The 277,113-nt window shown below is 43.4% G+C and overlaps 3 protein-coding genes across 4 annotated transcripts; 1 reads left to right on the top strand and 2 right to left on the bottom strand.

The window, feature by feature from the left end:
- Positions 1-54,163: 54,163 nt before the first annotated feature.
- Positions 54,164-212,427, bottom strand: UBR3 (ubiquitin protein ligase E3 component n-recognin 3). 2 transcript variants are annotated; one of them, XM_054971129.1, is made up of 39 exons: positions 211,890-212,427; positions 201,601-201,740; positions 200,476-200,634; positions 196,367-196,510; positions 195,774-195,823; positions 192,742-192,808; positions 189,354-189,484; positions 186,759-186,987; positions 184,665-184,844; positions 182,720-182,853; positions 179,735-179,821; positions 178,778-178,843; positions 178,586-178,675; positions 177,333-177,461; positions 177,188-177,240; positions 175,948-176,081; positions 175,223-175,308; positions 170,244-170,385; positions 169,666-169,762; positions 142,463-142,604; positions 141,267-141,371; positions 140,666-140,839; positions 136,504-136,964; positions 120,225-120,313; positions 114,141-114,290; positions 112,495-112,628; positions 108,513-108,623; positions 107,303-107,515; positions 106,263-106,399; positions 94,822-94,907; positions 72,475-72,580; positions 70,094-70,194; positions 65,789-65,913; positions 61,172-61,279; positions 60,871-60,996; positions 59,993-60,172; positions 58,978-59,187; positions 57,929-58,068; positions 54,164-56,817 (listed from the first exon to the last, which is right to left on the bottom strand). In XM_054971129.1, the coding sequence occupies exons 1-39, from the start codon at positions 212,348-212,350 to the stop codon at positions 56,700-56,702; spliced, it is 5,595 nt and encodes a 1,864-aa protein (XP_054827104.1). In that variant the 5' UTR covers positions 212,351-212,427; the 3' UTR covers positions 54,164-56,699. The 2 variants fall into 2 exon arrangements, with proteins under 2 accessions (XP_054827104.1, XP_054827105.1); XM_054971130.1 differs by having other exon boundaries at positions 107,315-107,515.
- A 6,912-nt stretch (positions 212,428-219,339) lies between these two features.
- METTL5 (methyltransferase 5, N6-adenosine) lies at positions 219,340-230,207 on the top strand. Its single transcript, XM_054971104.1, has 8 exons — positions 219,340-219,404; positions 222,791-222,900; positions 223,941-224,055; positions 225,679-225,860; positions 226,842-226,924; positions 227,177-227,228; positions 228,420-228,469; positions 230,125-230,207. The coding sequence occupies exons 2-8, from the start codon at positions 222,792-222,794 to the stop codon at positions 230,188-230,190; spliced, it is 657 nt and encodes a 218-aa protein (XP_054827079.1). The 5' UTR covers positions 219,340-219,404; position 222,791; the 3' UTR covers positions 230,191-230,207.
- On the bottom strand, positions 229,858-254,222 carry SSB (small RNA binding exonuclease protection factor La). Its single transcript, XM_054971103.1, has 12 exons — positions 254,149-254,222; positions 249,206-249,280; positions 248,421-248,524; positions 247,478-247,652; positions 246,253-246,360; positions 246,063-246,163; positions 244,722-244,793; positions 244,584-244,626; positions 242,490-242,630; positions 240,379-240,565; positions 239,225-239,347; positions 229,858-230,335 (listed from the first exon to the last, which is right to left on the bottom strand). The coding sequence occupies exons 2-12, from the start codon at positions 249,269-249,271 to the stop codon at positions 230,235-230,237; spliced, it is 1,221 nt and encodes a 406-aa protein (XP_054827078.1). The 5' UTR covers positions 249,272-249,280; positions 254,149-254,222; the 3' UTR covers positions 229,858-230,234.
- Positions 254,223-277,113: the final 22,891 nt, after the last annotated feature.

Raw genomic sequence — 277,113 nt, 5'->3', positions numbered from 1 at the left:
GTATCTAGCTGACTTGACAGCTATATTTTACTCTGAAGAAGGATTTTATTTAATCTTTCTAAATGTTAGTTAATCAGAACAATATTATAACACTTATTAGTTAATAATCAATATAATATAAAACATTTTCCTTGAGGCCTGCTACACAGGGGTGCGTGATTCGGGGTGATCCAAAGATTGTTTTGGGTTTCAGAAGGCTTATATTTTCACCACTTCCGTATTCAAAGCCATGTCTAATACTGGGTGCTTGGAGAGAGGCCTCATTCGAGGACTTAGGTCCAGAACCAGAGACTGGATCAGCACCAGCACATGTCCTCTTGTAGGGGACAGTCTCTGCAGTTCAGGGGTGCGTAATTTGGAGTGATCCAAAGATTTTTTTGGGTATCAGAGGGCTTATATTTTCACCGCTTCCTTATTCAAAGCCATGTCTAATACAGGGTGCTTGGAGAGAGGCCACATTCGCGGCCTTAGGTCCAGAACCAGAGACTGGATCAGCACCAGCACATGTCCTCTTGTAGGGGACAGTCTCTGGAGTTCAGGAGTGTGTGATTTGGGGTGATCCAAAGATTGTTTTGGGTTTCAGAGGGCTTATATTTTCACCACTTCCTTATTCAAAGCCATGTCTAATACTGGGTGCTTGGAGAGAGGCCTCATTCGAGGACTTAGGTCCAGAACCAGAGACTGGATCAGCACCAGCACATGTCCTCTTGTAGGGGACAGTCTCTGCAGTTCAGGGGTGCGTAATTTGGAGTGATCCAAAGATTTTTTTGGGTATCAGAGGGCTTATATTTTCACCGCTTCCTTATTCAAAGCCATGTCTAATACAGGGTGCTTGGAGAGAGGCCACATTCGTGGCCTTAGGTCCAGAACCAGAGACTGGATCAGCACCAGCACATGTCCTCTTGTAGGGAACAGTCTCTGGAATTCAGAGGTGTGTGATTTGGGGTGATCCAAAGTTTTTTTGGGGTTTCAGAGGGCTTATATTTTCACCACTTCCTTATTCAAAGCCATGTCTAATACAGGGTGCTTGGAGGGAGGCCACATTCGAGGACTTAGGTCCAGAACCAGAGACTGGATCAGCACCAGCACATGTCCTCTTGTAGGGGACAGTCTCTGGAGTTCAGGGGTGTGTGATTTGGGGTGATCCAAAGATTGTTTTGCGTTTCAGAGGGCTTATATTTTCACCACTTCCTTATTCAAAGACATGTCTAATACAGGGTGCTTGGAGGGGGGCCACATTCGAGGACTTAGGTCCAGAACCAGAGACTGGATCAGCACCAGCACATGTCCTCTTGTAGGGGACAGTCTCTGGAGTTCAGGGGTGTGTGATTTGGGGTGATCCAAAGATTGTTTTGGGTTTCAGAGGGCTTATATTTTCACCACTTCCTTATTCAAAGCCATGTCTAATACAGGGTGCTTGGAGGGAGGCCACATTCGAGGACTTAGGTCCAGAACCAGAGACTGGATCAGCACCAGCACATGTTCTCTTGTAGGGGACAGTCTCTGGAGTTCGGGAGTGTGTGATTTGGCGTGATCCAAAGATTGTTTTGGGTTTCAGAGGGCTCATATTTTCACCACTTCCTTATTCAAAGCCATGTCTAATACAGGGTGGTTGGAGATTGGCCACATTCGAGGACTTAGGTCCAGAACCAGAGAGTAGATCAGCACCAGCATATGTCCTCTTGTAGGGGACAGTCTCTGGAGTTCAGGGGTGTGTGATTTGGGGTGATCCAAAGATGGTTTTGGGTTTCAGAGGGCTTATATTTTCACCACTTGCTTATTCAAAGCCATGTCTAATACAGGGTGCTTGGAGACAGGCCACATAGTAGGGCTTAGGTCCAGAACCAGAGACTGGATCAGCACCGGCACATGTCCTCTTGTAGGGGGCAGTCTCTGGAGTTCAGATCTGTGTGATTTGGGGTGATCAAAAGTTTTTTTCTGCTGCAGCTGCCGCCCCTTTCTTCTTATTGAATTGTTCTGGGGACATCCTGTTTTGAAGCTGTTTACTCAAGATCTGGGTTTTGTAGGACGACCCAGTATAGGTCCCCTTAGAGTGCTGAGTCTTATTAATATGGAGGTGTATAATATGTGCCCCTGCAAACTTCATTTTGGAGTTGTAGGTTTTCAGTTTCCCACAATATTTTTCTTTGGCTTTGCCGCTTTGCGAATAACGAATAAGGAATAAGGAACTGCGAATAAGGAACTGGGAACTGGGAACCAACTTCAGCTTTGTGAACAGAACGGCTGTTTCCAGTTTCAGTTCACCAGGGATAGCCCAGTTTGCCTCAAAGAACAGGTTCTCAGAACACCACTCCAGGGCCGTTTTCACACGACTTACCTTTGCCGGAACACAGCATCTTCATGCGTGAAATCGTGCCTTGAAGACCGTGTTATCACTTGATTTCACATGATAACACACTGTTATTGCGCGATTTTGCGCAAGAACACGCTGTGTTCCGGCAAAAGGTAAGCCGCGTGGAAACGGCCCAGATCTCAGAGAGGAGCTGATAACATTCTCCTTTTTCAGCCGCCCTGCTTTAAGGAGATCCAATAAATGAAGCCTGTGTGAGATCTGCACTGTGCCTCATGTCTGATCAGCATCCATCAGCACTCCACAGCAGATCAGAGGTAAATGAGGCAAGCACGAACGCAGTGGGAACAATCAGGAGTCATTCCAAGCCATCTGTTCCTGTGTAGGAACTACCCTTTTAAAGTCTTCCTGTTGTAGGAAAGAAATGCCGATGTCAGTGTGCAACAAATGCCTATATTAATGGTTGGCCTCCAGTAAATGCAGAAAACCATCTAAAGGTAGCCTGCATCCGTTTTGTGATTTTGAAGTGTTTAGGTGCTCTTTATACCTTTTGGAGAAGAGGAACAAATATGTACTGATTCTGAAAGGTCATTTGTTTATTTAAATACGAATCTGTAATTTCCTTCATAATTAGAACAACTCTGATGACATCGAGTAAGACAAGGGGAGTCTCTTGGCTTCTCTCTTATTCCCCCCATTATAAGAAAAAAGTCTGCAACTAGCCAGAAGAGGGGAACCCTGGTCATGCTGATGGGAAACTGGCCCATTGGTAATGGTGTGTGAAAGTGAATCGCTGCAATCCAGTGCTATAGGCCTTTTCCATGAGGAAAGACACATGGGTGATCCTAGCACTGGGAGGCAGACTCCCTTTCAATATCCCAATTTTCTCAAGCAAAGTGAGAACAATAGGGAAAGGAAGTTGGTTTTGCTCCGCTCCTAATCCCAACAGGGTGAACGGGGCAGGTATTGCCCCCTGCTCCGCTACTGATCCGAGCCAGGTGGAAGCAGGCATTGCAGCCTGCTCTGTGCCTGATTCTGGCAAGGTGAAGGGGGAGGGTGGGCATTGCCTCTTGCTCTGCGCCTGATTCCATCTGGGTGAAGGGGGGTTGGAATTGTTGCCTGCTCCTCGTCTGATCCTGTCTGGGTGAAGAGGGGCGGGCATCGCCACCTGTTCCACACCTGATTCCAGCAGGTTGAAGGGAGAGTGGCCATTGCCACCTGCTCTGCTCCTGATCCTGCCTGGGTGAAGGAGGGAGCGGGCATTGCCTCCTGCTACGCACCTGATCCCGGCTGGGTGATGACAGGGGGTGGGCATTGCCACCTGCTCTGCACCTGATCCCAGCTGGGTGAAGGCGGGAGACGGGCATTGCCATCTGCTCTGTTCCTGATGCCAGCTCGGTCAAGGTGGGGCCGTGGGCATTTCCAACTGCTCCGCTCCTGATTCCAGCTGGGTGAAGGGGCGGGCATTGCCCCCTGCTCCATTTGCTTTCTGGAGAGACAGGCTGCTTCTTCTGGGCTTCCTTCCATGGCAGTGCCCTCCGGAGGCACACTAGGGTAGGAATTGAGTTGTCTGGAACACAGTTAGCCTTTTATATAGTAGGATGTGGTGGATACGTAAGAAAGCACAAAAATAATACACAAAGAGATGCAGAAGATTTTTAAGCTCAGGTTTGAGTTAAGTCCAAAAAACATGCTATTAAACATTCTACCAAATAATGTTACAAAAGAATAGGGACAGCAGCAAGAGTGCTATATGCAGCGAAATGGAAAACAGATATGTGTCCTGATTTGTCAGAGGGGATAGATAAGATCTATGAATATGCGTCAATGGCCAAATTAACTATTTATGTGCATGATAGACTAACAGCTGGATTTTGGGGGAAATGGAAAGATTTATTTGGCTATTTAGGCTAAAATTAAGATTAATTAAAGTAACTTGATACAAAGATAAAAAGATAAAAAAACAGGGGAAATGATTAATTAAAACAGTTGATATTAAAGTTTGGGTATAAGTCACTAAGGAGAGCTACTATACGATTAAGTTGTGTTGTTATATATTCTAATTGTATTTTCTATTAGTTTAATCTAATTTCAAATGTAGTGCTTGAATAAGTTTTTATGCACTTTCTACTGTTATATATTTTCTTTTTAAAATAAAATTTTAATTTTTTTTAAAAAAATAATCCTCCTGAGAAGACAGTTCTCTTAGAGTCTCTCTATACGAGATGCCTCGGCACGTGTTCATCAAGTGTAGGGGGTTGCAATGTTAGCTGGGAAGCGTAGTTTAAAAAGATAGAGCTGGCGGAGATCGTTCTTCAGAGGTTTGTTAACTTCATCCGCCTCCCCAAAGGCTCTGTCAGTTTCACTGCTCCAGTCTAAAACTGTGTGGGCTCGCAACCAGAGGGTAGCAATGAATCGAAATGGGCTGGAGCTGCCTTCTAGAGCCGGGCTTGTATCTGGACAGGTTATATGACCAGAAGTGACGTTGTAGTGTCACCCCAATGTCACTCCTTTGCCCATTTTGTCCTGCAGCTGCATCAGCCATTAGTGGGGGTCAGGAGCTCTCCCACTGTAGCTGGGTACCTGGCGTCCCTAGACAGATGTGTGCACAGGCAAAGCATATGGAGAAACAGCAGGGAAAAGCACTAGCTGTGCCCTTCCCACCCATGAGTGTTCATCACTATACAGGCACTAGACTTATGCACATGTGAACTATGTGCACGTAGATACCATCCCTATGACTAGGAATACTCAGAAAGCAGTATGCAAGTAGCAGGGATGTGTGAGCAGTAGCACAGGAGATTCAACACATATTGGTGGAGGTTGGGGGCAGTCTACTTGGTTGTCAACGGTGATTGGGGCCAGGGTAGTCAACCGTGCTCCCTCTCTATTATGTACATTTCCATATGGCCACACAACTGTGAAAAATCACAATGATGTAATATTGCTAACCTCCAGGTGGTGACTGGAGATCTCCTGGAATTACAACTGATCTTCAGGCAACAGAGAAAAATTCCGCTGAAGAAAATGGCCACTTTGGAAGGTGGATTCTCAGGCATTATACCCTGCTAAGGCCCCATCCCTTCTCCAAGCCATGCCATAGGGGAAAGTGAGCATATGGAGGCTCCCAAGAGGAGGAAAGAGGAAATAGAGTTGGGAGGAGGATACTGGAGAAAGTGAGATGCCCCCTGCAAGTCCTTGAAGATTCCCCACCATGCAACTGACCCTGGCTCAGCTGGCACCACACAACAGGGCCATAAGGGAGAGGCTGGGGTGGGGCTGGAGGTAGACAGGCAAACAAAGGTGGGCGGGAAAGAGAAAGAAGCAAGAAAAGGGAGAGAAGCTTTGGGAGGCCCAGGGAAGGGAAAGAAGTCATTGTAGGGGAGAGGGAAATTGAGATGCCCCCTGCAAGTCCTTGCAGGTCCCCACTTATACCCTTGCAAATCCATTGAAGTCAATGGGGCTAAAAGGGTGGTAACTGAAGGCAGAGTAGCGTAATAAATTCAGCTGAGTGTGGGCATGCAGGCTGTTGAGGAATCAGCGTGCATGAAGCCTGCTTTATCTTCAGTAAGGAAATAACAGTCCTTTATTGCAAGGAACTACACTTTGGACAGGAAAGTGTAGAGACAGCCTTCTAAACTAACTGTCTAAGCTAGGATGTCTCATGGCTGCAAGATGGAGAAGAGAGGAAGGAGAGGAAGGTGACTATGCAAGGAAGTCCTTGAAAGCATCAGTCTGCACTTTAAAGGGATAGCTCAAGGGTAGTAGAATGGATGGATGAGCAGACCCTTGGACCTCTCCATCTTGCTGACTCTCTCACTGTCCCCTTCTGAAACCTCCACTTCTATCAGTAGCTCTGCTTAGGAATGCACTGACACGTTTTTTTTTTAAATCCACAGTAGACACAAGCAAAGCAATCCCAGCCAGATTCACCTTACCCAGCATACGTTTCCCAAGTATTTAGAATCCCATGGCTCTGTTTCACACATTTATACTGGTGTTTAACCAGTGTGTCCCAACTTCACATATAATCTGTTGCAAATATAAAATGCACTCCAGCTTCTGATTTCCTTTCTTCCAAGGGGACAAACTGAGGGGACCAACATCACCATCAAACAACACCAGTTTTATTATTCACGAAGAACTCGTGCTATTCAAAAGCCTATAGACACTTTAAAACCATTTGTTTCATTTCAAAATCCTTTCATTGTACCAAAGTTATAACATCCTCATGAGGTGAAACATTCTACACAGTTCAACTCCCTCATGGAGGCTGTTCTAAATGGTTCCAAGTAGAAAATCACTGTTGGGGCCACTTTCTCCACAGAAGAACAAACCTTTTGTGCTGGCGTGGACACAAATCACTACAACCACTCTTGACAAGTCACATTTTGTGAACAATTCACACCATATGATAACAGTCACCGTACACAGCTACACAGAGCAGCCTCTGAGTAGAGATCATAATCTGTGGAATGGCCCTGACAGATATTCCAATATGCTAATATTTGTTTGTGGTTCAATCATAGAACTGTTGTAAGCAGAATAATACCAGTTGGCCTCATCCACCAGCAGGTACAGCCACCAAGATTTTCGCCCACCCATACAGTGGAGTATTACAATAGGTTCCCAACTAACAAGATGACTACAAAACAAAAAATTGGACAGAACTGAGAAACAGCAGTATTAAAAACATATACACACCCCTGTAGGCTTGAGCAAAACAACATTTCTAGCAACAAGAACTGACTATGTTGGACCAGGCCTGAGAACTGCAACTATTGCCCATCACCTCTCTGAGCGATGGCAAAATAAAAATAAAAATGCTATAAGCCTCTGTGCCAATACAATAAGTGGCTCTAGGAATCCCTGGAGACTCTATGGTGTTACCACAGAGTTTTGCTATAGAGTTTCTGGCAATTCTTAGAGTTACCTGTTTGTTTGTTTGTTTGTTTGTTTGTTTGTTTGTTTGTTTGTTTGTTTGTTTGTTTGTTTGTTTGTTTGTTTGTTTGTTTGTTTGTTTGTTGTCCAACTTTCTCACTGAGACTGAAGGCAGATTACACAATATGAGATTAGTACAATCGGTATCAAGTACCTTTCCATATACTATCAAGGACATTTTCATAAGCAATGCCAAAGGGTAAATAGATACAAGTTTTAAAAGACATAGCATTAGCAAAAATCCAATACAGAGTAGAAGAAATACTGAAACGGAACATAATTCTAGGAAGGACATTAGACAACATAAAGCACAGGTAGTACATACGAATACATATTTAAAGCAACAGATAACATGTAAGGCAACATAGTGGTGAAGTCTACAGTCCCTAAGTCATTAGTGAAGCATCTGAGAAGCCCCTTCCTACAATACAGCCCTCCCATTTGAGTAAAAAGCCTTTTTGAATAATTTGGTTTTGCATTGTTTGCAGAAAGCCAGGAGAATGAGGGCTCTCCTGACTTCCTCAGGCAGGTCGTTCCACAGGGTAGGGGCCACCACAGAGAAAGCCCGTGTACGAGCTGTTGTTGATTTTGCCCATGTGCAACCTGGCACCTGCAGGAGACCCTGTCCAAATGAGCGAAGCTGCCATGAAGGAACATAGGGAGGGAGGCGGTCCCATAAGTATGCTGGACCAGGGCTGTGAAGAGCTTTGTATGTAATAACCAATACCTTGAACTGAGCACGATAACTGATAGGTAGTCAATGGAGTGACCATAGGATGGGAGTGTTCATGCTCCTGCTCGCTCCTGATAACAGTTGAGCTGCAGCATTTTGCACTAATTGGAGCCTCCTAGTTAACTTAGACGGGAGACCTATGTACAGTGCATTACAATAGTCAAGCCTTGATGTTACCATAGCATAGCCACCCTGAGCCCATCTGTGGGGAGGGCAGGGTATAAATCAAACAAACAAACAAGCAAACAAGCAAACAAACAAATAAATAGCATGGATCCAGGTGGCCAGGTTGGCCGTGTCAAGATAAGACGTCATCTTCCAGGCTAGAGTGAGGTTGTAGAAAGCATTTTTTGCCACTGCCTTGACTTGTTTTTCTAGTAGTAGTGCTGGATCCAGTATAACTCCTAGGCTCTTAACCGAGTCTGCAAGGATCAGATTAATTCCATTAAAAGTGAGGAGTACAATGACCTTCAAGATCTCTGCCTTCCCAGCAAGCATCACTTCAGCCATGTCTGGGTTCAATGTGTTGTTTTTTTACCATTTCACCACGGCTGTCAGGCAGTGATCTAAGATTTCTACTGCATCCTGTGGGGACCTAGATAGTGAGATATAGAGTGGGGTGTCATCTGCATATTGGTAACATCCAACTCCATAGCTGTGAATGAGTTCTCCTAAAGGCTTTATGTAGAAGTTGAATAACATGGGAGATAAGACTGAGACCTGCAGAACCCCGCAAGATTCTGGAGATAGCTGATCTCCAGTGGCAACCCACTGAGTCCGTTCCATGAGAAACGATTTAAACCAGTCCAGGGCACATCCTTTGATGCCCACGTCTGTTTCTAAATGCCTCAACAGGATGTTGAGTCTGCAGATAGATCCAGGAGAAGCAATAAAAAGGCACGGCCTTTGTCTATATTCAGACGGAGATCATCTACTAATGCTACTAGTGTTGTCTCTGTCCCATACCCTGGTCTGAATACTGACTGGAAAGGATCCAGAGTGCTAGAGTTATCCAAGAAGGTCTGGAGTTGGTCAGCTACTGCTTTCTCAATCACTTTGCCCAGAACGGGCAGATTAGAGACTGGGCGATAATTGGCCACATCATTTTTGTCTAGGGATGGTTTTTTAAGTAGCGGACAGATAATGGCCTGTTTGAACTGTCGGGGAAAGCTGCGCTGAGTTAGCTATTGATTTACAATAGACCTCAGTGGTTCATTTATGTGATCCTTACTTGATGTTAACACCCAGGATGGGCAAGGATCGAGTGCACAAGTAGTGGCTTTCATAGACTTCAAGATCCTCTTAAGATCTGTCATTGTGATTGGTTCAAGGCAGTCAAATGTAGGCTAGATGGTATATTATGCATTTCTTCCATCTCGTTTGCATTGCAGCTAGCATCTAGATCAGGATGTGCCTGGAAGTGTAGTGAGTGACATCAGCGACATCACTGACACCACTCACCATCCGTGTCCCCACCCCCCAACCCTCCCACTGGTTGCTAGTGGCAACCCTAACTGTCATGGTTACAAAAAGCCCCGCCATAGCAGCAGAAAGGGCTCTCTGGCCACCATTCTGGTTTATACATCTGGCACTTTCCTGCAACGGGTCATACAAAGGCTAGTTTTGTATGCATGCACACATACGTACACACACACATAATAATTTGTAGTGGTTAGTGTATTAGACTAGGATCTGAGAGACCCTATGTCATGGCCCAGTCTGAGAGTGAGGTGTCCTCTGGAGGAGAGGAGCTTCGTGTAGCCAGCTAGGACTCCTCAGGAGAAGAGGAGCCCTGTGTAGCCAGCCCTAGCCCTGATTCAGCAGAAGCCAGCAATCAGGAGCAACAGCTGCTGGCTGATCAGAGCTTGCTGCCAGCAGCTGAGACACCAGCACCCTCTAGCTCCAACACCACAGGGGAAGCTCAGCCAGGGACTTCTACAGGTGCAGCACAGCCAAGAGCCTCCACCCCCCCCCCAGGTTCACCCACGCCCAAGGAACGCCGCAGGCAGCGCCAGAGACTGGAACTCCAGGAGAGACGGCGCAGTGCTCGCCTCTTGAGCCAACGGCAGCTGCTGGAGAGTGACGATGAGTAGCATCAGGATGGAGCCCCAGCAGCTGGCTGAAAACCACGCCTGGCTATAAGAGCCAGTCTGGAGGAACTGCCGGGCGTGGATGCAATGTGTCTACTGCTTGCAACCACTCTGGTTTCCTTGCCCATGCCTGCTTTTGGACCTGACACTACTGGTAAATGACCTTGGATTGTACCTGACCTTGCTCTTGGACTTTGGACTCACTCCTGGTGTTATCTCGTGCTCTGACTACCGGTTTGACCTGGCTTTTGCTCTTGGAACTCCCCTCAGACTCTGGCATTAAGGTTTGGACATGAACCGCCCTGCTTAGGCTGGCCCAGCCCGTGACACCCAAGCTTGAATCCCCACTCTGCCATGAAAGCTCTGTGGGTGACTTTGGGCCAGTCACACACTCTCCACTTAATCTACCTCTCAGGGTTGTTGTGAAGATAAAATGGAGGAGAGGAGAATAATGTAAGTTGCTTTGAGTCCCTATTGGGGAGAAAGTGGGGTATAAATTAAATTAAATTAAATTAAATTAATTCTTACCACTAACAAAAATGGTATTAGTCATTAGGTGAAAACTTTTATTGAGCATACAGGATACAAACCTTTAAAATACCTACATAGTAAAGACTGGCGGTTTTGAGTTTAACGTTTCCCTAATGATGTAATCACTTCTACGCATTTCCTGCTTTTGTGCTGTTTCTCTCAGTACACACAGCGCGTTCAGTGAGGGAAATGTAATTATTTTCTACGGGTCAAGATAATGATTAATTTGCCAAAAAAAAATTGTTTCTTGCAAAGTAAATCAATTTATGGGAGGGGGGAGTAAACCGATTCCTGAAAAATTAAGGTGGTGGGGGGGGGGAGGGGAATAAACCAGTGTGATTGCCAGCAATTCCACCACTGTTTCCCATGTCTTTACAGATCCTGAAAGGAAAGGAACAGAACATCTCCAGTCATTACAGAAAGCAACAGCAAACCCATGTAACTATCCAATGCAGACATTGACAGTTTAATCTTAAACATAGTTATATTCTTCTAAACCAATGGACTTCCATGGGTTTAGAAGGATGCAGCTCTGCATAGGATGGCACCATGAGCGTGGCCAATGATAGTTCTACCCAGGGTTTTTTTTTTTCCTGGGAAAAGAGGTGGCGGAACTCTCAAGAGGGAAATGAGGAAGAAACACAAGGGATTCTTTGAAATAATACTATTTTCAAGCACTATTACCGAGTATTTTCAAGAGGTGCCGGAACTCCGTTCCACCACGTTCCCCCTGAAAAAAAAGCCCTGGTTCTACCTTCCAGATCACATATCCACCATTTTGAAACATCAGTATATAAGAAAGTAATGAATTATTGCTTAAATAAGTGGCTGATATTGAGAGTAATCCATCTCCCTCTGCAATAGGATAAGAGCTAACTATTCTGCTGAGATTTTCCTGTGCCACAAATCCATTGTGAAAAATGTACTGTAGCTGGGTGGGTGGTTTAAAAAATGTTTTATGTTCAACCGCATAAAAATACAGCGGGAGGGGTGAGGGGATAATAGCTGGTAGACTTCAGCTTTGCCCTAGATATGGTGTTGAAATGAAGTTTATAATCTGCTGAGCACGCTTGGTTACAAACTGCAGGTGGCTAATCAAGTGACTTTGAACTATGCTCCCTGGATGCAAAAATCAATACCCGAGAAGATTTTTGCTACACCTCCCTTTGACAGCAATTTAACAGCAAGGACAAAAGGCACATGCCAGTTAAACGTTAGACCCATTTGACCAAAACTGTGTTCTGCTCAGAACAGGCATGCAGAGATGGGGAAAGAAATCTAAAAAGGCAGGAGGGAAAGAAAAGAACTGCAGACTTACAGGAATAACCTAATTTTCTAGAAAAAGCAGCTTACATTATGTCGGACTTTCGTCCCGCAAAGTGAGTTTCAGGCTTCTTCAGGACTTAACGGGAGGTTTTCTTCTCCCAAGCACGACTTTTCCCTCTGTCCAAGATGTAACACATAGATTTTTTTCCCATAGCGTTCCCTAACATCTTTTCTGCCACAGGGTACAGTGTGTGCTACTAACTTAAGATGCCTGTCATGGAGGATATGGCTAAACTGGTGCAACCTCCAAGCAGCTTCACTTCATTATCGCTACAGATTAATGTGACACTAATTGGTCCTGAGTCTGATCCATTTATTGAGCCTTTTTACAGGTTTCAGGCTGCAGAATAAAAGCCACTTAGCTGTTCACCAACTGGGAGCGAGTACCGGTGGTTTTATTTATTTCTTAATGCATACATCTATCGTTTTCTAATGTACTTTCAGCTCTGAAGGGCAATCGGTCACCTTCCAGAAAGTTTAATGTGGCAGATTTATTAGTTTGCCTTTTCAAGTAGTTTTTTTTCTTAAAAACAGTCATTAGTCTTAGGTCATGAAAATATAATAACAATAAACAGTTAATACAGACTGCAGCCCTTAAGTGCCAATGATCATTCTTGCTCAAGATGAAATATTTTCCTTGGTAAGCTAATTGTTATGCGTTCCCAGCATGCACGCAGAAGCCTAGCGTGACGCCAATTTACATAATTTCTCTTCTCTAAGAGGCTTCAAACAACAATAATAGGCATGCAAGATAGAATCTATTAATTTTAAAGTTACTTTGGCTGCTGTCTTTATGGGGCAACTTATCAAAAGAAACCTTACATTAAGATTCATAAATTATAAATGTATTATTCGGGGCTATCTGACACAGAACATTTTGGAATTGGAGTTTAATTCAGAAGAGACCAAAGGCAACCTCCTAAACAAACGGCTCGCACTTTTCCTCTGTGGAAGTGGGCTGAAATCAAATGGGAGAAGAGACTTATTATCCAATGGTTAGTTAGATCAGTATTGAATTGGAAAGTCATATTAAGTAAATGATAGCCGAGCTGGCTGGCTACAGAACAGATTGATACTAGACATGGACACGAACGGGGAAAAAAACTCAAACAGGCTGTTCAGTGTTCGTTCCCAACAACGAACACGAACAACCGACCAGAAATGAACATGTCCCATTAACGAATGTATTCGGTGTTTGGTGGCGCCAGAGTGGCCCCTTAGCACTTAGAGAGCCCATATTCACAGGGAATGTGCAGCAGGCTCTTCTCCAGCCACCAACCAAGTTTGGTCAAGATTGCAGTATGAATCTTGGAGTTATACATTCCCAAATTCGATGCCCCCAGGAAACTCCCAATCAACACAAATGGAGCCACCGTCCCCAGTTCACTTGTGCCCCGCGCAGTGGTCCTGAAGGCATTCTGCCTCCCCTCTTGGGGACAGGGGGTCTGGCCACTCACCAGAGGCCCTCCCCATGTGCCCACCCGCCAGGCCTCCAGGTGGGAGGAAAATTATCCACTTACGCAGCAAGGTGGGTGACGACTGTGGCTGCCAGGCCTGGTGGGCTCAGGGAGGCAGTGACATGCCACCTCTCCTCAGGGGGTGGGGGGTCTGTCTGCTTGCCGGTGGCACCCCTATGTGCCTGCCCGCCAGGCCTCTGGGTTGGAGGTGGACAAAGCATCCGCTTATGCAGCAAGGTGGGTGAAGACTGCGGCCGCCGGGCCTGGTGGGCTTGGGGAGGCGGTGGCATGCCGCCTCCCCTCAGGGTCTGGGGGTCTGGCCGCTTGCTGGCATCACCCCCCATGTGCCCGCCCGCCAGGACTCTGGGTTGGAGGCAGACAAAACATCCGCTTGTGCAGCAATGTGGTTGATGACTGTGGCCACTGGGCCTGGCGGGCTCGGGGAGGTGGTGGCGTGCCGCTTTCCCTCAGGGGGTGGGGGGTCTGACCAGATCAGGCACTAATAATCAGGGTGAGCCCTCACCCAAGGTGCCCACTGAGCTTGGCCCCTGGGCCTGGCAGCAGCCCTGAAACCAGAGGGAGGGGGTAGAGACCTAGCCCAGCACTCCCAGAGACCTGACCAGATCAGGCAGTAATAATCAGGGTGAGCCCTCAGCCAAGGTGCTCACTGAGCTTGGCCCCAGGGCCTGGCAGCAGCCCTGGAACCGGAGGCTGAGGCTAGAGCACTAGCCCAGCACACCCACAAGCCTGACCACCAGATCAGGCACTGTCTGTACTGATACTAATAATAATAATAATAATAATCAGGGTGAGCCTTTAGCCGAGGTGCCCACTGAGCTTGGCCCCAGGGCCTGGCAGCAGCCATGGAACCAGAGGCTGAGGCTAGAGCACTAGCCCAGCACACACACACACCCACGCTTGGAAGGAAGACCTGCCCATCAAGCTAAGTTGGGCTTTGATTGGGATGTCCGGGGTGACAAAGAGAGTGCAGACAGAGTTCAGGCATTCCCCCCCTCCGTTGCCGAGGCAATTGATTGCAGGCGCCTGAGTGTCTAGCTTCCCGAATGGTGGCCGAGCACAACGAACAAGGCTTGCACCGACCACCTGTTTGGCTGGAATGGCGCATCACAAACGGCCCGTTCACGAGCAGCCGAGTGGCCTGTTCGGTGGTTTTTATCGTTCGTAATGCTGTTCATGCCCATGTCTAATTGTCACCCATGCAAGGCATGTTCAAAGCCTTGGACCGTTGCAGGATGGAACAGCAGTGAAGGAAGGTGAAAGAACTTGATGTTATGATGACCACAGGCAAAGGTCCTAGCAACAGATAAGGAACCTCATGTTATTAACCTATAAAGCCCTATGCGGACTGGGACCTGCATATCTTTGGGACCGCCTCTCCCCATATGTGCCCCAGAGGACGCTTCGATCTAGTGATAAACAGCTATTAATGATCCCTGGCCCCAGGGAGGCCCACCTAGCGTCGACCAGAGCTAGGGCCTTTTCGTGCCTGGCTCCAACCTGGTGGAACACTCTGTCTAATGAGACCAGGGCCTGGAGGGATTTGTAAGACAGAGCTGTTCTGCCAGACATTTGGTTGATGCTGGGTAGGGCCCCTGCCAGCCGAAACAGGGTAGAACGCCCTCCCCCCCCATTAGAACATCCACCACCGAAAAAGAAGTCTCCTTCTTTAATTATTTTTCAGTGACAGTTGGAAATGGATTAATGAACTGTTTGTGCTGCTTGTGTTTGTTTTTAAATATTTATATTGTATTTATTATGTTTTAAATTGTGCTTGTAATTTTAATGTCTATAAATGTGATCCGCCCTGAGCCTGCTGGTGCGGGGAGGGCGGAATACAAATTTAAACAAACAAACAAACAAACAAATCATGGCTATGAGCCATGATGGATGGACAGTGGGAAAAACAGCAAATCTAGGAACTCTAGAAGGGAGGAAACAAGCGCATGATGCCAAGGAGCAGCTGGAAAACAAATTAAGAATTCCCCATCAATATACAATTTAAACCAGAAGCTTTTTTGCTGGGACTAATGGACAAACAGTTGGAAAATAAATACAGTATCCTATTTCTATATACGACAACGGTGGCTAGCCTTTATATGTGGAAAAATGGAAAAGTACAGTATTGCCTTCAATGGATGACTGGATTGTGAAAATGATGGAGTTAGCGGAGATGGCTGAACTTACAGTTCTGATTAGTGATAAAACATTGTCCACCTTTATGGTTAATTGGAAACCCTTTATGGACTTTCTGCGTGAGGCGAGAAAAAAACAAACAAATGAAGAATAATTTGGGAAAAATAAATAGAAGGGGCAGTATTGAAAAGATAAATTTTTGAGGTAACAAAACAACAAGTATAAAAGATACGATAGGTGTTATAGAGAAAAATGAAATATGTATTATTTTTCTTTGGTTTTTTTTTCCTTTAATTTTTGTTCTTCTCTTTTTCTCTTTCTCGCTCTCTTTTTCTATTCCTTTTTCTTTCCTTTCACTTTTCTCTGCCCTTTTTATTGGACTATTAATTTTATCAATAACATAAAACATATTCTTCAAAGAAGAAAAGAAAAAGAAAAAAAGAATGCCACATTACAATTCAGCAAATGAACACTTATCCAGTAATTCCAGGATGCAACATAAGTGTCTGCCTACAACTGTCTTCTAGATCTGGATGGGTAACCATGTTAGTCTGTCTGTAGCAGCAGAAAAGATCAAGAGTCCAGTAGCACCTATAAGATTAACAAAATTTGTGGTAGGGTATGAGCTTTCGAGAGTCACAGCTCACTTCTTCAGATACCAGAAACTCTAGTATTTGTCTGACACCAAAAATTGCCCATTTGGAGGCTTCAGGGTGCCTAATGTTTCCGCGAAATACTTCAAATGGGAGATTTTTGGCTTCAACACACCCCGCAGTTGTTTGTTCCTGCTGGAAAATGATGTTGTTTTCCAGCACAAGGGAGGAAACATGAGCACACTGAAGCCAGTTCAGTGGGACAGGGATCAAGGGCATGTACTCCCCCCCTTGTGCTTTCCCCCCGCTGGCCAGGTGAATGGGACCAGAAGGGACAGGTGGGGGCAGGGCTTGCCCAACCCCTGGCAGGAGCAGATCCGGATCTAGGGTTGCCGGTGCCCAGGGCAACCCTAGTCCGGCCTTGCGCGCACGCTTCTGGCATGGCGTGATGATGTCATTTTGGTGACGTCATCACGCAGGGGCAGCGGAGGCAGCGTGCGGGGCTGGGAAGCCGCCTGTGCCATTTGCCTCCCCGCAGGCGCATGGCGCGGGCAGCCTCGCAGCCCTCCACGCTGCCTTTCACCTGCCCCGCGGGACAGGGGGCGCCCGGGTTGCTGTGCGCCTCCTGTCCTGCAGGGCAGGCAAAAGGCAGCGCGGGGGGCTGCAAGGTTGCCCGCGCCATGCACCTGCCCCACGGGACAGGGGGCGGCCGGCTGCCCCCTCTCCTGCAGGGCAGGCAAATGGTGTGGGTGGCCGCACTGCCCTTTGCCTGCCCTGCAGGACGGGGTGTGCAGCAAGCTGGCCGCCGCCTGTCCCACGGGGCAGGCGAAAGGCAGCGCGAGGGGCTGCGAGGCTGCCCATGGAAAATGAGCAGCTGGCAGCTGCTCCCGGCGCCCCCTCCCTGGCGGCACCGGGGGCAGACTACCCCCCTGCCCCCCCTCGATCTGGCCCTGGGCAGGAGAATGGCAAGCCTAGTTTCAGAGTAGGATGTGGAAGAGCCACATTCAAATCGCCTTTCTGCTGTGGAAGTTCACTTGGTGACTTTGAACCAGTCACACACTCTCAGTCTAACCTATCGGGGTTGTTGCGAGAAAAAAGCATGCTGCTTCGGGTTCCGTTTGTGGAGAAAGGCGGTATATAAATTAAGCAAATTAAGAAATATAGATGAAAGATGGGGACAAATAAAACATAAGTTGCTTAGTGGGTTTGAAGGAGAGAAGGATGTAGGGAAAGGTGAGCAAATGGGGGCCGCCAGGAGGAGGGAAAGAGTAAATACTGTAGGGATAGGGATACAGGGAGAAGTGAAGCCCCCCCCCCCCCCCGCAAGTCCTTGCAGGTTCCTCATCGTGCAGCTGGGCCATAGGGGAGAGGTTCCGTGAGGGGAAAGTGAAGACAGGGGGACAGACAAAGGTGGGTGGGAAGAAGAGAAGGGGGCAGGGAAAGGAAAGAGGAGATGGTGGGGAGGACGGAATGAGTTGCCCCCCCACACCAGTCCCCACTTGTTAGTTTCTAGATGCCAGTTGTCTGACCCAAACCAAAATGAACTAGTCCTGAAGTCAATCAGCCCTAGTCACACTTACTAGATCCATTATATGACTGCAGCCCACATAACTCTATGGCTACATCCCACGTGGCTCTGCAGCCAGCTGCACAAGAATCAGTAACAAGAGATATTCCCTCCAAAGCGAGCTGGAGAGTTTCTGGGAAAGTCTCCTTTTCTGGTGATATGATCACATGACTGGGAAAAGAATGGTCTCGTTCCCCTGTGTGTTCTAGAGCCCAGTCACACAATACACCACAGTAGCTGCTTTAGGTAGATCTCCTAGAATGCAAAAGGCACTTAACACTGTTTTGTGAGCAAGAAACAGAGTGCAAGGCAGGAGCGAATCTGATCAGTTGACCACAACCGTGAAAAAGTACATCCCCAATGGCAGAAGACAAAGGAATGCAGTTCTCTTTTGATATGCAAAGGAAGACTAGATTAACTGGTTGACATCCCAAACTGGCTATCAAGGTTCTATACCTCCACCCATGAACATCTTAAAATACAGACAGTTCAAGCAAGAGTAATACTTGCTACATTGCAAAAGAACCTGAGAGCTGCAGATCTAATACTTCTACCAAATTCACCTTTCTCCTCATATTAAGGACCATAATCTACAGTGAGCTCTGTGTATACAGCCAGGAGTTCTTCTGTAGGCAGCCTCCCCATACTGCCTTATGAGGCATCCATGAAACTTTGAGTAACTTGCATATACAGCAGGAGGGGGGAAATCCACAGCCCCCCCCCCCCATAGTACATGTGCACATAAAGGGGAGGGGTTCTCTTCACGTTGGCAGATAGAAATATGCTTCCTTTCCTGCCTGAGAATGGTGGCAGAAATTATTCCCTAATGACATTATACACTGTATATATAACATCATATTTTTATACTTACTCAGGTTTAGGAAAATAGAATATTTTGTAATATGACTTCTATAATCAGTTATTTTAGTACCCAGTTTTGGCAGGGGAGTTCGCTCCTGAGGTATCAAAGAGCACAAAAGTAATTTTCTTCCATGAATTATTCATACTGTTGTGACACTTGATATATATTCTAAAATATTTAGAGAGCCTCTGAATTCACCAGTGATAATTGAACTGATTTTTAACATGATAACTTTCCTCAGAGACCTGGTGGGGGCAGGGAGAAGAACTTGCACTTTTTTAAAAGCAGGGCAACAAGCTTAGAAAGTCAGAAATTCAGTTCCATTGGACACATTCAATTCAACCCTTTGACACAGAACAGAATCAGTCTCATTATTTTTAAAATCAAAAAGAGTCCAGTAGCACCTTTAAGACTAACCAATTTTATTTTATTGTAGCATAAGCTTTCGAGAATCAAGTTCTCTTCATCAGATGCCTGATCCGAACTGGTCAAATACAGAAGAGGAGGGGAGGGGAAAGAACAGGACATATATCACAAGAAGACAGGATGCAATTATACTCTCTCAACTCAGCCTACTTTACAAGGCTGTTGTGAAGATAAACAGATGAAGGGAAAGCAGCGTCAATTACACTAGACTCCTTGGAAGAAAGGTGGAATAAATGTAATAGACTAGGGCTGCCAGTCCCCCAGGGAGGGCAGGGGATCCCCTGCTCCCAGTCTGTCTGGTGGGGAGAAAAGGTGCGGGGAATGGGCCTGGGAGGCAAAGAACCTCCCAGGCCCACGCACAGCAGATGCGCTCCTGGAGGGCGCAACGATGCCACTTCCTCAACTGACATCATTGCACCCAGCAGCGAGCATGCTCCCACACTTCACAGGGACTAATTTTTGTCCCCAGTGGGCTGAATTGGCCCTGTGTGAAGTACAGGAGCAAGTCTGCTGCCTGCACAATGACATCACTTCTGTGAAGTGACTTCCAGAATTATAACAGCACACTAATTATGGCGTTATCACCAAGCTCCCAGAACAGCATCTTCCCGGTGCGATTTCGCCTGGAAGACGCTGTTGTTCCGGGAGTTCGGTGTGATGTTCCGTAGCTGGTAAGCAGTGTGAAAATGGCCTATGCCAATATTTGTCATAGAGAAAAATGAAAAGGTTTTCCTATATATTTCTTTGGGGTTTTCCCTTTTCCTTTATTCTTTTTCTTTTTTTCTTATCTTTTTTGTGTCTGCTTTTAAAAAACCTTTCAATAAAATTATGCCAAAAAAGAGGTTATAACAGCCCACTTTGCAACGCAAAGCTCTATAGCAAGAATGTATGAAAATTATAATCTGATTATTAATATTTCCTGCCTCTGAAGAATTGAGGAGTGGGGCGGGGGGAAATGGCCTCCACGTGGTGACAATTTATGAATTTCCCCTACACTAAAGACAATAGAGACTAGTGGAGGCGGTCTAGAGCATCACATGGAAATGACATCACATCTTTCCCAAACTCCACTATCCTAAATCATGCCCTCCCCAAATCTGGTATTTGTCAAGGCAGTTGGCAATCCTACATACCAGCTTCATACCCAACACTACCTTTTGTATGGAGTATCAGGGTGTCAGCTTTTGAGTCAAACTTGGCTCAAACAAGTGTCAGCCACCAGCACCCCTTGCTCCCCAAAATGTACTCAGCAGCCAGAGGGAGCCAAGCTGAGAGCACTGGCAGGTGCGAGAGGAACAAGCTGCCTATTGTTGCTGCCAACTTCCGCTACCCCAATTGGTTCCTGCTCACCACTGCCCGCAAGCTCAGCTTCCTCTGGCTGCAGAGTGTGTTTAGGGGAGCAAGGAGAGCTGGTGGCGGTGAAAGGGAGCCAAGTAGACTAGACAAGATGCCTAAAAAAAGAATTTCTGCCAAGGAGAAGAGAGATTCTTTCCTCTTCTCCTTGGCAGTAGGGGTGTGTGCTTCGGGTTCCTGGTTCAGGAAAAAAACCCGAACCAGGCCCGATTGGTAAAGATTCGGTATTTCCAAATCAGGGCCAGTATGATGGCCCTGATTCGGAAATACCGAATCAAAGCTTCCAGAAGCAATTCAGATTGCTTCGGGAAGCTTCAGGGCCTTAAAGTGTGCCTGGCCTCTTGACCTCCCACCACCACCCCACTTATCTGGGGCAGTCTTCTGGTGGTGGCATGGGCCACTGCCCTGCTGGCCGCCACTTCAGCCTCTGTGGTTGCACGGGCAGTGCTGGTGCCAGCACTCACTGCCGCCCTACTGGCTGCTGCTTTGGCCTCGGCACCAGTGTGGGCAGCAGCAGCAGCAGCCACGGCTTTCGCTGCCACCCTGCTGGCCACCGCTTCAGCCTCTGCAGTGGTGCGGGCAGCGTTCACTGCTGCCCTACCAGCTGCCTGCAGCACCACTCTGCAGTGGCAGAGGCCAAAGTGGTGCTGCAGGCAGCGGTGGCAGCATTTGCTACCACAGAGGCCAAAGTGCTGGCGCCGGCTGCAGCCTTCCCTGCCACCCTGTGGCCCACGGCAGCAGCAGCAGAAGGCCTGCTCCAGCCTTCAAGGTAAGTGGGGTTGGGGGAAGGGGGGCTCAGGAGGGAGGTGGGAATCTCTCTTCGGTGTGCTCCAAATCATTTCGAAGCATACCAAAGCGATTTCCAAAACCCAAACCTGAAGCAGCTTGCCGCTTCGGGTTTTGGGTTATTCCGGATCATTTTCCCGCTTTGGGTAAATCCGAAACAGGATTTACCCCGCTGCACACGCTTTTCCCCACTGCACACCCTTACCTGGCAGGGTGTGCACTCTCACTACATTTCTCACTACGTTTCCCATGGAACCTTGCAGGAAACTGACAAGTGTCCTCTACGCATCAGGCATCTTGTCTGTTTTGGCTCTAAGATGTGGGAGACCTGAATTCAAATACCCATTAAGCCATGAATCTTGCTGCGTGTCTTTTATCTAGTGTTTCTCTCTCAGCCTATCCTACCTCACAAGAATGTTGTGAAGAAAAATGGAGGCACGCCTTCTTGAGCTCCAGGGAAAAGCAGGATAAAAAAATTACTTAAATAGATAATGATTGCTCTCCCTTCAGAATGGTGTATAAACACATTTTGCCTTCCCCAAGCTTACTCACTGCTTGATTTTTTGCAGGTTTTCTTGGAAGTAAAGCCCATGTAGTTAATGGGATCTTTAGGATGTGTTTAGGGTTGCAGCCCTAATACCTTAACTTATGCCAGTGTTGATGACTACTACTGTAACTTTCAGAATCAATGTTGCTTTGGGGCCAAAGTAATTTCTCTGTACCTGGATCACTATCTGAGAATGTCGCAAACCATGAAGCCAATAACCTATCTGTATAAAAGCCGGTTCCAAGCATTCTATCACACAGGGCCTTTTCAGTAGTGGCACCTCATCTACTAGACACCTTCCCTCTTGAGGCTCACCTGGTGACTATGTACTCTTTTTTGGGTGCCAGGTCAAAACATTTGTTTATTTAGGCTTTTAATGGCCTGATTTTTATTGTCATTTTTATAGGGCTTTAACAAATTGTTAAATTTGTTTTAAGCAAATCACTGTTTTTATGCTCTGCCTGGGCTTTTAATATTGGATTTGAACCAATCATTTTTATTGTTTTGTGGAGTTTATTATGTTTCATTTTATAAACCTCCTGGAACAAGTTCCCTGCAGAGGCGAAATAATTTTTTTCTAAATAAATAAATAAATTCTAGCATGACCAAATAACAAAACCCAGAAGGAGCTCTGCAGACATCAGGAGGCCTGATTTTCACTGGTTGGAATCACCAGAGATAAGGAGCAGTGTTACTTAACAAACCAGGGTGCATTCCATATTACTTTCCCTTAATGCCTAGTTTGCCATTAATGCCTATGGGCCGAAAAAATCATTGTTGTAAATAGAAAAAACCTAAACCTTTGCACAGAGGTGGACTAACACACGGCATCCCCTGCCAAAAGATTTTGAAATATATATGCCATTTTTGGCATATATGCCAAGTGTTGTCACTCCAGCACATATAAACGTCATGCATTCTATGCAAAGCTCTTGCCTGGGCTAGCATTTCCAACTCTCCTTTAAATGAATCTTACAAATGTGCCAGTGGGCTAGAAAGCACATGGAAATTCCAGTCCACAATTCAAACAAGGAAATCCATCAACCCGTCAACCTACCTTTCAATTCTGCTTTCTCTTCTTTACATTAAACAGTTCTTACGCAATCCTTGGGCATCCTTTGGACTTTATATGCTAGTGATGACATTCAACCCTCGATTGGATTACAAAAGAATCAAGATATTTAGCTGATGGGAGCTCCTAACAGGTACATCGATTCCAAGCCTCAAGTGTAACAATATATTTGCCTGACTGATAAAATATTCATACTGATTTGTCATCAAGGACTAACACTGTTTGCTGAAAGTTTTTCGTGCATAAATAGCTAGGCAATAGCTCTTCAAATATGGCAGAAAAACAACATGTAACAAAAGAAACACACAGTTTTGTCATATTAGAAAAATGCTTTTAAGTGTAAGCAATAGTTCTTCCCTGCCTGCAATTCTGAAAATGATAGAAAGAAGGAAGAAACAGCGAGACTGCATGAAAACAGTAACATCTAGGGTTGCCAAGTCCAGGCTGGGAAATTCCTGGAGATTTGGGGGGTGAAGCCTGGAGAGGGAGGGGTTTGGGGAGGGGAGGGGCCTCAGAATGGTATAATGCCATAGAGTCCACCCTCTAAAGTAGCCATTTTCTCCAAGTGAACTGATCTCTGTCACCTGGAGATTAGTTGTAATTCCAGGAGATCTCCAGCCACCACTTGGAGGCTGGCAACCTTAGTACCATCATTACAGGTGCTAATTAGAGTGTATATTCCCCTATCCACAAGTCACATCACTGAATGTCATGCAGCATAATGGTATCAGTGCATGAGATAAGCTACACTAATTGTGCAGAGGGGATGGAGAACAGGGCTGCCATTTTGAGTGGCAGTCCTGTGTTTCTTTTAATGCTTACCCCCCACCAAGCCAAACTGAAATCACCACTTACAGTCAAGACGCCAATACTCCAGTGCTCCTGCCACATGTACTAGGAAAGTGTACAACACAAAATCATCTCAGCACACAAGTGCCATTTTGTCTGAATAGGGCAATGCACATACGATCAGAATCCCAGATTTTAGGGGGTATGTGTTTGAGCATAATGAAGCGGGTTGTCAGATTCACACAAAATGGCAATTGTGCATAATGAAAAAATCATGCATGGCCACACTCTCCTGAGGTGCATGGTAGGAGCACTGAAAAGACAACAACTGAAAAAGGCACAGAAAGTCTCTCACAGAATGGAAGGATGTAATAAACATAGAGAAGGGGTCTACAAGAATCACTGCTGAGTCCTCCTTAAAGCACCATTCTTTATGTTTCAAATAGAACATATATATCAGATGAAATGGAAATAGCAAGTATGTTGCTTCATTTTTTAAAATGTATTCATATTATATTAGCTTAGTGGAACATCTAGCTCCAGCCAAGCTTTCCACTAATTTGCTGAAACAGTATTCATCATAAAACATACATTAAATCAAATTGTATGTTAATCGCAGCAAAGAATGTCTGTTTAATGCTCTGGAAATAATCCAATAAGGAACAGAAATTTCTGAAATCCTATTTGATATCAAGGATTATACAGCTTTCTGAAGGCTTGAGAATCTTGAAATGTTAATCTATTCATGTTTATAATATGTCTTTTCTAAAATGTGCTTATGGTGCTGTTGTGTATTGGGCTGAGTTAGCACCAGTAGCAAAAAAGAGAGGGGTCCCAACCCAAACAGACTACAACAAGGGCACAAGCCCTAGGAATCCAATAAATCTATGATTATTATATCAAAATATTTTGTTATTTGTGTCTTACTCACCAAGTGAATACAAAAAATGTACAATCAGTCAAATATATACAATACATACATCTATAAATACAACAAGTACACACATCTGTCCCATAGTTGCTGCAAAGAGTAAATGACAATTCTATAATCTAAATATGCTGGAGTAGTCCTTGGAATGATTCTTTATCTTGTGTTCACATCAGGATGGTCAATGTAAAGGTAAGTGTCCAAAATTCACAGCAGGTGAATTAGCATTGATTAGAAACGGAAAATATCCAAACGAAAATAGCCATCTGGAGAGTGTGATTGGGACTATTATGTGTGTAGAGGAGGCCAGGATGAAGGGAAACCGAAACGAGCAACTCTAAGCTGGCGGGCTCGTTGCCACCTACCTGGAGATCCAGAGGGATCCTATTAGGCTCTTCTGATATTGCTGTTTTGGACACTTACCTTTACATTGACCATCCTGATGTGAACACAAGAGGAAGAATCATTCCAAGGACTACTCCAGCATATTTGGGCTGAGTTAGGCCAGACAAGGCCTCTACTGTATCATATTAAATGTTATGCATTGTGTTGAGCTCCATAACATGTCAAGGTTCCTAACGCACTTCATTCTCATTGGTTACATTGCCTGCATTTAACCCTCATTGGGTACACTCATATGCATCTTCATTGGTTACTTTCCGGGGGCAGCAGCCAATTGGTCCTCTCAAATAAAGACCAATCAGTGGCCTGCCTGCACACTACATTGTATATAGTTTATGCAAATGATGGCGTTCTAACATACACATTCTTATTGGTTGCTGGCTATAATCAGGGCGGGGTTTCTGTGTATATAATGAGGGCTTCTGTTCAGCTTGTTAGCATGTGTCTAGTGAGCAGTGTCTGCTGTTGTCTGTCTATTCTGGCTTGCAATAAAGAACCTTGTTTTGCAATCATTCTGAGCTCCAGGCTCAGTACCCAATAGGTACCTACCAAAATGGCTCCTATATTGTGGATTGGTACCATCTAGAGAATACAATGAATTACAGTGCAATCCTGAGCAAAGATTTCAGTGGGCTTAAACTGGAGTAACTCTGCTTAAGATTGCACTGAAAGTAGCATTTGCAACATATACACGAGCGAAACATGTAGAGAGATTTCAAAAGGGCAAGATGAGAGAGACGAAATCAAATAAACTAAATGATATTTTCAAGATCAGAAGGATATCATTCAATATTTTCTTACTGGAACTGCCACAGCAGGAGGCTGACAGTACTAAATCTACATCACCATCACGTTCTCAATGCTACAATTAGACAGGAAAGTAAGTCAGGGCAGGCATCCAAAGGAATCATGCAACTTGTTTTGCTCACACAAACACACCCCAAAGGCCTTGAATGTGTACCTCTCACAGTGCAATCTTAAGCAGAATGGTCATGATCTTTACATGTTATAGAGTGCACAGACTGGGTCCAGGGTCCCCACCCTATTTCCTGTGTAATAAAGTGCTCCCCGGGACTATTTTAGGTTGGGGAAATGGGTAGAGGGTAGAGTTGCCAGCCTCGGTGGCTGGAGATCTCCTGAAATTACAACTGATCTCCAGGCAGCAGAGCTGAATTCCCCTGGAGAAAATGGCTGCATTGGAGACTGGACTGTATGGTATTATACCCTGCTGAGGCTCCTCTCCAAACCCCATCCTCCCAAATCTTCACCCCCCCCCCAAATCTCCAAGAATTCTCCAGCTCGGAGCAGCATCCCTAAGTACAGGGGAAGACAGAAGCCCCTTCTCTATATGCAGCAGAGTCACAGTCAGGCCAGGGCACCATGTGAATGGGAATTGAGAAGAACCGGACAGAGTGGAGGCCCCAGAGCCGACCTTTGTACACCGTAATGTGTAGCATTCTTTTAAGGCTATAAAAGCCAATAGACTTAGACCCATGTAACTTTTCTTAGGATTGCGCTGTCAAAGAGCAGTCTTTTAAAACAGAAGGAATTTTCAAAAAATAGTTGTGCTGTGGTATGAGGTTCTGTTAAAAAGAAACAAACTCCCCACTGTGTATATGCAAACACCTGGAGTTTCTAATTGGATCCCCTGTATACAAATTTTTGATGATTCAGTTTTTTACTAACCTAAGTAAGACGTGTCTGGAATCCTTCTTGTCTGTTCCTTCTAAAGAAATCATAAAAGTGAGACATGAGGGTTAAATCAACAACAGAAGATCATGTTCATCTTGAGCGTAAACCTATTCCGAGGGAAGGACGCGTTTTAATGCTAACTCTGGTCTAAAAATAAAAGGTACTGACGAAAGCAAGCGGTGGTCTTAATCTGTAAAACTCTTCTGGACTAATTACAAAAAGAGGAGATGAACTCCTGATATTATGCAGGAAGGTTCCCTACAGTGTTTTGCCTGTGGAAGCCTCTTTTTGAAACGACCGGGAACAGAGCCCGCCAATCATTGAAGGCACTCCCAATCTGTTAAACTCAATGGGCGTTTTGCCACAGACTTTTATGGAGTAGGTTGCAAGGATCAGAACCGACAAAACAGTAGCTGAGCAAATGAAGGTCACCAGGACAGAAGAAAACAGGGAAAACAGCCCTGCGGCAATGCTACTTTACTTTCCATGGGGATGTGGACCAAGGAAAGTAGTGTAAATTCTTCTGCCTGCTCTACAGTTCAGAAAACCTTCTCTTTGCATTGTGCTGTGTCTCTGATAGCAACTGAGGATTCTCAAAGCACTTTTTTTTTTTTTAAAATCGCACATGTTCATCGGCCCCTTGCTGCTCTGTTATATGGAGTTGATTGCTGGTTCATTTTCCAGCTGGTTCTACAGCTGGAAATCTCTCCTGCCAGTAGCCTGATGTCCATACGTTTCATTTTTGATGCTCCTGCTGTTTTGCAGCATGGTGCTGGTTGCTGGGACTTGTTTCCAGGAGATTCCCAGTCTCCCTGGAGGGCAAGCGACATGGTCAGCTTCCTGCTTTATCTTGCTTGTAATCAAAGCCTGCCAGGGCTACTCCCGCCTGCGCTGTTTTGCACCCTTCCTTCCTTTTCAAACGACTCGTGTTCCTTTCTGTCATCGTTATTTTTATTCAAACCAGACTTTGGAATTCAATAGCAATGTGATCTCCATACCATATCTATTATTACACACACACACACACACACAAACAAAATAAACTCGACACTCAACCTCGTTTGATGGAACTTTAGGGCCGATTCCAGACGGCTTACCTGCAGCCGCTCCATGCCGCAACGTCGCGGATCTTGCCGGGGGAAACGCGAAATATCGCGTTTTCTCGCGCAAGTTTTGCGCGACGTCGCGCAAAACTCGCGCGAGAAAACGCGATATTTCGCGTTTCCCCCGGCAAGATCCGCGACGTTGCGGCATGGAGCGGCTGCAGGTAAGCCGTCTGGAAACGGCCCAGGTGTAGGAAGTCTGATCACAGGAAAGTTTGATTGCAGTTCCGTTCTCTGGATACTTGCACTCTGAATCTCTTGCCTATCGGTATTCACTGTGTGCCTCCCACATAGCAACAGGTTGTGTATGCCTCTGGAAACAGCATTCCTATTTATCTGAATTTTTTTTTTTTGCTGTCTCACAGGCAATTTGAAATTGTGTTTTAGTAGGCCAGAGCTTCCCATGACCAGGGTCAAACTCTGCATTTGAGAGTTTACTCTCCATAAATTATATTATGAGATAAATCATAGAGATAACAATTGTTTGCGGATGTTATTAAAGTGATTTACCTCCCAGTGAAACTGCAGCCATTTTCCCCATCCATATACAGTCACTTTAAAAAGAGCAGAGTCACATTTGATCAGCTGCTGGATTTTGTGTTTTAAGCTGGATAGTGTGTCCCTTGCCCTTTTTAAAAACTCCTTCCCAGCAGACCAGAGGTGCATTGTGATACTGTGGCCACACTCTGCATTCAGCGGAGTCATCACAGTATTCTATCCCAGAATACTCAAAAAGTTGCATGCTACATTGATCTTAATAAAACATATTATACGGCTTTTGTTTTCCAATTTTTGCTATGAACTAATGCGGCGACTTACATTGTTGTATAAATATTAGTCACTGTAAGGTGCCCAGAATTGTACAGTACAGTCTTCTGTAGCATAGATCTAAAAGAGTTTTTTTCCCCTGAAGAATGAGATCCTTGGATTTTTTAAACCCAAGGATTTCTATTTCTCCATTCTATAGTCCACAAAAAACAATTCCCAAGGTTCAGGTGAGCCCTGGGAATGGCATTTGAGATCATTAGTGGAAATTAGCAATGCTCTTGTTTGCATGTAGGAAAGTGCTTTTCATTAGGGCTCTATTAGATTCAATCCTATATCTTTAATGTTATAATTAAGCAATGGAGATTCAAAGAGGTACAGAAAAAAGTAAGCATAGACAACACGTGTGTTATCTTTTAGTAAATCTACTGCATTTGACTTATCTTGAGTGATCTTCCCCTTGACCTGTCCCATAGCAGAATCATAGAGATAACCAGGGCTTTTTTTCAACTGGAACGTGGTGGAATGGAGTTCCGGCACCTCTTGAAAATGATCACATGGCTGGTGGCCCGCCCCCTGCTCTTCAGACAGAGGGGAGTTTAGATTGCCCTCCGTGCCGCTGGAGCGGCACGGAGGGCAATCTAAACTCCCCTTTGTCTGGAGAACAGGAGGCGGGGCCACCAGCCATGTGACCATTTTCGCCGAGGGCAATTTAAACTTTAAAAAACTTTCCCCTTGTTCCAGCTGACCCAAAGTGCCATCACTGTGCAGTCCTGGGAGCATGCACGTACTTTGTGTATGCGCATGTACTACCAGGGGCACCACCTCCTGCCAAGAGTTGCCCCCTGTGCTGGCAACCCACTGAGTTCCACCACCTCTTTTCCCAGAAAAAAAGCCCTGGAGAGAACAATTGTTATTATAATTCAGAGAGTGCTGCAATATGTCTTATATTAACCAATACTCATGTTAGTTCAGTCTCTTGGCAAAAAATAAAAAGGAAAAGAAAAATAAAGAGGAGAATAACAGTTCTTTTTACATCCACATCTCAGAACGTGCAAAGGTGTAAACATCAGCTCCATAATTCTTGCCAGAAAACCCCAAGCACAACCTGAAAAAATGGGCATCGCTTAAAACTTAAAAGTAATTAACCAGTAACTATTCAGCTCCTTAGATTAGTTGTTGGAGGTGTTGCTCAAAGGCAGTAACAGCTAACAATGCGACAAAAGGGTTGCCAATGCAATTTCTACTTGCCTGAAACATCTATGAATTGTATGATGTAGGGAGAGAGCTATCTTGCTATATTCAGATCAGCCAAAAATAACATCAGCTTCAAATAACCTCAAGACATAGTCCAGTGGTTATGCATGATTACAACTATTGCAGGAAAGCACGAGCATTATTTATTTCTCAAATGTTTATTTTAGCCCACTGTGAAGCATGCATCTGAGTGTCATTTCTAGAAATCCTGGAGGAAAAATTGTCCAGTCCCTCAGGACTCACTCCCACTCCACAAAAGCAGTGTCGATGGAAGGCCTGGGCCAAGATACTGCAAAGGAGGCAAAGTGCCAACCTGGCAGCACACAAACCCAGCCTGGATCCAGAACCAGGCTCTGAGAGTAGTGCTGCTTTGCACAATCCTGGCCAAGGCACAGCTCAGTCTCAGGAGCCTCCATACCTGCCAGCAAGTGCAAATGAGCCAGATTAGTTGCTAGCCTGTTTAGGCAGAGGCTTGGGAAAGCTGCATGGGTGGATCAACTGGTCCACTAGGTATAAGGAGAGCCAGTGTGGTATAGTGGTTAAGAGCGGTGGGACTCTAATTGGGAGAGCCGTGTTTGATTCCCCACTCTTCCACTTGAAGCCAGTTGGGTGACCTTGGGTCAGTCACAGCTCTCTCAGAGCTCTCTCAGCCCCATCCACCTCACAGGGTGTTTGTTGTTGTGGGGATAATAATAAAATACTTTGTAAACAACTCTGAGTGGGCATTAAGTTGTCCTGAAGGGTGGTATATAAATCGAATGTTATTATGTTATTATAAGCCCTGGGCTCCGAGTGCCAGTCTAAGGTCCCAAGCCTAGCCATCCAAGCTTGACACCTTTACTCTAGAGGAGCCTAGACCCAGCCTGTTTGTGGAGTGCAGGACGAGAAGGCACGAAAGCCCCGTTGAACATATGATTCAAAGTCCTCATACCATTGGCCAACAAACCTGAGAACGTTGTAATGTGTGAATCAGCCTTTGATACTTTCCCTGTGTCCAGACTGGCAGCAACTGCAGTGGGATGAAGAAGTCATGTTTAGTGTGAGAAGAGTATCAGACTGCCCGAGGTTTCAGTGTGCCAGTCCAAACACTGTGGTCCTCCACTGATGCATGCTAATACCTGTAAACACGTGATATTTTAGAATGGAAACTCCTCCATACTTTGCAGGCTACTGCAACGTAGTACCTGCATTTACCTTGGAAAGAGTGCTTTTTTGTCCAGAGCACAGTCATCTGCTAGTTAACAGGAATCAGATCTTTTACACAGATGAACAACTTTGCCTAGCCCTGTAAAAATGTGCTAATCTAAACTACATTTTGCCTTGCAACAGTGAAGATCACCTTACCGCAGCAGCCCCAACTGTCGTGTTTTTGGCTATCTTAATGTGCTGCAATAAAACAGATCTGGCGAATGGACTCCTATCCTCCCCTCCCCTCCCCAACAACAACCTCAGGCACAGTCTTGAAAACAGTGGAAGTAATTCTGGCGTAAGCAAAAAGCAGTATGTGTATTTTGTTGGGCTTCCAAAGTGGATTGATTCCCTGAGGATGTGCATAATAATTTTAAGGGCGGGAGACCTGTACCATGCCAAATGAGTGGCATAACTTTACCTCATGGAGCTCTAATGCTTATGAGAGTGAGGAACGAAGAACGTTTGAGATGGATAACTATTTATTTAGAAACTTATACCCCGCTTTTAGCCCCATGTGGACCCTAAGTGACTTACAACATAATTCTCCCTGCCTTTGATTTTTGCCTCACAACAAAGTAAGTAGCCCAAGGTCAGAAAGTTTCTATGGTAGAGTGAGTGGAGATTCAGACCTGGGTCTCCAGGTCCTAGACCAACAATATCAAAACTACACTAATGTAGCTGTAGCTAGGAGAATAAATAACCCCAAAAATTAAACTAGGGCTGTACCTATCTATCAATTGCATTTTTATCCCTTCCTTCCACTGAGGAGTTCAGGGCAGTTTATGTCTGTCCATCTTTCCTTGTTCCGCTTTATCTTTACAACAGCCCTATGAGGTATGTTAGACTGGTCCAAGGGTCATTGTTGTAATCCAACACAACCATTTACACTGTACTGGCTGGCTATGACTATCAAACTGAAGGGAACTCTTTCAAAACTTGTGAAAGTGCCCTCTTTTCAGTAGTCTGGGTCTGTGCATGCATAGGGACAAAAATGTGAAGTCAGTAAGTATTGTTCTCAATCATCATGAACCAAGACAACCAGAAAAGGCCGAGGAGCAACAACATAGATAAAAACCCAGTCTACTCCTCTAAACCAATACAATCTCAACACATTAAATATCCTTTAATAAATGAATATCATATTTGTAATCTGCAGAACTTTTCTACTGGAAACCATAAAAGACCAAACTCGTTTCAATGTTTTGTCTTAGCCAGTGGTCTCTTTACAATATTTCATAAATACAATTGTTCCTTTATAAAAGATAAGCACATTGATTTAAATATCAAAAGGGAGGAATTATTGTCAAAGTCTTATCAAACCATACTCAGCCAATCATTCTTTCCAGTCTTATTTTCAAGACCACAGCATAACCGTTCCACTGAATATGAGTAGATAAAATATCTTGTTACAAACTAATTTGCATTTAATAGTATCTAACTGAGGTTACTGGTAAAGAGATATCTCCAGATTTACAAGAATTTCATGTGTTTATTTCAAGTTTCTAAAAGTCTCTAAAGAGCCTGCCAATTACTAAAAAGAACAGCTTACATAAGCTAAACCAAACAGGACAATCCCTGAAAATTCCTTTCATGAAACCAATTCAAAATATGTGCAAGAATCATTGACTACACTCTGAATTAGTTCTGTGATACCATCAAGAAGCCAAATCATGACATAATTCCCAAATGCTTTGGATCACATTATTAGGTAAATAAAAGCCAATATAAATTAAATGACATCAAAGCAGCAGATCAGGGGGGAAGGTGGAGAGCAGATGGTAAACAAAGGGAACAATGGAGATTTCAGATGTTATTTGGCATGCCCTGAATCCACCCACACAAATTTTCATTATAGCCATCATCTAAGCCTTAAATGGTGGAGAACATGCTGAAGAAAATCCTTGTTAGAGCAAAATTCAGAGTAGGGATAAAGGATTCCCTTGTTTGAACTAGCATAACACAGTAAATTCAAAACTAACTCTTTAAGAACCTCTTCCATAAAACCTTCTGGTTTTCAACAAACATTTCCCAAAGGAGCTTTTTAATTTTTTTTAATTTTAAAATGTTAAAATTTCACAATAACTTACTGCTTCATACAAAAATACAATGGATCTGTCTTCTGTCTCTCTAGTACTGACCATCATAACTTTGAGGGCCACTGTCTTTTCCAAGATAATGCAAGTATATTTCCATTATCAAAGAAGAACTTTTAAAATACAGCAGGCACTTGAAATCTAACTGCAGATTCTAAGCACATCTCTAGCTATGAAAATTTGTGCTGGTTTTGCTCCCAGTAACAACCTGCCTTCCAAGTTCTCCCTAATGTTGGATGATATATACACTTTCAGATAATTCTCTCTTAGTAACTCATACTAGATGCTAATGAATGTAAATAAAATAAATCAAATTTGTTATATGTTTCAGAAATAAAGCTGAATGAGATCAGATCTAGAGATCAGATCAGTTACAATTAAAACAGCTTATTTCATAACTGAGCGTCCCGCTGGCATTTGGATGACCTTTTGGGCTGTTTGTGTGAGTAAAGGGACAAGGACATATAGCATGAAGAACTGGTCTGCAAGATTTCCCTCCACAGAATACAAACAAGATTCTGTGACTAAAATTCAGGCACATATCGAAATGGAATGGAGACAGATTGGGGAATAAAAACCAAGAACTGTTGCACATGGCTGCATTAAATCAAACGGATGAGACAATGAATCGAGTCAAATAATTTATACATTTTTTGCCCATCTTGATTGTTTATTCTCCCCTCTCTTTACAGCCACACTTTCACTCTTTCCACTAATACAACGTATGTTTACTCAGAAGGAACTCAAACTGGCTTCCGTGCAACTTACTCCCAAATAAATGCATTTGAATAGTACAGGGTTGAGGGATTAACAGTACAATCTTAAACAGGTTACATCCTTCTAAGGGCGAAGCTACAAGTGACGAATGACACTTGAACGGCAAGTGTATTTCTCCCTGTTCACTTGCGCTCCACTCAATCCACTTGCCGTTCAAGTGTCATTCGTCACTTGTAGCTTGGCCCTAAGTCAATTGAAGTCAATAGGCTTAGAAAGGTATAACTTTACTTAGGATAGCAAGATTTGATTCCAGTAGCACCTGAAAGACCAACAAGATTTCCAGGTTATAAGCTTTTGAGAGTCAAGTTCCATAGTCAGAAGGGAGTTTGCCTCTTGGAAGCTTACACTCAACAAATCTTGTTTATTTTTAAGGTGCTACTGGACACTGAGCTTGCTCTTCTACTGCAGACCAACACAGCTACCCATCTTAAACTTTACTTAGGATGCCAGAGTTTGGTGCTCACAAGCTTTAGTAAGAATTGACTACTACAGTAGTTCTTCACAAAGATCACCACTACAATAGTTTTGCAGAACCAAAGAAGGACTTTAATCTCCTCTCGTCTGGGCCTTTGTTTTGCTAGTAAGCGTGCATGAACTACATAAACACCTTTTGCAAAGGCCGCATTCTCCTGTCCTTCCAAACGTCAGAGGATATATGTACTTTTTCATATTTCCATCCTACCCACTTTGATTTGCTTCAGGGCTTGCATGAAAACAACCAAGAACATGACGGCCTTCAAGACATCTGAGACCTCGGGCATTGCTCCAACTCTTTTGCCAACACAGCAGCTATTGAAAGAGGCAGGACCCATTGTGTGCATGCACTTTCATTTTAAAGCCAAGTCACCAGAGGTAAAAAAACCCAAACAAAACCCCAAATCCACACATAGTTTTCTAAAAGAATGCTCCCAGTTGTGCTTCTTACCTGCCATAGTTCTTGCTTGCCATATACTGTAACAAACAAAAGGTATCGTCTCTTCTGTGAAATAAACCTAGAACAGATAAAGATTTAATAATTAACAAGAATTTGAGGAGTGTGAGATGCCACTCAGAAAGGGAGAAATTCAAACCGAGGTGGGGGAGACTTCCAGCTCTATTGCAAACAGGGGATTCAGAGAGATGGTTCAGAGAGTGGAGATGGTTCTCATCTTGTTCCAATGCATGCCTTCCCTTTGGAGGAAGAAGGAAGCAAATGGGCTAAATCTTTGCAAAAGTGGGCCATCTTCCTCCCCCACCCTGAGTGAATTTGTTGTCTGGCCTGGTCACGTTTCTCTGCCAGATCATTTGGACAGCTCCAACTTTTATTGTCGCCCTCTCTCCCTTACAAGATTCCATTTTACTAGGGACTCGAGTCGTCTACATTGATCAGAGGCTGATGTACTTCCAGAATTACAGTATGTGTTACTCGAGACAAACCATTTTATCTCCTGCTTTACTTACACTGTGATTCAGAAGCTGGCATTTAGACTTGCTGCAATCCACAGTTTAGAAACGATTATATATCACGTTGGTTCACAACAGCCTCAACCACCTCTGCTTGTAGAAGGGCATGATAACCGTCCTGCCTAGAACTAAGCTTAGCATCTTTATAGAGTAGAGCTGAAACGACTTATAATGTTCTTTTTCATTTTGGAAACTGCCTCCCATTTCTGGTGATATTTTTCAGCATTTGCTACAAGCGCGTTTGCATGAATTCAGTGCTGTCCTTCTCTGCATGACTTTCTTTACCAACACCCTCATTTGATCTCCTTTGCCCATCCTACTGGCTATGGCAACCTTTGTTATTTTGTTCATGAGATCATATACCATATCCAGTATATGCAATCCAAGCACTTATCCATGTATTGCAAGTTCTTTGTTGGGAATTTAATCCCAGGCATGCTTGGAATAGGAGCATAGATTCTGTGATAGTATTACTTATGTACTATACCAGGTAACGAATGTAAAATGTTATATGTGGTGTACCTCTTATCAGGAGTTTAATGATTAGATATAGAAAAGCTAACTAGATGTTTAGGGCTTCTTAAGTGCACTCCTATACCTAAATCAGGCCTGACCAGAGTCATTCAGAACAGCCCAAGATGGGTATCCTTGTTAGTCTGTTTGTAGCAGTAGAAAATAGCAATAGTTCAGTAGCACCTATAAGACTAAAAAAATTGTGATGGGGTATCAGCTTTCGTGAGCCACAGATTACTTCTGATATCTGAATTTTGTTGGTGTTATAGGTGCTACTGGACTCTTGCTCTTTTCTACTGCATCCAGAACAGTGTAATGTCACTTCTAGGAAAAACATGGAAGTGATGTAATACCTCTCTAGGAATTGCCAAAAACTCTATGCTTTTACCATAGAGATTTTGGTGATTCCTAGAGATGACTGATATCACTTCCATGGAAAACCTGACAGCTCCCCCCTGCCCAGTCTCTCTCTAGTTTCCATCCCAAGTTATGGTTGGTTCAAGTTGTTCAAAAAGAACTATGGTAGAGCCTCTTATCTAACCAATATCATCTTCTCTAGTTTTAGAATGGCTTGAACCTCTCTGTGGTTTCAAACCATGCCCTCTGGCATTTCTAAACACAAAAACCAATTGCTGCTCATCTATGTATTTGTGGAGCTCCTGTCCCCGAAGACCTGCCACACTATATTTTGCTGTGCCCTTTGTATACAGAGCCCAGAAATAAATGTCTTGCCAAGATCTTAAAAGGCATAGATTCTTCTCCTGTGGTAGAGAAAGTAACTTCCCTTCTTTCCGATTTGGATCCATACATCTCTTATAAAGTGGCACAGTTTATCACAGCTGAGAAAAAAGTGCTATGTGTAGTTTTAGCATTATAGTTTAATCGTTTGTTGCTCTCTGTTCATGTTTTTCTTATATGTTTTAGTGGTTCAATTATAATGGCCTTTGGCCTCACACAATAAATATTTTCTGATCTCTGGCTTACTAACATACTATATTTCTATACTACTTTTTTCCTTGTTTCTCAAAGTGGTTCACAAATGAAGCATATTAAAGTGAACCAGAACCCTGACATATTAAAACACTAACACAATGAAACACCATTAAAATCAAGTCAGGAAAAAACCTGAGATAGAGAAGAGGCAGCCATTATGCCTATTCCCTAAGGATGGGGCTATGACAGAAGACATTCCTGCCCTGGTAGATCTCACTGCCATTATGGAGGGAAAAGAGATCAAACCTTCTAGCAAGGTTCTTAATGTCTGCCCAGGCTCATAGGTTGAGAAGTGGTCTTTCAAATATGATTAGCATATTTTGAAGATAATTCCCAACTATAAATGGTGCGACAAACCATTGCATCCCACTAGGAATACATAATGGCCTCTTAAGTTAGCTTCGAATTCTAACAGACACTGAAACTTCGCATACTTGGAGAGGGCTGCCTCTGTCTGTAGTATGCAAGAACTGGGAAGGAGAGTTACTGTTGTTTTACCGATTTTATTTGTTAGCTATAACTGATCATAATGTGTAATGTTTCTAAGCTGCAAACGTTTTGAACATTGACATGGAAAGGCGGCATACCAAATGAGAAAGCAAACCATAGCACTTATTCTTATAAATGGCACCTCCGTGTGAACCTAGCCTGGTCACAATTCTAGCAGTAGACCCAGTATGTTCAAAGTGCTCACAGAAGGGCCAGCTCAAGTAAACACCAATATGTAACTCAGACGGAGGAAATTACAGAGATGGATGATTTCAAACTGAGTTACAGATGAATTGGACCCAGTGGAAGGGATTTCCATTAGCAAGATGGGACTTTCTCGTGCCCAACCTTTCCTTGCTCCAGCCCAAATGGCTCTCCGACATGCTGCTCCTGTGGGACCCCCTCCAGAATAGCATTAAGGGTGAATAGTTAGTGGAAAGGAGGATTCAGCAAAAATCCCCCTTGCTTCTATTTGTGGAAATCTACCGCTGGATCCAGCCCATTGATTCTTTCTTTCTTTTACTTCATTTATCCTCTTTCGCTGAGACTCAAAGTGGATTACAGGGTGACAAAACAAAGCATCAATATAATACATACAATAAACTATGCAATAAAACTGGATCACACAATTAAAGAATGATGAAATTTAAAAAAAATACATTCATTGAACAATGCAGTATCACAGTGGAGGGGAAAACCTCACTCCAGAGGTGGTACTTTTTCTGGATTAATTAATCAGAAGAAAATGTTTGTGGGAATATTCCAGCTGTTTTCCACAAAATTCTAGAAGAGATTATTTTGTGCCATACAAACATGGAGCACTCCTCCTTCCCATTTATCAAACTAGTTAACAGAAAACTGCAAGGCAACTGTCAACCCCCTGATCTATGTCTTGTCGTCAGCCCTTCTTCATAACAACCAAACCGAAGAACAGCAAAACATGTTTCTTCACCCAAGTGTCAAGGCAGGGGCAGGTTCAGTTTAGCACCATCTGTGGGATCCTCTATCTACCGTGAAGCATTCAAAAGAAAAGCTCAGCATTAAAATTATTGGAGGCTTATACCACAATAATGTCAGCCTAGCAGGAGCTGCAGCAATCCAGCTTTCCCTTCGATGCTGCCTCTGAGAGGAAGGTCAGTGTGACCTTACACAGCATGTCAACCTGAAAGCAAGCTGTTAATTGAAAAGAAAGAAAGGGCCTTGGGGAAAATTGCCTTCATTCGAACTCAAACAATGGTTTTTGTTAAAGGGTTTTTAAAAATTTAACTCTTCATTGGTAAACACAACTAAAATTCATTGTGGTTACCATACTGAGAGCCAGTATGGTAGAGGCTAGAGTAATAATAATAATAACAAAAACAACATTCGATTTATATACCGGCCTTCAGGACAACTTAACATCCACTCAGAGTGGTTTACAAAGTGTGTTGTTATTATCCCCAAAACAATCACCCTGTGATGTGGGTGGGGCTGAGACAGCTCTGGAAGAGCTGTGACCGACTCAAGGTCACTCAAGTGGAGGACTGGGGAATCAAACCCGGTTCTCCAGATTAGAGTCCTGCCACTTTTAACACTACACCAGACTGGCTGTCTAACAGACCAGGTTCAGTTCCCTGCTCTGCCATGGAAGCTTGCTGGGTGACCTTGGGCCAGTCATACTCTCTCAGCCTAACCTAAAAATGAAGGAGAGGAGAATGATGTAGCCATGGTGGGTCACCTTGTGGAGAAAAGTGGAGAATAATGAAGTTAAACAAACAAACAAATAAAATGGACTCTGTTAAACATGGGCTCAGGACAGGAGCCTGGCAGCGCTGGATCTAGGGTTGCCCACGCCCGGGGCAACCCGAGGCCAACCACCTCGCTCCCCATACTGTGTGATGATGTCACTTTGGTGATGTCATCACGCAGGGCAGAACGGCGGAGGCAGTGTGCGGGGCTGGGAAGCCGCCCGCACCATTTGCCTCCCTGCAGGCGAATGGCGCGGGTGGCCTCGCAGCCCCATGCGCTGCCTTTTGCCTGCCCCACAGGACAGGGGGTGGCCGGCTTGTTTGCCTGCAGGGCAGGCAAAAGGCAGGTGAATGGTGCGGGCGGCTGCGCTGCCTTTTGCCTGCCCTGCAGTGCTGGGGGTGTGCGGCAAGCCGGCCGCCCCCTGTCCTGCGGGGCAGGTGAAAGGCAGTGCGGGGGCCTGCGAGGCACGGGGGGCTGCTGCCTGTGCCCTCTGGCAGCTGGCAGCTGCTCCCAGCGCCCCCTCCCTGGTGGCGCCGGGGGAAGACTACCCCCCCTGCCCCCCTCTCGATCCGGCCCTGGAGCCTGGGTACGAGCTCCACTTCATCTCTGAACTCTCTCTGTGTTCATTGACACATCATGCACTCCCTCATCCTCAGGTCTCCATTCCTATAATTGGTCCAACTTCATACTGTAGGTGAGAGCATGTAAAGTCACTGAAAGCAGGGATCATGTACTGGCTAAGGGTATAAGCCATAGTAATAATAACAGTGTGCTTATATACCACTCTTCTAGACAGATTAGCGCCCACTCAGAGCAGTGAACGAAATCAGTGTTATTATTATCCCCACAATACAGGTGGGGAGTTGGGGCTGAAAGGAATGGCTTATCCAAGGCCACCTGCTGTGTTCATGGCAGTAGTGGGATTTGAACCAGTAAAGTGAAAATTCACAGTCCAACCACTTGACCACTATGCTACAGCAGCTGAAAGTCTCCAACTGAAAACTGGTTGAATTCCCTTAGGCAAGTCACTGTCTCTATTTATTTAGCATGTTGTTATCCAACCATCCCAACTAAAATGCATCCTCACAACAGTTCTTTGAGATAGGTGAGGCTGAAAAAGAGTGACTGGCCACCCGGGAAATTTTAAGGCAGAATGGGAATTTGAACTTGAATCTCCCTAATCCCAGTTCAGCACTTCAAATGGTCCTTGAAATCTACCCAGGGTAAATAGAAACAGGAAGACAAAAGATGAAAATAGACAAGACATTTTCTGGATTAAGCAGCAGGTACTGTTTATAATGAAATTTGCATGTTGCAATTGTCATAGATCATCTATAGTTTAGGAGCCCAGGAAGGGTTTAGGAGCCCATCACCTCCCATCTGTACCCCTCTCAGCAGAAGCATCAGGAGTCTGTAAACGGCTAATGTTGCTGCATAATTCAGTACTTGTCTGATTAGAATGATCAGCTTTCAGGTGAGGAATGCAATGCTATCAATCGACATCCTTTCCCCAATAGTCTGACCAGATGCAGCACTGAATTCGCTCCTTCCCCTCAGCCCGTCTGGCAGAAGAATCAGGGGCCATATTCTAAAGGGGGGGGGGGTTCTGGAATCGGGCAATGGTGTACCATGGCCAATATCTTTCAGCTCCCTGAGCCTAAGTCCATGGGAACTTTCTCCAAAACAAAGAGGGAAGCACCTGGTGGTTACATCCCTAGACCCAGGATGAAATAGCACCCCCTAGTGGGGAACTCTGAAACTATAGGGTAAATACTCCTGTCTGCTGAATGAAGAATATACCCCTTGGCACATGCCCCGGCTTTCCCCCATTCAAGACAAGAATTCTCCCACTAATTTGGTACTTAGTGGGAGAATTCTTGTCTTAGCTGGTTCGGGTTTTCTCCCAAGGGAGCCTTTCAGTTAGGGTACTTTACCCCCATTTAACCAGAATGCCCCTGATCACCCCCTGGACCTCAGGAACAATGATGATGGCAAACCCCAACAAAAGCCATTCATAGCAAAGAGCTCACTGGCTGTCTCCTTTCAGCTCTGTTACAGGCCTTGAGATGCTGGTTTCCAGGTGTAGGGCCTCCACAGCTGCACCAGCACAGGTGGAGTTTCCAGGACAAGTACAGAACAAAATTCAAGTCCAGTAGCATCTTAGAGACCACCAATTATGCTTTCAAGAGTCAAATTTCACTTCATCAGATACAAGCAAGAATGAAGATCCAGAAGAGCTGCTGTAGCACAGTAGTTAAGTGGATAGGCTGCGAATCAGCACTCTACTGGTTCAAATCCCATTACTGCCATGAGCTCAGTAGGTGGCCTTGGATAAGCCACTCCTCTCAGCCCCAGCTCCCCAGCTGTATTGTGGGGATAATAATAACATTAACTTGTTCACTGCTCTGGGTGGGGCACTAATCTGTCTAGAAGAGCGGTATAAAAGTGCAGTTATTATTCAGCCCTTGCATCTAGGTCAGAAGGTGGCTGGGGTGTTACCAGGAAGGGCCTGTTGGAGTCAGGATGCAGAGGTACAACACAAAATGTAATCATATTGATTAGAGCAAGGAGATATGCATAGAAGTGAGAAGTGTAGCAATTAGCCTCTGTAATGTGACACGAAACCTATATCCCTGTTCAGTCTGAGAGTAGGGTCCATTATCTTGAACCACCATGACTATGGAGTATGTTGTCTTTTGCAATCACATTGAGTAAACACAGATTTTTTTATACCAGCAAAGATAGTTTTGGAAATGTATGGATAATGCCAGCGGGGTAAGCAGAATGTCCAGTGAACCGATAACAGGGCTGTAATGTGTGGTAGCGCTCCTTCCTCCTTTTCAGGAGTTTGCAAAATAAGTAAACAGATGCAGAAGTTTTATTCTGCCTAGTTTATTCAGTTGCAGATCTGAGATATTGCGGGGCTGGGGTGCACAAATTCCAAAGTAAAGGAAGTAAAGGAAACAAAATGGCGTTTCATTGTTGTGGAGAGTTAGGAACTTTGATCGTCAATTTAAAACAAATACTATTACTTTCAGCATTTGCACTGGACATTAGGCGAGCCCAAGGAATTCAAAAAATGTGTAAATAAAAATAATTTGCAGAATACAAAAGCTGCTTTGGGTGTCACTGGTCACATGGCCCAGAGTGACACAAGGGGCCCACGGTAACTGAGCAGCCATGTTCTGTGGTGCTCTCACTAAAGCAGTCAGTGTCTGGGGGAAGTATTGCATGTTCCCACATATAACATATTGCAATCTGAATGCTAGGAAAATGCAATCTTCCTATAAGAGGTTTGCAGCCTCGAGGAGTGATGAGTACGCTGTGTGACACACACAGATGAAAAGCAAGTGCATGGTATGTGGCAAACCAGTCAGAAAAATAGGCCAGCCTTTTGAGAGCAAGTTAAATTTGGCCAAAAGAGTACATTAGAATTCTAATACTCACCTGGCACTTGGTGCATCAAGCAGACACATTCTGTTTCTCACTTATTTCTGTTCATTGTTCTCATCTGTTTCCTCTTCCCTTCGTTTTTGCCTTCTTTTTTCTTGCTGAAATATTTGCACATTAGCAGACTGCCTGCATTTTAGAACACATCTCCAATGTGTTAAAAATGTCACAGTTTTAATTCAGGACTTTTTCAGACCTCCTCCTAAAAGTGCTTATGTGGTAAGGGAAGTTAGGAGATCAGCTCCACATCGTCTTTGAGCGTGGGCTTATTTTCTCTTGCTTGCTTTCCTTTCCTTTCCAAACCACCTTTCTGCTGTAGTTTTCTAATGTTCCATGGCCGCTTCTCAGGGAGCTTCTCAAAGAGCCAGCAGCATACATCGTGCAAATAGTCATCATTGTCTGTGTCTAATGAACTTTTTATCCTACAATCTACATTTGGCAAAAGCACAAAACAAAGAATCTGCTTTTTGGCACTTTCTCAAGCATCCGGACAGTAACAGTGCATCTTTTAAACATGGTGAACAGAAGGTCAGCAATACAAACAGTGCATTCCTCCAGATAATGGTTTTGGCTGGAGTACGAGTAAGTAAATGGAAGGTGCCAAACCAGAGAAAGTGCCAGGTAGAAATGAAGCATTAATTCTTTCATCGTTTCTAATTACAAGGGATCATATTATGACATCATTAGCTACAGCACAATGTAATAAGGGGGCATCTGTCACCCTGAATCAGGAAAACAGTGTTCTTACTGTCTCTGTGATACAGGAAATTAGTCTGGTGTAGTGGTTAGAGTGTCTGACTCGGATGTGGGAAACCCAAATTCAAATCCTGTCTCTGCTATGAAACTAGATGGGTTACCTTGGGCCAGCCACTATCTTCCATTCTAACTTGCCAATGGGGTTGTTATGAGGATAAATGAGGGAGAACTATGTACGCCATTCAGCTCCTTGGTGGAAGGACAGGATAAAAGTGTACTAGCTAGACAAGCATCCCATATTTTTCTCCCCTGGTTCAGATTATCCTTGTCACAAGATGTATTATCACTGTGTTGGGAGCCTTTTGTGCTGGCTTCTCTATTTTCTGTTATGATGTTTCAAAGACAGGGGCAGCTAGGATTGTGGGTCATTGTGCAATTTCAAAAAGTTCAGGATATAAGGCTAATCATAAAGTATGTATTTCATCCCTTTCACAGACATGTAGGACTGTTAAGGCACCTTTAAGGATCTTTTCTATGAATCAAAGAGAGATTCCCCCACTGGGTCATAAAAACAACCCCTGTTATAGGGAAGAGATCTAGTAAACAGCTAGGTTACACCTACCCCTTTCTATTGTATGGTAGTATCTCTTACCTCTAAAGCAGCTATGACCCCAATTTGCTTCTTTGACAAAGTGCCTCTTTCCCAAAGCAATTAGGTCTTTCCTCTGTGGCCTTGGAGAAGAAGGTGCTTCAGAAAAATCCAGGACTCATCACCTTTTTGTCTGCCAGGAGAAACAGCTGCCTAGGGTTGCCAGCTCCAGGTTGGGAGATTCCTGGAGATTTGGGGAGTGGAGCCTAGAGAGGGTGCGGTTTACAGAAGGGAGGGGCCTCAGCAGGGTATAATGCCATAAAGTTCACCCTCCAACACAGTCGTTTTCTCTGAGGGAACTAGTCCCTATGGCCTGGAGATCAGTTGTAATTCTGGAAGATCTCCAGCCACCACCTGGAGGTTGGCAACTATTTTGTAAGAAGATGCTTTGCTGATAACCTCTCAATATTTTAAAGATTGGCCTCAGCACCCCATGGTATCCATTTTGTGATAATCTCCCATGGCATCCATTTTGTGATGACACCTACTTCCTGTTCTCAAAATTCCAAAAGTGCCACAGGTTCAAGAAGATTGTTTACTTCTTCCATAAAGTATTTTAAATATTGTCTATACTGGAATTCTCAACTGATTTAATTCTCTCTCACACCCACTCTTACAGACAGGAAATTTGGAAACTATAGTTCTGTGGGAAGACTTCTAAAAAGAAAGCTCTCAGCACCCTTGGAATGCTCTATGTTATCTATATGTTTCCACACAGGTACACATAACACAATGATAATTTTCCTTAACATGCAGCAGTTTGATATAGAAATCAACTTACGATGGGTAAAATATGCACAGCATGCGAGGTTATCATTTGGTTGCTAATGTGTCCTATTAGTAGGTGGTATCAGCATAGAATGTGAATGCGATTGTGGGCAGATTACGTGTGAAACACTTTATGACAATATATTAAACGCTACACAGGCAGCTGCCAGCTTCCCTTCCCAACAGCCCTGCAAATGTTATCAAGCCTTGCAAGGATGCTGAGGCAGCGAGATCTTATTTCTCTTTTTGTAGAACAGATCCAATGCCCCCACAGTATTAAAGGTTAACAAGATTTCTTGAGTACAGAGTGTGTTGAATGCATAAAAGACAGCACGACAGATAACGACAGAAAACACATCTGTAGCATATCTACACAACCAAAAGCCGAGCTGCAGGTCTGGCATTTTACTCCATGTTGACAAGAAAACACAAAATGAAGAGATCTTACCAAGAGGGTAGCTAGGTGTTAAGACCCTTAATGCCAAGAATGTGTTGGAACATCCTTTCCCATCCACTTCATCACCATATCTCTTGGGCTGTGCACTAGGTTAAATTATATCCTTGAGTCTAACCCTTGTCTTCCACCCGATTTTTGGTTTGAATCATCCAGGAAAGGGACAGGTCTACTTCCCAGGGACATTTCTGAGGATGGTCTTCTGAAATTTCTCCTTTTCTCAAGGCTAGGAGTCAATCCACTCTGTCATGGCCATCAGTCTCTTTAGTGCTAGTGCTAAAGATGGAGGTTATTGAAACTATGTGCTCTCTACATTATGTTATTGAAACATGCCTATATCCTAGTCCGATAAGTAAGATACTGTACGTAGCAAACGGTCAGCATAACTGCTGATATTGAAGTAAGACTTTTGCACAGAAAGAATTAGGGCAAAGCATCGCAAAGCCCGTTCCATGGAAAAAATAAAACATCCCAGAGAAGATGGCTCTAATTCAGATTCTGTCAGAGAGAGAGAGAAAATGAAGATGGCTCTCTGAGCAGGCCTGAAATCAGGATGAGCCAAGGTTGTCTCTAAAACAGCTTGAGAGAAATTATAAACAGTGATAGGCATGCTACTGCAGATTGTGAGTAAACTGGACTCTATTTTATAGAATGTGGTTAGTCAAAAGAATATTTTCAGGCAGTTAATTGGGTCCATCAACAGAAGCTGTCCTCAGAAAAAGCCTGGCAAAAGAGAGACGTCACAGCCTCCCATGTGAAATGTCAGCTTTTCTGAGGTGACTTTGTGAGGAGATAACTTTTCTTCATAGCTCTTCATTCCCCCATCCCACCCCTACTGCTTTTCTTGGACTATTGCCAACATTTGCAACACAATTTCTTTTCTTTCTTCTTGTCATTGTGCTCAGTAATCAAATGTTTCTGCTGCCTGTCAAGTCATTGAATGCCTCTTTGCGTCTCTCTGGAGTTAACAGAAACAAATTAAAAGTGGGGAGGAGTACATAGGTTAAGGTATGGAGTAATGGACAAAACGTTTCCCCAAATTACAGGGCATCCATATTACAACAGGATCTTGGACTATTCTTAGAGCAGACCCAAACAGCAGCCGGTTGTGACAGTTTACTTAAAGGAGAAGTCAAGATTTAGACCTTTTATATTTATAACAGATTTTAGTTGGCTCCATAGAAGGCTCTTGCATTCCTAGTTGGGGAGGAGGAAGAATGGATTAGTAGCTGTGGGAATACCAATAGATGCAGGTTCTCCTGTCATGAAGTTATAGCAAGTACAGTATCCCAACACCACAACATTATGCACTAGGCATCAGGGGAACTGGCTAGCTTTTCTATTTTCAATGCCTGAGAACAATGCGGCAAATGGACACCCAACACAAATCTGTAAAGGAGAAGAAACACGGTGAGAAGAAACTGTTGTTTTTCCTACCAATTGTACCCTTTTTACCCTATTATGTAGTAAAGTATTTTTATAGCGCTAGAATCACAGAAGTCTGTCTACTTATTTCCATTGCACTATTATCAAACTCTGCAACTCTGCAAACTTATATCTTACTGCTGTGCAACCTGCCAGCAGTCACCAAAACATATATTCTTATTTTCTGCTGTGACCCAGTCAGCGATTGGAGCCCGACTGCTGAGCCAGTATAGCATAACACACAAACGGCATGAGGACAGGTATGATGAAATTACAGGAGTGGGAACAGTTTTCATTGCTAGGAATGGGAGCTAATTCATCTACGTGCCACCCTACAGGCATCTGCACAACATGCTGCCTTGGCACATTAGATGCTTAACTATGTGTGATGAAGTGCTAGCACAGAATCGCAAACTAGCATGCATTGTTGCAGGGAGAAGCACCTGTGTTGGCCTCATCCCTGTAACTGGCTATTTTAATCTCTTGCAGTAAATATGGCAACATTATCAGCCCAGGTGAAATTGCCTGCACTCACATAACAGTTAAAAAAAACCAGAACTCCAGCAGTTAATATCCATACCTGGTGCACAGGATCATTTAATTGCCTGTAGTACTCAGTGAGTAGAACTGCTGAATTTGCCAGAAATACTGATCCTCCTGTGAAATAGTATTTGATGGCCATTAACCAATTTCTGTCTCCTTCAGAAATTATATCCACACATGACTTGGGAGTGCCTGAACTGCATGTAGATCCTCCTGGTATTCACAGGGGCAGCATGAGTGCAGTTTCAGTGTGTGTGAACTGGCTGCTGGATTTTTCAGGGCTCTTGTTTGCGCATACCAAAGCTGTGCACACATGCATAATGCATGTGTTGCCCTGTTCTGATGTGGCAACTGTGCATATTGGAAGTATTTTAAATAGTACTACTCACTCCTGAATCCTGATATATGCATTTGTGGGGCCCTCAGTAGACATGAGAGTCTCTCTCTCTCACACACACACAGCTCAGAGGCTTTCACCTGTCATAGGAGAGGGGCTGTGGCTCAGCGGAAGAGAGACTGCTTTGCATGCAGATGGCCCCAAGTTCAATCCCTGGCATCTCCAGATACAAGGATCAGGTAGGAGCTGATGTGAAAGACCTCTACTAGAGAGCTGCTGCCAGCCTGAGTAGACAATACTTGATGGTCTGATAAGGCAACTTCATGTGTGTTCTTATGTGTACACTTAGGTGAAATTCTCAGGGAAAGAATGAGACACAGCTGCAATCATGAGTTTGGAATGGCCTAACTGTGTTTAGATAGCACTGTTTGGGAACTAAGCAAAAGCATATTGAATATACATATTGCCCTTTCACCTAGAAAGGTCTCCCTGGGCTACTTGTCTTCCCTGGCCTAGGAGTGTGTTAATTAATTACATCTGAAGAACTAGAGTCGCAAAATAGTAAAGAGTCCAGTAGCAACTTTAAGACTAACCAACTTTATTGTAGCATAAGCTTTCAAGAGCCACAGCTCTCTCCGTCAGATGCATGTAGCTTATGCTACAATAAAGTTGGTTAGTCTTATCCGAAGAACTGTTTCAGATATGGATTTCACCTACCAAACGTGTATACATGTTACAGGGCACAGGCATACCCTAAATCTGAAGAAACTCCATGTTTCTGACTACATCTTGATAGTCTCAACTAGGTACTAGAGAGAGAAAAATTTACTGCATGGTCTAGTGAAGTAGTAGTAGTGTAGTGGCAGCAGACGACTGAACAAAGAGCAATAAAACCTTAGTATATGAGTGATTCCGCACACATTGGATAATGCACTTCCAATCCTCTTTATAGATCATTTGGAACGGATTTTTTCATGTGTGGAATAAAAACTCCACCTCAAACGATTGATAAAGTGCATTGAAAGTGCATTATCCACTGTGTGCGGAATCAGCCTATGTTGCTAGCTAATTGCCCCCCAACAAACTGGCTCATCCAATAGGCAATCCTGGATTCCCTCATTAAGACTAAAGACCCTCACTTTTTCTGGCGGGAACTTCTCTCGAAGCCTAAGTGGTCCTATGCTAACTAGCTATCTGACTAAACAAACAGAACAACAATTTAACTCGTTCATGACTGAGCGTAGGACACTTGCAAAAATTCCAACAGTGACAGCACTAGAATCTGGGAGTAGATTCAAATTCCCACTCTGCCATGGAAGTTCTGTAGATGACCTTGGGCCACTTACTGTCTCTCAACCTAACCTATCCCACATGGTTGTTGTGAGGCAATTGTCTGGATTTTTGCTGGTGTATGTGTGTTGTCTGGATTTTATTCAGCTGTGATGGAGAAAACAGAGTTGCACTTACCTTTAACTGTAGTTCATCTAGGTCTTTGTGCAGGGACACATTGGGAGTGCTCTTGAGCAGGCCCGCAGCTCAGAACAGGATTTTCTTAGCTTTTAGGCTACTGATGGAGCTACCCCTTCCCCTGAACTGCTCTGGGGCATTTTTTCCCATCCAAATGTACACATGGTATATTCCTCCTCTGCCGCCCAAATCTCTCAACAACATAGTTCTCCAGTGCCGCCCAAATCTCTCAACAACACACTACAGAGAGCTCACAGTGGAGCAGGAGGTAGGGAATGTGTGCCTGCATGAAGACCTAGATGAACAACAGTTACAGGTAAGTGCAACCCTGTTTTCATCTATGGTCTTCAGTGCAGTCCCACACTGGGAGAATAGCAAACTACACACCAAGGAGGTGGGGTGATGCTCTCAGGTGAAGAGAGTTTGTAGGACTGCTTGACCCACTGCTCTCTCTTCTAGGTAACATCCACTGCATAGTGCTTGACAAAGGTATCCTCTGAACACCATGTAGCCACTAGAGATGGGCACGAACAGCAATATGAACAAAAAAAAGCCACGAACAGCCCAATCTGCTGTTTGCGAATAAGCTGTTTGTGAGGCCCCATTCTAAACGAACAGGCGGTCATTGCAAGCCTCGTTCGTTGCTGTTCGTCTTGCTGTTCGTCAAGCCAGACAGTCTGGCACCTGCAATCAGTTCCCTTGGCAACTTAGGCAGGGATTGTCTGAACTCTATCTGAACTCCTGCTGTTGCCCTGGAAATCCCAATCTAAGCCCAATTTAGCTTGATAGGCAGGTCGTCCTTTCAAGTGTGGAGCTCCAAATTTGTTACATCAAGGGAGAAAAGAGCAGGGGGGAGGGGGGCTCCCAGCTCTGACTTTGCAGACAGTGGAGAGGGAGAGACACAGTTGCTGTTGGCATTTTGATAGAGTGCATTGGAGCTTGAATTTTGTGTGTGGTGGGATAGGAATCTACCCCTTCAAGTTCCAGGGCTGCTGCCAGGCTCTAGACCAAGCTGTTATTATTGGTACCTTTCATGGTGCCTGCTCAGTTCAGGTTCCTGGGAGTGGTGCAGTAGATATCTTGACTTGGATGATGGCTGGAGGAGAGCCTGCTGGTCCCCACGAACAGCCAACCACGAACATGTTCATGAACAGGGCCATGTTCGTGGTTATTCGTGAGTCTCTGTTCATGGCAATCTCTAATAGCCACCTGACATGTTCATCAGCGGCACCTCTCGAAGGAATGCAGCAGAGGCCACTCATGCTCTTGTTGAATGGGCACGGAGAGTAAATGGGCAAGGAACTTGAGTAGACTTATAACACGTTTTAATGATCTGGATATTGTCTAAGCTGATGCAGCCTTGCCTTTATTGGGGCCAGAATGGCAAAGCAATTGAATTCTGTCCATATAAAACATAACAGCCCTCCTCACATCCAACATATGTGACGTACATTCTTGAGAAGTTGTTGGGTTGGTAAAAACGCCGGGACGGTTATGCTCTGAGACACATGAAACCTAGACACTACTTTGGATAAAAACTGCAAACTAGTACACATCACCACTTTTATCAGGATACACTTGCAGGAATAGAGGGATCCACCCTTAATGCTTGGAGCCGATGTAACAGCCAGTAAGAAGGCCACCTTAGAGGAAAGGAGAGGCAAAGGGCATGTTGCCAATGACTCAAACAGTTTTAACATTAGTCTGGCTAAGATCAGGGAGAGGGACTACTGTGGTACTAGAGGGGGGCCTTGGTGGGTGCAAATGCAAAAGATGTAGTCCTTTCAAAAACAACTTTGACAAATAGTGTATAAATATTGTTTTCCCATCGATACCAGAATGGAAAGCAGAAATGGCAGCTGATTTTAATAGATGAAGAAGCCAAACCCAAGGCTTGCAGGAATATCAAATAATCAAAGATATTAGATAAAAAACAGGTGTCAGGGGCTATTCCTTTAGCGTCAGTCCGAAGTACAAACCTGTTCCACTGAAGGGTGTAAGATCTTCTAGTAGAGGGTCTGCGGGCATTTAGCAAGACATATGACACTTCCTCAGAAAAAATGCAAGCCTAATGTTTGAGGAAGCACACTGTCAAGTGTAGCTTGCCTAGGTTGTGATGCAACGTTTGACCAAAATGAAGCAAGTCTGGTACCAATGGTAAATGAATATAATTTCCCTTGGCCAGGGGCTTGATAGTATGGAACCAGGGTTGCCGTAGCCAGAATGGAATTAAGAGAATGCACCTAGTTTGGTCCGTCTGAATTTTGCATACTGTTCTGGAGTATCATTCGGATGGGTGGGAAGGCATAGAACAATATTCCCATCCGCTGAATCTGAAAGGCTTCTCCTAGCGAAGCCCTGCCACGTCCCCTGCTTGAGCAGAAGTGGGGGGCTTTGAATTGTTCTGTGTGCAAAAAGATTGACTTCCAGGATGCCCAATTGCCAGAAAATCTGACGGACATATTTGTCCACAATGACCCATTTGACGTGGGAACCACCCAACCTGCTGAGCCAGTCTACCCTGGCGCTGTGGGGTCTCACAATATGCAGGGCATACAGAGTAGTACCACAAGTGGGTAGCCTCTGCACAGAGCATCTTTGAAACCGTGCCACCTTGCTTGTTTATACAGAACACAGCGCTGTATTTTTTATCAACACCTGAACTCTCTTCTAGGATACCGTATCTGCAAGAGTTAAGTGCATAATAAACTGCTTGTAACTCAAGTAAATTGATATGGCAAGCGCTTTCTCGTCTTCCAACCAAATACCATTGACAGAAGCAGCATCACAATGAGCTCCCCACCCTTCCAGGGAAGCATCCATAGTAAGGGTCACTTCATGACAGGGTATACCAAAAGCAACTCCTCTTGATAACTTAACTTGGTTCTAACCACCACCACAAAGATAATACCCGCCTTGGGGTTGAGTATCTAGTTTAGGTAAATTGACCTCTAGGGTCAAAACGTCTAAGAAACCAAAGTTGCAAGGTTCTCATCTTAAGATGAGCAAAAGGACCTACCGCTGTGGTGGAAGCCATTAAGTTACTTTCTTGCATTTACCACCAACCCTAGAGTTTCAGATGTGGTCAATATAAGAGTGATATGGGAGTGTGCAGTAATTAACTCATCATCAAGGTAGGGATAAATAGAGCAACCCAATTGCCTAAGGTGAGCAACCACTACTGCAACCAAAGGAGTAGGATCAGGAGTGCAGCAGGTGGCAATGGCTGTCTTCATCCAGCTGGGATCAGGAGCGGAGCAGGTAGCAATTCTTGCCTCCCACCTTCACCCAGCTGGGATCAGGAGCAGACCAGGTGGCAATGCCAGCCTCCCTTTACACAGCTGGGATCAAGAGTGGAGCAGGTGGCAATGCCCGCGCCCCACCACCCAGCTGGGATCAGGAGCAGGTGGTAATGCCTGCCCCCTGACTTCAACCAACTGGGATGAGGAGCAGAGTAGGTGGCAGTGTTTTCCCCCTGCCTTCGTCCAGCTGGGATCAGGAATGGAGCTGGTGGCAATGCCCGACTGCCATCTTCACCCAGCTGGAATCAAGCATGGAGCAGATGGTGATGCCTGCCCCCTCCCTTCGCCCAGTTGGGATCAGAAGTGGAGCAGGGGCGATGCCCGTCCGTGCCTTCATCCAGCTGGGATCAAAAGCAGCGCAAGTGGCAATGCCCACCCCCCCATCACCCGACTGGGATCAGTAGCAGAGCACGTGGCAATGCCTGCAATGCCCCTTCAAACGGCCAACATCAGCAGAGCAGAAGGCAATGCCCGCCCCCCCTCATCCGGCTGGGATCGAGTGGAGCAGGTGGCAATATCCGCCTCCGCTTTTACCTGCCCAGGATCAGTCACAGAGGAGGAGGAAATGTCCGCTTGCCCACCCTCCCCTTTCTAGAGCTCTGTTTTTTCCCACAACAGGCTTTGTTATTAGTAGGAATTACAACTACCTTATTCACTCAAAGGACCCCCACCCCCAACCACACACACAATGTTATAGACAAAAAGGTTTCTATTATTGGATTGTAATAAAATTATAAAATAAATTTGTAAGCAAATTTAAGACTGGGGGATGCCCCAGGCTAGCGCAATCTCATCAGATCTTGGAAGCAAAGGGTCTGCCCTGGTTAGTATGTGAATGAGGGACCAACAAGACCAGTGTTGATACACAGAGACAGGCATGGGCAAACCACTTCTGTTAATCTGTTTTACAGGCCCCAAGGGTGTGTTTGTCACCATACGTTGGATGTGACTTGATGGCACTTTACACACATACACCCTCTGTTTTGCTGGCATACCGGGCAAAAAAACGTAGCCTAGCATTTGAGTAAATACTGTCTCAAATTGCAGTTGTTGACCCCTTCTCAGGTGGTAAATGTACATGTATGAAATGACAATATGGTGGCAAAACCACTGTGCTTAATGGCTAGTATTGGAGAGCCAATGTACAAGAGAATGTCTTCTCTACCACAATATGAACTGCAGAGTTGAAGTCTGAGAACAGCTGACTCTAAGCTCATGTCAGTTTCAGCAGACACAGTGTACAGTAGTAGACAGAGCAATCCTAAGCAGGTCTACTCAGAAGTTAGTCCCATTTTATTCAATGGGGCTTCCTCCCAGGAAAGTGTTCTTAGGATGAATACAAGGCAGAAAGAACTTGCACTCTTTTAACCTAAATGGATTTATTTATTTACATATAATCATCATCATCATCATCACATTCAATTTATATACTGCCCTCCAGGACGACTTAACACCCACTCAGAGTGGTTTACAACGTATGTTATTATCCCCACAACAACAAACACCCTGCGAAGTGGGTGGGGCTGAGAGAGCTCCTAGAAGCTGTGACTAGCCCAAGATCACCCAGCTGGCTTCAAGTGGAGGAGTGGGGGAAGGTTCTCCCCACCACTGCACCTTGTTAATTTGTTTTATTATTTGTATATTGATTTTAGTTTTTGTTTTTATCAATTTTAACTGTTCACCGCCCAGAGCCCCTGGGATGGGCGGTATATACATTGAATAAATAAATAAATAAATAAATAAATAAACCCGGTTCTCCAGGTTAGAGTCCTGCCGCTCTTAACCACGATGCCAAACTGGCTCTCATGTATAGCACACCTTTCTCACTGAGATGCAAGGCTGACTTACACAACAGGAAACATGTTGAAAGAATAAACTGGGATCATTCCATGTACAATGTGCCTTGAACTCTTTAGAGGGAGTGTACAGAAGTATAAAAGTTGGAGGGAAATGCGTGCTTCATTGTCGCAGAGATCTATAAGCAGATGTTACTCACCAGAACAATCTTAAGCCTGGGAGATTAAACCAGCTGATCTGCAATATGGGAGCAGGTTTTAATATTTCATCCAACAAGAAAAAAATTAAGCAAGTTCCGGCTTGTTTTGCTTTTAATAATGTAAATGTCATACTCTAATATTACAAAAAGAGCTCACACAGGAATATAATGACAGTAGACTTTTATTAACATATTTTACAATGTTGAGTACCGTATTTCTAATTTTGCATTTCTGATGTGTCAGAGACTGATTCTATTTCTACAGTAATGTACTGTAATGTACAGTAATGTACTTAAATGATCATTCATACAAGATAGCACACCTGGTAAGTTGGAGGAAGAGCAGCAGCACACACACAAGCATACATTCCGTTCTAGTTTGGACCTGTTGTTTTCCCAAGTAAGCTTAATAAAGCAGGTTTTCAAAAAGTTACGGGAGAAATCAAAATTCTAGTTTCAGCAGCATGCAGTTGTATTTCAAGTAGAATCTCCGAACAAGGGTCTTCTCTCTCTTTTTTGAAACTGAGCAGTGACTAATTCACCAGTATCAAAATGAATACCATGAAATACAAAGGTTTTAAAGTTAAGGCTAATAATTTTACTTCACACCCATATACACAATCATAAAACATTCCACTTTAAATAACTTTAATCAGTTTTTCTGAAGACATTATCCTCTTTGTGAAGTTTCAAGCTAAAAACAGAACACTCAAATTCAAGAGCCCTGTAATTGGGTTTTGTTGGGAGAAGCCAAGAATATTGACTGAGCTTACAAAAGAATGCCTGATGCTCAATAAGTGACCAATGTAAAAATATTACAGGCTAAACATATGGTACAATATTAAAAATGTAGCAATGTTTTCGTAAAAGACTATTTTTCAGTTGGCGAAACAATTGTAGGCTCATAGGAAGAATCCAAATATGTGTGTTTGATATGGTCACACAGAGTTTTATATAAAATAGCAAACCACTTTTGTGAAAAATTCCAATGGGCTGTAAGTCTTCCCCTCCTGCACCTTGGAGTGAACTTTCCCTGCATTCCTGTTCTGTATTTGTTCCTGTGTTATTTTCATAAACTGATTTCCAGTCAGACCTTTGAACAGAGAGCAGCTTTTGACTGAACACATGGTTTCGTCTCTACATTTTTAAAAATTAGTTTATGTATAAACTTTACAGAAAAAAAGCTATGTAAGTCAAAGTATGCAAGAATCAGAAGTGCCTGAATAGCATTGTTTGAAACAGTTAGCAAATGTTTGATTATCCTATGAAAAAGAAAACGCATTTGGCAGCAATATATTACACTAATCTATTATTTTCCCTGCTTGGTAAAGTTTTTTTTTAAATGATGCCCATTACTGTGGATTCCAGTGTTCACTAAACACTCCAATCTACCCAGGAGTATTCAGCATGCAGAAGCTGTCTTGGACCTGTGGATCTCTCGCTCAACTGGGAAATAATGCACACCGCCTGGATGCTTTGCATGTAGCCCCCTCTCTGATCCAGTGACTGGGGCTGGCAACTGGCTGTTCAGGAAGTAAAAGCAGGGCAAAACTGTAATTTTTTAAAACACCCCCTCCCCTGACTGGATCACAGTGGGGCTGTTTGGCATTTCTTACACGAGAGAGGCAGATGAAAACATTCATTCACCTCGTGCCACCTCACAGCTTAACGCATTCCTCAGCACTGCCCCAAGTCTACTAAGGAAATCAAGCAGAAAGGGCAGTGATTGATCTATCAATACAACAGAGAGAAGCTACCCAAGCTTACAGGACAGATCCCAAATTATGCTTTAAGGGCAGGGCTCCCAAGCACGTTTCCAGCTCCCACTTATACTGTAACACACAGCTAAGCGGAAACGAGAAACATGGCACACTTTCCTGGGGTGATGATCTACGATCAGGGGCACTTACAAACTTTGTGTATGCGCACACAGTAAAATGGATGTGTTAGAATTACAAGTAAATAAAGCTCTCTGAAATGGCCAAGACAAAATACTGTAAATGCACCATATTACATTAAGAGCAGCGAGCTATCTATTTTACAGCTATTTCCCTAATTTCTGGAGTTATATCTATGAAATTCCTGAGAATGAATAAGATTTTTCAGCAATGCCTGAAACTAGTTCAAATCGCTCTCTGGCAGTAAGCGAAATCCTTAAAATCTAAAAATCCTTTAAATTGTTTTTTCTTTACAATCTCAAGAAACCAAAAAAAAAAGTGTTACAACTCTTGTATACTTACAAATACGTATCAAGCAAAATTTTAAAGCAACACACACCAAAAAAAAAAAAAAGGCAAAAGGGCAGGGGAAAGCAATATGTTTAGCAGATTACCACACCCATACAGTGTTTCAGCATAAACAAATCCCATCAGGGAAAAAGAAACACTCAATAGCCATGTACTGGCTTTTTTTTTTTAAAGTACAATTTGTGCTTGTCAACTAAAGGATTAAAAAGCAACAGTTGGACAAATTAACGTAGATCTTGCTCTCAAATTAAACAGCACTAATGTGTTTTGCATTCTTTTTGCCATTGCTAAACCTCTTCTTACCGGCATCTCTCTAACACAGGGCTTCACAGGATGGCACAGCTTCACTCTTATCCCCAGTGAAGCCACCAAATTCCCGTTCCCTTAAAGCTAAAGCCGGCCACGTGGCATTCCTCATAAAGGCGATGAGAGAGCGTGGGTGATGGTTAGTGATCTACAAACCGTTGTAATGTGGCCCCCATCTTTTATTGATGTGGTCAAAAGTATGTGAAATCCACTGCTGCTCAAGCACTTTGTATCTTTCCATACATATATAAAGGGGCTTTCCACGCCTGCAGGAACAGAAAAAAAGACAAACAGTCGGGAGAACGGTTAGGGTTCGCCCACGGCATTAGAGCATCCACACCAGCTGAGATTCAGGAGTTTCACTCCAGCATCTTCTATGGAGCAGCAACGGATCATGGGGCACAGCTCCCAGTCTATGGGCAGCTTCATTAGCTTTCCTGAACATGGTTGCTGCCCCATTCAACTGCTTGGGTCGCTTGGACCAGCCCTGGTAATAACCCTGTAAGCAGGGCTTTTTTTCAGGGGGAACGGAGTTCCGGAACCTCTTGAAAATGGTCACATGGCTTCCCCCTGCCCCTTGCCCCCTGATCTCCAGACAGAGGGGAATTTAGATTGCCAATCTAAACTCCCCTCTGTCTGGAGATCAGGGGGTGGGGCCACCAGCCATGTGGCCATTTTCTCTGAGGTCAACCCACTGAGTTCCACCACCTCTTTCCCCAGAAAAAAAGCCCTGCCTGTAAGTATCACCTGTTGCACTTCTTTCACCAGAGTTCTTCTGAGTTTTACCACCTCTCCACAGAACTGTAAAAGTTGTGGAAGGCCCTCCCCAGGAAAGGCCTGTATGGCTTCTTCAGTGACATTTCCTCAGTTTTCTGGGTTCAGTTAATTACATTTTTGATGGGCATGTATGAAGTTATGTTAAGCTACATTATGTGGGCTTTTTTAAAACAGCGATTTCTTCTTAGGTTTTATGCTGTTATAAAGATTCCTTGAGGACCTGTTAAGGCCATGAACTACAGGAACAACCATCCTTTAAAACCAGTTTGGTAAACTGGCCCAAGACTTTCTGAAAGAGATTGTACAACAGGACCATACAAATATCGTCAGTATCATAAACCTTTCACATGTATGTAAGTTAAGGGCAGGAGCTTACAATACTTAGATTTTAATATGTATCTTTTTATTGTGGTTTTTTTTCCATATCTTGGCACCTACCCCGGGTTATGTTTTTTTTAAATCTTGTTTTACTGTATTTTATGCCATGCAACTATTTTCCCTGGTTTACTATCAGATGCACACCAAAACCTTCTATACAGAGGCTTTCCTTAAAAACAGAAGTCTGACAACTACCGTCCCAAGCACTAATTAGATAGTCACCTGAGATCTCTATCTTCTTCACCATGCGCATCCAGGTAAACAGAACCCCAAAGGCAAAATCGATGACCACGAATGATGATGATTACAGAGGCATTGATCAAAAGGAATATGCCTGTCCCAGCGCCACAGTTTTGTGAGTGCTAAAGATTTTTTTTTAAAGAGGAGAAAAATACTTATGGTGAGAGGCTTTAAAATAAATAACGTTCGATCAAAGTACTAACCATATACTTTCAGAGTGCTAACAGTATGACATCTTGTATTTACTGTACTTCTGTCATTTTGTTTCTTAAACAATGAAGGAATTTATGATCCTAAACATTAAAAGCCACTGTGATTTTACAAACACGCTGGTTCCCAATCCCAATGAAGAGGATGAATACTATCTAAAACTTTAAGTGCCCCTGTGCACACTTACGTAAATGCTTCACTAAAAAAAAAAAGACTTTTGCTTCCAAAGAGAACATTTAAGTGTGTGATAAACCAAAAATAAATTTATGAAAAAGGTGTGTTTGTTGTGACATGTATTAATAGAAGTTTACAGGGCCTGGGTTATTAAGTCTGTACCTAAATGAAGCGACTCCGCTAACAGAAGCAAGGACTTGATCCTCAGGGCCGTTTCTTGACATGAGGCTCTTCAAAGAATAAATCAATTCATTTTCGTCATGATGATCAAGTCTTAAATGCATTTGTTCCTGACAAAGGTAGCCTATGCAGTTCATACCATCAGGCTGCTCTAAGCCATGAACTGTTCTCCTAGACATTCAGGAAGAGCGTATTTTAGGTATTAAATTGGATAAAACACACTCTTCAATATCGGTATTGTACAAACTTTCCCCCTCATTTCTCATTTTCCTTCATATCTATTCTGTGACACTATGGCCTATAGAGACAATCTCCCACATAGAACTGGCTATTATTCAACCATTCATTTGAGGGAGGGGCATATATATTTGATCCAGGCACTCAAGTTGGAATTATGACAATGTGCACTCTTTTTCAAAGAGGTATTATCAGTCATCTCATAACAAAGACGGTAAGTCATTTCTTACCAACACGCATTCACAGTAGCTCTGTTGTTTGCAGCACAGTCCTTTCAAGCACACAAAAGTGCCACAAACAAGACAGACTGCAGGATCTTTGGGGACCTTGGTACAGACAGAACAACTCTTTCTGTGATAGTACTGGAAAATAGTATTGTAATTTTCAGGCAACTGTAGGAGGCGTGGTAAGTCCCATTTAGATTCCTGCAAAAATAAAATCTAAAGGAAAAAAAGAGAGAAAAAAGAAGCATACATATAATTCTCCGGTACTAAATTATATATATATTTTCGAGGGAATTTATATGCCTTAAATGTGCCCTTTTTCTGTGTGCGTTCCGTCTAATGTCCTAAAACTAAGCATCCCTATAGCTTAGTAATACAAAGGTCACTAATATTTTTCCTTACAATACACAACCCTGTGCTGTCATCTATCAGTTAGTTGCTAATTCAAGTATCAAGAGGTCCCATCATAATGCTTACTACTGTAGACAGGCAAAGCTACCACTTGTAGTATGGGAGCTTCATCTAGGGTGAGCAAATTAATCTGTAGTTTAATTCAAAAGTTTAGCAGACAGACACATTACTGAAATGCTGATTATTATACTGGATGAAGCCGTAGTCAAATGCTGACCACATCATGCTGTTAGCCCGATCAAAACAAAAAGCAGTTTTCTAAAAGTGCCAACATCTTTTCCACACTGTGACACTGAGAGATCTCTGTCTTTTGGTGCTACACCTCTGAAGATGCCAGTCACAGCTGCTGGCGAAACATCAGGAACTACAATGCCAAGACCACTGTGATACAGCCCGGAAAATCCACAACAACCATCATTTGCTAAAAGGTTACTGCCGGTATACATGCCTTCACTACCATGTGTATTTTTTTAAAACACACTTTAACATGGCTAAATATGAAGGGGCAATCTAGAGTGACTGGTGCTTCACAAACCCAAATATTGCTCCAAAATGGAAGAGTATTCTATTTATTGTTTTGTAATAAGAGGTGGAGATATTCTTTACCTACCTTTACATGTGCTGGATGTTTATTTGCAAATGCAACCAATTCTGAGCACCACTGGGACATTATGTCAAAGGCTGGCACTGGCCAATCCAGACATGAGGCACTGGAAAACTGATGTGCGGATTGAAAAGATGATGGTAACAAGCCCAGACAAGTAGCAAGGACTGTAAACTCCTCATCTTCCTTTTAAGACATAAGTGTGAAAAATCAGACATGTCACAAACACAAAACAGAAGCCAAACCAAAAAGCAATATGAGGAAATGATCCATGGTGGATCACTATCAGGGCTCATTTTGAGGGGGAACGTGCAGGAACGCAGCTCCAGCAGTTCCCCAAAGAGGTTACATGTCAGGTGGCCCTGCCCACCTGACTCTTGGCCATTTTGAGTCCGTTTCAGCCTGGATTGGGGCTGAAACAGCCCGGATTGGGCCTCTGACAGGTGGTGGATCACTCTCCCACTCAGCAGTGGCCCAATCCTGACCATTTTGGGCCCCTTTTCAGCCTCCTTTTGCCATTTTGGGCCCAATTTCAGCCCTGAATGGCCAGGAATGGGTCCAAAACTCCAGGATAGGCGATGTCAGCGGGTGTGGCATATGCAAATCAGGTATGCTAATGACACACTTCTGGTGATGTCAAGGGGCGTGGCATATGCTGATATTAGCACGAGTTCTTCCAGCTTTTTCTACGAAATGACCCGATCACTATGATAAACAACCCCAGCAGCTGGAACACGTGAACTCCCCCTTATTACATGGACTTGTACAGCATCCACAGGTATGATACTTCATATAAAACCCACCAAGTTTAAGTGGTGCGTCTTTGATTTAGAGGTACAATCTAGCATGTTGTGACAGGTCAAGGACTTGGCTTCTCATATTACCTGGCAGCTGGGTAACTCTCCTCCAAAGAGATGGTGCTGAAGAAGGCTTGTTATCCTGAGGAAAGGCAGGCAGAACTGCTGCAAGTAAGTCTCTATGGAGTGTGGACACCAAGCACTATTACTATCCTATATTAGGATGATAAAAAAAGTATTAAATCCTGATTAGTGTAAATTCACTGGTGCATATAAGCAATATGCATTGGTATTGTTACTAATAGAGAATTAAACTCCAAACTTATCAGATATTTAGTAAGTTGTTAGCGTTGGCTATGCTTTACACATTGAAACATGTAATACTTACCATGGACAGACCTTCAGTTTCCTCTTGCTCATAGACCTTCCCTTTGGAGAGCTCACTAATCACATGGCTCAGTAAAACTTCACGAGACGTTTTTGCATTGGCTATATTCTGTTTTAAAGGATACATTCAAAGTATTAGTTTGGTGGGGAGTTTTTTCTAAAGGAAACACAATCATTCCAGTCCAGCATTGTCCTGAAGGTTCAGAAGCTTCTGTACACACATGGAGCTTTTTGCCAATAAGGGCTTCTCCACTATCTTCAGTGGAGGATGTTAAACTTTTGCATGGATGGCTCTGCACCCCACAGCAAAACTAACTGAGTGCTCTGTGTTTGCATTGGAGGACACACAGCAATCTGATCCAGGGCAGAAATCTACAGGGGGAAAAACAATATGCACAACAGCTTTCTACAGCAAAATAAGAGTTTTGAACATAAATAGGTTTACAGGGATAAACTCATTTCACAGAAACACAGAGTTGAAAGGGGCCATACAGACCTTCTAGTCCAACCCCCTGCCCAATGTGGGATGAGCCTAAAGCATTCCTGACAAATATTCATCCAGCCCCTTCTTGAAAACTGCCAGTGAAGGGGAGCTCACCACCTCCCTAGGCAGCTGATTCCACCTTTGAACTATGACCGTGAAAAAGTTTTTCCTAGTATCTAGCCAGTACCTTTCTGCATATAATTTAAGCCCATTGCTTCGGATCCTACCCTCTGCTGCCAACTGGAACAGCTCCTTGCCCTCCTCCAAATGACAGCCTTTCAAATATTTAAAGAGAGCAATCATGTCCCCCCTCAATTTCCTTTTCTCCAAACTAAACATTCCCAGGGCCCTCAGCCTTTCCTTGTAGGGCTCAGTCTCCAGACCCCTGATCATTCTCGTCGCTCTCCTCTGCACCCTCTCGATTTTGTCCACATCCCTTTTGAAGTGAGGCCTCCAGAACTGCACACAATGCTCCAGGTGCGGCCTGACCAAGGCAGCACAGAAAGGGGCTATGACCTCCTGCGATTTCGACGCTATGGCCCCTTTGATACAACCCAAGATTGAATTAGCCTTTTTTGCCACCGCATCACACTGACTGCTCATATTTAGTTTACAGTCCACTCTTACCCCAAGATCTCTTTCACATATACTACTGCCCAGAAGTGTATCCCCCATGCAGTATTTGTGCTTCCCATTTTTGTGGCCCAGATGTAATACTGTGCACTTGTCTTTGTTGAATTGCATCCTATTCACAACCGCCCACTTCTCCAGAGTATTCAGGTCTTGTTGAATTTTAACTCTGTCTTCTTGGGTGTTTGCCACTCCTCCCAATTTCTTCTTAACTGAGAAATGGACTGGAAACAGACTGGACTGGAAATTCTTGATCAACGTATCATGGAGGTGGCATTTTTGGATTATTAAAAATAAAGGGAGTCTTACGACCAGCTTTTGACATGTGTCAGAAATGTAATCAATGTATGCCACAACAGCTGCTTCCCACAAGAATTAAATATTAATTAAACATCTTTTAATTTAGTAGTTTGTACGAACTGTAAAACATTTAATCAAAAAAGTTACAAATGACAATATTGGGCTGCCCAACTCCTTCTCCCCCCATACATGTAGTAGTTAGGTCAACTGAAAGGATGACTATGTTTCAATGAAAATTTTAAGGAAAATACTATGGCTAAGATTCAAAGAACTGTGTAAAGAGTCTGGCACAGTGGGAGAAAGGGCTTTAATTTAATTTAATTTAATTTATTATATTTATATTCCGCCCTCCCCGCTTTCGCAGGCTCAGGGCGGATAACAAAATAGATTTGTAATCTTGAACATCAGTCACCTTCCACAACCCCCGTCTATATCTGCATGCCACATTGCTTTGAAACTGTAGAGATAATTTTTCAGAAACTGGCATAACGATTCAAAGAAAAAAATCCAAAATCCCACAAGCCCTCAGAGGATCCTTAAGGAGATTTCTGGGTTACCAGCCATTACTACTCTTATTTATAAGGTTTTATGTTGAGATTTGCACAGTCTTTTTAAGTACAGCACAAAACATGGTTTAAAAGTTTCAGAAATGTTTCTCTCCTCAAATGCTGCCAGAGGGGGGGAAATTGTGCCTTATGCTTGCAAATACTTCAAAATACCTGTCAATACCTATTTGACTAGGCTTCTTCTCATTTGCATGGAAAAGCCATCTCTGAAGTAGGCCGTATTTTCATTACAGATAGTAGTTGGGCCTTTTAAAATATATGTTCCGATAAAACCTGACTTACTATTTTTATTTTATTCAAGGGGGGAAAAAACAGAGTACGTTTATCAAATTGACTGTGAAAGAATATAAAGCAACAGTACTCGCATTTGCTTCAATGTTACAGTCTTCAATATATAACTATAACAGTGTCTATCAACTGCCATGTCATTTATAGCAACAAACTCTGGATATAACACTGAATCAATGAGCTCAGATCTCAGATTTCTCAACACTCTGACAGCATCTATAAAATAATTCCTGTATAGTAACAATAGTATGCAGAAATTGCAGCAGTCAGCATGGTGGTAACGTATGACGTTGAAGGCCTTCATGACACACTACCTACTTTTACCACCCAACAAGTTTGGTAATGCAAGAGATCTTGAGGGTAGGGGATGAAGAGGGGATTAACAATTAGAAAATGCCTTCCACAGAGTAACAAGGCTAAGATCCGGGTTAGATTAATGTCTTCCTGCTCACTTAGCCCTGAACCTCAGCAATCTACCACAGAAGCTTAGTTGCCTTGGATGGTTATGTTCAGAGAAAGACAAACAGGAAGCACTAAACAGATGAGTGGCACAATCGCAAGACCAGGGTACTTTCACCTCTTTCTTGCCAAGCTAATTTCATCCCCCCTGTCAGGATACCTTCAACTATTAGGGCCTATGCCCACTTTGAGTTTACAAACTATTTCCTCCACACCGTAGAACTGTTTTGTTTTAGCCTCAAAGTGGTTAATGGTTCTAAAGTTTATAGCACCCTGGACTGGCAGGGGCTGGGGCATTAAGATATGGGGATGCAATTTACTAAATCAAATTGTTCTACAGACCTGGGAGTCACCCTTATGGAGAAATCCCTCTTTTATCGGTGGGTATTGCGGGTTTGCTGCCTTTGTGACTGGCACAAGAGCAACAACATCTACGTTACTGTTATAACAAGCAATTACTATTTGAACATTAGAACTGACTCCAGAAAATAAAAGAGGAAAACTGTTCTGAAAACTAACTGAATAGATGTCCAAAATGAAGGAAGAAAAGTAAAATTAAAAAGCTTGCAGAATGGAGAGATCTAAGGAACTTCAAAAAAGACTGCTTAAAATATAGGGCAGGGAGCTGTTCAACACTGACCCCATCTTCCTGCAAGGAGATGGTGCTATCCCAGACATAAGGCTGTTCTCTGGAAATCCAGGACAGAATTTAAGACTATGGGTATGTGTGCGCGCGCACACACACACACACAAACACAAAGGTAAATCTGAATTTTTTTTACTGAATCTGTGAAAAAATTCAGACCCCCCCCCCCAATTCCAAATTGATTGTTTAATTCAGGTAGGCTGAAAATTTCAGTAACATTCAGCCATTCAGCAAATTGAAGGGAATACCTTGTGCTTGTTGCTGGGTACTACTTGGTTCTGTTCTGTGGCGTTCCCCCACTGGCTGAATTTATAGCCTCGCTGCTGTGAATGACACTGATTCTGTTGGGCTAAGTTGCAACAGTACTGGTTGATTCAGTTTGGTTTGAGTGTAATGGGTGTGATTCTCTTGTGTGTTGTTGGTCCTCTTTCTTCACTTTGGTTCTGGGGGGGATGCCATTCCCTTGCTTCAGTTTGCTTCTGTTGGGCTTTATCTGAGACGAGCTCAGCTCGCAATCAGGAGTATGCCTTGGCCATGGCAGCCTTGACCCAGTGCATTTTTGTAGTGAGAGTCACTTTTGATATTTTCCCCACAGGAAACAATGGAGTGGCTGCGGGCCCCTTAGTTTAGGGGCCCATAGATTTGGCCTCTGGGATCCAATCTTTCTGAAACTTGGGGAGGTGTCTTTAGACGACAGTCAGGAGCAGAGCACCTGCAAATTTGGTGGAGTTTGTTTGAAAAATGCCACCACCACCAGCACCCCATAGGGAATAATGGAGAGTAGTTGGGGGCACCTTCTTTGGGGGCCCATAAAATTGCCCATGGGGGTCCAATCCTCATGAAACTTGGGAGGTCTTTAGAGGACAGTCAGGAGTAGACTCTCTCTAATGTCGGTGAAGTTTGGTTGAAAAATGACCACCACTCCCAGGCCACTGGATAGCCCTCAGATTGATTTTCCCATAGGAAACAATGGAGGAATTTTACCAGATTAATTCAGTAAAAAAATGGAATTCCTGTTTTTTGATTCAGAATATCTGGAATCCACCAAATGAGCCAAAATTTGGTATTTTAATCCAAATTCCGAACCAAACTGAACACCTCTATTTAAAACAGATTTGGGTTGCAACACAGGAGCAAGTTAGATGTATTTAAATCCAATGAAAACAAAAAAAGGACTCAATTTTGCATAAGGGGCAGAACTGCAGATTTATCAATCCATTTACAGTTTATCATAAGGCTACAAACCTTTTTCAATGCTCCTGAGTTCATCCAAGTTGTCCTGTCTTCAGTGCTGCATTTAATGGAAAGTGCAACGAGAGCTTGTATATACAATAATGTGAAAAGCACCTTTATGATACAGGTAAAGTGTTCTATAAAAGAAGAAAAATAGACACCATCATTTGAGCATTTTGAATTAGGACTCACATTTTTATAGCCCAATTATATACCCTATAAATTTGCAAATAAAAATTTTTCCAACTGGAGCATCCAAAGCCACATAAGCACTAAGTTGCATTTTTAACATATCGTTATATTCCTTGTATGCTAAGGCCTGCACAACAAAAGGTATCTCCAGTCATACCTGTAAGACAAAAGTGTTATTTTTGCAACTGCTATTTTAAACCAGTGTTTATAGCTGGTATAATGAGTGGTTTTTGTTCTCAGTGTGTGATCTTGTGGCTTTGTTTTTGTAGATGTTTTTATATTTTTGACTGTGAACCAGCTTGACCTAACTGGACAAGGGGTATAAATAAAAACACAGATAAATATACAAACATATTGCACTGTCTGGAAAACTGAAGATGTCCTGAAACTAGTACTAGAATAATAAAGAGGGTAATTCAATTAAAAAAATCAATTATGATTACATTTCGAGGTTTAACTGGAGCGCGACCTATGTGCTCAAGTAGACACGAAGGCCCCAAATACTCATCATGAGAAGCTGCTTACTATATCATCTGGCCTGAGCAGTAAGAGTGCTTCAAGGTACAAAACCAAGGGAGCATAATATACAGTACACTGAAGACTCGCAGACGTCTTATGTTCCCCTCAGAAACTCTTAACCTTAACAAGATTCTAAAGGATAGCTTTCGGATAGAGACACTTATAACAACGCCGTATACTCTGCCTTGCTGCCGAGTACCAAATGCCAAGTAAATACCAAGTTAAATGTCATATGCTGGAAGGCTACAACTTCAGTAAAGCAGCTTGCCTGATAAGCAACATAAGAAAAAAAAATCACTATTTCGATTAATCTGGAAAACATTCCCTGTGCCACTGTTGTCATTAAAGGTTTGTGTGCTGAGAGGAGAGTCCACTACATCAAAATAATTCACCAGCCAATTTCTCCACTGGGAAGTAATATAGTGGGTAAATCTGGATCAGTACTTCAGATAAAACCACTGATTTATATACATGAATGTACAGCATCCTACTTGGTTGTCCTCTTAGCTCTTCTACAAACCCTTTTCCATCTTGTAAACATATGTCTTAAATTGGGATGTTTAGAAATGAACATACCGCTACTCCATGTGAGGTCTTACTAAGGCTGAGTAGAATATGGCAACTTTCAGATTATCTGAATTGACATTCATACTGGTCCAAGCTAAAATGGAACTGGCCTTCCTTGCAACAGTGGGCCAGTGCTGATTCAAAATTGGTGCTCTACTAACTCTGTGCGTTCGTGCGTGCGTGCGTGCGTGCGAGCGAGAGAGAGAGAGAGAGAGAGAGAGAGAGAGAGAGAGAGAGAGAGAGAGAGAGAGAGAGAGAGAGAGAGAGAGAGAGAAGAGCCATCAACAGTTAACTAATTCAGGAACATTGTTCCTTCTGTGCAGCTATCTTCTCCCCTCCTACACCATTAGCCAGGGCTCAGTTTTTCAATGGACAAAGAATTCCCAACTAAAGTCCTGTGATTATACAATGTATTGTGTGGACAGACAACAACCATATATTTTAACACATATCCATTCTGTTTCTGTTCTACTTTAAAATATTCAACAAACTACCTTTTATACTATGATAATCCTTTAGGTTACATAGTAAGTGTGCACTATCCACAGAATATTTATACCCTCTTACCCTTTTGAATTCTCTGATAAAACTGATGAGGAAAAAACTGCATGAAAATGTTCTAGCATGGAACCTCTCTACAATGATGGGCTTAAATTTATGGTATTATCTCTTCTGAGGTGGATTCAGATCAATTTTACCCCTCAGAATAAAGAGTCTGAACAATATAAAGGCATTTATGTTGCCTTAATCACTGCTGGATTGAAAAAGATAACTAAGGCCATTTATAGTTAATAAGTTAATGCAATTCCCAAGGCCATGCTTGAAGGGTAAGAAGTGCCATTTAGATACTACGTATTAAGTGCTAATTTTCTCACAGAATACCATGTAGATATTATTTAAAGCAAAAAGAGCTTACTACAAATGACAACCTGCCAGATTAGATACTCCAGAACAAAAAAGAAAATTATAGAAGTACCCTAGAAATATTAATCAGATCTCTCACAGATCTGGAAATGGAACCGCATTTCACCTGTCATTTTTTAAATTAGTAATGTGTGGGATGGGGGTGGGAGTTGTATATCATATTACTGTTTGGAAGCAACTGATACAGGAATTTCCTTCTTTTTTGGTCCTCCATTTACTGTTGTCATTTAAAATGTATAACTGCTTGAGTGCAGACAGCTTTCTTTTTATTATGTTGCTTTATTAAACATCCATGTGAAGTGATATGTAAAAATAAGTACTTCTGAAGTAACTAATATCCTCTCAACCAAACCAAACAGCTACATAAAGGCACGCATATACAGTAGAATCTTTATCGCGCTTATTATCATTTCATCCCATATGATTTAAAGAGATCTAACTAAATATAAATAGCATTTCACTTAATTCCTTTAAGTTTTCAGCACTAATTGTCTTTTTATCCAATTGCCTCCATGTTGGTAAGTCCAAATTATTATAAGAAAGATGGTTTCCCTAACCTCCTATTTTCTACCCCACAGCAGCCCTTAGGATTTCCAGGTCATGAATACAGATGTCCCAATGGGCAGAATTCTAGTCTATCAGCAGCCCTTTACCTTTAAGCCTCTCCTAGTAAGAACACAGTATCATAACCAAATACCCCATTGCCAATCCCACAACTGGAGTGGAACTCAAGGACAACCACGCTGAAGGCCATAATAGAGAAACCTTTCAATGTTTTAAGGAAGCGGAAAAGAAGCCAGTTTTCCAGTGTCAGTGGCCTTCTTAGCTGTATTAAGTTGTATTAACTGCACTCTCCACTGTATTAACAACGTAAGATGAGCACTGAAGTCTAGTGTAGTTTCCATTTTTGACCAGCCGATTAAAATGATTAAAAACATTTGCTTCCCATACTAGTCTCAACTTTTGTTTACAAAGCTTCACACCCACACTCCAGTAAACTACGATGGATATTTACAGCAATTTCTAGTGTCTAAATCACTGGACAAGACTTACTTCCTCAGATATTCTTACTTCTTATGGCCAGGATAAGACAGAATGACTTGTTCTAGGTCACCTAGTGATCTTCATAACTAAGTACAACTGCAAGCCTGGCTTGTTCAGGCCAACACTTTATTCTAAGCATCATGGCACACAGTAGTTCTGAACTCCTCCCATTGACTATGGAATTTAGTAGAATTCACCAAACCAGTGGATGATAAAGTTCAGTAAAACAGACCCAGAGAAAATTTTAAAAGGTTATATACAAATCATGATACTATTTTCCAATCTTGGACACAGTTCTGGTTGAATACTCAACCCAATTTACTTCTTAAAGGTTTTATTCACCTTAACAGGCATTATCTTCATGCATCAAGGGGACAAAAGGCTCCTTACATAGATTATTATGCTTTTTAATGGAATGTACCAGATGTCAAAAAAATCACAGCTGGAGACAGTGATATGGCAATTTAAGTTTCTGCAATTCCTATAAATAACACTTCTTACTTCCAGAAAATGCAAAACATAGAACCTTTCGGTAAAAGAATCAGGGCAGCATTTTAAAATAATAAAATTAAAAGCTTCAAATCAAACAATGAACGATAAAATCAACCCTTCAGAAACATCTTGGAATCCCAGGAACTTATATTTGAATTTATATATGCAGCCTCATTACAGATACTGTATTACAGCAATTATCTTTGTTGTAGTATTAGAATTGCTACAGTTCAAGCTGTTAAATTAAAATAAATTATTCTTTCACCCTCAGGCATTCACAGTTCAATGAGAAATACTGAGCATTCCCACTGCAGCAAAGAGAATGAAGGCCAAAGAAAGTCCCCTTCCCCTGAACTCAAGGAATTTAACAGTTACAATACTATTGTCTGATAAAAGTGAGAAGACAAGAGTCACAGATAAATTTATGTTCAATGTCAGCTCACAGAGATAAAGCAAAGTAATTATTTGAGTATGTGCAGTAGACAAGGGTCTGATTTGGTGCCTTTAAAAAGCCACCTTTGAAGGAAAACACACACACACACGAGTCTGGTTTATTATTTATGATTTTGTGTAACCTACCTTTGTGCAATGGCTGTGGCATGGTTAAGATCTGGATGAGCAGAAGGGATAAAACATCTCTGTAAAGTACTGGAACCTCTGGCTGCTCTTCACTGCACATCCTGAAAAATTAGAGGGATAATCATGTTTCTCAATCAAGTATCATTTAATTGTAAGCTTAGCATATAGTGAGAGAATTTCTATTTAAGCAGAAGCTTATACTGTGAAACTAACAAACCAGATCTTCAGATCCACACTCTGATTTATCATATATAAAATTATTGTTATAGTTTCACGTAAAGTAGATCCCCCTCTCCCAAAAAAACGGACGCCATTCAGTTGCAGGTCTAGGATTCAGTTTGGGTTTTTTTAGAGAAGATTATAGTCATAGTACACATAATCATCCATTATCATTCTTCCATTTGTTAAAGGTCTACTAGGTGGTCAGATTTACTCACATCCTCTTTTAACTCATAACAATTTAGAAAAAAATCTAAAAGTATATTTTATAGAGGAAATGCCTCTATAAACGAATGAAAAGCTCAGTCTAGAATTGCCATTGTCAAAGGTACTGCCACAACTCCCACTGTCAAAGAAGCAAGCAGCTGCTCACTTCAGCAGAACTGCTATGACAAAAATTCAGTGGAAGGTTCACTTCATAAAAGTGCATGGACAAATACATATACAAACATTAAAAATGACCCTATGCAAACAAAATAAAACAGCAACAACTCAAGCTGTTATTGTTCAGTTATTGAATTTTTCTGTTCTACTGTAAGAGGCAATCTTTTAAGACACATTTCAATAAGCTGTTAAACTTAAAATTAAGAATACTATTGTTTTTAAATTATCAGCATCCAGTAAAAAAATAACAGGATGGCCAATGATTGAAGTCTGTATTCCAATAGTTATTTTTTTCTTCTCTAAACAATGCCATTATATGAAGTGCAAGTCAAACACCAACTTCTTGCATAATCAATTAGAAGACTATATGAGGATGTCTAGCAACATTACAAAAATGTGAGAATCATTTGCCAACATTTATTCATTCTGCAAGAACAGTCAAAATTTATATAAAATGCCAGAGTTTTAGATAAGCTCCTTTAGTTTACATCAAGCACCACAGAACTTTAAGTACTTAAAAACTGCTCTGTCATTTACTAAAAGCCTAAGCAACTTCTTCATCAGGACACCCAAACTGTATTTTTAAAGTCCGTACAGAGCGCAGAAATGATCCATCCAGCTAATCCCTGGCACGTATGAGGGAGGTGGATAAGTGTGACTCTCCAAGACACGGTGCCACAGCAGCAGTTAATAAAAAGCAAATTAATGCAACTTCCGCTAGTGGTAAAGCAGAATGACTGTAAAATGAATCAACATGTGCCATGTTTCCAAACACCCAACTGTACTCTGCGATACTAAGAATCTGACAAATTAGTCATCCAGCGTTCTTTTGTTTTGATCCCGAGCTGCCGGCTCCTTCACTGGGTGAACTGGTATTTTTGGGGAAATGTTAAAATTATCAGCTGGCAACTCTGTTTACATATAAAGTGTTTCTATTAATGTACATGTACAGATAGATGCCTAGCAAATGTAAAGCCTGCAATACGGTGTTTGCCTGTGAACTACTTCCACTCCTCTCCACCTCCTCCTCTGTGGGCTTATCAATACGTGAATTGTTTATACCATCTCTCACTTCAGTGCCAGATTACCTCCACTGCCCTGTAAAGTCAAAATTATGCATGACCACACTATGCACTGGATCCTGCCAAACATATCCACATGTACAAGGGACGCCAAGAAACAGCTAGAGAAGGAAATTGGAGGTCTGCTGCAGGAGGAGGGAAACAGTGAAAATTCCCACTGGTTTCCTCCTCCTTCGGCAGACCTCCAGTTTCCCTCTCTAGCTGTTCCTGAGTGTCTTGTGCCTCAGTAGCAGTATTTCAGGGTGCATTTAGGGCTGCAGCGATATGTGTGTATGTGAGAAAGAAAGTCACAATCTGCAGGTAGAAATCCTTCTGTTCACAAAGATTTTCAGCAGGATCCACATGGTTCTCAGTATTTGCCCTGTGCAGTTTTTGTTACTACTTATTTAAGCGTCATTGTTTTGTGTCTTTGATTACATATTTGATAGACTCTAAACTGCCCTGATTTTATTGTAAGAGAAGTAAAGGACAATCAAACAAGTAAATATGCAAACAAGTAAATAAAGCACGTGTGCTTTAAAAAAATGGGCTCCAGATCTGCACCATTTTAAATTTATTTGGATACAAAGTATTTTTGGAGAAGACATGAAATTCTAATGCATAACACGGTATCAAATTCAATTCATTCAAATGGAACACAGAAAGGTTAAATTGCTAAAATTTCCCAAAGATGCCCTCTCAAAGAACTGTACTTACTGCAAATTCTTGTCTTCTATCAACTGTGTTAGCTTTTTCCACGGGTTATAAGCAGAATCAATGCTGTACAGTCGCATGTGCATAGCCAACACGTGAATCAGCTGATCTGAATTGGTAAGCAGAAGATAATAGTTGGTGAGTTAATGTTTTAATCAGAAGAAACTAACGTGCAAATTATTGTGCTTCTCTAAACTGGTGAGCAAATGTTATAGGCACACACAGAAGAGTCAATGTAATGCAATATAGTGCAGTGGTTCCCAACCTTTTTCGATATGGTGACCCACAAGTCCAAATTTACTTTTTATGTTGACCCATCTAGGGCTGGTCTAAGAGACTGAGATGCTGGGGAGTGGGGAGTAAGTTGAGGAGATGCAGGAAGATGTCAGATGTCAGCAAAGAGGAGGGTGTCAACTGGCTCAGTGCAGTACATCCCACACAACAGGTAGAGGGCAGGGGCCTGGGCAAGAGGCTGGGCTGCTGAAGGAGCAGCACCAAGATAGAGCCTACACTCACACACCTCTCTTTCTTTCCTCCTCTCATGTTTCCAGGCGCTGAACAGTTCCTGCCCACTCTCCAGCCATTTCCTCCTTCTTCCGCCTACTATTGCCGTTACTAATTGCCAGTTCCCCCCCCTCATTATTGTCACAAAGGGGGGGGAAAGTGAGAATGTGAGAAGACAGAAAGGAGACAAAGAGAAGGTGCAAGGGGCAGAAGTTGCCATTAGGGATGGCTGGCCTGTGATCTACTTTCAGAGGCTTGGCAACTCACTTTTGGATTGCATGCACTGAGGCCAGGGAAATATGAGTTTCCATCCTGAACACAAACCATGAGCCCATATACAAACTATGCTTAATAGATCAATGTCTACTGAAGGTTCCCCTTTTATTGAATCATGCTTGACTATGACCTATACTTGTACATTCTCCTTCACTGTCCCTTAATTGTGGAATGAACTTCTGCAATAGGTCCAACAGAACTCCTTACCGTTAGCTTTTAGAAAGGTTGTAAAAGCTTCTTTTATTTCAAAGACTTTGGGCCAAACTCTGATGCACTCTCACATAACATTCAGGAAGTAACATTCCTGAGATCTCTGGGGCCTGATTCAGCTCAGGAACATGGTACAAAAAGGAAGGACTTCAGCCTTCTTTCCTACACCCTCTTTTTGACCTGAAATGGATTCCTGATGTTATGTCTGCTTGCAAGTCAAGTCAGAGGACCCCCAATCCAATTTGTGTGACTTGTATCATCGAGTTTGTCCTTTTGTCTGTCTGACTTCTGGCTGAGCTACTGCAGTTGTTTTACTGTTTTTTAGTAGAATCAGCTTGAGTTGCCTGGAGCTCTGGCAAGTAAAAGTGGGTTAAAATGTTTTAAATAAATAACCATGTGTATACCAACCTGAGCTCCTTGGAGAGACAGAAGGAAACAGAGATGAAGTTTTTCTTGCAATAACTCAAGAGCATTCCATATAAGGCTCTGGAGTCCATTTGCTCATAAATATACATCAAAACATTGTTTCAGGATTTTTTTTAGAGCGCTGCTGCACTGGCAGGAGAGGTTTGCTCCATAAACAACAGGCAACCACTTCTCTAGTGCTGCACCACCAGGCCAATAACAATTCATGAATTAGCTCAAGAGACAAAGCACTAGATTCTACCATCAGTTTCCAGCATCTAGAAGAGCTCAGAATTGAGCTGAAGGTTTGATTTTTTGATTATGAAAAGCTGGCAGTCAAGCTACACTTTCTAGGATGAACTGGCAATAGAGGAGACAAAACTGATTGGCAGTAGATACAAAACAGACAAAAGAAAGAAGTTCTTCACACAACATAGAACTAATTTATGGAATTTTCACAAGTTTTATTGAAAGCCAGGATAGTTTCAAAAGGCAATCAGATGAATTCAGGGAAGACAGCTATTAACCACAATGGCTAAATGGATCCTCCAGGGTTAGAGGCAACATGTCACTGAATGACAACTGCTCGAAGATGATGGCTACTGCTTTCAAAAGCAGTTTGTGAGCTTCCGGAAAACACCTGGTTGGACGCAGGATGCTGAACAAAATGGATCACAGGCCTGATCAATGGACGGAGAAGTTGGGAAAGATGGGAGAAAAGCCGGGGAAAACTTGCAAAGTGTACAAATGCCCCACAATGCTGTGGGGGAGCAGGAAGAAAAATTGCTCCCAAACAGCATAGATGCCATGGCAAATAACCCATCCAGAAAAAACATTTTTTCTATTGACATTGCAAGACAAGTGTTAAATTCTGACTATGCTGTGCACAAGCCACGCTATCCCTGGTGTGCATCATCTTGTGTATTACTCTTCTGTCATATAATTCATGGATTTCAATGGACCTAGAAGTGAAGTAGGGATTCTTTGAAACACAACAAACCAGTTTATGAAGAGTTATATTGCATGCGCTGAACAAAATACAAGAAGGTATTTCATGGACACAGAACAGAATCAGGCTGGTGCATGGTGTAATGATGGAAAATTAATTCCAGTGAAGTGACTCTCTCTTAACATATTTGGTTACAAACTCCTTCAATGAAAGCAACATTAGAGCACCCTTGTGGCCGGGGATCCTCTGCAATATTTTCAATTTCTTTCCAGATGCCTCTATGCAATTAAATATCTAGTAAAAAGGTAAAACATTTTAATACCATTTTAATGTTCAAAAAGTAACTACCTGCCTCCCTGGTTTTTGTTTTGACACATAATAAGGGATACAATCAATCACTTTTGTGTTACTTCTATGTGAGTACACTGTCAATTTTTCCATGTCGGAATGAACTTTTGGGTGTTTTTTTTAAAAAAAAAAAACAAAATTGAGATCCAGTCAATTATTTACCATACTTTTGTTATTTATTGTCCTTCTTCTCTATTCCCCTTTCCCTATAGCTGTTAACATCAAAACATTCTCCTAGATTTAAATATAAATCAAAGGAGGAATTAATTTATTTTCCACAAATAGACAATTATTCACAGGCCCTTGGGGAGGCCAAAGCAGCCTCATGCTGAAGTCAGCTGATTCTACGAGAGCTGGAGGGCTGTAATTAGCTCCTGGGGCTCGTCAAATAATTGAAAGGCACAGATGACATTGGAACGGATTGCTGTCACCTGTTTTTTCTGAATCAGATGCAGTGAAGGAAGACAAAACAAGTTCCCATTTGCTACTGGCAAGAGATTATACCAGAGAAATACTGTCAGAGAGCCTTCTATTTAGAGTATACTTTGCAACCTATCAGGAAGAAAAGTTTCAATTCTTTTGTCTGAATTGCAATAAAATTATTTTCTTTCTCCCTTGGGCCTCCATACTTTTAAATGTATATAATACCACATTGCTTCTTTTGGAAATAGAAAGCATAAACGAACAGAAGGGTTTCTGAATAAGGGTAGACCGACAAAGTTTTCCAGGACATGAGTTTTTGTGAGCCAAAGCTTGACACTGTCAGATACAAGAATTAAGATCCATCATCAGCCCTTACACCCAAGTTAGAAGGTGGGAGAAGTGCATAAGGATAGATTCACATGTTGGTCTGTATCCTGCCACTTGGCTTAGCAAAATCTGAAGCCTTCCTCCAGCCTAGGGAGCCTTCCTCTAGTGGAAGGCTCTTCCACCAGAGGAAAACCCACTTCTGTTGGAGGAATGCTCCTCAAGCTGGAGAAAGTCTTTATACCTTGCTGAGCTGAGTGGTAGAGTACAGACCATTGGCTTGAATCCAACAGAGTATTTCCACAGGTGGAAGAATGTAACCAAGATTGTTTAAATTTCTCATTTCCCTTGCTAAAATTGGAGCTCAGTTATTGTACGGGCCCCCGCTCTGGATTGATGTTATCAACAATTCAGTTGAACGTGTTCAATCTAACTTTCTGCATAAGATCATGGGGGTTCCTATGGGTGTTCAATATGCTGCCTTATGCTTAGAGTGTGGTCAGAATTTGTTGGCCAACAAGGCATCGCTTCACACTATTAAATATTGGTTGAAACTCCATTTTAATTCTGATCTCCACAGTTATACGTACCATTTATTATCTGAATTTGCCAACTCTAGTTGGTCAGCCTGTACTGAAGCTAAAATAAGTTCCTTGAACTTATCTATAGAATCTTTATCCCTGCTATCTGAGTCTGAGGCCTTCTCAAAAATAAAATCCAGTCTTTTGGGATTAGAGTTACAAACTCTCTATAGTTCTGCTAATAGAACTTGTTCTCCCCTAAACTTGGGGACTGTCCCTAATGTAAGCTTCCCAGCAGTATACCTTTACCAACTCCTGGCTCCCAATCTACGTAGAGCCTTTTCTCTGGCCAGATTTAATGTTCTTCCTTCAGCCATTTTATCTGGCAGATTTCATGGGATTCCTTATTGTAGCAGGTGTTGTCCTTGTTTGATGGACTGTGTTGAAACTGTTTCCCGTGTTCTTTTCCAGTGCCCTTTTTATCTGGCACCACGCCGGGATCTTCTACATCCTACATTAGCCCAACTTTCAGAGTTTTCTGATGATTTTAAGGTTCAGTTCCTGCTTGACAACCCAGATGGGGAAATAACTGAAATAGTAGCTAAATTTCTCTACAGTGCCATGGCTATACGTCCTGACAAGTAATATTCTGTACTGGTTTTGCTGCACTGTTGCCCTGCTCCTATCTGTATTTTAATCTCATTTTGTATGGAGTCTCTGTATTTAAAATTTTGTATTTTATATATGCCAATAAAGGCTTGCTTGACTTGATTTCCCTCACTCCCACCGCAGCCCAATTTCAGGAAGGCAGGAAGAAAGTTGTGCTCCTCAAGTGAAAATGCTCCACTGGATCAAAGCGATTATATATTTTTTTTTAATAAATTTTTTTATTTTCATAACTACAAAACACTACACCAGACTATCACAAGGAAAGGGGAGAGGGAAGGGACAAAGGGGGGTGGAAAAAGAAAAGGGGGGGGAATGAACTACAAACACTAAACACTACACTTCAATGTTTCCCTTCATACTGTCATAATACAAAAATAGCTCCATAGAATAATGATGGAGTGGTTAATCATACAGAGAATAAACATTTCAAATTCTGTTTAAACTTTCCTCCCCCTTCTAGGTCCCGGACGCAATTCTCTCTGTGCAACTGCTGTTGCGATGCTCTCCTCCTCCTCCCCCCCCCTCCGGCTCCTCCTTTTCTTCGTTCTTGGTGCAGCAGAGTTCTGGGTTTTTATTCTCAAAATCCTTTAGTTGATCTTCTGATAATATCTTATAGGCCTGATCTTTATATCTGAACCATATTCCTTCCAGGAATAACCATTTGTACTTTATTCCATGGTCCCTCAGAAGAGCTGCAAACTTTTTATATTTAAAACGCCGTTTCCGGACTAGAAATGGAACGTCTTTCAAAATCTTGACTTTCAAACCCATAAAGTCCAAATCCGCATTGTATGAGTTATATAGGATGGTGTCCCGAATCTTTTTAGATGAAAAGTCAATAATGATCTCACGAGGCAACTGTCGCTTTGTTGCATATTTTGAAGAAGCCCGACGGACCTCCAAAATGGCGCTTTTAACCTCTTCTTTAGTCGTCCTCGCGGGTGTCGCCAGTAGTTCCGAGACCAAATCCCACAGATCCTCATTTTCCTCCTCTTTCACGTTTTGGAGACGCAAAATTGTCTGCGTTCGTTCCACCTGTAGCCCGATCAGCTGGTTCTCCACCAACTTCAGCTCCTTTTTTGTAGCCTTCACAAGTGACGCACTTTCCAGAGCAGACTTTTCTGCCCCCCCCGCTGCTGCCTTAATGGTTTTCACCTCGCTTTCAATTAAGCCCACCCTTTGATCAGTTTCGTTCAGCTTGTCAACAAAGGGTTTTATGGCTTCCACCACCGCCCTGCGCACCAACTCTTCGAGCGACTCCCCCTTCAAAGTAGCCGAGATTGACTTACCGAGAGCGGGACTTTGCTTCTTTGCTGCCATTTGGGGGGGGGGGGCGCCAACAAAATTCTGGAACTCAACGAAGGGGAAGAGCGAGTCCTCTTCAGATCAACCTCTCCTTCACAAACGCTTGTAAAACAGAAGGGATTCGCTTGTTTACAGGCTTCCGCCTGTTTCTTTTACTTGCCGTTTCTCGTTGCCCGGCGGCACTCGAGGCGCCGCGCACATCTGCCGGCCTCCATAGGGACAAACGGGCAATTCCCCCCCCCCCGCATTGATTTCGGGGAGTTCTTCCCGCCGCGTCCCGGACCCTGGCTCCCTCCCTGGGAGTCCTGGGGGCTAATCCTTGCGGATCAGCCGCCCGGTCAGGGTGCCCGGTCGTTTCCTCCCGGACCAGCCGAGAGGAGCGTCCGGCATGGCTGAGAAAACGAAACCGAATTAAAAAGCGATTATATTTTATGTTTCCAAGTTTGTATTTTTTTTGGAGCTTGTGCATATACCTGTAAAGGGATTATTTATATGTTTTTCAATACTATTATGGGGGAAAAGCATCCTTCAGTTGATTCTTACTAGGGTATTATCTGTAAAAGCAGATAAATGCAATGAGCTCCTTTATAATTTATTATAATTCAAATTGATTTTTAGTAAAACAAAATTTTAGGAGGAAGACTTGATTTGTACAGAATATTTTTGTTCAAACCAGGAAATTGTTGTATTTCCTAGGCCCAATGAAAACAATCCTGCTCATACTAAGATTATTTTTGTACTTTAAGTACTTTATCCAGAACAGAATCGGACAACCACCATATGGGCTAACTTTACCCAAGGTGAAGTTACTTTGTCTAAAAGAAATCAATTTCCCAAAATTATTATAGAAACTTATTCTCTATATGAGAACAACATAATTGTGTTTTTCTATTTCTGGACAGAAATGAAAAGACTAACATTGCCCCCCTAATGGGTATGTAACAGAAAAAAAGGGGGGGAATGAACTGGGGCTTCCAGGCTGAAATAGCCTTTTAAAAGAAACTGCAGTGTGAAAGAACACTGAGGCTTTTACAAATCAGAGCTGGCTACTAGCATCTAATTAATCCTTGCTAGAATTCTTCATTTTTATTGAATTTAATGGCATCCAACATATATAAAAAGTCGTACATGGACCTGGAGTAGTATGCTATTGATTGGGTTGCTAATTTCATTTACTGATTCCATGCCTTTCACAGAAGTTCAACACACAAATAGCAGGTGAAGCTTTGCCTGGAGTTGAGATGGGGAATGAGAAAAAGTAAATTTGATAAAATTTCTGTGGGCCAGGTTAACAGCCAACTGACAACATTAGGATAAAGGTGGATTGGATTAAGAACTTTCCTAGGTGACATGGAGGCACTATTTCCTTATGTTTAGGGCAAAAAAGCACTCTCTTTGCTTAAAATCTCTTAGGTGACTAGCAGAGCGATTCTAAGCAGAGTTACACCCTTCGGCTCCCATTGACTTGGATTCAGCAATGTGCAAGAGGAAGCATAAATGAGTTTAGTACAGTTCCACTTGTACAAGGTCTTGTGCAACAACACATTTATTCTTATATCCTATAGTGCTCAGAAACTGGTTACACAAGGTCTTGTGTGAGCCGAAACACAAGTAGGGAGAACCATAAATTGACAGTGCAGCTACCACAGTCTTTCACTTGTATTTCTGCTTGCATAAGAGCTCTAGCTCAAGTGGAAATGTTGCAGTGGATCCAGCCCATTGATTACAATTGTCTTAGACTCCAGTAATTCTGCACAGGATTGCACAGCTGGGCTACTCGATCTCAGTGAATTTAGCTTTCACAGAGGAAAAAGTTAATGATTAACAGTGACCAGTATTCAGTTACACTCTATGAATATCCTTACTCATTATTGTATTTTGTCAAAATTGTTCTGGTTTGGGTGAGTAAAAAACTCATTTTACATATTATGTAATCTCAGATTACACAATTATGAAATGTGGTTGAAATTAAAATTACCAGAATTTTACTTTGCATTATGTAAAATACCCATACTGAACTTTACCTAGAGATTGTAAAAATGGATTTTCTTTTAAAGTTTCAGCTCTATCAATATTTTATGCAACATAAAGAAAAGATTTTGCTTATTCTGAAGTTTGCCCCTATTGAAGTTATGTTCATTAATATCCAACAAGGAGTTTATGTACAATATCTTCTATTGACACAATCTCTTCAGCAGCATGAAATGCTAAGATGCTCTCTAAGGCTCCATTGTACAGTCAAACTACCTCAAAGTCAGCAGTTTGGAAAGAGCAGGTGAAAAGAAAAAAGGCACACCAACTGCTTCAGGAACTTTTAAAGGTCCATCCTTTGAAAACAGGACGTGTTTAGACTGACAATTCTTGTAGCTATAAAATATGCCTTTTAAGCAGTACTTTTTTCTGGGGAAAAAAAGGAGCCAGTACTCATAATGATTGTCGCTTTGGGGACCTAAGCCTAGCAGCTGAAATAGGTGCCAGTACTGCAGGAAAAGGTGCTGGTACTGCATACCGAAGCATACTGCCAGAAAAAAGCCCTGGGTATGCACATCTGCAGGACACTGAGGTAATGTTTAGTAAACCTATAGTATCAATATAAAGTTCAGCAACAGCAACATGATGAACCCAACAAATTTCTAAATTTGGTCAAAATAATGACACAGGGTCATTTTAAGCATCACATAAACTATGATTTCATTAATCTAACTATGGTCAATTGTGTAACTGTTCAAATGTGGGACACTCCACTAACTATGATTAGTTAGGGTCTGTCATGTCAGGATCTGAAGTTGGTTTATTTACCACAGTTAGTCTTAACTATTGTCATGACTCCCTTTCTTTCGTTTAGTTCGATTTGGTGCCTTAAACCCTCTTGTTATTTCACTCCCTGGGTAGGCAATGCTGCAACCAGGAATTCAATTCCAAACTAGTTAATAATGAGCCCAAGCGTTAGGCTCCTTGGTGGGACTATGTGGCCCTGAGGATAAGACTGGGATATATAGAAATCACATATACTCTTGGGTGGGAAAAAACCCTTTTATTATTACATGAAACGTATTCGTTTCACACTATTTCTTAAGCTGGGTGGTTTAAAAGCTAGTTATCTATTCTTAAAGTTTCTTTACATAGGCTTAGTCACACAAAGTAATTTTCCACACAGGTCTTCTTTAAGAGAATAAGCACCACAGAGACTTAAGATTCATTCAGGCCTTTCCACACAGCTTGCCTGATTTAGACTGATTGATCTCTCACTCAGATATACACAGACTTTCTCAGGCGTACACATAGTTTGCCCGCTTTGCCCAGAATTAATATTTTCTCTCAGGAACACACAGTTCAGGCTTCACACAGATGGCCTGACTGAACTAGAATGAGAATCTCCTCAGGCTTCCACACCGGTTGTCTGCTTTGCCCAGACTGAATGCTTTGCTCAGACAGACACACACAGTTCACTGCGCTGCCACTGTCCAATCAGATTTCACTCCAGTCACAATTCTCAACTCCTCCCATACTCTCAGTCATCAACCAATCACCTCACTCATTCATTCTTCTTTCATCCCTGCCCCATTCTTCTTCTGTGACACACCAAGCATTTAAAGAAACACACACACACTAAAAATCATTACAACTATAGTTTCACATGATGTATGAACACAGACATCCTTGACTTTAGCTTCATGGTAGAGTGGGAATCTGAAACCTGGTCTCTCAGATTCTAGCCCGACACTATAACCTCTAGTCTACACTGGCTTTTATTATGAACAAGATTTTAAAAAATCAACATCCAAACGCATAAGCATTTTTCATATTGGTATACATCACTGGCAGATGTGATATTTTACAAATTGGCCCGAATGATATCCACTCAGTAATAAGTTGAAAGTACTTTAATAGCAGCAGCATCTCCTACTGTGTGCACACGTGGTCATCTGTTCTACTGTCACCTCTTACCAAACATACTTTTAGGTAAAACCTATAAAATGTGTCCACCATAAGTGAAAGTGGACTGGATGGAGATTCCATGAGAAGCACCCTCGGTCAAGTTCTCTTCCAATGCCTAAAAAAACCCCATTGCCTTTCAGCCTAATGGTACTTGGGCAAGCGACAGGCAGATTATTCCCCCCCCCCCCCGCCCTGCCAACACTTTTAGTTTTTTAATTTTTGAAAATGGCTGCTCAGCACAGGTAAGCTATTCTTATATGGTGCTTTAACTGGAGAGATGAAGAAATTACACTGGTTTTGAATCTACACTAGTGCAGTTGCTAAAAATTAAGAAGGGCAGGGGAGTGGCCGTCACTGAACTAAAATCACAAGAAGTGGCATCAAAAGCATGTGTCAGGCTTCTCTACTAGAAGGCTGGAGCCTGAGGTGGGGTTGCCCTCTAGGGTTTCTCCATTCCTCCGTGGATGTTCCCAGGAAGCTCAGAAATAAGGAAGAGGCCCTTGCTCAAACCTTGCTCCCTGTGGCATGGAGTTGATGGTTGGCTGTCTCCTCCCCAAGTGCCAGTGGGAGTCCCCCTTTTAAAGGTTTCCCCCTAGGAGTGACTCTGCTCTCCTCCCAGGGACCACCAATGTCTGGAGGAGGTTCCTTATTCACAGGTTCCCTGCAAGGTACTTATTCCCCTGCTTTGGGGCTCCCCCCTTGACTCCTTCCCCTTCCAACGTGTTAAAGCCCCACTACAGGGCAGAGCTGGCTGGTCCTCTCCGAGCCTGTGGATCAGTTCATGCACCAGCCATAGATGTACATCCTGCCTCGCCCTCCCAGTCAGAGGCACCGTTGTATCCTCCAGCCACCCAACAGCCTGGCTTGCCTCCCTCTCTTCAGGGTCAGTATCTTGAGGGACTGTGGCCGATCCTGCAGCGATGCCTAGCAACACAGAGCTATCTGCCATCTTTGGCTGCTTGCCCTCTACCCAGTTCTCCTTGCCAGGCAGCTCTTTCCCTGGTGCTGCGGTGGCCTAGGTGTTTAGTGCTGCCCGTCGCCACCACTAGGTGCCTGACTCTCCACTGTCGCTGCAGTGTCCTGGGAGTGCAGTGGTGTGGAGCCATCTGCCATCACCGCCAGCCTGCCTCCTCCCTGTCTCTTCTCGCCAGGCAGCTCTTCTCCCAGTGCTGCAGTGGCCCATGTTGCTGACAGGGAAACCCCAAGGGCCTCAGTAGAGGCTGCCCCCACCATCTGTCCTTCTGCCTGGCCTAATTGAAGGGAGGGGGCAGTAAGGACAGGGGCAGAGGGCTCTCTGACCCTGGACAGCGTGCAAATGCTTTTTTCTCTATGAACATGATAAGTAAAGTTCTTTAACATATGCAAGATTCAAAAAGCAATTTCTGCCCCACTGGCCATGCCACAACAGCTTCAAATGATGAGGGCTACAGTCAGTCATCAGATGCCATCAACCATCTAACGAATCCACAGTATCATGTGGAACAACAGGGATTATGCGTGTGTAAGCCACTTTAAGCCACTATTTTTTACACATCCAGCATTTTAAACCTTAAAAAGAACCATTTGAATAGCTGATTTTGTTCACTGTTCTTGTCGCCCTGTGTCAGCCACTGACGTGAGCAGTTACATTAATCATTCCTAATTTTGCTTCCCAGCACACAGCTGCCCCCTCGGCTCAATCTACTAAAACAGCACTTGACCTATTTGCTGCCATTTCTCCAGTGACACTCGATGCTGTAACAGCTCACCTGGGACACCATATTCCATATCTAATCGACAAACTTTACAACTGTTACAAGACTAATGCAGAATGGTGCACTTAATCACAAAGAGAGACACTTCATTACCCCAAATTCAAGGGACTGACTGAAAGAACTGTAGGAATAAAGGTCTGTAAGGGTTTTCATTGGGATACACCTAAAACAGAAACATGCTTGGAGACTGAATAGGCACAATAGCCTTACAGCAGTAACAACAAGGGTTTTCTTTTACAAATCTGAATATAAGTCTAGTGTGTTAAAGACTAAAATGTGGGAAAGCAAATTTTTTTAGCTTTAAAGTGCAGAGAGAGATAGAAAGCCGCCTATAATGATAATGCAAACTTATGCTTCCTATCAGTTCAAATTGCATAAGAACACAGACCTTTTAAGACAAAGAGCAGCGGAAATGATCATAACTACAGATTTATGGCAAACTAATTTTATATACAGCATTACTTGACCATGAGAACCACGTATGTGAATTTCCTGGTTTTTTTCTTCTGGAGAAACTCTGTTCTGGGTCCCAGAAAGTGAGATCTGTGGTAGCAGGTGAGGCATTTTCTGTGGTAATAACATACCTGTAGAGATCCTCCCAAAGGAGGCCTACCTGAAAACTCTCTAGATACATTTCTTCTTCTGTAAAGCTTTCTATCTTTAGTTTGATCAGATCATCTCACTTTTAAATTTCACTTAACACCACACTGGGTTGCTTATGGCTGCTTAAAGGGGGGCCTGTATCTCCACTTTCTGATTATATTACAGATGTTACCAGGGCTTTTTTTCTGGGAAAAGAGGTGGTGGAACTCAGTGGGTTGCCCTTGGAGAAAATGGTCACATGGCTGGTGGCCTCGCCCCCTGATCTCCAGACAGACGGGAGTTTATATTGCCTGAGCGGCGCGGAGGGCACTCTAAACTCCCCTCTGTCTGGAGATCAGGGGGCGGGACCACCAGCCATGTGTCCATTTTCAAGAGGTTCCGGAACTCCATTCCATTGCGTTCCTGCTGAAAAAAAGCCCTGGAGATTACACAATTCTCTCTTCTGACATGGAAAGGTTCGTCCTTGGCATGACACTAATCTCTCTCTTCCCCTAAGTATAAGGTATGATGCAACAGGCCCCTACCATCCCCAATAACCCTTGTCCTGTGGGATTCCGTAAGGGTCAGTCTTATCCCCCATGCTATTTCATCTCTTACCTAAACCATTAGGACAAATAATTCATGGTTTTAGATTAGGTTGCTATCAATATGTCAATGACACCCAGCTCTTTATCCATATCATCTGGTGATGCTGTAGAGGTCCTGAGCTGCAGCCTGACTGCTGTAAGTAAATGGCTGAGGGTGATCAAGTTGAAACTGAACCCTGACAAGAAAGATGCGATGCTAGCTGGGAAGGCTGAGGTCCTGAAAAACACTGTGCTTCCCATATGTGAAGGGGCCCAGCTGCCACTTATTACAGGCCTATGGGTTACACTGGACCCAGCATTATGATGTGAAAAGCAGGTTACTACATCTGTAAAAATACTTCCTTCCAGCTTCATTTAGCCCAGAAGTTGAATCCCTACTTTGACTCAGCCATGTGGATCCTGTAATGCACTCTACATTGGTCTGTCCTTAAAGTCAGCTCTGAAACTCCAGTTGGTACAGAACACCACAGCTATTGGGAACTAGGTAGAGCTTGCATATTGTATTTATTCTACAGTCACTCCACTGGTTGCTGATCCGTGGGTTTAATTCAAGGAGCTGGCTATCAAAGCCCTGAACAGATACACAGGAGAGTCATAAGAGGTTCTTGGAGATTATTTAAAAGCCATGATAAAAGGAGGCCAGGTGAAATGTATACTGGAGATTAGGAAAGTTATGGACAATTTCAAGAGGACACTAGAATGGTTAATGAATAGTCAAGGAAGCCATGAAAGGCAAGCTAGCTACCTTTAAATAAAAGGCCTAATTTAAACATTATCCTTGTGATCTGGCATGTGTTCAGAGTCTTGCTAAAACTAAAGCAGCTACATAGCACACCAGTGCAGCACCAACCTGCGCTAAAGACCTCAGATGTGCTAAATACATGCAGCTGCTTTGGCTGGTTTATTGATGTCATTTTTTATGTCATTTTTAGTCTGCCTTTCTCCCTCAGACTCAAGGCGGATTATATAGTGTGGCATTAGTACAGTCAGTATCAAGGACATTTCAGCACACAATAAAATAAGAGAATCTGAATGTCAGTTTGCAGGTATAACATCACAAAGAAACCAAGATAGAGTAGAAGAAATGCAGAAACTGAGCATAAGCAATCTAAAACTGACATATTAACAATCAGGGGTATGCACCCCGAAAATATTCGGGTTTCCTGCTTCGGGTTTACCCAAAGCAGGAAAAACATTCAGAAATAAGCCTCTTTGGATTTGGGTATTTGAATCGCTTCAGAATGCTCCATATAGATTCGGAGCATTCCAAAGTGATTCAGGGGGCTGAGTTTTCTCCCAGCACCCCCACCCACCCACCCTTCACCCCCTCATTTAGCCTCCATCCCCTCCAACCCACTTACCTGGCGCTTTAAAGGGCCAGTTTAAGCAGGTCCCTTTAAACTATCAGCTGGCAGGTGGTGGGGGGATCTCCATGCTGGCCCTGATTCAGGAATCCCGAATCTTTGCAAATAGGGTCCAATTCAGATATTTTATCTGAATCAGAAACCCGAAGCGCACACCCCTATTAACAATGTAGAACTACCCAGTAGAAACTTAAAAGAACAGATAATACATTACATCTTATACTTAAAGCAGTAAACCTACAAATGAGTTCTCCTAACGGGCCGTCATCTCTCCCCTCATCCAGTCATTCTTTATGAAGGAAGGTCCCACCTTCATTATCAATCCGTCCCCCTCCCCCTCATGCAAAGTCGCTCAGGAGAGTCCTTCAGCTTTATCAGTGTGAAGTTTAAATCAGGTCAAAATCTTTCACAACCGAAGAAAATAAAAAAGGAATATGGACAATGGCAAAACAAATATAAATCATGCAGAAGTAAAAGGAAAACATAACTGGAATAACGTAATGCTAAAATCATTAAAGAAAAATAATAAATATTTTTGAAATGCTTTAGAAGCAAGAAATCAACTAGGGTAGCAGTTTGACCATACAAAACCATGAAAGGATTTTTGAAAGAAGATAAGGAGACTGCAGAGAAAGGGAATGAACTCTCTGCATTTGCCTTCATAGTGGAAGATGCCTGACAGATACATGGGTCAGAAACATATTTCTGGAGGGAAAGGCATCTAAAAAACTAAGCAAAATAAATCTGACAAGGGATGATTTTCTAGGGCTAGCTGACAAACTCCAAATTAACAAGTCACTGAATCTAGATGGAAATGCACTGAAGAGTTCACAGACAGCTCTGATATGGAACTGTTGTCCCTCTATAGGTAACACTGCTAAACTGATCTTATTTAAGAATTGTGATAATTTGGTATAATGAAAATGATGATTCAGTGTAAGAAACTGTAAAGCCAGCAAAATCTCCTTACTTCATATATATACTGATGGGATCTAAACTTGTGGTAACCACTGAAAAAAGCAATCTTCAGGTCATAGAGTGTGGAGAAATGGCTAATTATATACTAGAGATTATCAGGAAAGGAATGGAAAATAAAACAGTATCTTAATGTTGGTGCAGCAGTGGTCAGATCCAGCAAACTTTTTCTAGTCAATCTCATTCTATTCCCCTCCTTACTACAGCCTCCATTCCTCACAACTTTTCTATATGGTTCTCTGATTCCCAGCACAGGCTTTTTGTGTGGACAATAGAGACTCCCTCCTTCCTTTTTCATCACCAGAAAAGCTAGCTGGATCCAACCCACTGTCTCCAGTTCAGGTTGCCCCTCTCTCAAAATGGGGATCATATCACTGGCAAAAATACAGAGAAGAGTAACCAAAAGAGCACCTTCCCTGTGAGGAAAGGCTAAAGTGTTTAGAGCTTCTTAGTTTAAAAAAAGAAGCCTACTAGCAGACAGGACAAAAGTTTACAAAACTCTGCATGGCATGGAGAATGTTCTATGTATATCTACACACTACACATTGTTGTGGCATGTTTATGTAGCCAAAGTGATGGAACGCACACCATTTTCTGCCCAAAAGTGATAACCTGTGTAGAAAACTTGCTGTGTCCAAAGTAAACCTGTTCAGACCTCTACCATGTTCCTTGCTTTTGGTCAAAATTGAAAGAATGCATTGATCTAAGAGAAGGCAAGAGCTCATATGAGTGATCCATTCAGTTTCCCACAGTAACCATCCAAATTCTTTGAAAAAGCCCATAAGCAAAGCCAGAGGGCAACAGTCCCTTCCCCACTGTTTGCTTGCCAGCAACTCATATGCAAGAGAAATACTGCCTCTGATATGGAGGCTGCATTTAGCTACCTTGCCTATCCTCTGTAAGTCCCCAGTTAAAACTATTTAAGCTGATGGTCAGCACCAAATCTTGTGACAACAAATCCAATAAATTAATTACGTCTGTTCATAATCTGCCTGTTTATTTCCTTGGGTGACCTCAGATTCTAGGGCTATGAGAGAAAGTTTACGATCTCACATATAGATATGAACAACACAGAAAGCTGTGTATGCATTCATCTCACATCAGTGATATCCTTGAATTTTTTAATTGTATTTTTAATATATTTTGTATTTTTAATATGTTGTTATCCGCCCTGAGCCTGCTCGCAGGGAGGGCGGAATACAAATCTGAAATAAATAAAAAATAAAATACAAATGTAGAAAACCTATCTTTTATTAATGCGATCTATGCCAAGGAGTCATCATGCTTTGACCAGAAGAATTGCCTGGAGGTAAGTAATAATATCTAAGAGTCAAACTGCAACTATTCAACCTGACCACATTCTTGGGGCTGCAGCAACTGTAATTCATCCAAGCAATTGCAACCAGCAAATCAGCATTAGCTGGTGAAACTGCTTCATATTCTAATGCAATGAAAAACCTTCTAATAAAAATAATTGGCACAACCTACCCAAACTCCTAAATCAAGATTGCAAGCAACTTTGAAGTACTTTAACTTTGATGGTCACATGCAGTGTTTTATTACTGGACACCCACAACTACACTGTGATAGCGGTGAGACTCTTGATATCCAACTTGTATTGACTGCATGCCACATGATGGCTGGCTAAACTATATAATTTGTCAGGATGAAAAGCAACAACCCTGATTTACCAGTAGTTCTCTGCTGCTTGTACATGCAGTGATAAGCTCACACTTAGTTCTCCATGCATCGAGGCCACAGTCTGAGATAGATTTAAACATGCACAATCTATGCTGGGTTATGGTAACTGTGAGAAATGGCCCTGAGACAGAGAGCACATGCAAGCTGTGGGCTTAAAGAGGACTGGAAATGTTGGAGCCTTTCAGGGCTGTTCCCCCACAAAGCAGCCCAGATGGAGGGTAGTTGAGGTTAAGTTCCCCCCACTCAATTAGCCATTATAGTATCAAGTACCCACTTTAGACCATGGAGACTGGGGTTCACATTCCTACTAGGCCACAAACATATGATCTACACACCAAATTTATAGATCCAGAGGAGTTAGCCATGTTAGTTGGCAGTAGCAAAATAGCAAAAAGTCCAGTAGCACCTTTAAGACTAACCAACTGTATTGTAGCATAAGCTTTCGAGAGCCACAGCTCTCTTCATCAGATGCATCTGGTGAAGAGAACTGTGGCTCTCGAAAGCTTACGCTACAATAAAGTTGGTTACACCAAACTTAATCTACCTTAAAGGATTGTTGTGAACAGAATAAAGAAAAAAAGGCTGCATTATCACAGACTGATTCAGGAAGATGTTTCAATAGAGAGGACTGTAGACTATACTATTAATATGTATTTATCAGTTGCTGTATGTTATTATTTTGCTCTCTCTGCATTATATTTCCCAATATCATTTCTTGCATGGTGTAACATGTCATATTTAATACTTATGCCTTGTTCCAGACTTCTACATTTCTAGTCTTATTATGCTTTTTATTAGATGTCTCCTTATCCTACTGAAAGTACTGATTTACATTACATAAATTGCCTCATGTATCAGTGAGCAAAGCAGACTAAAAATAAATACCTGCTTAGATATTTCTTATACTTTATCATTGTAGTTACAACATATCCATTTATGTAATATAAACACGCTGATCTTTATAAGCCCAAAGATCATTAGCATCACAGTTTACATACAATAGAAAAATAAACTACATTGTCTTACAATTTTTGTTTCTGACCAAGTGAGCTTTGATTAATTAAAACTTATGGGAAATGTTGTTGGTTTCTAAAATGCTACTGGACTCGAATTATCTTTAAAATTTCAAAGCCGAATTTAAGTATGTATTTAGCTTCCTTTATGGATACAGTATCATTACAAAGGTTTTCTCCCATCATGGACACGGGGACTGAAAATAAAATGGCTTCTGTTAGAATATCCCCGTACAAATCTATAGTAGGCCCACATTTGCAATACTGTGTGCAGTTCTGGTTGCCATACCTCAAAATTTCACAGAAGAAAACAGCCAAGGAGGTTAGGCTCAAAGAAAGGAAATGACAAGAGTTTAGGAAAAGATAACAGAAATGAGGGGATGGGGGAGAATGGATGGACATGACAGAGATTTATAAAATTATGCATGGGTAGGAAAAGTGGATATAGAGAAATTGTTCTCCCACTCCGATACTACTAGAACTCAGAGCTCCTGATAAAGTTGATGAATAATAGATTCAGGATGGAAAAATGGAAGTGGTACTTCACTCTATAAATAATCAAACTCTGGAATTCCTTGCCAGGAGACATGCTGAGGAGAATGAGGACCACTACCACAGACAGCTTTAAATGGAGATCAGACAGATCCATGATTTGGGGGGGGGGGAGAAAAAAGACTCCTCAAAATATTCAGAGGGATCCCAGGATATTGGACATAATTGACTAGTCAGACTCCTGTCATGGAATGTAAACAGTTGGAAAAGCAAGTGTAGTGACCCTCACATCCTGAGAGTGTTAGGTCATTTCCATATAATAACTGTACAGGAGACATGGGTCCTCGATCAAATTAGTTTGCCAAATTATTGGTCCTTCTCGGCCCCTGCAATAAAAAGCAGGGGTAAAGGCCGACCTAAAGCCGGCCTCGCTTGCCTTGTTTCTAGGGACCTGAAATTGACTAAGAGCGAAATAATCATGGTTTCACCCTTGTTGTTAGCTGTTTGTATATGGACTAACTACTTAGTAGAGCCTCTCCTGATTCTCACAGCGTATATTCCACCAGTAGAAGGGGATTCTAAAGCCCAGTCACTCTGGGAAGATTTTACTGACCAAGTGGGACATTCACTTACCAAATACCCTAATGCGTTGGTTATACTGTCAGGAGACTTTAACGCACGAATAGGAGGTAATGATGAGGCCTTGCTTTCAAAGGTGCTGGGCTCATCTGATTTAGTTCTTCCATCTCCCTGGTTTTCCAGATGTTCTAGAGATCGCAAAATTAACTCAGCCGGCAAGTATCTGGCCTCACTGGCGGTCACGTTAAATCTGGTGCTTTTGAATGGTACTGTCAACCCTAAGCGATCAGGTTGTTTCACCTGCATTACCTCTAATGGTCTAAGCGTAGTTGACCATTTATTGGCATCCCCAAGCTTACATTCCTTAACCACCAATGTGGAAGTAGGTGAATATCTTGGGGGAGATCACCTCCCTTTGATTCTTGAATTCACACCTCAACAGATGGATATGTCCACCTATATCACTATGGCCCCCCAAGATCGGACCCTTTTCAAGAAATCTATCAAATGGTCCCACGAGATTGAGTCCCAGATAGCTGAAGTGCTTAATCAAGGAAAGCCTGATATATGCTGGGCACAACACTGCCATTCAGATGAAACGCAAGGAGTGTTGGAATATTATAGAACGTTGATGAGGAGTTTGTCATCTTTCTTCTATGTAGATAAGAGGGTTTTCAAGCAAGAAAATGTTGCACCTAATTTAAGGGGTAATAATTGGTATGATGAGGAATGTAGAAAGTTGAAGAGATTAATTAGAACACAGTTTAGAGTCGCTAAAATCACAGGTCTTCAGAAGGAAGTTGTAAAGATCAGACTTCTTAAACAAGAATACAGGAAGACCATTAAAAGGAAGAAAGAGTTGGCAGCCTTGAAAGACTGGGAATCCCTTCATCTAGCGACAGCAAAAAAATGATCATAAGCTTTTCTGGAAGCTAGTCAAAAATTCATCTACTTACTCACATGAAAACTCAGATATTACCACACACCAGTGGATTTCTCATTTTAGTGCCCTTTTTCAGAGTACAAAAGAACCTATACAGACCACTATCACAGTACCTTGCTTTTCAAATGAGAACATTGGAACTTGGCCAATGGTCTGTCCAAGCCAAATAACTAATATAATAAAACGTCTGAAACGGGGCAAAGCACCCGGACTGGATTTTATCCCTCCTGAATTGTTCCTAATGAACCCTGATTGGTGGGGGGCTTGTTTAGCTCCTATCTTTTCATCAATAAATAGTTCAGGTTCCATGCCGTCTGACTGGAAGCATTCAATTATAATCCCAATTTATAAGAAAGGTAATAGGTCCGACCCTCATAACTATCGTCCTATAAGTCTACTTTCTATTCCAGGGAAAATCTTTGCGGCACAACTTCTTGATAGGTTAACGGATTGGATGGATCAAGAAGCAGTACTCTACCCTGAACAAACAGGCTTCCGTACAGGGGCCTCGACTATGGATCATTGTTTGGTTTTACACCATCTAGCAAGCAAATATTTGGCACCCCCTGGCGGTAAACTCTATGCGGCCTTCATGGATTTGAAGACTGCATTTGATTCTATTAATCGTTGCAGATTGTGGTGTAAATTGTCAGAATCTACAATAGATAAAAGACTTTTATATTTAATTATGAACTTATATACTGACACTTCCGCCCAAATTAGGTACAACTGGCAGGGTCAATTAACTCCAAGTTTTCAAACCGATAAAGGTGTGAAACAAGGTTGTTTGCTGGCTCCATCCTTATTTAATCTATTCATTAATGATATGATTCCATTTGTGAAATCACATACCAGACACCCCCCTTATCTAGCAAATACTCCAATTTCGATTCTTTTATACGCAGACGATGCTCTCCTTATCTCCAAAACAGAATTAGGTTTAAAATCACTAATTGAGGAACTTAAAGTTAATTATGCTAAATCAAAAGTCCTGAGATTTTCCAGGTCCTTCCATAACGGCTCCAAATTGATAAGAGTACTGGGAGGGGCTTTGGAGAGAGTCCCCTCCTTTAGTTATCTTGGTATCACTTTTAATTACAATCTATCATGGAAACCACATATTCAGGCTGCTCTGAAGGCCGCAAACATTTCATCAATGGCAATTAAAAAATTCTTTTACTCCAAAGGAGCAAAACATATACCAGCAGCCATTAGGATTTTTAATGCTAAGGTTATCCCACAGATACTTTATGGGTGTGGAGCGTGGATTGAAGGTGTATCCGACAACCTTGACACCCCTCTACACACATTCTTGAGGGAGATAGCGGCAGTCCCGAGATGCGTAGCAGGTACTGCACTTAGGGTGGAATTCGCCCAACCCTCAATTGAGAAGAGAGCATGGATTACAGACTTTAAGTTGTTCTTGAACAAGGAAATTTACAAGGACAATTCAGGGAAAGTAGGTTTTGCACATTTGATCTTGCAGGATACCTATAAGAGTAGCCGAACTAATTTAATTAACCAGAAACTAAAAATTCTGGATATTGATATAACATCTTTACAGACAAATGAGGCCCTAAGAGTTATAAAATTAAAACTAAAGGATCTCGATTACAGCAGTACTCTCCAGAGAGCCAGACGTACATGTTCGGGCTTATCCCTGGGACTTTCACCCCCAGAGGCTATTCCATCTTATTGCTATTCTTTAAAGATTCCAGCTCAACGCAGAGCCTTCACATTGGCTAGACTTAACTCCTTCCCCTCTAAAGTGCTTTCTGGTCGTTTCTCTGGACTCCCTTATTCTGAACGAGTTTGTGACTGTGGACAAGGAAAGTTAGAGACCTTGGATCATATAATAGTTTTTTGCCCTAAGTGGAGTAAGGAAAGAGAGAGATTTATTATTCCTATTATGTTAAAAGAAAAGCTTCCCTTCCTTGCTTGGGCAATCTCAGTGTTATTGTCTGATAACTTTCCTGACAATCAAACCTCTGCTATAGTGGCTTCCTTTTTAGCTACGGTGATAAAGAAACAAGATATTCATGAGTTTAGATAGTTTAAAGTGATAATGACGAGTTATGTCTATGTGAATTGGGTATGTTCAAGTGTACAGTTCATATTTTGTTGGTGTTTGTATGGCTTATGGCTTCGGCCGGAAAAGCAATAAACATATTATTATTATAAACATATTATTATTTTAAAATTGACTTTTGAGGAAGCAAGTGCAGTAGCAAGAGTGATGGACTAGAATCTGGTGACCCAGGTTCAATTCCCTGCTCTGCCAAGGAAGGTTGTTTGGGTGATTTTGGGCCAGTCACAAATTCCCTGCCTAACTTACCTCATAGAGTTGTTGTGAGGAGAAAAAATGGAAGAGAGGAGAATGATGTAGGCTGATTTGGGTCCCCATTGGAGAGAAAGGCGAGGCATAAATAAAATTTAAAAAATAAAAAATAAACTCAATATACATACGTAAACACGATCTCTTTCCAGCTGTACTTGCACCTCCTAGACAGAGATTGCCTCCCCGATGCACCAGTTCAAGTTCTAAATTTGTCCTGTTTAAAAAAAAGGGAGATAGGAAAACTCTATACTTAAAATTACTATAAAAAGAAACAAACCAACCCAGAATATTTACACCAGTTCATTGATTACATCAGACTACATCTTTTTCACCTCTTTTTCAAATGACACCATATGTAATGACTGGTTATGAATGCAAGTAATTCTTAATAAGTGTGGTATACTGGTTAGAGTATGTTAGATTGGGATCTGGTAGACCCAGGTTCAAATCCTTGCTCTGCCATGAAACCTCACTGGGTGACCTTGGGCCAGTCACTACACACTCAGCCTAACCTACCTCACAGGATAAAATGTGAAGATGAAATGGAGCAAAGAATGATGTAACCTGCTTCGGGTCCCCACTGGGGAAAAAGGATGGGTATAAATAAATTAAGTAAATAAATAAAGTTAAGTAAATAAATAAATCTTACAATGAAATGTACATACATGCCTACACAATAGTAACCCTATGCCATATTAAATGGGGCTTAAACCCTATGCCTTGTTTTGTTAAGTAACTGAAAAGTATTTTGAATATGGATTGCTTAGGTGCTGAGGGAAAAAAGAGTGAGAAAGGAGGAAAAGAAAAACCTAAAAAAAAGACAAACAAAAAGTCAAAATCATCAACAGGGGCTGTTCAGGCATTACTTTCAAGGAGATCTCTCAAACCAATATGACTCTTGTGCACACATGATCCTCCCATAAAGAGAAATACCACATACCATATTTATTTGATATGGTAAATCTCCACAGCACTTTATTTTAAACCATTCATATTCTAGGAACAATCCAGTAGCCCAAAAGAGTAGTTCAGCAGTGGAATTGGCTGCCTAGAGATGTGGTGGGTTCTCCGTCATTGGCAGTCTTCAAGGAGCGGCTGGACAAATACTTGTTGGGGACACTTTAGGCTGTTCCTGAATTAGGCAGGGGGTTGGACTAGATGGTCTGTAAGGCCCCTTCCAACTCTATGATTCAAAATGCTAAGATACTCAACTGTGCCTCAGAATTACTAGTGGCTAAAATTCAAACATGTAATTGCAAGTTGATTTGTTATTTACAGCCAACAATGACAGCAAAGGACTGTGCAAGACTCCACACCTGAACAGGCCCTAGGTGTGTTGTCTTAATTGTGCATCTTTCTGGATTGTGGCATTAGGGCTCAGCTAACAAGAAAAAATGCATAGAAATCAGAAATAGTTCACTCTGAGCGAACAATGCAAGGATTCCAGCTGTATCAGTTGGAAGATGAGGTTTTTCCATATGCAATGTTTGCTAAAATATATTCACACATTACTAAAAAACTAACATTTCAAAATATTAATATCCCTAAGTCTGCAGCTTGTGTCACCGATTTTTGAAGGAACACTTTAATCCTCCCTACTCCAGGAAAAAAAGCAATTTAACACTGATAATGTTCCTGCTCTGAGCTCCATCTGGTTGTTGCTGATAAGGGCATCTGTGTGACAAGGGAATTTTCCACTCTTCAGGCGATTTGCAGTGCTCACTGAACTTCTAAAAACCTACTAGCAAAGAAGCTGGGACACGAAGTTAATATTAGTGGATAGAATAGGAAACGTTGATCATGTTGGTTCACCAAAGGAATATTAATGAGACCAGTGTTTATTTCCACAAATCTTTTAATTTTACACATTCGCTACCCCAAGCAAACTTAAAACTATAGCCAAGAGATGCGCTTGATTGGGGAATCTTTTCAACAGTTTATGCTGCCTTTGCCTTTCCAGCAAAATTTCCATATTTCTGATGAAAAAGAAGCAGAAATCCTGCAAAAAGATGTTTCAAGGGCAGTTCAGAATAAACAAGATGTACTTGAAGCAAATGTCAAGGCTCTCCTACTAAGATCCTGTGGGTGGTGTGACTACTGAACAGTATCTTCACCTTATGCCACAGCAGAGCACCCTACTCCAAAGATATTCAGTTTTTACAGCACGGACACAAGTTCTCTACTACAAAATGCTGCCCTCTTCCCCAAAGACTATTGTCAAACAGCTCTAGTTTCAAAACAGACAAAGACTCCTACAATTTCCTAGTCAAGGGCGCTGCTTCTTAAGAAGCAGATGCCTGTCTTTTGGGAGTATTCTCTCCCCAAAAGGCAGCAAAAGGATATAGACCTATACCTACTCCCATATGAACTTACTCAACTTCTACAAACATCTTGGGGCCTTGCTTCGGGTGCCCCAATTATCTAAGGCTAGACAAGTAGAAAAATGAGAAACTAACTGCCTGCATCCACCTTCTGAGTGACTACATTATTATTCCAGGACTTTTCCAGACCTCCTCCTCCTCCTGAGGGAACAACTCCTCTCTTCTCTCTGCCAGGGGTGAAAGTAAGCAGGTAAAGCCTGGAATGAAGCATCAGTAAGAGACGCTCTCTCAAGAGACAATACCAGTAAGGAATTCATTTTCACCCCTGCTTTTAGCCCAACACAAGGGCTAGCCCAGTTGTATAAAATTCACATACCTTTCTAGGAAATGGACCAACTCTGTGGTTTATTCTTCCCCTCAGGAACAGTGTTGTTAAAGACTAACAGATTTATTATGGTATAAGCTTTCACACAAACTAAATTTCTTTTGGGAGAGAACTAGAATGGAACACTTCGGATTTTGTATGAGGGCAAAGGTATCATGCTAAATCATTCAGCCTCTATTTTCAATCCATCAACCACTGAAGAATGTCATCTCTTCCAGGATTCCTTTCCTTTAAAAGCAAAAATCTGCATATTCCATCAGTCACAGTTCTGCAAGCTGCCATTATTTGTACTGTATATCGTTATGGATTTGAATGATAAAACTGCTTTGGGAGCCAATCTGGCTGAAAAGCAGGATATAAAAATAATAATAATTTAATAAATAAAGCCCACTTCATCAGAAGCCTGAATTGTATTTGTTGTCAGATACATATATGCATAACAGTGGGGGAAAATGACTGTAAACAGCTAGGCCAGAAAGCACTGAAATGCATCCGGTACAGTCTTTCTTCTATGCAAACACAACGTACACAAGTTAAGTACAGTCAGTGACCACTCCTAAGTCGTAACAAAAACAGCTGGCAACAAAATAGTCTACCTATGTTAATTTAACAACTGCAAAGTTAGCTCTGGTCTGTGAAAGCTCATGCTGTAACACAGCTGTTAATCTTTAATATGCTACAAGATTCTTTGCTGTTTTATGCTGCAACAGACTAAAAGTAGCTACACTTGTAGAATTTGCTGGGGTGACTTCATAAAGGTCTGCTATTCTGAGAAGCTACGTGTCTAGAAAAGCTTCCAGATTATTTCAATTCTAGGAATATTCCCAATGTGAGACTAAAACAAAGCTGAAACTCCCAGTCTAAACTGATGCGAGAACAATTGTTTCACACAATTGATTTGGTTTTCATAAACCATTATCTCCAAGGTAGTCCCACATTTAGTTCCTTGGGGTAATATCGAATGGAAGAACTCTGTATCCATTATATAAATTTATAGACAGCAAAGTAGATATTACACTTTGTCAAGACAGCCAAGAGAAACAACTGAAAAACCAAAATTTCAAATGACAATAATTTATTCACATTTAAAGCATCTTAGCTATAGGGATGAAGTACATTTAGAACTCTGGAAAAGGGAAGAGAAGTAATTCTAATACCATGGCTAGAAAATCTTCCCCTAATTCACAGTGCCTGTACAATTTGTATCAACAGAATAATAGGAAGACAGAGGGACAGAACGTCTTGTTCCCTTGGTAATTCAAGCACTTCCTATGTGACATTTTTTGTGTGTGTATCAGCATCAGCTACTATGGACAGCCATAGGGAACAGAGTGACTCAACTCGCTCATGCTCCTTTGAGCTCCACTAGCACCAGTCTTCTTGTTAGTGCTGGCAGAGATAAATAAGAACAAAAGCGGAACTCTATTTTCTGCAGCATTTCACCCACCACCCCCATCACTTTTTATCATTTCTGGGGAAATCTATGATTTACTGAAGTGTTGAACACAGCTCCCACACCTGCTTTGGACTCTACTCACACTATCAAGAGAGTCAGTAGGACCAAAAGGGAGTGCAAGAGAGTTGCACCATGTTCTCCTGGCTGCCACCAGGTGCTCTTTTCATCTCTGTGCCTCCCTTCCACTAGTAAGTGCTGAACATGGGAGCATACACAGCTTTTTGTCATGCACAACCTCAATGTTCTGCTTGTGATGGCTAGAAGGAAACATGGCCTAGCTGGAAAAGGGTCAGAATGGACTGACAGAAAGTTGTATAGTGGCTCCTCTCCTCAGTGCCATGAATGGCAAGGGGGAAAGGAACATAATACAGATAACAGCAGAGGTATCAATGGAAGAGGAAGAAATGGTGGCTGGCAGCCATCCCAGCTGAATTCTACCTATCCCCATATGAACCTACTCAACTTCTAAAAACATCTTGGTGGCTTGCTTTGGGTGCCCCGATCATCTGAGGCTAGACAAGTAGCAACATGAGAAACTAACTGCCTTCTTTGTTGTGGCAACAAAATTACAGCATTTCCTCCCCAGGGAGATTTGTCTATCCCCCTTGATAACTGTTCTTTGACAGCTGGTGAAGTCTTTTTCCTTTCACTTGCAGGATTTGAGTCCAGTGGCACCTTAGAGACCAACCAGAATTTCAGAGTGTAAGCTTTCAAGAGTCAGAGAGCTCCCTTCTAAAGACATCTTTCACCTGGCATACTCTAATTTACTCACCTCATTTGTTCGTAAATTGCAGATTTTATCTCTCTCTCTCTCTGTTCTTTTTAAATGATGGTTTAATGTCTGTTTTAATCGCTGATTTTGTATTTGAATTGTTTTCAAAAGTTTATTTTAAAATCTTTTTAATTGTTTGCCACTTTGAGAGGCCTAAATGGGTAGAAAAGCAGCATATAAATGTTTATATAAAAAAGTAAATAAATAATATGCATGGAGGGTGGAGGGTGGGGCCAGTAACAGGGAAAGGTACCTCCTACTAAACCCCTGAAACTTGGAGCTGACTGTGAACTGGCTGCAACTTCAAAAGCATGAGATTTGCTGTTTATCTTTTAAAATCTTACTGCAAGATTTCAGTCCAGTGGCATTTTAGAGACCAGTAAGATTTTCAGAGAGATTTCTGACTCTCAAGAGCTTATACTCTGAAAATCTTGCTGGTCTCTAAGATGCCACTGGACTCAGCTTCTGCTGTTCTTCTGCAGACCAACACAATTATCCACCTAAAATTAAATCTTATTGGTTTAGCAAAACTCCATGATGCTTGCATGTGCAACTCTTTGGAATGTGGCTTATAAGAATTCCACACACCTCATGTTATAACCTTAGAATGGTGTTACACAAAATAAAGACACCTCTTAAAGTTACTTCAGAGCAAACCCACTGTAAAATTGGTCAAGGCTTGATACAGCATGATGCCTCTCTTCAGAGGGTCAGACTACACAACCTCTATGATTTTAATAGGCCTGCAATGCTATGATACAGTCCTAGAATCACTTAGTTAAGTGAAGGAGAAAACTTACACAATTGAATAACAAGTTTGAGGACTGCACATATTTTCCAATGCACAAATTTCTAATATTTTTATAAAGGTCAAAATAGGAAGTTATTCATCAATGTGGGCAGGGGGAGTCAATGTTCCTCGACACAGCTTCAGTTACAATACGATGGATGCCTGAAGGTTCAAAGAAAAGGTTACTAGCCCTTCTCTTGAAACATTCAAATGATCCAATGCACTGTGCAGAAAAGCTGTGAAAAGGACTGCCTTGAGATATTTAAATTTCTAAAGCACCTGATGATGAGCAACATGGACCTTGACGTAGTTGAAGTGGTGTCGTGGTTGGACCACTTTTTCCTGAAGGCTCGTCTGGGCGTACGAGCCCCCACCCCCTGTAGGCGGCAGGCTGATTTATGCTCGCCTGTGGAGACTGATGGATCCAACTGGATTCCAGAATGCTCTGCAGGATCCGATGCCCCCCGGTGGTTTGTTGGATAAGCTGGTGGAGGACTGGCATGCCTCTCTTTCTGAAGCTATTGACGAGATCGCTCCCCATTACCCTCTCTGCCCCCACACCAGGTTAGCCCCTTGATATCCTGAGGAGCTACAACAGATGAAGCAGGAGCTGAGACAACTTGAGCGAGTGTGGAGGCAGGGCAAGAACATCTTATAGGAAGCTTACTAAAGCCTATGAGATGGCAGTGAAATTGACAGAGGAGGAATTATATACCACTTCCATTGTGTCCTCAAGCTCACACCAGGCATGACTGTTTCGAATAGTTTGATCCCTGGTCTCCCTATCGCAGGGAGATCACCAAATTGTTAATCTGCAGATTAGCTGTGAGCTTTCGGGAACTATTTTGTGAGTAAAATCTTGTCTCTCTGCTACAACTTGCCAGCCACAGTTGATATGGTGAAGGAACTGGAGGCCCCTTGGCCATCTTCTGGACTTGTGTTAGATCATTTCATTCTGCTCTTCCAGGACAAGGTTGACAGGATCTTGCAGGTGGTGAGAACCACCACTTGCCCTTTGGACCCTTGCCCAGCATGGCTGGTGAAGGCCAGCACAACAGGCTTAGGGCGTTTTAGAAGCCATTGTCAATCTTTCTTTAAGCTCTGGGGTTTTTCTTGGACTGCTGAAGGAAGTGGTGGTACAGCCTCTCCTGAAGAAACCATCTTTGGACCCGACTGACTCAACTGATTACCACCCGGTTTCCAACCTCCTGTTTCTGAGTAAGATGATTTAGTGGGTGGTTGTAGAACAGCTGCAGGTATTTCTGAAGGACTACTCTGTCCTGAATCCATTCCAGTATGGCTTCCGTCCTGGCCATGGGATGGAGATGGAGTTGATCGCCCTGACAGATGATCTTTGCAGACCTCTGGATGGAGGTGGGTCAGCACTGCTGGTGCTATTGGATCTTACAGTAGCATTCACTATGATCTGTTGACCCACTGCTTTGCCAATGTGAGGATACATGGAATCGCCTTACAGTGGCTAGTCTCTTTTCTACATGATCGGGAACAGAGGGTAGCACTTGGGGAGCAGTTGTCATTGTGCTGCCATTAGTGTGCGATGGCCCCCAGAGGGCAAAACTGTCCCCAATGTTGTTTAATGAGTCACAGTAGTTGCTAGGTCCACGTTTTTCTATCTTTGCGATATCAGTCGGCTTGTCCCCTACCTTTCAACCCATGACCTAGCTGCAGTGGTCTATGCAACTGTTACCTCCAGATTGGATAACTGTTAACTCACTTTATGTTGGACTGCCCTTGGGCTTATTCTGGAGGTCACAACTGGTCCAGAATGCAGTGCTGTGGGCTTGTTCTGGAGGTTACAACTGGTCCAGAATGCAGTGGTGTGTGACTCTGTTCTGGTCCCATATAACACCTGTCTTGCGCCAACTACACTGGTTTCTGGTGGAGTTGAAGATCAGGTTCAAGATTTTGGTCTTAACCCTTAGTGGACTAGGACTGACATACCTATGGGACTGCCTCTCATCTTATATTCCCTGGAGGGTGCTCTGTTCAGCAGATAAACATCTCATGGTGATCCCTGCCTCCAAGGAGGTTCTCCTTGCCTTGAACAGAGCCAGGGCTTTTTCGGCCCTGGTAACAGCTTGGTAGAACTCTCTGTCTGTAGAAACTTGGGCCCAGCGGGACTTGTTATTGTTCCGCCAGGCCTGTAAGACGTAGATATTCCACCAGGCTTATGGAGGTTGAGATAGGCAAATTCTCTAACTGGCCTCCTGCTTGGGGGCGGGGGGGCTTGAGTCCCCTCCTGGCTTTGTTGTCCACTTAACAGCTTGTTTTCCCTCCATTCCATAGGATTTGATATGAGGGTTGTGCAATATGAGCGCTGTAGCGGATGCTGTTTAATCAAATCTGAAATATTATTTTATTGCATTATATTATTGATGATTTTATCTTCTTATGTGTATTGCTTATTGTTGTAATCGGCTCTGAGCCTGCCTGTGGGGAGAGTGGACAATAAATTCAATAAAATAAAATAAATAAAAATAAATCAACGTGGAGGGGCCTCCACACCAAAATAAGTTGGCAAAAGCACTAGCACAGCATCCATGGCAATCAGGTACACATGCAAACTATTTCTTGAATCTAAAAAAGCTCTGATGATGAAGGAGGGGAGGACCAGGAGCCCAGATGAAGGGCACCTGGTGGAACTCTCTGTCGGAAGATACTTGGGCCCGCCAAGATCTTGTATCTTTTCGGCAGGCCTGTAAGACAAGAGATGTTCCGCCAGGCATATGGTTGAGGCCATCTAATTAGCCTCCCTGCCGGTTTCCTGCCAGTGGAGGGGGAGCATATGGTCCATCTGCCCCCGCCCATGCATGAGGAGTTACAGTTTCACCAACCCACACCTCCACCCTTTTCTTACCTTGTGTATGGTGGGCAGGGAAAGGGGGAAGGGTGCCCCATCTGGAATGCTGATATTCATGTTTGCACTGAGATATTATTTTATTGATTTTATCTATTGTACCTTATTTATGATTGGGACCCACCCTGAGCCTGCTTGTGGGCAGGGCGGGCTAAAAATCTAATCAATTAATCAATCAATTAATCTGTCTTAAAAATGGGAAGGCTGAATACCTCTTCACTATAGAAAAACCAGGAAGTGGAACATTAATGAAAAGAAGCCACACCTGTCACAACCTGTCATCAATGCCTTTCATTTTTTTACATTTTTAACCCCCCTCAAACCAGTCCCTCAATCTGGAGGGTTGTGAAACACCTCACCACCCACACACCCCTCTTCGATTTTAGGAGTGTGATGCCAAATGGATTTCTTTTATTTTTCTTTGCAAAGGATCACTTAATTCCTAAAACAGAGAGCACAGCAGATACTAATTAGGACCGCTTTTCCCTGGATCCTATAGAGTGTACCATGAGTTATATGGGTTGATTAGAACACAGAAGTCAAGTCGCCCAACTGGCTCCTCCCAGTGAGGGGGGGATACGCCATGACCAAAATTTATTAACTCTTTGTCATCCTGCCCCATGGACTTTGAAGATTTCTTGAGATGTGAGGTATGACGTGAGCCGCCTTCGACGTTTTATTGCAGTATTTCAATGTATTACATGACTTCTACCAATGTTTTATACGTTTTTATTATATGTATTTATATGTTGTGAATCTGCTCTGAGCCTGCTTGCAGGGAGAGCGGACTATAAATTAAATAATAATAAAATAAGGGTTTAAAATGTACTTAAATTTCTAAATGTAACATTTAATGCCTTCCCACTCTACTGAGAGCCAGTTTGGTGTAGTGGTTTAGAGTGCGGGACTCTAATCTGGAGAGCCGGGTTTGATTCCCCACTCCTCCACTTGAAGCCAGCTGGGTGACCTTGGGCTAGTCACGGTTCTCTAGAGCTCTCTCAGCCCCACCCACCTCACGGCGTGTTTTGTTGTGGGGATAATAATGGCATACTTTGTAAGCCACTCTGAGTGGGCATTAAGTTGTCCTGAAGGGCGGTATATAAATCAAATGTTGTTGTTGTTACTATGATAGATGACACAAGTCATCAGAGCTGGGGGCGGTGCTCTATGCTTAGTGGTTAAAAAGCATGTTCTCTAAGAGGCTCAGACTTGGAAGTAATAACCAGACAAGCCTTAATACTTCACTTTTTTATAGGAACACTTTTTTATGACTGAAGATGGGATCGTGCAATACGTGTGCTGCAATTTATTTTTATGCTACCAGTTTTTATACATATATATATCTCAATTGTTGTGATCCACGCTGAGTCCGCTTGCAGGGAGAGTGGACTATAAATTTAATAAATAGAATAAATAAATAAGTAATATAGGCATTGGACAAGATGAACCTTGGGCTCCCTTCCAGCGCTATGCTTCTTTGTTAACAGTACCCAAACCCTGCCTGTCTAAACAATATTCTAAGCTAGCACAGTACATATATGTGTTGGATCTATGACCAGGTATAAAATACACTGGCTTATATCCACTGAAGTGTCACACAGAACACATTTTGCCTGCTTTCCTGCCTGCTCTTTCAGTCCCTTCCAAGCCCCAGAAAGATCATTCCTGGGTCTGGGAAAGATCGCAGAAACAGAGAGGCAAGTTGGAAAACTCTGCCTGCCCTCTGCTGACCTTTGGTGGGTACAGGCCACTATAAGCAATGCCTCTAAACATTCTTAATCCACAGGTTCTGAAGTGGGAACCACCTTCTAAACTTACTCTGCCTTCTGGAACCCACTTGTAAAATGAATTCCAGACTACTTTCCCTCTCAACATAAAACTCAGGAATCTCACATCAGTTAATCCTGAAGATTATATTTTATTTTTCCTTTTTAGTATTTTACAAATAGTTTACACTGTTTAGCTGTACTTGGTAGCCATTTCACGCATTGAGCCTCCTCCTAGCTTACTCACTTCCACCTCCTTGTTGCTGTTCCCATGACCCACCTGCAAGAGAGTAGTGAGTCTCTGTAGGATCTCAATGCTTTAACCAGTATACGGAAGTTACAGGATTACGTAGAGAAACACTTCCCCTTCTGTGCTACTTTTGCAGAACTCTCAGGTTCTCCGTGATGCACGCACGCATATACACACAAAAGCAGCTGTATAGACATTTCTGATGTGTAGAATCGCCAGAGGAACAAACACATTTGTACTTTATGGTTAATCTTTCCTTACAGTTAATTTTTTTTTGCCTTAACTTCAAAAGGAAGAAAAACAGAAAGAGACTAAAAAGGAATCTGGAAGCGAGCATTCGTTGCTGTTGTCGGTGGGAAATTAGAATAGACTGCAACATAAATCAAATGAAATTTGGGTTTGTTTAAATAAATGGGAGTTTTTAATGACTGACTTTAACGGAATGTGAATTATATACTCATGCAAAACAATCAAGTAATTCTTGGCATGTACAAGAGCTCCGATTCAAACCCGGAGCATTTGGGCACAGACGAGCACCCTTTTCTCAGTTCAACGGAGATAGCAGCCTCATTAATGTGACCTGCATGTTCCATCAGAAAAGCTCACTCAAATGGAAGGTACACACACATATATGTGCCTGTAAAAGTCTAGCTCTCCAAGTGATAGTGGAATGCAAAGAAAGGTAGGATTCTAGTTCTATGCCTAACACACAAGAAGCAATCCAAAGCAAGTCTACTCATACTCATAATCCCCATACTATTCAGTGGAGTTTACTCTTAGTAAAGAATCTTTAGGATTGCAGTCATGATCCCTCAGATCTGAACTAGTAAAGAAAAAGGTGCTAAGGTATAAGGCAGGGTGGGGGAGCAACAACTATTCAATTAATTTGAACAAAAGGGGAAAGAACAAGCAACAAAACACGAAAACTGTTAAAATAGAAGTCTCACCCACCTGGCTACAGAATACATGAAAAGAAAATCGTTATCTGGTGATCCAGGAGTCTTGCTGTAGTCTGTGTATTTTTTCTGGGTAGTACTTTTGATGTCCTTCATCACAGACTCCATTTCTTTGCTTAAATTGGTTTCTGACTGTACATATGATTTTTTTAAAAAAGAGGGAAAAGTGGCATAAATAGTTTATCCAAATAAAGAATGCACAATATATCAAGAAAAATAAGAACGGCTTTTATCAATGACAGAATAGTTATATCATGCATTGGAAGCTGAAATATTATACAAGGAAATGGCATCCAAACCAATACAGAGTTGAACAGGGTCTTCCATCCTAACAGGTATGATTCTATGACTAATTCAAATGGGCATTTGTTGTAATTACTCAACAACAAACCAACACTGAACACATCGATCCTTTGCAAGGGAAAACTCTGTTCTGACACACCCTTGAACAGACTGGTGATTGCTAAGGCTAAAGACTTCTAACAGTTCCATCCTAAGTAAGATACACCCTTCTAAGTCCTTTGAAGTCAATGTGCGGAAGGGTGTAAACTCTGCTCGGGATGGTCCTGTAAAGCATATATAAAGTTAATGACATCTTTCTGAATGTCACTGCAAACATTCCAAAATGCATTCTTGCAAGTATAAATCCTAATGAAATATATAGTTCATACCCTTTAATGTCCTCTTGACTGACACATTTTAAAGGGTTCCCAGTTATGAGGGATCAATGAGTTGTACTATACAGAAATTATGAGTTCCATGTAATCAGTTCTGCGTAAAGCAAGAAGCTGAAACACAAATTTAATGACCAATGCATAGACTGAAATCTGGAAGCAAAAACGTCCTAGTTTAATGGTGATATAACAGAATTTAGAATTAACATTTTAACAGTTATTTAAGCTCTTAAACAGAGAAATGGAAGTGAACACCCAACTGTAAGTTCTATAAAATGTAAATGAATCATGGGGGGAGGGGGAGAAAGAGAAAGAAAAGGGAAAGGTGGAGAGACAAATTAACAAGATCTTTCTGCCTTACACTGATGCTTACTGGGAAAGTTCCCAGCTGCTCTTGAAGCTCTTCCACCTCCTTTACGAGATCTTGCATACTCTTGTTATTGTGACTTTGCCAAAGGCTTCGCTCCACATTGTTGCCAGGATAACATGGGAGGACGCTGTTAGCAAACTGCCTACATAATGGACAAGTAAATTCTCCTTTGTCCACCGAAAAACCCTGGAGGACCTGATCGTTCTAAAAGAAATAAAGATGCAAATGAATTTCAGTAAAATGATAAACAACTGTAATCTTTAAAATTTCAGAGAGCACAGAGTCAGAAATCAGAAGTTACTCAGCTACACACAGAAGTCCTATCTGAGTAACGAAGGCTGAATACAAGCTTAAACTTTAAGGAAGGAAGCCAAAGAGCCAGCATGGCGTGTGAAGAGTGTTAGACTAGGATGTGGGTGACCCAGGTTCGATTCCCCACTTTGCCATGGAAGCTTGATGGGTGACCTTGGGTCAGTCACATAATCTCAGCCTAGCCTACCTCAAAGGATTGTTGTGAGGATAAATAGGAGGAGGACTACAGTAGCTACATCATGCTGGTTCCCTCAGAAGGGAGATAGGAGAAACTTAAAGAACCCTCAAATTTTTAAACCTGTACTGAGCTTTCCTAAATCATGGCAGCAAATGTTCACGCTGATGCTTAAAGAATACTGGAGAGAGGATGCAGGAACTAGTTGAGCCTTGACTGCACTTCCTTCTCCCTCTTCCATGGCAGTAATTACTTTTTTGCTGCCCTACACCTTCTTCAAAAAAGCCAATAGAGATTCAGGGGTTGAGCTAATTCCAACACTGCACAGTTTCAGCCTGAAGAGGACCAAGTGGTTGTTTGGAAGGATGTTAGAGCTACTAACATATCAAACCAGCCACCTAAATAAAGGGTTACTGAATACAACCACCTCTCCATACATTACTTAAGCTGACAGAGGGCTGTGATACTGCAAAGTCTGACTTAGGCTGAAACAGCACAGAACTGAACACTGAACAAAAAAGTTCATATCGTACCCATATTTTAATCAAAGAAACACAGCCATATATTTAAAATGACAGATTCGGGGCCCTGTATTTTAATAATCCTCATTTATAAAATCAGAACCACAGCTATTTTACCAACTGTCAACACCAAAAATCCCCAGCAATTTGAATAATAAAAGGTTAATAACTGAAAATGTTTGTTTTGACATACCCGTAATGATTCCATGTAGGATTTATGACAATCTATGTGTAATGTATGCCCGCAGGTTTGTACGTACACACCTCCTTCCCAGCCAATGGATACTGACTGCAGACAGGAACTCTGTAAAAGACGCAACACACCATAAGATTTGAGAGATTATTTTTAATATGAACACCTCTGTTTAAAGATGTTGGAATTATGTTCAAAGCTGGAATCATGGATTCAAGTCTTGAATAATAGTGTGAGTTGTCACTGCCAACTCCTAAGAAAGTTCCCAATACAGGAGCAAAATGCGTATGTACATCAAGTTCTTTGCGTCTCTTAATATGACAATCAGATAAATAGCTTCCCCCCCACAATCTGCAGGGAAAGGAGGTGAATGGCCTTTGGACTTGAAATCCCATACTCTGGCCAAAAGAATGAGGGAATATACCAAGGTGGAATGTTGCACTGAAGAGGAACTTTTATTGTTTGGATAAAAAGGATGTGAAATCCCCTGAAGAAGTACCTCTGTAACATTGACAGTATGCTCTCCTCCTCTGCTTACAAACTTCACCATACAATAACAACAACAAACAACAACCTTCAATTTATATACTGCACTTCAGCACAACTTAACACTAATTCAGAACGGTTTACAAAGTATGTTATTATCATCTCCACAACAATCACCCTGTGAAGTGAGTGGGGCTGAGAGAGCTCTAAAAGAGCTGTGACTGACCCGGCTGGCTTCAAGTGGAACAGTGGGGAATCAAACCCGGTTCTCCAGATTAGAGTCCTGCCGCTCTTAACCACTACACCAAACTGAGACTTCAGATCCAGGAACCCCTGGAAACGCATTAATTCTGGGCTACATTCCCTGCAGTGATAACATCTGCTTGGGTGCGGTGGGTGGTACTTTTTCTTCTGTGTTTGAAGAGAAGCTGGATTTGCACAGCAGTGACTGACCAGCCCTTCAGAGCAGTCACAACACCGTCTTCTCTCCCCCTGCCTCTTCCTGCAAATTGCAGAAGGGCAAAAATAAAATGTTTTTAAAACAAACTTTTAATCTGCTCACCAAATAGGTGCTTTGAAAAACAAAAGACAGCCCAGTCTGCCTTCCTCCCCTCACTCCAGGGTTTAGTTAACTTTTAGTCTGTAACTGGGTATATGTGCCAGTGCAGAAGGGAAGAAGCAGAACTTGTCCCACTGCCAGCAGCCTTGCTTCCGGCGGAAGTTCCTGGGATTAGGAGCTGAAAGACAAGACCGCCTAACCTCTCAGAGCACACTATACTTAGCTGGGTATCGAGGAGGCACGGACAGCGAAGCTGTACACCTCTTTTTTTAACCTTTCTGTTTTAAAGTGGCTTGAGACCAGCTATCTCTGGAGACCAGAAGTCCAGCCCTCTGAAATGCCTCCTTTATAACTTACCCTTCCTCCAGTTACCAGAAGAAGTGAAACTTACCCAGTATGGGTTCAGCTATCCCTGCACCTAGAAACCTTCACTTCTGCTCTTTGTTGCTGGAGTAACAGCTCATGGTTTCTTAGTGAAACTTTCAAATAAACCAAATACAAACACAAACCTTTGCCTTCCAGCTAATATCAATGAAATAAAGTAAGTCTGTAGTGCATTTTCAAACGGACAACTACACAGGCCATTTTTGAAAGGGAATTGATGCTTTTCTTTCAGCAAAGTACACGGGTTCCATCTGGTACCGTGCAAATAATTTTTACAACTTAAAAGATCCCTTGAAAGCTAATTGCCATTGGGGCAAGAATACCTACTGCTGAGGAGACAGCTGATCAACAACAAGATTTTATTGCTTAGCTCAGCTGAACAAACTATTCAGGGGGTAAAGAGAGGCTTTTTGTTTGTATGCCAATAGAAATTTAAGGATTAAACCTTCCCTGCTGTGACCCTTTTAGCACAGTAATGGTCGAAAAAGCTAAAAGAAAGCAGAAACAGCTGATTTAATATCAAAGGAATCCAATTCACAATCTTCTGCTAAATTTGCAGTTTTAGGATATATTATGTATCAATGTTTTACATCAAAAGACAGTGTTCCACTATTACCGTGGTACTCAGACAGAACCACACTTGCCAAAAACACTCTTCTGAGCTTGCCTTAAAATAGACAATTACAAAAGTACAAAATAAAGCCCCATGCCCTTATCAGATTAAGGTCAGTTTTACAAAACACAACCAAGAGTTTCAAAGCTCATAGATTTTTCTCCTGTTCTGCACAAAAGTAGATAGTAATCATTCCAAGGAACTGGTGATGAAGAAAACACAGGTCTCATCACACATCACTCATCAACACATTGTCTCATCACAGATGTTAATTTTCTGCACTTCCCACTTCTATGCGTATTTTCTTGCACTGTACCTCTGCATTCTGACCCCAGTTGGCCCTTCTTGGATACAAGGGTTGCAGGTTCTTCGTTCTTATTTGTATCTGACAAAGTGAACTTTGACTCTTGAAAGCTTATACTCTGGAAATTTTTGTTGGGGTTTAAGGTGGTATTGGATCTGAGTGTCTACACTGGTTCCTCTGAATCATAAACGAAGACAGAAAGGACGCTAGCAATATAGGCGAAGAACATCCTTGCCTACTGCTGAAGAAGGGGAGCATTCACACATCATTGGGTATTGAATTATGTTGTCCACACAGGATTATCCAGTTGCAAATGGCTGCTATAGCACAACCACAGAGCATTATCCAATGATGTGCAGCTGCAGCCCCAGACTTTCCTGAATAAGAAGGGTATTTCACAGCAAGGCACAGAAAAGCAACTAATAAAGAAATAACTAAAATGATATAACATCACCACTTTGGGAGCTGAAAAAATGGCATATAAAGCCAGTAAATAAACAAACAGCAAAACTTTAGGTGAACACAATCGCTGAGCTCAAAAGGCACCTCGGTCTGTAGACATTTGACAAACAAATGGGAAGCACATACAGTAAATAAATTAACTTTCTCTTTTCCTCTGGTTTATAATCAATCCAAACAAGAAAATCCAGTTCTCTGTAATTTTTATGCATAGCTGCACCACTGAATCCAAATTTTACTTAGTTTTTATGTTGCAAGATGAAAACATAAAGAATTAGGTTAATAGGGTAGCTAGTATTCTAATTGGCCATTTTCACTATTGCTAGCTATCACTGTATTAAAGTTTGAATAACTTACACTGAACAAAGGCTTTTTTCTTATTATTCAACTCGGCAGAACTTTTACCAATAAATGTCTCATGGTGCTAATCTACAAACGCTTCATAATAATTTTAAAAATGGCCTCTAGTTGTACAGGACGGTTTGATTAGTTATTGGAAATCATCAATATAATAATGCACCTGGAGTGGTTAGAGAGAGACCATATTCAAAGCCTTCCATTTGTTCTAAGGAAAGGATGCATAGAAGTGAATTTGAAATGAATGCGTCTCCTCGCTTCTGGAATTAATATTTCTTTGTACAGTTCTCAGATGGAACTTTCATCTCCTCTTTCAGCAAGCAATATAAATGAGAAACAATCAATATGTTAACAGTGTAGCAGCTGGATATGGAACTCCCTCCTTCAGTGTGTCATTCAGAACAAATCAATTTTTTTTTACTTCCTATTGCTTAGTGAGAAGTGAAAGTGCACTCTCACACAGGGTAATAAGCATACAGTGCATAGCTAGTATAAGGCTACCCAGTAAACATCATGGCTAAGTGAGGATTTGACCATAGGATTCCCAAGATGAAGGCAAACATTATATATAGACAAGTTCAGGGGTTCCGAGAATTATCTTGGCAGAATTCACAATCCTTTTCTAACCTCCAATTCCTTCAACAGAACACCGACAGCAACATTAGGTGATAATAAACAAAATACTCTGCGCAGTTACTATTTTAACTTAAAATCTTATCTATCCCCAAAAAGCATATAACCAGAAAGATTAACTATAGCTGAAATGAGTTAAGTGCAGCCCCACTTTGTTTTTGAGAAGGGATGTTTTCCTGCTACTTACATCTTTAAAGAACCGCTGTAAAGTTGCAAGCCGTGCTTCATATACAGCTGCGCATGTATCCAAAGTGTAAATCTGCTCCTTTTCCGAAGTTGGCAGCTTCTTAGGTTCCGTACTATTACGGCATTGCCCCAGAACTGCAAGGGAAAAGAATCAGTTGCATACCAGAAGAAGAAATTGTATCTTCAGTAGGTTTTTTTTTTATCCATCCAAGTCAGATAAAATATTTCATGCCGGCTGAGTCAAAATTGGTCAAAGAACTGAGTAGAGAGTTTGCACTGTGGGAGATATCTGAAGAGCGACCAAACGGCTAAATATTACACTAAGTAGATATCTGCACTCTTGTTATGAAATCTAATCTCTAATTATCCCCTCCCTCCAGTTATTCAATGATGATTTAGAAGCAGCAACAGATATCACATATTTTATTTCCAATCCCCAAAGAATATCCACAGGAGATGAGAACATAGGAGCTGTCCTCCTTAAAATACACCCTCTGAGGTATCCCACTGAATCTAATGAGCCTACTCAGTTGTAAGTGGCTGGAGAATATAACAAATTATTTACAGTGCAATCCTATGCAGAGTTACACCAGTCTAAGCCCACTGAAGTCAATGGCCTTAGACTGGAGTAACTCTCCATAGGATTGCACTGTTAGTTACTGAAATATTTATGTTCCACCGCTGTTCACCTTTAAAGAGCAGCTCACAACCATCACTATCTTAATATTCAGAAAGTAAGAGTAGGTTACAGTTGCCTCCAAAGGCATGAACACAAATTACTCATACTCAATTTCCCAAATGAGCATGGAGGCCATGCTGTTCCTATGACTTCCCAGGCCTTCAAAAACAGCTTTTGGGAAGCTGTGGATAGTCTGCAAAGGTAGGAAAGTTAAATCTACTGGTGATGCTGCATTCATGGTTCTTTGGATCCAATCCTTAATATTTCTATAGCACTTTAAATACTCTAAAGCAGAGGTCCCCAACCTTTTGGGGTCCAATTCCTGTGTGCACCTCTGGAATTATGACACAGGGTGGTGGCTGCAACCACAAAATGGCTACCATAGTTGGTGGAGCCACATACACAGAGTAAGCCCCAGTGAGAAAAGAGGTAATTTTAAAAATACGTGGGGAAAGAGTGAGAGAGAATAAAACCAACTCTGTGGTAACAGCTGCAGCTGAAACGACATTATTTTAATATACACGAATTAATCTTTCTGGGAAACTACCTAAATGTTTTTAAAAAGTGGGTGGGGGCCCTTTGGCACTCTTGCCCAGCAGGCCTTCTGATTGGCTGCATGGAATAAATTAACATTGTTTCAGCAGCAAATGCTGTAACGTACTTCACACGTATTACCTTGTTATGATAGACAACCCGATAAGGTAAGTCAATGTTATTATTCCTATCTTGCCCTGGAATGGAAGGTACTGAGAGGGCTTACCTAAGTACACCTAATAAATTCATGGCAGAAGCAAGTATCAAGCTAGAGGCATCCTAGCAGGATCGCCACTATGCTACACCAACTCTCATATGGTTACTGTTTACTCATGCTATCAGGGGCTCATGACGCTCTCTGACTTTCTTGAATCCCAGCTGACACAGCTCTGTAGTCTCTCTTAAACCATTAAGGTTTGTTTCTCCAACCGTACCTGAGGAGGCTTGTAAAAGCACTACCAATCCTGCTGGTCGATCTTCAGTGGAAGGGCCGCTCTGGCCACAAATCACACAATCGTATATTGCTTCTGAAACATGCTGTTCTGACGGTGTTATCTCCATAGCAACATCTGCATCTGGCGATTCTGAGGGATGGAGGAGAAGGGCAGGGGGGAATTAACAAGGGATTCTTGAAAGGAAAAGGTTAAAATGCCTGTCTTTTCAATGATTACAATATGCAGAGCATTTTTCCACTTAGGTACCCTTGAAATTCAATTTTTTTCCAGCAGGAAGCTTAATGTAGATCTCCATACTAAAACAAGCACGGACTTTGTATGGTAGCATGTGTGTCTTTATGGCTGCAGTTATCAAAATACAGTACACTGACTGAAAGGAAAACAGGAATAAGTAAAAACATACATGCAGAAGAAAATATAAAAACAATTCTACTATACCACACTGACTTTGGAATGCGATAGGTGTTCAGTACAAATGCATATACTGTTCATGAACTAAGATGACCTTTTTTTGTTTTAACTTGAACATTTCGAATCCTAGGGCCAAACTAGATAATATAGCATCCCTGAGTTTGCCATGGGGACATGGCGCCATTTTAGAGCCTGGCTTTTTACTTTTGAAAACACAGGTGTTTTGATCCTGGTGGTTTTTGAGGCGACAAGGAGCATACAGTTTTGGTTTTTGAAAGTGTGTGTGGGGGGGGGGACATGAGCCCCTCATCCTCCTGCACTGCAATCCCCAGCAAGAACGGGCACCCCATGGCACTCTGAAAAGAAAAAAATTCAGCCTCTAAAAGGGCACCATGCCCACATGACAGATTCAGAAATGGTGTATCATCTAATCTGACCCTCAGTCACACACCAAAGTTTCACTCCCCTGGCTTTATATTATATATTTTCCTCCACTGAAATTCAATACAACTGATAAAGATGCTGAAGAACTACTAATGAACGGCAAGGATTGCCATATTTATAACAGCCCCTCTAATTATAAATCAGCACTCCTCTCAGAAATAATCACCTTTCAACAGAGATAATACCAGGTCTTCTGTACACCATGAGTTTTTCTATCCCTGCCTATCAAGTGACCCATATTTATCAAATTTCTCCTTTGGGATTCAAGCTTGGAAGTTATGTTCAACTTACAGGAGTTTGCAAAGAAAACAACAGAAGGCAGGACAACATTTTAAAAGCCTTGGGGGGTGGAGGTGGATCCCACTGAGAGACTGATTAAGAGTGCAGGAATAAAGTCCTAAAATAGTGGAACTCCGCTTAGAATTGCACTGTAAATTTGAGAAGTATGTCTCCCCACAAATACTGCTTTAAGAAAAGTTAAATATTCTATGTTCAGACAGCAGTGACCAGAGCTGCATTCACAGAGCACTGGACGTTGAGCTATCGGTGCAATATAGCTGTCATTTGCAACTGGATTTTCCTGGCGTAGACAAGACAATCCAGTGACAAATGACTACCATAACACAATCCTAGTGCAATATCCAGTGATGCATGCAGGTTGCCCAGACTATCAAGCAAAATATGTAACTGGACAAAGGAACATAAAGCTAAGATTTTCTATCTTGCTTCCTTAAATGAAGACTTAATAAATAAAGCAACATTAACAGCACAATTCTAAGAAGAGTTATGCCCTTCTAAGCCCACAGAGGTCAGTGGGCTTAGAAGGGTGTAACTTTCAGATGGCACTGTAAATCAGGACCTCTTGCTTAGACCTCTTATTTAATCCAGCATCATTCAGACAAATCTGTGCAAATGTAAAATTAGAGTATACCTGCCTTACATAAAATATTTTTTCTGAGCTTCTGGCAAGGGACACTTTAAGTTATAGGCACTAAAATATCACAGTGATCTATCATCTGATCATTTAAAAAGGCCTTATGTGACTTTTGGTTTTGGACTTTTCTGTGGACCAGCGCAGCATAAACTAGAATAGTTATCAACGCTATACCGTATAAACATTTATCATTATCACCACCTAGTGGCAACCAGAGGAACGACAAGTAAAATTAAAAGATGGAAGGAAGGTAACAACAGAACCCCACCCCCCACTGTAAAAATATAAGCACCATATATGCAACTATCAGGGAAATTATGTGCAGTATGAAACTATTTGGGGGGGGGGGATTTTCTACATTTTAAACTTGTAGTGGAGCTCAACAGAAAGATTTTTTAAAAAACAAGGATGCTCATAAAAGGAAATTATTATGCCTTCTCACTATTTATGTTCTGTTTTAAACAAAATGTAAGACTGGCTGGTATTTTGCTGCTAATTCTTTTCCTGTGGGTTTTTGAAAATATGCCAATCGAAATATTAAGTCAAATTCACTACACAAATTAATCATGAACATTAACACCATAAACATTCACCGTGTAATATATTTATTTATATCCCTACTCTATGCCCAATTAGGGCCAACAAAGTACCTCCATGATATTCAAGATTGCTTTACATTTTGGAGCAAAATTCATGTGTTATTTATAAACATTTCTGAATCATGATTTCAAAGTCACAACACTATTGGTCTAGGTAAACGCTTCCTAGCTTATATACTAAACACCAGCTAACACAACTAGGCACATGTTCTAATTTATAAAACTGCAAAAGACTCAGCTAATATCTTCACACAAGCCTAGGCAGAAAGAGGCTAAAGCAGTTCAAAGTAAAAGTTCACAAGCATTATTAGTATTAACTGGAGCTAGCAGTTTCTCTGTACAGGTTTACTAAAAGAGAAATAAACATTTTTTGAGGGCTCACAGACAGCGCTGTTATGTTATTGTAGCAGTTGCAGGCTCTGAACCATTACTGGGACTGCCTGACACTGTTACAGTAAGCAAATGGGGAAATAAATGCACAGAATGATTCCCACTAGTCACAGCTGCTTTGCATAGAAAAAAACTCGTCAAGAAGTGAGTAAGATTATGGGCGATGTGCATTAGTGCCCCTAATCAACTTTAGACAATGAGCTTTCGGCTTGGGTTCCTCCTAAAATTTTTGCAGACAGAAGGGATTTCAATCCATAGAGCATGAATTCCCTGCCTCCCCTCTCCCACTGCAGTTCCTGGGGACCAGGGTGCTCTAGGAACAGCAGAGGAGAGGGAAGCTGGAAGTCTACTGCCAGAATGGGGAATCAGTGAAAATCACTCCCCTTCCATTCACAGAAATTTTAGGCAAGATCCGAGCCAATATCTAGTATATGCTGTCTTTTAAAAAAAGAAGAACATCAGACAGCACTGAAAGTAGGAATTAACCTTGACCAATGTGTCTGGTCCGTAAGATCAGTGCAAAACTTGATGCTAAATGCCTTGTGTTTGCAGTGCTTAAGCCAATGAGTTGATGAAACAGCTAATATCCCAGCATACTAAACAGAGTTTACAATCTGTAACTGGAAGCAACATTGCTCTTGCAGAACGCTGCGTGTGTCAAGGTGGTCCCTGAGCACTGAAGCAACTATCAGAATGTTAATATCTTTTGCCCTAACCCAGCATGTATATCCTCAGAAGACCAGTCAATGCTAATTTATTTTCCTATCTGGATTCAGAAGAGGAGATGCTAGAAAACCTATGTCACCTTGCTATTAAGAGAAATATGCACCTTTCCCCTATTACTCTAAAAGCATTTCCATTCAAGGACTGAAAGTCTGTCTCCCCCTCTTTTTTTCCTCTTAATTCAAATGAGATTCACCAGGCAATGTCTACTCCCTTGTCAAAAGAAACTCTTCATTGGAAGAACCCTAAATTACCAATCATGTTCAATAGATTTTTAAAAAAAAAACATCATAAATGATGAAAAGTAAGAGGAGATGATTTAATTTGCATGCAATCAAAACAGCTTTGAAGGTCATGGTCTGAATGTGTGCTTCTGCACTGACAAGCAAGAGTGCCACCATCTCCCCCCAGTACCACAAGGTGGGCCTTATGTCGTGGTAATGATGGATGACTTCGATGGTACCTCACTATTTATAAAGAATAACTTCAGATGAACCCCCTGGTAAAACACAGGTTACATCCTCTGTCCTCTGTTTACCTTCCTCATTCTCAAAACAATTTCTGTTTGGGATGGGACCTTCTTCTACCAGCTTATGAGCACATTAAGCCACCTTATACTAAGTTAGACCATTGGTCTATCAAGACTAGTATTGTTTACTCTGACTGACAGCAGCTCTCCAAGGTCTCAGGTAAAGGTCTTTCCTATCACCTACTGCCTGCTCCTTTTAACCAGAAATGTCGAGAATTGAACCTGGGGCTTTCTGCATGCAAAGCACATGATCTACCACTGAGCCACAACCCCTCCCCATTTGCAGGAACTAATGCTGGGATTTGGGAAGGACATCACCGCCATGCTTATATGGATCTGTTTGAAAAGCAATGTCTATCAGCCATCTTCAGGTCAGACCCATGTCTGTCCTGACTGGCAAAGGCTAGAAGCAGAAATGACGCAATCACTGACTGGTCCAGAGCCAGATGGAAGTTAAGACAACAGTTCAGCTGACACCACAAAGGCAGGGCAGGTGGGTGGGGGTGAGAAAAAAACATGGGGCTTGCCTACGGCTCTAAAGGCAAGGCCAATGGTCAGTGCAGCTACAGGGCCGGGCTTCCCCAAGGTGGCAGAAGCAGCTGGCAATGCCACAGCTTTTAACTCTTGGAGGCCACAACTAAAAGCCATGCCTTCACAGCCTAACAGTGACCTGTTGGAGTAAGTCCAGGGAGGAGGTCAGAACATTCTCAAACCTTCTCCAGGGATAAGAGGCAACCCCCAGGATTGGCTGGTTCCCCACAAATCAGAGAAAGAGGGAGGGGACTTATAGGGACTGTGAGAAGGTTATTTAAGCTCCTGCAGCCCAAACCCAAGGAGGACATGGGCAGGGATACTCCCTCCATAGAGCTAGTTCAGAGAGAAGGGCAGGAGACTACAGGAAGAGTACTGATGGGAGGAGGTGGATTAGGGTGAAGATTCAACAACTTCCCCTACCACTCTGAGGCCTCTGCAGGGGTGGACTCAGTACACCCTTTGTGGGGGGGCCTCATCTTCAAGAAGGACGTGCAGCACCTTCACTCAACAACCTGCCAGCTGTAGATAATTGGACAGCCTCCCCTTTGTGCCATGAGCGCCAGTCCCCCTACCTCATCACATAACTTTATAGTATCTTTCTTTAAAAATCATCATGATCTGAACTACCTGCTCAGCTATAATCCCCTTGTATTGTCGAAGGCTTTCACGGCCGGAGAACGATGGTTGTTGGGGGTTTTCCGGGCTGTATTGCCGTGGTCTTGGCATTGTAGTTCCTGACGTTTCGCCAGCAGCTGTGGCTGGCATCTTCAGAGGTGTAGCACTGAGAGATCTCTGTCTTTTGGTGCTACACCTCTGAAGATGCCAGCCACAGCTGCTGGCGAAACGTCAGGAACTACAATGCCAAGACCACGGCAATACAGCCCTATAATCCCCTTCTTCCATTTTGAGTAGCAAAATGCATACCTTATTTACCCCAAAGGAAGTCGACCCTGAATGTGAGATGATCCCCCTAATAAAAGGCTATACAGAAAAGGGTTTTTTAAAATTGTAAACTGTATGCAATTTTTAAAAACTGTATATTGTATGCAAATTTAAAACAGCCCATTCTTTTCCTTGTGGAAAAAAACCTGGTCTTCCTTTCATGTAAACAGAGTAGCTATCTCAAGACTACAGACACGTTTGTACATTATCAGATCATGAATCATAGAGTTGGGAGAGGCCTTACAGACTATCTAGTTCAACCCCCTGCCCAATGCAGGAACAGCCTACAGCATCCCCAACAAATATTCGTCCAGCCGCTCCTTGAAGACTGCCCATGAGAGGGAAGCCACCACATCCCTCCGCAGCCCATTCCAGAAAAAAAAAATTGTTTGGGTATCCTAAAATTGAGGCTAAATAGTTACAATTAAAAAATGTATTTGTAGGTAGCAGTCACTTCACTTCTTCATTAATTATGGCCTAGTTTACCGTTTTAGCCTATTTTCCAACCCCAACAGAATTCAGCAATATACAAGAAAGACAAAGGAACAAACACTTACCAACATCCATGGCAGTTTCCATAAAGCTTTTCTGTCTTGATGCAAATTCAGCTAACAACTTCTGCTGCCTCTCCCTAGCCTTCTGTCTCCTAGGTGAAGAAAAAAGAAGGTGGAGTTAATGTAAAGACGACTAACTTGGTTTTACGTCCATACAAGTTCTCAGGTGTTACATAAAATCTAGAAGACAATTTGTTTCTAGATGGCATCAATGCTAGTCTCCCAAACCCTACAACTGGACATATACAGAAGTGTCTCCAATCCTTGTTCTTCAAGTGCGCCCTCTTTTACTCAATATTCATATTTTACATATGAGAACTCTCTGGTTTATGTCTTTTGAGACACACACACACACACACACACACACACACACACCGCATGCCATACTCTCAGGAGACTATGGCCAAATCCACACGCACTCACCATCCGCTTATCTTGCGCAGTCATGGCAGTTGGGTTCATTCCACTACCATGCTGTGCATCATCACATTCACCCTCCCAGTGTGTCTTCATGGCGCAATCAGTTCTCCACACGCCATTGAGTAAAGCGTTATAGTGGGCGGTTCCCTCCTCCATCGTCAGTGTTGACGGTGCACGTCACTTCCCATTCCCCCCCCCCAAAAAACCTTAATTTTGCACTATACCGATATTCCGACTCTTATGTAGGCAGAGCCAGGGAAAAGCCAGAGTATTTATAGGGGGGAACCAGGTTCCATTCAAAGCCGAGAGTGGAAAGTAACTGATGGTAAGATAAAGGACCATCATCTGTTTCTTTTCCCGCGCAAACCGCTGCTCACTAAAGTAGGTTTTGTGGTATACCGACCTTTCTTTATTGTGCAAATGCGCTATGAAAGCCCATTTTTTTTCCAAAAAAATGGCTGGGCAAAAACAGATTTCTGCCATTATCACGTGGTACGGAAAAGAGGCGCAATTGTGGCACGGTGATAGCAGGGAACACGTGGAATGGGAAAGCGTGAGTATCTGCTTGAACAGCGCCGCAGTTGCAAAAAAGGCGCAGAAACAAAACGGAAGTGTGGATTCGGCCATTATGTGTTCTTGAGTGGCAGTCCTCTGACCCTACCAACTCTAAGTAATTCCTGTATACAGCTTATTCCTTCCTCTTTTCCAGCATATTGTTTAATTTTCATCCCAGACAACCAAAAAGGTGAATAGAGGACTCTTCCTGGGAGATAACATCCTCGATTCCTCAATACAGAAATTGGCCAACCAAAAGAATTTACAAAAAGATGCTCTACAGGGTGCACATTCAAAAACATATGTTGGTATTTCCTTCACAAGGAAAGGTTTGAAATATAGCGGTTTGAAAGATAAAAACAACTAAAGGGGGAATTATTAGGAATCTGACTGTTAAAACTTTGTTTCTTGCCCCACTGAAATTTGCCATCTATTGTCTTAGAAAAGGAGACAAGTTCGCCTAAGGACACTGAAGAAACAGCCCAAAAGCCTACAGAAATGTATTATTCACAGAAGACTGCTACTAGAATTTTTCATCTCAACAGCACTAACTTACTGTCAATGGAAAATCAGAATATTTCTGTCCTAGATTCAATGCTTTTATTTTCCATTATTATGCTATAATATTTGAGAACAGCATAATTAGCTGCTGATATCCATAAAGGACAGGATGACTTGTCAAGTTTTATTTTTCATAGCTGTACCGAGGGTTTAAATTGCCTGACTCAAATTCTGGTTCATAATGACAGGAATATATAATAGGCATACAGGAATTTAAGTTACATCTCATCCACATTAACAAAATTTAATACACATTATTCAATACTTTTTAAAAGACACATATGCACTGACACCCACTCAAGAAGCAAGATTAATTTTATTCAGAAACAAGGAGGGTACTAAAAAAAAATCAAATTGCTCTGCAGTTCTGTACAACAGGAGGTATTCAGCAGAGAACTAAAGAGGCAACTTCATAAGCTACTTAACACACCTGGACTCGGTGCTCCCAATGCCACCTGCTTATTATCTTCTGCAAAATTATATCCCCATCCCACTCGAGTAAAAAGCTCAAACACCCAGGTTTTCTTTTTCTGAAATATATTTGGGAAGTTAATCATATGCATATACCATCTTTATTTTTTAAAAGCAAAGCTCAAGGTGCATATGAAGTACAAATTGGCAAAAGCAGGCCAAGGAAGTAGCAGAGTTTATGCGAGTCACTAAACCTTCCGGGTTGGATCAAATGACCCCCCCCCACTCCACCCCTTGGGACCCTATGACGGCTTCCATCCAGTTTTACTTCAACACAAAATGATTTCCTTCAGCAAAGAAAATACTTTGATGAATGGTTCCTTCATCAGAGGAACCATTTCTCCATCAGAAAAAAAAACCAGTCTGCATTGGCGGAAGTATTTTTCCTTGAAAGGAAGACTTTGTGAAATAGAGTCATAGGTTCCAACCTTCTATTGACTCTTATATTCTGAAGAGTGCTTTAACAAATTTCAGCTCTGTGATAAAAATAAAAAGAGAAGTATCTACAGGTAAAACTAGAGGAAGAAATTCTGTGATTCTTTCTTCTGCAAAACTTTCTTTAAAGTCAAAAGGCTATAAATCTGAATGAATGAATGGAGTATTGAGTGAAAAAGCAGCATGGAGAGGGAGATTTTGAATGGAAAAAAGACCAGCGGGTAGAGGCGGCTTTTCCTGCCCATGCTTCTTCCCTCCAGACCTGCAGCACCCCCCCCCCTATTGCTTTTGGTTAAAGAAAAAGCTGGAGGACAGAATCACATCTCATTTAATGCAATTTAAAGTTAATTAGAAATAAAATTCACAGCTTGCAACGTCTGAACATACTGTCATAACTCACAGCTGATAATGTATATTTAAGGTGTTATAAATGAAGAGGATGGCAATGGGTACTGAAAACCTTTGCGGGGGGGGGGGGGAGAGATAGGCCTGTGTGAGCAAGGTATGCAGACAAAACAAGCTAACACTTCAAATCAAGTTGCCCTTTATTTATAATGTCTCAGTAATCCTTAAAACTAGCCTGTTAAACTAGCCTGATTTAGGATTGCCAATCTTCAAGAGGGGCCTGGAGAGTCCCTGGAGTTACAATTGATCTCCAGTGAAAAAGGCTGCTTTGGAGGGTGGACTCTTTGGCCTTATGCCCTGCTGAGGTCCCTCCCCTCCCCAAACCCTGCTATCCCCTAGCTCCACCTCCAATTCTCCAGAAATTTTCCAACCTGGAGCTGGCAAGCCTATATGACTATACTACAAAATTGTGGAAAGAGGAAGGGAGAAGGAAGAAAAGCAGCCTACTGGGGATTTGGCCCAGGCTCACACTCTTATCCCACACTCTCATAAAGCTAACAGAACAATACATATTGGAACAAAATAAAAATGCATATAAAATATTGTAAGGTACAGGACAGAGTATAGTACAGGGAGTAGACTACTATGGCCTACAGGGGAGAAGTAACAAAAATCCCTTATGCTAACGGTGGCACTTTCCTCCAGTAGATGAAAGGCTCCTCCTGAGGCAGAAAATTTCTTGCACTAGATGAAAACACTGCCAGTATTGGAACTGATCTGTAGGATTTGAACTAATAAGAATAAAAATTCATATATCTGCTGCATTGTTGCCAGAGCTAACTTCTTGATATCCAAACCAAACCAAAAAAATCTCAATTATATCTTCGTAATTTACAATATGAGGTGAACAGCAATACAGTTGGACACATTTTTGTTCCCCACAAAACATGATGCAACAGTATTATGTGGCAGTTTTCATAATTATATTTCCAAGGGAATCTCTCTCAGCCTAAGTTATGCCTTTATTAAACAGGCTTCCTGTAAATAGAGAGACCCCTAATAAGGAGACATAAACAAACTGACAGATTCAGAACAGCTCAGTAATTTTCCACAATGACCCACAGGGCTCAACAGAGACTGAAAAAATATTGCGCAAGCAGCTCTGCTAAACTGTCCTCTAACTCAATGCCTTGGTTTCTATGGCAACGACTTCTCCGGGTGATGCCAAGTTTGCTTTGTAGGATGAAGAAACTAGAAAATAGGTCATCATTGAGTGCTCACAAGCCCGTTCAATCTTCATTACTGTAGAACTGGCCTTCGAATTCCTCCAAAATGGAGCTGTGTCAGACAAAGTTTAATTATTTATTGAGATTCATATTTGCTTGGTGACAAAAATACATATGAAATCCTCACCAACACCCTCCTGTCATTCTGACAAGGATTTGACAAGCGTTCCTCACAATGTAACACATTTCTTATGATCTCTTCATGGTGTTGGAAACCAATGTAGTATGGCGGCTTTCTCACAGCAAAGGTCACTTCAGAAGCGCCACACCACATGGGAGAAGCCCACATTGCAGCTCCTTCCCATACCAGAATTGCACCAAGTTGCAGAAGAAGAGATGCTGGTGTGTGTGTAGGGGGAGGAGTTAGCATCATAGGCCCCACCCACATCTCAAAACCTTCTGGCAATCCATTTGAAGAGTAAGAAAAGGCATGTGAAAGTAGCTCCAACACTGCCAAGGAAGGAAAGGAGAGCAGCCACTTCTATGACAAAAAGCTACAGTTCTTACTCTTACCATAGTTAGTGGCCTTGGGTCCAACTTCAAAACAAAAACACAGGATATATCTGTGCAAGCATCTTGCGCCTTTTGAGATAATACATAGAAGGCCTATTTTAACTGTGGCCGAACCTCTCCACACAAGTATACAGTTACAGTAATGGGGTGCTTTTCAGAAAGATACCCCTTGCTTAAAAACAATAACAAATCTTATAGGCAACTATTCCTAACACTGCAGAACAAGAAATTACATAATGTCTTTCAATGTCTTTGAATGTCTTTCTTTAAAAGGATTTTAAATAGTATTTGCTTAAATACAGTGTTTTTATTTTAAGCTTAATTATGAACTGTACCATCAACTTCATCAGAACATTACCAGAAACCTGCAGAAAAACCAGAAGGCACAACAACAACAAAATTAGATTTTATTCTCTAACAAGCCATGTTGCTAGCAGTTTCCTGGAAAAAATGCCAAATTTGAATCCTCTTATTCATATTAATGTAATTGTCATATCAGTATAGTAGGTTTTGAACTACTAGATTTCTAGGTAAAGGTAAAGGTAGTCCCCTGTGCAAGCACCAAGTCATTATTGACCCATGGGGGGGACGTTGCATCACGACGTTTTCTTGGCAGACTTTTTACAGGGTGGTTTGCCATTGCCTTCCCCAGTCATCTACACTTTACCCCCAGGAAACTGGGTACTCATTTTACCGACCTCGGAAGGATGGAAGGCTGAGTCAACCTTGAGCCGGCTATGTGAACCTGGCTTCCGCCAGGATCGAACTCAGGTCGTGAGCAGAGCTTGGGCTGCAGTACTGCCGCTTACCACTCTGCACCACGGGGCTAGATTTCTAACAAGCAGTATTTTCACAAGAATCAAAGGACGTTGTGAATGGAAGCAAAGCATCAAATCAAGAAAAAAAATCATAATACAAAAGATGCCCTAACTCAGTACAAGCAGCACACACATCTTTTTGCCTTCTGACAAGTAAACAGTATCACAAAATTACTCCAATTTTCACAACAATGTATGTAACAAAACTCGTATCTCAAAAGCATTTAAGTGTACAGATAGTATTACACACGGCCAATGCAGTTTAAAGAGAGTGTAGAGGTGTGTGTATGTTTTTAAGGCAACACAAATAGACTAAGATGCTGGATATAAGGAATATTGTAACATATTGCCTCCTTGAGACACAAGTATAACATCAGAACTAACAGCAGTAAATTAAAATGCAAGACTCACTGCAGCCACAGTGGGACTGCAACAACTACTAAAAGCGTTTTTTAAAAAAAGACAGCTGCAGGAAGCGAACGGGTACTGGTGGCTATCAGGGACTTTTAGTTGATTATGCGTTTCAAATATAACCTGGTTCAGAAGATCCTTGGCCATTTTTACTTTGCTTAAGTATTCTTTAAGATTTTTTTTAAAAAAACATACTTACTGATAATGGTACAGAGATCATATTTTTATGTGGATTAAAATATATGAAGTGGCACCGGGTGTGGGGAGGGGCAGATGGGTGGACACCATTTCCTCAAAGAGATGAAATTTTTCAATTTACTTCCCGTCAAAAATGTGTTCACATTTCATACACCAATAAACAGGACTCCTGATTATAAAACTGATTATTTCCTACATCCAGTTAAAAATAAAATTCACATTCATTCACTCATAGAGAACTTATTAAAATGGAAAATTAATATTTCAAAACTATAATAGATAATCTGTATTTGCTCTAATGTAAGTAATTACCTACAGAGGTTGAGCCCCAAGGCACAGAGTGGTAAGCGGCAGTACTGCAGCCCAAGCTCTGCTCACAACCTGAGTTCGATCCTGGCGGAAGCTGGGTTCAGGTAGCCAGCTCAAGGTTGACTCAGCCTTCCAAGGTCGGTAAAATGAGTACCCAGTACTCATGAGTACCTTTACCTACCTTTCTGCATAGAAACACATTGCCTTAAATTCTATTGGTGCTTTTAAAGAGGCTAATTTTTCCAGTCTTATCAGAAGCTTTTTGAAAGCCATTTTCTGAATGTGTGTTCAAAGCTATGGGCTCTCAGAAGCCTTTTTACTCTTTTCCTGTTTCGCAGAGAGCCCCGTGGCGCACAGTGGTAAGCTGCAGTACTACAGCCCAAGCTCTGCTCACGACCTGAGTTCGATCCTGGCGGAAGCTGGGTTCAGGTAGCCAGCTCAAGGTTGACTCAGCCTTCCATCCTTCCGAGGTCGGTAAAATGAGTACCCAGTTTCCTGGTGGTAAAGTGTAGATGACTGGGGAAGGCAATGGCAAACCACCCGGTAAAAAGTCAGCCAAGAAAACATCGTGATGTGACGTCCCCCCATGGGTCAGTAATGATTCGATGCTTGCACAGGGGACTACCTTTACTTACCTACCTACAGAGGTTACACGAAAACATTTTTCAGTAACTCTTCATTTATATAAGCTGATGAAAATCCCCTCCTCCCGCAGCACAAGTGGAAATTTTAGGTGGGATCCAACCCATGAGCTATGTGTAAAAGTAAGGATAGCCAAGAAATCTCTGTCTTAGAATCTGTGAGAATTTAATCCTTATAATATGCTGATACGTCTACTAAATGGACTGAGTATTACAATCATATATTTAAGAACTCGATTAAGAATGTGAACAATGTATCACATAAACAGGTGGTTATGAAAATAAGTGGGTATGATACAGGGTAGGTCTGACCTTTGTACATAGCAGGGAAGTGCCAGGTAGGCTGCTGGTAGTTTTGCAGTTTTGGCAGCGCCACAGAAGCCGTTCAGTGACCTTACATCCATCTCCACAACCTAGGTCCAAGCCATGCCATCATACCAGTATTTTCTGATCCGATACTCTTTTAAAGACGTTTTCAAAATTGGCCTATGCAATACTGATCAAATACAGTAAAAAGCGCTACGTCCCACATATATATCTTGTTGTACACAAATTCCAACAAGATCAATACAAATTCAGAAAACTCTTACGCAAAACATTCAAATGAAGATGGGATGAGTTTTTCCAACTTTTAGATCATTTTACATTGTGTGTAAATTTAAGGGATGTACAACCATATTTTATATAAATCAGCTATCTTCATCTCCAGGGACTAAAAAGATTTTATGGTTCTAATGTACACGGTTGTTGTAAATTTTGTTGTAAATTTACAAGAACTTATGTGGACTTTGAAAACACATGGTGTTTATGTTGGAATATGGTTACAAATTGTGTGTATAAAGTGCACTGAAGTTGCAGGCAACTTATCGTGACCCCATAGGGTTTTCAAGGCAAGAGCCGAACAGAGGTGGTTTGCCTCAGCACAGTAACCCTGGACTTCCTTGATGGTTTCCCATCAAAGTACTAATCAAGGTCAACCTCACTTAGCTTTTAAGATCTGACAAGATATGGTTAATCTGGGCCATCCAGGTGAGCGTTGGTTACAAATTACATGTATGAAATAATACTGATTAAAATTAGGAGAGTCAAAACAAATTCTGTTGTGTGTATCTCAAGCTTAAAAAAAAACCATAATGGCATGTATTCTGCGGTTGACAAGTGCCATTAAATTAGCAGGTGTGTTCTTTTTTAAGTTATGCAAGGAAAACTTCAGTGTATCCAATAACCACTTGTGCACGACACAGCATTACCAGTAAAATGTTCATCTAAATTGATGTTTGCGTACCTGAAGAACCTAACTTCTATAGCAACAATTATTAGGGGGAAATGGTAACACCTGTACATAAATCACAATCAGACATCAACTGTAATACTACTTTAACTTCAATATAATACAACTTTAATAAAACTGTATTGAGTTGCATCCTTTGTGGAGGCTTATTAACAGAGCAGCTTCTTTTCTATTTTTGTCACCATTCATAGTAGTCTCACACTCCTTTGTATTTCCCATAACAGTGGCATTAAATGTAGTAACTGTAAAAGGGGGGGGGTCTTTTCTTTGTGAATCAACTGTTGATTGTTATTCTGCCTAATACTGTTGCAAAATTTATTTACTTACTTCATGTATATCCCACCTTCTTCCCCAATGGGGACCCAAAGTGGCATACATCATTCTCCTCTCCTCCATTTTATCCTCACAACAGCCCTGTGGGGTAGATTAGGCTGAGAGAGTATGACTGGCCCCAAGTCACCCAGTGAGCTTCCATGGGAGACCAGGGATTCGAACCTGGGTCTCCCAAATCCTAGTCCAACATTCTAACCACTACATCACACCGGCTCTCAGTGTATTATGAAAGTTCTAATTCTAAAGTTCTAATTCTAAAAGTTTCCTCCGCAGACAGACTGGTGATCGCAAATGCGATTTGAGGGTGATCAGGATTCAGCTCGTGTGGAACACTGCACCTGTACAAGCTCCCTATTGTTACCTGTTTCCTCCTCATTTTGTGCCTTACTCTGCTTGCGATGTTCCCTGTAACAAACTACACTGAAAAAGTGGAAAATTTGATCAATAAAAGACAAAGCTTTGTTGCGTTTTAAATTGGGATATGCATGGTCTTTAATGGTGGTTGCAGCTACACAAGCTTACATCTACCAAAAGCTGCATTTGTGGACCTACATTTTGAGATATTTTTAAAAAATGAAGCCACAATGTTTTCAATGACAGGGAATTTACAGTGTGTTGACATTATTAAATGTCGAGGACTATTTATTAAAGAACATAAGCTAAAACGAAGAATTGCACCAGATACTTTGGTCAAATCCACATTACTCATTCTAAGTCGCATGTTCCCTGCATTCCCCACGCAATCCCGAGTGCCGGTCACATTACCTCATTAAACAGACGCATTTCATTCGCATTTCTCCCGAATATGTGGTCACAGGTTTTCAACGGGAGTTTCACGGTGGCCGTGAACGGGCCAATGTGCAATTTACGCGGTTTTTTTAAAAACCACCCCCCTTCCTGTCTCTCCGGCCGTTCCGAGAGTTCCTATTGGCTGATTCAACTTGCAAGTGCTCCGTAGTCTGCAAAAGACTGTTTTTGACTTCATAGCATTGGATTTATTGATTATGCTGTTTCTGAATCAAATCTGGTAGTTTGAAAAATCATTTTGGGGTGAATCTATCCTCAGAACGGACTCGCGAAACTTCCTTTTTAACTGTTTTTTATTTTTTTTATTTTATATTACTGTAATATCGAAATTACAAAATATCGAAATAATGACACTCCAAGGAAGTGAAACTTCAGTAAAATTCAGGCACTGAACTCTCCTGCATAGGAAATGCCCACAAAAGCTTCCCACATGCTTCCAAATTTCCAAAAAAGAAACGGGAGAGAGCCATCAGTGCTGTCAGTGGGAGAAAGAGAGGCATCATTATCTTCAATGATGTTTCTTTATAAGGCAAGATCGAAATAACGGAAAAGTGCGCTCAAAAATTTTTTTAAAAATGGGCGGGAAAAAAAGGTCCTGCCCAAAAAAGTGGTTTTCGAGCAGCCATGTGACCGGAGGGACGCGCAAGAAAGACGGATTGGAAGCAGGAATGTGAACGAAGAGGAAAAAATCGCGGATTGGAGGCAAACGGAAGATATCCGATAAACATGCGGGTAATGGGTGAATGTGGATTCGACGTTTATCTGAACCGATGCAGCAAAAAACGCAGCCTGCCGACACCTCCTTTGTTATAATGGTGGCCTATCAGCAGGTGACACTTCCCTTCTGCTGCCTCATAGCCTTGAGGACAGAATTGCTCTTTAGATGCTTCCATTTTGACCTCAGTTGTCAGGGGAAAGATCAAACCCCTGAGTTTTCTGTTGCCTCTATATCGCCAGTGAGTGCAAGGTTGACCTTTGCAAGTAACTACACAGTAGCTCCAGGTCTGTACTATTTCTTACTGAAGTCAACCTCAGATGGCTGCCATATAAGCCCTCTGGTAATAATAAAAACTGTGCTTATATACAACTAGACAGAGTGGTGAACAAAGTCAGTGTTAATATTATTCCCTCAATACAGCTGGGGAGCTGGGGGTGAGAGGAGTAGCTTACCCAAGGCCACCTGCTGAGCTCATGGCAGTAGTGGGATTCGAATCAGTGAAGTGCTGATTCATAGCCCAACCACTTAACAAATCTCATTTCTACGAGAGACTTCCAATGACATTTCAACTTCCTCCACCAAAACATATCTCCCTCCCTCCACCTGCACTAAGAACCTTGATGCACATGTGTAGGATACTGCACAACGGTGAGTGCAATCCTGAATTAACGTATTGCATAAACCTGTACCTGCACAAGGCACTTTGATTCTGACATTCATAACATAGTTGCACTATGCATTTCACAACCGTGAGTGCAATTGTCATCGATGTCCTCCAATAGTAACATAACAGTAGCAGATCTATTCTTAGCCAAACCTTGAGCTTTATCACCAGATTCACCGTTATAAAGACAGTCCTCAGTTGCTGGTAGGGAATTAAGAGTAGCTGTGCAATGTACGGAAACTAGTATAACAGGATAGCACAACAATGTCCACCCTGCGCGACCCTAAAGCATGACTTCAGTCACCCAACTGTCTTTTCAGTAACTATCCTTGTTCTAAGATGAGCAATACTGTACTCATATTGGAATTTTGGGTTTCTAGGAGTATTAGTAAATAAGGAAGCAATATTCACCTCCAATTAAAATACACACAGTTAAGAAGAGTCTTAACTGTTTCCCAAGGAAAATACATACAGATATTTGTGGTCATGCCATTAAGTGTGGCATATCAACTACACATTAACACTGTGATCCCGCCCTCCCCCCCCCCCCCGGTTGTAGTAGGATTCATTTGTGGCATCCATAATACCAACAACTCCATGAAGTCTGAAATTGAGAAGAATGCAGTTCTTGTATTTAGGAGAGCAGCTGAGTCATTTAGGAATGTTGTAAATTCATTAACATGTCTCATTATATCTTCTAGAAAATAATTAAAGCATAGCCTTCCAGCTGACTGATATAAAAGTAGCGTATGGCTGATTTTTTAAAGAAGTTACCATTTAGAATGTAAAGCTACCTTAGTTCAGTGGCACAGCATTGCCTGAAATCCAAAATACAACGAATAAACTTCATTTCTCCACAACATGCTTATTAGAGATACACCATTCTATTTTGTATTTTCTCAGACCATGCTGTTTGAGATGTCAGGTTCTGACTGTGTTTAAGCCAAAGAGACTCCATTTTAATCCTGTCAGTATATTAAGTGTTTTCTTTGCAGGTGGCAAGCCTTCCGCTACAAGCTCACAGAGAGAAGAGGAATGTTATGTCTACATATATCTGCCTTTCAGACACCCTTGGGAAACTTTCACTTTCTCACCCTCGGGCCGATTGTTTTGAGAACTGAGGGGGAGGATGGGGCCTGCAGGGAACTGCTATTCTGTACCTTTGCTTTTGCCTGTCATTCGTAACAATTTCTAGCTCAGCCATGATCCTTGTATCTTGGAGTGTGGACTTATAATGGTTGTTTATCTTCAGTAAAGCCTTTTGAAATCGATGGACTTTTGTCTCATTGCAAGGGGTAGTCTGGATTGCAACTTTTGTTCAAGCCACAGTCTGACATGAGATAGGAAAGTGATGCTCTCCCAATGCAGAGCCCGGACAACCTTCACCGCAACCAACTGAATTTCTGTTATCTACCTTGTAACTCGTGTAACTGAAGCCCAGTAAGATTGCGCGCCTCTTTACAGTTCCACCACATGTGTTCAAAGCCCGCATTTCAAACAGACACCGATGCTGCTATTACATATCTTATTCAGTGTTTGTGGAGTTAAATACCACTCATATAGTCTTCTACTTTCTCTCTCTAAAAGATAATCACACCAAAAATCCTCAAATGAACTTCTTAAAAAAATCCCATGCTCTACCAGAAAGATCTCAGCTTATTGCTCAAGCCGATTACTTTTTGAAAGGAGTCCAAAGCCGGAATACTGAAGCCCACAAGATATTTTTATAGAGGGGAACTGGTCTTTCACCCAGTCCTTTGCTTTTTAGGTCATTCTGTAATAAGGACAATAAATAATCCTTACACACAAGCTCTGTTTGGCCTATAACTACTCATCATGAGTCAGCAGTGATCTTACATGTGAATTAAGCATGTAAGGCAAACTCTATGCTGTGGACTATGGAAAGGGACTGAAAATAAAAAGGTCAATATTATAATGCCCCTGCATAGATCTATGGTGCTATCTTGTGTGGAATACTGTACAATTCTGTTACCTCAAAAAGGATATTGCAGAGCTGGAAAGAATACCGAAGAGAGTAACCAGGCTGATCAAGGGGTTGAAACACCTCCCCTATGAGGAAAGGCTGGAGAGCCTGGGACTTTTCAGTTTAGAAAAGAGAAGGCTTCGGAAGGACAGGGCAGAGGTTTATAAAAGTAGATTGTGTGGACAGAGAGAACTTCTCCCTCTCCCAAAAAACTAGAACTTGAAGTTGATGGGTAGTAGATTCAGGATGGACAAAATACTTCTTCACATTTTATCACTTCACACAAGCGATAAAATGTGGTCTTTGCTGCCAGACAATGTAGTGAGGGCCGCAGGCAAAGACGGCTTTAAGAGAGGATTAGACAGATTCATGGAGAATAGATCTATCAGCAGCTACTAGTTACAGTGACTAAAGAAAACATCCACATTCAGAGGCAGTAAACCTCTGAACACCAGTGCCAGGAGGCAACATGCAGGGAAGGCCTTGGCCTCTCTGCCCTGTTGTTGATCCTCCAATGTAACTGGTTGGCCACTGTGTGAGTCAGGATGCTGGAGAAGATGGACTGCTGGTCTGATCCAGCAAGGTCTTCTGATATTCTTATGTTCACTGCCTTTGAAGATTTTGGCTCACTGATGAATCAAGGGACAGGAGGAAGAGACATCTTACTGCTGGACACAGACCAACTGATCAGTTTGGCCAAAACTGCAGACACTTTCGGTCTTTTTTTTTAATATATCGAGCCTTTCAGACTAAAAAGCCCACAAGGGGCATTTGCACAAGCATGCCCATTAAGTATTAAAAGGCAAGCAGCAAAACATCATGGAGCAGTCAAGTGGGGAAGGGGAGGATCGGGCAGGTAAGGAATCAGAGGAAAGCGTTTTAATGATGAAAATTAACAATGATAGTGATATCTGGGAGGAGTATATTGCATTACAGAGATGAGTGCGCACACAAAAGAGGAGTAAAAGTCCACAAATGCAAACAAATTCAGGCAAGAGAAGAAACTGCAATGTATAGACCTGATGATGAACCAGTTATGCAAAGAGATGTTGTCTTGCAGAAAGAAGAAAAATGCTCCCTATCCGAGGAAGTCCTTCTGCAGCAGCAGCCTCTGCAGGAGCCCCTCCCCTCCCCCCATGGCAGGGAATATGTTAGGAAATAGCACTGTTCTTGAACGTCCCCTCACATTTTTCTACAAACCCAGAGGTTCCACCAGGTTTGTAGAGAAATCGCGCCCATCTAGCCACGTTGTGTGGATATTTTGATTGGCACTCTGAGACCATGTACAGAATTAGATATTAAGATCTGCTTCACATAACATACGCATATGTGTGTGTACTGCTCTGCATAAATAGGGGCCCTCCCTGTGTTATCACCAATAGGGGCATGAATAATGAAAGAAACAAGCTGAAAATACGCACACAAACAGCTTGTTCATGTCATTAAAGCGACTTCCAGAACAGTGGAACAAAATTGGGAAATGAGGCTGTAATGACCACGCCTAGCCAAAAAGTCTGTAGTGTTTAGTTTCGGTTCCTACCACGAAGACAGACAATGGTGGGCCATCTGGCAGCATCTTGTTTTCCTTAACGGCACTCATCATGCAACCAATTGGCTCCAAAGGGGAGAGACTGAGCGTTAGCTCCATTGGTGGGAAGGGGATATGCATGGCGCACATGAGCACATTTTTTCTTCAGCACCTCCTGGGCAATGGCATTGAGGGGCTCATATGGATCAAATCTCACAAGGTTTGCTTTGCGCCAGGGAGGAGAGCAGCAGATTGCAGGGTGCCGTTGGCACCACAGTCGCCACTGCCAATCATCATCCCTTTCTGTGCATTTTTGCACACAATGCAAGGAAAAGCCAGCAACATCCACACAGGTGTGCACATGTGGATCTGAGGAGAGAGGAGTCTCTCTTCAGCCTTTGGCACAATGGCTCATGTAATGGAGATTAGGGTGAAAATTGGAAAGTACAACATAACAGGTCATTCAACCTGTCCAGTCTCCCACTTTTACTACTAAAAAAAAGGAAAAAAGAAGGCCATCCTCCCTCTACTTCCCTTCTCATAAAGGAAAAACCATCATCTAGCCCACCCTTTCTGTGCACTTTTACACACAGCGCAAGTACAGGCTGGTAGGTTTAAACAGGGAAAGTCCTGGGCTGCCGCAAAGCAGATTAGGGTGAGGTGGATTTACCCCTTATCATGGAAGAAAAACTACAAGGCGCTGGGAAACATGACATAACAGCAGGACTCAAAGGCAATAATTTATTGGCTTTGTCACTAAAGCAGGAATCCTTTTTTTATTTCACTGTGCTATGCCAGTTGGCAATGGTGTGCTCTCCTGCAGGCACCATGTGGCCAGTAAATTTCCCGACACTCTTTGCACTCACAAACGCTCACCAGTACCAGCACTCACCTTCTTGGAGGTCCATTATTTTGTGAGTTTTCATGTGCTTGAGGAGAAATTCATTGGATCTATGGGGTTTTGGATGATGTGGTTTTTGGTTAAGCATGAGTAGAGCCTCATTTCCCCAACTCCCCCACCCCACCCGAAAAGAACAGCATGTGTGTGCAGCTGCCCAACATTCGCCTTGACGTGTACCTTCCCCAAGCACTTCTAAGGGTCCAAAAACATGGAACCCCGTTGTTGCATGCTCTCAATTGCAGTGGGTCAATGGTTTAGAGGAAGGACTGTGTTTGTTGCAATTTTTGTGCAGCTGCATGCAAAAACAGCTGCCTCAGAGCCTTGTTTCCCCAACCCCAACCCATTTGCGCACATGCAGCCAACCGGACAGGCCAACAGGACAAAACTCATGAAAACGAAAAAAACCCAAATGAATGAAATCTGAGCCAGCAGGGCCTCAGCCAGAACAAACCAGAAATGGAACAGAATTATTCTGGAACCTCAGGAACTGAAATGGAAATTTTCTTGGTGCACACCCTAACTACACTTGCTATAAAAATGATCACTATGCGTATCTGTATACTTTTGAATTTTGCATAGAAGTGTCACAACCCAGACTGTGACCTTCACATTTTTTTCAGTCCATCCTCTGCATATAAAAATACTGCAGACTAAGAAGTCAGTTCACTTCATCTGATAAAGTGGGCTCAAGCCCACAGAAGTTTATGCTACAAAGTGCCGCATAATGCACCTGAGATTTCCAACTCGATTCAAGGTTTTTACACTTAATTTCAAAGATAAATTATAATTGACTGACATCTGGCCTGATGAATTCTGGGGAGCTCAGAAACTTGCACACTGTTATATGTCACTGGGTTGGTCCTAATAAAAATATTACCGGGATGGCGTTTGTGGACTAACTTTTGGACTAACACAGCAGTAAACAACTGGTCCAAAAGAAAGCAGGCAATGTAACTGCCAAGATGGGCTCTAAAACCATAAAGTATCCTCAAATAGAAAAGAAATGCTTACATCAGAAGTGGAAGTTCATTCATTCAAAATCTGGTCAAACATTTGTTCAGGCACAGAAATAACTTGTTTTCCTATACCTTACCTTTCTTCTTTGTCCAACGTCTTCTTCTCTGCAGGACTAATCTTTTTGGGGGGCACAGGTGGAGTCACTTTTCTACATATTTCCTCAATGATACGTTTGTTTAATCTGCTTTGAAGTGCAGCTTTCAATAATATCCTTTCAACAGCTGTCATTCCATCCCCATGAAAATATTTAGGGTTTTCTTGTGGGATTAAAGTTTCCATGTCGTCCAACCAGGGAGGGTAGTAAGAGTTTTGCTTTCCTGACAGTTTATGGTGAAGTTTAATTAGCAAAGACAATATGCTTTCCTTGATCTCCAGGATAGCTGTTGTTAACTGAGGTGTTGCTCCTGGAGCAGACCATTTCATGGAGGTCTTGGGTCGAACCGCCTGACTGGCTTCGCTGGTGTTGCGATTGATGATTTCCTGAAATTTCTTTCTGCGCTCTGCCACCAAACTGAACACTTGCGCTGTCCCTGAATTCTTAAAGAAAACAAGGGAAATATAATTAGATGCCATAATTAATGTTGATAAAAACTACAGGCTATCAAAAAAGTTCCTAGAGAAGCATTTTCAAAGTTAAAAAAACCCTTCATTTCTTACCAATTAAAAAAAAAATTAAACTGATCTGACACAACTCCTAAGGGTGGTGCATATACATCATGCTTCTAATTGATCAACCAAGCTATGTTTCAGAAGCCTGACACATAATCATGTGCTCCTTTCCAGCCCTCTCCTGACATTCTGTACAGGCCTTACCCACAATTAAACATTACAACCGCACCAATGCTATTAGCAAATGATACTACCCAAACCTCCCTCTGGATTTGAATCTTAGTTAAAGAGCCTCTGGTCAGCTGTAACTAAGTTTAACATGATCATTAACGTTTGTGTGGATGTAAAGCTTAACTGTGGATCAGGTTCGTATAGGATTGCCAACCTCCAGGTGGTGTATGGAGAATAACTACTCATTTCCAGGCCACAGAGATTAGTTCCGCTGGAGAAAATGACTGCTTTGGAGGATGAACTCTATGGTATTATACCCTGCCAAAGTCCCTCCCCTGCACAAAACACACCCTCTCCAGGTGTGTGTGTGTGTTATATGTCATCAAGTTGCTTTTGACTTATGGTGACTCTATGAATGAAATGCTTTCCATGGTCATAGATGCAGAGGAGTTAGCCGTGTTAGTCTGTAGTAGCAAAATCAAAAAGAGTCCAGTAGCACCTTTAAGACTAACCAACTTTATTGTAGCATAAGCTTTCAAGAATCACAGTTCTCTCGTCAGATGCATCTGACGAAGAGAACTGTGATTCTCGAAAGCTTATGCTACAATAAAGTTGGTTAGTCTTAAAGGTGCTACTGGACTCTTTTTGATTTTTCTATGAATGAAAGACCTCCAAAATGTCCTATCAATAACAGACTTGGTCAGATCGTTCAAACTGGAGGGCGTGGCTTCCTTTATTGAGTCAAGCCATCTCATTCTGGGTCTTCCTCTTCTCCTACTGCCTTCAACTTCTTCTAGCATTACTGACTTTTCTAGCAAGTCTTGTTCTCTCATAATGTGCCCAAAGTACGACGGACTCAAAATACAATCCCTCTCCAGGCTCCAGCCCGAAATCTCCAGGAACTTCCCAACCTGGGGCTGGCAATCCGAGGGTCATAAAAGGGTCGGGGGAATTAGCACTCTAAAATCAGGAAGCATCAAGTCCCACAGCCTGTTCCAAAATGTGTAAAATATTAAAGCCACTGGAAGGCTTTTTTTTTTTTAATACCACTGTCACAAAATTGTAATTTTAGGCTTGATGTTAACAAGGCTTTATTTTTAATGAGATGTTGATTCCCCTTTAAAAGATTTGGGGGGTGTCAATTATTCTTGTATCTACATAGAGTTTTCAGAGCAAACAAAAGAAGTACTCTGTTGCCGTATCAACAAGGAACTGCTCTCTTAAAGTGGCATCAAGATTATTCAAGTCCTAAACCTACAATAAAAAATTATTGAATAAACTGCTTCAATCCTTATTCAATATATGATCATTATTAGACAAAGGTAGAAGATTGCACAATTCCATAAATAATTCCAAACAGTTCATAATGCATCACTACTGATAAAGTGCTGAGTCGATTCATAATTAATCCAAAGAAGTACATATCAAAGTCCATGCACACTCAATCCTTGTTGAATAAGTCCATGAATCACCAGTTCATAAAGAGTTGGTAGATCACTGAAGCCGTTTAGGATGAGCCATGATCAGGTCTTATTCTACGGGTAATCTAGATCCTTTATATCGTGTTTCAATCTATATCTTTTTCAAGGAATCACAGCCGATAACAAACAGAAACATTCAAGCATACTGGCGTGCTCAGTCCATGACTAGTATAGCACTATGGGTTGATACAGCGACAGAGTACTTCTTTTGTTCACTTTGAAAACTCCATGTAGATACAAGAATAATGGTCTTTTGACTCTTGAGTAAATGACTGTAAATCATATTTATTGCTTGGGTACAATTTATACTTAGTAAAATTTCATGAATTGTTCCTTTGGTTGTTGTTTTGATATCACAATACTCTCTTGCTTGTTTTGGGGGGGGGTCAATGGCAGGATTGTAATTTTCAATATAAACACTTATTTTTATACATTTGGATCCTAGTACTTCCAGAATAGAATAACATAACAGGCTTTTTCATGGGTGGATAATCTCCCCCCTGCAGACTTTCTCACTACACTTGTGCCAAACTGCGCTCTGACTCATGAGAGGTTATGCTGGAATAAACTTTATCCATCGTAAAGGTACAAAATCCATGTAATGCATTTTACTAGGGCCAGCCAGAATGACACAAAACATCAGGCAAGATTTCTAGCTCATCAGAACTCTTCAGTAGTCTAAACGTTACAAAAATTTAAAAATGAAAGAGGAAAAAGCTGACTTTCCAGGTCAAGATCTTAAGATGCTGTCTTGACAGCCTTTGGTGTTAGAGGCCGACAAGCTCTCATCGGCATGATTGCCACAGGTGTTAGATTACAGTAGTTGCATTCTGGGAATAAGGAGCAAACAATGAAGGGCTATCTCATTGGAAAAAAATATAGTCCAGCACAGTCATAAAGATGCCACGGATTTCTGTTTTATTTTCCACTGCATTTCAAAATGTGCTCCCCCACATGTTGCTCCTGAATCCAAACCATTATATTTTTAATTATAACATGACCATTTCTACAACTGCACACCTAACGTTTGAAAGTATTTTAAATTTACTTGAAACAAGAAAAAAAGTATTCTATAGACCAACATTTTTGTTGTCTATATTTTAAGTCCTATACTGTGACAAATGACATAACCTCTCAAAATTGCCTTTAAAAAAAAAAGAACTAAACTGTTTGCCTTCCCTCTAACATCTTTCCTTTAGCATAGCCTCCATATTAATGAAATAGACAGCAATTCATCCATAAGTTAATATATGAAAATTAACCATGGTTAGATTGTTTCCCCACCTGTCCATCACAGAAAGTGGCAACCCTATTATGTATTGGCTATAAATCATTTAAACAAGTTAATTACGTGTTCACCAAGATGAATATACTAACCATTTATCATTTCAAATAATTTCCATCAAGACTGAAGGGCTAAAAGCTTATTGAGAAAGGGGTAACTGAAGAGCAGCATTATTAAAATGTTAGAAGTAACAGCAACAGAAGTTCACATACATGCAAACAGAGCAAGTCAGTATTTATTCCAACAGTAGGCCAGCATTTTCTAGACAATGTTATCTCTGGCACATGGCGCAATTAATTTAGAACCAAATTGTAGATTACCTTCTATGCCCTATCATTAGAAATCTGCAAAGTTTCTCAGTAATAACTTGAAAAGATTGTGGAATTGCAGTCAAGTTAGAATCAGCGCAATGAAAGCTATATTACAATTAGAACACAAAATACACACAAGTCTACCTCTCTCTGAAGTCCTTTAGACCGCCTTGGATTCTGGTGAGTTGGAGGGAAAAGGAGGGCATTAAATGACCCTAAGAAACACGGCATTAGATACTAGACATATACTACCGGATATGGACATGTATAAAGCAAACCTAAATTCAATACTAGAAGGCCAATTATCTTAAATTCAATACTGTCCATTAAAGAAATGTTAGAATAATCCACTTCAAGACTATATAATTTCTTTCTGCTTACCTGAGAACCAGTAAAACCATCAGAACTTGTACTTGCAGGGGGCTCTCTTTTCACTTCTGGAGCTGTTTCTGGTACTCTTACACGAACATAGTTAATAAAATGGCGCATGTTTGACACCAAATTATTCCCAGGGAACCAGCTATCATGACAGCGTTCTTGTCCTCCCACAGAATCCTGGTGCACCAGCCAAAGCAAAAATACAGCAGGATGTCAGAGCACATGATGAAGCATGCCAGTAAACTGGCTAAACACACTAGTAAATATCAACTTGTGTTCCCTTCTACATGTAAAACATTTCAGAAGAAAAGGGGACATATCTTAAGGCATGTAATTATTCTTAGTAATACTGATAACAGTCCAGTCCTTACTTGGAAGGGTGTGATTATTCTCCCGTTTAGGGAGCCTTACTCCTGTCTTTTATTTATTTATTTAAAATAAACAACTATACTGTGGCTAGATCCCTGACAGAGTTACATCCCTGTACCCACATCCATCCAGCAACATGAAATTAAAAACCAATTTAAAGCTCAAAAAGAACACACATTTTATATTTCACACAGAGATATACTTGGATTTATGCAATAAAAATAACAGCACTTACTTCTTCATCAGACTCTTGCTCAGATGAATTCTCTAACCCCAGTTCAATCAAATATAAAACCATGCAAAGGACGTGTTCTGATAGGTTTTGATGATCCATTAATATCTAAAAAGAAAAGCAAGTTTACCCCTATAAAAAACATGAGCAAATAGGAGAGCCCTTCGCCTTTCTTGGAAGCTAACATTCACAAATTCCTTGGGTTTTATAATATTATGAACCACAATAGGGAGACACACACAAACAGCGCAATATGCTAATAAAGTAACTTTACCATGAACACCCAGAAATGAAATTAAAGTATTAAAAAGAACCTGTGAGATTTCAAAACTCCTAAGAGCCTACAGCATTCCTTTTTAAATACTTTTACCTTTTCCTCTTAAAAAAATTTCCATTTCGGACATCAGAAAAAAGGCAAGAAAGATTATTTTGTCTACTTTATTTTCACAGTACCTAAAGCTTTAGGTATAAAATATCCTTCAGCGAGAAAGATGCAACTATTTACCAACTATGGTAAAAAGAGAGAAAACTATTTCTGAACAGTAAGTATTTAGATTCCCTCCCTATTGTTTCTCCCAAGGAAGCTTTTCTATTTTTAAAGAAATTCTTGAAGAAGGATGTACAAAAACCACATGAGCTATTGTGGCTGAAACACTGGAAATTGTACAACAGTGCTTGAAAAAGCACAAGATCAAATAACAGGAAAATTCATTGCCACAGAGCTCTTAATCAGCTTAAATGAATTCACAAAAACAAATAAAAAATAGCAAGTACACTATCTGCCTAAACTTGTAAAGAGAAAAAGGAAGAGAAAGAGACCTGCTCAAAAATATTCTAAGACCTTTTACAAACCCAAATTTAATTCAGACCACTTTAGGAGGTTACCATATGGTGGCTGTTTAAGATCTCTGCTTCCTAATTTTAAAGTGTTTATGCAGGGCTATATTTATAATTATGGTAACTGTTCTAAGATATGTGATGTATGCTAATTAGATTTTATAACATTTATATTTGTACTATTTTAACTGAGGTTTTAACTTGTATAATTCTTACCAAATAAGGGAATGTCTTATTTTACTAGATTAAAGCTGGTCGTGAACTGAAATAAATAAATTCATTCATTCAACCCAAACTAACAAACACGGAAGTTGCCCACTTATTTCCAGCCTGAAAATAGCAGGGTTTTTTCTCCGTTGTACCTTATAAAGTAGAGTGAACAACACAATGTGTAAAGTTTTGCAGTGCAAGAGCCTCAGGAGTCCTTTATAGCTTGGGTGCAGAGGAGTTCTTTTCTTGTAGGGGGGCCAAGGGTTCCCGTGAAATTTTCCACTTTGCTTTAAACTGGAAAAAAACAAAAAAAGGGGGGGGGGAGGTATGGATTTAAATGTTACAGAAGACAGAATCAAGAACTATACCTCTTTAGGAAGTTATGTTCCGGTGGAAGATTTAAAATAAATACAAGTTATACACATCGGTTTATGTGCATCTATCCCGTTTAAGCATTTCTAGCACTTCGATACTTCGGGTGAACATTTTCAGAGCCAGATACTAGCTATATGTTAACTAGCATCTTCCATCTAAAACCACCACTTCTTCTGGGGCTGCCCGCGGCCATCTGCTATGCCCGTATATGGACTCCCAATATTTGTTTAAATAGCCTGCTCCTGGACTATTTTAATGATTTTTTAAAAAATTATTATTGATTTTATGTTTTTGTGATTTTTAATGTATTTTAATGTTGTTAGCCGCCCTGAGCCCATCTGTGGGGAGGGCGGGGTATAAATAAATAAATTAAATAAATAAATAAATAAATAAATAAATAAATAAATAAATGCCACTCATCACAAAGCCAGCATGGGGGAGGGTTCCCCTATGTAAGGGTTCTACGACAGGATAAAGTAGGATTATAATGGGTCTACATGCTATTGTATATAGGAATGTTAGTCACAGGCTCTTATCCCAAGAACCTACTCTTCAAAGAGGAAAATGCACACTGGAAATATGCTGGGAAAAAACCCATAGAATGGCTCTGAAGATAATTACAAATCTTGAGTTAGGATATGCATTTATGACTAATGCTATGTAACCTGTAACTAAGATTACAGGGTGAGGATGGAGAAATCTGCATGCAACCTAGTGGCTCTTAGCTTTTAAACCATGTTTATAAGATTAGGAGTGTCATGTTGGAGTTGACCCTTGGTGACAATCATTAGCACTCCTTTAAAAGCAACTGTCAAGTATGACCTTAACAACTCCAGGATTATCACAAATCAAGACAACTGATTTCTATTGAATGAAGACCAAACAGCAGAATGGTCAATTGACGAAGTGTTTAATGTTGCTTTTCAGTTATATTTGTTTTAAACAGAAACATGACAGTCTTTCTAAAGGACTGCATCTTGACAAATTCCAAACTGCTTTCTTAGGAGTGGAGAATGAATTGCTGGAAAATACTGAAAGCATGGATGTTTAATTCTAAATTCAATCCCAAAACCATCAGATGTCTTCAACTGATGCAATAAAGTGCTTGAACAGACAAGGTGTACACCATCTTTTTAGCAATGAATTTGTAATCTACAACAGAGTGTGCTGGTGGACTATATTATCAATAGACTTGGACAACTTGTACAATTGCCAGGAGTCACCTGATCCATCCTTTGTGCTTTTATGATTTAAAGGATGGAACATGCCATGCTAAAAATGACTAAGATTGCTCCTTCCCACTCCTTTCCCATTTCAACACTACCTATCTTGCAGTATTGGATATTCAATGGAACCACTGTGGTCAACTTTAACCAGAGTTTGCAAAACAGTTTTAAAAATCCTAGTTTTAATCTAGCTATGGTAATGTTAACCTTGTGTTGCCAAGTAGGCCCCCTCCCCTGCTTTAAGGCCTGCCATGAACTGTGTTAAAGTTTCCTGCATTGCTGTTTCACTGCTGCACCAAAGACTGCTTTGCACGTGTGTGTCCTGATACACGTGTCAGTTTCCTGCCTGCGTGTCAATTGCCTTGCTGCTGTTGTAGACTGTGTAGTTCCCTGACTCCATGTTTGGATAACTGCACAAAGGATTCTCTTTCTGGGCAGCCATGCCCCGACCTGTATCTGGAATTCCCAGTGTGTGTTTGGACTCTGTTACAAGTGTGCCCCGTGCCTGCATTGCCATCTGCCACGGACCGTGCCTGTTCCCTGCTTTGGACTGTGTTTTAAAGTGTTGTTCCCCCTGCCTCCATGGAAGCCTGCCTCATATGGGCCCAAGCCGCTGCTAGCAGCCGGGCGCCAGCCGGGGAAACCTCCAGCGAGCCTGGCTAGGCGCTCCCTGGTCAGTTCCTGCCTGGAACCTCCCGCGGGCCGGTCCCCGAGCTTGCCCTCGCTACCGGGCAGCCTGCTAACCAGCCCCAGCTATGCCCAGCCGGCATCCATGTTCTCAGGCAGCCAGAAGACCCTGGGAAGAAGACTGCTTTGGGAAGCCATTTCGGCGAAGCGGGCACACCACGTCCGCAGCGAGAGCCCCTCGCCCCGCTCTGCATATCTTAGGAGCCGCCCCGGAGAAGAGCTAAGTGCTGACCATCCCAAGCACTTAGAGAATGCATCTCAAAGAAACCTCCGCATTCCAGAGCTGATGACATCAGGACAAGCCCTGTCCGCTGGAACATCCTTTCAGCCCACTTGGATTTCCCCCTCCCTCTTTTGTCCCCTCTTCCTGAGGTGTCACTTATCACAATCTGATTACCAAAGTGGCCCATCCAAGCCATTCAGTAGCCCATTAGACCCTTTGTTTTAATCTGTGAGAACCACCAAGTACAGCACCAGCCCCAGGGTACGTTTTGGGGTATTTAAGCTGGTCTCCCAGACCACTCGGTGCGCGTGCCATCCTATCCAGACTTCCTTGCTGTCCGTCTGTGGTTCCAGTGCTGGCATTGGACCACCACCCTCGCTGCTGTGTCTCTGCTTCGCTCCAGGATAAGTGAGTATTCCCCCTATCATCGTTGGGAACCAGCTAATGCGAACGTCTCTGTATTTCCTACTCTGTATTTCCTAGATCTTGTGTGTTCCTTGTATGATTGTGCAAGTTAGGCTTACGCCACACTAAATACACGTGTTTGGAACTTATGTGTTGTCTGCCTCTTTTTCACTAGAGTGTCTGGGATCGGGACCTCCGTAAACATAGGTTAAGATCCGCGCTTATTTTAAGTTACAGACTGCTAAGCTAATTTCCCCCTTATAATAAAGAGCAGTTCTGGTAACAGTTTACTGGTGGAGGATGCGGGCATAACCCAGTTCGTGTGAATGCACGTGAGTCGACACGCGTGTCTTCAGCGAACTGACGTAGAGGAAAATTTTCCAGACCTCTGTGTAAAGAGCGCAATTTAGCTCAGGGAATTAAAAGTGTGAGTGTGTGTGGCTCTAGCGAGCATTTCTATCTTGTGGGTTGGCTTTTTCCCCATTTCCTCCTTCAGCCAGCTTTGGACTACTTGCCTTTTGTGGTGCACCGCGAGGCCCTCCAGCCGTTATAACCGGTGTACTGTGGGTGAGGACCTCTGAACTGGTGAAGTTCCTGGCCACCTTCCGGGCCGCCTAAACGCGTCTATGTGGGTGGGATCCCAGAAGTAGGCTCTAGATATATACGCATATATACTTCCTGAAGCAGCACATATAAAATTCTTTTCCGCCCTCCCCCGTCTCTCCTAAGTCCGTCCAAACCCCGTTCCTGCCAGCACTTAGGCTTCAATCCCCGCTCCGGAGGAAACGTGAAGGGATCGATAGTCCGTTCGTTCAGTTTAGCTTTGGGAATCTGAAGCCAGGTTCCTGAAGCCCCGCGGCAGCCGGCCGCACCGTGCTTAAGAGTTTTAAGGTAGACTCTTGGGCGCCTTTCCGCTTGCGAGTTCTAAGTCAGACTCGTGGGCGCACCCTGCTTGGGAGTTGTTTGAACTCTTGAGCGCTTTTTCCGCTTGGGAGTACAGTAAGCTTTACTCCTGGGCACTGTTGCTTGGGGACTTGCAGAGGCAGTCCTTGAGCGCTTTTGGTCTTTTGGTCTTGGCTCGGAGACAGTTTAACCGTTTGTCTCTGAGCACGAGGCCTGGGGACACTTTGAGTTTAGTTCTTGGGCAGAGAGCTTGAGAGCATTTTGGCTTCTGAGCAGAGGCTTGGGAGCATTTCTGGTTGCCTGAGCAGAGGCTTGGGAGACCCCTTAATTGCAGTTTCTAAGCAGAGGCTTGGGAACCCTTTTTGGTTTTCTGAGCGCATAGGCTTGGGAGACCCCTGAGCTTTAGCTTCTAGGCAGAGGCTTGGAAGCACTGAGCGTTTTTGGTTCTTGGGCTTAGAGAGCTTGAGAGCACCCTCTGAGCCAGTAAACTTTTCCTGGTCCCGTGGCTTGTAGGCAAGCTTGAAACGGGAATAGGAATTTTCTCTTCTCCCCCGGTGGAGGAGAACCGAGTGTAGGACCCTTAAAAATACCCTTGTGAACCTAAAAGTAGAACCTTAAAACCCCCTGGTAAAAACCCTTGAGGACCTGAGGGAAGGATAAAACTCCCAAAAGGAACATAGAGAGGAAGAAGTTGTTAAAACCCTTGAGCAGCTTTAATCGCCCCACCCCTGGTTGTCGCTGATCCACTCTTTTACCTCCCCCGAGATCAGCCTTAAACGAAAATAAAATGTACCGGGCAGCCCCCACCGTGCCCCGCCTGGAGAAGTGGCTAGTGAAGAAGGGAGATTGCCCTTGGGAAGCCGGTTCCTTCAAGGGACCTGACCCGCTCCAAATAGTTAGAAGCGCCTTCCAGGATTTTTGCGAAAAGGAGAAACCTAGGTCAAGTAAGAAAGATAGATATGGAACTTGGGCACTTTTCACCGCCCTACAGGACAGCGTGTCCCTAATTAATAAGCTACAGGCAGCTCAAGAAGAGCAGGAACAGGAGATAGAAAAACTAAGGAAAGAAAAGAAGGAACACGAGGAAAAGGCAGCCGAGTGGCGTTCAGAACGCGTTAATTTCATGCTGGAGAAGCAGGGACTAACCACTGCCCTCCAAGACGCCCAGCACAAGGCTGAAGTGGCCACCGCTCGTGCCGATATGGCTGAGCACGCAGTAATTGAAGGACAGGAGAAAATTGCCAAATTAACCCATGCTGCCCAGTTCATGGCAGAGCAGAAAGTCGCAAAGATAACCGCAGCAGACCACTCCGCTTGTAAGAGGGAGCTAGAGGCCCTAAAGCAGCACCTGGGAATGCAGCAGGCCGTAATTTCCGCCGTGCATCCCGCAGCCCTCTTGGCCCTCCCCGAAGGTAGTACCGACAGTTGGTCACCTCCTTCGCCCCAGCCCGAGGAAGCTCCACAGCCCCTCCATCCGATAGCTACCAAAGAAATTGTCACCACAGACGATGATGGCAGGAAGACAGACCGAATAGTTAAAGAGACCCGCAATTGGAGGCCCGACGAGCTCCAAGCCATAGCGGACCGAATGGGACCCCTGAACCGAGACTCAGCTATACAATGGTTCGCACACGTGACCATGTCCCAGCCCTCCGCCAGTGGCTCCGATGTAGCTCAGCTGGCTCGCCATTGTGCCAGCCCCGAGATAGTCACCTCTCTTAACGCATATATTTCTAACCGGAGACTAGCCACTCGCAGTCAGTATGGTGCCATGAAGGAATTGTGCGCCTTCCTCTGGCCTACCAAGAGCTTGAAGGCCTTATACATTGCAGAGTCTCAAAAACCCGGAGAGGACCCAGAGGCATATTTGGCCAGAAAGCAGCTCCTAGCCGAACTGGCAGACGAGGTAGATTTAGACTTGAGCGACATGCCGGACTTCGACGACCTAGAATTTAGGAGGGCAGTTATAGATGGACTCAACAGCACCACTCGCCTAGCCCTAGCAGGAGTAGAGCCCGGGAGCATTACATGGGGAGAGCTGGAATCCCGCATCAGGAGCATTGCTGGCCTATTGCGAGAGACCGGCGCCATCCGCCATGTGAAGTCCCCGGCCTCTCGTAGAAAGGAGAGCGAACCGATAAGTGCAGTCACCTATGCCAATCATGGCCCCCACTCTCAGTACCGACCGCAGGGACGCAGCCCGTACCCGGAGGCAAGGGGAGGGATCCTGAGGGGAAGGAGCAGTAGCTTTAACAGGGGAAGAGGACCAAGGGACTACCGCCCGGGAGTTTCCTTTGCGCCCACCCCGAGTTACAGTTCCTCCTCCCAGCAGGGACCCCACGAGCCCCGATCACAGGATGCGCCCCTAGCCCCTTCTCACTCTCGAGCATCGCACCCGTACAACCATCAGGTCTATCCGCCCCCAGATCAGTCTAACGCTTGGGGAGCATCGCAGGGCGACCATGAGGGCTACCGGGACCGCGGCAGCACGCCCCAGTCCAGGGACCCCCTCCGCTGGGAACTTTGGATGCGCCTCAAAAACATTGGAGCGAACATGGAGCTGTTCGATGGAAAGCCCACGTCCGTTCTAATGAAGGTGATCATGGAGTGGGAAGACCAGCAGCAGCCCCCAGTACCCCCGTCGGCGCCCCCTTTACCGCCAGACCCTCCCTTCTCGAGTCCCCCGATAGCTGCGGTCCGGGAACGCCCGAGCCCCAACAACCCCTTTAGAGGAAGCGCCGCTTCCACCGACCAGTGTGCAGGATCAGAATAGGGTCGCCCCGAGTCCCAGTCTCCTTCCGTGGGCATAGTTGCCAAACTAAAGCCGGACACATGGGGGAGACCGACAGTAAAGGCAGGGATCGGGACTCCCGGGGAAAAGAAGAAGCCTGCCACCCTCCTCATAGATACCGGAGCTTCACTTAATATACTCCGGCCCACCTTAGTCACAAAGGGAACTCAGACCCCCACCACCATGCAGCTCGCCGGTTTTGGAGGCGGCATGCAGGAATCCCCGGTCTGGCAGGATATCCCCCTCTCTGTTGGGAACCTGGCCACCCGGATTTCGGCATGCGCAAACCGGGGAGAGGATGATGGACTTTTGGGCATGCCATTTTTTCGTGCCGAGGGACTGACCATTGACCTAGCAAATGGGCTCCTGTGGCGCATCCCAGGAGGCCCAGACTTTGTCAATGCAGTCCATCGATGTGCAGCCCTTAAGGCCCCCCTTCCTCTCGCCCCCGTCACAGGAGACCCCTGGGTTCAGGACTTTCCCGAAGTGTGGGTGACAGATAAGGCCGAGTGTGGGATAGTGAAGGGCGCCTGCGTCCTGATAGAAGGAAAGGACCCCCCTCCTCAGAGACAGTACAAGTACCCAGCGGAAGCTGAAGCAGGGATAGCCAAGACTATAGAAGGACTCCTTGAGTGGGACGTCATACTCCCGATGCAGTCCATCTGCAACGCCCCATTGTGGCCAGTTCTAAAAGCAGATGGAGTGACCTGGAGAATGACGGTCGACTTCCGTGCCCTGAATGCCACCACCCCTCCAGTTGCCCCGGTTGTGGCCAAGTACAACGAGATCCTGACGGCCATTGCCGCCGGATCCCGGTTCTACTCGGTCATAGACCTGGCCAACGCTTTCCACTCCATCCGGCTGCATGAGTCTTGCTGGTACAAGTTCGCGTTCACTTTCCGCGGCCAGCAATACGCATTCAAGCGGACACCCCAGGGATTCCACTCCAGCCCCAGTATTTGTCATGCCCATGTAGTTCAGATGTGGGAACGCCTCCAACCCTCCTCGAGGCCCCACGTACTGAGCTACGTGGATGACATTTTAGTCCACGCCCCCACGGAAGAATTGGCCCGCCAAATCACCAGGGAAGTCCTGGAACTCCTCCGCGAGACTGGGTTCAAGGCTAGTAGGGAAAAGGCCCAATTGGTTCAGACCGGCGTCAAGTACCTGGGTCTGACCCTGGGACCCGAGGGTCGCACCCCGGACGCCCAGCGAATGGAGGTCATTTCCAAGCTGCCTGCACCCACCGATGTCCCCTCCCTTAGAGCCCTTCTAGGAACTTTTAACTTTTCCCGAGACTTCATCGAGTCCTTTGCAGACAAAGCTCGCCCCCTTTATGCCCTCCTCAAGAAGAACACTCCCTGGGAGTGGGGACCGGAGCAACAGACAGCCTTAGCCGAGCTGAAGCGCAGCCTGGCCGCAGCCCCGGCCCTAGCCCATCCAGATGTCACCCAGCCATTCTTTATTCAGTTAGCCGTGTCAGACAAGAGCATAGGAGCCACGCTCACCCAGCAGCAAGCGGGAACCGCTAGAGTAGTAGCCTATACCTCTCGCAACCTAACCGCAGTAGAAACTAAGTTTAGCCCATGCGAAAAGACGTGCCTTGCTCTAGTTTGGAGTCTGACCCATTGGGAATTTATCATAGGAGGTTCACGCACAATAGTTCAAACCACTCACACGCCCCTCAAATATATTCTGTCTGGCAAGATACAAGATGGCCAAGTCTCAAACGCCCGTATAGCACAATGGACCCTGGCCCTGGTCAACCGCGGAGTAGAATTTAAAAAGGAAACCACCGAGCCACCAGCCCCCTATGGCCTGTTAGTAACCGGGACCGAGCACGAGTGCCCCCTGGACCCGCCACCGCAGGTTGTTTGGCCAGTCACTTGGGGAGTCCCGCTAGAGGAAGCCCGACAGAACGGCTTCACATGCTGGTTCTGCGACGGCTCCTCCTTCCACGTTGGAGGCTCCCCTCGGACAGGCTACGGCGCCGTGCGAGTGAGCGACGCCCATACTCTCAAAGGTCCAGCCCGCCCCCATTCCAGCCAAGCGGCTGAGGTGCAAGCGCTTCTGGCAGTGCTCGAGTTTGAGCCCCCAGAAAGCCCACTTGCCATTTACACAGACTCGGATTGGACGGCCAAAGCCGCCACGGTCTGGCTACCGGTATGGCAGAATCAGGGGTGGAGAGCCAGTGATGGGAAACCCGTAGCCCACCTACAGCTATGGCAGCAAGTAGCCGCGCTCCTTCAGTCCCGCTCAGGCCCAACGCAGGTTACCCATGTCAAAGGACACCAAAGGACAAACTCAGAGACCGCTTATTGGAATGACCAGGCAGACCTCGCAGCCAAGGCAGCCGCCACAGAGAATGCTCCCTTACCGGAACCAGCCACCGATTGTCCTCTCCACCCTGTCACCACCCGGGCACAAGCCCGTGATCGGGCTCAGGGAACCACAGGTACACTAGACCTAGCCGAGCTACAGATATCCGACCCAGAAGTAGCTGACCTCCTAGCCGCAGGAAGAGATCAGACAGGAAGACTAATGATCCGAGAAGAGGAAGGCATAGTTTGGGCAGTAGATGCAGCCGGTGAACGCCACTGGGTAGTGCCACTGGAAGTCAGAGCCGACCTGATTCAGTTTGTCCACGAGCAGGGACACCGAGGCAAGGACCTGACTCCGGAAAGGGTAAAAGAGGTTGGATGGTGGCCTGGCATGCGCACCGAAGTAGCGCAATGGGTAGACAACTGTCTGTCCTGCGCTATGGTCAATGCAGACCCCACCGGACCCAGAGCTCCCCTCCAGCATCAGAGAATTGACGGACCCTGGGCTCGCATACAAATCGACTTTATCGGCCCCCTTCCCCCCACTCCTCGCGGCAATCGCTACTGTCTCACTGTCATAGACCCCTTTAGCAAATGGGTCGAGGCGTTTCCTTGTAAGCGCAACAATGCAGCCACCACAGCCAAACTACTGTTTAATAATGTCTTTTCAAGATGGGGCATCGTGAGAGTCATGGACTCTGATTTAGGCTCACACTTCATCGGAGAAGTCACACAGGAGCTTTGCAAGGCGCTAGGCATCCAGCAACGCTTCCACATAGCCGGCCACCCTCAAGCTTCGGGTGCCATAGAAAGAACCAACCGGACCCTCAAGGAGGCTCTCCGCAAAATGGTTCGCTCCTCCGGGAGAGACTGGGATGAAAAACTCCCCATAATCCTAATGGCCATCCGAGGCACCACCGCAGTTCACGGGCTCACACCCCATATGGTAATGACAGGGCGAAGAATGCAGCTCCCGGAGGCCTTCTGGCTAGATACGCAGCTCCCTTCTGATATGCAGCCCGTAGTGATTAATGACGCTTGGGTCCAGGATCTGCTCTCATCCATACACGCCGTCCACATGCAAGTGGCCCAGAAGTTGGGCACAGCTCAGAAAGATATGGACCGCAAATTAGGATGGGTCAGGAACCCCAGGCAGTGGGAGGAAGGACAGCTCGTTCTGTACAGAAAGTTCTCGCAAAAGGCGCATTCACTAGCAGCCAAATGGCAGGGCCCAGTCCCCATCACGAAAAGAGTCTCCCCAGCCGTCTATCAGGTAGCTATCCAGAGAAAGACAGGAGGCACTTGGCTAAAATACTTTCACGCCTCTCAATTAAAGGAATGGAAAGGGAAGCCGCTCCAAACCGCCCCTCCTGTGTATGACCCCGGGGGAGCCGCCACCAGCCCAGCCCCCCTCTGCCCAGTGATTCGCCAGATATCCCTTCACCCTGGGCCAGAGATACCCTGTGTCCCCTTAGATCAGACCTTTGTAGCCTTAGTATAAAAGAAACAGTAGGATATGTAGATATAGGTGTGAATGTCAAGAGTTTTTCCAATTCTATTCTTTAACTTCATTAGGCGGGCCCCACAGTTGGGACCCTTGGGGAAGACACGGCAACCAAAGCCAAATAGGACCACCACCGAAAGTGATTCTTAATTGGATTGTAAGCCGCATGTTCGGAAAAAAATTGCACAGGCAAAAGAGATTTGCTGTGTGTGAAAGTGTTTGGAGAGGCTTTAGCCCAGAGGTGAATACATTCTTTCGAACATAGTGGAACCACCAAAAAAGGTGATCCCTGTATTCGAAAATATATCACCCGCCGTGCTGGTGAAGATCCCGCATCTACGTAGATTCGGGGTCTCACCTGCCAGACCCACGCTTTCGCATGATGGTCGGCTTTGGCTTTGAGGGCCGTGCCTCCCCTGGAAAAGGACCCCCAGATAGCCCAACATCCCTCTTTTACTAATGTTCATATTCGTCATGGTGAGTTGCTATACGGCGCCACCACTTAGTACGCTTTAGTGCAAAGGTAAAAGACCCGCCAGTATTTTGTAAATATGTGCCCTCTGGAATATGTTATTGAGGTGCGTTCGCTACGCACAAGGGGCAGCGTACCTCATTTACATAGCCAGAATCCCCCGCGCCAAGATGACCCCCGATTCACCCAGACTCAGTGGCGCCGGCAGATCTCGGCCGCCTCCGCCGCTTTTCGATAAACGCTGCCGAGCACCTTCGGCTCCACTTCGGCCCTTTCCGCCAGCAACCGCCCGCCCCGTCCAATGTAATCTTTTCCCTTGCCCGTACCGTATAAGGGAAAAGAAGGGGGGGAGACATATTGAAGTTATAGTGAAGCCCTGCCAGGCCTTCCAAGTGAGGGCAACCTGAAAGTACCCCACACCCGTATGCTTCTTGCTCCTTATATTTTTCTTGCTCAGTGTATTTTTCCTTTTGTTGCCCGGTGTATCTTTTTTTTTTCTCTCTTTCAACTAGAAGATGGGGCCTCCCGAGGGAGTCCCTCCAAAAATTGGTTGTCCTGCAAATATATGACGAAGGCCTATTTTTGAAAATTAAAGCGAGGGCCCCCGTCTGCAGCAACCCTTATAGTTAATGGAAACCGCTCTCTAGTTTTTTTTTTCCTTTTAAAACGGCAAGGCCAGGCCGAGCCGGACCGATAGCTCTCAGCCCGCAAAATAGAAACAGCCCGCCACCGAGCAAGGGGCACCTGGAGGCCACATAGTCTAGGCACCCAGGGACCCCTGGGGCGAGTTTGCATAATCCCGCCTAACGCACAGCCGACCCTTGCTCGACGCAAAGACGCTACCCTCTGAAATATACATGCTTGAGAAAGAAACCTTCGCACAGGAGTTCCCCAGAGCAACAAGCTGGAAGGCTCGCTTAGTGCCCCTGGGACTTCTCGTTCGAACCCCGCTTAACATACAGTGCTGGCAGAAAAACGCTCTCCCTTTTCTTTTTCCCTACTTCACTTCATTTATTTTGCTGCAACAAACTCAGGGAACCTGTACTTATATCCGCAGGTCTCCCCAGGATATTTTCACCACAAAAGGAAAAGGAAGGCCAGGAGATGAGGCACCTGGCTACTCTGTGTTTGCTCGTGCTGGCAGGCACCCTAATAGAGGGACGCCCGTCCAAATTAATGCCCTACCCCCATTGGAGATGTATTAATACCCTGGCAGGGAATGAAATGATGGTCTGCAAAGTTGTGCAGCAGATTAACATGACCACCCCCACGGATCGCACAAACTTCCGCAGTTGTGAAGAACAGTGGATCCGACCCCCAGAGCTTGTTATTTTATGTGTGGGAGTCAAAACTATGTCCCAGGAGCTAGTGTGCTATTCACCTACTGATACAGTTTCACCACTCGCTCCGATTCCTTATATGTTTCTTCCCCGCATCAGGCCAGCCCCCACCGCAGTCCCGGTGGTAGACAAATATACCACCCCTGCCAATTTCGAAACCTCGCCATTTGTCACTGAGGCTTTCGGACCATACTGTGAAGTTATTTTAGTGTCGGCCGCAGTATGGAAGGCAGGAGACCCCTTTAGAATGACCATCCTACTAGGCACTACTACCACTGAATCTGCATCGGTCACTGTCACGCCCCCTTCAGGCGCAGTTCTCTCCTTTGCTATAGAGCGCTGGGAGGACCTGACCTGGATTGTAAAAGAGGAAGATCTAGCCAAACACGGCCCACCCGATTGGATACTGGTTCAACAGACGCCCGAATGCCAAACCAAGCCCCTAGTAGAGAAATTTCACCGGCTTGGGCTGCTCTTTGTAAATTTGACTCACGAACCAGGCAATTATTCCCTGCTGATCCGGACCCAGGAGACCCACACCATCCAAATTGACCCTTTGATTGCCAGCAATGAACAATTGAGCCAAGGCGGCACGCATATAGTGGGCTCCCATGTTTTGAAAACTGACATTCGAGAGAGAGTTCTAGTCCGCCCGCAAATGTCTTTAAAAGAGATCCGCATAGACTTAGCTGAGCTAAATGTAACCCAGAGGCTGCCGCAGTGCGCTCCCTATCTGGAGGCCGGTAGCAAGGGTTGGAATGCATGGCTACAACTGTGGATCGATCCCTCTCCTTCTCTCTCGCGTGCCAGACGAAGCATTGCCGACTGGACTGCTCCTGCAGCCGGAGGCTTAGCAATCATGGATTCGGTCAACATTGAGACTCTCGCTAATAAGTTTGCCCATGTCACGACTAGCATCTCCGACTTAGGTAAACCGGTGGTGCAGTCCCTAAATTCCATTTCAAATGGGCAACACGAGATCAGCTCCATTTTAGTTAACTGGGAGAGTCAAATTGAAAGAGATTTTTCTCTGCTGCTCAAAGGAACACAGTCTTTGGAACGCAACATGTCAATAGCCATGGCATGTATGCAAGCCCAACAATTAAATCAGGCTGTGGCCATGGGGCTAATTCGGCAAGCCACGGACGGGCACTTGCCCCTGGAAATTAAAAGATTGATTATGCCCAAATTGTCACCCATAGAACTGGAGCTTGAATCCTGGTGGTCTCTCGTAAATTCCTCATTCTCACCGACCACCCAGGAGCTTAAATTATTTTTATTAACGGCCAGTGCGCACGAGTCATTCCATGTGTATCCAGTCGTGCCTCTGGGACTCCAAGTCAGCGACACCGAAGTCCTCTACGCCAGACACCCCGACCATTGGGCCCGCTTCACCCCGACCGGATGGCAGCTCGTCAGCCTCCAAGGGTGCCAGCATCGAGACCAGACCGGCTTCATTTGCCAGGACCAAGCCTTCGCACCTCATCACCCCTGTGTAGCCCCGCAAGTCGACGCCCTCAACGAGTGTTCCTTCGAGGTCGTCCAGGAGAACAGCTCCGCTGTGGTCTACCTTGGGAAAGGATGTGCCTGCGTGCGAACGGCCTGCGACTTTGTGATCCTGAACTCGTTCCAGCTTAAGCCCGTGATCCCGGGAGTCAATCGCTGCTTTTGCAACCTGTCTTCGGTGGCAGCCTGCGACTTCACCTACACGGTACCGGTCTGGACCCAAGAAGAGATCCTAGTGGCACCCTCCATCTATCGACAAGTGAAGCCCATCTCCCTTGGCATCGGTCTGGAGCTAATCCACGAGCTCCTGACCCACCCCCAGCTCCACCGCACCCTCCAGAGCATCCAGAGGGACGGGGACACTACTGCTTTGGTTGTGTCCCACAACGGAAAGGAGATTTTGGATCTTGCCCAGCGGATTAAGACCACCGGCGAGCATTCGTGGTGGGAGACCCTCTTTGGCTGGAGCCCCACTGCCACTGGAATTTACAATTTGGCCCTGCACCCGATCATTGTTATTTTGGCCTTTCAAGTTTTGTTATGTGCCTCACTACTTTATTTGGGCTGTTGGAGCCGCCGACAGCTCCAGCAACTCCAACTGTCTTACCGTTTGGATCATTACAACCCCGACCTCCTCTTGCCCTAATGGTCATTTTTGGCGCCCTAGTTTCCTCCCTTACTTGTGTTATTGTTTATGGTGTTATGAACTATGCTTGCGTTTTACTATGTGTACGGATCCTGAACCGGCCCCATGGACGCTCTGCTGCCGGGCACCGCTCCGAGGCCCTCTTGTGGACTAGGGGGGGACATATTTCCCTGCCTCCCAGCCCACGGCCCGCCTACGAACGACCGCCAGCGGCACTACCTCCATGAGGACTAGAACTGTGTGCCTGAAGCCCTTTTCGCCGCCCACCGACCCTGCTCTGCGGATTGACGCAGACAGCAAGGGGGGGTGGAAGTGTGTTTTGGAACACATGGACTAAGTTTGCTTGTTTCTGTAAATATGCAACCCAGTCTAGCAGCTGTACTGCGGACTGAGCCATCTGTGATCTTTGTTGCTCTATGGTCTTATGAATTTCTTGCCATTGCTTCTTATGAATTTTACTCCCATGAATTTAGCCCCGAACTAGTCCCTCCCTCTATTTACTGCAAGTGCGCCCATGATCTTCCCATGAACTGGGATCCTTTTATCACCCCCTATTAACTTTATCCCTATGAATTTGATTTTAACCTTAAGGAATTGCCTTTTTAACCTGACTCCCTCCGCCGAAGTGATTTCAGCCTATTTATCATTTTATGAATTTGGTTTTAACCGAGGCCCCTCCTGGATGGTCTCTTTTAAAGGTTATTTCGTTCCTGATTTTAAACTCTATGAATTTGGTTTTAATCTGACTATATGAGTTGGTCTTTTAATAGCGAAGTTTATTTTTCTGCCCCCTATGAGCCCTTCCGCCGCTTACCCCTCATGAATTGTTTCCCCGCACTTGCTTTTACTATTGCTGCTTTTATCTATGAAATTGGTTTTAACTTCCTGAATTATTGTTTTAATCCTATATATGTATTTATGATTTTAACCATCTATGAATTGTTCCACCCTTGATGAATTGGTCTATGCCTTGCTTGCACATTTCACTTTTATCCTGTATGAATTGCTTTTACTCCTACATTCATGAATTGAACCATGAATTGTCTTTGCTTTTAAATCCTATGCTTATGAATTAATCCATGTATATGAATTGCCCCTGGTTTTAGTGTTTTAATCCACCATGAATTGCGGACCTCCAGTTATGAATTGATCTATGTACGCAAAATATGAATTATTGCTGCTTGTATACATGAATTGATCATTACTACTTATGTAACTATGAATTGCTATTACCTATGAATTATTACTATTTATTCTGACGATTGCACTTAGCACACCCCCTGGTGTGAACCCAGAGACCTGCAGCCCATTGGCTGATCTAAATTGCACTTATTCGGTTAGGTGGTTCTCCAAACTAAATTTTTGAGTGACGCCTCCCCCCTCCTTCCCTTCCCACTCCTTCTTCGCTCGAAGCTCGACCACCGGACATTGCCGACCACCTCGCCTTTGAAGTCAAGTTCGGAGACCCACGCGCCTGACGTCACGTGGTCTCCGAGGGGGGGAATTGTTGCCAAGTAGGCCCCCTCCCCTGCTTTAAGGCCTGCCATGAACTGTGTTAAAGTTTCCTGCATTGCTGTTTCACTGCTGCACCAAAGACTGCTTTGCACGTGTGTGTCCTGATACACGTGTCAGTTTCCTGCCTGCGTGTCAATTGCCTTGCTGCTGTTGTAGACTGTGTAGTTCCCTGACTCCATGTTTGGATAACTGCACAAAGGATTCTCTTTCTGGGCAGCCATGCCCTGACCTGTATCTGGAATTCCCAGTGTGTGTTTGGACTCTGTTACAAGTGTGCCCCGTGCCTGCATTGCCATCTGCCACGGACCGTGCCTGTTCCCTGCTTTGGACTGTGTTTTAAAGTGTTGTTCCCCCTGCCTCCATGGAAGCCTGCCTCATATGGGCCCAAGCCGCTGCTAGCAGCCGGGCGCCAGCCGGGGAAACCTCCAGCGAGCCTGGCTAGGCGCTCCCTGGTCAGTTCCTGCCTGGAACCTCCCGCGGGCCGGTCCCCGAGCTTGCCCTCGCTACCGGGCAGCCTGCTAACCAGCCCCAGCTATGCCCAGCCGGCATCCATGTTCTCAGGCAGCCAGAAGACCCTGGGAAGAAGACTGCTTTGGGAAGCCATTTCGGCGAAGCGGGCACACCACGTCCGCAGCGAGAGCCCCTCGCCCCGCTCTGCATATCTTAGGAGCCGCCCCGGAGAAGAGCTAAGTGCTGACCATCCCAAGCACTTAGAGAATGCATCTCAAAGAAACCTCCGCATTCCAGAGCTGATGACATCAGGACAAGCCCTGTCCGCTGGAACATCCTTTCAGCCCACTTGGATTTCCCCCTCCCTCTTTTGTCCCCTCTTCCTGAGGTGTCACTTATCACAATCTGATTACCAAAGTGGCCCATCCAAGCCATTCAGTAGCCCATTAGACCCTTTGTTTTAATCTGTGAGAACCACCAAGTACAGCACCAGCCCCAGGGTACGTTTTGGGGTATTTAAGCTGGTCTCCCAGACCACTCGGTGCGCGTGCCATCCTATCCAGACTTCCTTGCTGTCCGTCTGTGGTTCCAGTGCTGGCATTGGACCACCACCCTCGCTGCTGTGTCTCTGCTTCGCTCCAGGATAAGTGAGTATTCCCCCTATCATCGTTGGGAACCAGCTAATGCGAACGTCTCTGTATTTCCTACTCTGTATTTCCTAGATCTTGTGTGTTCCTTGTATGATTGTGCAAGTTAGGCTTACGCCACACTAAATACACGTGTTTGGAACTTATGTGTTGTCTGCCTCTTTTTCACTAGAGTGTCTGGGATCGGGACCTCCGTAAACATAGGTTAAGATCCGCGCTTATTTTAAGTTACAGACTGCTAAGCTAATTTCCCCCTTATAATAAAGAGCAGTTCTGGTAACACTTGGTGCAAGACTTACAGTGCAATCCTAAGAAGAGTAACTCCAGTCTAAGCCCATTGAAATTAATGGGCTTAGACTGGAGTAACTCTTGTTAGGATTACACTGTTAATAGGATGCCAGAGTAAAAACACAGAAAAGGTAAGAGAGGAGGAGAAAATGTGTGAAGTCCATGGCCCGCTTTCAACCTCTTAACCAAGATTAAGTAATCAGAAGCACTGGGCCATATTCCAAGACTAGTGGGGAGAATTCTCCTTGGACACAGGAATATTCTCCTACTAAAAATAATGACTGCTTAAGCTGATATTCTATCATAGTTGCCAGAGTAAGTTTCTGCAGAAGGCATTTCATCTCCAAAGAGGCCTTTAAAAGTTACAGGTGATGAACGGAACAAGGAAATGAAGAAATTAAAAAACCAATGTGTTCATTGTGTTCTTAGCATATCTTCCAATGAAAATATTGAAAGAACACACAGTTCTAAACCGACAACTTTTATTTGTGAAAAGGAACAATTATAAAGTTGAAGTTAGGCAACGGTTCTGAGTTTTTAGTATTTTAAGGATACAAGAATGGCAGGAGGAATGGAGAGGAGAAACTGGAGACAGAAGAAAAAGCTCAGGACAGCTGGCTTTCCATTTGTTTTTATATGGCCTCAAAGAACACATTATTCATTTCACTAAAAAATAAAAATGTTATGTATTTGTCCAAGATGGCAGGTAAGTCATCATTTTGATTTCAAGAAACCAAACTACTAAAAAACATAAAACTACAAATTTTGCATAATTTAAACCAGTTAAAAGTATTAAATCACATGTATTTCCTCCTTACACATACCCATTCACTCAAAATAAACAAAATAAAAACAGGGTTTCTCACCTGTAACTGTTGATCGTCGAGTCTCTTCTGTGCAGACACACATTGGGACTGCGCAGGCGCAGGCCAGCCGCGGAAAAGATTTTTCTAGCTTTCAGAGATGTGAAGGGGACGTTCGGATCCACCGCGCATGCGCGTCGGTGTTCCCGCCAATTTTGAATGCATATATATCCGAACGTCCCCGGCATTCCCTCAGTTCACCTGAGCCGCCGGAGAAACTAAGTCAACGAAACACTCACAGCGGGGCAGGCGGGAGGGAATGTGTGTCTGCACAGAAGAGACTCGACGATCAACAGTTACAGGTGAGAAACCCTGTTTATCGTCTTCGTCCTTCTGTGCAGCCCCACATTGGGAGAGTAACTAGCATCTCACCAATGGGGGCGGGTGTGAGTGTCTACTTGAACAAGGACTGCAGGACAGCTGTGCCAACAGCCGAGTCACGTCGTGCATGCACGTCCACAGAGTAATGCCGGATGAAAGTGTCTGCAGAGGACCATGTCGCAGCTTGGCAGACGTCCTGGAGCGGCACCCCTCGCAGGAAGGCAGCAGAAGCAGCTTGCGCTCGAGTGGAATGAGCGGTAACCAACAAGGGACACTGGACTCCAGCATGCTGATAGCAAAGTTTAATCGTAGACACAATCCAGCGAGAGATGGACTGGGCAGAAGCAGGGGAGCCCTTGCGAGGGCCAGAGTAACACACAAACAGGACAGGAGATTTCCTGAAACATTTGGTGCGGTGCAAATAAAACAATAAAGCACGCTTTACATCCAATGTGTGTAGAGCTCGTTCCCCTGGGGATGAGGGTGTTGGAAAAAAGGAAGGGAGGAACACCTTTTGCTGTAGGTGAAATCTCGAGACTACCTTGGGCAGAAACTCCATGCTAGTGTGGAGCATGACAGTACCAGGGAAAAACTGCAGGAAGGGAGGGTCACACCGCAGGGCAGACAGCTCCCCAACACGCCTAGAGGACGTGATTGCCACCAGGAAAGCCACCTTCTGAGTGAGCAAAGGTAGGGGACAAGAAGATAGAGGCTCAAAGGGCTGGAGCATCAGCTGGGAGAGAACCAGAGAGAGACTCCATTGTGGAATGGGATGGGCCCTAGGAGGGAAGGTCTTGAACAGGCCCTTCAGGAACTGCTTGGAAAGCCAGTGAGTAAAAACTGTCTTCCCATCAATCTGCTCATGGAAGGCAGAGATTGCAGCCAAGTGGACCTTAACACTGGAAAACGCAAGGCCCTGGGAGCAGAGTTCCAGGAGGTAGTCCAGGATGACAGGAAGCGGGCAATTAAAGGGAGAAACCCCCTTCGGGGCCAACCACTTGGAGAAACGTAACCACTTCCTCTGGTAGGACAACCTGGTGGACGGTTTCCGGGCATTCAAGATCACCCCAAGCACTCCAGAGGAGAGGCTCACTCCCGGTTGCCCAGAAGCCAGGCAGTCAGATTCAGTACAGCCACATCGTGATGCCACACCCCGTCCCTGGTTAAGAGGTCCGGGGCGTGAGGCAGGGGGAGGCATCGCCCCTGGGACAGGGAAAGTAAAAGGGGGAACCAATCCTGGCGAGGCCACCGAGGGGCAACGAGGATACAGTGGGTTCGGAAGGCCCTGATCCTGGAAAGAACCTTGTACAGGAGCGGGAAGGGCGGGAAGGCATAAAAGAGCCCTGGGGACCAAGGTATTTGGAAGGCATCCCCTAGGGAGTGGCGGCCAATGCCGGCCCGGGAGCAGAACAGCGGGGCCTGTTTGTTGCGGGCAGTGGCGAAGAGGTCGACTAAAGGCGTGCCCCATGTGCGGAAAACCTGGTCGAGGTAAACCCTGTTTAGGGACCACTCGTGCTGAGGCAGAAACACCCTGCTCAGTGCATCTGCCGAGGTGTTGAGATCCCCGGCAATGTGCACGGCCTTGGGAAGGACGTTGTTGACCATGGCCCAATTCCATAGAGTCGTTGCCTCCTTGCAGAGCTTGAGCGAGACCGTTCCTCCCTGCTTGTTGAGGTAGTAGCAGGCCGTGGTATTGTCCGACAGGACCTGAACCCTCCTGTTCCGAATGGCATCTGCAAAAGAAGCGAGGGAGTAACGGATCGCCCTAAGCTCCAAAAGGTTTATGTGCATGGATGCCTCAGATGGGGACCAAACGCCCTGAGCCGAAAGCTGTCCACAGCGCCCTCCCCATCCCAAGTTGGAGGCATCGGTATAAACTGTGACCTCAGCTAGGAAGGGGCCGAAAGGACAACCTTCAGACAGGTTTCCAGGGACAGTCCACCAGGCCAGAGAGCGCAGCACCACCCTGGGGATGGAAAACCTCTGGTGCTGACCCATGGTGAGGGGGTTGTACCTCCGGACAAACCAGTTTTGCAGAGGTCTCATACGCAGGCGTGCAAAGAAAACCACCCCTGTGGAGGAGGCCATAAGGCCCAACAGTGTCTGAATCAAAAGGGCCGTCTGGTACCGGCAATGTATGAAATGCCGGGCTAAAGCGGAAAGCCTGGCCAACCGGTCTGGAGGCAGGTAGGCTCTGCCCAGCAGGGAATCGAAATGGACCCCAATAAACCTAATGGCCATGCCCGGGGCCAGGATAGACTTATCCCCATTAACCACCAAGCCCAACCTAGCCAGCACGGACAAAGTGAGGGCAATATGGGCCTGGAGAGAGTCAGGCGAGGGTCCCACCAGGAGCCAGTCATCCAGGTACGGGTAGATAAAGCAACCCTGGGACCGCAGGTATGCCACTACGGTGGCCATGCACTTCGTGAATACCCTGGGCGCAGAGGCCAGCCCAAAGGGCAATACGGTATATTCATACACAGAATTCCCATACACAAACCGCAGGTATTTCCTGTGGCCCTCAAATATAGAAATGTGGAAGTAGGCATCCTTCAAGTCTAAAATGGCTAGCCAGACGCCCACCTCCAGGAGCTCCATGACCCGTGCCAGGGTTAGCATTCGAAACTTTTCAACCTTCAAATAACCGTTGAGGCCTCTAAGGTCTAAGATGGGCCGGGAACCTCCACCCTTTTTATCCACAAGGAAGTATCTGGAGTAAAATCCCCATGGGGAAGAAGAGACATTGACCACCCGGACAGCACCTTTGTTAACCAACTCCATAACATTATTGTGTAACACAACATCACAACATGTAGAACAACGGGGAGGGAGAGAGAGAGGAGGTGCATCTGTAAACATTAACTTGTAACCATGGGCCACAATGGACAGGACCCAAGTGTCAGAAGTAACACGTTGCCAACAGGGCAAAAAAGGCCGAAGCCTGTCCAGAAACTGGGCAGCAGAGGAAGTGTCCTCGGAGGCCAACAGGGGAGCGTTCAGGCTTAGTCAGAAGACCGAGGGCTTCTGCACCGAGGTCGAAGGCTTGGGTGAAGATGGCTGTTGCCTGCCCTTGGACCGGCCGGAGCGCCTGGAAGAGTGGCGCTGCTGGGCTGAATAGGATCGGCGACCGTAGGACTGGCCCGAGAAGAAGCGCCCTTGACGCTGCTGGTAAGGTTGGTAAGGGGCCTGGTAGGATCGGAACCGACCATAACGATACCTCGGACCCGATGACTGAGCTGAGGGAGCGACTCCGAGGGACTTGGCCGTCTGCTGATTCTTTTTCATCAGGGAGAGGGATTCATCCGTCTTCTCCGAGAAGAGCTGGGGCCCCTCGAAGGGGAAATCCTCCACTTTCGCCTTCTTTTCAGGCGGCAGGGCAGTGGACCGGAGCCAGGCGTGTCGACGCAGGACCACCGAAGTCGCCATCGAGCGCGCCGCGGAATCGGCAGCATCCTTGCCCGCTGTCATCTGCTGTTTTGACAGCCGTATGGCCTCTGCCTGAAGGGCCTTCACCAAGTGACGGCGATCCTCGGGGAGATCGGAAAGGTAAGAGGACAGCCGTTTCCAGAGGAACAGATTGTAGGACCCCATTATGGCTTGGAAGTTGGCAATACGGAATCCCAAAGACGCGGACGAGTAGAGTTTCCTGCCCATGCCATCCAGCTTTCTGCCTTCTCGGTCCGCCGGGGCCGACGAGGAACCGGAACGGAACCGAGCCTGACCCTCCTCAGCCACGATGGACGAGGGTTTCGGATGACTGAAGAGGTACGGGCAATCATCCTGTTTTAAACGGTAGTACCTCTCTACCTTCTTTGCCGTCGCGGACACGGACGCCGGTGTTTGCCAGAGCGCGAGAGCGCTGTCAACAAAATCCTCCACAGGGGGAAACGCCACCGACGCGGGGGACCCGGAATACAGTGCCTCCAGCAGCTTACTCTTGGGCTTGGAGGTCGTGGAGGAGACGTCTATCTCCAGCGCGGCGGCCATCCGCATCATTTGCTCGGAGAATAGCCTGTAGTCGTCATTCGGGGACGATGAACGGGGCCCACCCACGGTGTCATCCGGGGAAGGATCAGAGGCCGCGTCCGAAGAGCACTCTGACGGGGACGCCAGACCTTCCTCATCCTCGGAATCTGAAAACTCCGGCGAGGTTTGCGTCGGAACCGAAGACCGGTGGGCGCTCGGGGCCGACGGACAAGCCGCAGGAACCGACGGTCGCAGAGGCAAGCCAGGAGGTGGAGGAGCGGATGCCGGGAGCCCGACTGGCTGAGCCGGAACGGAAACCACCGGAACCGAAGGATGCTGCAGGAAGGGCAGCGACTGCTGGAACCACGCCACAAAATCCTGCCAGGAGGTCATGTTCCCAATCCCCGCGACAGGCTGGCAAGGGGGCAGAGGAGCAGGCACCGGGGCAGGCCAGCGAAGAGGCATCGGAACCGACGAGGTAGACGGCAATGGAACGGAGGCCTCCGAAGGCGCCGGGGCGGAAGGCAGGGAACGTTCGAATGACTGGAACGGTTCCGTGAAAGACGGGAACGGCACGAATTCCTCGGGAACCGACGGAGGAGGCGTGCAAGGAGGAGACGGGGTGTGGAGACTCACCACATCGTCAGGGATCAGGACCGGTCCAGATGGAGTACCAGGTCGCACAGTCGGAGCCGGGGATAAAGCACGGCCCTTGGCCCTCGATTTCGTCTTGGCCTTCTTGGGCTGAGGTTCCGAAGTAGCCTCTGTGGCCGAGGGCTTGGAGGAGGACTTCGGCTTGGATGCGGAACGCTTCTTGGCCTTCCGGTCGGAAGGACGATCCCCGGAACCGGAGTCAGGTCGGGCCTCCGGAACGGGTTGCCCCGTCGGTTCCGTGGGGAGCTGCTCTGGCGACTTACGAGACGGCGCCGGCGACGGAGCGGCGGAGCGGGGTCTATCTCCCGAAGAGCCCGATGGCTTGGGGGGGAGAAGGTTAGCATCCCACAGGAAGGCACGGAGCCTGGCCTTCCGATCACTCCTTGCCTTCGGAGTGAAGGACATACAGATGGAGCAGCGCTCGACAACATGCCCCTCGCCCAGGCAGATGAGGCAGAGCTCATGGCCGTCAGAGTGCGTCATTTTAGTGCCGCACTTAAGGCACTTCTTAAACAAAGAAGTTTGGGACATAATGAACGGTATCTCCCACCGACATGGGGAAAAAATACCGACCAGAAGAACACGATCCAAAACTCCGAAGAGACGCTGAGAGGATAAACGCTAGACAACAGAACCTTTTCGTACGGCGGCGAAAAAGGAACTGAGGGAATGCCGGGGACGTTCGGATATATATGCATTCAAAATTGGCGGGAACACCGACGCGCATGCGCGGTGGATCCGAACGTCCCCTTCACATCTCTGAAAGCTAGAAAAATCTTTTCCGCGGCTGGCCTGCGCCTGCGCAGTCCCAATGTGGGGCTGCACAGAAGGACGAAGACGATCACTGTTGATCCACAGAAAAATTCCTAAAAGAAAACATAATCTAACCACCTTTTTATTAGCACCAAATATCACAAAACAGTAGTTTCTCCCAAGTAAGGGACTTGCTAGATTCACCCTTTAACCTACCATGTTAAACAAGTATCTACTAAACTGATCTTAGCCAAAAAAGAACTAGAGGCACATATATAGATATCTCCAGATACGCTGTTACAATTTTTTGTTAATTAGCTGAGGGGCTGAACTGTCTGTACCATTTTCAGACAGCATTACCTAAAACATAGGTATGTGTTTTAGACTACATTAAGACACTTTAGCAGCTAATCGTTGGCTGAATATTGGGGTAAATATTAAGGGTGTGCGATTCAGGTTTCCGATTCCGGATAAATACCCGAATCGGACCTGATTTGTAAAGATTCAGGATTTTCGAATCTGACCCAGCATGCTGGCCAGGATTTGGAAATGGTAAATCAAAGCTCCCTGAAACGATTTGGGCCACTTCGGGAAGCTTCAGGACTTTCAAACCCCAGCTGGCTCCAGCTGACCTGCGTAGGAGGCACTTCTGCTGGCCTGTGGGAGGAAGATCCTGCCCTGTGAGCCAGCTGGTATTTAAAGGGCCCTGTTGGCGCCTCAGAGGGGCTGCAGGGGCAGCTGCCCTGTGGGCCAGCTGGTATTTAAAGAGCCCTTTCTGGGATTCAGCTGACTCGCAGAGGGATGAATCCCCCTCCATGGGCCAACTGGAGTTTAAGGGTCCCTTTCCCTGCCACTTCCATGGCAGAGAAAAGGCCCTTCCTGGCTTCAGCTGGTCCACATCAGGTGAAGACTAGCATTCAGTTTCAAACTGAATGCCTCGCTTCTTCACTCAATGTGATGGCATTTGGAGAAGAAGCGAGGCATTCAGTTTGAAACTGAACACCTCGCGGCTGTCATTCTCCTGGATGAAGAAGACCTGCCGTTCCCTTCGCCTGCTGCGGAAGAGGCCAGGGGATTCCCTGGCCCCTTCTGCAGCTGGCAAACGGAACATCCAATGGCAGGGCTGCAGACTTAAGCCTAGCCCCACCACTTCCCTTCGTCAGCCACGGGATTCCCTGGCGAATGAAGCACCTGGCGGCAGAGCTGTAGGCTTAAGCCTACAGCCCCGCCGCTTCTCTTTGCCTGCTGCAGAAGGGGCCAAGTGCGGGGGGGGGGGGGGCGTTATGTTTAAACCTACACTTTTCTAGCCGCTTGCAAACAGCTAGAAACGTGTAGGTTTAAAATTCCCATCCCACTGCTTATTTGACCCGATGGGAAGGGGAGGAGGGAACCTCCTCCTACCCCTCATCAGATTGGAGGGGAAGGAGGGAACTCCCTCCTCCCCCTCCCATTGGGTCAAATAAGTGGTGGGGCTGGAAGTTTAAATGCCTTTTCGGTATGCTCCGAATATTTACACAGCATATCGAAGCCAGTCAATAAGCAATTTCTGACTTTCCCCCCCCACTTCGGAAATTCCAAAGCAGGAAAATTGATTTTTTTTTCTTGTACACCCCTAGTAAATATACAAAAAAAACAAACACAACATTCCAGGGACTCACATATAAAGATATTAATCTCCAGTGTGATCAACTGCAAGTACCATAATTTTTCCACAAACTAAGTTTTTATCTCGTTTATAGTTGCATCAGATTTTTTTCCAGTCCACATCCCAAAAACAGCCGACACAGTTTGCACTACACATCACATGGATAGGGTTGTCAGTCCCCCGCTCCCACCCTCCACCCTCACTTACCTGGCTGGCTGGGGAGGAAATGCGCCTCCTGAGATGCGCTTCTACATGGCGCAGCAACCCAATCCAGGCCCAAATCAGCCAAAGTGGCCTGGATCAGGTCTGAATTAACCCAGATTAGGCCGTTGCGGAGTGCAGCAGCGCTCCCATACTCCACAGCAGGCCAATCTGGGCTGAATTGGCTTGCATCAGGTCCAAATCGGCCAGGATTGGGCTGCTACAGTGCACAGCAGCAGTCCTGCACTCTGCAGTGGCCCGATAGAGGCCTGGATCAGGCCTGAATCAGGCCCCTGCATAGCACAGGAGCACTCCCAGGGTGGCCCGTGGCCTGCGCAATGACATTACTTCCCGGAAGTGACATCATCTTGCAGACCAGGAGCATGTGCATGCTTTGCACACGAACAACCAATGAAGACCAGGTAAGTGCCGGGCCCTTGACCTCCCACCCAGGGGTAGGGGGCCTGGCATCTCTACACATGGTCTCCCTTACTTCTGCTCTACATCAAGGATTTGATTAATACAAAGGGGTCTTTCACCCAGGAAAGGACTGCATCAACTAGGCTATAGGCTTTTCCCAAATAAAGAACTTTTTAAATAGCTCAAACTCCTTTCCAAAAAAATCTTAATGTCAGACATACAAAAAAAAATAGGGTATAGTGCCAGAGTTATAAAAACAAATCAGTTCTCAGCCTAAAAGCAGTTCTGAAGAGGAAAGTCTTTATCTACGTTTCTTGTGATACGAAGAAAGTAGTTTAGATGGACCTCCAGAGGGCCCTCAACTGAGAATGTTATACCTCATAACCCCATTGATTAAACTTCCTGGATAGACAGGATGCAAAGCTTAACAAATGGAGGTTGAGCCATGCGGGAAAAAGGCATTCCCCAAGATCAGCAAATTAACTGGTGAGGAACAATTGAAACTGATGAGCCTGAAAAACAGTTGCTGTGAACATATATCCTAAAGCTATTTTTGTGAACTGGCATACTAGTGAGGTGCCTAAGAGAATGAGTTGTGATCTGCAGTCCACAACAAACAGTCCACTTTCTCTCTGCCTCTGCCACCCACCTGCAATATTAGGATGATAACACTGGCCTACATTGCAGGGCATGATAATGTACATGAAGGGCTTTGAGTACTACTACTTTATTTAAATCTTTATTCCATATATTTATATGTCTGCCTTGCTCTCATAGACCCAAGGCAAACAATGAAAGCTCTGTAGAAATTTGATAGCTGCAAAAAGAAAAAGAAAAGAACCTATTTTCTTCTAGAGCAATCGTTTTTGTTTCATTTTCAATATTTCAAAAATGCACCGATATGGAGACTCAATGTACTTGAGACTGCATATTTAATTAACCAGTTCATATGCTTAAAAGGCAGAAGCAATCAAACAAATGAAGTCAGCAGACAACCTTACTTTTATTTACCCTTTTATATGTATTAGTTCACAATAAATGCACCCACTCTATATGGATCTGTTTAAAACCGCCATACTATGCAGATCTCCTCATCCCCTCCTCACTACTTCTAAACAACTCTTGTGTGACAGCAGATCATGTTTTCTGAATGGCTCTGTTAAAGGCATTTTGTTAAGCTATTACGTAATGCAGTATTCAGAGTGTGCAATTAATATATATTCAACTTACAATGCTGTGTATCTGTCCATTGCAGACTGCACATCTCTACGATAAACAGTGCGAAGAATTACCATGACTGGGTCAAATTCCTGATCCCAAACTTCAGCTAGTGTTAAAAACATGGAAGACATCTATCATAAATCTGGAATACATTTCAGAACTTTACCTTTAAACAAGAAAGCTTTTAAAATCTGACTGCATTTTCATTACCCCACATGTACTTTTTAGCAGCAAACCACGCTATTCCCCGCCCCCCTTTTTGCTTATCATATTCCTTCACAACTTGCAACTATTCTCTTTAAGACAGGTTTGAACAAACAGACAAAAAATACTGTCCAGCTGTTTTAGCCCTTATTCATTTCATGTTTCCAGACAGGATTTTGTGTTGCTTATTTAAACATAAACTGAGCAATGGAGGAAAGAAAAGAACTCCAGACAAGAAGCTGAAGTATAAACACAGTATTAACAATAGCATTACTTTAAAACCAAATAGAAAAACTTTTGTACTTGTAATTCATACCAGAGAAGTAACAAAACGTATACATATTTTTCGCATGCATGCTGTCACACTTTAAAACTTCACATACCTTTAGGTGTATACATTCCTTGTTGCATAGAGCCCCCAGGCTCAAACACCGGAGCTTTGAAATCAGCCACAGCTGACAACATTGATTCAAAGCTTAAACTTCCAGGAATAATACCACTTTTAGGATTAGGATTTTCTGGAATGTGACCCTCAGGTTAAGGTAAATAATGTTGCCTGGATCTTTTACATAGCAACATCCTCCTATATGTACTCTTACCAGTTTGAAATAGTGGCATGTATTGAACCATCTGTGAATTTCATGGAGGGGAATTTTCTAGCTTTCTCCTCCCACTACTGCCCACTGAGACACACACACACCCAATTTTGTTTCTAAGGGTCAGTGGGTTCTCAGGAACAGATTAGGGGCAAAGCAGGGATCTGCAGTGAGAGGAGAAACTGGCAAAAATCGCCACCACCTCGTCTTCAGAACTGCGTGGTTGGATACATGCCAATAGTCTTCCTTTTACATGTTTCCATGCAGAATGAAGCTGTTGCTTTATTTCACCACAAGAGGACTATCTCTGACAATAAATCCCATTCAAAACAATCTTTTTAGAGTTCACACGGAATTTTTATCTTCAGTATGACATTTTATTCCTATGGCATTTTTATTTCTCTTCTGAAAAATCACGTATGGTTAGAAAATTTAAAAGATATCAGGGTTTTTATTCCTAATCATACATATACCTTTAAAGTGCTGATATACTGGGAAAGAAAAGCTACAATAAAAATGAAACTACCACCCCAAATCCTCAATGCTCAAGAATACACCTGTATAAATATAACATTTGCGCGTGTATGTGAAGTGTCACCAAATCTCAGCCAACTTAGGGTGACCCTCCCTCAATAGGGTTTTCAAGACAAGAGACAAACAGAGGTGGTTTGCCAGTGCCTACCTCTGCATGGCAACGCTGGTCTCCCATCTGAGTACTAACCAGGCCAACCCTGCTTCGTTTCCAAGATCTGATGAGATCGGGCTAGTCTGGGCCATCCAAGTCAGGGCAAAACATTTTAGTGGCATTAAATTCATTCTAATCAATGCAATTTTTTTAAAGACAAGAAAACAAACTGCAGCTACCCACAGCCTGAGCCAATGTTGAATCCCAAGCTAGTTTTAACATTTCATCCTTTTGTTGGGTTCAGAGGAACAATACCCATGCGACATCTTCACCAGAAGAATAATACCAGACTGCACCCTTGTGGGTTTTGGTATGCACTGCAGCTTCAAAACGAATTTATACAAGTGTTACAAATAATGAATTAACACAAGGTTGTTTCCTCTGCCTTGGCAAATTATCTGAAGTGGTAGGACACTATCATATCAGGACAATATGGATAAATGTAAAAAGTAATTTCAAATACAATCTCTCCTCATCAGAAACAGAAATTCTTTTTGATTCAGACTTCCCAGACAAAGAGAGGAATCCTACTGTTTACCTCCTTTCATGGTGAGCTCTCTAGTTTCTGTTATTTTACCAGTTTCAGATCTATGAAAGGGCTCATCAAGGACTGATATGATTACTCTGGACCCACTCTTAAGAGATTTGTCAAAATAATTTTTGCAAGTCCAAATATTTTATGGCTACTATCCTGGTGTTTGTTAACCCTCTCAAAAAACACCAAAAGGTTAGTGAGTCAGGACAGAAACCATGCTAACTGCTTGTTCCTCTATGTGCCTAATAATTTCAAACTTTAATAACAGTTTCCACCACTGGTAGCAGAAGTTGGGCTATCCATCTATTTTCTTAGATCTTCTCTGGATTCCTTTTTTTTAAAAGTGGTGTTACATTTACAATATTTTGAAAAGGAGGTAAATTTTAGCAAAGTGAGGAGGTCAATAATTTCACTTTTGCATTCCTTAGGATGCATCAGGTATTTGTGATCTGGGCCAGTGACTGCTAGTTTTTGTCCACCAGCCCCTTAACTTCCTCTCTTATCACCTTGTAAGGAACAGCCCCTTGTCAGTTCCTTTAAAACATCAAGTTTTCTTAGTGGGTTGTAGATTAGGCTTGTTTCCCTTTGTGCCTGGCTCCAGCTGCCAGCTATTTGTTTGGGAGGTGCCTTGAGAAGCGTGGTACTGAAAGCTGACGTAATTTACAATCAGCACCTTCAAAGTATTACATGCTAGCCATACTAACAAACTAGGAGAATTTTTGATTGGTTTAAGGGAGGTTAAAGGAGGCAGCTCAGGCTCCCTTGGGGGAGGAGGCACAGCACGGCTTGGTCAACAACAGAAGCCCCTTGTGATGTGTGAAGCTTCACTGAAAAATATTGGTTGGACCTGGCTGGAATGGACTTTGCTGGGCTGCGGGTGAGAAGCTCTGGCTTGGAAGTTTGATCTAAAGATTGTTAGAGAGCTAACCTCCAGTGTTTTAGTTAGCTAGGTTATATAGTTTAGTGAAGTTTCAATTGTTTTCTGCCTTGCCAAGATCTTAATGAAGAGCAACTTTTGCATGTGCAAACGCTCTGGAACTGTTTCTCTTAATAAACGGAGTGTTTTAATGTTATTTAGACTGTGAGTTACTTGCTAGGGGGTGTACACTCAGCCCGAATCTGAAAGCCAAGTGGTTTCCCTTGGCTTGGGGTGAAACCCCTCCTTAGGTATCCCTATAATCCCTGGGTTAACTAGCCTTGGAAGCTGGGATCAGGACAAAGGGGGTCTATGCTCTTTACACACCTTTATTTCACGTAGTTCTTTCAATACCTTTCCTGAAATGAGCAGCACTAATGTTGGTCAATACTTTCTGTAGTGAATGCTTTTCTGCAATGTTCCCCCATCTTTCTACAACTATTTCTTGATTCCCCACCCCATCATCCTTACAACCACTCAGGCCACTTCCCTGTTTCTGAGGTATTTCATTCTTGTTTGTCTTAATGCTTTCAGCAATATGCTTCTCATTTTCTTCTTGCTTGTCTTACCATCAACTTACATTTATTTTCCCAGAGCCTGTCCTCCTTTAGTGTTTATTTGGGAAAGACTTCCACATTTTAAAGAAAGCTTTCTTGCCTTATGGATTCCTCCACCTTGTTCAATAACCATGTTAGCATTTTCTTAGATTTGGTGGTATCTCTGCTATCTGAAGTATTCTATCCAAGCATCTGTTATTGTGGATTTAAAATAATTTCTAGCATCCTGAAGAGATTTGACCCTCTTAAACACCCTTTTGACTAATCTCAAATTTTTAGAAGATTCCTCTTCTGAAATTAAAAGTGGTTTTGCGGGACTTTGGGGGAAACCTCCCTTTGACAAGTCTCAAACTAGCATCTTAAAGGCTAACAAAATCTATTCCAGCAAAAATGTTTGTGAGTCAGAGCTCACTTCAGATACACAGGAGTATAAATCCATCAGGCCAATTATATACAAAACTCAAGTTAACAGTAGGGCTGTGCACGGGTGGGTAGATTCGTTATTCCTGCTTTGGAATACCCCCAAATCCGAAGCGGCTTCGGGGTTCGGGAATCGCTTTGGTATGCTCCGTGAAGATTCAGAGCATACTGAAGCAAGGGGGGGACTCCCCACCACCACCACCACCACCACCCCTCCCTGGAGCAACCCCGACACCCCCCACCCCCCCTGGGGAGACCCCCCCACCCCCCACCCAGTCCTGGGGAGATCCTTCCAACCTCCACCCACTTACCTGGGTTATCAGCTGGGCGGCGGCAGCAGCACAAGGCTGCGTGGCCTGGAGCCAGCCGGCTCCTCTGCTGCCGCACTGCCGCCCGAGCCTGCAGGGTGGTGGGGAAGGCCGGAGCCACCTCCTCCGGTCCTTCCTGCCCCTCAAATGGCCACAATGTGCCGGCGCCGCAGCGGCCATTTGAGGGGCAGGAAGGGCTTTCTTCGCCTCCTCCGGCCCTTCCTGCCCCTCAAATGGCCGCGGCGGCACTGGCACACCACAGCCATTTGAGGGGCAGGAAGGGCTGGAGGAGGCGGCTCCGGCCTTCCCCACCACCCTGCAGGCTCGGGCGGCAGTGCGGCAGCAGAGGAGCTGGCTGGCTCCAGGCCACGCAGCCTTGTGCTGCTGCCGCCGCCCAGCTGATAACCCAGGTAAGTGGGCAGGAAGGGCTTTCTTCGCCTCCTCCGGCCCTTCCTGCCCCTCAAATGGCCACCGCGGCGCTGGCACACCACAGCCATTTGAGGGGCAGGAAGGGCCGGAGGCAGCAGCGGCAGCTCCGGCCTTCCCCACCGCCCCGCAGGCTTGGGCAGCAGCGCGGTGGTGGCAGAGGAGCTGGCCTGGAGCCACTGCAAGGTAGGTGGCGGGGGAGGTGGGGGTTTAATGTTTAAAGGGCCCTGCCGCTGCTTGCAAGCAGCAGCGGAGCCCTTTAAACGAGCCCCAAGTTTTCCGAATGCTTCGGAAAGCTTTGCTTCGGTATACCGAAGCATACCGAAGCGCACAGCCCTAGTTAATGGTACTGTGATCACTGTTCCCAATCAGTGTAACAGGACTTATATCTCACACCACATCCAGAATACCACTCGGGACTCAAACTCTGAGTCACTTGACATCTGTTTGGCTCCATATCCAACTGCTCCAAGGCAGAATCACTTCTGGCATCTAGAAATTGTTTCTTTGCCCAAATACAATGAAATTAGTTGATGTTACCTATTATTACCTCAACTTCTCCTCTGGTTGCCTGCCTTATTTCTTTCTCCACTTCAAGATCATCCTCAGTAATTTGGTCAGGTGCACAACAGTATGTCCTCAGTATTAAGATACCTTTCTGGCTTAGTATTCCCATCCATTGCAGTTCTGAGGGAGAACAGACTCTGCCTCTTAAAGCTTTCTCGACCTTCAACACACAACCTTCACCCCAGGTAAGCAAGTCACCATGTGGAACCCATCCATCACCATTGCCAAGGATGTAACCTCTCTCTCTCTCAAGAGCCCATCTATAAAATAGGTCCATACTGATGAACCATATCCTCCCTAATGTAATAAATCAAAAGTATAACAAAAATTATTTAAGAGATTCAAAGGATATAAGGTCCAGTAGTGAACTGTGAGTCCTGTCATTCATACACAGTTGAGCAACCATCTCTGCTCTCAGGATCTCATCATCAGTCATTCCTAGAGGGTAAGTGACAGTGAAATTAACATATCACATAGCTTGATAGAAAGTAGAGCCACCTCAACTCAAATTTAGACAGCGACCAAACCTCACAACAAACCTCAGTTTGTTCTTGTGCACCCTCCCACACCTGCATTCCAACTCTCACAGAGCCCCGCTAAAACATTCCTTGTTTCAATCTTTTAAGTCAACCTCCAGATCCCAATGAATGACATCCAAATGCAGGAACCTGATCAAAATGGAGGCTTAGAACCAATGCAGCATTTCTGCAAGCAGAACGATTTCCCACCCACCTGAATTTTTGCCTCCCCCTTGCAGCCCACCATACACCCCCCAAACATAATGCTAGTTCTGGGGGTTTTCCAAGAAGACACAATACAGTCCCAGATGAGAAACTATGGCACAAAATTCATCACCACACATCTCTGCCATGGTCATCTACAGCTCACACATGATAATTATTGAAGATGTACCAAGAAAGTTGAGAGGGACTGTTTGAGCACAGTATTATGCTTTGGTTATTTTTATTAAGAACTTGCATTTCATTATGAAGAAAGGCCAAGATTTTGGTAAACAAGTCAAGCATATTCATTGCTAATGAGTCGTTTGAAGAATGCTGTACCCACCAGCAATCTTACCTAAGTGTAATCGGAGACTTAAGAGAATGACAAGAAACGTTAAGGCCCCTTCCAACATTGATCGCTCGTGCTCTGCATCTAATACTGTATTCTGATGCTGAGAAGCCATTGTTAGGAGATCGACCACCTTGAACCTACAAAAGAAAATTCAGTTTTAGAGAATGCATTAACATCAACAAACTGAAAGATGCAACGGATCAACATGTATTGAACTTATCTTCTGCTGCTCTCACACAAAACTCTCCGGCAGTTGCCCCTCCAGGAACTGACCAAGCTGACTCTTCCTAGCTTTAACAATACAACAGCATCATGTGCCTTTTTAGCATTCTCTGGACCATACACAATACTTGCTAAACAGTACAGGATCTGGCTGTTTTTTAAAAAAAGGAAGCATCCTTATTTAACCTTGCAAACAACCTTTTTGGGTTCATCACTCAGATCACACTGTGCTTGCACAAATACTGTTCTCTCTAGTAGCCTTTTCACTTCTATCCACGCCTTCAGGCTGTCACGGGGGAAGTGCTGTTATATGGCACTATCAGTTTGGGCTGTTTTTCTTTTTCCTGGTGTTAATGGAAAGACAGAGAGCAAGTACATACTCCTATGATCCTCCCAATGCCATTAACACTGGACAGCGAGAAGGAGATGCCAATTAATATTCAGGAGAACCACAAACATACATGCCTGCTTTTCAACACAATAAAGGACTTTCCAATCATTGTTATGCTTACTTTATTGCAGACACTCTGATTCCATTCATATTTATTTATCAGGTCAATACTAGATGTTAAAAAACATCAGAATGACTGAACACAAGCAGCAGCGAAAGTGTCTTGTTTTGCTTCCTTTTCTATTAATAAAATAGTCCTCTATAGGTTCTCATGCTTTGTTAAACCCTCGCTTTGACACATTTTCCAACCAACCTCAGAAAATACATCACCAAGAGGTTTAAGAGCATGGCACATACTAAGAAATGCTATGAAAGAGAACCCCAACTGAAAAAAAATTTTAAGCTACAGTTCCTCTCCTTGAATGATAAGGCACATTAGAGACACTTCTCACAAGAACAGGGAAAACTAAAAAAGATGGAAGAAATAATTCACCAAGTTTGCTTGTCATTCTCCCAAATGCTTGCACTGAATTTAATCAGAGAGGAGATTGTTAAAGTGCTTGAGCCACAGCATCCCTCATCCCATACGTACATAGCACACTTTTAAAAAATATTAATACAATACCTTACCTTTCAAACACCGAGGAAATAAAATAATCTGGGTCAAGTCTAGAAGCACAGACCTGTTTTTTTAAAAAGCACATATGCATTAGTCATCACTCTTCAACTCTCTACTAACATAGAGCAGACGAGGCAACTGAAAACATGGACCTACCTGTAACAGGTAAATGTCAGGATCAATCATGGAGTTACAAAAGTGAGACTGCACGTAAGTCATGGCTTGTCCTTTAATCTGCAGGCCATTCCTTACCCACATGTTACTATGGATTTCAGAGAGGCTGGCCTACCAAAAACAAAACAAAAAAGAGGAAAACAAAACAATATTCAAGTTTTTACTTTTACCCTTTGAGCATGTATAATCAAAACTTTGATCCATTGGTTAGGCATGGCATTTTTCTTTCCCTAGTTTTAAAACAAAGCAAAAAAAAAAGTGAGAACAAATTTTGGGGTTGGATTCTGCCAGGTTTTTCACTCAATCTCACCCAGTTCCCCTCCTTATTACAGCCCCACTCACACATAACTTTAGTTCACCATGATCACCAGCATAGACTTTTTAGTAGTGAAAGGGGATTCCCTTCTTTCTCTTTTTCACTAGCAGAAAAATTGGTTAGATCCAACCCCATGTTGGATCAAGAGTATGTCTGTCAGTATATTCAGATTTTGAATGACTGATAAAACCTTTAGGCATACCCTAAAGTTTGACTTTGTAGTGCAAACAATCAACAGTTGTTATGTGGGGTCCTGATACCTTTCTGTGTGGCTGCATTTCTTCTGAATCATGTTCCAAGATACAAGTCACTTAACACAAGGATTGTTTGCCTGGACTTGGATGCTATTGGGAAGTGGGCGTCTCCCCATTTCTCCACAGCATCAAGACACTTTCATGCACCTTCCTGGTTCCCCCCATCCCTCTTTCCTGCAATCTTTCCCCAAACCTATATATTGTCAAAGGCTTTCACGGCCGGAAAACGATGGTTGTTGTGGATTTTCCGGGCTGTATAGCCGTAGTCTTGGCATTGTAGTTCCTGATGTTTCCGCCAGCAGCTGTGACTGGCATCTTCAGAGGTGTAGCACCAAAAGGCAGAGATCTCTCACTGTGACACTGAGAGATCTCTGTCTTTTGGTGCTACACCTCTGAAGATGCCAGTCACAGCTGCTGGCAAAACGTCAGGAACTACAATGCCAAGACCACGGCTATACAGCCCAGAAAATCCACAACAACCCATTTCCCCAAACCTGCTCTGCTATGATGTTTCGCAGACTTCACCAGAGCTGGGGCAGCAACCAAAGGAACAGGAAATCTTCCCACATTGAGCACTATTTCCCCTATGATGGTCCCTTCACACATTTTTGCCCATTGCAAAAAAAAAGTACAGTATACCAACCACCCAGTAGCTGATCACTCACCTGAATTTGAAGAGGGTGAACCATTAACTTCATCAGCATCTCCTGGTCTGGGAGAAGGGAATCCAGATCTATTTCTTGACACTTAATAGCCTACAAGCAAAAAATGAGTAAATATTTTGTCAGAACATTAAAACATTTAAAGCTAAACAAGCATTCCTTTCCTCCAAAGGGGAAAAAACAACATTCACCTACCTTACTCAGAAACATAGCATAGTAACGATGCAGTGGTAAATGAAAAGTGACCTGATTCGGAGTAGGCTGCAATGCAGTAAAAGAGAAAGAGACAGACAGAATCATTTCACTATCTAAAAGAATACATGAGTCCATTTATACACTATTAACCTCATTCATATTTCCCCTCTTTTAGGCTTGGAAAAGGATTGTGAGAGACATTGCTTTTGCAAGGATAAAACCTACCCTCCACCATGATACCTGATGGCCTCATTTCATTTGCACTGACAGAGAACTCCAAGAACGAATAGGGGATTACAGTAGAGGGAGGAGCCATGCAGCCTTTGAAAGGAGAAATGGTAACGGCACAGAGGTCAGAGTGACTGATTACAACTGGGAAAACTCACATGCAAATCCCCACTCAGTTATGAAGCTCATTGACTAACCGTGGGTCAGTAAGTGTCTCAGCCTACCTCACAGGGTTGTTGTAAGAACACAATGGAGGTGAGAACTCGATTAGCCACCCTGAACTCCTTGGAGGAAGGGTGGGAGAGAACTGGATGGTCAATGCAAAGCTCTCCCCCCACCATGCGCACACGCACACACCATTTGTCATGATGAGCATTCTGCTAGTTTATTAAAATCCTGAGAATCATTTAACATTAAAAAAAAAAGTATTCCAGCCTTTACAACTATGGAGAAGGATTTTTAAAAAGTAAATGCAAACCCCAAAAAACATTTCCAGAAATGCTGCTACTAAAATAAAGCATGTTCTTCACACATCCTGCCTTTGAGAATGCAGAAAGGCCTCAAAATACATGAAAGAAAGGGATTGTCAGCATTTCCAAGCTGATGAGAAATGTGGGGTTCTAGGATAAGCAAGGCAGCACGTTATTTTAAGTGAAATGGCTCTGAGAAGACAGTGTCTGAATTTCACTGTGGAGCTTACTCCCACAATGCCGAGTTAAACACACATACCTCATCTACGAAGTTGATCGCATCAAACCAGTCTTGAAGTGCTTCTAGGCAGTACCTAACAACATTTCGTGTGTACTCCTGTGTCTCCTGAAATTGGATAGAAATACATACAAACTTAAGAAAAATGAACTGGAACAAACAAACAAAAAAGAAATCTCTCTACGTTTAAGAGATATAAATTGATCTGATCCAAGAACTGGAATGTCCCATAATTCTTTTCTAAAAGTACTCTTTGGAGCAGAGTCATACCCACTAAACATAAATTAGTTACACTGAAGCTCCACTTAAATCTTTCAAATGAAATCAATAGCCCTGATAAAAGGAGAACAAAATATATTCCTACCAAAGGACAGCCTACCAGTGTGGCACTCACAGTTTAACCTGGGGCTGCTGATTTATTATTTGGTACCTTGGAGTGGTCCTCAGAGCTTGCACACTTTGCCCTAGCTCCTCCCCTGCCTCGCACACCATAGGGGAGAAGGTAACAAGTGACTTTGGAAATCCTGTTTATCTAAATAAATATAGGATTTCAGACCCAGACCATGTAAGGCAGAACTTCACATAAACGTGAGATCTTATTTTGCTCATTACCTTCTCAATGGACAACAGTTGTGTGATGATAACGTTTCATTAAGACAAAAAAAAAATCGCAGCACAGTAAGGAGCTTTCAGATTCCCCACAACTCTTTATCAGGCTGGTTGTTTACTTTGGGAAGTAGGGGGGGAGAAAAAAGAGTGTTTTCTTCATGGTGAGTTATCAGAGGAGGAGGGAAGCCTCAGGCCTGCTTCAAATCTCAACTTATGTACAATATCTGAGGGAAATAAATCCCTCTTTATGGATATGCCCTCTGTATTTTAGTATCAGGAAAAATAAAGAGGCCAAACTTGCTGATAAACGGTTTCAAACAGCCAGATAATCAAAACAAACCAGTATGGATTATGACAAGTAATTATTTTCTAGTGTTATACCAATTGTGTTAGCAGTTCTGAATTGTCACAGTCAGAGACAATGTTTGTTGGATACTGAGATGCTTTTCTTGGTTTTGGCAATACTCCTAAAATAAAATCTAAACTACTTACCAAGTACAAAATAAATACCAAAAATGTAAAAACACTTTTCAACAACAAGATAATAGCTTATTCACCAGCATGTGCTCAAAACAAATTTTATTACTCACCTAGGCAAAATGTAATTATTAATAAAATTAAAGACATTAACAGTGGACTCCTGAGACGCAATATAAAAAGTGCTTAAGAAACCAACTAAGCATTATGCTGGACTATTTGTTATGTTGGCGTATCTGCCAAATACCACAGGCCTCAGATAGGGTTGTGATGTCGGCATGGCTTTCCTGTCTTGCCTTCTGGTGCTCTGCCTTTGATGGAGATGGCATGTTACTAGAGGGATCTGGCTGTATTAGCAGATGGCGGTTGGCTGTGCCCAAGTATGCCACTCACAGGCTAGAGGCTCTGGCGTGCTTGCTATGCAATCCTAACCCTGGGCCTTACAAAGGGGTGTTTTCCCCCTGATTTTTCAGATGTATTTTATTATATATGTTTTAAATGGTTAGCTGCCTTAATGGCCCTTATGAGGGCAAAAAGATGGGGTGTAAATTTTGTAAAATAAGTAAGAAAATAATAAGAAATGCTCTCACAGCTTTCAAATTACTATTATAATGTAGCGGCAGCATTTCATCCTTTGGCATTATCAAAAATACTGCAGATGATTTCCACCATCTTCTAATAAGTTGAAGCTTAATCCAAGCAAGACAGAAGTACTGTTGATTAGGAATATCTAAACCTGGACAGATGTGCAGCTTGTGCAAGAAAGGCCTGCATCATCACTTGATTAAGGGTCACAGCATGGATAAACTATTGGATTCATCACCGTATCTGCAGGTACAAGTCAGAGGCGCAGCCAGGAGTGCATTTTACCAGCTTATCCTGTTCATCAGCTGCACTCTTTCCTGGAGAACTGGAACAGGAACTCATGCCCAGATTGTTGGACTACTTACTGCACTCTACATGGACCTGCTTTTGAAGAGTATCTGGAAACTACAACTGATCCAGAACGTAGCAGCTAGAATGTTAGCAGGAACCTGAAGCTGCCTTGCTTGCCTATTTCTGCTCTCAATTTAAAGAGCTGGTTTAACCTTTAAATGCATCTGATTTACTCTATTTATAGCCCATCTTTCTCACTGTCAGTCAAGGTGGAATATAAAGCCCTAAAGAGACAGGGACCAGGGAATCTGAAAGACCACCTATTCTCAAAAGATCTTCTTTTATGGCCTTTCTTTCACCCTTAACAGTTCTGATTTTGGAGCTTGTTTTCTGTTCCCCGTCTGTGACTTTTATGCGATTTTACTAAAAAAAAAAAAAGTGGGACACAAATATTTTAATTAATAAATAAAATAATCCAAGAGCTCTCAAATGTGGGATCTCCAGATTCAGGTGGTATCATATAAGCATGGTAAAAGTCATGGAAGAGACAGCATGTGATCCTGAGATCTGCTCCTAATTGCAGCACACATTGCAGAAGGGAAAGGTTTCTCAGTGTAAATAGGCTCTGTTTAGTTTTTTAAGTTTAGGAATGTTTATGAAATTAATAGACAAGAACTGAGTTATGGCAAGCCTACTGGTTAGTAAAAAACACCATCCCTCATTCATGCTGTGGACTGGCTAACCTCCTGGTAATCCTTTATGTCTAACTTTCCTTTTCCTACAACTGCAACTTACAAGCTTGTAAGATAGATTTCTATTTTTACTGTTTTGAACTTTATATTGTGACGGCCTTTGGCCATATACAATTAAACCTTCTTATAGCTTACAACTACAACTTCTGCTTGGCTGCTTTCCTTTTGTCCAGATGATTAAATTGACAGAGTTGGGAAGATTTAAGCACAGCAAGATATTATGCTTATTTTTTTTTATATCTAGTCATAAAAGAACAACAGGAATGGGGGTGTGGGACAGAGCTCAACTTACCCTGACCTTGCAGTGGGACAACAGCCCCCACATCGGCTGGGCACAGGCCTCAAGCTCGGCAGCAAAAGCAGCATAATAAGTTTGGGATTCAAACTCAACATGCTCATTAAGTTCTCTCTTGTTTAAATTCATTCCTAGATTGAAACAAAGTTGTACAGCATTAAACAGAGATTGATCTTTTCAAACTGTAAACAAAATATGATCATCTGAAAAGAAAGGTTTATATTTGGTAGATGACATGGTGGTTTAGGGCCCAAAACATCATATAAAAACACATGAGCAAAGATGTCATTAACGCAACAGACCCAGTAGTCTAGCAGAAGATAAATGGTAACTGAGTAATAGGTCTGGCCGTCACAGATCCATTTCACTAGCAAGGGTGCTTTCTTCCACCTGAAGGTGCCTTCTCATGATGACACAAGACACTTCTATGTGGTCTTGCCTCAGAGGAAGGCTTCTTTTGCCACAGGAAGTTGTCACCACTAGTGGAACAGATCCACAATATCTAACCCTAATTCTTAAACTTTTTTTGTCAATTGAGTGTACATTTTGGCCTTGACGCACTCAGTCACAAAGGAAGCAAAATCACCGTCATCACTACCCACTGTTTTCAGTGTTCAGAGAATGTTATGGACATTGTCATAGCAATCTGCACAACAGCTTTGTAAGACAGGCCAATATTATCATCCCCATATTACAGATGGGGACTGACACTGAAAGAAAGAGCAGCCTGCCTAAGCCCCCCTACCAGTGAGTTAGTGGTGGCAACTGACAACCACCTGGATGATAGCCCCGTTCTTTTAACTATCATCCTGCACCAGCTCCTAGATTCACACATTCACATTTACAAGGCCAAAATATTATACACAGGCAGCCATTCTTACATTAACTTTTAATTTTCCTACACCACGTCTTTTCCCCTACCACCACTGCACATAAAGCCTGTGAAACAGAATCACAAGAAGAAGCGTAACACATCATCAAGCTTCCAGACTTCTGAAACCCTCCCAGGGCATGGTGGTCATTTGGGATCACTTTCACAGGGCATCCTCCTTATTGTCACTATGAAAGCAGTGCACGGCAAGTTCTCTTTTGGAGGTCATTCATCTTCTGAGTTAGGAAGCCATTTTAGCAATCTCTGGATGGCTAGAAGTTATGGGTGTATTTGTTTTTAATTCTGAGCTTTAGTATGAACTGGTATGTTAACCACTTCAAGCACATGAAGAGGCAGGATTTTTTTTTTAATTAAAAACTGTATGGTGGCCTTTTTAAAGCCAGGGCACACATCCAGAGATTTAGCACTGGTGTTCAACTGCTGGGGCTGGTTCCATACCTCTTCTCTCCTCTGCATCTCCAAGGTCCGAGAGCATATAGTCTTAGATAGACCCACTAGGCTTGGTTTAAGCCTCAAGACATGATTTTTCTGATTCATATCTTGGAGTATCCTGCTTAAGTGTGAACCTGGTTAGTTTTGGTTAATGTCAGTGCAATCATATACGTAACCCCAGGAGGGTTAGGGTTAGGGCCTATAGCGCTGCGGTAATTGGAAAGTACAGCAGACGGTATACCCTAGAGAGCATTTCCCAATAAGGTGATACAAAAAAAACCCCCTTGAATGCATGGTTTTCTATGTTGACCTTTAAAGCTATTTATAATAATAATCAATATCAGTGCAGCAGTTAATGATTATATATTTCAGGAATATTTAAAAGGTGGAAACACCAATCTTTTGCAATAAACTGTTTTTAAAATCTCCATCCCAGAAGTGGGAGCTACCAAATTAAAAATGAACTATATTGCCTACTGAATGATATGCACATAAGGAAATAATAGTAGTGACAATAATCTTCAAAGTCACTTGCAAATATTGCCAAAGTTTTAATCAAATTTCTTCCATCCAGCCAAAACTCATTCACAGAGTTGCGGAATGTTAAACACCACATACCTTGGAAAAATGATACAAAGTTCATCCACATTACTAATAGTCTGTGATCCTCCAAGAATTTCTTTGCCACACTTTGGTGTGAAAGGATATTAATAAAGTCACTGACAAGCGGCCAGTAGGTATTGTTCTTCAGTAGAGCTTCTCCACAATTCACTACTACGTGTAAACTGTTTTCCTCATCTAGAAGAAAATTAAATGGTTATGGTCATATTTATCTGTCTGTTGTATATTTTTATTTTGCCTGTCCTCTCAGGAGATATCCCCACAACACAGCTGGAGAGGTGGGGCTGAGAGGAGTGGCTTATCCAAGGCAACCTGCTGAGCTCACAGTAGAAGCGGGATTCAAATCAGCAGAGTTCTGATTTGCAGCCCAAACATTTAACTACATTTACCATTTTATCCTTCTAAGGTAGGTTAGGCTAAGAGATACTGGCATGTATCCTACACTTTAGGCTGGAGGACTTCCTTCTAAGAAGCCTTTCTCCAAGCTAAAGGGCTCTTCCATTGGAGGAAGGCTCATCAGATGTGCCAAAGACTTCCAACTTTGCTCGGCCAAGCGATGGATACGTGTCAGTGACTAGTCCAAAAAGCACACACTTTGCTAGGTGACAAGTGTGGATGTGAGCCTGAGTCATTCCAGTTTAGTCTAGGTACCACACTACATAGAATTTCTATAATACTTAGCACCTGACTGAGATCTCACTTGCTTAGCCACTGTGCAACATCAGCATCAGCATAAACAGAAACAATCATGTATTGGCCCATGGCCCATATCCTTTCCTTTCTCCCCAATGGTAACCAAAAGCTGCTTACATTTTTCTCCTCTCCTCCATTTTCTCCACACAACCAGCCTTTGTGGTTGATTAAGTTAAGAATGTGTGACAAGCTATTCATTTTTAAAAAGCATATGTGGAAGAATGGATATATGTGTTCCAAGCCACGTGTAAACTGGTCCATAGACCAGGCTTATAAATAAAAGAAATCTCATCGCCTGTTACAAATTTCAGACACACTGGACTATCTAGTCTGGAAAGCTTTACAAAATTTATTTATTTATGTCATTTATAGTCCGCCTTTCTCACTGAGACTCAAGGCGGTTTACAGTGTGAAATTAGTACAGTCAACATCAAGGACATTTCCAAGAACAATGCCATAGGGTAAATAAATATGAGTTTTACAAAGACGTAACATTAGCAAGAATCCGATACAGAGTTGAAAAAATGCTAAAACAGAACAGAAGCAATTCTGGGACTGACATTAGACAACAGGAAGCACAGGTAGCACATAGGGGCACATATTTAAAGTAAATAGGAAGTGCATAAGGCAACACAGCGGTGAACTCTATGGTCCTTAACTCAGCGAATCATCTGAGACCCCCCTCGCTACAATACAGCCCACCTATCGTAGTAAAAATTTTGGTTTTATTTCTAAATTCAAAGGGCTAACATAGGTAAACAAGAGGGGCATGTGTGAGGACTCATACAGCACAGGAAATTCCATCTCCTCTACATCATTACCTTGTTCCCCCCCACCCCGAATCCCGTTTTCTTCCCCTCTCAACCGTTTTCTGGTTTTGCATGATGTTTTTAATCTGTTTGTGTATGCATGGATGTTGCAAGTTATGGGAGAAAGGATTAACCACCTATTTGTTTTGTAACTTTTGATACGTTTCAAACCCAGGGATCTTCCCCTGGTAGATTTTTTTGATCCACATGGGAGGGTGACCCATCGCTATCAGATGTAAGGACAGGGAAACAGTAAATATTTTTATAGGCTAATAGTTTTCATAGATTTATTGGCAAGCTTGCTTTACAGCCTCCATGCAAGTTCAACATGGCTGATTTACTGCTTGGGAAAAAGAACTGACACAATGACAATCAACTCTATTCAGCACACAGTCATGGACAACTTAAAGCTCCACTGGGACTAATCTGTATCGACATGAAACCCAGTTTTGTTTTTAGCAATATTAAAATATTTTTTATACCTGAAAAACAAAACACAGTAAAATACAGCCTAAATATAAGAGAAGAAGATCCAATATTCTGTGAAAGCCTCTTGAAAAATCTTAGAAAAAATAAAAACACAACCAACCTTGCAGCTCGCTTTTAATAAGGCAGCTCTCCATCATATACAGCAGAACAGTAACCATAATATCAAGGAGCTGACATTCTTCCGTCACTTGCCGTGCCAGCTCTTCATTGCTGAACAGCTGGACGCTGATATGCACAATTCTGTTAGACATGGTGTCAGATTCATGGCTTTTCTTGAGTGTTTTCATAATAAAAGCATAATGCTGCACAAAAGTTTTCGTAAAAGCAATCTGCAAGGTATAAAACAAACACCCACATTATCTTTTACTCTTTTCTCCCACCATAGAAATCTTCTTAGAGATACTGTACAAAGAATAGTAAACCCACAAAATCCAACAGCCGCATGCTCAGTTGAACTACCACGTTGCCAGCAGCGAGGATCCTCTTAAACCTACATGAAATCTCAGAATGAAATGTCACAAGAGGTCTCCCTTAAGTGCCTGTCCTTTTTAACTGAAATAGAGTGTGGTATGAAAAGACGTCTGATGATGTTTTAAGAACCCAGGGCTTGCAGCAACATCAGCATAGAACAGATCGTAATATTCAAGAATGTATTCCTAAAGAGTTTTCCCAAAAATTCATAAACAAATTACATGTAGAGCAAGATTCAGTGCTAATTATCTTCCCCTGAGCTGCTCCTTGCACTATGTTGGGAGGCAACCTACAGGTATTGCTACGTTGCCCTCGCCAGCTCCGGTGTGGAGGTATTTTGCTCAGCTAAAGCAATACAAGGGGGAAAGGATTAGTCTCCTTCCTACCAGAACGGCCCTGATCCAAAACCAATCCTCTTTCCCTGAGGCTATGTTTGCTTCTTTAAAAAATATTGCCTAAGTTCCTGACCATGGATCTCTTGCATTACTTGAGGTTTGATCTCATGCCCACTGATTTTACCTCTGCACAGGATAAAGCTGCAAGTCTAGCTACACCAGATTCATGAAAGATCTCTGAGGATCAAATATTTGGGTGTCATCTGAAGTATGTATCCCTACAATACATCTTTCCATAAGTAGGCAAATTGTTAGTAGGGCCCGAATCAGTGTTCCCACTAATGTGAGCACGTGAGCAATCACTCACAGATTCTGACTCCTCTGCTCACAGCTTTTCAGCTGTAGCTCACAGATACTAATCCTCAGGTGGCCCCGCCCTCCCACTCAGCCAGCATCTGCAGGTGGCCCCCACAGGGATAGAGCAGGGATGGAGCCTCATCCCACTTCTCTCCTCCCTTCCTGGCTGTGGCTGGTTTGGCCCCCAGGGTGGTGCCAGAGAGCACCTCCAGCCACTGCTGGCTCTCTAGCTGGAGAACAGAGTTGAGCTGAGTGACCAGGTCTGGCCTGACCCATGCAGCCTGAAATTGCTATGATCCCCTCAGCCCCAGAGAGCAGAGGAGAGGAGGTAGCACCTCAGCCACCACCATGGTGAAGGCATCATTTAACTTGGCCTTGGTGCAGAAGAAGGCTGAAGAAGTAAGCATTGACTCACAAAAGCTCACCTTGAAATAAATGTGCTAGTCTTTAAGGTGCCATTGCATGTCTGCTTTATTTTGTAACAACAGACTAATACAACTACCCCTTTGTAATCAGCATGAACATATCCAGTTTTATACCAAAGTATACTCTTTTTGTGGCCCTTTCACCTAATGGCTTTTATTGTTAAATTGTTTTGATTGTAATCAAAATGTATTACATGTTTTTTGGTTTTGGATGCTACAGAGGACAGAAATCAATGGGCTTAGACTGGAGTTACTTTGTACAGAATTATACTGTATATCTCTCCGCCTACCTGCTGCAATCTTGTTGGAATAGAGAAGGCTAACATGCCCAGGATGGGATGTAGATCCTAGCACATGTTCTCAGATATATTTATATCTGTATATCAAACAGTTGGGAAGGAGAAGTATTAATAAATTTACCTGCAAAGTAATTTAGTTTGGTATTTAGAATCCATGCATGAATGACTGCTTGCATTATTGTTTCTAAACAAGAAACAATACAAATTAAAGTAGTTTGCAGTTTGTATGTTTTGTATGTTTGTAGACTGAAAAACATTTTTTTTTAAAAAAAGGAGATGCACTCAAAACTAATGAAAGTTGTTGTTTCGGCTCACAAAGTAGATTTTTAGCTCACAGCACTGCAAAGCTTAGAGGGAACATTGCCCTGAATGCTTTGGATAGCATTTGGAACTAATTAAAATGCCAAGAAGCCATGTAGATTTGGCAAAAATTTTGTCATTTTCTAACGGCTTCCACAAGCAATTTACACCCTATGGTTGCCACAGGTGTAACTGTAAGCCATAAAAGACTGAGTACAGTAGATACAAGCCACGTCATAACCCACTACAGGAAAGCAATAGCATGCATATGGTATTCCTTCGAACCTGGCACATAAAAACAGCTGTAATTTGCACAGGTTTGAATCCTTTCCTTCCAACATTTTTCTTACCATTTATTTACTTGTGTGCTATTTTCTATTTACAAGTCCTCTACATCAAAGTATGATAGCTCTCTGTTTCACCTTACATAAAAATCATGGTATGGCAAAATAAATCACCTACAATAGGATATTTTGACAGGCTACAAAGTGTTAGCATGCTGATATACCTTATAATCTTGATCTGGAAGCATGTTGAGTAAGAAAGTCACCATCTTCTGGGGGAATTCATATTTTATTGTCCAAAATAGTAATTCTTCTAGAAAACATTTATGCTTTAGAACATCCATGATGGATTGATCTGTATAAAAATTTGTTTTAAAAAATCACAGGGAAGTGTTAGCGTAGAAAAAAATATCAGAAGGTTCTACATTTAAGCAATATTCTTTTTTCATTTCATAAAGAGTGACACAGGAGCCAGTGTTTATCGCTGATGCTCTAAGAAAACTGTGCAAGAAGAAGCATGTGACTAAGCTAATGCACAGCATGACATTTCAGTCCAAATTCTACACACTATGGGTTGGATCCTGGCTACATGTCTGTAGATTGAGGAGGGGGCTGATTTTTGCTGATCCCTCCCCTCCCATGGCAGCCACCCTTCCCAATGCTGCTCCCGGGGGACAGGCAGATCCCAGGAATAAATTGGAGGAAGGGGCTAGAATTCTCCCAGGGGTAATTGGAGAATATCATCCCCCTCCTTGCAGCCACAGAAACCTAGGTGGGATCCAGGCCTGTAATCGCCAACCAGAAATGTGAACAAACCATATCTATCCTCAAAGCTTAAAAGCCCATGTTAGGGCTTAGTCATGACAACTACTGAAAATATAAACTGGCAACCTATGACCTCTGGGTTGCTAGTGGCTGGTGGGGCACTTCTTTGCACAATGCAGGCCCTTGATAGAATTTCAGGTTTGACAGAATCACAGGGCTCAAGAAATCAAGCTCAATGGTTCATGCTAATGTAGATTCATCACATGTTAAAATTATGGCAGGCCATTACACCATTCCTATACAGAATAACCAAACTCAACTTGACTTTTTAAAATGAATGCATGTCTAATGATTGCAGATCTACTAAATAATAAACAACAATATGATAAATGACAGAAAGTATGCCTAAATTCACTGCTGAAGAAGTCCACAAATAATGCTAATTTTTAGTACAGACACATCAAGCGCAGCTTGGTGCTGCCTCCATACTAGACATGGGCATGAATCGAAAAACTAATCCAATTTCGAGACGAATTGGGCCGATTCGTGTTTCGTGAAACGCGTTTCATGGATTCGTGGTTTTTCATGAAATTCACAACTTTTGGGGCCGATTAGTTCGATTCGTGAATGATTCGTGATGCCAGACAGGCTGGCGCCGATCCATTGATTCCCTAGGCAACATAGGCCCGGAATGTCTGCAGACCTTTTGTTGCCATTGGAAACCTCAATCTTAGCCCACATAACCTTGATAGGCAGCTCTCCCTACCAACTGGAGAGCTTCCATTCTGCCATACACAGCAAGGAGCAGGGAGGTTAATCCTCTAGACAACTGAAGAGATAGGCCTTCTGTAGCCATTGGAACACCAATTTTATCCCTCCAAACCCTGTTAGGCAGGTCTGTCTGCCAACCAGAGACCTCCTGTTCTGCTCTATGTGAGCATTTCTTATATAAGACACAACTCTCTGCCTCATGCTTTTCAGTTCCAGTAGACAGAAGGAGAGGGAGGACTCTTTAAGTTGGAAGAGCGTTCTTCCAACTTAAAGAGCCTTCCTTCAGATGAAGTGGCTCTTTCTTCAACAGAAGAACCATGTAAAGTTGAGGACGGCTGTTTAGGCTGGAGGAAGGCTACTTGGAGGATGGATGGATAGATCCATTCCACTAATTACAAATATTCTGGTAACAAGGCTACAATCCCTTTTTCTTCCTTCAGAAAGCTGTCGTTCATGTTGTCTGAAGGATAGACTACAGTAATGTATATAGTTGGCAGCCTAAACTGGCAACTATTAAAGAACTCAACAGGCTGTTTTCCGAAGGGGTTAACTGCTCAGAGCACTTTACAGGAAAAGCAGAAGGCCTACTATGGCCCATGTATACACGAAGAATCGCAAGGAAAAGGCTGAACCTACTCTTTGGGAATTCCTTCTGCTCGCTAGCTTATCAAAGCCCAATTCTGAACAAGTTTTCAAAACTGCTAATAAGATTTTCTGAGGCATTTCAGGATATTTTAGTCCACATTTATGATTTTTTAAAACTGCCAATTCTAGGTCATCAGTACATAACATGATCCTCAAGTTGGCTTACCATTGTCGCAGAGGTGGCACAAAGTTAGCTCAAAATACTTTAACTATGAAAATGCAGCAATGAGTTGGCAGCATTCAAACACAAGACAGCAGAGGGAGAGAATAAGGGACTTTGCTATGGCACTCCACAGACATAGAAAATATGCTCTTTTTTGTTTTGTTTTGCCAAATATTGCCTCTAACACTTTTTCTTCTCCGTGTCCATTTGCTGTTGCCTAGATCAGTTAAAGTTAAAATTCCAGACATTTTGTTCACTACATGTATGTTGCTAAGCCTTTTCTCAGCTTAGCTTTCAAATACAAATGTCCCTCCTCTGCCCAGTTTCTCAAAACCATCATTTCTTTTCTACTGGCTGACAACTAGGTTAAACTCTGCCACACGGATGTGTTATTTCCAGAGTCTCCCAATAATAACAACAACTTCTTCCTTTCTAGAGTTACTGACCACTCTACAACTGAAATAATCGCTCTGTGAATTCCCGTTTCAAATCCAGCCCATCCTTCAAGAAACTGTTTTTAGCATCATTTTCTCATGCTTGTTCCCTCTCTTGCCAAGAGATGCCCAGTCACCAGCTTTTCATACAGTAACCTTCTCGCTTAACTAACAAAAAGGCTACAATTAACCTCTTCTACTAATATAAATAAGTTTCAGCAGAAATGAGGGAGGACTGATTAGAGATTATCTCTCCCACTCTCCAGGAGCCTGTATCCCAGCAAAAGTTTCATCAATACCAAGACGACGGCTAGAATATTGGTTTGATCCCATTTTTATTCAGTTCCAGTGATGTTCAATCACTGGTTTGGATTAATTTTTTCAACAGATACCAGCCTATTTGAAATGGTTCCAGCTGAGTCAGTTCAAATTGATTCAGGTTTACACTACTTTGACAAGGTAATCAAACCTCTCTATTAAAACAAAAAACAAGCAAAAGCTCTTCTGAACAGGTTTCTGAAGAGTTTGAATGTCATAACTTTTCTTCCAAATAAATACGATTTTTTAAAAAATCAGGAAATTCAGTGTTCACTCAAACTTTTTTATTGCCTCTCTCAAATTTTTGGTCACCAGAAAGACACAGTCACAACTAGAACCACAAGGGTAGCAATCCCTGAGTTGGATCCCGTAGACCTAATTAGTAAAAGAATTTGATGTTATCAGACCTCTTAATCCATTTCAGCCTGTAGCCTGCTCCAGTAACATAGAGTCAACAGGATTTAAAAATGGTCCAGGCTGGGATACTTCAACATCCAAACACAAGCTGTCATGTACCTTTGGTGGTGCTGCTTAGTTTCACCCTCTTGCGCTTTCCCACACCTTGGCTACCATCTTGGTCCTCCTGAGGCAGGGGGAAAAATTGGAAGTGGAGAAATATAAATACCTTACTGTTAGAGGCCTCATACTCTATCATTACGCTTTTGAAAGAAAAAAATATGGAAACAAAGAAACATTTGATGTCACACATGTTTTGATTACCATAGCAAACTAATCCAAACATTCTTTCAAAACTCAAGTTTTGTTCAATAACGTTCATGACAGCAGTACCCTCACAGTCCTCTTCGAGTATTGGTTTTGCTGCCACTAACAATCCTCATCAATATACAATCTAAAATATGGAGGTTTGTTTGTACTTCTGGTTCATTTGATTCAAGGGAAAGTGTTTCTTCATAGAATTGCTATGAACAAGAATGTAAATAAAGAAATAAACGACTGAGCAAGAACTTTTGTAATATATTCAAATATTGGGTTCTGCTCTTTAAGATTTTACATGTCTCACACACCAACCCTAAAATACGTTCATCTAAAAATGAACACTGTTGGTTCCATTGATACAACACATTAAAAGTGTGTGCTTTGAGCCCAAGTGCACCACTCCAACTAGAAAGAGATTCACATTTTTAAGTGTAAGAACTGTCAGAAGGGCCTAGAAACTAGTTTTTTTAATTATGCACAAGCAAATTGATTCCACCAACATGACAAAAGTTTAGACAATGACAACAAACTTGCATGATAACATATTATTCTGCTATACAGGTGTATATTCCTAACAATATACCCTGTCCATGTAACAACCAAAAATGCTTCCCTTGATGGTTCTCATAGTTTTGAAGATGTAAGTGCAATGGCTCAAAGCATAAAGTCCACCTTTTACTACAGCAGGGGTCCTTGGGAATAATGCACTGAAGAAGCAACTATGAAGAGTCAATTGTATCACTACCTGGCATCAACTAATCAGATGGGGGCAAATATGTACTAGTTATCTTTTGACTGTCTTGCACTGTCTGCCTTTAGATCAAGTACTTGCACTAAAGGCAGAGATATATCCAGGTAAAAATAACTTTTGCTTTTAAAAAGCAAAAACTTATTTTTTCCCTGCAGTTGCATGAACTGGAGCGGTTTTAAATCATATCAACTCTGCTGAAACAGTAACACGTTCTCAGACACACTACGCAAAGAAAGTGAAAAAGGCATTAGTATCTCATGCTATTAATCCATCTTGTTTTAGATAACTTGCATATTGAAGCATGGACCTAGACTTGGAGTTGTTGTATATACTTTCTAGGCAAGAATATGTGTATATAGTCAAAGACTTGGACTCTCATTTACAGTAGCCAAGCTACAAGATTAGGTACCTATCATTTGATTTAGTAAGATTATCTGTATATACTTATATGTGTGCATGCCAACATTAACCCACTAACGTGCTAACTATTGGAAAAGAAAAATGAAATAATCCAGTCAACGAAAAGGATAGGATACTCAATTCAATTCCTATACCCACCCACCACTTACTCCAACTCCTTTCTTTAAACTTTTCTTCTGAGAAGTACATCCCTCATTGGAATGATCCTTCCCACCCAACACAGCAAACAGGAACTCTTAATGTTCCTAGTCCCTCATTCTCAGCTTCTTCTGAAAGGATCACCATATCCGACCCCTATTCTAAACCATTATCTTACATATTCCCCCATAACAAAGTTTACAGAAACAAGGAATCTAGGCTTCTTTCTGAGTTGGTCATTAATGCAGAGAGTTTTAGTTTTTTTATGACTGCCAAAATACAGCAGGGCAGTATTTTTAAGTGTCAGCTTATAAACAGCACCGCTGAAAGCAGAGCAGACACTACCATTGGATGACAGCATAAACATTCTCTCCCCACCACCACCACCCACCGCACAAAAAATGTTATGGATATAAACAAATGATTCTTTCCCCGTCTATACCTGTTTTCATACAGTTCAGCATGAACCAAAAATCCTTTACAGATGTTTGAAATATTCTACATGTTCTATTTCTGAAAGCACAACTGAAAACTAGTCTGAAATAGCCATGGGTCTTCTGAAACTGACATAACCCCAAAATAGTAAAAAGTTTACAACAAGGGTTTACAAATAGGGTTGCCACTTTCTTAGTGGAAGCACCCCCCTTTTACAGCAACCAGATGTGCAGGAATGCAGAAAATAAAGCTTTTCTTAAGACTCGCCTCAACTCCAGAAAAAAATCTCACTGGCAAAACCTGTGCACATCAGCCCATTCTGAAGCCCAGTAAAACATTATTATAAAAAGAAAAGAAAAAAGATGGTCTATTTTTTAGCCTACTAACTTGGTTCCATCCACATGTTTTAAAAAAGTGCTCAAGTGCACCTAAAACCAGAGAATGGTCTCCCCGCACACAGTGGTAGCATGCCTATGAGAGAAATGTAGCCACAAAATATTTCTTGCTAAGCTTTTTTTCTATCCCACCACCACTAATGTGCTCATAAGGAACAGAAGCTTACTTCTGGTGCTAAGAACCTTTACCCTAGAAGAATATGTACAATTTTGAGAGCTTTTATTACTAGGCCAGTCGTGAAATACTATTATGTAGTAAGATAATTAGTTATTTGAGTAGCACAGTTAATTGCAGAAGTAAATAATTCCTTTCCTACAGATTTTTAGCAAAGAAACTACAGGGTGAAAAAAACTTCACTCCTGCTAAACTTGAGTTAAAACCTGCTCAGAGCAAGCAAGACCGATAGGGTAATGATGAGTGCATGCATTACCAGAAGTTCCTATCTACCATGTCGTTCCCAGCGCTGCTAAAATTAGTTCCACAAAAACAGTAGAAGCCAGCCACCAATCTCCTCATGGGAGAAAGCTGAGAGGGACTGAGCCTGCAAATACCTATTTCCCACATAATGAATTACATCCTCGAAGCAAACATTTTTACTTCTTAGCAAAACTTGACAAAAGATGAGGCTTGGGGGAATTTAATTCATTTCACATATGATGAACATTTGATTTTATTTCTTAAGAAATCTCACCTCATCTGAAGAGTCACCTTGCCCTGAAGCGGGTGTAGCACCTGCACAACCTTGTGAAATTAAAAATTAAAATATCCTTTATAAATTCACACATCACTGGACAAATGCATAATTTGAGAGTCATTAAGCATTAAAGCAAGGGCTGCATTAGATCTGACAGCATCTGAAAGAGAGGCTCGCGGGAAAATGCCATATTCTTGAGGGAACACTGCCTGTGATATGGCAGGATGCGCAGAACAACGCACAGAGGAATTTTGCTGTGGAAGTGTCACTGAACCACAGCAATGATGTGGTCTTTCAAAATTTTACATTTCCTAATAAACAGACACTGGGGAGGGTGGCTTTACTGTAGAAGTTCAAATTCCATTATGGAATAATTTAGATTAGGTTTGGGGCCTCGCCCTCAATTTTGGAAACTAAATCAAGGCTCTGCTTCACATTTTGTCCCTCGGACTTGGACGATTTCAAGAACATCCTACGTTCCACCTCAGAACAGGTTATGTTTTTAAATCTGTCAAGTGAAATAACACTCCAAAATGCTTCAAGCCTTAATTTTAAGAACATTTTTCATTTTTTAAAAAACCCACACCAACCTTGAAGTGCTGAAGTGCTGGCTCCAGCCGCTTGCTCCTGCACTCCACACACAACTTTATCTTCAGGAAATGTCAGACCGGAACCTTTCAACGCTACAAGGTACTTTTCATGGCTTTTCTTTGCACAGGCATTTTCTCCACCACCTTAAAATACATTTTCAAAAGATGAACATTTAATTAAATGTTTTAATTTCACTGGTTGCCTATTTATTTATGGGTCCAATTTAAGGTGCTGGTACTTAACTCTAAAGTCCTTCATGACCTAGGGCCCACATACTTAGACCATATCTCCTAAAATGGCCCTGCGTGGCAACCTCACTCCTCAAGATCTCCTAGCAGTCCCCTTGTTCTTGAGGATACAACCTACTACAGCCCGGAACCTTTCTGCAGCTGCTCCACTACTGTAAAACATCCCCCTGGAAGATGCAGGCACCTGCCACTGGAATTTTTACAGCAAGGATGTAAGACAGAGGTGTTTAGGAGGCAGCTTGAAGGCTATAGATGCCAATTCTGGCTTTAAAAAAATTAGCCATTTTAAAGTGCAATCCTAAGAAAAGTTACACCTTTCATAATCCACTGAAGTCACTGGGCTTAGAATGGTGTGACTTAATGTAACTTAACCATTTTAAAAGAGGATTATTTTTGTATGGTATTTCCTGCTGTTATCCACATTGTTGGAAGAAAGGAGGCTTATATCAACACCCTAAATAAATACCCCCATAAGTAAAATAAACAAATATGCCTTTGTCACTTTTGTGCTTAAAAGTCCACAAAACAACTCCTAATAAAAATCAAAATTAAAAACTGCTAACACACTGTTGAAAAACAAAACAAAAAAAGAAAAACAATCAACAACACCAGATAAAGTTATAATATCAGTAAAAGAGCAAGGCATTAATCAAGTCTTAAAAGCCTTAGAACTTAAAAAGATTTGAACCTGGTGCCTAAATGAGACTGAACTAGGCCTCTCAAATTTTGTTGGGTTTTTAAAATATGTAATGTTATGTTTTTTAAAGCTTTTATTCTTTAAACTGTTTGCTGCCTTAAGGACCCAAATGGAGTGGAAAGGCATGTACAAATGTTCTAAAAAAAATAAATAAATACAAATACAATCTTGAGCAAGGCTATTAGTTCAACTATTTAAGTTTATTATTTCCTGCCTCCCTTTCATGGATTCTCCATTCTCGCTGCACTCTGGCAAGCATTGGAACCAATATGGCAGCTACCCACCGATTTTTCTTTTCTAGCAGTGGGCAACATATTCCAGCAACTTTACAGGTGTTTTGGGCAAAAATCATAGTCCAACTCCTATACAGGATCCCTATTTAAATCTAGGCTTTTGATTCCAATACAGAAGTCATCCAATCATCCTTCCTCCGCACATTGTTTGGAACTCCTAGATATGTGGCATCAAGTCCTCCTGTCCTGATTCTAGAAGCTGGCATGAAACAGCCTGCCACCCTCACTTGGTTTGCTGCGATAAAGTTTAGACTGGTCTCACATCTTTCTGAATTCCTCTCTCCGCTTCTACTCTGGCTGTGTTCTGATTCCTTTGTAAGATCTTGGAGTCAGCAGAATTAGGTTTTTCTGCTTCAGATTTGTCTGAGTTAGGGCTTAATACAGCTTTTACTTTAATTAAGAAAAAAATAATTTGAACAACTAGACTGGAGCTACCCCATATCAGATGCCAACTGAATTTGCTCTCCACTCCAATTGGGTTCATTCCCTCAAGACTTTTTGTTGTTAGTAAGTATTTACATTCTCCAATCATTCTGATGATTACCATTTACGTACTCTCTTGTCCAGAAATGAAAATTGTATTTCTTTGGCTGTTGCCAAATATATTTTGGCTACTCTAGAAATTCAAGTTACTGCTATTTATTCAGTGTTAGGTCAAGCATGAAGATAGTCTACTGTTATTTTTTAAAATTTTAATCAAAGCTATTTTAAGCATGGATACTTTCTTTTAAGTTTTTAACCATGTCTATATTATTTTGTCTAAAATCCTATGTATTATACAGACTTCTTAGAATAAATGTCATACATACATACATACATACATACATACATATTATAGGTTCACGAAAGAGATTAAAATCCTCCAATCTTATAATGTGAAGTAGAATTTGGCAGCCCCAAAAGTAGCCCCGGTATAATAAACAATAAAATAGAAGAAATACACTGTTACTCAACAGACAGCTCACCTCAAGCAGAATTTCTGATGCACAGATATAACATTTTCCTCGAGAGTTCAAGCTGTAGTGTTTTGTTAAGAGGAAAACAGCATACCCACAACTATGGATCCAGAGTGGAAGTGTGGCTGAGTTTCTTGGGCAATAAACAATACAACTACTGCCGGGGCCCCATGCTTGTACCATTTTGTGATTCTTCATCCTTTTTAGTTTCCCTCTAAGCAAAACTTTCATTCATTTTCTCTCTCACTACTTTAGAAACTGAGAATTCTCTTCCTGCACCACTCCACTAGAGGACGGCAAATCTGACCTCTGGAACATCAAGAGCCCACCAAGAGAGAAGTGTAAGGGTACAAAATTCTGGAGGCCCAGAATTCTGAGTACAGTGTGAATGGAGAATAGTAGCAGCACAGCTGGTACAGTTCTGAAATTCAGAATATTCTGTTTAAAAATATACCCCAAAATACCTTTTCAATATTATTCAGGTATATAGGCTATATCCAGCTTATTTTGGATAAATCAGTAGTCACATTTCTGAACAATCTGGATATATTTGGAAATATCTAGGAATTATATAATGCAGAAGCTTGTTTTCCGCCTTATGCACGCAACAGGAGAAGGAAGGGAGGCAGCATTACCGTGTATGTATCTGTATCACTTCTTTGCCATGTGCCATTGCCAGGTCTGGCTGGCTGTCTTTGTACTACTAGTTTGTCAGGTTAGATGCTCGGATTCTCTAGTTTGACATTGTATTGGCCCGCCATTCTGCCCAGCCTCTGTGGGTGACTCTGTTTCTGTTCAGCCTGTAACAGTATCCTGTGTTTCAGTTTGGTTCTGCTTTGATTCTCTGGTCTGGTGTTGGTTCTGCTGGGATTCACTGGTTTGCCATTGGCTGTGTTGGCTTTTGTTGGTTCTGTTTGGATTCGGAGGATTTGGGTCCATGGTTGCTGTTGTGTGTTTCGCTAAGGCTTCCTGTGCCCTGAAGAAAGCCTTGGATATTCTCCCATAGAAAACAACAGAGAATAGCTGCGGGCAGCTTGTTCAGGGTCATGTAGAACTGGACCTTTGGGTCCAATTCACTTATAACCTGGGGAGTCTTTAGTGGACACAGAGAACTAGTTTCCTTACATTTTTGGTATAGTTTGCTTGGAAAATGGCTCCTCCAGACTCCTGGAAAATTTCCTGTTAGGAAATAATGGATCCAAATATATTCAGAATTCTGAATAAAATCTGAATTCAAATTGGTATTTTTGGACCCAAATATTGGGAATTCCAAATATACGTGGTACCCTGGATAGCCAAATCTGAAAATATCATATATATTTTTTAGTGTACATCCTAACACCTGGTCTCAAGCATCTTGTGTAGGCTCTTCTAAACGTGAAGGGGGACCAAATGCAGTGCTAAGAAAACCCAAGGGGGAATCTTTGTCTGGAACCCTCTGGTGGCTCTCGACAGTCCTGCACACACTGGAGTAACAACTGCCATGCACAGAGGAAGAGAGGCGATTGTATCTACCTCTCTTCCCTTCTATTTACATACCTGATTCCTTCACAGCAATATTAACCTACTGCTTGCCCTAAGACTCTAAACTAAGAATGGAAGTAAAACAGCCTCACTTCATTGATGATTCCAAAATACAGTGCAGTGTTACACTGATTTATTTAAAGGATTTATATCCCACTTCTCAAGACACTGGCTTCTAAGTCTGCTATATGGGATGCATGACCCATATGAGCTGGTAGAGGGCCAGGAAAGAAAGCACTTGCAATATATTCTTCTAGTGCTCTTTTCTGACCTTTCAAAGATCGCAAAAGCCAGGGGGTAGGTGGGAGGGCCTCCTGCAGCAGGCAGCAAGAGTACAAAATGCACAGTTAGCCACGGAGAAGTCAAGTCAGAATAAAAACACCAACTCACCAGAGCTAAGATCTTTGTAGAACTGCTGATTTGTCAAAACCTGAGTCAGGACTGAACGCATTGCGCCTCCCATTTTTGTCAGATCTTCCAGAAATGAAATGTGCGGTTCCAATATCTGAAGGACTTTCTGAAGGTCTTTTTCTGATGGCAGATCTAGAACTGGGGAGGAAAGTGTGGATTGAGAGAAGACTGGTCAAATCCATTCCAATGGCTTTATAAAACTTTTCATCAGCTGTTCTGTTGCTAAGCAGCTGTCCCCTACCACTCTGCTCAGCTAAGGGCCATGACGACATTCAGGAAATGCAAACCACATCCTACTGATGCAAGAGGCTCCTTCCCCAGTGGGATGCGCCTTGCACCAAGAACACATGCTGAGTTGATACAATCCCATTTATCCTTTTGCTACAACTAAATCTATAGACCATATGACTGTTGCTGTGTATAACATCTAAGCAGTCATCATTCTTTGGGAAATGAAAGGAGAAATCACTATGATAAACTTTTTTATCCAAGCACTTGACTTTTCCTTTGCTCTTACAGTCAACCCAGCGTTGTCATCATTGGTGACAAGTAAACAAACCTCAGAGGACTTTCTCCTACATGCCCCCCCCCCCACAACAATTCCCAAAATTCTGCTACTGGGGCTCAAGGGAGCCTCACAATCAGTACGGGAGGCAAAATGGAAGAACGGAATTGGCAGAAATTGTTCACTTCCTACTGGCAACAGAAGTGCTGTTTTAAAGTGCTGTTACACCAGGGGTACAGTACCTTTGGAACCAACCTGGTATGTTTACATTTCTATGCCACGGCTCTCCTTGTCCTAATTATCCTACTCTTTCTGCAAAACATATAGCATTGCTTACACAAGCAAAAAAAATGCCTCTGCAGAATCATGCTATATCAACTTCACATGTAATGCTCCTCACTATACTCATATTACACTGTGTTGACACAGCCACTTGTCACTCACTGATTGTTTGAAAATACATTTACTTTGAAGGCAAAATAGACTGGTGAGACCCTAATAAAACCTACTACTTGTGCTACACTCAAAACAGGGATCTCTCTCCTGAGTCTTAACTCTCTACCCACACCAGCCCATCTCCCAAGTGGTATAATCCATACCTGGTTCATTATAGCCTTCCCTTAAGTACTGAATAAGACAGAAAATGAATTGTGGAAGAACTAGTTCTGACATTATCAGCAGGTCTTTGGGAACAGATGGAACTTCTGAGCTTGATTTTATCCGATGTCTTTTGCAAAACCTGTAAACCAAGTTGTACACCATTAAACATTGCCAGATACCTAATGAATAAAACAGAAAACTGCTAATTTTTTTCTATGCGTCACACTACACGTGGGTTTAGCAGACTTCAAACTTATTCTGAGAAAAATCTTGAAGACTTTCCCATTTCAACTAGCAACTCCTCCTCACCTATATCATACAGAAAGCTACTGGGAGAGATGATACTCCCACAATTCAAACTTGTTTAATTTACACTGACTTATTGTATGATGAAAACTGCTGTATCCCTAAAAGGATTAAGCCAAGGATATCACAAAGATATCACAAAGATGTGTCACTCACAAACTTTGGATTTGAAGACAATTAAAAGAACTGTTGAAACAAGTCAAAACAGAAGATTATGAATTTGCAGAGTTGATTTCATCCTGTTCTCTTTCCTCTGTTTGCATTATCGACCATGTAAAATCTATTCACTACCATTATTTGAACTTCGATAGAACTTTATTTGGAAATTTGTCACCACCCTGTCAGCAGATCTTTTGAAAAAAAATCTTTATTATTGATTCAAAATCATTATACATAGTCAAGAGATATCTATAAATATATAATAATGTATATGCAATTATGTATATAATTGTATACAAAATCTTTAGAACTTATTTATACAATAAACCTATCTGCTAATAAAAAACGACTATTTTTTTATTACAAACTTGTTTTGTTTCTTCAATCTTGTGTGATAAAAAATAAATGTTTAGGGGGTTGCTGGTTTGTTTCCGTTATAAATTCAAAGAATGGGAACCATTTTGCTATAAAATTAGTTTCTTTCAGGTAATGTTCTATTTGATATTTTCTATCATATATTTTTTCTTGTATGTAATGGTCCCAGACTTTCTCCAACCGTCTATCGAAGGTATTTTTGTTTGTTTTCCAATTTAATGCTATCATGCTTCTGGCAGCAATTAAAAGGTTATTGATCAATTCTCTTCTGATTTGAGGGATTTCGATTGTATTCCATTGATTTAAAAATAAAATTTCGGGATCAAAAGGGATTTTGTAGCCTGTTATTTCTTTTATGTAATCCAAGACTTCTTTCCAGAAAGTTTCTATCCGAGGGCATTCTCACCAGTCAGCAGATCTTTAAATGATTTTAGTTAACACTTTATTTTAGAGGGGCAGGGCACAGCAGTGATTAGAATGCGGGACTAGGAAGACTCAAGGTACTAATCCCAGCTTTACCATGAAGCTCACTTTGGGTCACTCGCTCTCTGCCCAAACTACCTTACGGCATTGTTGTGAGGATATATGAAGGAGGGAAGAACATGTACACCAGTCTGATTTCCTTGACAGAAGGACAGGATAAAAGTGTGATAGTTTTTTAAATCCTTTGAGAAACCTGACCGTCATCCTGACATACATAGCTACAAAATGTAGATATTCATACTTCCCTTGTATAATATTACGTCCTCAATACAATTTCACCTCCGTACTCCACAATTAAGAAAAGGTTGTTCACACACTCTATCACAGAAGTCATGATAAAAATAAACTACCCTTCAATATGCAGTCAGGTATCAGCACCTTTAACAACTTTGCTATCTGACCACTGAAAACTATACAAGCAGTGAATGCTTCGCTCACACACAATGGAAATCCCAATTGTAGAGAACAGCTGGAAAACCTCACATACACATGCCCACTGCCTATATATTAAAAGACCAGAAGTTGGGTCTATATTCCTACGCACGCTTCTGTAGGAGAAAGTTATTTCTAGGCTTCTGCAGACCAGACTTTGCTTAAGTCTGTCTAAATTGTATTTTTGTGCTCCCTGCAAGCTGCTTTGAGTTTCTAATAGGAAGAAAAGTAGGACAGACATACTCAAATAAGCAAACCAAACCCCTCCCAATAAAGCATCACTCAAAGACTTGGTATACAATACTTCTTCAATTATGACATGCAAAAGATTCTCTTAACTCTGTCCCAAGTGAAAAGCTCTGCTCAAAATGCATCCAAGCACCTCTTTCTTAAATAAACTATTGAACTAACCTGTGCCTTTTGTTCTTCCGTTGTCTTGACAGCAACACGTTCCTAAAGGTTCACTGTCAAGAAGTACCTTGATTGCACTGCAGATTTTCATATGGCCTTCTCCTACCAAACTCTCTTGCCAAGTATGAGAGCAGATGTATTTCCTTACTGCTCTTGTGAACTAGAGGAGCTCGATGTTTTCCTTAAAGAACTGCCTTTGCATAGCTATGAATCAAGCGCTTCCATATGCTACACAATTTGCTATTCATGTATTCAAAATGTAATAGATATTTTCAGAGATGCATATTAAAGATTAAAATACAGGACAAATACAGGAAAATACAGTGAAAGGACAAAAATTTAAATATACAAAAGTATAAAAGAAAGTGCCAAAGCAAGACTACAGCTGAACATCAAGAAGACAAAAGTAATGACTACCAAAAAATTACACAATTTTAAGGTTGACAATGAAGAAATTGAAATTGCTAAAGATTTTCTAAACCTTGGTTCAATCGTCAACCAAACAGGAGATTGTAACCAAGAAATCAGAGAGGGAAGCCAGGAAGGAACTAGAAAAGATCTTTAAGGACAAGGGTTGCTGGGAACCAAAATCAAGATATTGTCGAAGGCTTTCACGGCCGGAGAACAATGGTTGTTGTGGGTTTTCCGGGCTGTATTGCCGTGGTCTTGGCATTGTAGTTCTTGACGTTTCGCCAGCAGCTGTGGCTGGCATCTTCAGAGGTGTAACACCAAAAGACAGAGATCTCTCAGTGTCACAGTGTGGAAAAGGTGTTGGCAGGTCATTTGCATCTACTCAGGAGGGGTGGGGTTGAGCTGAGTCATCCTGTAAGAGTTTCCCAGGGTGTGGAATGCTAATGGACGGAGGCTTCACTGTATCCTGAGGAGGTTCTTTTGCATATGGATTGGTGCTTGATGTGCTAATCTTCTCTGCAGGGCTATTGTCGGGTGTAGAGTGTTTTGTTAGCCTGGTGTTTTTCAGAACTGGAAACCATGCTCTGTTCATTCTTAAGGTTTCTTCTTTCCTGTTGAAGTTTTGCTTATGCTTGTGAATTTCAATGGCTTCCCTGTGCAGTCTGACAAAGTAGTTGGAAGTGTTGTCCAGTATTTTGGTGTCCTGGAATAAGATACTGTGCCCTGTTTGAGTTAGGCTATGTTCAGGCTATAAATGACCTGCCACATCTTTTCCACACTGTGACACTGAGAGATCTCTATCTTTTGGTGCTACACCTCTGAAGATGCCAGCCACAGCTGCTGGCGAAACGTCAGGAACAACAATGCCAAGACCACGGCAATACAGCCCGGAAAACCCACAACAACCAAAATCAAGATAATTGATACTGTGGTATTCCTCCATATAATCTATAGTTGTGAAAGGACAATGAAGAAAGCTGACAGGAAGAAAACTGATTCATTCAAAATGGTGTTGAAGAAGAGTTTTACAGATACCAGGGACCACCCAAAAGACAAATAAGTGGGTTCTAGATAAGATAATTCCTGAAGCTAAAATGACAAAACTGAGGCTCTCATAAGTTGGTTACATCATGAGAAGGCTAGACTAGCTGGAAAAGACAGTAATGCTAGGAAAAGTGGAAGGCAATAGGAAAAGAGGAAGACCCAACATGCAGTGGATTGACTTAATAAAGGAAGTCATAGCCTTCAGTTTCCAGTTCCTGAGCAACGCTGTTAATGACAGGACATTTGAAGGTTGCTAATTCATATGGTCACTTTGACCTTGATATCCCAGGTAAGCCTGATCTTGTCAGATCTCAGAAGCTAAGCAGGGGTCGGTCTTGGTTAGTAATTGGATGGGAGACCTCCAACGAAGACCAGGGTTGCAGAGGCAGGCAATGGCAAACCACCTCTTAGTCTCTTGCCATGAAAACTCCACCAGGGGTTGCCATAAATCAGACAACACTCTCCACTAGTTCAGAGGTTCACTATAAGTCAGAAGCAACTGGATGGCACATAAAATACTCATAAAAGTATCAAATGCTAAGTAATCTGTACAATTACCCTAGTAATTGTAAGCTGATTTCCACTTTTTTTAAAGTACAGCATCCCGTTTAATAAAAGCAAAGTTAAAATTCTGTGTATAAACTGCAAACATGGATTAATAAACTGTCTACATCCATCCGTCTACTGGGAAACATCTCCCAACATTTTACTAAAACTGGGGTGTCAATCATAAGGAAGTGTTTCTTTTTCCAAACCAAAGATGATTTGCAACAAGTAACCACCTTAACATCTCTTAGTCTCCAATTTATACAACAAATAAAATTATCAGTGTCAAGGGCTAGGATTATCAAAACAATTCTCAACTTAAAGTTGAAAGGGAGTGGGGGGAATAGCACGGGCAATACAAAGCCTCTACAATTCAGCTTGACAAGAGAACGTATACTAACAGTTGTGAATCTTATCTCTGACAGCTGTACTGAAAACAACTCGAAGGACTGGCAGATGAATCAGGAGGATGTTTTAGAAGAAATGTTGGAAGCAATCAAGACGAGTTGGTAATTGCAGGAGACAGAGTACAATGCAGACTCTAGGGATATTGCCAAGGGAGACAGTGCCAAGCAGAACATTACTCCAGCTTCCAACAAGAAATGCACACCGGAGCAAAAGTTTCAAGATGTCTGACCTGCTCATAGCTTGTTAAAGTTTGTTAAGCTTTGGGGCGGAGGAAGGAGGGCAGTTGTTTGCTATGATGGAAACCTTAATACCCGAAACAGATAAAGGGTTATCTTAACTAATACTCACCTGCTGGACCATCAGTCAGACTGTGGGAAGAGTACAAAATGACACGGGGGAGGGGGGGATATGTCAGCACGAGAAGACAGGGAAATGTGTGGAATGGTAAAGCCAAATTCCCAGTCCAGAATTATGGAGCAAAAGAACTCCAAAGGTTATGGCTGTAAAGTAGTGTCAGATAATATTTCGATACCTCCCCCCCCCCAAATTTCCATTACCAAAAAAAGAAGAAAAATTTGAGTTTTATCTTTTCAACCAGCTGCGAACACACTACGATGCATGCTCTTGTCAGGAAAGTTCACTAGATTTAGAGGGGTGGGTGTTTAGAGTCCATGTAGGAGTCGTTTTGAGATAAGCATTAAGTCATGTGAGACTTCACGGGCAACACAGCAGTGATAAAGTCCAGAATCAAGTTTAAGAAATCAACTGCTGTTTATGAGAACTAGACCTGATTGTTTTTCCACCCTCTGAAACAAGATGCAAATGCTGATATACAACCCAAGCCACCACAGTATAAACGTTCAGCAGATTTCTTTCTACAATGTGATAAGCTCAGGTACACAGTACTGTATTGGATGAGTTCTGGTGGCTTTTTTTCCTGATCCTGCAGCTTATCAGATAAATTACTAGATTTGTTGAAATGTATTATTACCTCCAGACCAGGAAACTACATAGTTTCCCTAAAAACATAATAGAATGTTGCCACCGCAACACCTCTGCATTAAAAGAATGTCCCTTCCTCTTTCCCCACCTCATTATCAATGGTTAGAAGAAAAATTATCCTACTGGATTTACACCGTCAATGACAGAGACTCATGAGTCATGACAATTTAAGTAAATCAGAAAACATTTTCGATAAACTAGAGGAACTGCATTATGTTACTTTTTTCTCCATCCAACTTGTAAAGTGGGGCTATGGTTTAATTATAGGTTCGCCCACCTGGTTATGAGACTGCATAAGTGCATGAAAATAAAAAATGACTAAGTTCCACAGTTGTCTCTGCCTCCTCCCTCTGGCATTCATGCTAACAATGGTCAGCGTCTAGCAGAGTAAGCAAACTATGCTCCAGAGCTCTGTTTACAGACTGGCATACCTTCAGAGTTCACACATCAATCCTTACTAAAATGGGGGCAGAAGATAGGATGACTCCTGCTATCACATGTTTTCACTATGACAGTAAATGACTCCACTTCTTTAATTCGGCAGCACTTGTTCATCTTGTCCTGCCAATAAAGTACTACTACAGAGCTGGAATTACACTCTCAGAGGGCGACATCTGTCCATTATACCAGCAACAGCAGGTCTCTTTCTCTCTACCACCAAAGTTCTTCCAGAAATCCCTACATACATTATACACCTTCCAACATGGCACAATGTACACCACATCCTCTCTCCTCACTCAATATGCCTCTCTCTGCATCTCGCCGTAAGTTGTTTTCAGGTCAATCTAGCCCAGTGGTTCTTAACCTTTAATCCACTACCATCCACCAAGTACCTGATATCATCATATATTGTCCTCTAAGCCACAAATAAAAATTTAGGACATAAAAACAGCACTCCAGACAAGGCAACTTTATTTATATAAGTTTATTTACAATATATGTATACAACACTGAAATCTTAGGCATATATTCAATGTGATCATTGTACCTGATAGCTATCAGCCCACTCACTCTTCAGTGTTGAGTTGATCCTTATTTAGTGTGCCACTTTTTAAAGAACCTGGGGCGGGGGGTGGGGGATCTAGGATCTGGGAAACAAATCTAACAGTGACTTCTGACGGCCAGCGAAGAAGTCGAGAGAAGGTGCTTCCTAAAAACTGAAATATCTATTTGCCCCCCAAAGTTCTAAATGTCCCCCAAGTTTTGTAAAATTCCCTCTCCCTCCTTCCCCCCCCCCCAGAAGGGCATTTAGCAGTGCTCCAATTAGCCAGCCCAACATTGCTGGAATGTCTGTTCAATCCAATCTCCTATATTTCTCATCCAAGATCTTTCAACCAACTAACCCCAATTCCTCTCTGTCCTACTCCAAATGTCCTTTCCCCCCCTTAATTCTACATTTGTATTGTTCAACGTAAATTACAAATGTTTTTCTTCCACCACGAGTATTTGGGTTCAGAAGCCAAAGTACACTGGAAACACTCTTGACAGATACACTTTTTTTCTACTATTTCTATGTAGAACAAAAGTTGAAACTGAAGTAGAATGTGAATATTAAATTTCAATATTTAAATTGAAATATTTCAATTCCTCTCCTGTGATCTCAAGTTCCTGAGTTGCTGGAGCAGCACTAGAAGAAGCCACATTATTAGCGCTCCCAGTTCACTGATATAAGGTAAGAACGGGCCTTTATGGTGGGTTCTATAAGAAATCACTACATCCAGAAACCAATGGGAGAACATTTTAATCTATCTGGACATACTATTACAGACCTAAAAATCACTGTTCTACTAAAAAATTTAAAGGGAATATACAATGTGAAAATGTTGAAAGAAGAGCTCTTCAAGAAACTAAACACTACATTTCATCCTAGCTTAATTAGAGACCTGGAATTCCGTATTCATGACAATCACTACTGGTTCTACATGACTCTCTTTACAGAAATTTTGATTGGCCGTTCTTAACATGTTGTATCAGACTTATGTATCAGTATCGGTTAACTTTCATTTAAAACTCATCACTCTGCTTATCGGTTTGAACCTTTGACTTCTCTCATCATCCATTATTTGTAAATGCTAATTCTGCTTCAGACACACAGAATTCACACTTCATGATAAGATTCACACCACACCTTTCTACCCCCAGAATTAACTCTCTTCCTTAACCCTTCCTCCCCAACTACCTTCTTGTTCTCTTCCCCTTAAGCAAGATTTTATTAATTACTTATTAATTTATACCCCACCTTTCTACTCGATGGGAACCCAAGGTGAAAATAATTCTCCTCTTCTCCAGTTTATCCTCACAACAACCCTGTGAGGTAGGCTAGGCTTAGAGTGTATGATTAGCTCAAGATCACTCATGGCAGAGTGGGGATTCAAATCTATACCAGGCTCTCAGGATTTCCAGTATGATTTCTTTTCACATATCTGAAGAAGTGAGCTATAATTCACAAAAGCTCAATTTGAAATAAATGGTGTTAGTCTTTATGGTGCCACCAGATTTTTGTTTTATTTCACAAAAATAGACTAATAGGGTTATGAGACTCCATATTCAAATGGCTATGGAATTTCACAGTTTACTAATTATCTTTTGACATACAAGCCCCATGTCTCCTCCTGATTTCACTCTGGACGTAATCCCAGGCATGTTCATAGTGTCCTGTGTATCAGTACCATCTTGGGCATTCATGAATGTATGCACACAGACACACACAGTCCTCCCGTCTCCCATACCTGGTGCGCCTGTCTTATCCATACACACACAACCAAAAGAAAAAAAAACACTTATACAAAACACAAGAGGAAATCAAGTTTCATTCATTTTAACTTTTTAAAAAATGTTCACCTTTACTTTAGGCTACAAAGAGAACATTAGAGCAAGAATCACAGGCCAGCCTGTAGAATATGAAACTTAAAAGTGATTGAGATGGAAAAGGGATAGGTGCAAAAGCTGGTTGCAGATTCCGCCAACTTATCTCTCAGTCTGCGCCCACGACCTACAAGATTTACCAGATACATACACACCCACACAGCAGAAGCTAAAAGAGTGGTATTGTGTGAGTAATGTGGTTTTGCAGGCACAAATTGAAGATTTGATCATTGGCTACTCCTAACTATGATTTCTTACACGAAGCCAGAATATTCTAATGTGGATTAAGAGCACCTGCAAACACACAAAGGTGAATTTGGATTCAAGATGAATGTGGAATCAAGGTATATGGATCCTATGTAAGTGCTCCATGGGAGATGCACCCATCTGTTTTTCTTTTTATATTTCACATACACACACACCTTCACATATCTAATTACTTTCCTTCCCCAATATAATAATGACATACTTTGTAAACCACTCTAAGTGGGTGTTAAGTTGTCCAGAAGGGCAGTATATAAATCGAATGTTATGTTGTGATGATATCACTTTTCATCTTTCACTACTGTTGTTCTAACGCCAAGATTTTCAGACACATACATACACACACATCAGCATAAGGCATACTTCTCACTTCATACATGAAGGATGCATTCTCAGAGCTACTCCGATTAGTTAGTCTTTAACTATTCAGTCATGCAGTGCAATCCTATGCACTTGTATTTCTGTAAATTCCCTTGAGCTCAAGTCAGCTAAGAAAGGCAAAAGCAATCTTAAAAATAAAAAAAAGTTAAATCTGCATAGGCCGCACGGATCTTCACAACTTAAAGAGATCCGAGGATGGATCTTCCTTCCTCTGGGAGCACACTCTTCTGGGTGGCAATTGTAACTCGTGTTATAATACTTGCTTATCTGCTATGTGTCCTTCTTTGGGTTCAGACTGGACTTAACTCTGCACAAAACTGCACAGATCTTCAAAATCTATAGATCCAATAATCCTCTTGGGACACACGCTTCTACTTGCAATCAAGCTGGCCCTTTCTTATATGCCCAGGGTAATGTCCACTGCCACTCTGGGGTCAGGAAAGAACTTTCCTCTAGGCCAGATTGGCCCAGATATCCTAGGTTTTTTTGCCTTCCTCTGGGCACAAAGCAAGAGTAAGTGGGGGAGTGAGGGAAAGATAGCTGTGAATTTTCTGCACTGTGCAGGAAGCATAGTGGTTAAGCAGTTAACCTGCAAATCGGCACCCTGCTGGTTCGAATCCCACTACTGCTATAAGCTCAGCAGGTGGCCTTGGGTAAGCCACGCCTCTCAGTCCCAGCTCTCTAGCTGTATGGTGGGAATAACAACAACATTGACTTTGCTCACTGCTCTGAGTGGAGCACTAATTGTCTAGAAGAGTGGAGTATAAGCAGTTATTATTATTACTTCTACTATTACCATCGCCACCCTCGGAGTCCCTTCCAGCTCTACATTTCTATCAGAAAAATGCTAAGAGTCTAAACTGGAGTAAATCTTTTTAGGATTGCACCATATGTTATGAGACTGTAACTCCCATTACGAGTCATTCTTTTATCTCCTCGGCGTGCACTGATCATCGCTGCAATCTTTATGCGGCTTAACCCCAGTGCAAAGCCATGGTAGGCTGAGATTGGAGTGCCTCTGCCTAGGATGGCTGGAGGAGGTGGCAATGCCAGAACAGGAGGCTGGGGGCTTCGCACCCTTGGCGGGTCCAGAGTCACACAGGGGAGCGAGGCATGTCCTCAGTGACACACGCCTGGCGCTACCGGAAAGCCCCCCCCCCAGGCCCCCCACCACCACCACCACCCCGCCTGGCAGACTCACCCGGCCTCCCGCATGACGTTGCCGTCTCCGCAGTCGCAGGCGCCACCAGCCTGGCTGCGGAACATGTTGTAGTCGTGCCCGGCGTGCTCGCCTTGGTGGAAGCACTCGGCGCAGAGGCTCATGCAGGGCGAGATGCCGCAAGTCCTGCAGCGGTAGGCCACGAAGTTGGCCGTCCACACCAGGCCGCAGAGCGTGGCCGGGTCGTAGGCCCTCACTGCCTGCACGAAGCCCTCCCAGGGCTCGCCGCCCGCCAGCAGGCAGCGGCACCAGGCCAACGCCTCCGACACCGCCTCGCCCGCGACGCCGCCGGGCGCCGGGCACAGCACCCGCTCCAGCAGCGCCCGCAGCTCCGCGCCGGCCTCGCTCTCCTCGCCGCCCGGGCTGCTGCTGAGGGCCGCTTTCAGGCGCGCCGCCGTGGAGCGCTTCTCTCGGGGACTCGAACCGGCTCCGGCCCCCGCCATGACGGGAACCCGCGGCCCTTTCTCCCCCTCCCCGCCTCAGCGACGGCCGCGAGATCCGCCGGCTCTGTGTGTGTGTGTCTCTCCCTCGGCTGCCTCCTTCCCCGCCCGTCCCCTCCTAGCGGCGCCTCTCGCGATAGCCGGGAAAGCCGGCAGCCTGCCCGCCTCAGGCCGCCTACTCCTCTCGGTCCTGCCGCTGCCACAGAGCCTGCCTGGCTCCCTGCCTTCCTCCTCCTCCCCGCCCTGACACTCGCCCGCCCTCGCGCCCTCCTCCTCGGTGTTTACCTGACGCGCACCGTACAGCGGCCTCACAGTCCTGTACAGAGGCCTGAAAGTGGCGTGTTTTCCTATGGACAGGGATGGGAGAGAGCTCTGTGGCTTTGAGGTGGCCACTGCCAGTCACTCTCAAAGCATGGCCTTTGTCTATCTTCGGGTGGCGATCGTCAGCTAACACCACCAGAGCAGTCTCTGTCCCATACCCCCCCCCCACCTGAATCCCCACTTCAGTTAGTCCAAAGCACCAGAGTTATCTGAGAAGACCTGATCAGCTATTGCTCTCTCAATCACTTTGCCCAGAAAGGGGCAATAGTTGGCCAGGTCATTTTTGTCTAGGGATTTTTTTTTAAGTAGCAAGGGGATAACTGCCTCTTTGAGGGGTTAGGGGAAGGTGCCCTCAGTTAGTAACTGATTTATGATAAACCTCATGGGCTCGTTTATGTGGCCTCTACATGATTTTAGCAGCCAAAGTGGGCAAAGATCCAGTGTACAGGCTTCACCAATGCCAGGATCCTGTCAATATGCATGGTTGTAACTGAACCAGTGATCTATATGTGAACTAGAGAGTGGCATTTCTTTGACTTCACTTATATTACAGCAGGCATCCAGATCAAGGTGAATCTGTACTTTTTTTTCAGCAAAAAACTGCAAAAGCATCACGGCTAATTGTCCTTGAGACTGCAAAAATTCAAATTTAGGAGTTAGAAAATGACAAGATACCTTGGATAACTGGGATGGTCGTGAACTAGCTGACAATGGTTGCAGAGAAATAATGTTTCTTTGCTGCTCTCGCCACTGCTTTATAGGTCTTCCAATGTGCTCTATAGCACGCTTTATCAGTTTCAGTGTAAACTGAAGATGGGAGCCATGGGATCCCATCATGGTGGGTGCCGGAGCCGGTTCAAGTCCCTGAGAGAAGCGCTCCACAGCGGCGCATCTGAAAGCGGCCCTCAGCAGCAGCAGTTTCCACCAATGTCTTTACAGACATCGTCCAGCCCTCTTTCGGTCACCCAGCTGCATGGTAAATCACAAGGCAGGCTCCTGTGACAAGGGAGGGAGAGGTTGGCAATGGGCAATGTTGTCAATAGCTTTGAGGGGCTTTGCATTTCATGCTCATATGGTATCCTCAATGGAGCATGTGTTTGGAATCCTAAGATCTCCCGTGGCATTTTGGAATCTAGAAGGGTCCATGAGCCTTTGTGGATGAACCATTTTAACAGATCTTCCTTTTTGGTGGGGTGTTGAGGCCATATTCACTGTTGCCTTCAGTGGGACAACAAGAGAAAAACCTTTCTGGAGGGAATCAACTGATCTATTAACAAGCACAAACAATCTACAATTATTATAACAATATTATTTTTTTAATTTTTTTATCATTTATATATTTTAAATTTTTATATTTTATAATTTAAAAATAGAGCCGTCGGATTGTTGCATCAACCAGGTGATCATGAAAGAATAGACTATATGGGCATTTGGATGTCTATTATATTGTTATGAGCCTGTGAAGAAGTGGTGGACGAAACGGGATTTTAGAAGCTGGCAAAGCCCGTAGGCTCAGTTCTGTAATATTTGGACGAGTGGGACCTTCTTGTTCCAAGTCCACATTACTGGACATCCTTGTTTGTTAATATACACATATCCATACTGAGAAGAAACAAGAAGTGATAGCAAAATTACTACACTGGATGATTGGACTGGTTTTTTGCTCTACTTCCCTGTTGAACTTCTACCTCACCAGTTGGACTATGTTATAAATTGTACCCATTGTGGACTTTTTTGTAGACTGGAAGGCCTGTGGATTAATTATTTTTGTATGTATTACTGTATTTATTGTTTTATTTATTCATAACACTTGGAACACTTTGCACTTTCATAATATACAATTATATATTTTTTAAAACATTAATAATATTGTTATAATAATTGTAGATTGTTTGTGCTTGTTAATAGATCAGTTGATTCCCTCCAGAAAGTTTTTTCCTCTTGTTGCTCTGTAGTTTGGTTCTGGAGGAGCCCTCCCCCTTGCTCTTTTGTATTCAGTAGATAATGGTCAGACTATGGTTCAGGCTGTATCTCCAGCCCTGAAACAAAGCCCTCCTTCAAAGCTTCAGTGCAAAAGATTAAGCCCAAGGTGTGACCTCTTTCATGTGTGAGGCCCATCATTATTTGAGAGAGATCCAGGGATAATTCCACCGTGAATGTACAATTTACAGTTTCACCACTTAGCTGCCACCTTTAACTGTCTTCCTTATGTGAATGTAAGAAAGAAAACTCTGTAAACTGTACATTCACAGTAGAATTATCCACCACCAAAGAGGTCTTCAGACAAAACATCAGGTACCTCTGCCGGCCTTGATTGTCAGGCGGATGGGCAATGTCCCTTGGGGCATCCCAACCACTCCAGTGCCACCTACAAGAAAAAAGAAAGAACAAAAGGAATTATTGTTAACTGACTTTAATTATGCTTACCATTCAGGAACTTACCTTTGGGATGCTTCCTGGTACCTATATTAATTGGTTTGCAGGACCATAGGGTTAATTGATATTGCTGTATTGCAAAGCGGCTCAATTCACAGTTACTTTTGTATGTTGCTACTGAAGCTACACTTTTGACTAACTGATATTGACATATTGTATTTGTGAATGACTTTCTAGTCTCATTATAAGTAAAACACTGTATTTTTCCTATATGCTTCATTGTATCCTTAACGTGTAGCTTTCTCTACTCTGGACATATTGACTGCCTGGAGGTTGGCAACTGTCAGGACCCTCCTATGTGGGTCATGTTCCTTCAGCTCTAAGCACTGTACAGTAGGTTTTCATATACCCCCTTGTCTGCATTCTTGCTTTCCCCTCACCATTGAGACAGCCTTTCCCCATAATCCTAGAACTCAGGGACACTCAGAGCAGAACCACAAGTGACAAAAGGCACAGATTGGACACTTGTCTGCTTCCCTCAAGTTTTGATGGGAAATGTAGGCAGCTTGGTGGAATGTTGGACAAGTGACAGTTGAAAAGTCCATTGGACAGCAGTCGGAGAGTCAAGCTGCAAGACCAGGATGCCTACATTTCCCATCAAAACTTGAGGGAAGCTGACAAGTGTCCAATCTGTGCCTTTTGTCACTTGTGGTTCTGCTCTCAGTTAAATCAAGGGGCAATAGGTTAAGGACAGACAAATAGAAATATTTTTTACTCAACATGCAATTAAATTGAGGAATTCACTGCCAGTGGAGATAGTGATAGCCACATCAGTTGTAAAGCGTGATGTGTAGATGGTTTTAAATTGACAGATTGATGGAGTGTAGGTCCATCAATGGTGTTTGACCACGGCAACTGAAGGGAGCCTCCGAGGAAGCAAACCGCAGAATATCAAAGCTGGGATGCAACATGAGGGGAAGGCCTTGGTATCCATGTCCTGTTGGTAAGCCCTCAAGGGCAACTGGTTGGCCACAATGTAAAACAGTACACTGGGTTAGATGGACCACTGGTCGGATCCAGCAAGGCTCTTTCTATGTTCTTATTGAGTAACCACAGCAGCCCTGTAGTAGGCTTGATTCTTGTCTGTCCTTTTACAAGATTTGAGGGTTTTTAAAAATTTTGATATGAAGTTTTCCTCAAGAAAATTGCTTTGGAAACTTTAGTACTGTCCCAAGAAAATATTATAATTATTATCCATATGCTTATTATCTTTATTAGCCCCATTGTGCAGAGTGGTAAAGTTGCAGTACTGCAGCCCAAGCTCTGCTCACCACCTGAGTTCGATCCTGGCGGAAGCCAGGTTCAGGTAGCTGGCTCGAGGTTGACTCAGCCTTCCATCCTTCCAAGGCTGATAAAATGAGTACCCAGTTTCCTGGGGGTAAAGTGTAGATGACTGGGGAAGTCAATGGCAAACCACCCTGTAACAAAAAGTCTGCCAAGAAAACATTGTGATGGGATGTCCCCCTATGGGTCAGTAATGACTCGGTGCTTGCACACCTTTGCCTTTTTTAATGCTTAATAATTCCAGAACAGAAACCATGTTAATCAGCAAAAAAATCCCAAAACAAAACAGAAGACTGGTTGCACCTTTAAAGACTGAGACAATTTTATGCTTTTGTGGACTAGAGCCCAATTCCTCAGATACATATCGTATATTGAGGACTGAATACATGAATCTGACAAAGCGTGCTCTAGTTCATAAAAGTTTTATACCGAAATAAATTCTTGTTAGTTTCTAAGATGCCAGTAGATATTTGTTTAATTTAACTCAATGCTGTTTCTCTATATGCATAAACATCACACCATATTTGCATTTCAGCCACAATCCTAAATTCAAACATAAATCAGTTTACTCAGATTAGAGGTCTTTAGATTAAATTCTGATCCAGTAAAACCAATCATATTGTGGGGCTCATTTCAGTGGAATCAAGAAATTACCTGCAATGATTCAACCAAAGCTCTTAAGTATGTCAACTGCATGATTTCAGAGTGGCCTGACTCAAAATATTATGGAATGAAGCCCTGTGGTCATCCAAGAGAGTTTGTAGGTTCAAAAAGGGGGAAAAGTAAGAAAAGGTAATAGCAGGTAAAATAACCCATCTGTGGTGTTAAAAGAAATGCCAATAGGCAACAAAGCATAAACGTTTGATGGTAATAGATTATATATTGCCACAGTAGATATTGTTAGATATGATGCTTTCTTCTTAATTACATAAGCAGAACTACTTCTATGCTCCACTGCATCAGCTCCATTAATTGGTATGGAGCTTTTTGAAAATCCTTTCCTGTAGACAAGATTTGCCACAGCCCATGCCTGGGCCTTTTAAGTTGTTGCTCCTAGCTGGTGGAACAACTTGTCTGAGGAGGATAGGAAAGCTACTATGATCCTGTCCTTCTGCAAATTTTGCAAAAAAAAACTTTTTAGAAGGTTTTTTTTGGTAATGTGGAGTGCTTTTAAAAAGTTAGATAGATGCTGCAACAAAATGCTGTGGCACTTTAGAAACTAATTTATTGTGGATAAGATTTTGTGGGCGCCACTCTTTTTCTTGAGATGCAGGAAATGGAATGTTAGGTATATTACTCAAGTGTAGGAGTAATAAGACACCTAAAGAGAATGGGTTTAATCCCACCAGCTTTTCTACTGGCAAAATAGAGAGGGGGATTCTTTCGACCACAAAATGCAAGTTAGCATGAAACCAGCATGGACAACAGCCACATGGCTGCAGTGTGGAAAAGAACTGGGCAAGATCAAAGAGAAAATCTGTTAGAATCAACCCATTGGACATACAAACACAAAATACATCCTGCACATACACGAATCCAGGCAGCACCTCTCCTAACGTTTGCTGGAGCCCCAACCATACATTCTGAGCAATTGGTGAGACACACTACATACATTTGTTGCTATAATAAAATGGGAGCCAGTTCTTTATGTAGCAAGATAACCTCCCTTGATTCTGATTAAAATCCAGGAAAAAACTTTGGTAATAAATTCCAGTTCTATTAAACAATTGCTGCTTTCTACAAGAAAAACTAGATTGTTACCTGGGCAGCAGAATTTGTTGTTATAAACTGTTTGGACATGGTTATTTTAAAAATAAATGTCAGATACAATACATTGGAAGAGCTACTCCAGTGCTTATTTGGGGAAACACATGGAGGGGGGCAAGGATGCACAGCAAGAGTTCTGCTCAGTCCTGACTTTCAGCAGTACAAAAATAGACTGGGATCTAGAGTTGCCAACTCTGCCTTGGGAAATTCCTGGACATCTGGGTTGGAGCTTGGGGAGGAAAGTGAGCTCAACAAACACGTGACATCATAGGGGCCTCCTTATAGGGGCCTCCTCCCTTTTTCTTGAGAGGAACTGCTCGCTGTAGCCTAGATTTGATTTGTAATTCTAGAACTCCACCTGGATCCCCTCCTGGACTGCAGGGGCTTGACTTGGATCCAGTGATGGAGGGGATGTGTACATCTTGAGATGACAAAGACCTTGGACTGGCCCGGCGTGACGATAACTGTCATTTTATTACATCAATGTAAAATAGAGTTGCCAACTCTGATCTGAGAACTACATGGATATTTCAGGGTGGAGCCTGGAGAGGGTGTAATTTGGGAAGGGAGGAACCTCAGCAGGTTATGATGCCCGAGCCCATTTTCAAGCAGCTATTTTCTCCAGAGGACCGGGTATCTGTCCTCTGGATATCAGATGTAAATCCAGGACAGCTCTAAACTAGGCCCCATCTGGAGGTTGGCAACGCCATCTCTTAATTACAAAAGCCTTCATAAAAAGTGTATTCCTTATGCTGAAGAAAGCAAACGATCACGTAGTTAAATTAAAAAAAACCAATACGGGTGGTTTTTAACCAGTTAAAGCTGTAATCCTACGCAGAGCGAGGGATGCATTAAAAAAAACCTATGGATTTCAACTGTGATCGAGCGCCCGCTCCTTGCATACAATTGTTTTTCACAGGGTATCTGTTGCAGGCTGCATTCCGATTTTTTGCAAGTTTTCTCATGACGCGCCGCTGCATTTCACTCCTAATAAGGGTGTTTAGAATTACAACTCTAGTAACAGTCCACTTCAGCTCACTAGGTCATCGAGCTCCCTCCAACTCATAAAAGGATTCTTTGGGGTTTCTACCGTTCCTCTTTATTTCCAGGAGAGGGAGCAAAACCCCTCTTGCTAAAGTAGGCTAGGAACTAAAAGCAAAGGAGTTGCGTTTCCTTTGTGTATGGGGGACCGTTAAAGTCTCTGCACAATGTGGAAATGGGGAAACCTCTAAGGGAAGCTTCTGCAAAGGTAGGCAGGTTTGAGGTTTATTTCTAGAGCCTGGAGAAGAGGGTGATTTGAGCTGTAGCTTTGTGCCCGTGGGAAGAGGAATGTTGAAATGATCTGGAATCGTATCTGCGTGGAGATATAGATAACACTGGGCGCAACTGTGTATTGGCTTTCTGGTTTCAACCTTTTGCAAATTTGCATGTATATGCCCTGTTACATTGTTTATTGAAATGTCGTTCAGACTGACGGCACTAATTCACACTATGCAATCTACCCTGAGTCTCAGCGAGAAAGAATATAAATGATATAAATAAATACATCCTAAGAAGGTTACTTGGAAGTAAGTCCTGTGTTATTCAGGGTTACTCCCAGGAAAATGCCGTTAGAATTGCAACCTGTTTTCTCTTCCTGTAAGGCTACAAATTTTATGTCCTCTTGCCTTTGAGTAAGTATATAATGTTAGTGCAGATTACTTCGTGTCAGGTAATCAAGCATGTGATCATAGCGCAGGGAGTTTAGAATCTGAATTCACATTGACACAGAGAGTAGGACACGCATCTGCTTGCTCAGCTGCCTGTTAAATATGAGAAATCTCCTAATTACAGTTTGATGTCTCTTGCGATTTCTATGACTTTCGCTCAATTGCCTGTTATTCTAGCTTTGCTTCACTGTCATGTTCTGTCGTTCCCTGTTCCTGAGTGTAAAAAAAAAGGGAATGGAAAAGTTCTTTCCCTTAAACCATAGAAGAAGGTGTTTTTGTTTTGCTGCGATGGTACTTTGTTGAGTGCTTTAGTGTAATACTTTAAGCCAGGCTAGGTATGTGAGCATAGAACAGCAGTTCAGAGCATGGTCATGTTGTATTTTAGCTTTTTCCAGGGTAGATCAAAAGCAATAACATGATATTAAGTTAATAAGAATGGGTGGGGAACCTTTTATCATTTTAATGACTTTAACTTGTACTCCCAATACAATAAAAAGGTTGATGTAGGTGGGCATACTGTCATCCTCTTGCACTCAGCTTTAAAAGAGCATGGCTGAATTATGAGCATTTTAGCACATGAGTACAAAAAAGTGAGGGCTCAGTCTACAGAGGAGACAGCTTGCATGGGAACAGGAAGAGGACATCTACAGTCTCTAGATAAAAATCTGAAAATTTAGTGCCAGGGACTATGGTAAAACTAATCAGCTGTGTTCCTACACTTCCCTTCTAGTCAAATTTAAGCTTTCTTGAGAGTCCCTTATTTGCAGAGTAAGCACTAGAAAGAAGTGGAGGAGCAGGAGTTGTGTTATGGATGCTGTCTAATCAGTGTCAACGCCATTGCTAACCATGTTTCATACAGCACTTTGTAGCAATTTCGAACCAGTGAACTGCTATCTGGGAGCTGAAAATAAATTATATCCCTAAAACATAAGCAATTTGTAAAGGAATGCTAACAGGCAGTGGTATCCTAAGCTTGTCTACTCAAAAGTAAACCACGCTGAGTTCTGTAGGACTTACTCAATCACACAGGGTTCTCCAGCAGGTAGCGCACAATTTCTAGTAGCTTATCAGCAGCTGCAGTTGCTTGTGCGGCAGCTCCAGAAGGACCAGGAAAAGACTGCAAAAAGATTTGCTCTAGGCTTTTTTTTAAAAAAGAAGAAGCTTTTATTTTAAAGCTTTAGTTTTATTTTCATTTCTATCTGTGCTGCTTAGCTGAGAACTTTATTTTTGGTGGCCTTCTTAGTCCTTGTCCTGTTTCTAGGACAGAAAAAAAACTTGGAAACGTGGGAGGTGGGTATGAAGATGGGCCTTTGAAATCTATAGGGCTACCTTGCCTGGGTGACTTTGGTACAGGAGTGTAAGTTTTCACAGGCCCAGTTTTCTCTGTCTCTGAGGAAAGACTGCAGGCCTCCTGACTAGCTGCACCTGGAGCCTGTTGTTCTCCAAGAAAAATGTCCTTGGGGGGCAGGGAGTATCAGTCTCCAGCTACCCTCCCCGGTTTCTCATGCTAGCACTGCAATTATCTGTGCATTCATTGGCTAACAGTTATTGAAAAGATGGCTGCTTACAGCCCTTTGGCTCCTCTTGTCCCAGAATCATTCTACCAGCATGTGAGAGAGGGGTTTTTCTTCATGCCAGATACCAAGATGACCAGAACTGCATGGCATGGTTTTGGACTTTCCTTTCTAAGTCTGTATGAGCAATACCTGGAAGCTACATCAGAGATGCAAATTAGCAAGCTTTTAATGTCTAGTTAGAGTTAGCCAGCATAGACAAAATTGTTATGATTTTCTTTGCCTATTGCTTTGTGCTTCAGTAGAGTGGTTCCTGTCCTGCATACACTCTTCCTAATCTGATTTACTTAATAAACAAAACATTTTTTACTTCTGGTGTCAAGAGTTGCTGATTGTGCGCTTATATTCTCATAAATGAACCCAGAGACTGAGGAGTCTCAAACTAAGGGCTAGACCCCTGTAAGGCTGCTAGGAGATTCGAGTGGCTGTCAGTTCAGCACTTGGGAATGGTAGCACAGGCTCTCTAAGTCTAGACAGCAGGTAACCAGGGACTTTTTTCATTACTCAGAAATAGCTGTCTATAAAGAAGAGGCTGGTGACCCTTGCCCTGGTCAGGTTACTTAGGATTGCAGTTTAGGTCTCTGAGCAATGAACAAACAACAGCTGTGCATTGATTGTGATATATTGATTGAGCATCTGGAAGGACCCTTAGACTGCATTCCTCTGCACACTTGCTTGAGAGCAAGTCTTAATGAATGCTGTGGGGTTTACATTGAGTAAACATGCTTAGGATTTTATTTATTTATAGCTCGTTTTTTTTCCCCTGAGACCAAAGGCAGATTATGCAGGGCACAACAATGCAATCAAATAGCATAAGACATCCAGCGAACAATGCAACATGACTAGGATCTCCAAAATTAGAAGTAACCCAAAAAGTATGTCATAAACAATGCAAAAAAATGGAATTACAAAAGTAGAAAACAATGCAGTAAAAGCAAGATAACGCATACAGTAAATGATGCAATCCTGTTCCCTTTATTAAACTCCCTTATACTAAAGCTTTACCCTCCTGAACAATTTACGCAGTTCTGGAATGACAGAGGCCTAGAGGGCCTTCCTGGCCTCCTTGGGTCGGCCATTCCACAAAGTGGAAGTCAGAACAGACAAAAACCCATGAATGGGGCAGCTGTCAACTTTATCCATTTGCAGGGTGGTACCTTCAGAAGCCTTTGATATGAAAATAGACGGACAGTTATAGCAAAAGGAGAATCTACAAAAAATGACCAGGTCATTTATAATACAAGACAAGCAGCAGAAATCGGCAGTGCACTTTTGGGTCCCAGGCACGAATAGGAAAAGCATGATCATATTTTATTCATAGGCATATTTTATTGTATCTTTTAAAACCTCAGGATGAAGAAATTAAAACTTAAAGAACTTGAATGCTGTCTTCAGCAAGTTGATGGTTTTGAGAATCCAAAACTGCTACTTGAACAATATCCAACAAGGCCACATATAGCAGGTAAATTTCAGTTCTCATGATTCTGGTTACCCATAGATACTACAAGAGTATATTGCAGATTCTGACAACCTCCTTCTAGACTGTAGCTCAATGTATGGTTCAACTGATGGGAGTAATCTATTGATATCTAATAGAAAACACCATGACATTGATTTTGTTAAGGTATCTTATTAACAAGCCTTAGGTTGGAGATCAGAAGTAATTTCCCTGGAATGATTGTGATAATCAAGAACTTAATTGTTCTAAGACCAGAGTTTGGTAAATTTATGAAGCATATTGAATTATGACAGCCTAACATGCCTGCCTGTCAAGGTCTGGAATAGGTTCTTCCCTGTTGAAAAGCAGGGGTCCACATATACAGAAGAAATTATCAAGTGCAATTACGCCCTGCGTTAGGATTAAGGACATTTTCGTATGAAACAAGGGGTTAGTGGGACAGCATGTTCTTTCTAGTTAATTTTCACATTTGGGGATCACACGGGATTTGGATAGCTTGTGTAGCTCTAGTGTGCCTTACCTTGTATCCTGTAATTTTCTGTGTGCTTGAGCCATATGTATTTTTAAAATTGTTATTGGCCTTTACGATCACTTCTGGTTCAATCTTTGTGATTGCTGTTGCTCTGTGGTGCTGGAGAGTGCCCTCAAGTTACAGCTAACTTATGGTGACCCCCTGCTGGGGTTTTCATGGCAAGAGGTGGTTTGCCATTGCCTGCCTCTGCAGCCTTGGTCTTCATTTGAGGTCTCCCATCCAATTACTAACCAAGGCTGACCCTGCTTAGCTTCTGAGTTCAAGTCTTCATGATTGCCGTTGCTCCGTAAAGTAGATGATATGTCTTTGGATGTAGGGCCTTAGTTGGGGGGCTCAGGCAGAAGGGAAGGAGATGGGCCTTTGCATCATTCCAAACTTGCTGCACTATTTCTTGTATATACTTTTTTGTTATTTGCTGTGGCTGTGCTGAAGCAATAAAGTATATTGGATATTATTTATTGTATAATCCTAATCTTGTGAACCTCTATTTTTTTTTGGTCTTCTCCTCTAGCATGTATGCTTTACACAATTCATAATACGTTTGATGATATTGAAAACAAGATAGTTGCAGATCTGGGATGCGGTTGTGGTATGCTGAGCGTCGGCAGTGCCATGCTGGGAGCAGGGTAGGCTTCTTACATATTATTTTTTCTCCCTTGCTTTCTTAATAACAAGAAAGATGGTGTTCGTGCCAGTTTATACTTCAGTAGAAGGCTAAACCAACATCTTTATGAAACCCATCAATCCCATCATGGTTGGCCTTCTTCTTTAGAACTCAGCCTCATAAAAGTGCAAATAATAACCCTTGGAAACATTTCTCTGCCTCTGGATTGGAAGTTGAGGGCCTAGATTAGATCGATATTCTTCTGTGCATCAGCCTGCCCCCCATCTGGGCAGGGCCAGTCTTATGAAAAAAATGGTACCCGACCCAGTCAAGTCAGGGTGGAGTGGACTTGGCTGGACAGGCAGCGAGTCTCTTTTTCCTTCCCTCTTTTTTGGGTGGGTGAGTGAGAGGACGTGGGCATGGTCCTTTTTCAGGGCTGGTTTTTCCTCCCAGTCTGCCCCTGCTGTACTTCTGAACATGCATTTATGTGAAGATCATCTGCATTGTATTGCTTGGACTAAGATGTGCATTCACCATCCACATTCTTGTGCAACTGCCAATGTTAATTGCTTCTTTATATATGACTAGCACTGCATGAAGGTGGTAAATAACTATCACCTATTCTCGCTTTCTTGCAACATGTTTTTCACTATGTGACAAGCAACACACAGGACCAAATTAGCAAGAACAAGGCAGCATAGGGGCATTGGTCCCCTTAGCCATTTTTATTTATTGTGCATACTTATGTCTATTTTGAGTTGTTTCACCAGCATTAAGTAACTAGAACTTTGTCAATCTGCCTAAATGCCATTACTTTTTGCTTCAAAGATGTTAGGCTCTATTCGCCATATGCCAGGGAATGAGACAGTAGAACGTTGAAGAAATGCGGATAACAGATTCCAACTTTGAATATTCCTTCACATGAAAAACTCCATGCAAGCAGAAAAGTAGCACAGTCAGAAAACAGTTTCTGTTTCCCTTGCTTTGCGTGTTTTGTTGGTTTTCTGTTTGCAGGGAGTTTTTGAACATAGGGCAGCATTCCACAATGGAATGATCCATGATGTTCTTCGTGCAGTCTGAAGTGGTACAGTTTTTTCTTATCCTCACATTTAGTTACATTATTGATTAGCTATATGGGAAGGAGAGGATAGTTTGGTGTAGTGGTTAAGAGTGGCTGGACTCTAATCTGGAAAACCGGGTTTGATTTCTCACTCCTCCACTTGGAGCCAGCTGGGTGACCTTGGGTCAGTCACACTTCTTTGGAGCTCTCTCAGCCCCACCACCTCACAGGGTGATTGTCGTGAGGATAGTAACAACATACTTCGTAAACCGCTCTGAGTGTGCGTTAGGTTGTCCTGAAAGGTGGTATATAAATTGAATATTACTATTATTCACATGCTAAATTTCTGAATGAACAAAGTCCATCGTTTGGCCAGCCTTGATACAAGAAAGTCCTTTAGGAATGTGTTTCCTTCTTTCTACTTTCATTAATGTATCAAGTTGTTTTGATCAGTTTAATACAAATGACAGATACCCAAATGAAGTACTATGCACCATATACAGATACTTATAATAGAAGGGAGCAAAATAATATGGTTGAACATTGTTTTAAATGTTGTATTGGCTGGCTTTTTCCTTTGTCTAGGTTGTGTATAGGCTTTGACGTTGATCCTGATGCTCTGGAAGTATTTAACAGAAACTCGGAGGAGTTTGAGCTCACAAACATTGACATGGTTCAGTGCAATGTATGCTCTTTATCTGAAAAAATGGTAAAAACATTTGATACAATTATTATGAATCCTCCCTTTGGAACCAAGCACAATAAAGGTAATTTTATTTCCCTTGAGTTTTCATGCAGTAACAGCTATCCTTATTGCATAAGTGGGCTTCCAGTGATGAAGAAAGTTACAGGAGACTGTTTTTGATATGTTCTCTAGACCATTCTCCCCCTTCAGAGTCTTGGTCTGCCTGAATTCATCCATCCAATTGCATATCTGATCACACTTCTGGACAAGGTCTGGACAAGTGATTCTCAAACTGTGGGTTAGGATTCAGGAGTGGGTTGTGAGGCCAGGAAGGAAGAGGGTAACCAGGGAGAGGTGGCTCTGGGAGGCTTGATGGCAGATTTGGGTTTGATGCTACATAATATGTGACACAGCCATGAAATGCAGCTTCTTCCCCAATCGTGCTATTTATTCATAAATACTAAACACGAACAAATTAATGTTCATTGTTAACTGAAATGAGCTTCCTGCATTTTATGCTGGTGCGGGGGGAACAATGGGTTGAACCATATTTTCCGGTAACGAAAAAGGGAGGATCACAAAAAATGCTATAACTAGGGATTATGGGAGCAGCATAGACAAAAGCCATGTGGGTCAGGGGCTGGAATAAGGAGGTGAATTAGGTGAGGTTGAATGAAAACGCTGGCTGGATCCAACCCTGGGTGAAGTTACCTTGCAAGTGGGTTTTGAAAAGTAAGTTTAGAAATGCAGCCAGCATTTGAAAGCAACACTTTTCTTGCTGTGCAAGCGGGAAGTTTGAAACTACAAACAGCTAGAAAAGTGCTGCGGGTAATGCTGCTTTGCCGGCCCCCAGAAGTGACGAACCATGAACCGAATGAACCATTTCGTGAATTGGGCAAATCCATGAACCACGAACTACCACAAACTGCCATTTTCCCGCTTCATGTCCATCTCTAAAAACGACCTTAGACAAAAGGCAGCACGTAGTATTTAAAAACGAAAATGTGCTTATTGTTGAATAAATCAGAGGCTCCAAGCTTAGAACAATTTTTATTTTTCATAGGGATGGATGTGGCTTTTCTCAAGACAGCTGTGCAGATGGCAAGAACAGCTGTTTACTCTTTGCACAAAACGTCCACCCGCGAGGTGAGTTTTACAGATGTTTCCAGAGAGCCAGAACTGATGGGAGAGCCAGCAGATTGAAAATCTGCTTCAACCTTCAAACATAATGCTGCTAAAACAGTCTAAAAGTTAAGGATTATTGCCTGTCATTATATTGGAATTAATCCTGTGGCACAAGCAAGATGGAAGCTGCATCAATTTAGGCGTAGTCTGTTAGGGATTCAGCTTTTGTTAAGTACCAGGACTACTAAACACCTCAACTTCTTCCATACTCAGCATATTCAGAAGAAAGCTGATGACTGGAAAGTGAAAATGGACGTTCTAGCAGGTAAGAACAACCTCTTTAGAATGGCCCAAAGGCCTGTCATGTAATTCTGCTGCTGAAAGTTTAGTCGTACGCACTGCTTATGTGCAAACCCTCTGTAAGCTACTCCAAGCCATTTGGGGAACAGCAGAGTATAATTTGTATGTTTTAAAAATTAATTAGAACAGCAATTTTATGCTGACTGTTCTGAAAATCCTGCCTCAGCTTAACCCTTGCTATCCCACAGCAAATATTTCTCTTTAGCCATCTTGGAAGTCTTTTAAAGCTTGAAACACAACGCTGTTTTAAACGTCATTTTTTGCAGCAGCTACATAGAAGCTTGATCACATGTAAGCTAGGAGCAGCCAAGTAGGTAAAGCTCCAAGGTATCTTGCTTTGTAGAAGCTGATCTGGTTGCGTTCCTGATGTTCAGCGATGACGCATTGAAGATTTTCCTGAATCTGCATCTTTCTTAAACCATAGAAATAAGGTGCAGATGAAGTATTTAGTCCTCAGTAGCCCAATCTGGGCAAACCTCCAGTGACCACAATCAGATCTCACAATGGAGGTCAAACCTGGTTTATTTTCATGCTCTAGAGCTTTCTTCCTTCTTGCATAGGACCCAAATTGAAGAACTCCTGGTTTCTAAATTCATCAGTCTAACAACAGTTGGTTGTGATGTCTCAAAGCTGCCATAAATTGGATTCAAATGTAATTGTTCCTAAACCGGGAAGTCTTCAGGCTTGGTTCTGCACTCAGAGGGAGAGAAGTAGAGATGTGCCTTCCCCAGAGTAAGCCGGACCCATTCTCGAACAAGCATGATTTTGTGTATGATGCCTAAATATAGCCATTGCGTTAGACCCAAAGTTGTTCGGTGCTTGTGGGAGGATGATTTTTGCTGATTGTCCCTTTCATAACAGACTTCTGCATGAAACATCATGTCGTTCCTGAGAGTCCTGTAGCACCCCCCCCCCCAACAGCATAGTAGGCAGAGAAAAAAGGAAAAGATTGGTTCTGTAAGCAGAACGTGCGGCCCTGCAGAACCCATTACTTTCCTGATTCAAGCGATTTTTCCCAACAGAAATTATAGAACAGAATTTGATGGTATTCAAGCTACCATTTTACTTCACCAATAATTAAAGCATATGTATAGGAGCAAATTGCCTCTATTCTTTGTATGCACTAATTATAACTTAAATTCTCATTTATTGTTAGAACTAAGATACGACTTACCAGCATCATATAAATTCCACAAAAAGAAATCGGTAAGTATGGATTCTGTTTTAACTGAGTGGAGATATTAATTTGCACCTTAAGCATGAGGCTTAAGCAGCTTTCCCACAGTGCCAGCTGGACTACTGCTAAGCTAGATGTTTGTTTGAGCCCCGGTGAAAATTTCTTGATTGGTGCTTTCTGTAACAGTCAAGACACAAAACTTAAACTGAGAAGCAAAGCAAAGCACTCTGGATATATCTTCAATTTAAAAAAATGTAGTCTGGTGGCAATAATCTTTAAACTACTTGAATCTACAATGTAAGGCCCATTAAAAATTTTCCCATGCACCTTGATTACCTCGTCCTTTCCCGCTCTTTTCTCTGAGGCCAGTTGAAGACCACTGCTGGGGTAGTTTCTGGACTTGAATAAGTGATTCCTGAGTTTGAATTCCACCGTAACCGTTTATCATATAGGAAAGATTTTAAGTAATTCACTTGGAGAATAAGAACTATAGGTTCCTCCACCCTCACCTTCTTGTTCAAAGTTGAGAAAACTGACAAGAGAGGGAGGGTAATGTTATAGTGATAGCTCAGATGCCCAAGGAAAGGCGAATAGAAGATTCCAGTGTTAAGGAGAGCTTCCGTGGTCTGCTTGGTTAATTGTCTGTCTGCATACTTAGCAACATTGTGTAAAATAAACCACTTCTATATAGGTCACAGAATTCAGCTTTTTTTAAGCAGACACTACTGGTCCAGATTACACCCAGATCTCTCTTAGTTCCTTCAGTTTTGAATTTTAGCGTTGGCTTTTAATAAGAAATATTATAAAATCAGCCCTCCCGAAACAGCTTGGCTAGGGTAAAGTCTAGCTTTCCTGTTGTCAAGAAATGGGATAACCCTACCTGAATTGACAGTAATACAGTGGCTCCTAAAAGGCCTGTATAGACACTTCCGGGAATTATAACAATTCCTTATCTGAAATAGCACACAAGCCTGGAAATTGCTATCACTCCACCCCACTTTACTGATAGAAACTAAGGCTTGAAAGCTGGCAATATTGTTATAGTTGCCTAGCAGTCCCCACAAGGGCTGCTGCAGAAGGTATTGGTTTCTTAAAGATACAGTCATTGCTTCAATTATTGGGAGGGGGATAACCCCCTCCATGATTATTTTTTTTTAAGATTTCAGATTTTTCTGCAAATCTGGGGCTTTTCTCAGGTTTATAGAAATATCTGTCCTGTCTGTTTGTGACCTAGTCTCTGGATTTAAGTATCCAGATATGGGGCCATGTTGAGAATTAGATAAATTGATGGTGATGCCTAATAGAAGTTGTGAGATGATCCCTTTAGAGCAACTCAAATGTTTCCTGTAATTGTGGTACACGAAAGAAGATTGACCGATATTCTGTGTAAGTGAGCACGGGAAAGCCATTCAAAACATTGACAGAATCAGCTACATGTTTTATTAGTAGATACCTCTTAACCCAATAACTCATTGTATTGACATTTAAGATGCTGCAGTTTATTTGATATATGTAACTTACACAACTTTTATACACAGTTTACACAGCTGCTTAAGCCTTCCCGTTTAGTCTTTGATTGTATAACAAAACTATAAATATAAAAAAATTGCATGGTAAACTAGGCATCCGGGGGGGGGGGGGGAAGAGTCTAAATTGAATCAGCTTTCTTTTTTGCCTTTTGCAGGTTGACATAGAAGTAGATTTTATTAGATTCTCAACAGAAAAGAAGACAAATGAAGGAATGACTTAAAACGTCTTAAAAGTAGAATAAAAACTCAATGCTTTTTTGAAGTATTATTCCTGATCTCCAGCTCCGTTTTCTGTCTTTAGCTGCTTTGAGGCACGTTCTTCTTGCTCTGTGTCTTCTAATGGTCTTTTCTTTGGACTTGCTGGCCCTGTAACATTTGAGATCCGTCAATGATACGATGCGCAGTTCAAGGCAATGAAAATGAAGCAAATAATATCCACGTTTTTTTAAAAACAGCTAGCCATTTTCTCTACTTTTCTCTAAATATGCTCATATGGAGCTGCTTAAATTTGGCCAGAATGGATGTTACCTGAATTCACACAGAATTTTTCTATAGCACACCCTGTCCCCCCCCCCCTCAGCTCCATGCATGTTGGCTATCTCATCCAGAACATCGGAGTAACACACACATTCCTCCATTATAGAAACTCCAGCTCTCTGGGACTCCTGAAAGAGTCTCTTAAAATTCTAAGTACAGAGCAGTAACGTTTTCAGAATTCAGTTTAGGGACTTCTCCAAACAGAAGATAGTATCCAGACTGCATATTGAAAGGGCATGATCATTTAAGGCCCATATCTTACATAACCCCAGCAGCACTGCAGCATAGCTCCTTCCTGTGCTATCATATAAGAGAAGAATATTATGGTATGGTTCCTCCTTCTGCAAACTGGATTGAGCAGCAGCATTGCTTCATCCTATGTGATCCAGGATTCCTTGCATTTACAAGGTAAGAGAGCAGCCTGAATCCTGCCTGGCCCAATCTCATCAAGAGTTCAGAAGCTACGCAGGGTTGGCCCTGGGTGGAGACCACCAAGGAAGACTGATAATGGTAAACCCACTCTGCTTGTCTCTTGCCCTTAAAAACCTTTTCAGAATTCAGTTTGGTGTAGTGGTTAAGAGTACAAGACTCTAATCTGGAGAACTGAGTTTTGATTCCCCACTCTTCCACTTGAAACCAGCTGGGGGACCTTGGGTCAGTCACAGCTTCTAGGAGCTCTCTCAGTCCCACCCACCTCACAGGGTGTGTGGTTGTTGTTGTTGTGGGGATAACAACATACTTTGTAAACCGCTCTGAATGGGTGTTGTCTTGAAGGGCAGTATATAAATCAAATGTTATTGTTATTATTTCAGGTTGTGTGACTCAACAGCACTTTATTATTAATTATACATTTGTATGGGAGGGAGTCACACAGCAGCATTTCCCATGCCAAAGGAATGACGGTGCTAGCAGGGATCGACAAGATCATATTGGTACTTCTAGCTCAGTGGTTCCTTCTTCATCCATGACACACTTCTTTAAAAAAATTATTCCAAAGTAAGGTATGGAACATACGCAGCTCAGCTTTGCTCATGCAGCCTTAAAAGCACTTTCTTGCCTTCTTCCTCTTCCTCCTCTGGCTCATTCTGCCCCCCCACCCCAGCTCATTCCTCCCCCATGCTAGTGGGCTCAAAGGTGGTGGTGGGGGGGCTGCAGTGAGAGGAGAAACTGGCAAAAACTCCTCCTCCTCTTCTGCACACTGAATAGAGCATACGTGGTAAGGGAGATTAGGATTCAAGCCTAAGAATTTTAAAACTGTGTTCTATCATAGTGTCCCTGTTAACACTCCTGAGGTATCAAGCTGATTTTAACAGGAGTAAAAAAGGTCAGTTTCCACCAGGTAGAGATTTTTGGGATTTATGGACAAAAATTGCTCTCATTTTTATTCTCTTTACTCAGGAAAACATACAGAGGGATCCTTTTCTCCCTATCTTCACAGTAATCTTGTGAAAGAGGTTAGGCAAAGATTTTTTAAAGCAATTTTTATTATTGATATAAAATAGCAGAAAAGCATATTGCAAATGACAAAAAAATAGGAAGATAAAAGAAAAGAGATACAAGAAAAAAATGAAAGAGATACTGCATAATCCTAATTCTATAGTTTTCAAAAATCCAACCAATACTTCAAATCTTCTAAATAATTTTTCCAATCAATTAGAATATTATTGCTCCATTTACATTAAAATGTACAACTTCTACTGTATTCTTCTAAACTTTCACAGCTTATCCTAATATAATATGTATAATATTTTCCCCATCTTTCCTAAAACTCTTATATGGATCTTTTATTAATATAATTTGTTAGTTTGGCCTGCTAATTTATCTTCTCCTCATTTAGGGCAGCAATTAGTTTTCTATTTGGCTGCAAATATCATTCTGGCCATCATTATCATATAATTAAAAACTTAAATTTGGGGGAAACTTTGGGGGCAGAATACCCAATGACACAGTCTTTGGATCCAGAGCAAATTTTATTTACAAGACATTTTGTATTATGTCATGTATTTCGTTCCAATTTTTTTAAGTTATTTTACAGGTCCACTATATATGGTAAAAAGTGCCATCACGTTCTTTACATTTCCAGCATTTTTCCTTATAATCTTTAATCCATTTTTTCTATATCTTTCAGTATAATATACCATCAGAAAAACTCCTTATGTTAATTTTAACATTCGACTCTGTAAATTTGATGTCTTTTGTGCATAAAGTTTCCTACTGTTGCATAGTAATTTCCTCCCCAAGATTCCGCATCTACTTGATCATACATGGTTTTACTTGTCCTTTTCTATCAAATTGCAGTATTTTATAAATTTGTCCCAACAGATGTTCTTTGTGCTGTATGATCAATTTTTCAAATTCTTCCCTGATCGTCCCACTTGCTGTTTTTATTTCACTTCTCAATTGTAAATATAATAGCCACTGTATATTTTTGCCTTCATCTTTTAGGTTTTGCCAAGTTTTTATTCTTCCTTGTGAATTAATCACTTCTCCATAAGTTATTGAGTCATTACTCTTTCTAACATTTTTATCATAATATGCCTCCAATGGGAACATTAATGGAGATATCAAAGGGCTGATTCTTCTTCAACATTTCCCCCAAATTTTAAATAATCCTCTGATCAGATGGTATTTTTTAATGGAGTTGAGCTCAGTATTTTTAGTCCATAAATAACGTCTTCCTTCATCCAAATCTGCCACTTCAAATTTGATTGTTATTTTGTTTGGCACTGTAATCCAATCTGCAATCCAAACCAGTCCAACTGCTTGATAATATTTGGTGCTGCTAATACTTTATCTCTGCCATTCATTCAAAGTTTTTTTATTGTATATAAATTTATAATATTTGGAATAAAAAATCAGTTTTGATAACACATTCATCTTTATTACTGCAATTCTCTCCAACCATGAATTTTTCAATTTTGTCCACTTCCATAGATCCTCTTGTATGGTTAGCTAAACTCTGTAATTGTCTCTAAATAATGTGTCATTTTGGCCAGTCAGATTTATTCCCAAATATTTTATTGTATTTGAAGTTATTGTACAACCTGTAATTGTTTTATTGTTTTCATTTTCTTCCTATATCCTGAAAGATGTCCAGATTCTTCTATATATTCCATAACATATTGAATTGATGCCTGCAGGTTAATATTAATACTACATCATCTGCATAGCTCATTCTTAAATTCTTCTCCATCTACTTTTAAACCTTGAATTCTTGGATCTTGTCTGATTCTCACAGCCAATGCCTCCAGTGCGAGAATAAATAATAATGGCGATATTGGGCATCCTTGACGGGTGCCTTTTTAATTTGAGTTCCTTCAGATAACAGTATTAACTGAAATCTTTGCAAACAGAGAGCCAGTTTGGTGTAGTGGTTAAGCGCGCGGGACTCTAATCTAGAGAGCCAGGTTTGATTCTTCACTCCTCCACCTTGGGTCAGTCACAGTGTCTAGCTCTCTCAGCCCCATCCACCTCACAGGGTATTTTGTTGTGGGGATAATAATAACATACTTTGTAAACTGCTCTGAGTGGGTGTTAAGTCATCCTCAAGGGCAGTATATAAATTGAGTATTATTATTATTTTGTATATATTTTGAATGCAGTTCATAAATTTAGATCCACAATTAAAATATTCCAGTATATTCAATAGAAAGGGCCACGTCAGATTAAATACTTTTTCTGCATCCAAAAACATGAGTGTTGCTTTCTTCTCTCTTTTTCAACTCTTCCATTACATTCATAACAAAGCGTATGTTATCTTTCATATATCTCTTTGCTACAAAACCTGTTTGATCAGGGTGAATTCAAGATGTTATGCCCTTCTTCTTAGCCACAATTCCTATTTAAATTCCTCTCATATACACCTTTGCACATTTCCTAAATTGTTGCTGTAGATACATCTATTATGTTATTTACTCTGAAAAATTATTTTAGATCTTTCTTAAGCTTCTACAACAAGAAGAGATATTGGAAAAATATATCAATAAATCTCAATCTGCCTCTTCTATATCCGTATTGTTGCCAAACTACCTCTATTGGGTTATGATCTGCTGGTATCTTCAGTAGTATTTTAACACTTTTTAGATTTATGATCAAAGATTTGGAGAACCAACACACATCAATTCTGGGGAGTACAATTTGTGTCTATACAAGAAGAAAGTTTTTCATTCGGGTTTAAAACTCTCCAAGCATCTTCTATTTTTAACATTTCCATGTATTTTAATACATTGTTGGTAGTTTGTCTCTTTTAGTCTTAGATTTCTTTAAGTCTATAACCCTGTTCATGTCACTAACAATTATTGTCTCCCCTTCCTGAAAATCTAATGAAGTCTGGAAAAGGCATATATTGATGATCAAGTGCATGTCTTCCCCTCCAAAAGTCTTGTTTTCAAAATCATATATCTTCCTTCTGTGTTACGTTTTTCTTCCAATATGTTAATCTATGGATTGTTTATATATTGAACCTCATTTTTTAAATTTTTGGCTGAGGCCACAAACTTTACCATTTTTTTTTTATTACTCAGGATATATTCGTGTTCTTCCTTAGTATGCATCTCTTGAATACATATATTTGCACTTTCCTTCATTGATTGATTAAATATTTTAGTTCGTTTTGAGGGTGAATTTAGCCCTCAAAACAAACTTAAAACTAAAATGAAGGAACTAAAATGAAGGAAATAAAAGTCCTATCAGTAAATTAATTTCCTTCATTTCCTTCATTTTAGTTCCACTTAACTCAGTTTATCTTCTTCCTCTCTTACCAACACACTTGAATTTTTTTCCTGATCTTTTGAGTGTTTTCTTTTGAACTTGTTGAGGTTGCTCCTTCAAAACCTTCAGATTTCTTTTGCTAATTTTCTGGCTTGATCCACAGTCGTGATAATCTTTCTGCCTTTGGGGAGAGTAATCTCAATAGCAAAGCAGTATTTCAGTTCTTTCCTTTATAATATTTTTGTTAAGAAAGCAAATTCTTTCCTGTTCTTTAAGATACTTGTTGGTGGGTCTTGAAAAATCTGTATCTCCTTATCCAATACTCTGAGTGCAGAGTCTCTTTGTTCAATATGGTGTCCTGGGGGGGGGGGGGGGCGTGTTATGTGAAGTGTACCAAAATATCTTGTGGGAAATTTATCTTCTAACTCCAATTTTCCAAAACTTTCTGGTATCCTCCCTAATGTGTAAATTATTAATATTAATAATACCAAAAATATGAATTAATTATTATTTTGCACCTCTAGAGGTTCCAATCTCGGTTCTGTTTTTTCCAATTAATGCTCATCTAAACAGATACTGGTTTGTTTTTCTTTAATCCCTTTGATCTCTTGTGTGTTGCCTTACATAGCTTTTTTAATTTCTGTAAGCCTGGTTAATAGCTCACTTTTAATTTCTTGCAGTCCAATAGTTATTTGTCTTAAACTCTTCTGTTTCCTTTTCTCCACCTGTTGAATTAATCCTATCACTGTCTGCTGTGATTGTTGTAATTGATTTGCTAGTGATTCAATCATCCTTGATAAATCATTTGACATTTTATCCGGCTGATCAGAAAAATCCATCTCCTCATCCTCAAACTTTTTGTGTGTCCTTCTGTGTCCTTTTTGTTATCTTGTTTTTACTGTCTTCTTTCTTTAAAAATACCACATATTTTTCTCATCGGATATGTTTGAATATAATTCCTGCACTATTCACCTCTAATATTTCAACACAATAAATTAATGCAATATAACAGTAATCTAAAAAAAATTACTTAAAAAGAAACCAATCTGCTATAGTCCTTCAAAAGGCCCTTTGGATATTTAGATAGTATAGATATTTAGATATTATATTAACTATTCTTCTATCCCAATAGTAACAGTGAACAACAATAACAATTATTGACTGAATATTGATTATAAAATTAATGTTAGTATTAAAACTTGAAAAGTAAATTGATATTTATTTGGTTATTATTCAATTCAACACAATAGTCTACTAACTTCACCCCTTTTTTCTCTTCTTCCTTCTGTTCTTTATTAAATTTCTTAAGATTCTTCAAACACTTCATATTTCACTTATAATTTTCAAAATAATATACTAAATCTATTCTAGTATTCCAATGGATAAATATATTGCAAATGTATTTCAAATTTATTCCTGAAGTACTTAACACATATCCTGGAAATTCTAAATCATTAAAGTTCACCGTAAGTTCAGAAGTTCAATTCTATGTCTAAATATAATGCAAAACTCAATCAACAAAGGGATGTTGAGCATTAACCCACTTTATCAGTTACTGGTAATCTACAAAAAAGAGGTTGAAAAAATTGTTGCTTTAATCCACTTTATGAGTTATTAAAATATTTGTAATCCTCAGGGGAAAGAGTGGAAGAAAAATTTTAAAAAATTAAAAAGATCTCTATGTTGTAATCTATTATCTGCTTAGTATGGTTCACTGTAATCCCTTATTCACCACTTAATATGGTTCAACAGTAATATGTACTTCAAAATCCAAGGGGAGCAGGATTGCAGACCATGTAGAACAAAAAAACCCTGTAACTGCAGTTACTTTTTAAAGCACCAAATGTCGCTGTAATAAACTACAAAGCAATCCAATGCACTCCAGTGTGATCCAGTTGTAGCTGCTTAGAATAACAAACCGCATAGCAGGATAATGGCGACAAACCTTTCCACAAGCCTTGTCGATCATCTCTCTGTAGCAATTATTAGATAAACAATGTTTTTCTGAAGGATTTTAATGTTCTTAATAGATTTTAGTGGATTTTAATAAATTTATAAATTTCTGCATAGAAACACATTGCCTTAAATTCTATTGGTGCTTTTAAAGAGGCTTATTTTTCCAGTCTTATCAGAAGCTTTTTGAAAGCCATTTTCTGAATGTGTGTTCAAAGCTATGGGCTCTCAGAAGCCTTTTTACTCTTTTCCTGTTTATCAGAGAGCCCCGTGGCGCACAGTGGTAAGCTGCAGTACTACAGCCCAAGCTCTGCTCACGACCTGAGTTCGATCCTGGCGGAAGCTGGGTTCAGGTAGCCAGCTCAAGGTTAACTCAGCCTTCCATCCTTCCAAGGTCGGTAAAATGAATACCCAATTTCCTGGGGGTAGAGTGTAGATGACTGGGGAAGGCAATGGCAAACCACCCCGTAACAAAAAGTCTGCCAAGAAAACGTCGTGATGCGACATCCCCCCATGGGTCAGTAATGACTCAGTGCTTGCACAGGGGACTACTTTTACCTGTTTAGCATTAGATCATATCACAGAAGTTGTTTGTAGTCAAGATTATAGTTTACATTTCAGCTGTGTATTTTTACAGCAGCCTCTCAGCAGTCACTTAGCTAATTGTGAACCATACTGAACAGATCTCAGTCTTTGCAATTATGAGAGCGAAAACAGAATGGTTTCCAATTGGCAAGGGTCTCAGACAAAGATGTATATTATCTCCCTATCTGTTCAACCTCTATGAAGAGCATATCATAAGGAAAGCTGGATTAAATCTAGAAGAAGTTGGAGTAAAAATTGGCAAAGGACCATTAACAATTTGAGATATGCAGATAATACCACATTACTGGCAGAAAATAGTGAAGGTTTGAAACAATTACTGATGAGGGTTAAAGGAAAAAGCACGAGCAGGATTACAGCTGAACATCAAGAAGATAAATGAGGACTTACACAATTTTAAAGCTGACAATGAGGAAATTGAAATTGTCCAAGATTTTCTATTCCTTGGCTCAATCATCAACCAACAGGGAGACTGCGACGGGGAAATCAGAAGGAGATTGAAACTTGGAAGAGCAGCAGTGAGGGAGCTAGGTAAGATCCTTAAAGATGAAATTGTCATTCTGGGGACCAAGATCAAGATGATCTAAACAATGGTATTCCCCATTACGATGTATAGATGTGAAAGTTGGAAAATGAAGAAAGCTGACAGGAAGAAAATTGATTCATTTGAAATGTAGTGCTGGAGGAGAATTTTGCAGATGTCATGGATGGCCAGAAAGACAAATAAGTGAGTACTAGATCAAATCAAGCCTGAATTCTCCATAGAAACTAAAATGAAAAAACTGAGGCTATTGTACTTTTGTCACGTTATGAGAAGACAAGATTCTCTGGAAAAGTCAATAATGCTAGGAAAAGTAGAAGTCAGTAGGAAAAAAGGAAGACCCAAGACAAGATGACTTGACTCAATAAAAGAAGCCACGTCTTCCAGTTTGCAAGATCTGAACAAGTCTGTTACGGATAGGATGTTTTGGAGGTCTTTCATTCATAGGGTCACCATTGGTCAGCGGCGACTTGATGGCACATAGCAGTTTATAGACACTTCAGAAAGATGTCTAGCAGCCCAGAAATCAAGCTGCTAACTGGAATGCCATTGAGAGCGGGTTCCTATATTGCAGTGGATTCAGGCAAAAAGACTGTGGCTGGGCCAAGGTCACCCAGTAAATGGAGTGATGATCTGAACCAGGTGTATCTCCTTAAAGTCCAGCACTCTAGCTCCTATATCACACTCACTCTTGTTATACAATTAAGTTTCCCACCCTCCCACAATTACACAAATGTGTTCCTTATCCCCGATTATTGTTCCATATTAGGAAACAGTGTTCCGATTCTGAAAATTAAAGCATCAGTAAGAGAAGCAGCATCAGGCACTTACTCAGCAATTCTTTCAAACAAATGCCTTTCAAACAAATGCCTATTGAGCAATGACTTCTAATACAGGAAATGATGGCTTACCTGTTGTACTATTGTCTTCACCCTCCTCTTCATCTTCACTCTCAAATTTTGTCTTCTTGCCAAGGAATTTAACTTTTTTGTCCTGTGCACCCCGAGCCCCTTTGCCACCTTTTCCTTTACGACCTGGAAGAATAGGTATACGTAAGGTCATCTGTGCTTTGCCCCATGGCTTACTGCAGCTTCCCTTAAATTGGGGAGCACTCAGTGGCTACTTGCACGGGCTGATGAACCATCCTAGATCAAGTCCCACAGACAGAACTTCCACACAAAAGGCTTCACTGACATGCACATTCAGCTGCAAGTAGTCGAAGTGATGAGAAACTAAAGGTTTGTGTGAAGCAACCTGGAGATCCATACCACCATCCCTACCACTAGAATACCCCTAAAACCATCTACCCAGGCTACATACCTTCACAGCCCCAGCATAATTTTAAACCATGCTGGCATCCCATACTTAGTAGGATTTCTAGCATTGACTTTTCCCCTCTCTGCCCCTTCTGGCCCAAACTAGTTTATGGAGTGTGGTTCTTCCAGGCTTCCATCTATGGCCCACTCAACACAGAGTTAAGATGTTGCCTTTGAGCAGTACTGTTCAGAGGATGCTATGGTCCCCTTTCTGGCGTCATGGCTGGTCGCTGTTGAAGGATCTGTCCTCCATGACTATCTGATCCCCTTTTAAAGCCATCTGTGCTGGCAGCCATTAGTTCACCCGCTGATGCTGAATCCCCACAATTTAATTACCCGTTAGTAAAGCTCCAGAGGAGTTAGTCGTGTTAGTCTGTAGTTGCAAAATAGTAAAAAGTCCAGTGGCAATTTTAAGACTAACCAACTTTATTGAGGCATAAGCTTTTGAGAACCACAGTTCTCTTGCATCTGACAAAGAGAGCTGTGGTTCTCGAAAGCTTATGCTACAATAAAGTTGGTCAGTCTTAAAGGTGCTACTGGACTTTTTACTCATTAGTAAAGAAGGGCTTCATTTTGTCAGTCCTGGATTTATTGCCCATCTGCTTCATTGGGGGTCCCCACTCTAATGCAAATGGACCTGCCTGAGCCAGAACCATAACTGCACCTATTCTTTGCCCCGGCACCTCCCTGGCAGATCTAGCTTCTAAGACAGGCAGGTTGGGAGGTGGTGGGAGCTGGGGGTGAGTCACCTCTTCCTTTCTTCTTATTCAACAATTCTTGCTGTCCCTCCATGATTTTCTTCAAGGCTTCTTTTGCCACGTCTCCTTCAAGCACCTCCCATGTCACGTCTTTGGCTCGCAGCTGCAGACTCCCATTATTTGCTTCTTCGGCTTTACTCAGGGCCTCCTTTGCACTACACTTGAAAAGGATAATGCCCTGTACAAACAGAGAGAGGTCTGAATCCGCTAGTCCTAATCCACTTTCATCACATTCATTCTGTAATGCTCCATTTCCGCTAGTCAACCGTGGCTCCCCTCTGCCTCGCCGTCTGAAACAATGGCTACTGCAGTGACTGATGGTTAAGACAATGTGGGTCCAGTTCATTGAACATTCATCCTATTGTTCTGAGAGCGTGCTGCATAGTAGCCCCTTTTGTTTTCACTGTCTCTTTGGCTCGGTGGCAGAGCATCCGTTTGGCATGCAGGTCCCCTCTTCAATCACCAGTATCTCCAGTTAAAAAGGACTGGGGAGCAGATGACCGAGACCTGCTGCGAGTCTAACGATACTGACCTTGATTCAGTATAAGGCAGCTTCATGTGTTCAAGAGCGGGGGGGCGGGGGGCACTGCCTGAAAAAAGTGGTACCTTATTTTTTCCCCTGAAGATGGGAGTTTGGCCTTTAGCACTAGGAGCTGATTAGAGAAGGAAGTTAACTACAAACTGTAAGTGATTAGCGCAGAACAGATATCCATAGATCAGATGAGGGTCCATGGCCAACCTGCTGCCAACTGAGTCCTCTAGAATTTGATACTAAGTTCTGTGAAATACTATTTGTGTGGCAATTTAAGAGTTTTAACTTCCCAGTGAAATACCTCAAACTAGGTTCTAACTTTGTAAGTTAGGAGAACAAGACAGAATTCAGTTAAGTTATACATGCCTTGATGACCTCCTGGCTGGACTACTGCAACGCACCCTATGTGGGGTTATCTTTCAAAAAGTCACAGACCACACCTGGTCCAGCAGAAGGGTGCCCGATCGACAGGCAAAAACTGCTGTGATCATAATACTCCCCACTCTGATCCAGCAGAAAAGCTCATGGAAGGACATTGTTGATGCTGCTCTTTTCCTGCTGCCCCTTTTCCTAAGCACTCTGCTGTTTATCTCATCCAATGTTCTCTGTAGGTCAGAAAAGCCTTGAAAATAAAATACACTACAGTATGGGAAACTAGGTTTTTAAAAATCTGCTTTTCTGCTAGATCCCATCTATTGGGTTCCACTTTGTTTTTGGGTTTAATTTAAAGTTTTTGTTTTGACTTGTAAAGAGCCCTAATGGTACAATGCTATACAGAGTTACTCCCGTCTAAGACCCCTGGGCTTAGATTGGAGTCTCTCTGCATAGGATCGCATTCTCAGTTACTTGGGACCAGGATTCTACAAGAGCCCCTTCTCTAGCACAAACATACACAAAGAGCAATGGTAGAGCAGCAGTTCAGTGGCCCACTGGCTGCATGGTATACTGCCTTGGCAGCCACACTGTGATGTTGGAACACCTTTCCCTGCGATATACATCCAGTCCTCAGTCCCTTTTCCATTTCCATAGGCAAGGAAAGACCATCTTCTTTCAACAGGCTTTTAGTCTGATGGTGGGAATTTATGTTCTTGTTGGCCAACATTAGCTGTTGCAGGAGACGCAGTTTTAGTTTATTATGCATTTCTGTTTATAGTTTTTGATCTTCTGATTGTTTTTCTTTTATTTTCAACAATAGTGCAATCCTGTGTAGAGTTATTCCACTCCTGCACCCATGGATTTCTACGGGCTTAGTTTGGAATAACTCTGCATAGGATCGCACTATGAGTGTGCAACTGACAGGCAAGCTAGCATTTTAAAACAAATGTCCAGAACTTTTTCTAGAAAGCTAGAAGGACAATTCTTTGTGCTCCACATTTTGCAAGTCATTTGTTAGGGAAAAAAATAATCAGAATAATTTGTCACTGAACTGCCAAGATGTTTGTTATGACCGTATTAACCACCTTTTTTGCAAAGTTTAAGACAAATAAAATGTACATATATTAAAGTGGAAACGTTGCCTCATTTGCTTAATACATCTTTTTTCAAATATTACAAGTAACCCATCTCTGACCTCTTTTGCACCTCTGACAAAGTCTATCCATTTAATTTCACCATGATCTGAGAAAACTGCATGGAGATCTTCTCGGGAAGTCTGATCTTCAAGGTCTCCAGAAAATTTCAGCAAGCATCCCTGCTTCTCCTCCAGGGATTTCTTTTTTTTTTTAATTTAAAAAAAGCAAGAGAAGGAAAGAAGACAACTCCTGTTAGATAGGACAGCCTTTATATTCTTGAAGATTATTGGGGTGAAATCGAGTTTCTCTGTTTTTAGACAATACATAGTTAAGACTACCTTGAAACACAGTACAAAGCTAATGTAGGAGGCCTGAGTGGGGGGGGGGGTGAGACTCGAACAAAGCCCCCTCCACCCCGAGGCTTGCTGGGTGAACTGAGCCACACCCTCTCTCAGCCTAACCTTCCTCACCGGGCTATTTTGTGATAAAAGGGAGGGAAGAACTGTATCCCACTTATTTCCTTGGGGGCCGAATGACAGCTGGACAGTGTTATAACAGATGGGACCCTTTCATCAGCTCACCAGTTCCTGGGTGCTGAATCATTCAGCACTATTAATTGCTGCGTTTCTGGAAATGTGCCTTGGCTGCAAGACTTCTGCCCAGAAGCTCTCTCATTGTTTAAGGACACAGTCATGTGCTTTTGACCCCCTGCAAGGCTTAATATGGATCCAGTTTTTATAACGTGCTCCAGTAGTGCAGCTTTACTTCAGTGCCATAGATAACATCTCTCTAGATACAGCGAATAAAGCTCAAATGCTTTGTAACCTCAACTTTAGAATGCCATTTGTGTGCTTTGAATTTTCTTTCAAACTCAGAATTTTGTACAGCCTTCCTGTACATAGTTTCATTAAATCGAAGACTGGTAACTTCCCCAGTTGCATAGGATGCAGGTTCTTACCACCACACCATATGAGAACGGGACCAATTCTTGAAATTGTGAGCAGACCATTTTTTAAATTAAACACTGATGATGGAGGGAGAGTTAGAACCCAGTTAAGTATAACTGTTGTACTTACTCTCAACTAAAGAGCTACATTCACTCTGTGAATTCACAATTGCTCCATAAGATTTTGCATAGTGACTTCCACCTTTGTTAGAATGGCCTTTTATGTAACATAGCCTCCTAGCAACCAAATCACACACACTTTCTCCAAACCTCCTGCAAACGCAGATTCCCAAAAAGCATCAGGTAAAAAAAACTCTTATGAATTAGATACTCAATGATTAATTTATTTTAAAAAGGGGTGGAGTGGGCATGCAGAGATGCTAGTTTATCCAGAAATAGTACTCTGATCTGGAAGTCCACCCCAGACTGTAATTTCTAATCACAAGGGGGACTCTTCCATACAATTCTGCTTTACAGCACTCTAGCTGCCTTAGGGGCAATTTAATCCACATATTCCATTGCTGAGCCTTGGGAAAGATTCCTGTTGCTAGTACAGAGCTAAATGGCCTACTTAACTCTTGCAGTGATCGCCTGCGTTTCTTTGAACTGCTAGAAACGACAATGAATCAACATTCCTTAGTTCAAGCGTTCTAGAGTAAATAAAACATTCTGGCGTCTAATGCACAAGTTCCTGAGAACTGATGTTCATTTTGATGTACCCAGCTGAAGTATCTGATCCAATGTTTGCCCAGAACTTCTCCCATCACTGCCAGCAGCCTCGAATGCTGCTCCAGGGAATGCCTAGGAACTGTTGTGAAGACTGATTTGGACGTCTGCAGTTCACATGGGGCAATCATTGAAAAGTGCCCCATTCTTCTACTGGTGGGATTTTTTCCCCCATGGGATCCAACTCAAAACGTGCACTTGCAGGGGAATAATTTTGCAGTATGAAAGCACAAGTTTTTTGCACGTGTGCTATTAAATCTCCGTTCTGAGCATTTTCTCCCCCTCTATGTCAACTTTTAATTGTAAAGGAACACAACTCTAAGGCATGTACAGAACAAAAATGCACAAGGTGTGTTGTAGTCACACATGCTACATACATGCAATTCCAAGTTTTCCTTTTAGAGAAGCCCTGACTGAGGTCTGAGCAAAAAACCAAACACTGCAGCAATGACTCCAATTAATCAAATCAAGGATTATGTACCATTTCAGCATCTTCAGCTTGCTTCTGTTTCTCTTCCTTCTCCCTGTTACAAAGAGATCGCACAGCCAGTCAAGCAACCTTCTGCCAAATTCACAACCAATCAAAGATGCTCTTTCAATATGCAAAGTCGCAGCTTACTGTTTGGCCTTTGCTTTTGCTTCCAATCTGTTCCGTTTTTTCTCATCATTCTTCTTCGCAAAGTAATCATCCCTGCGCAAAGGATGACCTAATTAAAAACCAATTTGGGAGCTACTATTTATATATGCAGTAACTATCTGAGATGTCAGCCTAGACAGGGGTTACCAACTAGTGTCGACAGGCATTCTCTCATGCTAAAACTGGCCATCGGTATCTCTAAGGCATGACTACGCTCCACTCCCCACCTTCTCCCTTCCTTTCTCAGACAGCAGTTAGTGTAAAGTGTAAAGCACTGCAAAGTTGTAGAAGATAGGAAGCAGAAAGAATACTAAACTAATTTTCTGGCACTTGTTAACATGGGGCCAAAAGAAGAGAGTCCTACAATACAGCTCCCACAACAGACATATGAGCAAATCTATTATAGTTTGGCTGCCTTTGTCAAAGGAGGAGGACAAGATGGTATAACCTATGCAATGAAGTAGATGGAACTTCTGAGACAGGGAAGCAAGACTCACAATGCCCACTCAGTCATGAAGCCGACTGAGCAAACTTGGACCATTCTCTGTCTCTCAACTTGGTTTGTCGTAAGAAATTAAATGGTAACAAATGAACTGCATCAAAAAAGGACACCGGAGTGTTACACACTTCAGTAATGTACAGCAAAGTTTTCAGAATAATTTTTAAAAACATTTCTACATAGGATGCCTTCCCAGGGCTCAAAGCTCACGCATCCATTGAGGCAGGTCCGGCAACCGCCTCAAGCGCTGAGGTGCCGGAGGGGGTGCGCGCTGCGGAGCTGGTGGTGGCAGCACTAGCAGCTGAGCAGGAGGGATGGGAAGCTGCCCGCATGCCACCCCGGCTGCCTGCCATGTCTGGCCCGCAGCTGCTGCAGCCTCCCAGCCCTCCCCTGTGCTGCCACTGCCAGCACGCGCTGTGGGCCAAGCGCAGCAGATGTCCGGGGCAGCGTGCAGAGCAACAAAGCGGGAAGGCTGGGAGGATGTACACGCACCTCCCCAGCCACCCGCCACGCCTAGAGCCCAAGCGAGCGGCCACAGCGCAGGGCAGTCTGAGCAGGCAGCCTCCCAGCTGCCTCGCACCGCTGTCAGTACACAACTGTGGGCCAGGCACGGCAGGCAGCTGGGGCAGTGTGCGGCAACCGAGAGGGAGGGTTAGGAGGCCACCCGCATGCCATCCCAGCCACCCGCAGTGCCAGTGGGGCCAGCTCCAGCGGCATGATGACATCACACGTAGTGATGTCATCATGCAGTCCAGGTGCGCGCAGCAACAGACCTGCCAGGGCTATACCAGAACACTAAGGGCATCGTTTAAAGTCGTACTTACTTGAAAAGCACAATTAGTTCTGTATCATTGTATTTTTGGCCTGGAATCTCCACAAACTGCCTTGCAGATTCAACACTATCGAATACTGCAAATATCGAACCCTGATTGAATCAAGGAGTAATAAGTTAGATCAGTGGAACATTCTCAAAGAAAGCTCATCCTTGGAAGAATTCTGTTTAAAATCAGTTACCTTAAAGGCTTTCTGGAGTGTCCTCCTCATCTGAATGTTTTCTACTTTGCCCTTTTTATCTAGCCATTCCTTGATATCATCAAGAGTTGCATCTAACGGGAAGCCTTTCTGCAAAACAAGGTTCGGAGAAGTTAAAGAGTTTTCAAACACACGTACACACACCCCACACACAGAGACAAAAACTTTAAAGAAGGCCACTAATTCAGGGACAGTCAGATCATGTTATACCTGGTATAGTCCTACTGTAGCCAACGAGAACTGGCCCGTTATTTACTTCCAATGGGCTACATGTTTTTCTGCATTACCAACCGCCATGCTGCACAATGACATAATTTATCTGTTGCAATGTGACATTTTGAGAACCTCTGATTTCAAGTTTGCAGACAACAGAGGCATCAGTGCAGGAAGAAAGTGTAGTTCCTTATGTCTCCTTCTGGCAAAGAAAAATGGCGCAAACTACGCAGAATTAACAAGAACAGGTAGATCTGCATATTTTCAAACTGCATAACAAAGTAAAAGTATACAAACTAAATTTTAAGATTTCTGGGTCAGTAAGACCTGAGGTAACTGTGAACCAGTCATCTTCAAATTGTGTCTCATCTTGTAATCCTGGGGTTTTCTTAATGTGCTTCTTCCCTGAAATGCAGCTCCCCTGTTCTCACTAGACTTCTCCCATGATGCACTGGGCAACATTCTGGGGGAATTCTAAGAACTCCCAGAGCAAGAGTAAAGTTCAATGAGCAGGGTTGGATCTAGGGTTGCCGGCATCCCGGGCAACCCTAGTCCGACCCCTCATCATCACGCAGGGTGGAGTGGTGGAGGCAGCATGCGGGGTGGGAAGCCGCCTGTGCCATTTGCCTCTCCACAGGACAGGGGGCAGCTGGCTGCCTCCTGTCCTGCAGGGCAGGCAAAAGGCAGCATGGCTGCCAGCGCCATTTGCCCGTCCTGCGGGGCAGCCAAATGGCGCGGGCGGCTTCACAGTCCCCTGCGCTGCCTTTCGCCCGCGCTGCTGCCCGTGCGCTCCCAGCAGCTACGAGCTGTTCCTGGCACTCCCTCCCTGGCAGCGCTGGGGGCAGACTCCCCCCCCCAATGAGTATGACTTTAACAGTAACTGAATTCATGGCCTAAAACACTCCTTTGCAAAAATATAAGGATCACCAGCACAAAACAAGATTCCTGAAGGCAAGTCTGAAATAAACTAAAGAAGAGAATCATTTTCACTTACAATATACACAGATCTGCTTTTAACTGCATTTTTGTATTGTTCAGTGACTTCTGGCAGAGGTTTGTCTGGAGATCTTCGTATTTTAGTTTTGTCTTCACTGACTTCCATAAGCCCTGCCTTTGATTTTCTTAATGCTCCCACTATTATATCAAAGTCTTTTGTAAGGCGATTTAACCTAGGAGAAGTTGCAAGATAAAGTAGCTGAGGATTTTTTCAAAAATAAAACTCAGATTTAAAAAAAAAAAAAAACACCAGTTCTCTAAATACAATAAGAAAACATAAAGGCAACACTTGCTCTGTTAAAACCGCATCTATGACCCTATCAAACATTCACGTTAGTCTTTTTTCCCCTCGGTCCAAAAATAAGCTAGGGGCACAAATGTGTCTTTTGAGATCCAGTATTATAAATACAACACAACAGGTCATGAGTTATTATTTATTATTGTGCAACTTTATTTATAGTTAGACACTGTTTGCAAGCAGCATGACTTTCCATGTCATGCAAAAACAATGACCTGCCAATAATGTTCAGTCTTCGCTTCTGCCAGGTTCAATTTACTAGTCTTCAAGATGCTTAACATCTTTGAATGTGAACAGAGACCTCTATACAAAAGCCCTTTACAACCAATCCCTTTATTAGATATATTTTCTGCAGTATAAGTGGCACTGGGGGGTAGTGAGGAAAACCATGATCACTGGCTTTAGACTGTGCTGAATAAAATTAAGTGTGAGTTCATTTCAAACAGACACTTTTTAATTGTTATACCACAGTGACAAACCCAGAAATTTAATTTAGATGCATTATTTTTAAAAGGTCCCATTTAAGTTTGGAAAAAAGTAAAACAAATCTGTCCTGCAAGACTGCTGTGCCACAGAACAAGTTCATTCTTCCCTCCCATGAGGTTATGACCCCACATTTCACATAAGGACACACAAGATTTACCTATTAAATTTGATTATTATTTCTAAAGGCACCCAGCCATCATCTAGCTTGATCTTCTCCTGCAGAAACTTGTCTCGTGGTAGGTTGTGATCGCCAAAATAGTACTGCAAAATCAGTTGGAATAACACACATATTAGCACCAAGCAAAAAGACCACTGCTACACTTACCCAAGTAGCTTGTTTCTTGTCTCGCAGCTACTAAAAATATTCTTGATTTCTATCTGCATTTATTCACGCAAGAGAAATACCCAGCATTACAAAATCTGCATGGTGCATTTCTCTTAATTATAATGGAAACTGATAAAAACTGAAGCTTGGAAAGTAGCTAGGTAGTATGTATGGATTCCAACTCTAAGGGAGACGACGACATCACTCCAAGAGTTCAATCTTGAAGTCCAGCAGAAAAACAAACCTCATCTAGTAGATAAAGTGACACCTCCCACCACTGAGCCTATCTGTATTTTATTGCTACAGGAAATATTCATTTGTACTGGCTGAACACATGTTGCATTAGTGCTCAAAAGATGTCTAGTGCCAAATTTGTAATGTGGAGGTTACATTTAAACCACCACTGAATAGATCTTTCCCATTTCCCCCTTTCTACTGCACCCTCCATGACCACCCCCCCCCCAAGATGCTGTTCTTTCGAGCTGCGGGGGATTTCAGGGGGAACTTGGAGTGAGACTGCCCCTCCTTGCATAAGTAGAAGAGCACTTCCCCTTCTGGAAGAAACCTTTGGATCCTATCCTAGGTATTCTACAAACATGAAACATTAAAAATCATACCTCAATTTGCTGGCAGATTTTCCTTTCCAAATCAGACATATTTTCACTGTCTCCATTTTCGGCCATTTTCACCACCTACAATCAGAGCAGCATTTACTGCTGTTGTAGATTTTAAGTTGTCAAAAACATTTTTTCTAGCAGGTAACCCGGGAAAGCATGCACCGGACACGCTCCTGGTGGGGTGCGATGATATCACTTGCTAAAATGACAAGCATTCTCCTGCTCTTTGCTGGGGCCAATTTTGGCCCCAGAAAATTCAGAATTAGCCCCATGCAAAGCAAGGAAGGATGCTTGTGGCCAGCATGATAATGACACTTCTCGGAAGTGACCACTACACACGAGGTACAAGGAAAGTGCTAGACTTCCCCGCCCCCACCGGCCACTGGGAGGGTATAAAGACCTGGCAACCCTATTTAGGAAGTTTTGCAATAAGACAGCACTGTTTGTGTTTCCATTTAAACATTCAAATGTTAGAGGCCACAAAGTCATGACTTGTAGGTCCTTTAAAAAGAGGTTTTAGAGAGCATGCATGTTAACGTTTTGCTTATTTTTGATACCACCCTGTAATGATTTACCCTGTGTTTAAACCTTTGCCTTTGGATGTTTAGTTCAGCTTCTCCTTATGTTTCCTTAAACTTATACCACAGAAGACCCTTGGTCCTAATAAATACTCCTTATATTTCCACTCACAGAGAACTTCAGGTGTTCTCTACTTTACCCAAACTTATACCTCAAAAACACCTTCCCTTTTGTTTTTGTGTGACCTTTATATTGCTGCCTCTCTGTCTTCCTCAAAGGTTTTTGCTGCCTCCACAGGCTTTTGTCTTCAACCTCTTTGGTTTAACTGGTAATATAGGAGGACTTTTTATAGATAGTAGTTTGACAAAACAGTGTGCGAGGGTAGCTGTGAGGTAAAAAAAAAGGATCTTTTTTTCTTAAACAAAAATAGAATTTATTTATAGGTACATAAACATGAGTTTGGATAAGCATATTGGTTTCAAAAAAGTTAAACTTTTCAGTTTCAAATAGATTACATCTTCTTAAAGGTATATTCACAGACTCAATCACACAGAGTAATTTTCCACACAAGTCTTCACTAACAGAATAAACTCTTTTCTGATCCACATAGACTTACGGCGATTCCGCACACGTTAGATAATGCACTTTCAATGCACTTTATCAATCGTTTGAGGTGGATTATTTGTTCCACGCACAAAAAACTCCGTTCCAAATGATCTATAAAGAGGATTGGAAGTGCATTATCCAACGTGTGCGGAATCACTCAGAGATTCACTCAGGCCTTTCCACGTAGCTTGCCTGACCTAGATAGATTAATCTCTCACTCAGATATACACAGAATGCCCAGGTGCATACACAGTTTGTCTAACTTAGATAAAAATTTTCAAAAACACCATACAGCCAATTCAGGCTCCACTCAGCTTCCCTGTTTTGCCCAGAATAAACACTTTCTCTCAGCATACTCTCTCAAAACTACAGGCCACTCAACCCCCTAGGGTACAGTACAGTCCACTCATCTGTCCGGCCCCCCTCCTTTCCACAGAGGCCTACATTTAAACTCACAGTAAAAATGTTAAAAAAAAACCCACATTAGAAGCAGAAATAAAATAATCAAACATATGCAAAACATGACAAGGCAGCTCAGCCATCTCGCTCAGAAAGACAGCTTGGAATACATCAGATGATTTTGTACAGAGAAAGGTTGGGAAAGCAGATGAGAAAAGGGGTCAGTCAAGCAGCACATATTTAAGAACATAAGAAGAGCCTTGCTAGATCTGACCAGTGGTCAATTTAGTCCAGCATCCTGTCTCACACAGTGGGCAACCAGTTACTCTGGAGGGCCAACAAAGCATAGAGGCCAGTTGCCTCCTGGCACTGATATTCAGAGGTTTACAGCCTCAGAGTTTGGAGTTTCCCTTTAGGAATTGTCAGAGGAATAGTATAAGGTTGGCTGGACTTTTCCACTTAGCACGTACTAATGTGCATGGTGTGTACAGTCAGTCCCTAGCCAAAGCAGGGCAGCTTCCTTTCCGTGCTTCTTATGAGATGCATTTGGCCATGACTGCAGTATTTATTTGATTTCAAGGATCACGGAATCATAGAGCTGGAAGGGACCCCAAGGGTTAGCTCGGCCAACACTCTCTACAATGCAGGAAACACACAGCTATCTCCCCCTACCCCCCAGTGACTCCTGCTCAATACCCAGAGGAAAGCAACCCCACCCACCCCGAATCCTGGGACAATCTGGAAAATTCCTTCCTGACCTGAAAGTGGTGATCAGCATTACCGTGGGCTCATAAGAAAGGGCCACAAGAGCCGAGCACTACCTCACCCCCTTCTTGCCCGCCCTCTCACAATCTGCCTAAGTTTATAGTGACTCACAGAATCAGCATTGCTGACTGATGGCCATCTGGCCTCTGCTGTAAAAGCTCCAAAGGAGAGCCCACCACCTCCAGAGGAAGCCTGTTCCACTGAGGAACGACTCTTACCATCAAGGAGTCTGTTACTGTTCCAGCATTCCCTCAGCTCCTTGAACTATACTGTCAGACCATTGGTCAACGTTGTCAACTCTGATTGACAGTCAGTCTCCAGGATCTCCGGAAGAAGTCTTTTCTCACTACCTACTACCTGATCCTTTTAGCTGGAGATGCCGGAAATTCAACCTGGGGCTTTCTGCGTGCCAAGCAAGTGCTCCACCACTGACCCACAGCATCAGTGTAAATATGAAGGCAGGGCTAAAATCAGTAGATGGGACCCTTGCATGTCAAAGAGAGGTTCGGGTGCCATGCTGACAGCCCAGCCAGCCAGTTCACTGCCTCTCATTTGTACTGCACAGCATATTCATACCCACTTGAAGTTTGAGGTGATACAGCCCAAATGCAAATTGACCAGCTCACTCAGAACTAGGTCTTAGATTCTAGCATCTCCTGAAAGAATCACTGTGAAAAACATCACAGAGTGTTTTTTTTTTAAAGTCACTAGAGTCTCTCCAAGAAACTTCACAGATCAGCTTTAGAATCAGACATTAGCTACGTTTCCCACCAGGTAGAAGAGCTTGCATATGTAACAGAACACAATGGTGGGCCACATTGTACCACTTCAAACTGCAGATGAACACATTTTTTTAAAAAAACCTTTCCCCTAAATAAAGATGTCCCTGCAAGTATAAAGCTAGCTCACCAGGGAAAGGAATGGGCACCTCTAAGATGTTTGTTTTCAGAATGATGGACTCTGCTTATTTCTAATACCGGCAAGCATTTTAAAATGGTATCCCTCCGCTGCAGCCTGAATGAACAAAAATCTACTCTATCACCTCAAGACTACTACCTGCCTCCAAAGCAAGCTGCTGTAGTATAGTGGTTAAGTGGTTGAGCTGCGGATCCCTCTGCAGGTTGGAATCCCACTTCTGCCCTGAGCTCAGCAGGTGGCCTTGGGTGAGCCACTCCTCTCAGCCCTATCTGTATCATAGGGATAATAACTACACTGACTTTGTTCACCACTCTATGTGGAACACTAATCTGTCTAGAAGAGCAGTATGTAAGAGCACTTATTATTTGACCCAATCACCACAAACTTCTGTTTTCATATCTGGAAAGGTCATACCCTAGAAACTAGGTTGGTCTTCAACATGCTACTGGACTAGAATCTTGCTCTCCAACTGCAGACCAACACAGCTACCCACCTGAAACCACTCACATAACCACTCCATTCTCACAATAAGATCTCTGCTGCTGGAGCGTGCCTGAAGTATGCAGACTAAATAAGCTCTTACTACAGCAGTGCAAAGCAGGAGCCATCCGGAGAAATCTTGGATGCTCACCAGCTTAGTCACTTTCCTTCAGCAGAACAGAAAAAGTGTGAGGTAGAAGTAGTAGCTACGGAATGTTCTCAACGGAAAACGAGGGGAAAGAGCTCAGGCAAAGGAATCACTCCACTTCTCCTCCAGCTCGTTTTAGTAAAGAAGGTGCCATCTGCTATTCACACAAATCTGCACTGCCCCTTTCCCCATTTACAACAGCAGGAGGGAAGGAAGGGGGAATGGTAGGCGAAGACATCTGGCTTTAACAAGATGCGAGTCCAGTTGCAACTCTAAGGCACAACGGGACCCGAATCTCGCTCCTCCACTACAGACAACACGATCGAAAAGAGTCCAGTAGCATCCTTAAGACTAACCAACTTTACTGTAGCATAAGCTTTCGAGAATTACAGTTCTCTTCGTTAGATGCATGATACATCTGACGAAGAGAACTGTGATTCTCGAAAGCTTATGTTACAGTAAAGTTGGTTAGTCTTAAAGGTGTTACTGGACTCCCTTCGATTTTGCTACCACAGACTAACACGGCTAACTCCTCTGGATCTATGACTACAGATAACACGGCCACCCACCTGAAACCGGCTTTCACAAGTCTGCATTACGTTTTCCCTATACTCCACCCCGGATATGCTATGTTCGCCCCGCTTAGCACGTGGGAGCCGGGGGCTGACGCTTCCCCACTGTCTCAAGACTATCCCCCACCCCTCTGCTCCCCCAAAATTGCACCAGCGAGTAGCCTTCGGCCGCCGTGCTCAGCTCCAAGCCCCCATTTAGCTCAACAGCCAGCCCCCTCCCTGGGCTAAGTATTGCGTGCCCAGGTCCCCATTTGCCTCGCTCTGCCTCCTCCGCCCAGCGACCCCAGTCGGTGTCGCTGCACTGTGGTGCGTTGCATGCAGCATCCAGGCAACCCCAAAGGAGCCCTCGGAGCAACCCTCCTCCGCCCCGATGCCTCCGTTTCCCCCGAGGAACCTCCACGTGGGGCCGGCGGGAAGGGAACGGGAGGCCTCCAAAGGCGCCAGAGGCGCTGCAGCGAGCCGCCTGGGAAAGCCCCGCGCGCCCAGAAGCCGCCCGTCTTCCCCGCGTCCTTAACGCGCACCGGCTCGACACCCACCGACAGGCCGCGGCGGCGCTTGCTCCGCTTCTCCGAAGGCCGCTCTCCTCTGGCGAGGAAGCCCAGCAGCCTGTGCGGCGATAACCGCGCCTCCTTCCCGGCCTGGCCCACGAGGGCTGAGCTTTGTCACCGCCTCCTGGCCCGACTCTGCTCCCCGGAGGAGTCGCTTTCCCTTCCCGCTCTGAATCATCCCTTTTTTAAACAAGGGGAGGGTGGGGATGCCTTCACCACCACCCCCTCTGAATTTGCCAAAGCCGTAGCTGGATTCTTAGGGGAAAGAAGAAGCAGGAACAGATATTGTGTAAGTTTTGTTCCATGGTGCAGTATTTGTATATATAGAACGTAGTTGCATTTGTCAGGAAATGTGCAGGGAGGGGAAAGAACGAACTCCACCATCTGTTTCAGTATCAAGAGCTCCTGAACATGTGAACTGAGCATGGACAAAATACATCTCACTAATGTTGTGCAGCCCCAGGCTGAGAAAGGTCCTCGCACACATGCGCCTTCGTAGGTTTGCCAGCTCCAGGTTGGAAGATTCCTGGAGATTTGGGGGCTGGAGCTTAGGGAAGTTGCGGTTTGGGGAGGGGAAGGACCTCAGCGGGATATAACGCCATAGGATCCATCCTCCAAAGCAGTCATTTTATTCAGGGGAACCGAATAATCAAGTGTAATTCTGGGAGTTCTCCAGCCACCACCTGGATGTTGGCAATTCTAGCTTGTAGTGAAAGAGATGAGGAGTTTGTGCCCCAAGGCGTCTCATTTTAGCTACTATATAATGGGAGCAATAGTTGCCGCAGGGAGCTGGGAAATTAATCATGTTTTGTAGTCTGCCTTTCTCGCTAATACTGAAATTAGATTAGGCAGCATAAGACAATATGATCAACAACAGGGACATTCAATAAATGAAGCATTCCAGTGAGCATACTGTATGTTAGGCTGCACAGAGGCACCTTAGGAGCTAGTCTGATGAAGCAACTAGAGTGTTGGACTAGGATCTGTGCTATATTCAGGTTCGAATCCCCACTCTGCCATGAAAGCTTCCTGGGTGACCTTGGGCCTGTCACACACGCTCAGACTAGCCTACCTCACAGGGTTGTTGTGAGAATAAAATGTAGGCAAGGAAAACAATCTAGACACATTGGGTTCTTATTGGGGAGAAAAGTGGAGTGTGAATGAATAAATAACAAAAATTATTCCAGCAAAAAAGTAAGGGTACCACTGGACTCCTGTTTTATATTGCTGCTACAGACTAAGGTAGCTGTTTATCTGGAATTATCCCTTGCTAAGGAGGCATTTTCACTGCAAATACATGGTGTGTGTTTGACACATGTTGAAAGTAAACGGGGTTGGATTTGATCTACACACGGGTAGGAGGTTCTCCTATGCAAGCCACTTTGGTTCCGTGATGGAAGAAAGGCAAAGATCTGGAGATTCTGTTTTTTAAAATTATAAATCATAAGAATTAAATTAACAGGCTTTTTATTCAGCCAGTTTTGTATCTTGCTGAGTAGCATAACTCAATACTATTAGAGTGATTCTTTAACATTCTAAAACAAATTACTATTAGAATCCATTGGTTTCTTCTAAATGTCCATAGCTATTCATAGAGTTTCTGAAAAGGCATTGGTAAGCGTTAAAGGAAGGGTGGTTGATTGCTTACAAGGTGATCTTTAGGGGCTGTCTCCAAATGACAGGCCAGGATGCTTTGGCAGATGCTTTTTTCCTTTATGTATTCCCCCCTCACCATCATTAATAAAAATCCCAGATGGAGCTAGACATATATACAACTATTCACCATAACCCCTACTACAGAACTTTAAAAATTGCAATAAAACCATGGCAGGAATATGTCATCCGTGTCTTCTTATTTATTCATCATTGAATTGAATTAAATTCGCTTCTCTTTATGGCATGGTGCATTGAAGGTTTCTAAGAGGGAAGATCTCGGAGGACTCCCAAAATCTGTTTGCTCGGACTCTGTGTTGTGGATGCTGGAATGTAGAATATGGAGGTCTCCTAAGCCAGTCTTTTGCAACCTGTGAGTCGGGACCAAAAAGTTGTTGCCAAGTAGGCCCCCTCCCCTGCTTTAAGGCCTGCCATGAACTGTGTTAAAGTTTCCTGCATTGCTGTTTCACTGCTACATCAAAGATTGCTTTACACGTGTGTGTGTTAATACACGTGTCAGTTTCCTGCCTGCGTGTCAATTACCCCGCTGCTGTAATAGACTGTGTAGTTTACTGACTCCATGTTTGGCTAACTGCACAAAAGGACTCTCTTTCTGGGCAGCCCTGCCCTGACCTGTATCTGGGATTCCCAGTGTGTGTTTGGACTCTGTTACAAGTGTGCCCCGTGCCTGCATTGCCATCTGCCACGGACCGTGCCTGTTCCCTGTTCTGGACTGTGTTTTAAAGTGTTGTTCCCCTGCCTCCATGGAAGCCTGCCTCATATGGGCCCAAGCCGCTGCTAGCAGCCGGGCGCCAGCCGGGGAAACCTCCAGCGAGCCTGGCTAGGCGCTCCCTGGTCAGTTCCCGCCTGGAGCCTCCCGCGGGCCGGTCCCCGAGCTTGCCCTCGCTACCGGGCAGCCTGCTATCCAGCCCCAGCTATGCCCAGCCGGCATCCATGTTCTCAGGCAGCCAGAAGACCCTGGGAAGAAGACTGCTTTGAGAAGCCATTTCGGCGAAGCGGGCACACCACGTCCGCAGCGAGAGCCCCTCGCCCCTCTCTGCATATCTTAGGAGCCGCCCCGGAGAAGGAACTAAGTGCCGACCATCCCAAGCACTTAGAGAATGCATCTCAAAGAAACCTCCGCATTCCAGAAGCTGATGACATCAGGACAAGCCCTGTCCGTTGGAACATCCTTTCAGCCCACTTGGATTTCCCCCTCCCTCTTTTGTCCCCTCTTCCTGAGGTGTCACTTATCACAATCTGATTACCAAAGTGGCCCATCTAAGCCATTCAGTAGCCCATTAGACCCTTTGTTTTAAACTGTGAGAACCACCAAGTACAGCACCAGCCCCAGGGTACGTTTTGGGGTATTTAAGCTGGTCTCTCAGACCACTCGGTGCCTCGGCCATTCCCTATCCAGACCCCCTTGCTGTCCGTCTGTGGTCCCAGTGCTGGCATTGGGCCACCCTCGCTGCCGTGTCTCTGCTTCGCTCCAGGATTGTGAGTATTTCCCGTACCATCGTTGGGAACCCGCTAATGCGAACGTCTCTGTATTTCCTACTCTATATTTCTTAGACCTTGTATGTTCTTTGTATGATTGTGCAAGCTAGGCTTACGCTACACTCAATACACGTGTTTGGAACTTATTCGTTGTCTGCCTCTTTGTCACTAGAGTGTCTGGGATCGGGACCTCCGTAAACATAGGTTATGATCCGCGCTTAATTTTAAAGTTACAGACTGCTACAGCTAATTCCCCATTATAATAAAGAGCAGTTCTGGTAACAGTTTACTGGTGGAGGATGCGGGCATAACCCGGTTCGTGTGAATACACGTGAGTCGACACGCGTGTCTTCAGCGAACTGACTTAGAGGAAAATTTTCCAGACCTCTGTGTAAAGAGTGCAATTTAGCTCAGGGAATTAAAAGTGTGAGTGTGTGTGGCTCTAGTGAGCATTTCTATCTTGTGGGTTGGCTTTTTCCCCATTTCCTCCTTCAGCCAGCTTTGGACTACTTGCCTTTTGTGGTGCACCGCGAGGCCCTCCAGCCGTTATAACCGGTGTACTGTGGGTGAGGACCTCTGAACTGGTGAAGTTCCTGGCCACCTTCCGGGCCGCCTAAACGCGTCTATGTGGGTGGGATCCCAGAAGTAGGCTCTATATAGATATACATCCTGAAGCAGCACATATAAAACTCTCTTCCGCCCTCCCCCGTCTCTCCTAAGTCCGTCCAAACCCCGTTCCTGCCAGCACTTAGGCTTCAATCCCCGCTCCGGAGGAAACGTGAAGGGATTGTTAGTCCGTTCGTTCAGTTTAGCTTTGGGAATCTAAAGCCAGGTTCCTGAAGCCCCGCGGCAGCCGGCCGCACCGTGCTTAAGAGTTTTAAGGAAGACTCTTAGGCGCCTTTCCGCTTGCGAGTTTTAGGTCAGACTCGTGGGCGCACCTCGCTTGGGAGTCAGTGGGACTCTTGGGCGCACCCTGCTTGGGAGTTGGTTGAACTCTTGAGCGCTTTTTCCGCTTGGGAGTATTGTAGTTTTACTCCTGGGCACTTTTGCTTGGGGACTTGCAGAGGCAGTCCTTGAGCGCATTTAGTCTTTTGGTCTTGGCTTGGAGACAGTTTAACCGTTTGTCTCTGAGCACGAGGCCTGGGGACACTTTGAGTTTAGTTCTTGGGCAGAGAGCTTGAGAGCATTTGCAGCTTCTGAGCAGAGGCTTGGGAGCATTTCTGGTTGCCTGAGCAGAGGCTTGGGAGACCCCTTAATTGCAGTTTCTGAGCAGAGGCTTGGAGACACTTTTTGGTTTTCTGAGCAATAGGCTTGGGAGACCCCTGAGCTTTGGCTTCTGAGCAGAGGCTTGGGAGCACTGAGCGTTTTAGTTCTTGGGCTTAGAGAGCTTGGGAGCACCCTCTGAGCCAGTAAACTTTTCCTGGTCCCGTGGCTTGTAGGCAAGCTTGAAACGGGAATAGGAATTTTCCTTCTCCCCCGGTGGAGAAGAGCCAAGTGTAGAACCCTTAAAAATCCCCTTGTGAACCTAAAAGTAGAACCTTAAAACCCCCTGGTAAAAACCCTTGAGGACCTGAGGGAAGGATAAACCTCCCAAAAGGAACATAGAGAGGAGAAAGTTGCTAAAAACCCCTAAGAATCCAGTGTAAGAATCCCCGAGGACCCGAAGGGAAATAACCTCTGAACGGCCCCTAGACGGGAAAACTTATAGGGAGCTTCAATTGCCCACCCCTGGTGTCGCTGATCCACTCTTTAACCTCCCCCAAGATCAGCCTTAAACTAAAAAGTAAAATGTACCGGGCAGCCCCCACCGTGCCCCGCCTGGAGAAGTGGCTAGTGAAGAAGGGAGATTGCCCTTGGGAAGCTGGTTCCTTCAAGGGACCCGACCCGCTCCAGATAGTCAGAAGCGCCTTCCAGGATTTTTGTGAGAAGGAGAAACCTAGGTCCAGTAAGAAAGATAGATACGGAGCTTGGGCACTTTTTACTGCCTTACAGGACAGCGTGTCCCTGATAAATAAATTACATATTGCGCAGGAAGATAGTGAGCAGGAAATAGAGAGGCTCAGATTGGCCCAAGACAAAGAAAGGAAGGAGCTAGAGGAAAAAGCAAAGAGAGAACAGGACGCCCTGCACCTAGAAATCCAGAGTCTCAGGGCCAAACTAGTCGAACAGGAGAGAGACCATGAGGAAAAAGCAGTTGAGTGGCGCGCTGAACGCGTCAATTTCATATTAGAAAAACAAGGATTAACCACCGCCCTTCAGGACGCCCAGCACAAGGCTGAAGCGGCCTCCGCTCGTGCCGATATGGCTGAGCATGCAGTAATCGAGGGACAGGAAAGAATCGCTAAGCTAACCCATGCCGCCCAGTTCATGGCAGAGCACAACCACTCCAAGGTAACCTCCGCTGATCATTCCGCTTGTAAGAGGGAGCTAGAGGCCCTAAAACAGCACCTGGGGATGCAGCAGGCCGTAATCTCCGCCGTGCATCCCGCAGCCCTCTTGGCCCTCCCCGAAGGTAGTACCGACAGTTGGTCACCTCCTTCGCCCCAACCCGAGGAAGCTCCACAGCCCCTCCATCCGATAGCTACCAAGGAAATTGTCTCCACAGACGAGGATGGCAGGAAGACAGACCGAATAGTTAAAGAGACCCGCAATTGGAGGCCCGATGAGCTCCAAGCCATAGCGGACCGCATGGGACCCCTGAACCGAGACTCAGCTATACAATGGTTTGCTCACGTAACCATGTCCCAGCCCTCCGCCAGTGGCTCCGATGTAGCTCAGCTGGCCCGCCATTGTGCCAGCCCCAAAATAGTCACCTCTCTTAATGCATACATTTCTAACAGGAGACTAGCCACTCGCAGTCAGTATGGTGCCATGAAAGAGTTGTGCGCCTTCCTCTGGCCCACCAAGAGCTTGAAGGCCTTATACATAGCAGAATCTCAAAAACCCGGAGAGGACCCAGAGGCATATTTAGCCAGGAAACAGCTCCTAGCCGAACTAGCAGACGAGGTAGATTTAGATTTGAGCGACATGCCGGACTTCGATGACTTAGAATTCAGGAGGGCAGTCATAGATGGACTCAACAGCACCACTCGCCTAGCCCTAGCAGGAGTCGAGCCCGGGAGCATTACATGGGGAGAGCTGGAATCCCGCATCAGGAGCATTGCTGGCCTGTTGCGAGAGACCGGCGCCATCCGCCATGTGAAGTCCCCGGCCTCTCGTAGAAAGGAGAGCGAGCCGATAAGTGCAGTCACCTATGCCAATCATGGCCCCCACTCTCAGTACCGACCGCAGGGACGCAGCCCGTACCCGGAGGCAAGGGGAGGGATCCTGAGGGGAAGGAGCAGTAGCTTTAACCGGGGAAGAGGACCAAGGGACTACCGCCCGGGAGTTTCCTTTGCGCCCGCCCCGAGTTACAGTTCCTCCTCCCAGCAGGGACCCCACGAGCCCCGATTACAGGATGCGCCCCTAGCCCCTTCTCACTCGCGAGCCTCACACCCGTACAACCACCAGGTCTACCCGCCTCCAGATCAGTCTAACGCTTGGGGAGCATCGCAGGGCGACCACGAGGGCTACCGGGACCGCGGCAGCACGCCCCAGTCCAGGGACCCCCTCCGGTGGGAACTTTGGATGCGCCTCAAAAACATTGGAGCGAACATGGAGCTATTTGATGGAAAGCCCACGTCCGTTCTGATGAAGGCGATCATGGAGTGGGAAGACCAGCAACAGCCCCCAGTACCTCCGTCAGCGCCCCCTTTACCGCCTGACCCTCCCTTCTCGAGTCCCCCGATAGCTGCGGTCCGGGAACGCCCGAGCCCCAACAACCCCTTTAGAGGAAGCGTCGCTTCCACTGACCAGTGTGCAGGATCAGAATAGGGTTGCCCCGAGTCCCAGTCTCCCTCCGTGGGCATAGTTGCCAAACTAAAGCCGGACACATGGGGGAGACCGACAGTGAAGGCAGGGATCGGGACTCCCGGGGAAAAGAAGAAGCCTGCCACTCTCCTCATAGATACCGGAGCTTCACTTAATATACTCCGGCCCACCTTAGTCACTAAGGGAACTCAGACCCCCACCACCATGCAGCTCGCCGGTTTTGGAGGCGGCATGCAAGAATCCCAGGTCTGGCAGGATATCCCCCTCTCTGTTGGGAACCTGGCCACCAGGATTTCGGCATGCGCAAACCGGGGAGAAGATGATGGACTTTTGGGCATGCCATTTTTCCGTGCCGAGGGACTGACCATTGACCTAGCAAATGGGCTCCTGTGGCGCATCCCAGGAGGCCCAGACTTCGTCAATGCAATCCATCGGTGCGCAGCCCTTAAGGCCCCCCTTCCTCTCGCCCCCATCACAGGAGACCCCTGGGTTCAGGACTTTCCCGAAGTGTGGGTGACAGACAAGGCCGAGTGTGGGATAGTGAAGGGCGCCTGCGTCCTGATTGAAGGAAAGGACCCCCCTCCCCAACGACAGTACAAGTACCCAGCGGAAGCTGAGGCAGGGATAGCCAAGACTATAGAAGGACTCCTTGAGTGGGACGTCATACTCCCGATGCAGTCCATCTGCAACGCCCCATTGTGGCCAGTTCTAAAGGCAGATGGAGTGACCTGGAGAATGACGGTCGACTTCCGTGCCCTGAATGCCACCACCCCTCCAGTTGCCCCGGTTGTGGCCAAGTACAATGAGATCCTAACGGCCATTGCCGCTGGGTCCCGGTTCTACTCGGTCATAGACCTGGCCAACGCTTTCCACTCCATCCGGTTGCATGAGTCTTGCTGGTACAAGTTCGCGTTCACTTTCCGCGGCCAGCAATACGCATTCAAACGGACACCCCAGGGATTCCACTCCAGCCCCAGTATTTGTCATGCCCATGTGGTTCAGATGTGGGAACGCCTCCAACCCTCCTCGAGGCCTCACGTACTGAGCTACGTGGATGACATTTTAGTCCACGCCCCCACGGAAGAATTAGCCAGCCAAATCACCAGGGAAGTCCTGGAACTCCTCCGCGAGACTGGGTTCAAGGCAAGCAGGGAAAAGGCCCAATTGGTTCAGACCAGCGTCAAGTACCTGGGTCTGACCCTGGGACCCGAGGGTCGCACCCCGGATGCCCAGCGAATGGAGGTCATTTCCAAGCTGCCTGCACCCACCGATGTCCCCTCCCTCAGAGCCCTTCTAGGAACTTTTAACTTTTCCCGAGACTTTATCGAGTCCTTTGCAGACAAAGCTCGCCCCCTTTATGCTCTCCTCAAGAAGAACACTCCCTGGGAGTGGGGACCGGAGCAACAGACAGCCTTAGCCGAGCTGAAGCGCAGTCTGGCCGCAGCTCCGGCCCTAGCCCATCCAGATGTTACCCAGCCGTTCTTTATACAGTTAGCCGTGTCAGACAAGAGCATAGGAGCCACGCTCACCCAGCAGCAAGCGGGAACCGCTAGAATAGTAGCTTATGCCTCGCGCAATCTAACTGCAGTAGAGACCAAGTTTAGCCCATGCGAAAAGACTTGCCTTGCTCTAGTTTGGAGTCTGACCCATTGGGAATTCATCATAGGAGGGTCACGTACAATAGTTCAAACCACTCACACGCCTCTCAAATATATCCTGTCGGGAAAGATACAAGATGGACAAGTCTCGAACGCCCGCATAGCACAGTGGACCCTGGCCCTGGTCAACCGCGGAGTAGAATTTAAAAGGGAAACCACCGAGCCACCAGCCCCCTATGGCCTGTTAGTGACTGGGACCGAGCACGAGTGCCCCCTGGACCCGCCACCGCAGGTTGTCTGGCCAGTCACTTGGGGAGTCCCGCTAGAGGAAGCCCGACAGAACGGCTTCACTTGCTGGTTCTGTGACGGCTCCTCCTTTCACGTTGGAGGCTCTCCTCGGACAGGCTACGGCGCCGTGCGAGTGAGTGACGCCCATACTCTCAAAGGTCCAGCCCGCCCCCATTCCAGCCAAGCGGCTGAGGTGCAAGCGCTTCTGGCAGTGCTTGAGTTTGAGCCCCCAGAAAGCCCGCTTGCCATTTACACAGACTCGGATTGGACGGCCAAAGCCGCCACGGTCTGGCTCCCGGTGTGGCAGAATCAGGGGTGGAGAGCTAGTGATGGGAAACCCGTAGCCCACCTACAGCTATGGCAGCAAGTAGCAGCACTCCTTCAGTCCCGCTCAGGCCCAACGCAGGTTACCCATGTCAAGGGACACCAGAAGACAAACTCAGAGACCGCTTATTGGAATGACCAGGCAGACCTCGCAGCCAAGGCAGCCGCCACTGAAAATGCTCCCCTATCGGAACCAGCCACTGATTGTCCCCTGTACCCTGTCACCACTCGCGCACAAGCCCGCAGCCAGGCTCAGGGAACTACGGGAACACTAGACCTAGCACAACTACAGCTATCTGACCCAGAAGTAGCTGACCTCCTAGCCGCAGGAAGAGATCAGACAGGGAGACTCATGATCAGAGAAGAAGAAGGCATAGTTTGGGCAGTAGATACAGCCGGTGAACGCCACTGGGTAGTGCCATTGGAAGTTAGGGCTGACTTAATTCAGTTTGTCCACGAGCAGGGACACCGAGGCAAGGACCTGACTCTGGAAAGGGTAAAAGAGGTTGGATGGTGGCCTGGCATGCGCACCGAAGTAGCGCAATGGGTAGACAACTGTCTGTCCTGCGCTATGGTCAATGCAGACCCCACCGGACCTAGAGCTCCCCTCCAGCATCAGAGAATTAACGGACCCTGGGCTCGCATACAGATTGACTTTATCGGCCCCCTTCCCCCCACTCCTCGCGGCAATCGCTACTGTCTCACTGTCATAGACCCCTTTAGCAAATGGGTCGAAGCGTTTCCGTGCAAGCGCAACAATGCAGCCACCACAGCCAAACTACTGTTCAACAATGTCTTTTCTAGATGGGGCATTGTGAGAGTCATGGACTCTGATTTAGGCTCACACTTCATCGGAGAAGTCACACAGGAGCTTTGCAAGGCGCTAGGCATCCAGCAACGCTTCCACATAGCCGGCCACCCTCAAGCTTCGGGCGCCATAGAAAGAACCAACCGGACCCTCAAGGAGGCTCTCCGCAAAATGGTTCGCTCCTCCGGGAGAGACTGGGATGAAAAACTCCCCATAATCCTAATGGCCATCAGAGGCACCACCGCAGTTCACGGGCTCACACCCCATATGGTAATGACAGGGCGAAGAATGCAGCTCCCGGAAGCCTTCTGGCTAGATACGCAGCTCCCTTCTGATATGCAGCCCGTAGTGATTAATGACGCTTGGGTCCAGGATCTGCTCTCATCCATACACGCTGTCCACATGCAAGTGGCCCAGAAGCTGGGCACCGCTCAAAAAGATATGGACCGCAAATTAGGATGGGTCAGGAACCCCAGGCAGTGGGAGGAAGGACAGCTCGTTCTGTACAGGAAGTTCTCGCAAAAGGCGCATTCACTAGCAGCCAAATGGCAAGGCCCAGTCCCCATCACGAAAAGAGTCTCCCCAGCCGTCTATCAGGTAGCTATCCAGAGAAAGACAGGAGGCACTTGGTTAAAATACTTTCACGCCTCTCAGTTAAAAGAATGGAAAGGGAAGCCGCTGCAAACTGCCCCTCCTGTGTATGACCCTGGGGGAGCCGCCACCGGCCCAGCCCCCCTCTGCCCAGTGATTCGCCAGATATCCCTTCACCCTGGGCCAGAGATACCCTGTGTCCCCTTAGACCAGACCTTTGTAGCCTTAGTATAAAAGAAACAGTAGAATATGTAGATATAGGTGTGAATGTCAAAAGTTTTTCCAGTTCTATTCTTTAACTTCATTAGGCGGGCCCCACAGTTGGGACCCTTGGGGAAGACACGGCAACCAAAGCCAAATAGGACCACCACCGAGAGTGATTCTTAATTGGATTTTAGGCCGCATGTTCGGGAAAAAATTGCACAGGCAAAAGAGATTTGCTGTGTGTGAAAGTGTTTGGGGAGGCTTTGGCCCAGAGGTGAGTGCATTCTTTCGAACATAGTGGAACCACCAAGGAGGGTGATCCCTGTATTCGAAAATGTATCGCCCGCCGTGCTGGTGAAGATCCCGCATCTACGTAGATTCGGGGTCTCACCTGCCAGACCCACGCTTTCGCATGATGGTCGGCTTTGGCTTTGAGGGCCGTGCCTCCCCTGGAAAAGGACCCCCAGACAGCCCAATACCCCTCTTTTACTAATGTTCATATTCGTCATGGTGAGTTGCTATACGGCGCCACCAGTTAGTACGCTTTAGTGCAAAAGTAAAAGACCCGCCAGTATTTTGTAAATATGTGCCCCCTGGAATATGTTATTGGGGTGCGTTCGCCACGCACAAGGGGCAGCGTGCCTCATTTACATAGCCAGGATCCCCCGCGCCAAAATGACCCCCGAATAACCCAGACCCAGTGGCGCCGGCAGATCTCGGCCGCCTCCGCCGCTTTTCGATAAACGCTGCCGAGCGCCCTCGGCTCCACTTCGGCCCTTTCCGCCAGCAGCCGCTCGCCCCACGTACTGAAATCTTTTCCCTTGCCCGTACCGTACAAGGGAAAAGAAGGGGGGGAGACATATTGAAGGTATAATGAAGCCCTGCCAGGCCTTCCAAGTGAGGGCAACCTGAAAATAACCCACGCCCGTGTGCTTTTGCTTTGTGTGTTTCTTTCTTTTAACATGAAATTGGGGCCTCCCGAGGGAGTCCCTCCAAAAATTGATCCTAGGAAAAAATATGGTCCGCCGAAATACATACATGAGGTCCTGCAAAAAAGCAGAGGGAAAAAGGCAAAGCAAAAGCAAACCATCATAAAACATACCTTCAACCCTAACCACCCCTACTTAAAAATTATTTTAGAAAATAGAACGAAGGTCTCCTTTAGCAGCAACCCTTATAGTTGCTGGAAACCGCTCTCTAGTTTTTTTTTTCGTTTTGAAGCGGCAAGGCCAGGCCGAGCCGGACCGACAGCTCTCAGCCCGCAAAATAAAAGCAGCCCGCCACCAAGCAAGGGGCACCTGAAGGCCACATAGTCTAGGCACCCAGGGACCCCTGGGGCGAGTTTGCATAATCCCGCCTAACGCACAGCCGACCCTCGCTCGACGTAAAGACGTTACCCTCTGAAATATACATGCTTTAGGAAGAAGCCCCCGTACAGGAGTTCCCCAGAGCAACAAGCTGGAAGGCTCGCTTAGTGCTCCGGGACTTCTCGTTCGAGCCCCACCTAATAGACAGTGCTGGCAGAAATACGCCCTCCCTTTTCCCCGCTTTACTTTATTCTTTATTTTTGCTGCAATAAACTCAGGGAACCTGTACTTATATCCGCAGGTCTCCCCAGGATATTTTCACTACAAAAGGAAAAGGAAGGCCAGGAGATGAGGCACCTGGCTACTCTGTGTTTGCTCGTGCTGGCAGGCACCCTAGCAGAGGGACGCCCGTCCAAATTAATGCCCTACCCCCACTGGAGATGTATTAATACACTAGCAGGAAATGAAATGATGGTCTGCAAGGTTGTGCAGCAGAGCAATATGACCACCCCCACGGATCGCACTAACTTCCGCAGTTGCGAAGAGCAGTGGATCCGACCCCCAGAGCTTGTTATTTTATGTGTGGGAGTGAAAACCATGTCCCAAGAATTAGTATGCTATTCGCCTACTGACACAGTGTCACCACTTGCTCCGATCCCATGTATGTTTCTTCCCCGTATCAGGCCAGCCCCCACTGCAGTCCCGGTGGTAGACAAATATACCACCCCTGCCAATTTCGAAACCTCGCCATTTGTCACTGAGGCTTTCGGACCATACTGTGAAGTTATTTTAGTGTCGGCCGCAGTATGGAAGGCAGGAGACCCCTTTAGAATGACCATCCTACTAGGCACTACTACCACTGAATCTGCATCGGTCACTGTCACGCCCCCTTCAGGCGCAGTTCTCTCCTTTGCTATAGAGCGCTGGGAGAACCTGACCTGGATTGTAAAAGAGGAAGACCTAGCCAAACACGGCCCACCCGATTGGATACTGGTTCAGCAGACGCCCGAATGCCAAACCAAGCCCCTAGTAGAGAAATTTCACCGGCTTGGGCTGCTCTTTGTAAATTTGACTCACGAACCAGGCAATTACTCCCTGCTGATCCAGACCCAGGAGACCCACACCATCCAAATTGACCCTTTGATAGCTAGCAATGAACAATTAAGCCAAGGCGGCACGCATATAGTGGGCTCCCATGTTTTGAAGACTGACATTCGAGAGAGAGTTCTAGTCCGCCCGCAAATGTCTTTAAAAGAGATCCGCATAGACTTAGCTGAGCTAAATGTAACCCAGAGGCTGCCGCAGTGCGCTCCCTATCTGGAGGCCGGTAGCAAGGGTTGGAATGCATGGCTACAACTGTGGATCGATCCCTCTCCTTCTCTCTCGCGTGCCAGACGAAGCATTGCCGACTGGACTGCTCCTGCAGCCGGAGGCTTAGCAATCATGGATTCGGTCAACATTGAGACTCTCGCTAATAAGTTTGCCCATGTCACGACTAGCATCTCCGACTTAGGTAAACCGGTGGTGCAGTCCCTAAATTCCATTTCGAATGGGCAACACGAGATCAGCTCCATTTTAGTTAACTGGGAGAGTCAAATTGAAAGAGATTTTTCTCTGCTGCTCAAAGGAACACAGTCTTTGGAACGCAACATGTCAATAGCCATGGCATGTATGCAAGCCCAACAATTAAATCAGGCTGTGGCCATGGGGCTAATTCGGCAAGCCACGGACGGGCACTTGCCCCTGGAAATTAAAAGATTGATTATGCCCAAATTGTCACCCATAGAACTGGAGCTTGAATCCTGGTGGTCTCTCGTAAATTCCTCATTCTCACCGACCACCCAGGAACTTAAATTATTTTTATTAACGGCCAGTGCGCACGAGTCATTCCATGTGTATCCAGTCGTGCCTCTGGGACTCCAAGTCAGCGATACCGAAGTCCTCTACGCCCACCACCCCGACCATTGGGCCCGCTTCACCCCGACCGGATGGCAGCTCGTCAGCCTCCAAGGGTGCCAGCATCGAGACCAGACCGGCTTCATTTGCCAAGACCAAGCCTTTGCACCGCATCATCCCTGTGTAGCCCCGCAAGTCGATGCCCTCAATGAGTGCTCTTTCGAGGTCGTCCGGGAGAACAGCTCCGCTGTGGTCTACCTTGGGAAAGGATGTGCCTGCGTGCGAACGGCCTGCGACTTTGTGATCCTGAACTCGTTCCAGCTCAAGCCCGTGACCCCGGGAGTCAACCGCTGCTTCTGCAACCTGTCTTCGGTGGCAGCCTGCGACTTCACCTACACGGTACCGGTCTGGACCCAAGAAGAGATCCTGGTGGCACCCTCCATCTATCGCTATGTGAAGCCAGTTTCCCTCGGCATCGGTCTGGAGCTAATCCACGAGCTCCTGACCCACCCGCAGCTCCACCGCACCCTCCAGAGCATCCAGAGGGACGGGGACACTACTGCTTTGGTTGTGTCCCACAACGGAAAGGAGATTTTGGATCTTGTCCAGCGGATCAAGACCACCGGTGAGCACTCGTGGTGGGAAACCCTCTTTGGCTGGAGCCCCACTGCCACTGGAATTTACAATTTGGCTTTGCACCCGATCGTTGTTATTTTGGCCTTTCAAGTTTTGTTATGTGCCTCACTGCTTTATTTGGGCTGTTGGAGCCGCCGACAGCTCCAGCAACTCCAGCTGTCTTACCGTTTGGACCATTACAATCCAGACCTCCTCTTGCCCTAATGGTTATTCTCGGCGCCCCGTTTTCAGCCCTTGTTTGTTTTATTGCTTGTGCCGGTATGGACTATGATTATGTTCATTACTATGTGTACGGATCCTGCACCGGCCCCATGGACGCTCTGCTGCCGGACACCGCTCCGAGGCCCTCTTGTGGACTAGGGGGGGACGTATTTTCCCGCCTCCCAGCCCACGGCCCGCCTGCGAACGACCGCCAGCGGAACTACCTCCATGAGGACTAGAACTGTGTGCCTGAAGCCCTTCTCGCCGCCTGCCGACCCTGCTCTGCGGATTGACGCAGACAGCAAGGGGGGGTGGAAGTGTGTTTTGGAACACATGGACTAAGTTTGCTTGTTTCTGTAAATATGCAACCCAGTCTAGCAGCTGTACTGCGGACTGAGCCGTCTGTGATCTTTGCTGCTCTATTGTTTTATGAATTTCTTGCCATTGCTTTTTATGAATTTTACTCCCATGAATTTAGCCCCGAACTAGTCCCCCCCCTCTATCTATTGCAAGTGCGCCCATGAACTTTATCCCGATGAATTTGATTTTAACCTTTTGAATTGCCTTCTTAACCCGACTCCCTCCGCCGAGGCAGTTCTAGTCTATGAATTTGATTTTAAATCCAGCCATACCGATTTGGGTTTTAATTGCAGAGTTTATTTTTCTGACCCCCTATGAGCCCTTCCGCCGCCTACCCCTCATGAATTGTTTCCACGCACTTGCTTTTACTCTTGCTGCTTTTATTGGTTTTAACCTCCCGAATCATCGCTTTTAGTCCTATGTATTTATGTATTTATGGTTTTAATTATCTATGAATTGTTCAATCTATGAGTTGTTCAACCCTTGATGAATTGGTCTATGCCTTGCTTGCACATTTCACTTTTACCTTGTATGAATTGCTTTTAATCCTGCATTCATGAATTGTATCCATGAATTGCCCCTGCTTTTAATCTTATGTCTATGAATTAATCCATGTATATGAATTGCTCCTGGTTTTTAATGCTTTTAACCCATCATGAATTCCGTATGAATTACCTTAATTAATCAATGTACACAATTATGAATTATTGCTATTTATATGCATGAATTGCTCATTGCTGCCTATGAATTGCTGTCTATGTTGACTGTAGCACTTAGCACACCCCCTGGTGTGAACCCAGAGACCTGCAGCCCATTGGCTGATCTAAATTGCACTTATTCGGTTAGGTGGTTCTCCAAACTAAATTTTTGAGTGACGCCTCCTCCCCCTTCCCTTCCCACTCCTTCTTCGCTCGAAGCTCGACCACCGGACATTGCCGACCACCTCGCCTTTGAAGTCAAGTTCGGAGACCCGCGCGCCTGACGTCACGGGGTCTCCGAGGGGGGGAATTGTTGCCAAGTAGGCCCCCTCCCCTGCTTTAAGGCCTGCCATGAACTGTGTTAAAGTTTCCTGCATTGCTGTTTCACTGCTACATCAAAGATTGCTTTACACGTGTGTGTGTTAATACACGTGTCAGTTTCCTGCCTGCGTGTCAATTACCCCGCTGCTGTAATAGACTGTGTAGTTTACTGACTCCATGTTTGGCTAACTGCACAAAAGGACTCTCTTTCTGGGCAGCCCTGCCCTGACCTGTATCTGGGATTCCCAGTGTGTGTTTGGACTCTGTTACAAGTGTGCCCCGTGCCTGCATTGCCATCTGCCACGGACCGTGCCTGTTCCCTGTTCTGGACTGTGTTTTAAAGTGTTGTTCCCCTGCCTCCATGGAAGCCTGCCTCATATGGGCCCAAGCCGCTGCTAGCAGCCGGGCGCCAGCCGGGGAAACCTCCAGCGAGCCTGGCTAGGCGCTCCCTGGTCAGTTCCCGCCTGGAGCCTCCCGCGGGCTGGTCCCCGAGCTTGCCCTCGCTACCGGGCAGCCTGCTATCCAGCCCCAGCTATGCCCAGCCGGCATCCATGTTCTCAGGCAGCCAGAAGACCCTGGGAAGAAGACAGCTTTGAGAAGCCATTTCGGCGAAGCGGGCACACCACGTCCGCAGCGAGAGCCCCTCGCCCCGCTCTGCATATCTTAGGAGCCGCCCCGGAGAAGGAACTAAGTGCCGACCATCCCAAGCACTTAGAGAATGCATCTCAAAGAAACCTCCGCATTCCAGAAGCTGATGACATCAGGACAAGCCCTGTCCGTTGGAACATCCTTTCAGCCCACTTGGATTTCCCCCTCCCTCTTTTGTCCCCTCTTCCTGAGGTGTCACTTATCACAATCTGATTACCAAAGTGGCCCATCTAAGCCATTCAGTAGCCCATTAGACCCTTTGTTTTAAACTGTGAGAACCACCAAGTACAGCACCAGCACCAGGGTACGTTTTGGGGTATTTAAGCTGGTCTCTCAGACCACTCGGTGCCTCGGCCATTCCCTATCCAGACCCCCTTGCTGTCCGTCTGTGGTCCCAGTGCTGGCATTGGGCCACCCTCGCTGCCGTGTCTCTGCTTCGCTCCAGGATTGTGAGTATTTCCCGTACCATCGTTGGGAACCCGCTAATGCGAACGTCTCTGTATTTCCTACTCTATATTTCTTAGACCTTGTATGTTCTTTGTATGATTGTGCAAGCTAGGCTTACGCTACACTCAATACACGTGTTTGGAACTTATTCGTTGTCTGCCTCTTTGTCACTAGAGTGTCTGGGATCGGGACCTCCGTAAACATAGGTTATGATCCGCGCTTAATTTTAAAGTTACAGACTGCTACAGCTAATTCCCCATTATAATAAAGAGCAGTTCTGGTAACAAAGTGGGTTGCAAAATCTCTGAAAGTGAATCGCATGCCAGCCATCCCTAAGGGCGCCTCCTGCTGTCCTCTTCTTCCTTGCCAGCTTTGAACATTCTTGCTTCACCCTCCTCCTTCTCGACAATGATGAGGGGGGGAGCTGGCAACTGGTAACTAGGATAGGAGCTGGAAGAAGCGGAGGAAGGCTGGAGAGTAGGTGAGAGCTGTTTAGAGCACGGAAAAAATAGAAAAAGGAGGAAAGGTGTATGCCAACACAGGCTCTGCCTTGGCATTGCTCCTTCAGCAGCCCAACCTGTTGCCCAGCCCCTTGCAGTGCCTCACTGCCCTCTCCCTGTTTTTGCCCATTCCCTATTCCTTCCCCTTTCTTCTCTTCTCACAGCCCTTCCATATATGAGCACGTTCCAGCCATCCGATGCCCCCCCCATCTTTGTCTTGTTCCATCATTCCCTCCTCACACTACATCTCATACTTTCCTGCCAAGTCTAACTCTCACACTGCTTCCAAGAAGCGGCTGATTCTTTCCCCACTTACCACAGACGGTTAATGTGGCCCTGTCACAAGAAGCCGTGAGTTTGGCCTGCCCTTTTGGACAAAATAGATTACAGGTCCTCATTCTGGATTCTTCACTCAGATGTTTTTCTGCAGTTTGGGTGCCGAACTGCAGCAGTTTTTCAAGTTTCCTTACAATGTCATTGTCCATTTGTTATCTTTTCCATGGTTTCCTTGTCAGTTCTCTATGCACTCTCAAAATCGGATCAAAAGTAGTTTGAGAAAGTATGGAGAAATGATAAACCACAGTAAAACAAGTGGACAGCACAACAGTGTTGTGAGGAAGCCTGAAGAAAACCTGATGCAGTTCAGCGTTCAAACTGCAGCTAAACATCTGTCCTCTGTGTAGTTTTCTGTCAGAAACTGAGGCTTTTGCTTTGACTACTGTGATAGAGCAAAAGGCTGTTGTTGACAAGGGGCCTCTGACCGCAAGAAGCTGTAAGCATTTGAGAAGTATCTCTTAATACAGAGAGAAGTTTTTTGCTCAGAGATGGTCTTTTTCAAATGGAATTTTATAACAACAACAACTAGACAACTTTGGCTGTGTGTAACCCTACAAGGTGGTGTGGTGGGGAAGTAGGGATTTCTAGATTCTAAGTCAAAAAGAGTCCAGTAGCACCTTTAAGACTAACCAATTTTATGGTAGCATAAGCTTTCGAGAATCAAGTTCCCTTCGTCAGATGCATGATACAGAGATTTGACCAGTCTCTGTATCATGCATCTGACGAAGAGAACTTGATTCTCGAAAGCTTATGCTACAATAAAATTGGTTAGTCTTAAAGGTGCTACTGGACTCTTTTTGATTTTGCTACCACAGACTAACACAGCTAACTCCTCTGCATCTAGATTCTAAGTGATTCTTCTTCTCCCAAGTGCTTTTGGGAGGATCAGTGAATTCAGTAGAAGGAATCCAGGGCCGTTTCCAGACAGCTTATCTTCTGCCGCTCCATGCCGCAACGTCATGGCTCATGCTGGAGAAAACGCGAAATAGCGCGTTTTCTCGCGCGAGTTTTGTGCATCATCGCGCAAGAAAACGCGATATTTCGCATTCGCCCCAGCACGAGCCGCGATGTTGCGGCATGGAGAGGCAGAAGGTAAGATGTCTAGAAACAGCCCAGAAGTTGACAAATGGGAACAAGGTGCCATAGTTACAAAATATGCATTATGTGTTATACTTAAAAGCTTAAGGCGTCTGCCTTATTTTCTTACATGGTGAATCTAAAAAGCAAGCTGCTGTGCCTGAACTGCTTCCTAGGAAAAGTTCTACCTGTTCTATTAACTCCCCAGCTTCCTTCCACAGCCTACATAACAGTTCCTGTTATCTCAGTAGGGTTAGAACAACAATACTAAAACTGGCTGCTGGAATGCATTCGTGGGCCGTGAGAGAACAGCTAATTACCACGAGAAACAAATTCTTGAAAAGGCTCCTGTGAGCCCATAATACCTATGCATGGAGAAGAGTGCCTACTGTATTTCTACAGGAGTCTTTAGGCCTCCTTCTTTCCACTTGGGCAACTGCCCAGAACACTGACTCACAAATACGGGGGTGGGGGGAGTGCCTCTGTTGGTAGATGATTCTTTTACATTCTAAAAAGCAAACATTGTGATATAAGTAATGTGTACCTCAACTGTAATTCAGGAGGAAAAAGCCTTCAGCTTTAAAAGTTTGAGAAACACTGCCTTCTGTACTTGGTGGAGCCATAGCTGACATGGCAACCTTTGGCAGGGTTTTCATGGCAAGAGACTAACAGAGGTGGTTTCCCATTGCCTGGCTTTGCAACTCTGGTCTTTGTTGGAGGTCTCCCATCCAGTTACAAACCACGGCCAACTTTGCTTAGCTTCTGAGACCTGACAAGATCAGGCTCACCTAGGCTATTCAGGTTAGGGTGCCTTATGTGCTTACATACCATCAAGTCACAACTGACTTATGGAGACCCCAGCAAAGGGCTTTCAAGGCAAGTGGGAAGCGGAAGTAATTTGCTATTGCCTTCCTCTGCAGAGTCTTCCTTGGCTATTGCCTTCCTTGCAGAGTCTTCCCCATCCAAGTATTGACCCTGCTTGGCTTCCAAGATCAGGCTATATCATGCCACCCTCCCTCCTCAAACGCTGCCTTAGAGATATACATTTAAGTTATTAGGGTTGCGAGCAACCCTATGCACTTGTGATTCGTATCACATCGGTAGACTTTAATTCCTATACATGAAAATTGGGTATACATATCTATTTTGATATCTACAACAATTAAATTCAATGCACCACATAACCACTGCTTTTCAACTGGGGCTTAATGTTGCCATGTTTTCATCAGTCAGCCATATCTGATCTTTTTATTTACTTGTTGCAGAAATAATGGGAACTTGAGGGGAAAATGGCTAGGGTCCTTCAATATAATGCTGCTATTTCTGTTTGATCCTAAACCACATTTACTTGGAAGAGACGTCTGTTCTTTTCAGTGTGCAAGATACCAGTGTTCAATTTGAATTTTACTTGAAGAGAAGTTATATGTAGCAGATTTCTTCTTTAAGATTTAGAAAACACGGTACAATTGCTTGGATGGGGAAATCAGACATGACACAACATCGCCCATTATGTAGGTTTATTTTAAATTAGAGTTAAATAACAAAAAAATCACCCACAGCAATATAAAAATGTGAAAACTGTACATACATTCTAATTCATTTATACATAAGATTTAAAAATATGGTTTTACGACATAAATCAAAAAGAACTGTGACTGGAACAGTAGCACTCTGATTGTAAATATTTACACAGATGCGTCATGTCACTGCACTGGCACGACTGATGCCCATTTCTAAGTATCTTCATGCTGATACAGGCTGTTTGGAAATGGGAACTAATCTAGATATCACAGTTCTCTTGATCATGTATACTCAAGAGGCGTTTTACCACAGTGGTAGTATTTGTTGAATTCATAGTAATAGGTGTTTGGTTACCCCATGTGATATATTTATTTTTATTATTTATTTTACATTTATACCCCACCTTCCTGCCCTAATAAGGGCCAAGAAGGCAACTAACAAATTCCAACATCCATAATAAATCTCATTTTAAAACCATCATATTATTTAAACAAAATCAGAGGTAAAATGCATATAAAAACATAAAAAACAACAATTAAAACATTGGGCAAGAGGGAGGGATCACTGAAGGAATGCCAAACAAAACAAAACAAAAATTCACCCACTGGTGGAAGATCGCAACAGCAGGGAACAGATCAGTCTCCCTTGGGAGAGATTTCCAGAGTTTTGTTCCACAACTGAGAAGGTCCTCGCCGGATTTGCCACAAGGGGTGTGCACCCCTCAAAAAATTCAGTGAATCCATTTTTTTAACTGAATCTGAAAAAAACAACCATTCAGAATCCCCCAAATTCTGAATTGATTCTCTAATTCAGTTTGGGTATTTCCAAAATAATCAGCCATTGTTTTCTAGGGGGAAATTACTCTGGGAGATATCCAGTGGACTGGAAGGGTCATTTTTCAACCAAACCCTACCAAATTTGGAGAGAACCAACCCCTGACTGGATCCTCCAATTTTCATGAAGATTGGACCCCAGGAGCCAATTTTATGAGCCCCCAAAGAAGGTACCCCTGTCCACTCTCCATTATTCTCTATGGGGAAAAATAGCTGGGAGCTCTCCAGTGGTCTGGAGGGATGATTTTTCAACCAAACTCCACCACATTTTCAGGGGACCTACTCCTGACTGTCCTATAATGCCCCCCATGGTTCAGGAAGATTGGACACCAGGGACCAATTCTATGAGCCCCTGAACAAGCCCCCCCCCCCACTCCATTGTTTCCTATGGGGAAAAAGTCAAAGCTGACTCTCATTGCAGAAACATACTGGGATAAGGCTGCTATGGCCAAGGCATACTCCCAAATCCAGGGTGAACTTATCCCAGGGAAAGCCCAATAGAACCAAACTGAAACACCAAAATAGATTTCCCCCCATCCCCAGAACCAAAGTGAAGGAAGGATACTAGCACCACATCAGAGAATCCCATCCACCCAAACCAAACTGAAGCAAGAGACACTCTTGCAACTTAGCCCAACAGAAGCAAACTGAAGCAAGGGAATGCCCTATGCATGTGGTTGGGTGTTGCTTGGTTCTGCTCTGAGTCATTCCCCTACTGGCTGAACCCAGTATTTGGCTGCTGTGACACTGGTTCTGTTGAGCTAAGTTGCAACAGCGTTGCTTGTTTGTTTGGTTTGGTGGAATAGATGTGATTCTCTGGTGTGATGTTGGTCCCCTTGCTTTATTTTGGTTCTGGGGGGATTCATTCCTGTGCTTCAATTTGCTTCTGTTGGGCTAAGTTGCAACAGTGTCCTTGCTTTAGTTTGGTTTGGATGGAATGGATGTGATTCTTTGATGTAGTTTGGTCCCCTTCCTTCACTTTGGTTCTGAGGGGATTCTGTTCCTGAGTTTGTTTGGTTCTATTGGGCTTTCTCTGGGATGAGCTCAGCTTGAATTTGGGAGTGTGCCTTGGCCATGGCAGCCTTGCCCCAGTGTGTTTCTGCAGTGGGAGTCAGCGTTGACTTTTTCCCCATAGGAAACAATGGAGAGGCTGGGTGCACTTTCTTTGGTGACCTATAAAATTGGACCCTGGAGAGGCTGGGTGCACTTTCTTTGGTGACCTATAAAATTGGACCCTGGGTTCCAATCTTCCTGAAACTTGGGGAGAGAGGTTATAGGACAGTCAGGAGTAGGTCCCCTGAAAATGTGGTTGAGTTTGGTTGAAAAATTACCTTCC

The sequence above is a fragment of the Eublepharis macularius genome, chromosome 2 (assembly GCF_028583425.1).
Source record: "Eublepharis macularius isolate TG4126 chromosome 2, MPM_Emac_v1.0, whole genome shotgun sequence".
Taxonomy (NCBI): Eukaryota; Metazoa; Chordata; class Lepidosauria; order Squamata; family Eublepharidae; genus Eublepharis; species Eublepharis macularius.
This window is presented reverse-complemented; position numbering and strand designations above follow the sequence as displayed.

Bases quoted from the DNA above. Each gene is read 5' to 3' on its own strand.
- METTL5 (XM_054971104.1), top strand. From the start codon at position 222,792: ATGAAGAAATTAAAACTTAAAGAACTTGAATGCTGTCTTCAGCAAGTT. The intron at 227,229-228,419 runs GTAAGAACAACC...ATTTATTGTTAG, and splicing joins GAAAATGGACGTTCTAGCAG to AACTAAGATACGACTTACCA. The intron at 228,470-230,124 runs GTAAGTATGGAT...TGCCTTTTGCAG, and splicing joins AATTCCACAAAAAGAAATCG to GTTGACATAGAAGTAGATTT.
- SSB (XM_054971103.1), bottom strand. From the start codon at position 249,271: ATGGCCGAAAATGGAGACAGTGAAAATATGTCTGATTTGGAAAGGAAA. The intron at 246,164-246,252 runs GTAACTGATTTT...TGATTCAATCAG, and splicing joins CACTCCAGAAAGCCTTTAAG to GGTTCGATATTTGCAGTATT. The intron at 239,348-240,378 runs GTGACTCACCCC...CTATTCTTCCAG, and splicing joins GAATAAGAAGAAAGGAAGAG to GTCGTAAAGGAAAAGGTGGC.
- UBR3 (XM_054971129.1), bottom strand. From the start codon at position 212,350: ATGGCGGGGGCCGGAGCCGGTTCGAGTCCCCGAGAGAAGCGCTCCACG. The intron at 169,763-170,243 runs GTATGTGAAGTT...TTTTAACACTAG, and splicing joins AGGAATGTATACACCTAAAG to CTGAAGTTTGGGATCAGGAA. The intron at 141,372-142,462 runs GTACAACGGAGA...TTTTCTTTTTAG, and splicing joins TGTTCACTCTACTTTATAAG to ATATTAATGGATCATCAAAA.